Source organism: Odocoileus virginianus, chromosome 5 (assembly GCF_023699985.2).
Source record: "Odocoileus virginianus isolate 20LAN1187 ecotype Illinois chromosome 5, Ovbor_1.2, whole genome shotgun sequence".
Lineage (NCBI taxonomy): Eukaryota > Metazoa > Chordata > Mammalia > Artiodactyla > Cervidae > Odocoileus > Odocoileus virginianus.
Genome location: NC_069678.1, coordinates 79526566 through 79801565, shown reverse-complemented (window position 1 = coordinate 79801565; position 275000 = coordinate 79526566). Strand labels below are relative to the sequence as shown.

General features: G+C 42.5%; 6 protein-coding genes, 2 long non-coding RNA genes and 2 other non-coding genes across 17 annotated transcripts; 4 read left to right on the top strand and 6 right to left on the bottom strand.

Moving 5' to 3' along the window:
- Window positions 1-6742: 6742 nt before the first annotated feature.
- Window positions 6743-20550, bottom strand: LOC110121530 (cytochrome P450 4A11-like). 2 transcript variants are annotated; one of them, XM_020868733.2, is made up of 12 exons: window positions 20296-20534; window positions 14870-15011; window positions 14175-14219; window positions 13535-13662; window positions 12425-12549; window positions 11932-12086; window positions 11380-11486; window positions 11105-11295; window positions 10874-11007; window positions 9750-9814; window positions 9529-9605; window positions 6743-7024 (listed from the first exon to the last, which is right to left on the bottom strand). In XM_020868733.2, exons 1-12 carry the CDS (start codon window positions 20488-20490, stop codon window positions 6856-6858), a joined length of 1533 nt encoding a protein of 510 aa, XP_020724392.2. In that variant the 5' UTR covers window positions 20491-20534; the 3' UTR covers window positions 6743-6855. The 2 variants fall into 2 exon arrangements, with proteins under 2 accessions (XP_020724392.2, XP_020724407.2); XM_020868748.2 differs by lacking the exons at window positions 6743-7024; window positions 11105-11295; window positions 11932-12086 and having other exon boundaries at window positions 9525-9605; window positions 10874-11038; window positions 11359-11486; window positions 20296-20550.
- Window positions 20551-41320: 20770 nt separating this feature from the next.
- On the top strand, window positions 41321-82217 carry CYP4X1 (cytochrome P450 family 4 subfamily X member 1). Its single transcript, XM_020868728.2, has 12 exons — window positions 41321-41550; window positions 59026-59167; window positions 60375-60419; window positions 61837-61964; window positions 64913-65040; window positions 65126-65280; window positions 72473-72579; window positions 73229-73416; window positions 78257-78390; window positions 79781-79845; window positions 80647-80726; window positions 81532-82217. The coding sequence occupies exons 1-12, from the start codon at window positions 41359-41361 to the stop codon at window positions 81704-81706; spliced, it is 1539 nt and encodes a 512-aa protein (XP_020724387.1). The 5' UTR covers window positions 41321-41358; the 3' UTR covers window positions 81707-82217.
- On the bottom strand, window positions 55274-59030 carry LOC139035244 (uncharacterized). The gene is made up of 2 exons (XR_011487890.1): window positions 58897-59030; window positions 55274-57796 (listed from the first exon to the last, which is right to left on the bottom strand). It is a non-coding gene; the product is annotated as an uncharacterized lncRNA (long non-coding RNA).
- A 19451-nt stretch (window positions 82218-101668) lies between the features above and the next one.
- PDZK1IP1 (PDZK1 interacting protein 1) lies at window positions 101669-107415 on the bottom strand. Of its 2 annotated transcripts, XM_020868932.2 has the most exons (5): window positions 107333-107415; window positions 106969-107129; window positions 104468-104576; window positions 102677-102772; window positions 101669-102044 (listed from the first exon to the last, which is right to left on the bottom strand). In XM_020868932.2, the coding sequence occupies exons 2-5, from the start codon at window positions 107030-107032 to the stop codon at window positions 101972-101974; spliced, it is 342 nt and encodes a 113-aa protein (XP_020724591.1). In that variant the 5' UTR covers window positions 107033-107129; window positions 107333-107415; the 3' UTR covers window positions 101669-101971. The 2 variants fall into 2 exon arrangements, with proteins under 2 accessions (XP_020724591.1, XP_020724585.2); XM_020868926.2 differs by lacking the exons at window positions 106969-107129; window positions 107333-107415 and adding an exon at window positions 105178-105318.
- Window positions 107416-128817: 21402 nt separating this feature from the next.
- Window positions 128818-145001, bottom strand: TAL1 (TAL bHLH transcription factor 1, erythroid differentiation factor). Of its 3 annotated transcripts, none has more exons than XM_020868842.2 (5): window positions 144945-145001; window positions 141987-142146; window positions 138037-138474; window positions 136623-136717; window positions 128818-132380 (listed from the first exon to the last, which is right to left on the bottom strand). In XM_020868842.2, the coding sequence occupies exons 3-5, from the start codon at window positions 138471-138473 to the stop codon at window positions 131926-131928; spliced, it is 987 nt and encodes a 328-aa protein (XP_020724501.2). In that variant the 5' UTR covers window position 138474; window positions 141987-142146; window positions 144945-145001; the 3' UTR covers window positions 128818-131925. The 3 variants fall into 3 exon arrangements, with proteins under 3 accessions (XP_020724501.2, XP_020724471.2, XP_020724527.2); XM_020868812.2 differs by lacking the exon at window positions 144945-145001 and adding an exon at window positions 143857-144807; XM_020868868.2 differs by lacking the exons at window positions 138037-138474; window positions 141987-142146; window positions 144945-145001 and adding an exon at window positions 137553-138012.
- A 15038-nt stretch (window positions 145002-160039) lies between these two features.
- On the bottom strand, window positions 160040-213066 carry STIL (STIL centriolar assembly protein). 2 transcript variants are annotated; one of them, XM_020868758.2, is made up of 17 exons: window positions 212870-213066; window positions 209529-209615; window positions 206064-206171; window positions 200883-200995; window positions 199991-200178; window positions 198934-199181; window positions 196802-196885; window positions 195448-195534; window positions 189361-189511; window positions 187160-187269; window positions 183409-183523; window positions 181374-182339; window positions 178441-178606; window positions 175114-175345; window positions 171143-171356; window positions 169789-170039; window positions 160040-161540 (listed from the first exon to the last, which is right to left on the bottom strand). In XM_020868758.2, exons 2-17 carry the CDS (start codon window positions 209570-209572, stop codon window positions 160751-160753), a joined length of 3867 nt encoding a protein of 1288 aa, XP_020724417.2. In that variant the 5' UTR covers window positions 209573-209615; window positions 212870-213066; the 3' UTR covers window positions 160040-160750. The 2 variants fall into 2 exon arrangements, with proteins under 2 accessions (XP_020724417.2, XP_020724462.2); XM_020868803.2 differs by having other exon boundaries at window positions 171143-171353.
- LOC139035329 (U6 spliceosomal RNA) lies at window positions 183590-183696 on the bottom strand. The gene has a single exon (XR_011487999.1). It is a non-coding gene; the product is annotated as a U6 spliceosomal RNA (small nuclear RNA).
- On the top strand, window positions 206975-207046 carry TRNAC-GCA (transfer RNA cysteine (anticodon GCA)). The gene has a single exon. It is a non-coding gene; the product is annotated as a tRNA-Cys (tRNA).
- Window positions 213067-217175: 4109 nt separating the features above from the next.
- On the top strand, window positions 217176-221031 carry LOC139035243 (uncharacterized). The gene is made up of 4 exons (XR_011487889.1): window positions 217176-217288; window positions 217417-218322; window positions 218814-218911; window positions 220946-221031. It is a non-coding gene; the product is annotated as an uncharacterized lncRNA (long non-coding RNA).
- A 4155-nt stretch (window positions 221032-225186) lies between these two features.
- Window positions 225187-259639, top strand: CMPK1 (cytidine/uridine monophosphate kinase 1). 3 transcript variants are annotated; one of them, XM_070468200.1, is made up of 7 exons: window positions 225189-225517; window positions 227060-227218; window positions 251811-251957; window positions 255664-255816; window positions 257121-257197; window positions 257433-257529; window positions 258806-259639. In XM_070468200.1, exons 1-7 carry the CDS (start codon window positions 225347-225349, stop codon window positions 258845-258847), a joined length of 846 nt encoding a protein of 281 aa, XP_070324301.1. In that variant the 5' UTR covers window positions 225189-225346; the 3' UTR covers window positions 258848-259639. The 3 variants fall into 3 exon arrangements, with proteins under 3 accessions (XP_070324302.1, XP_070324301.1, XP_070324303.1); XM_070468201.1 differs by lacking the exon at window positions 257433-257529 and having other exon boundaries at window positions 225187-225517; XM_070468202.1 differs by lacking the exons at window positions 227060-227218; window positions 251811-251957 and having other exon boundaries at window positions 225190-225517.
- Window positions 259640-275000: the final 15361 nt, after the last annotated feature.

The window sequence follows — 275000 nt, the reverse complement described above, 5'->3', positions numbered from 1 at the left end:
TAATATTTGTTTTTTGTGTTTGATCTTCGTTAATTTGATTAATATGTGTCTTTGGGTGTTTTGCCTAGGGTTTATCCTGTTTGGGACTCTCTGGGTTTCTTGGACTTGGGTGGCTATTTCCTTCCCCGTTTTAGGGAAGTTTTCAACTATTATCTCCTCATGTATTTTCTCATTGCGTTTCTTTTTGTCTTCTTCTTCTGGGGCTCCTATGATTCGAATGTTGGGGTGTTTGACATTGTCCTAGAGGTCTTTGAGGTTGTCCTCGTTTCTTTTAATTCTTTTTTCTTTTTTCCTCTCTGCTTCATTGATTTCCACCATTCTATCTTCCACCGCACTTATCCTATCTTCTGCCTCACTTATTCTACTGTTGCTTCCCTCCAGAGTGTTTTTGATCTCAGTTATTGCATTATTCATTATTGATTGACTCTTCTTTATTTTTTCTAGGTCCTTGTTAAACATTTCTTGCATCTTCTCAATCCTTGTCTCCAGACTATTTATCTGTAACTCCATTTTGTTTTCAAGATTTTGGATCATTTTTACAATCATTATTCTGAATTCTTTTTCAGGCAGACTCTCTATCTCTTCCTCTTTTGTTTGGTTTCATGGGCATTTATCATGTTCCTTTATCTGTTGTGTATTTCTCTTCCTTTTCATCTTGTCTAGATTGCTGTGTTTGGGGTGGCCTTTCTGTATGCTGGAAGTTTGTGATTCCTCTTTATTGTGGAGGTTCCTCCCTGTGGGTGGGATTGGACAAGTGTATTGTCAAGGTTTCCTGATTAGGGAAGCTTGTGTCGGTGTTCTGGTGGGTGGAGCTGGATCTCCTCTCCCAGAGTGCAATGAAGTGTCCAGTAGTGAGTTTTGAGGTGTCTGTGGGTTTGGTGTGACTTTTGGCCACCTGTATTTTAATGCTCAGGGTTATGTTCCCACAATGTTGGAGAATTAGCTTGGTATGTCTTGCTCTGGAACTTGTTAGCTCTTGGGTGGATCTTTGTTTCAATGTAGGTATGGAGACTTTTGGATGAGCTCTTGTCGATTAATGTTCCCTAGAGTAAGGAGTTTTCTGGTGTTCTCAAGTTTTGGATTTAAGCCTCCTGCTTCTGGCTCTCAGTCTTATTCTTACAGTAGCCTCAAGACTTATCCATCTATATAGCACGGATGATAAATTATCTAGGTTAATGGTGAAAAGGTTCTCCACAGTGAGGGACACCAGAGAGGTTCATTGAGTTACATGGAGAAGGGAAGAGGGAGGAAGGAGATAGCAGTGACTAGGAGGAGAAGAGGGGGAGTCAAAAGGAGAGAGACCGATCTAGCCAGTAATCAGTTCCCTAAGTGTTCTCCACAGCCCGGAACACCCAAAGAGATTCCCAGAGTTGGGTAGAGAAGAGAAGGGGGAGGGAGGAAATAGAGGTGACCTGGGGGAGAAAAAGGAGAGTCAAAAGCGGGAGAGAGCAATCGAGCCAGTAGTCACACTCCGAAGTAAAAATGGGTACTGAAGGTTGGATGCTTAAAGGTACAAAATTGATAACAAATACCAAAAAGCAAAGATTAAAAATCTAGAATAGAAGTTGAACTCTCAAAACTACAATATGAAAGAAACAAAACAAAACCACAAAAATTATAAATATATATATATGAAATTTGCTTTAAAAATAGGGTCTTTTTTTTTTTTTTTTTTTGCAAGGTAATCAGTTCAGTTAAGTTCAGTCACTCAGTCGTGTCCGACTCTTTGTGACCCCATGAATGGCAGCATACCAGGCCTCCCTGTCCGTCACCAACTCCCAGAGTTTACTCAAACTCATGCCCTTCAATTTGGTGATGCCATCCAGCCACCTCATCCTCTGTCGTCCCCTTCTCTGCCTGCCCCCAATCCCTCCCAGAATCAGGGTCTTTCCCAATGAGTCAACTCTTCACATGAGGTGGCCAAAGTACTGGAGTTTCAGCTTCAACATCAGTCCTTTCAATGAACACCCAGGACTGATCTCCTTTAGGATGGACTGGTTCGATCTCCTTGCAGTTCAAGGGACTCTCAAGAGTCTCCTCCAACACCATAGTTCAAAAGCATCAATTCTTCAGTGCTCAGCTTTCTTCACAGTCCAACTCTCACATCCATACATGACCACTGAAGTAATAAAGAACTTAAAAATTAAAAAAAAAATTAATGATAATAGTAAAATATATCCAGGAATTTCTCTGGAGCTGTTGAGGGCAGTGTGGGGTCAGTTCAGTTTCAGATAGTTCCTTGTTCCAGCTTATACTTCTTCTCAAGGTCTATAGGCCCCTTCCAATGTAGTCAGTGCTAACTACAGGGTTTTAATCTGTTGCACCTGTCACTTCCAAAGTGGTTCCCTCTTCTTTGTTTATTTTGGCTTCCTCTGTTTGCAAGTCTCCTCAGTGTCTAATTTCTGCCCTGACACAAGGGGTCGAAAGCAGTGACTTATTTAGGCTAACTTGTTCAGTTGTGCTGTGGGGAGGGAGAAACACCACAAACAAAGATCACTGGTGTGTGGGGGCAGGGCTCACAGTGTCTGGGCCACACTGGGTTTGTCCCCACTCATGACCTGTGTGTGTTCCTAGTCTACACTGCTCAGGCTCCAGGTCGCTCTGCAGGGGAACTGTCTAAAGCGGGCCCTGGGTTGCGTGCACTTCCCAGGCCTAAGCTGCTCAGGTTCAGTTTCTTGGGCACTCCACAAAGGCACAGACTCAGTTGGGCCTGCGTTTTGTGCCCTTCCAAGGTCCGAGCAGCTCAGGCGACCAGGTGCTTGGCAAGCATGCTCTCCCAGCTGGGTGGTGCGTCTTATCACTTCCCTGGTCCCAGTCACTCGGTTTCCAGGGTGTGCAGCAGGAGCACCATCTCAAGTGTGCCATGTGTCTCCTCTGGGGAGCTGATCTCTGACTGCGACCCTCCTGGTGGATGTCAATTGTCCAGGATCCCAGGAAGACTTGGTTAGTAACTGGGAGCCTGCGCAGTTTGGTAGAGGATGCCAGCTCTGGGGCAGAGATTGCCCCTTGCCTTCCAGCTCTGGCTGTCGCCTGCTTGCCTCTCTACCTCTGGCAGGGGGAGGGGCTGGTCCACAGCCAGCTAGCTGTCTTCTGATATTCACTCAGTCCTTTGTTCTGTGAGCAGGCTCAGCAGTGCCTTAGGTTAGAGCTTTTCATGGGCAAGTTCTCTCTTCCTCTTTTCTTTTTTTTCTCTCTCTGGCTCTCCCACAGTTTGGGTCTCTATCTCACGTTAGCTCCCACCTGTGCCTCCCTGTTCAGCCCCCACTAGCTGCTGGCAGACGCGAGCGTCTGGGCTACTTCTCTGCTAGGAGTTGCGGTTAGGCACATAATTTGTGGGGGGATTTTCCCCTCCCAGTTCTGTTGCCCTCTGAGATTCCAACTCCCCACAGACCCATCGGTGAGAGGGTTTTCTGGTGTTTGGAAACTTCTCCTTCATGACTTCCTCCCCGAGACAGGTCTTTGTCTGTAACTCCTTTGTCTCTCTTATTATGTTTTATGTTTTGTCCTACCTCTTATCGAAGAGAATGGGCTGCCTTTCTGGGTGCCTAGTGTCCTCCACCAGCATTCAGAAGTTGTTTTGTGGAATTTGTTCAGCATTCAGATGATCTTTTGATGAATTTGTGGGGGAGAAAGTGGTCTCCATATCCTATTCCTCTGCCATCTTAGGACTGCCCCCACGAAAACCTGAGTGCCATCCTTTAAGAGCATCACCTTTGAGGATTTTAAATAAAGATACACAAAACATCATCATTGGATGTTACTAACCAAATTTTTATAAAAAGCAAGATTCTGATGACCATATATTCGATATCTTAGAACTTTTCAGTCAAATTAAAGAGTTTAGTAAGACCGGCTGGTTGTTCCTAGCTGTCCTGGAGAAAGCACTGAAGGAAATGGATGAGGTTGGGGATTCAAATTCCCAGGCCAAACTACACATAACTGATCAGAAAGCTTCAAGTCTGACCTGAAAGAAACCTTTGTTTCGTGTAGCCACAGGGCCTCAGCCAGGGCTGAGATTTGTGAAAACTAAATCCAGAGTCTCATCCTGTCAGTGTCTGAATTACATGCAGTTTGATTTCCCAATCTTCTGCCAAAGTGTGAGCATTTATTGGGAAGTAATGGGAACCTGAAATTGGAGTGGGGCCATATGGGAAGATCCCAGTGAAGCTGAAACTTTAATGTTTAGCTAGCATTTAGCTAAGTTTAGCTGCTCCTAAGTTTAGCTCCATCTTCTTTACCAGTGATGCATTCCAGAACCAAAAAAATAATTTTAGGATGGTTTTGGGTATACAGCACCAGCTAGGTGACAATAGCTTGCATATCTGAGGTAAGGTTCTCCAGGAGATTGTATATGCTATAAATTAATGGCCAGTATATGGTGCTATTTGTTATTTTTTATTGCCCTTTAGTTGATTTGCAATATTGTGTTAGTTTTAGGTGTACAGCAAAATGATTCAGATATATGTGTGTGTATATATATATATATATATACATATATCTATATATTCCTTTTCAGATTCTTCTCCATTATTATCAGAAGATATTGAATGAAGTTCCCTGTGCTATACAGCAAATTATTATTATTTGTCTACTTTATATATAGTAATGTGTATCTATTAATCCCATACTCCTAATTTATTCCTTTCTCTCTTTCTCCTTGGTAGCCATATGTTTATTTCTATGTCTGTGAGTCCATTTCTGTTTTGTAAGCAAGTTAATTTGTATTGGGTTTTTTGATTCCACATATAAGTTATATCATATAATACTTGCTTTCTCTGTCTGACTTCCTTCATTTACTATGATTATCTCTAGGTTGATCCATGTTACCACAAATGGTGTTCTTTCATTCTTTTCATGTCTGAGTAATATTTCAATGTATACACAGAACATCTTTATCCATTCATCTGTAATGGACGTAGGTTGCTTCCATGTCTTAGCAACTGTGAGTCTTGCTGCTATGAACATAATGCTGTCTTTTCCATTGCCAAGATTCACATGTCCAGTGCCTTTCATAATTATTATAGTGTGAAGTGATTGTATTAGCAAAATGTTTTTTTCTTGTCCCTGCAACCTAATGTTCTGTTAGCCTAGATGTCTTAGTTCTAAAGATAGAGAGGCTTCCATTCAGAAACACAACAATGGTAACACTGAATTGAAATTAAGACTGTCATCTGGCCACTTTAGGCTCCTCGTGCCTTTGTATCAAAGGCAGTTTCTGTACTGGATTGATACTGAATACTGAAGTGAAATTGGTAGGTTCCTTATTAATGAAGGTAAAGAGGAGTAAGTCCAGAAGAGAGGTGATATTTTGGGTGACCCTTTAAAACTATTGGTTGCCCAAAAAGTTCATTAGGGTTTTTCCATTCCATTTAATGGAAAAATCTGAATGAACTTATTGGCCAACCCAATATCATGCCTGCTCATTAATGTAAATAGAAAAATGCCACAGTGCAATTCAGGCAGGCTAGTTATGGTCCAGCTCTTTGAAGAATAATGCTTTAAGTCATCTCACCAGGTGAAGAACCATGACCAGCTGATGTGCTTTCTGAGGGCAAAAACAACATGGAGAGGGTGGTGGAAGAAGGTAGTTATAATATAGTTATGACCACATGTAAAGAATCTGCTTGCAAAAAAAAGAAGAATCTGCTTGCAACACAGGAGACCTGGGTTCAATCCCTGGGTCAGGAGATTCTCTGGAGAAGGGAATGGCTATCCACTCCAGTACTCTTGCCTGGAGAATTCCATGAACAGGGGAGCCTGGTGGGCTACAGTCCTTGGGGTCACAAGCAGTTGAACACGACTGAGTAACTAACACTTTCACTTTCTTGACCATGTGACCAGTTACAGAAATGAGGGCAGTAATTATTATGAGTATTCTTCCTTATTTTGTTATGAATATGACTGTGTGTACCCACTTGTATCAGATTTTTTTCTTCCTTCTCTCATTCTCTTCACATATAACATGAGATATATTAATAACCATTAACCACACAGCATTAAATTCCAGGATATCAGGGAGAAGACTGACCACCAACCAATGACTTTCCATTGTCTTGAGGGGAAAGAGTGAAGCATCTTTCAATTACACACAGGATCATTGGCAGAAGTATGACTTTATTTGCAGATTAAGTATGGTTTAAAGGGATACATAGGAATGCCAGGTGGAAGGGGTGGGATGTATTGTCTGCTTTTATGTGTCAACTTGAATAAGCTGTAAGTGCAGGTAATCAATTAAACCAAAGTCCAGCTATTGTTGTGAAGATTTTGAAGATATAGTTAACATTTACAACCCATTGAATTCAAGAAAAGGAGATTCCCTTCATAATCTTGGGGAGCTTAATCCACTCACTGAAGAGCCAGAGAGCAAACTTCTAGAAGCTGAGAATGCACAAAGAGACATTCTCCCTTGAGTTCCTCAACACCTTGGCTGTAGCTGAGTTAAATCAATTTCAGATTTGTGATCTCCTAAACTATCAGATTATAATTTTGTGTTTATGTATGTCACTAGATTCCTGGTAAATTCTTGTAGCAGGAAGAAGAAACTAATAGAGGGCAGACAGGCAGAAAGAAAAAAAAAAAAAAAACAGGGAGACGGCATACAGGCTGGAATAGGGCAGGTGATGAAGAGTTAGGTGGACAGTCAGAGATACAGGTGAGTAGGAGAAGGGAACAAAAAAAGAAGTAAGAAGCCTGAGGATGGGTGAGAGAGTCTGATGGGCAGGAGACAGATGAGATGAACTGGCAGCCAAGCAGGTGGAAAGAGGGAAGTCGGCAGAGAGGCAGGCAGAGGAGAGCAATACGAAGATAAGATGGCAGGAAAGAGTCCCTCACAGCTTGTCCTTGTCCTTGCAGATCTTAAGTGAGACTCCTGAGTTGCAGGTAGATCCCATTCTTGGACTTCAGCACAATTCCTGGCAAAAGGCAGGGAACCCTGGAGGGATCCAGTGACAGCTCAAAGCGAAGCAAGGTCAGGGCCACAGCCACCTTCATCTCATTCATGGCAAACTGCTTCCCGATGCAGTTCCTGGGTCCAGGAGGGAAAATGAAATGAGAAGTGGTCTCAAATCTTATTCTGAGCTGGGTAGGCATTGGCCACTGACCAGAAACAGGATATTCAGAGCTGTCTTCCTTGTGGCCAAGCCCTGATCCCTTTCTTACTAGTCACACTAAACTTGCCACCCAAGCCTTGGTCCACCCTCTCCCTGTGACCTTTGACAAAGCCCATCTCTCTAAGGACTCCTAACTCCTACTTCTTGTCTCACTAGAAAATCCCGTTGGTGATGGTCAGCACTCCTAAGTCACAGAGTCAAGTCTAGTGAATCAGGAAATGTGAATTAGAACTTTGTTCACTGGCCCACAGGCAGTTTCTGGTTTCAGGCAAGGCAGGGCAGTGTAGAGGGTGGGGTAGGTCATATCTCGGGTCCTTGTCATGTATGGGGAAACACAAGGACCCGAATTTCCATACAGGACAAGACAGGATTGTCTAAGGAAGTCTAAAAGGCAACAGGGAGGTTTCCTGGAGAGGTCACAGGTTAGTGACCCTGAACCTGCTGGACCAGTTGCCTCCCAGTTGATTATCTGGCCTCCTGTGTCCCCTCAGGTCCTCAGTCAATGTGCCTCTGGAACCTTCTCATTCTAATCCAGAAATGACACTTTAACCATCCCTTGTGCTCCTCAGCTATCCTTTTCAGTCTCCCTGCTTCTTCTTCCTCTTCTAAAGCCACAGCCTCTCCAGGCCTGCTATGCTCCCCATCACAGTCAGGACGATTCCCAGTGCTTCAGCTGCATCACAACCCTCTCTGGATTGTTCCTCACTTATCTGGGGTCTGTCCAGCTCCTCTTCTTCACTCAACTCCTCTTAAGATCCCTTCCCCACACCTCCTTCAGCCACAGGCTCAAGGCTCAATCCAGTGAACACCTGTCCTCATCCCTCTGCTGACAACACACTCTTCTTCCCTGGATCCCAAATACCATTAGTGTTAACACAAGGACACATCACTTGTGTCCTGTCCCAGGATGGTGCCAGGAACATGGAACCTTCCATAGTCTGCTCAATGAATGAATGAATGAGTGAGTGAGTGAAAGAAAGAAAGAAGGAATGACATCTCTTGAATAGAGGTGGTTTTTTGTTTTTGTTTTTGTTTTGACCATGCCATGTGGCTCGTGGGGTTTTAGTTCCCTGACCAAGGATTGAATCTGGGCCCTCTGCAGTAAAAACACAGAGTTCTAACCATGAAACCACCAGGGAATTGCCAGAGTATTTGTTTCTTGATGGTGAGCTCTTGAAGTCAGGGACAAAGTCTTTTGTCTCAGTGTCCTCAACTCCTAGCCCAGGATTCCCAACACACAGAGACAGTCTCAATAGTTTTGTATTTAAATAAAGTTAATTGAATCTTTTAAAAACGGAGTAAAAGTAAATATTAATTCTGACCTAGGAATTGAGCTGCCTAGTACTTCTTGTCCTTGAATGGCAGTCACAGGACATGTAGACATGTCTACAAGGAAGGACTGGATCCTGGCACAATCCAAATCCTAGAGCAAATTCTGGAAGACAGTTTGACTCAAACCTGTTCTGGGAAGGTTGATTCACTAGCTGAAAATTTCACAGAATTGTAGATTCAGAAAGAAACTTGTTTCTACTAAGAAGCTCTAAGTTTATGGAAGCTAGTATTTCAGGGCAGGATTCTAGCAGCCTGGGAGGATTTTCCCAGCAGCTGATAGAGAGTGCTTTTGCCTAGCTCACAGCTCTTTCAAATATGCTGTATATTTTACATGCCAGGAACTTTTAAAATGCATGTGTCCTATTCAAATTAGTGGATTTTTCTCTCAAAAGCACTTGACTGTCTCCTTTCTGTACTTTTGCCGGCTTGGACTATTGGACTCAAAGTATAGTATCACGAAAAAAAATCCTAGATCACAGGAAAAGTTTTGACAACTGGGGAAACTGTCATGTGATTCAGATGTTAGTATGCTGTCAAGATGTCTTTTGGACAGACCACAAGACAAAGTGACACATATTGGTATCAAACTTTCTTGAAAGGCAGACATAACTTTTCCAGTGTCTGGCTTCAATAGTTAAGACAGGTAGGGCATCTGAAAATGGAAACATGCAAACTACTTGAGATTCAACATGATGGAGAATGGTGATGTAAGTAGAAAATGTGTGACTGAGAAGATGTAGGATAAAAAAAATTCACCCTTTAAATTTTGACAATCGAAATGGATGACATGAAATTTAACATTTAGTGAGTAATTCTCATTTTGTAGAGTCATCATTACAGTGAAGAAAACATTACGATACACTAAACTTTTAAACAACATTAAAATGTTGCCAGCCATTGAGAAAGAGCTGTGGGTATTCTGTGGCCTGCCCTAATAGCCATTTGTCTTTTGAACAGAGGACACACACTTCTATCCCAACTCACCAACATAAAAGGCATAACTACATGCACCACATGTAAATGTAGACAGTCACACACATTGAGTGGCACCCAATGACACCCACTGTCCCAGGTACAAAGGCCTCACCTGGATCCTCCTGAGAAGGGCAGGAAAGCATGGCTGTGCTGATTAGAACCCAATGCAAACCGAGATGGGTCAAACACCTGCAGAGAGAGCACCGGGACCAGGACAAGTGGGGTCAAACTTCTTGCCCCAATCCACCAGGGAACAAGAATCTCAAAGCAGGAGCAGGAGGAGGGGTTGGTGTGGAGAGAGCATCCCATCCCTTTCTTCCACGGCCATTGTACCTCTGGGTTCGGCCACACCTTTGGGTTGTGGTGAAGTCCATAAAAGGAGAGGGCAACTTTGATTCCTGTGGGGAAGGGAGGAGAGAGAAAAGCCTGATGGTCCCCATGTAGCAGGGGGCAGGTTCAGCACAAAAATCCTGGGAGCCACCATGAGAACCACCCTCCATCACTCTGAATGAAATGATGCTCTTGCAAGACAGGTGGACTGAGCATGACAAAGCACATGAGCACAGATTAGGAGGAGGTAACCATGTAAAAAAAGGCTTATACAGGGATCTCTGTTCAATGTTACATGGCAGCCTTCATGGGATGGGAGTTTTGGGGAGAATGGATGCATATATGTATATGTCTGAGTCTATTTGCTATCAACCTGAAATTATCACAACATTGTCAACCAGCTAAACTCCAAAATAAAATAAAAAGTTAAAAAGAGAAAAAAGAATTAGAGACTTACCTTTGGGACCAAATCATAAGACAACTCACATTTATCAAGTGCCATCCTGACCCTTGGGGAGTGTGAATTAACTCAATCCTCACAGAGCCCTCAAGGAAGGCACTCATAACCTCAGGTGCAGATGAAGCACCTGAGCCTCAGAGAAGTTATGGGTTGGGTCTATGATCCCACAACTAGGAGGAAACAGTACTGGGATTCAGACCCACTGTGAAGTGAGCCAGTGGGTGGCCTCCAGCCATGGCAGGGTTCTCAGACCTCATCATCAGCTGTTCTCTGCCATCCATCAGAGGGCTCCTCAGAGACTGAACCATCTGACCCATGGCAGTGGAGTTTCTGAGCTCCCTCCTTTACTTAGACACCATATGGAAGAGCCACGCCTCCCCCTGCTTCTGTCTGCTCTTCTCTGAAGCCTTCACATCTCAAGGAATTAGACTTTTAGGGTCTATTACAAGACGACATTCAGAAGGGAGCATTTGCCCATTGAGCTTTTGCTGTGTTCAAGTTCTGTGTCAAGCATTTCACACACCTTATCCTAACTACAGAGTAAATAATTACCTTAAGGTAGATACAATAGTCATGTCATCCCACAACTGAGAAAACACATGTGGCTTTCTGGTCTACAACATGGTCCTACAGAGTGCTTAGCTGAGTGGTGAGGTGAAGTTCATACCTGCAGGTAAGGAGCGTCCATCAGGGAAGGTGATGGGCTTGCTCAGCTTTCTGCTGATGAGTGGTACTGGTGGATAGAGTCTCATGGCCTCCTTGATGCACATGGTGGTGTAGGGCATCTGGTCCAGGTTGCCCCTGAAAGGAAGCCCATCTGAGAGCAGGCAGGACAGGACAACCAGGGATTCTCTCTAGCTCAGGTGGAACAGGGTTCTTCCATCTCCTGAACACTCACCAGGTGATGGAGGCGCCATCTCCCAGGAGGCTCTGGATCTCTTCCCGACACCTCTGCTGATGCTCAGGGTGGGAGGCTAGAGCATAGAGGATCCAGGAGATGCCACTGGCTGTGGTGTCATGACCCTCGAACATGAACGTGTCCACCTCGGCACGGAGGTCCTTGTCAGACAATCTGCTCCCATTCTCCATCTGTGGAGGCAGGGCCAGAGTGCAGGGTCTGCCCTTCCTGTGTGCTTCTGACCAATGGCTCAGGCCTCTCCTGCCCACACTCACTCTGGCAAAGAGGAGGATGTCCAGGAAGTCCAAGTGTCTCCTCCTCCTTTCCTTCCCCAGCTCTCCCTCCTTCTGCAGGTGAGCCTTCCTCTCCTTGATCACTGCGTCTGTCTCAGAACAGTGGTTCCCAGCCAGAACTGAGCACTCTGGGGAGCTCAGATTCTGCACCCACCATAACCCCATCTGCCCCTCAGGCCCAGTCTGGGTGCCAGGTGGATGAGGGTGAGGGTGGGACTGGGTGAGCATGTCAGGACTGAGAGCTTCTGCATCATCTACTCCAGGCAGCAATTCCCACAGTAACACAGCCCATGGAGACTCTGCCTGAATGCTGCTGGGAGGGGGTCTCACTCAGTCATCAGCAACCTGGTGACTCCTGTAAATCCCTACACAACACCTGACACCCTGACTCAGGGTTCCCAGTCCCTGCAGCAGGTGCATGTGTGCCAGCTCCTGAAGAGGAAGCAGGAGTCTGGACTCTGCCTGAAAGGTCAAGGTCAGGCCCTTTCACATGAGCCTGATGAAGGTGGGGGAGCAGCCCACGAGGAGGGGAACCTGTGTGTTGATGGGCGAGCTGGCAGGCCTGGTAGTTCCAGCGGCCTTCAGGGGTCAGCCTGTAGATGAGGTCATTCTGGTGGAAAGCATTCCTCAGCCGGGAAATCAGCAGATGACTGAGGTCCCTGATGGCCTGGATGTAGGACTGGGAGTTCCTGAAAGGGAGAGGGTGCAGAAGAGACTGGAGTTGAGGGAGCTTCTGACCTGGAGAGGGAGTGGGTCTCTGGGTGGAGGATTCCTCAGTCAGTGGGGACAGGCAGCACTGAGGCATTGCCATTTCTGCCTTAGCCTCTGAAACCCTCAGTATTTACAAGTGTCCTGAGGGCCCAGGCTTCTCCCTTTGTTGTGATCAGGGGCTTGACTGTGGTCCATGTCTCTCTGCAGAATGTTACTTTTTGTGCTGATAAGCATCCCTGCCGCTCTTCCTGCCTCCCAGGCAAGTCTTCCCCAGCTGATGAGAACAGGACCCTGCTCTTGAAAGGCTGTCACTGACCTGTCATTCCTGATGCTGCCCTGGTGGCTGAAGGCGCACTTCATAATGGTGTCCAGGGTCATCAAGGAGATGTCTTCAAGGATCTCCAGACGTGAGTCCTGGGTGATGAAGTCCTCCCACTTGTCCTGTGGAGGGAGGGTGACATGGACCCTGCTCTACTCCCCCAGAAGGCCTGTGCTGCCAAGGCCAGGCTTTCTTTCTGCCTCTACACCATCAGATGAGATTTCCTCAATTTCTAAGTGATTATGTTTTAGCAACTGGGGGCTGTAACACACAGGGGTATGTAAAGTGATGCTTATTTTCTCAGAATTTTTGTTATATAATTAGTCATATTCTCTCATAATATTCTGAATTAGTTCTGAATTTTATAAACTTTGATAATAAACAACTTTTTGAAGGCCAAAATGCATCATTTCTCAGGAGACATAGGGGGAATATTTTGTGTCCTGATACTGGACCTAGTCAGGTGATGTCCAAGACTGGTAAGCAAATCTCTCAAGGCAAGATAGAGAATAAGACTACAGTACTAGTGCCTCCAATAAAGGGACATCAAAGACTTCCTTTCCTTTCATTCATTAAGCGTTAGCTGAGACCAGTTGGTGAGAAATCAAAATCCTAATTGGTGGTCATGCAATAGGACTCAGCTCTGTGAATGTAGACTTTGTCCCATTTTCTCCCATGAAGAGCTCAACTCCATGCAGAACTCTTCGGCCCCATGCCAGAGCCCACCTGAGTGGTATCCTGGGATGTCTACCCTATCCCTGAAATTGTCATTGCCCAGGCCAGCCAGGGGCACCTTGGGCTTCTTTCGAGGGGCATGACTCCTGCTCTATTCCACTGTGTTGAAGATGTGGAGGTGGGAGAAGAGTAGACCCTGAATACACCAAGGCTCTGTTTTCCCTTGTTGAGGAGCAAATTGTGGATCCAAGCTGATGCCTACATGCTCCTCTGTCCAATACAGGTTTGGAGAGGGCTGTCTCATGTTAAGTTATGAATGTATCATTCTGGGAGGCTGTGTCTGATTGATATGTAAGGACACAAGTATCCGAGAGCGGACTTTGCCAGCTGTGTTGGATGTGAGCACGTTCAGGTGACCAGGGATGAACTCACCAGCATCCCTCGGACAGAGTCGGCCATGAGACCCAGGTAGGGCTTCAGGATGTCATAATGGAAGGCTGGGGTCAGCATCCTCCGGTGCTGGAACCACGTCTGCCCCTCCAACAGCAGCAAACCTGTCCCTGAACCACATATGGGTGTGTATGGGAGTCAGGGAGTCTGGATCAGAGGAGCAACTGGGTACAACTGGGGAACCAAGGGTGTCAGGAGAAGGCACATCATGGACAAAGGTATAAAAGGCCATATTTTCTATTTGTATATATAGAATATAATATATATAGTATATTTCAGGAATGTGAATTTCCAATATGTCTGTCCATAGGATTTGATTTCGACAGCAGTGAGATAGAGGTTGATAAAGTTAGGGGGGCAGGCCATAAAGGACTTATCTAGAAGTCAGGCTGCAAACATTGGAAAGGACTGAGAAGCAATGTGGAAGAGGCTGAACTTCAGGAGGGCTCTCCACACCATTAAAAAGGATGAGGGTTTTATTGGAAGAAGAGAAATGAGGCTTGATTCAGAGATGAGGATGATGACAGGGTGCTTGGCACTTGTTGTTCTCTGTGAGTCAGAAAGTCAACTCTTGGTAAACCTAACTGGGAATGTACCAGAGTACTAGTTTAGATGTACTTACCCATCCAGGGGACCAAGAATCTGTAGTTATATTCAGGTTTAGGGTCTGAAAGGTAAGGAAAGCATAACAGGAAAGTGGGCTGGACCAAACAAGGCAGGCAGCCCCCAGAGTAGCTGTGTTCCAGACCACTGGTTGCCTTCCCTTCCTGATGCTTGTCAGATGGCAGTCTGTCTCAAGCCACCTTCCACTTGCCTCCCATCCCTGACTCTCTATATCCTGATCATCACTGTGGGTCTAGGAAGGCAGACTCAGTGTTCCAGCAGCAGAACACCAGCCAGACTAACACAGTGAATGGGCAAGAAATATAGGCTCTGTTTAGTGCCACAGGGTAAGACAGAAACCTGTGATTTTCCTGCAATATACAATGGTATAGCCATCCCATGACCCAGGATAGGCAAATGCAAGTCAGAGTAGATAAAAAATTGTCTTTTAGATCTGGGACTATTTACATAAACATTATCTCAATAGGGTTAAGGGAGAAAGAAGGAAACTATGCAGTCTCAACCAGCTGTTTCAAGTTTAGAGTAAGGTAAGTGAACAATGTTGTTCTTATACTGGAATATGGCCTGGGTGTTTGGATGGTAATGAGTTCGGGTATTGATGACTGAACTGCCAGTCTCTTCTGGAATTTCAGACCCAGGAGGATGTACACAGATGGAAAAGAGACTTCAGCTGGGATCATGTTTTGTACTCACCAGATCTCCCCAGGACCACCTTCATGTAGTCAGGGTCATAGACAACAAGGTGAACATCGTCCCCCCACATCCAGCGAGGATAGGCACAGGGGAATTCCTCTACCCTTTTCAGTAGCTCTTGTAGCTCCTTTTCCTTTGAGAACTATAACAGAGGGCAAGATCAATCAGTAAAGTGTTCCCTTTAGGATCAGTGATGGGAGCAGTGCTGGCGACAGGACAGCAACATGGAAATAGTTCTGGAGCTATCAGCAGCTATTTAGGACTTTGGAACTGCTTCTGAGAAGCTGGGATCTGATCTGGATTCCTGCTCACTTGCAGTGACTTGGCCTAAGGCCCAATCCTGGCTTCCAGATGGATCCTTTATAGGCCCTTACCCAGAACTGCCTTTAGAATCTTAAATATAGAAGGTGCTTGATAAATGTTTAACAATGGACTCCATGGTGTACCAATGTTTTTCACAGACTTATGTTGGAATTACTGGTTAAACTGTGCTGGAGAAGACTGTTGAGAGTCCTTTGGACAGCAAGGAGATCAAACCAGTCAATCCTGAAGGAAATCAACCTTGAATATTCATTGGAAGGACTGATGCTGAAGCTGAAGCTCTAATACTTTGGCCACTTGATGTGAAGAATTGACTCATTGGAAAAGACCCTGATCTCAGGAAAGATTGAGGGCAAGAGGAAAAGAGGGAAACAGAGGATAAGATGGTTGGATGGCATTACTGACTCAATGGACATGAGTCTGAGCAAACTCCAGGAGATAGTGAAGAACAGGGAAGCCTGGCATACTGCAGTCTATGGGATCACAAACAGTCGGACACGACTGAGCGACTGAATAACAACAAATTAAATTTAAGTGAGGTCATTAGGTACACCCAAATCGTATGTGACTGGTGTCTTTGTATAACAGGGAAAATGCAGACACAGAGACAGACATTCAGAGAAACAAGATGAAGTAAAGAGACATATGGAAAAGATATGATTTACCATCTTTACCAGGAGAGAGTCCTGGAACAGGTGCTTCCTGCACCTGATGAAGAAATAAGCCAACTTGATTTTCAGCTCCTGTCTCTAGAACTGTGAAATGCTAAATTATTTTGTCTCAGCCATCCAGTTAGTGGTACTTTGTGGCTGGTGTTATACACTATTGGGGCTTCCCAAGTGGCACTAGAGGTAAAGACTCCACCAGTGAATGCAAGAGATGCTAGGGATGTGGGTTCCATCCCTGGGTTGGGAAGATCCCCTGGAGAAGGAAATGGCAACCCACTCCAGAATTCTTGCCTGGAGAATTCCATGGGCAGAGGAACCTTGTGGGCTACAGTCCAAAGAGTCAGACATGACTAAGCAACTGAGCACTTACACACTATTACAAGTATGCCTGTATGTGTGCTAAGTCACTTCAGTCATGTCTGACTCTTTGTGACCTTATGGACTGGAGTCTGCTGGTTTCTTTGTCAACAGGATTCTCCAGGTAAGAAAACTGAAGTGGGTTGTCATGCACTCCTCCAGGGGATTTTCCTGACCCAGGAAATGAACGCACGTCTCTTCTATCTATTGTACTGGCAGGCAGGTTCTTTACCACTAGCACCACCTGCAAAGCCCTATTACAAGTATAGGGTTGGCTGAAAAGTTCATTCGGGTTTTCCATAAGATGGTAGAGAAAATCCCAAAGGCACTTTTTGGCCAACCCAATATGTAATATTCAAGGCAAACCTATATAAGGGAGAGATTATTGCTTGATTCTGTCTCACTGAAGAATGAGGAAACCCATGTAAAGAATATATACCCAGGTGAGCTCCATTTAAACCCAAACCTGCTGACCCCAAGATGTTTCTCTCCGGGGCTCCCAAGGCTCCTTGGGTGACTATATTGTCACATTTCAACTCAATGTCCTCCCATCCAAGTGCTAATCAGGCCCGACTCTGCTTAGCTTCTGATATCAGATGAGATCAGGCATGTTCAGGGTGGTACGGCCATACACTCAACTTGGGTAGCATGTTGACAAACTTCCCTTTAATATCTGTCGTTCCTGTGTTTTCAGAGCTGGCATAGAGCATATTCATAGGGATTATGCCTCACTTTTCAAAGTTTCAATGAACGATAAGTTCATGAAGAAGGAATGAGTGCATGTAGGAGTGATGAGTGAGTTTTAATACAAAATTCTGGTTGCAAGTATCAGATAGAATCAGAACAAATGTAGGAAAGAAGGAAGCACAAAAATAAAGCTGGGGCTCAGGGGCATCTCACAGAGCCCAATGCAGGGGCAGCCAGGGTGTGGAAGGGGAGAACCAGGGACTGGAGGGCTGCCAGGGCTGCATCTCCCATTCTTTCTCTCTTTACCTCCATGCAACCATCCCTCTGCAGGTGTCTATGGCACCAGACACTTTATAGGTGTTGGTGATACAGTCATGAATCAGCAGACACAGACTCTGTCCTTGCACAGCTGGGTCTGGGCAGGGGAGAAGGGAATGTCTACCCTTCTGGGGTTGGCACGTTTCCCCATTTTGCCACCATTAAGCCTGAGGGGACCTGTTGAATCCTATTCCAAGACTCTGATTCTAATATCATGGCCAAGGTGTTCACTTGCTACAATCAACTGTGGCTGGGGGTGAATAGGCCTTCAAAGGCCTACCCTCTGTGAAGGATGAGATCTCAGAGCAAGTGAGCTGGGCAGACATCCCATAGTGTTTCCACCACAGTGAATGTCAAGTACATGAATGAGTAGGTGGTTAGATGCACTCAGTTATTCATTTATTTGATACCTATGTGTTGAGTACTTACTTTGGGTCAATTGCCATCCTAGGAGCTAGAGATTCAGCAGTGAACAACAAAATCTTTGCCATCAAGGAGCTCCTATTCTAGTAGGAGCTGACAATCTTGCCCTAAACTGAGACATGTCCTGCTTGAGCGCATTATGGGGGCTTCTCTGTTCTCCCAGATCTTGTTCTTCACTGGGGCTACCCTGCTTTATTAGTCCTGTGCAGGGACTGATCAGTGCGAACCTCTTTCCTCCCCAACTGTATTACCTAGTTTTCTTGGATATCCTCTGGACTGGATGGTAGGGGCCCTGGCAAGGGTGAGGGTGTCCTGTTTCTACACAGGAGCATGCTTCCTTTCTTATTACCAGTCAGCTTCCCCAAATCCTGCCCCTTGGCAAGAAGTTAAACTATGTTCTACCTGTCCATTCTCCTCTCAGGGTCATCCTGATGCCCACTGGTCTATGAGCCCACATGTCACCTGGCTGGGGCTGCCATCTTTCTTGAGCATGTCTATCCAGAACCAGTTGAGACTCTCATAGAGGTCATGGTGCCCATGGTGGCAGTCGTGTTGACCCTGTTGGCAAAAACCCAGTGCCATCTGGCCTCCAGGCTGGTATAGGCAGGGCTTCAGTGGAATGTCCTCTCCTGGTGGCTTCTGGGAACTGTAGCCACAAAGGAATTTCCCCAAAGAGAGACACAAGGTGAGTAAGTGGACAAGTAATAATGCCATCTGATAATGCAATTGTCTGGTGTATGGGCTCTGTTGGCATGGTAGATACATCTGAGATAGGATGGAGAACATGAGGAAAGATGGAGCAGTTTGGGGTTATTTGAATCACAAAGTTGTTAGTTCCCCTTTTCATATTGTTGGATTTCATCCCTATTTAATGCAGTGAGTTTGTTGAACCTCCAAAATGTTTGTCCTTCACAAGAATTAATGTTATTTTAAATTCATACAAATTAGAGTGAGTATAACTGTAGCCTTTGCTCTGTGCCAGGCACCATTCTAAGATTATATAGTACTTCACTTAAATACTATAAGTATCATCGTCATCCTGTATTACAGATGAGGAAACTGAGGTGTAGAATGGGTGTTTAAAGTGAGTGACAGAAGTAAGATATGAATCTAGGTGACTTAGCACCAGAGCCCATGTGCTTAACTGCTCCTCTTTGTCACTTTGTCACATGTCATCTGGTCTGAAAGACTAGCTTCAACCTAATTACATGTGGCATTCCTAACTTAGCCAGTAACAGAGGTATTGAATAAATGGAAATCTCAGACCATATTAGAAGAGTAAGAAAAATTTGGCTGCAATATCTATTAGACCAGCAGAAGTTGAGAGATGACTCAACACCCTGAGGAATATTAGTTATGTAAATAGAAACCATCTACTTACTGAAACGACATATTCATCCAACGACCATCAGTATGAAGAGAGTCATTGGAGGAAATTTCAGTTGTTCCTTATATCAAGTCCTATCTCAGAAAGGTGACAACTGCACCAAACAAAAGGTAACAATTACCCTGAATCAATAAATAAATGAGAAGTCTTTAGTACAACAACTTGCATGAACAGAGTTTTGGTTACCTCTCTGGAGTTGATATTATTTCCTCTGTCTTTGGCTCTACTCTGCTGAAAATTGCCTGGCCTCATTCTTTGAGAAATAGAAGCTTCAGCTCTCTGCAATACCCTTCCTCCTAAGATTTGTTCAGTCCACCACCATTAATGAGCCCCTCTCCATGTGCCCTCACCTTGTCCTGTGCCATCCTCTCCGATCAGGGCTAACAGAGCTACCTGGTAGGCACTGTCCCTCACCAGCAAGCAAGCAGCTCCTTTCTGTCACTCCACATACCCTGGGCCAAACATTCCTTTGTGTAAGGCTCTGTGCTGGGTACTAGGGAACAGGATGGGGATCATATTCTCAACCCCATAGAGCTCACAGTCCAGCAGTTTGGAGGATGGGAGCTGAGAGGTAAACAGATTCTGTTTAATGTTGCAACTCAATTGCCAATACTCCTTACCTGGCACCATCCTGGAAATCTCGCTCATGCAATTCAGCTACTAGTTTTTTATTGAAATCATCAGCCTTGAAAAATCCCTCAGCCTCAAGCAAATCGAGCTGGTTTTGTCCTACCCCTGATTTCACTACCACCAAGTAGGTGAGCCTCATTTCCTGTGACCTGACACCATCTGAGATTCCTGTCTGTTGTCTCCACACACAGTGAACCAACAGGGCTGATCCATCAGACTGACATCTGTGCTCCCAGGCAAGCTCAGGACCAGGCAGGGTGGGTGGGATTGAGGAATGGGCAGGGAAGCATCTGGAAGCCTGTTCTAGGAGGACAGCTGAAGGTGCTCAGCCTGGAGAGTGGGGAGACTCAGGAAGGAATAGCCGTTGTCCTCAAGAGGCAGGGCTTCCAGGACAGCCTGAGATCTCCCTAAGGAAGAATGTCTGACAGACCCAAGGATACCAGCACAGGTCCCAGGAGGAGTGAGCTCCCTGGACAGGGTGAGTAGCCAAGGCCTGAGAGGTTAGCTGGGTTCTTTCATGAGGTCAAGTGCTGGTCACACAGCGAGGCTTTGTCCCATGAACTAACTGACCATGCCCATGCCCTAGAACCCTGGCCCTCCCTTTCCTCCCACTCCCCAATCCTGCTCCATCCTACCTTCAAGCTGTGCCCACAGAGCCAGTGGGAAGGAGGAGATGGGAACTGATGAAATACTTTGAGCAGCCACTGTCTGCGCAGGTAGAACTGTATTGCCTTGAGCAGAAGTAGAACCAGGCTGAGCAGAGAGACCACCTGCAGAAGCCCAGAGACATCACCCAGGGCTCTGGTGAGGCTCAGTGCAGACACACTCATGGTGCAGTGGGTTCTGGGTTGCTGACTGTTCCTGACTGTGGCTGACCTCGCCTGAGCACCCAGCCTGATCTGGGAGGATCTCCCCGCCCACCTGGGGGAGGGTGAAGGTGAAGGCAGAGCTCAGACCTAAGCCTCCAGAGTTAATTAACTGTGGAGGATACACCTTGGGTGGGCCCTCCAAAAGGTCATGGAGATCAGATATAAAAAGAAGAGCAAGGTATGAAGATTTACCCTCAAGTCTATCACCCTCATTTTTTCATATTTATCTCCATTCAGGCAGTCTGGCTCCAGAGACTTTGCTGTTAACCACAAACTTAAGAGACGATTATTGGGTTGAGACTCTGGTTCATACACAGCAGCCCCCAAACTTTCCTGGGGATGTTTCAATTTGATCTGTTTTCCAATGTTTCCAAGTAGCTGTAGAATATTTCCAGTTATCAACTCCATGTACTGGCTTGAGTGCAAGCTTCACCATCTTCCAGGGCAACTTTTGTGAAAAAGTGTGGGCAAACCACATGGTTAGATGTAGTAATCATTGAAAATGATGTTTATGAAGATATTTCAATCATCTGAGAAAAACTTATAACAGAGTGGTCAAAGAAGAATGTACAACTAACTGTCTGTAGAGTATAAGCCTAACTCAGAAAAATTGTGTCAGGTGCAGTCAACATTTATTAACCAATAAATGTCTTTTCCATTCATTTGGTACCTAAACAATCCAATCAAGGATGCCTTGAAGGTTGTTACTAGGCATTCTATGTCATTATACTTTCCATAGTCTGGAACAGAGGCTTGTGCCCTTCAGTTCAGTTCAGTTCAGTCGCTCAGTCGAGTCCGATTCTCTGTGACCCCATGAATCGCAGCACGCCAGGCCTCCCTGTCCATCACCTACTCCCAGAGTTTACTCAAACTCATGTCCATCGAGTCAGTGATGCCATCCAGCCACCTAATCCTCTGTCGTCCCCTTCTCCTCCTGCCCCCAATCCCTCCCAGCATCAGGGTCTTTTCCAGTGAGTCAACTCTACACATGAGGTGGCCAAAGTACTGGAGTTTCAGCTTCAGCATCAGTCCTTCCAATGAACACCCTGGACTGATCTCCTTTAGGATGGACTGGTTGGATCTCCTTGCAGTCCAAGGGACTCTCAAGAGTCTTCTCCAACACCACAGTTCAAAGCATCAATATTTCGGTGCTCAGCTTTCTTCACAGTCCAACTCTTACATCCATACATGACCACTGGAAAAACCATAGCCTTGACTACATGAACCTTTGTTAGCAAAGTAATGTCTCTGCTCTTTAATATGCTATACCCAATAAATACTTACTGATTGGATGCATGAATGTGGGATGGAATGAGGATAACTTTGGATTGGTTAGATCACCATCTTCCTCTTGAACAGACTGGGTTCAGTTTGGGGTGTCATATTTTAAAAAGGAAGTTAATATTTTTACTCCAGGATGCTTCCTGGTTCAGCTTATAGGCAACAGAAAGGCAGAAGAGGGAGCAGTCTACTGCTCCCTATCTACTAGAGTAGTCTACTCCCTAGACTACTCTATCCCCAATGTGGCAGCTTGAAGCAATTACTCCTGTGGGCAAATGACCCCAGATACTTATTTCTGGGTCTGATAAACTTAGGTTTGATGCTGATGTGATTTATCCTAGTTTGTTTTTTAAAAAAAATATTTTATCCAGGTGAAATTCACAAATTACAAAATTAACCATTTAAAAGTACATATTTCAGTGGCATTTAGTACATTCTCAGTGCTGTGTAACACTGAGACACAACTTCTATCTAATTTCAGTTTTTCCATTGCTTCAGCAGCAGAATCCCTAGCCATGAAGCAGTTTCTCCCACTCTCTTCTGATAATCCCCTGGAAACCAGCAACCAGTATTCTGTAGTTTACTATACTGTATTTACTTTTACTCCTCTACAAAAACTGAATCTGCCATATAGACACCTTTTATTTTTTATTTTATTTTTTTCATTTGTTTTTATTAGTTGGAGGATAATTACCTTACAATATTGTAGTGGTTTTTGCCATACATTGACATGAATCATCCATGGATTTACATGTATTCCCCATCCTGATCCCCCCTCCCACCTCCCTCTCCACCTGATCCCTCTGGGTCTTCCCAGTGCACCAGCCCTGAGCACTTGTCTCATGCACCCAACCTGGGCTGGTGATCTGTTTCACCCTTGATAATATACATGTTTCGATGCTGTTCTCTCGAAACATCCCACCCTCGCCTTCTCCCACAGAGTCCAAAAGTCTGTTCTGTACATCTGTGTCTCTTTTTCTGTTTTGCATATAGGGTTATCATTACCATCTTTCTAAATTCCATATATATGCATTAGTATACTGTATTGGTCTTTATCTTTCTGGTTTACTTCACTCTGTATAATGGGCTCCAGTTTCATCCATCTCTTTAGAACTGATTCAAATGAATTCCTTTTAGTGGCTGAGTAATATTCCATGGTGTATATTTACCACAGCTTCCTTATCCATTCATCTGCTGATGGACATCTAGGTTGCTTCCATATCCTGGCTATTATAAACAGTGCTGCGATGAACATTGGGGTGCACGTGTCTCTTTCAGATCTGGTATCCTCAGTGTGTATGCCCAGAAGTGGGATTGCTGGGTCATATGGCAGTTCTATTTCCAGTTTTTTAAGAAATCTCCACACGGTTCTCCATAGTGGCTGTACTAGTTTGCATTCCCACCAACAGTGTAAGAGGGTTCCCTTTTCTCCACACCCTCTCCAGTATTTATTGCTTGTAGACTTTTGGATAGCAGACATCCTGACTGGTGTGTAATGGTACCACATTGTGGTTTTGATTTGCATTTCTCTGATAATGAGTGATGTTGAGTATCTTTTCGTTTGTTAGCCATCTGTATGTCTTCTTTGGAGAAATGTCTGTTTAGTTCTTTGGCCCATTTTTTGATTGGGTCATTTATTTTTCTGGAATTGAGCTGCAGGAGTTGCTTGTATATTTTTGAGATTAATCCTTTGTCTGTTGCTTTGTTTGCTATTATTTTCTCCCATTCTGAGGACTGTCTTTTCACCTTTCTTATAGTTTCCTTCCTTGTGCAAAAGCCTTTTAGTTTCATTAGGTCCCATTTGCTTATTTTTGCTTTTATTTCCAATATTCTGGGAGGTGGGTCATAGAGGATCCTGCTGTGATTTATGTCGGAGAGTGTTTTGCCTATGTTCTCCTCTAGGAGTTTTATAGTTTCTGGTCTTACATTTAGATCTCTAATCCATTTTGAGTTTATCTTTGTGTATGGTGTTAGAAAGTGTTCTAGTTTCATTCTTTTACAAGTGGTTGACCAGTTTTCCCAGCACCACTTGTTAAAGAGGTTGTCTTTTTTCCATTGTATATCCTTGCCTCCTTTGTCGAAGATAAGGTGTCCATAGGTACGTGGATTTATCTCTGGGCTTTCTATTCTATTCCATTGATCTATATTTCTGTCTTTGTGCCAGTACCATACTGTCTTGATGACTATGGCTTTGTAGTGTAGTCTGAAGTCAGGCAGGTTGATTCTTCCAGTTCCATTCTTCTTTCTCAAGATTACTTTGGCTATTCGAGGTTTTTTGTATTTCCATACTAATTGTGAAATTATTTGTTCTAGTTCTGTGAAAAATATCATTGGTAGCTTGATAGAGATTGCATTGACTCTATAGATTGCTTTGGGTAGTATAGTCATTTTGACAATATTGATTCTTCCAATCCATGAAAATGGTATATTTCTCCATCTGTTTGTGTCCTCTTCAATTTCTTTCATCAGTGTTTTATAGTTTTCTATGTATAGGTCTTTTGTTTCTTTAGGTAAATATACTCCTAAATATTGACAGAGCGACTTCACTTTCACTTTTCACTTTTATGCATTGGAAAAGGAAATGGCAACCCTCTCCAGTGTTCTTGCCTGGAGAATCCCAGGGATGGGGTCGTACAGAGTCGGACACGACTGAAGTGACTTAGAAGTAGTAGTAGCACTATTGAATCTATTGATTGCTTTCAGTAGTATATTCACCTTAACAGCATTAACTGTTTCAATCTATTTAATCCAATGTCTTTCCATTTACTTGTCTTCTTTAGCTTCTTTCAGAAATGCTTTATTCTTTTTGATGCTGCTGTAAATTGCCTTTAAAAAGTTTCTTTTTCAGATGTTCATTGCAAGTATATAGAAATACAAGTGATTTTATATGTTGATTTTATATCTTGCAACTTTGATGAATTAGTTTATTAGCTCTAGCAACTTTTTGTTGATTTTTTCAGGATTTTTCTACCTATAAGATCTTGTCATATGCAAAGAGCTAATTTTACTACTTTCTTTCCAATTTGAGTGCATTTCTTTTTCTTGCCTAATTGTTCTGGCTGAAACTTCTAGTACTATGTTGAATAAAAGCAATGCAAGTGGGCATCTTTATTTTTCCTGATCTCAACAGAAAAATTCTCAGTATTTCACTATTGAGTATGTTGTTACCTGTGGATTTTTTCTATGTAGGTGTTATAATTTTTGAGGATGTTTCCTTCTTTTTCTAATTTTTTGAGTGTTTTTAATCATTAAAAGGTGCTGAATTTTGTCAAATACTTTTCCTGCATTAATCGGGATGACCGTGTGGCTTTTTCCCCTTTGTTCTATTAATATGGTGTATTATATATATTGATTTTTATATCTTGAACTACCCTTGCATTTCTGGAATACATCCCATTTAGTCCTGATGTATAAGCCTCTTAATATACTATTGAATCTGTTTGCTAGTATTTTGTTAAGGATTTTAGCATCTATAATCATAAGAAATATTGACCTGCAGCTTTCTTTTGTTGTGGTATCTTTGTCTGGCTTTAGTATCAGAGCAATGCTGACCTTGTGAGAAAGGAGGTGTTTATTCTTCTTCAACTTTTTGCAAGAGTTTGAAAAGAATTGGTATTATTTCTTCTTTAAACATTTGATACAATCCACCAGTGAAACTATGTGACCTGGACTTTCATTATTTGGGAGGCTTTTGATTACTGATTTGATCTCCTTACTAGTTACAGTTCTGTTTGAATCTTCTGTCTCTTCATAAGTCAGTTTGGCAGATTATGTGTTTCTAGGAAACTGTCAATTTTACCTAATTCGTTAGTATACAACTGTTAATATAAAATAATACTTTTATAATCCTTTTTACTTATATAAAATCAGTAGTAATATCCCCACTTTCATTTCTTATTTTTTAATTTGAGTCATCTCTCTTTTTTCCTCTAGTCAATCTAGTTAAAGTTTTGCCATCATATTGATCTTTACAAAGAGCCAACTTCTGGTTTTGTTGAGTTACCCGGTTGTTTTTTTACTCACTATTTTATCTATCTCAATTATAACCTTTATTATTTCTTTCTATCAGGTTTGGGTTTAGTTTGCTCTTCTTTTTCTAGTCTCTAAGGTGCACAGTTAAATTATCATTTGAAATTTTTCTTTTTCTTCAATGTATGTGTCTGCAGTTATATATTTCCCTCCTAACATTACTTTCATCATATCTCATAAGTTTTGACATACTATGCTTTTGCTTTCATTTGACTCAAGGTATTTTTTCCTGTGGTTTTGACCTATTGGTTGTTTAATAGTGATAGAGCTAACTTCAGGCAGGTTGATAAGGAGTCCAAGGCCCCTTAAGGAGGAAGTGAACATTCTTTTACACATTGTTTTGCTTTTGTCCCCAATGCATAGTCTCCATAAGCAACAATATATCCTGCTCATGATTTTCTTAAATTCTGTGCTAATATTGCAACAATGTATCTTGCCTGAGAACTGGCTTTTCTTTAGGTGTTTTTTGCTAATGATTACACAGGCACCCCACTCCAGTACTCTTGCCTGGAAAATCCCATGGATGGAGGAGCCTAGTAGGCTGCTGTCCATGGGGTCACTAAGAGTCTGACACAACTGGGCGACTTCACTTTCACTTTTTATTTTCATGCATTGGAGAAGGAAATGGCAACCCACTCCAGTGTTCTTGCCTGGAGAGTCCCAGGGACGGGGGAGCCTGGTGGGCTGCCGTCTATGGGGTCGCACAGAATCAGACACGACTGTAGCGACTTAGCAGCAGCAGCAGCACACAGTAATAATACATCTTACTCATTGGCATGCTTTTCTTAGGCTCTATGTCAAGGCTATGGTTTTTCGAGTAGTCATGTATGGATGTGAGAGTTGGAGGGTGAAGAAAACTGAGCACCAAAGAATTGATACTTTTGAACTGTGGTGCTGGAGAAGACTCCTAAGAGACCCTTGGACTGCAAGGAGGTCCAACCAGTCCATCCTAAAGGAGGTCAGTCCTGGATGTTCATTGAAAGGACTGGTGTTGAAGCTGAAGCTCCAATACTTTGGCCACATCATGCGAAGAGTTGACTCATTGGAAAAGACCCTGATGCTGGGAGGGATTGGGGACAGGAGGAGAAGGGGACGACAGAGGATGAGATGGCTGGATGGCATCACCGACTCGATGGACATGGGTTTGGGTAGACTCCAGGAATTGGTGATGGACAGGGAGGCCTGGCGTGCTGCAGTTCATCGGGTTGCAAAGAGTCAGACACGAATGAGCGACTGAACTGAACTGAACTTTTCACAGTCGCAGTAGCTAAGTCAAACTTCATGAGTAGGAGGGAGTCCATGTTATTGGGCCCATTCTTAGCCTCCTTCCCTGTAACTATGGCTACCCTGCTCATGTACCCTTTGTGCCAGTACTAGAACAAATGATGCAGGAGGCTGGCTGATGTCAACTTATTGAGTCACTTTGTCTACCAGTTTTCCATGTCTCATTTGTGATAGAAACTCTTGGGTGGGTATTAGGGTGCAATACAAAGGTCTTCACACCTCATGCCCACTGCCACTTTTCCATCCACATGTCTGTTTCCCAGACCGTCTTGTCACCTATTTTCTAATCTTTATCCCTCTAGGTCCTAGTCAAACCACCAAGCCATTCACCACTGTTCATGACTCTATAAATTTTTATCCTATTTCTCATCAAAAGGATGATCAGATGGACTTCCTAAAGCTCTGTCCATTGGAAAGATTTCTTCTCACTACTGTCCTTCAGAACTGCTCCTGAATGGGGTTGGAGAGCAGCAGCAGTCCATTATCAATTATTACTCAGAGACTGAACCGATCCATATGTGCTCCACACTCAGCCTTTTTTCTCTTTCTTCAGTGAGTCATAAAGGACCAGACCTGCAGCCATTGGTATGAATTGAGGGAAAGTTTCCTAGGTTATAGTGGTGGACAACGTGAAGGTCTTTTTCTTTAATTTCTTATTTACTCATTTGACCATGCTGAGTCTTGATTGCACACAGACTTTCTCTAGTAGTGGTGAGCAGGGGTTATTCTCTACCTGCGGTGCTCAGGCTTCAAATTGTGGTGGCTTCTCTTGTTGTGGAGCACATGCTGTAGAATGTGAGCTCAGCAGTCGTGACAAATGGGCTTAATTTGTCCCATGGCATGTGGAATATTCCTGCATCAGGAATCAAACCCATGTCCCTTGCATTGGCCTTACCACCGGAACACCAGGGAAGTCCAACAACATGAAGGTTTGAGCCACTTGATGATGATGATATTCAGTCACTCAGTTGTGTCCAGCTTTTTGCAACCCCATGGACTGCAGCATGCCAGGCTTCCCTGTCCTTTACGACCTCCCGGAGTTGCCCAAACTCATGTCCATTGACTTAGCTCATGCATAAAATAAAGCTCATGCAACTTATTTGTTTTCTCTGGTCCTAGTTGCACCTGATCCTGGGTGTACCACTTCCATCTTGTGATCTATTGCTGCTGGGCCTGTCCAAACTTATGACTTAGTAGGTCTGACAAAACTGACTCAAACAAATGTTTGTGACTACAAGGTCACTCATGCTCCATGGTTAGGTAACCTATCTCCATTTGGGCACAGTAGTATGACAAGAATTGATTTCAAATGGCTGGAATCATTCAAAGGAGGTTGGGGACCCAGATTTTTTTTTCCCAAATACTGAGATATTTATTGGCTTTAAAAGATCATTTTTTTCCATTTATTTTTATTAGTTGGAGGCTAATTACTTTACAATATTGTAGTGGTTTTTGCCATACATTGACATGAATCAGCCATGGATTTACAAAAACAGATTTTTAAATGTATTGACTCAGATGTTCTATCTCATATATTAGGGACCCAATAGGTCCCAATTAGGTCTTCCCAATTGCTACCCTGACTTTGTTGTGGCAATCCTGTTGAAGTTGAAAATTTAATCTCCTCTGAAGTTTGCTCTTCTTAGAATTAAGTCCTAGAGCTGATCTGCAGTCCTTTCTGCTCTTTGGCTGCCGCAGGGCAATCACTAGAAATGGATGCATCTTTTTTAAAATTTATTTTTAATTGAAATAATTGCTTTACAATGTTGTGTTGGTTTCTTATGTACAGCAACGTAATTCAGCCATAAGTATACATGTGTCCCCTCCCTCTTGAACCTCCCTCCCACCCACCACTAGTCCCACCCCTCTAAGTCATCACAGAGCTCCAGGCTGGGCTCCCTGCATTTTACAGCAACTTACAACCAGCTATTATTTTACACATGGTAATGTATGTGTTTCAATGCTACTCTCTCAATTCATTTCATGCTCTTTTTCCCTCGCTGCATTCACAAGTCCATTCTGTGTATCCATGTCTCTATTCTGCCCTGCAGATAGATTCATTAGTACCATTTTTCTAGATTCCATATATATGTGTTAATATATTTGTTTTTTTCTCTTTTTGACTTACTTCATTCTGTTTAACAGATTCTAGGTTCACTCACCTCAGTTCCACTGACAGTATGAGGATTCCTTTAAAAACTAGGACTAAAACTGCCACATGAACCAGCAATCTTGCTAGTGGGTGTATACCCTGAGAAAACATAATTCAAAAAAGCACAAGTACCGCAGTGTTCATTGCCACACTACTTATAATAGCCAGGACATAGAAACAACCTAGATGTCCATCGACAGATAAATGGATAAAGAAGTTGTGATATGTATACACAATGAAATATTACTCAGCCATAAAAGGATGCATCTTTGATCCCTTAGTAGCCAACACACCAAGGAGCTAGAGGAATGAGTGCCTTGATTCTGCAGGGGGATCTTCAAGGTGAACCAGGGCTTTTGCAGCAAGCCCTATGAATAAGTACTGAAAAAATGCCCATTTTATGATAGTCTCCAAAGCAGTAAAATAACTTGCTCAAGGCTACACAGATAGCAAATAGTGACCTAATATTCAAAACTGGTTTGTTCTGAATATTGTGCCAGAACTCTTAAGCAACATGTTGTATTATATTTCATGAGTGTGTTTGCCAAATATCTCAGTTTCAAAAACCTGCTTAGTCCCTTGGACAAAGCTCTTAGTTAACTTTTGTATTATTTTCTGTGATAGGCAGAATGCCCTTCCAAGTATGCCCATGTTCTTATCCTCAGAACCAGTACATAAAACTACAAAGTGTCATATTTAGTTAGGATCTGATACATTACTTGGGAGTTTTATTGTTGTTTGTTTATGTTTTAGTGAACAGTAATAGAAATGTAACTTGAGACTTTACTGATTAATATAACCAAGACATGAGATGCCATAGGCCTGGAGTTAGAGATTCCAAGTAGGCCACTTTCTCTCCACCTCTCATCTTGGCTTTTCTTTTATTTAATTAATTAATTTTTATAGCGGTACAGTTGATCTACAATATTACATGTTTCAGATGTACAACATAGCAATTGACAATTTTTAAAGACTATACTCCATTTATATTTGTTATAAAATATTGACTACATCCCTTGTAGTTTATTTTATATATAGAGGTTTGTACCTCTGAAACTTCTACCCCAATCTTGTCCTTCCCCACTCCACTCTCCCCACTGCTAATAGCTAGTTTCTTCTCTATATCTGTGAGGTGTTTGTGGGTCCTTCCTTTTATGGGATTTGACAAGAACTCTGTCTCTGAGTCAAAGTTCTTTACACAGACAGGTACAAAACAGACAAATACTCCTTCCTCAGCTGCATAATTGCAAGTGAGGGAGATTTGGTAGGATCAACATGATCCTGACAATCTCAGTGGCAGAGGATAACAGTGATTCCATTAAAATTAAATTACCTTATGCAAAGGGACATTCTAGACTAGGCATTACATTCAACATGAGGCCCTAGGATTTTTTTTAAGGGAAGGAATGATTTTTGCCTTGGTTTGTGGCTGGTTCTAATAGCTTTCCCTGGTGCAGTGCTTTGAGGCACAGTGGTTGAAATGTGAGGCAGTGTCAACTATAAGGGCTTCCCAGGTGGCTCAGTGGTAAAGAATCTGCCTGCATATTTATTTATTGATGGGATATGTTTGTTTAGTATACACATTATTTGTTTATCATATGTGCATTTAATGGCTGAATGACATACTCCTTCCTTCACTTCCTTAGGTCTCCCGGGCTAGAGCCCTGGTTTCTCTGATAGTCACAGCATTTTAAAACACATGTGTATTGCATATAGGGTTATCGTTACCATCTTTCTAAATTCCATATATATGTGTTAGTATACTGTAATGGTCTTTATCTTTCTGGTTTACTTCACTCTGTATAATGGGCTCCAGTTTCATCCATCTCTTTAGAACTGATTCAAATGAATTCCTTTTAGTGGCTGAGTAATATTCCATGGTGTATATTTACCACAGCTTCCTCATCCATTCATCTGCTGATGGACATCTAGGTTGCTTCCATGGGAGAAGGCGAGGGTGGGATGTTTCAAGAGAACAGCATCGAAACATGTATATTATCTAGGGTGAAACAGATCACCAGCCCAGGTTGGGTGCATGAGACAAGTGCTCGGGCCTGATGCACTGGGAAGGCCCAGAGGGATCGGGTGGAGAGGGAGGTGGGAGGGGGGACCGGGATGGGGAATACATGTAAATCCATGGCTAATTCATTTCAATGTATGACAAAAACCACTGCAATGATGTAATTAGCCTCCAACTAATAAAAATAAATGGAAAAAAAAAATAAAAGAAAAGAAAATAAAGTCCTTATTGAATTTGTTACAAAAAAAAAAAAACCACATGTGTAAGCCACAGCTCCAGTGCAGTGCTCAGTGCTGTGCATTTAATTCTTACAGTAACTGACAGTGGTAGGTGCTATCATCACTGCCATGTTTTACAGTTGGGGAAACTGAGGCTTAGAGAAGTTGCCACTGATTTAAGTACCATGTGAGTCCAGGAGCTATGTTTCATCCACAGAACAGTGCTTTGCAGGAAGTGGGTCAGAATTTGATCTGTAAGTAGATCCAACACAAAGCAGGATAATTTTTGGAGATGTGAATCCTCATATCCCTTTTTCCTGCTTCCATTTACCAGCTCGGTTATTTCTTGTCCTGGGGGAGGTTTAATGCAAGGCAGGCAGGCTGATTTCTTCTCTTGCTCTGTTTTCCTCTGGGTGAGATCCAGATGCCATGTTCCTAACTCTGAGCTGTTTTAGGCAACAGGATTATAAAGCATCATTTTTGCTACACAATGGATGAAATGATTGCTCAGCAGTTTAATATTTCAAGAACTAACCTACTGATGCTGACATACTTGCATTTCTTCTTCCAACCCAATTATTTCAAGTGGAGGAAAATCTATTGTAAAAAATATAAAGATTGCAAAAAAAAAAAAATCAAGTGACCCATCAGAACTATTGCCAATACAATGAAGGCTTAGAATAAAATCATTAAAAATGAAATTGGAAAAAAATATTTCTGCAGATCCGCTGAGATCATCATCATAAATACAATATATGTGCAAGTTTTGCATAATAGGTTCTTAATTAATTTTATTTTGACAATTTCTATCTTTGTCTCAACAGTAGAATGTCTTTCTCCATCTTAAAAATTAAAAGCCATTTAAGTAACACAATGGGATAACCATGATTAATAGAGCTACTGCTATTAACCATGGAAACTAAAGCAACTGAAAAACTGGAAGCAGTAACACGTTTATAATTTTGCTAATGTCAGATTACAAGGTAGACTATTTTAAGCTTATTAAAAATTTTAAATTTGCTTGTAAAGGCAAAATCTTTAGTCTTCATCAAGTTTTTCCTTAAAGTTTTAAGATTCCATATTTGCTTATATAGTGATTTTGTTTATCAAAATGGATACCATTTTATGAATAAAGTTATGTGATATTTACTTATAGAAAAATAAGCTCTTTTTATTGTCCATAGACAAGATTAGGTCCTATTTTATAAGAACATAGGAACTTGGATATATTTTTCTAATTTTGAATAAGTTCCAGAATTCATTGTAGTTGGTGTAGGTAGCTCTACTCTAACTTTCAGGAATTTAAGGAAATATGAATAGTGGTCATGTGGGAAAATATTTAGAAATAGATTTTTTAATTTGGTAATATTGAATACTTCAAAATGTATAATTCAGGCCGATTTTCCTTTTTGTTTCTTACCAGGGTAAAATATTTCTATTTAGTCAATAATGAGTGCAGGTTAATATTAGAAAATTTTGGTTCACTTACGGGTCACTGTGTGTCTGTGTAATGAGAACTGGCTGGGGAGGGGGTCTTATGATACCCTGGAGGCACCATGTGATACAGAGGAGAGATTAAGGTCATGACTTAGCTTCTTTAACCTTTAATTTGTTCATCTGTAAAGTAGAGATGGTAAATCAGACCTGCTTAGTAGAATGGAAATAGTGTATATAAAGTACCTGGCAAGTAGTATAGTTCAATATTATTTTATATTATTATTATTCCAGGTGAAAGTCTATCCTGGCATAGGCTGTTATGCCCCATAGTTACATTACTCATGTAATTGCACAAATAAAATTAATATTTTTTACTTTTACCCAGTTCAAACAAATATGAAGGATTGCTGAAGGCATTTGTTTAACTTACTATTGACAGCAGCCGCTTATTTACCTTGATATTACGCAAGTACACTTTTGATCAGATGACTTCAATATACTCTGAAATTCAGTATTTTGAATTTAAAATAGTTTTGAAATTATTTCAACATTTATGTTTTTTTTAAAAAGGAGATAGAGAATGGATCTTGAAATTGCAAAATTTAGTGATATGGATACAATTCAAAATTATCAATGATCTGGAGATTTTTTATGGGATTTTTATGAGATTTATATTTTGTGCTGCTCTCTGTTGTGGTCTGAAATAGCACAAAATGTGAAACTTTTGGTCTACCCTAACCTTTCCTTCTTTCTAGTTCAAGGCTAGTGATTGCACCAAGGATCCCAACCCCTCTCTCTTCTAGGAACAGGGGTAGTGGGGAGACCTTAACTTCCTGTCTCAAATCCCCATGTGGCTGAGTGTGTGCTCAGTCATGTCTGACTCTTTGTCACACTATGGACTGTAACCCGCCAGACTCCTCTGCCCATCGGATTCTCAGTCCCCTCCGACCACCAGATTGTGAGCTCTGCCAGGGCAAGGCCTCCCCTTGATCCATCTTTGTACCCTGGCGTCACTCAGCACTGGCTGGTATACAGGACTGGGTTGCCATTTCCTCCTCCAGGGGATCTTCCCAACCCAGGGATCAAACCCATGTCTCCTGCACTGCAGGCAGATTCTGTACCACTGAGTCACCTAGGAAGCCCCCCACCCATACACATGGGTAACATCAAAATTTTTTCCTTCTGAGAGCCAGACTTTTCAGGGTGGTTAAAGCTTTCTCCACTGTCTCAGTGAACTGCCATCATATTCACTCCTCGACCCACATTCTTTTGGCTTCTATAATTTTAATATATCTTCTTACAGTTAATACTGACTTCCATGATGCTAATCCCAAGACACACATTTTATGTTTGGTCCTCATTGTCTCATGCCCAGCATCCATCTTTCATTTCAAGTGTTGTGAAACTCTCTCCTTGTGGAGAATGCTCCTAGTTTCCCTCATACTTCTCTGTGGCTCCTTTTCCTCCTCTGGAGCCTCACACTTCTTACCTAGTTTTTAAAATATTGGTATTAGTCACGGTAACAGAGTAACATAACTAGACACATTCAAAAGTCTCCCCTTATGGCAGAAAGTGAAGAACTAAAGAGCCTCTTGATGAAAGTGAAAGAGGAGAGTGAAAAAGTTGGCTTAAAGCCCAACATTCAGAAAACTAAGATCATGGCATCCGGTCCCATCACTTCAGGACAAATAGATGGGGAAACAGTGGCTGACTTTATTTTTCTGAGCTCCAAAATCACTGCAGATGGTGATTGCAGCCATGAAATTAAAAGACGCTTACTCCTTGGAAGGAAAGTTATGACCAACCTAGTAGACAGCATATTAAAAAGCAGAAGCATTTCTTTGCCAACAAAGATCCTTCAAGTCAAGGCTATGATTTTTCGAGTAGTCATGTATGGACGTGAGAGTTGGGCTATAAAGAAAGCTGAGCGCTGAAGAATTGATGCTTTTGAACTGTGGTGTTGGAGAAGACTCTTGAGAGTCCCTTGGACTGCAAGGAGATCCAACCAGTCCATCCTAAAGGAGATCAGTCCTGGGTGTACATTGGAAGGATTGGTGTTGAAGCTGAAACTCCAATACTTTGGTCATCTGATGTGAAGAGTTGACTCATTGGAAAATACCCTGATGCTGGGGAAGATTGAGGGCAGGAGGAGAAGGGGACGACAGAGGATGAGATGGTTGGATGGCATCACCGGCACAATGGACATGGGTTTGGGTGGACTCTGGGAGTTGGTGATGGACAGGGAGGCCTGGCATGCTGCGGTTCATAGGGTCGCAGAGTTGGACACGACTGAGCCACTGAACTGAACTGAACTGAAAGGTCTCCCTGATTCACTGGTTGTATCAATCAAAGGGGCTGGGGAGACCAGTGCAACTGCTGTGTCACACAGAAGACAAAGAGAAAACGAGAAAGGACCTTAAAATTATCAGTGTGGTGATAAGGGGCTTAGGGCAAGTCCCTTCCCCTTTTTTGGATTTAATTTCCTTATTCCAAGGGCAGGAAAAGGTCTAAATAATCCACATGGGTCCTTCCAATTGTGGCATTTACCCATTGTACTGTATCTCTGCTTATCAATCTGTCCCCCCCACCACCAGATTGTGAGCTCTGCCAGGCCAAGGCCTCCCCTTGATCCATCTTTGTATCCTGGCGTCACTCAGCACTGGCTGGTATACAGGAAGCAACAGTGCCTGTGGGGAATGGGTCTATGCTTCCTACATGAACATTTCCATTCTCTTACCTCCAGGCTCTTGTGGAAGGAAGTAATGAAACTCTGTGTCCTTGGCCCTCTGCATGGAACTTGCTATGTAAATTCCACTGGTTCCTGTCTTCACATCTTATGTGCCTATGTCCTCACATTAACCATGGTGGCTGTTCCAAATCACCACTCTGCTCAGGCACTCAATCCTCCCTGTCCCTGCCAGAGCAAACAATGCCTCAGAACCTTTTAAGAAAACTGAGGTTATTTGGCATCAGAAATCTAATCTACCCACTCCCTCCCTGTTTCTCACCTCTCACACTTCTCACATTTCTTCCCAGTTGCACCCCTTCAAAAACTATAACTTCTGTATTAAATTAAGAGCAGAACGCAGTGATTTCTACGCAGCCTCAATATTTTCATGAAAATATCCATCTATGAAGTTTCTGAGCCACATCCCACCGGCTCATTCATTCTGTTCAATGCCCCTTTCATCCGCTGGCCTTAGTTTTTCTCTCTTATTGCCCCTCTCTCAGCATTTTGCAGCACCATGTCCGTTATGAACAAGCACCAGGCTCCCTGTCATGAAAATAACTGCCATTTTAATTTATTCTTCCTCTTCTCAACTCCCTTCCCCACTCCCTACGTTATGCTTGTTCTCTTAGTACACAAACTGTTTGACCTGGGAAGTCTCCAGTTCTTTGTCTTCCATTTGTTTTGGAGATCATTATTTTATATTCCTCATTCTACTCATTCCTAAATCTCCCCCTCCCCCCACATGTCTCCTTAGTTCAAGTGAATTAAAGAACTATTTTTAAAACATCTACTGTGTGTGTAGCCCAAAGTTGGGCTCCAAGAGAATCCAAGAGATGAAAAAAACAATATTTGAACCACTATAGAGTTTCAAAACCTCATTAGGAAAGCAAATTGCATATATAAACAGGTACATAATGAGGAATACATAATGAGACTGCATAGGATTGGTGACTGTGAAATGCATAATAAATGAAAGCATGAGCAAAGTGTCAAATGAAAGCTATAAAAATGTGTTGGGACGTCCCTAGTGGTACACTTGCCAATGAAGGGGACATGGGTTCAATCCCTGGTCCAGGAAGATTCCACATGGTGTGCAGCTGCTGGGGTTGTACACCACAACTACTGAGCTCCCACACTCTAGAGCCTGAGAGACACAACTACTGAGCCCATGTGCTAAACTACTGAGCCTGTGTACCTAGAGCCTGTCCTCCACAACAAGAGAAGCCACTGCAGTGAAAAGCCTATGAAAAGCCTGAAGAGCAGACCTCGCTCACTGCAACTAGAGAAAGTCTGCGTGCAGCAATGAAGATCCAGTGCAACAAAAAATAAATAAAAATGAATGTGTTGATTGTTCATAGGATAGATTCCCACGGGCTGGGGCTGGTTAGAGAAGCATTTATAGAGGCAGTGAATCTTGAAGATGAGTTTGAGACAAGCATAAGACACACAGGACAAGGATTGGGGGGTGTCCGGGAAGAGGGACATTAGGGAATATTAATTCTTCTTGCTTTGTCTATCTCAAGAATAGAAAGAAACATAAGGATCATCCTAGATTTCTTCCCTACTGTGTCCACATCCAGTCAGTTACCAATCCCCATAAAAAATACATCAGTATTTCTCCCACTCATTCTGCCTCTCTGTCCCATGATACTGGCAGTCCAGGCCATTTTCACATCTTACCTGAACACAATAGCATTTAAACTGTTCTCCTAGTTCAGGTCCTATATCCCTCTATTTTTGTGGTTTAATCCCTAAGTTGTGTCCAACTCTCACAGCCTCATGGACTAGAGCCCACCACGCTCCTATCTATAGGACTTCCCAGGCAAGAGCACTGGAGTGGGTCGCCATTTCCTTCTCCAGGGCATCTTCTTGACCCAGAGATCGAACCTGCGTCTCTTGTGTCTCCTGCATTGGCAGGAGGATTCTTTACCACTGAGCCACCTGGGACACCCATATCCTTTTATATACACACAAAATTGTTCCCATAAATGTTAAGATCCTGAGACCTGGATTCTTGGGATGGTCTCCTTACCCTCTAGTGTCCTTGGGCAAATTGTATAATTTCTCTGTGTCCCAGTTTCTGTATACATAAAATGAGGATATGTAAAACGCTAATACCAATCTCAGATTTTTACTTTGATAATTAAACAAGCTGCGACTTCTAAATCACTTTAGAATAGTACTTGGCATTTAGTAAGCACACAATAAATATTTACCTGCTATTATCATCCAAATAGTCATCAGAGTGCTCTACTATCTAACCCATGTAACTTTCCATCTTAAATCCCTTCAGTGGATTCTTACGTCCCAGGCAAAGCCTGAAGTCCTTACTTACTTGGACCTGCCAAGCTTCATTATCTATGTTGCTGGGGGCTTTTTCAATGACCCCTGTCCCCTGTACTGCAGCTGAGGAAATTTAATTCAGTGGCTATTTGCATAAGAATGCCAATAGAAGGAAGGGACTGCTCCCCCAAAATGGGATTTTTGAGTGCCAGTAAGTATGGAAAACTAGTCTTTAGCCAGAACAAATTTCTAAATTTCTCTACTTCCCCACTGTTGGAGTGAATGGTAGATCTTCACTCTCAATTGAAGGTAGACAGAACACAGGCAACATCATAAGGAAAGTTCTTCCTACATGAAATGGAGGTTGTGGAAAAGCCACCTCTTCCAACCTACTGGGCTGGGGAAAGAATGGGCAGAGGTCAGGAAGCCAGTGGTCAGGAGAGTAACTAATTTCTCTCATCTAGGCTAAAATCGAGGGAAGGCAAGTTTTGGATAGATGACAGAAAAGTTGATAGCACAAGAGTTCCTTTTTGGGAGGAAGCAGAATGAAACTGGCAGTGAAGGAGAAAGAAAGCCTGAGCTAGCACCCTCATGCCTCTTAGGGTATATTGGTAAAAAGCCCAACGTTCCTTTGTTCTGCAAGGAAAGACATGGAATGCTGAAAATAGGCTGGCTAGGTCTCAGAGAGCTAACACTTCCAGCAAGAGCCTGGGTGGGACTGGGTCAGGTAAGGTGTCCTCAGGCCCTGACCCTGCTGAGAGAACTAACTAGAAGTTCACCAACCCAAGGACCAGACCAGACTAGATCTCATGAAGCTGAGACTACCCAACACCTGGGTGTGAATCTGAGGTCTTCAGCCAGACCACTATGATGCAGTCTTATGAAGGCCACCATACACTTACCATGATCTAGGGAAAGAGCAGGGCACAGAGAAAGAATCGGAAAAATAAAAATGCCATGAATCTCCCAGGAGAGATTGTAAACCAGCAGATTCTGATACACTGTTAAAGAGCAGTTTCTGGTTGAGAGATAGAGATAGGTGGGAGGTGGGTAAGGTCTGAGAAGAGGCAACTGAAACACTTCATGTGTGGTGCACAGTGGATTTGAGGGGCCAGCACTTGGTCCAGGTGAAATTGTCTTCACTGGAGTCTGTCCTAACCGTTACCTTGCCAAGTAAAACCTGGCTCCAGAGACCGGGGTGGGAGCCTGAGGAGTGGGTGGTACCGAGGAGAGGGGAGTAGGGAGTTGCAGCAGAGACTGGGTTTATTATTCTGGGCTGTGAGTCCAACACCTTACATTTGCCTGTTTTAGCATAAATAAATAGATGTATAAAAGAAGGCTACATGTGAGGGACAGCAGCTTGAGAAATTAGGTCTCTTGAATCCTAGTTTACCACCTGATGGTTTTGCTGTTGTCGTTGTGTTAATCGCCTAGTTGTGTCTGACGCTTTGTGACCCCATGGATTGTAGCCCACCAGGCACTTCTATCCATGGGATTTCCCAAGCAAGAATACTGGAGAGAGTTGCCATTTCCTTCTCCAGGGCATCTTCCCAAACGAGGGATCGAACCTGCCTCTCCTACATTGGCAGGTGGATTCTTTACCACTGAACCACCAATGAGGCCCATATCTGATGATTAATAAGTACTGCTGCTGCTGTTCCTACTAAGTTGCGTCAGTCGTGTCCAACTCTGTGGGATCCCATAGACAGAAGCCCACCAGGCTTCCCTGTCCCTGGGATTCTCCAGGCAAGAAAATGCATAATTTTCTATTTTTACTATACTTTACTATTATCTATGCTCTTGAGATTATTAATAATTATGTCGCTTGAAAGTGAAAGAGTAGAGTGAAAAAGTTGGCTTAAAACTCAAAATTCAGAAAACTAAGATCATGGCATCTGGTCCTATCACTTCATGGCAAATAGATGGGGAAACAATGACAGGCTATTTTGGGGGGCTCCAAAATCACTGCAGCCATGAAATTAAAAGACACTTGCTCCTTGGAATAAAAGATATGACCAGCCTAGACAGCGTATTAAAAAGAAGAGACATTACTTTGCCAACAAAGGTCTGTCTAGTCAAAGCTTCGGTTTTTCCACTAGTCATGTATGGATGTGAGAGTTGGACTAAAAAGAAAGCTGAGCACCAAAGAATTGATGCTTTTGAACTGTGGTGTTGGAGAAGACTCTTGAGAGTCCCTTGGACAGCAAGGAGATCTAACCAGTCCATCCTAAAGGAAGTCAGTCCTGAATATTCATTGGAAGGACTGATGCTGAAGCTGAAACTCCAATCTTTTGGCCACCTGATGCAAAAAACTGACTCATCGGAAAAGACCCCGATGCTGGGAAAGACTGAAGGCAGGAGGAGAAGGGGATGACAGAGGATGAGATGGTTGGATGGCATCACTGACTCAATGGACATGAGTTTGAGTAAGCTCTGGGAGTTGGTGATGGACAGGGAGGCCTGGCGTGCTGCGATTCATGGGGTCGCAAAGAGTCAGACACGACTGAGCGACTGAACTGAACTGAACTGATGTCTCTTGTATCCAGGGCTGGCTTCATGGGCCTGAGATCTAAGCCCTGCACTCAAAAGGGTGTGTGCTTGGTTTATGCTCTGCTGTCATCATCTTGAAATTTTTACCAAGTTTTAACAAGGAACCCCACATTTTCATCTTGCACCTGGATCCACAGATCCTGTAACTGGCCCCGTCTGAATCTGTGTGGTGGAAATCCTATATGATGGTAGCAACTTTGCGTCTCTTCCCAGCTCAGTGTTCAGGGTCCTCTGCCAGCAGACTTGAAGTAAGACCTGCTGGACACGGGCAAGCGCAAATAATCAGAGTGAGAACCAGCTATAGGACCTTCAGTAATGTCTTACACCACTGGACAGGGTACCTATATAAGGTTAATAATCCTCCTCACGCATTACCAGCCCCCAGACTCTTGTGGGTTTTGACAGCATTTCAGGGGGGAACAAGTTCTTTTTTTCAGCGCAGTTTACAACCGCTTTGTGGCAAAGACGAAAACCAACGACGTTAGCTTTGGCATTATTTCAAAACCTAAAATTCAGATCTTCTGTGACTGCAAACTGTCACACATGATCTATGACACTCCATGAGAAGTCGTCCTGAATGCAGGTTTGCATCCATTGATAAAGGGCAAGAAATCCGGTAACTCGCGCCTGCTTCCTCCAGCCAAGCGGGAACTGCCCCTCTCACCGCATCCTTAGCACCCTTGGCAATGAGAGGGGGAAGCGGGGGAGAGGGAGCGGGGATCTTGCCGGAGGGCACAGAGAAACAGTGGGCGGGCTTTGCCCTAGAGTGAGTGGGTGGATCCTCCCGCACGAGCCAGCTACACAAAGCTGCTGGCCGGCAAGGCAATCCTCGCAACACAGAGCGATGGCGTCCTCCTGGATGGAGTCGTCCTGGCTTGAGACGAACTGGGCAAGGCCCTTTCACCTGACGTTGGTGTTCTGCTTGGCCCTAGGGCTGCTGCAGGCCATCAAGCTCTACCTGCACAGGCAGAGGCTGCTTCGGGACCTGCGTCCCTTCCCCTCGCCCCCCACTCACTGGCTCTACGGGCATCAAAAGGTAGACACGTACGAGGGAGGGGTGAAGGAGGATGCTGGAAACCCGATCGCGCAGAGAAGCGGCTACTTCCTTATTTTCCTCCCATCCCTCAGTCCTGCACCGACCTCTCCTGCACCAACCTTTCCTGCCCAGCCTGTGGCTCCCGGCCCTTAACATTACTCCATGAAACACCCTAGAGCCACCAGAAGGGATATTTAGGGGGTGGGAGTAGGAGGGGGGATATTTAAAGAGACAATATGGAAAAAGAAAGCTGTGGTGTAATTCAGGTCTGTCTAAATTGCTTCGCTCATCTCTTGCATTTATGTATGCGTTTTAAAAAGACTTTCACATACATTGCTGAAAAATAGTCTTGTTATCCTAAACAACATGGGTTTTGTTTGTTTGTTTGTTTGTTTTTTCTTTATTTTTGGCTGTGCTGGGTCTTCACTGATGTGCATAGGCTTTTTCTATTTGCAGTGAGCAGGGGCTACTCTCTAGTTGTACCCTGCCCGGACTTCTGATTGCGGTGACTTTTCTTGCCACAAACCATGAGCTCTAGGGCTGGGACGGGGGGATTCAGTAGTTGCTGCATGTGGGCTCAGTAGTTGTGGCACAGGGTCTTAGTTGCCCCGCAGCTAGTGAAATCTTCCCAGACCAGGGACCAAATCCTTGTCCCCTACATTGGCACACAGATTCCCAATCAGATCACATCATCCGTATCATAGCATGTGTCAGAATTTCCTTCCTTTTTAAGGCTGAATAATATCCCAGTGTATGTATATATCACATTTTCTTTATCCATTCATTCGTTGGTGGACACTTGGGTTGTTTCCACATTTTAGCAGTTGTGAACATGAGTGTACAAATATCTCTTTGAAACCTTGCTTTCAATTCTTTTGGGTAAATGTGCAGAAATACAATTGCTGGATCGTATGGTAATTCTATTTGTGGTTTTTTGAGGAACCACTGTACTGTTTTCCACAGTGGCAATACCATTTTACACTTTCACCAGAAGTACACAGGAGTTCCAGTTTCTCAACATTCTTGCCAAAACTTGTTTCTTTTCTGTTCTTTTTTTGAATGGCAGCCATCCTAATGGATGTGAGGTAGTATCTCATAATTTTGGTTTGCATTTCCCTAATGATAAAGCTGAGCGCCGAAAATTTGATGCGTTTGAACTGTGGTGTTGGAGAAGACTCTTGAGAGTCCCTTGGACTGCAAGGAGATCCAACCAGTCCATCCTAAAGGAGATCAGTCCTGGGTGTTCATTGGAAGGACTAATGCTGAAGCTGAAGCTCCAATACTTTGGCCACCTCATGGGAAGAGCTGACTCATTGGAAAAGACCCTGATGCTGGGAGGGATTGGGGACAGGAGGAGAAGGGGACGATAAAGGATGAGATGGCTGGATGGCATCACCAACTCGATGGGCATGAGTTTGAGTAAACTCCAGGAGTTGGTGATGGACAGGGAGGCCTGGCATGCTGCAATTCATGGGGTCACAAAGAGTCAGACATGACTGAGTGACTGAACTGAACTGAATGATCAGTGATCCTGAACTGATGTACCACTGAACATCTTTTCATGTGCTTATTTCCATTTGTATATCTTACTTAGAGAAATGTCTATTTAAGTCTTTTGTTCTTTTTTTAACTTAAAAAATTTTACTGAATGGAAGATTCTTTAAATTCTATTGTGCTTTACAATTTTCAGAAGTTACATACATATGATTTCATGTAATCCATTGTTGTTGTTCAGTTACCCAGTCGTGTCTGACTCTTTGCAACACCATGGACTGCAACACACCAGGCCTCTCTGTCCCTCACTATCTCCAAAGTTTGCCCAAGTTCATGTCCTTTGCATTGGTGCTGCAATCCAACCATCTTACCCTCTGACGCCATCTTCTCCTTCTGCCCTCAATCTTTCACAACATCAGGGACTTTTCCAATGAGTCAGCTGTTCACATCAAATGAACAAAATACTGGAGTTTCAGCTTCAGCATCCTTCCAACGAGTATTCAGGGTTGATTTCCCTTAAGATTGACTGGTTTGATCTCCTTGCTGTCCAAGGGACTCTCAGGAGTCTTCTCCAGCATCATAGTTCAAAGGCTTCAATTCTTTAGCACTCCGTCTTCTTTATAGTCCAGCTCTCACAACTGTACATGATCACTGGGAAGATCATAGCCTTGACTATAAAGGACCTTTCTCGGCAGAGTAATGTCTCTGCTTTTCAACACACTGTCTAGGTCTGTCATAGCTTTCTTTCCAAGAAGCAAACATCTTCTGATTTCATGGCTGCAGTTACCATCCTCAGTGATTTTAGAGCCCAAAAAGAGGAAATCTATCACTACTTCCACCATTCCCCCTTCTATTTGCCATGAGTTAATGGGGCCAGGTGCCATGATCTTAGGTGTTTTTTTTAATATTTAGTTTTAAGCTGGCTCTTTTTCACTCTCATCCCTCACTCTCATCAAGAGGTTCTTTGGTTCCTCTTTGCTTTCTGCCATTAGAGTGGTATCATTCGCATATCATATTGTTGATGTTTCTCCCGCCTATCTTGATTCCAGCTCGTAACTCATCCAGCCCAACATTTCTCATGATGTGCTCAGCAAGTAGATTAAACGAACAGGGTGACAGCAGACAGCCCTGTTGTATTCCTTTCTCAATCTTGAACCAATCAATTGTTTCATACAGGGTTTGCTTTTGCATACAGGTTGCTTCTTGAGCCGCATATAGGTTTCTCAGGAGACAGGTAAGATGGTCTGGTATTCCCATCTCTTTAAGAGCTTTCCACAGTTTATTATGATCCACACAGTCAAAGGCTTTGGCATAATCGATGAAACAGAGGTAGATTTTTTTTTTTTTTTAATTCCCTAGCGTTCTCTATGATCCAGCAAATGTTGGCAATTTGATCTCTGGTTCCTCTTCCTTTTCTAAATCCTCCTTGGACATTTGGAAGTTTTTGGTTTGCATAATCCTGAAGCCTAGCATACAAGATTTTAAGCATGACCTTACTGGCATGGGAGATGAGTGTAATTGTCTGATGGTTAGCACATTCTTTAGTACTACCCTTCTTGGGAATTAGAATGAGAATTGACCTTTTCCAGCCCTGTGGCCACTGCTGGGTCTTCCAGATTTGCTGACATATTGAATGCAACACCTTGATGGCATCATCCTTTAGGGTTTTGAATAGTTCTGCTGGAATTCCTTTGCATCCACTAGCTTTATTAACAGCAGAGCTTCCTAAGGCCCACTTGACTTTACTGTCCAGGATGACTGGCTCTGGGTGGCTGACCATACCATCTTAGTCATCCAGTTCATCTGTATCTCTTTTATACAGTTCTTCTGTGTATTCTTTCCACCTCTTCTTGATCTCTTCAGCATCTCTAAGTTCTCTACCACCCCTGTCCTTTATTGTGCACATCTTTGGGCAAATGTTCCCTTGATATCTCCAATTTTCCTGAAAAGACGTCTAGTCTTCCCCTTCTGTTGTTTTTTCTAGTTTTATATACTGTTCTTTGAAGAAGGCCTTCTTGTCTCACCATGCTATTCTTTGGAGATCTGTATTTAATTGGATATACCTTTCCCTTTCTCCCTTGCTTTTCACATCTCTTCTTTCTTTAGCTATTTGTAAGGCCTCCTCAGATAACCCCTTGGCCTTCTTGCTTTTCTTCATCTTTGAGATGGTTTTGTTCACTGCTTCCTGTACAATATTATGGACCCTCATCCATAATTCTTCAGGCACACTGTTTACAAGTTCTAATCCTTTAAATCTATTCATTACCTCCACCGCATATTCATAGGGGATTTGATTTAAATCATACCTGGCTGTCCTAGTGGTTTTCCCCACTTTCTTTAGTTTAAGCCTGAATTTTGCTATGAGAGGCTGATGATCTGAGCTACAGTCGGCTCCAAATCTTGTTTTTGCTGACTGTTTACAGCTTCTCCATCTTCAGCTACAAAGAGTATAATCAATTTGATTTCAATATTAGCCATTTGGTGATGTTCATGTGTAAAGTCATCCCTTGTGTCATTGAAAAAGGACATTTGCTATGACCAATGCATTCTTTTTTTTTTTTCAAGTCTTTGAACTTTTCGAAACTATTTTATTTTTTTTTTTCATTTATTTTTGTTAGTTGGAGGCTAATTACTTTACAACATTGCAGTGGTTTTTGTCATACATTGAAATGAATTAGCCATGGATTTACATGTATTCCCCATCCCGGTCCCCCCTCCCCAATGCATTCTTTTGACAGAATTCAGTTACCCTTTGCCCTGCTTCATTTTGTTCTCCAAGGCCAAACTTGCCTGTTACTCCAGGTATCTCTTGACTTCCTACTTTTGCATTCCAATCGCCAATGATGAATAGAACATCTTTTTTTGGTGTTAGTTTTAGGAGGTCTTCTAGTTCATCATAAAACTGATCAACTTCAGCTTCTTCAGCATCATTGGTAGGGGCATAGATGTGGGTTATTATGATATTGATTGATTTGCCTTGGAAATGAACCCAGATCATTCTGTCATCTTTGATGCTGCACCCAAGTACTGCATTTTGGACTCTTTTGTGTATTTGAGAGCTATTCCATTTCTTCTATGGGATTCTTGCCTGCAGTAATAGATATAAAGGTCATCTGAATTAAATTCACCCATTCCCATCCATTTTAGTTCACTGATTCCTAAGATGTCAATGTTTATTCTTACCATCTCCTGCTTGACCACGTCCAATTTACCTTGATTCATGGACCTAACATTCCAGGTTCCTATGCAATACTGTTCTTTGCAGCATCAGATTTTACTTTCATCACCAGAAATATCCACAGCTGAGTGTTGTTTCCACTTTGGCCCAGCCGTTTCTTTCTTTCTGGGGCTATTAGTAGTTCTCCTCCACTCTTCCCTGATAGCATATTGGACACCTTCAGACCTGGAAACACTCATCTTTTGGTATTATATCTTTTTGTCCTTTTATGCAGTTTATTAAGTTCTCAATAGCGAGTAAATTGGGGTGGTTTGTCATTTCCACCTCCAGTGAATCATGTTTTGTTAGAACTCTCTGCTATGACCCTTCCATCTTGGGTGGCCCTCCATGGCATGGCTCATAGCTTGATTGAGTTACATGAGCCCCCTCGCCACAACAAGGCAGTGATCCATGAAGGGGTGCTTTACAATTTTTAAATTCTGTAGTGCTTTACAATTTTCAAAAGTTTCATACATATAACTTCATATAATCCATAATAACCCTGTTTTCCTCCTACCCCTTTATTTCCCACCCCACTTTCTTCTCCCCACTGGTGAACACTAGTTTCTTCTCTATATCTGTGAGTCTGCTTCTTTTTTGTTTTATTCACTAGTTTGTTGTATTCTTTAGCGTCCACATTTAGGTGATATCATACAGTAGGTGTCTTTATCTGACCAACTTATTTCACTTTGCATAATGCCCTCCAAGTCCATTTGTGTTGTTGCAAATGGCAAAATTTCATCTTTTTATGGCTGAGTAGTATTTCATTATATATATGTACACCACATCTTCTTTATCCATTCTTCTGTTGATGGACACAAGTTGCTTCCATACCCTAGCTGTTGTAAATAATGTTACTGTGAACATCGGAGTGCACATATCTTTTTGAATTAGTATTTTGGGGATTTTTTTGGCTATATACCCAGGAGTGGAAAAGTCATAGAGTAGTTGTATTTTTAGTTTTTTGAGAAGCTTCCATACGGTTTTTCACAGTTGCTACACTAATTTACGGTTCCCACCAACAGTATGTGAAGGTATCCTGTTTTCTGTGCTGTGGTGTTCTTAGTTGCTCAGTTGTGACAGACCCTTTGTGACCCCATGGACTATAGCCCACCAGTCTACTTGGTCCTGTGGCCATAGGGATTCTCCAGGTTTCGCCATATCCTTGCCAGCATTTCTTGTTTGTTGTTCTTTTTGATGATAGCTATTGTGGCAGGCATGCAGTGATCTCTCATTGTGGTTTTGATTTGCATTTCTCTCATGATCAGTCATGTTGAACATCCACGTACCTGTTGGTACACATCTGCTTTTCCTCTTTGGAAAAGGGTATATTTAGTCCTTTGTTGATTTTGAATCAGGTTGTTTTTTGTTGTTGAGTTTTAGGGGTTCTCTATATATTCTGGATATTAATCCCAGATGTATGATTTGCTAATATTGCCTCTCAGTCTTTGAGTTGCCTTTTTACTCTGTTGATACTGTCTCTTCATGTACAAAAATTTTTTAATTTCATTAAGTTTCATTTGTTTATTTTTTCTTTTATTGCTTATTCCTTTGATGTCATATCCAAGAAATTATTGCCAGATCCAAAGTTGTGAAGCTCTAGTCCTATGTTTCCTATTAAGAATTCTATAGTTTGAAGTCTTCTCTCAAGAGAAGACTCTTGAGAGTCCCTTGGACAGCAAGGAGATTCAACAAGTCCATCTTAAAGGAAATCAGCCCTGAATATTCATTGGAAGGACTGATGCTGAAGCTGAAACTCCAATCCTTTGGCCACCTGATGTGAAGAACTGACTCATTTGAAAAGATCCCGATGCTGGGAAAGATTGAAGGCGGGAGGAGAAGGGGACAACAGTGCATGAGATGGTTGGATGGCATCACTGACTCAATGGACATGAGTTTGAGTAAACTTCAGGAGTTGGTGATGGACAGGGAGGCCTGGCATGCTGCAGTCCATGGGTTCACAAAGAGTTGGACACAACTGAGTGACTGAACTGAACTGAACTGAAGTCTTTGATCTATTTTGGGTTACCTTTTGTATTTTAGGTAAGGGTACAACTTCATTCTGTTGCATGTGAATATCTACTTTTCCCAGCACATTTTCCCATATAATGGTCCTGGCACCTTTGTCAAAAATCATTTAACCATATTTTGAAGGGTTTATTTCTGGTCTTTCTATCTTTTTCTGTTTGTCGATATGTCTGTTTTTAAACCAGAACCATACTATTTTGATTAGTATACTTTTGTAGTGAATTTTGAAACCAAAAAACATGAGTCAGCTTTGTTCCTATTGAAGATCGTTTGGGCCATTCACAATCCTTTGTTATCCCGCATGAGTTTTAGAATGAATTTTCTAGAATTTTTCTATTTCTGCAAAACCATCACTGGGATCTTGATAGGGATTGCATTGAATCTGTAGATTGCTTTGGGTAGTATTCACATCTTAAATCTTCCAATCCATGAACACGTGATGTGTTTTACCTCAATTCAATTCAGTTGCTCAGTCGTGTCCTACTCTTTGCGACCCCATGGACTGCAGCACACCAGGCTTTTCTGTCCATCACCAACTCCCGGAGCTTGTTCAAGCTCATGTCCATCAAGTCAGTGATGCCGTCCAACTATCTCATCCTCTGTTGTCCCCTTCCCCTCTTGTCTTCAATCTTTCCCAGCATCAAGGTCTTTTCAAATGAGTCATCTCTTTGCATCAGGTGGCCAAAGATTGGAGTTTCAACTTTAGCATCAGTCCTTCCAATGAATATTCAGCACTGATTGACTGATTGACTGGTTGGACCTCCTTACAGTCTAAAGGACTCTCAAGAGTCTTTTCCAACATCACAGTTCAAAAGCATCAATTCTTCAGCACTCAGCTTTCTTTATAGTCCAACTCTCACATTCATACATGACTACTGGAAAAACCATAGCTTTGACTAGACAGATCTTTGTTGGCAAAGTAATGTCTCTACTTCTTAATATGCTGTCTAGGTTGGTCATAGCTTTTCTTCCAAGGAGCAAGCATCTTTTAATTTCATGGCTGCAGTCACCATCTGCAGTGATTTTGGAGCCCAAGAAAATTGGGTCTCTCACTGTTTCCACTGTTTCCCCATCTATTTGTCATGAAGTGATGGGACCGGATGCCATGATCTTAGTTTTCTGAATGTTGAGTTTTAAGCCAACTTTTCCACTCTTCCCTTTCACTTTCATCAGGAGGCTCTTTATGCCTTTTAAAATTTCTTTCAACATGATTTATAATTTTCACTGAATAAGTCTTTCACTTTTGTTTGGAAATACACAATTCCAATACTTGGAAAGAAAGAGGCTTCACTTCCTAAGTTATTAATTTTTCTTTGATAGTCAAGCATCAAAGCAGGCTCAAATGCCCAAGGGAAAAACCCTTAGGTTAATAAATGCAGGTGCTAATTATGGCATATATTAAGGTGGTAAGGATGAAGAATTAGGGACAGGACATTAACAGTGAGTATTACAATTTCTTCAACACATCCCCCACCTCTCTCAATTTCTCTTTTCTCTCTTTCTGGATAGATCTAGAAAGATAGGAGTTCTGGAACTCCTATTGATTGTGTATAAACCTTCTAGATCTATTTTTTTAAATCTTTTCTTCTTGATTTTATCTTCCTAGAATTTCTACTAAAAAATTGAAAAATTTTTTTCTATTGAAAAATTTTTTACTGTCATAATTTTTATTTCCAAGAGCTCTATCTTATTCTTCATCTATTTTTGCATCAGTTACCTTATAATGCATTTTTTAAAAACTCCCTTAGGGACTTCCCTGGTGGCCCAGAGGTTGGGAATCTGCCTGCCAATGCAGGGGACATGGGTTCTATTCCTGGTCCAGGAAGAATACTCATGCTCTGGGGCAACTAAGCACGTGTGCCACAACTACTGAGCCTGCACTCTAGAGCCCATGAGCCACAACTGCTGAAGCCTGTGTACCCTAGAGCCTGTGCTCTGCAACACAGAAGCCACAGTAATGAGAAGCCTGAGATCTGCAACAAAAAGTAGCCCCTGCTTGCTGCAACTAGAGAAAAGCCACACACAGCAATGAAGACCCAGTGCAGCCAAAAATAAATTAATTAATTTAAAAAACACTCTAAAGCTGAAGCTTGGTTGCTTAAGATGACAGCCAGCTATTTAGTTCATGATTCTGTGGGTCAACAATTTGAGCTAGACTAGGCTATGAGGTTCTGCTCTCATGGCCAGTCTCAATTGAGTTCAGTTTGGCTCACTGATGCAATTGCAGTCAGCTACTGGGACAGATAAAGGCTGACTGTCATCTTGGGTGCCTTCATTCTCTTCCATCTGGTTTATTATCCTTCAGCTGGTTAGCCTAGCTTTGCCCACGTGGTATCAGGGTCTCGAGAATAGCAAGAGAGCAAGTCTCAAAGTGCAGGTGCTTTTTAAGTCTCTGAGTCATGTTTGCTACTCTCCTGAAGCAAGATATATGGCCAAATCAGTATGAGAGAACTGACAAAGTACTGAATTCAGGGAGGCTTTAACAAATTGAGGCCACTACTACAGTCAATTTAACACATTCCACTTTGTTACAGAATCCTGGTGTTGAAATACTATATCATATCTTTTTTTGAAGTATTAACTTTTTCAGGGTTTTTTTTTTCTGTTGTGTATTAGTTATCTACTATAGTCTAGCAAATTACCTTCAAGCTTAGCAACTTAAAACAACACACGGTTTTATCTCACACAATCTGTGAAATTTGTGAGAATCTCTCTGTGAGAGACTCAGGATCTCTTCCAAGGTTTCATGGGATTGGCTGGGGCTGTAGTCATCTCAAGGCTCCACTGGGGCTAGGGAATCCACTCTTAAGTTCATTTGTTGACAGGCCACAGTTTCTCATTGGCTATTAGCCAGAGGCATCAGTTCTTTCCCACACGGACCTTTCCATAAGGCTGCTCACAACCAGGGTGACCAACTCATTCCAGGTTTCCTGGTTGACTCCTGATTTTAGTTCTGAAGGTTTTGCATCTGGAAATCCATTCAGTCAGGCAAGATGGAAAGATTAGTCATCCTGCTCTCAACATGGCCGCTTGTTTCCCTCAGAGTAAGATATGAGAGAGCAAGAGTGAGAAATCTAAGAGTGAGAATCTAAGATGGAAACTGCAGTCTTTTATAACCTAATCTTGAAACTTTTATTCCATCATTTCTACTGTAAGCAATCAGTCACATTGACAAATGTGTGTACAATGTGGGAAGGGACAATATAAAGAGATGGGAGATGATTGGAGGCCATGTTGGAGGCTGGCTACCACAGTTTGTTAGTTTTGCCTTATGCCTTTCTTGGAAGCTATCTCCAAAAATGAGAGATGGTCTTTAGCTGTCATTTCATTTTCTAGAGTGAGGCTCTAAAGATGTTTGAAGTCTTGTGTACATGGCGAGAACCTTCCCTGAGAGCAAATCTGTTGGAGGACTCAGTCTGTCAGTATCTATTTGTTCATTTTTCAGTTTCTTGGAGATGAACCTGCCTTTCTGTTACTTAGATTGCCAGGACTCCTGGCATTCTGGGAGCAGAAAAAGGAAGGGAGTTGGGAATCTAATCATTTGTTATGCAGTCTTTCACTGAATCTCTCTATTTTTAGTCCACTGATTCATCCCTGCCCTCCACAGTGTCTGGTTTCTTCAAGTCTTAGAGTCTCTCTGTTTTAGTTTTTCTAGAAAATAAAAGCTCTGATCTGTTGTGGAACCTGAGAGGGTGTTGTATGGGGAGAAGGCAGAGATTTGGGATTGAACCAGTCTTTAAGTTTTTGCTTTATGTCTAGATTTTTTATTTCATTTAACCTGATTAACTCTTTCTAAACTTTTCATCTTCAACTTCTATTTCCTTTGTTTCTCATTAGAGTTTAATTTTCACCTCTACACCTTCCACAAACCAGAATTGAGAAGGAGCTGTCAATCAGAAATTGGGAAAACTAAAAATGGCCCAAGAGATGTGTTCTATCAGTTATTAAGAATGATATATTAACATAGTACTTCTGAAAGCATTTGTGGTGCAGAGCCATTTTTTTCTAATCTGTTGTAGACAATTGTTTTCATTTTTTAAAAAAAGTAAGACATTTCAGCAATGTTAAATTACTATAAAAATTTGTAAGTGCTATGCTCAGTTTCTATAATTAACTCATCATGGACTGGTTTATGGATCATACTTTGAGTAGCATTGTGGTAAAGTCTTCCAGTCTCATTGTGAACTTCTTTATTTCTCATTTTAGTTCTAATGTCCTTTTTTGTTTTATCAATTTTCAAGCTATAATATAGTGTGCATACAGGTTTTGAATTATTGTATCTTCTGGTAGACTAATCCTTTTCATATAAGAATTGTTCCTCTTTATATCTAGTAAGACTTCTTGCCTTAAATTTTACTGTATCTAATCCTAGTGTAACTATGCAAACTTTTTTCCTAGTATTGAAATAGTACTTTTTTAATCCTTTGTTTTTAACTTTTTGAACTTTTTACCTTGTGTCTTTTGTCAGTAGTATAGTTAGGTTTTTAAAAAATATAATCTGACACCTTTTGTCTTTTACTTGAAATAATTAGGTTATTTACATGTAATATAATTACTGATATTTTATTGACTTTTTCAGAAGATAAACTTATTAGATATTTGAAAAGAACTGAGACCATGTCTGGCACTTTGTAAGTGCTATGTAAGTGTGAAATGAAATGTAACTTCCATATGTTTAATTCGGTGGACTTTCTGAGGACTTCACACCACATAGCTCTGAGAGACTGCTCCAAAAAGGTAAGCAAGGAGCCAGGGTATGGAGGAGTTCTGCAATAAAGATCACGTAGTTGGAACATCAAAAGATTACTATTAATTAAAGAAAACCAGGGAAATTCCCTGGCAATTCAGTGATTAGAACTTTGCATTTCCACTGCAAGGGGCATGGGTTCCATCCCTGGTTAGAGAACTAAGATCTCACAAGCTGTGTGGTGTGGCCAAAATAATAATAATAATAAAATGAAAAAAACTAAGTATCTCAACTTAAGGAGTTTAGTGCTTTTCTCTCTTTGGGAAAATGCAAGAGTTTGGATTCACTGAAATTATTCCTTTGATGTGTACCTTAGCTATCTACAGCTAGTATCATGTTCTTCCCCATCCTGAGATCCCCTAGGCTTATGGTGGGGGGGGGGGGGGGGGCCAGCAACAGTGACTGATGGCTTGATGGCCACAACATTCTTTGTTTGCTGATAGAGCAGGCAACATTTTTCATCCATACTCCCCTTCTCCCCACTAGAATATAGGATCTGTGAGAGGAGAGTCTTTGTTCACCACTATAAACCCAGTTCTTGACTCACAGTAGGTGTTCAATAGCTACTTTGTTGCTGGAGAGGATGTAGAGAAAAGGGAACCCACCTATACTGTTGGTGAGAACATTACTTGCTGCCGCCACTATGGAAAACAATATTGGTGTCCGGGGGGCTGGCAGGGGAAGATTCCACATGCCCCAGAGCAACTGAGCCTGTGCTCTAGAGCCCAGGAACTGCAACTACTGAGCCTCTGTGCCACAACCACTGAAGCTCATATGCCTAGAACCCATGCTCCACAGCAAGAGAAGCCACGGCAATGAGAAGCCCACACACTGCAACTCGAGAGAAGCTCACACAGCAGCAAAGACCCAAAACTGCCAAAATTAAATAAATAATTTTTAAAAAGCAGTGTGGGGGTTCTCCAAAAAACTAAAAATAGAATTACCATAGGATCGAGCAATCCCACTCCTGGGTATATATCCGAGCAGAAGTATAATCCCAAATGATATTGCATGCCTGTGTTCATAGCTGCAGTATTCACAATAGCCAAGACATGGAAACAATCTGTTCATCAACAGATGAATGGATAAAAAATATATGGTACATTATATAATAGGATGTTACTCAGCCACAAAAAAAGAATGAAATAAAGGCATTTGCAGCAACACAGATGGAACGAGAGATTATCATACTGATACCAAGTCCCAGCTCAGTCTGCTTGCCACACACAGGCCAATAAATCAGGAGGTGAGGCGCTGAGGCAAGGAGTAGTAGAAAAACTGCCTGTCCAAGAAGGTTGGCTGACTAGAGTTCTAGAGTCCCATCTTATAGAGGTCTGGATACTTATCTTTTTTATAGAACAGAGATGGGGAGGAGGTGAAGAAATAAAGTAAAAAGGCTACAAGTCTTGCAAAATACCTCCTACTTTGGCCAGCCCCAGGAGGGGATGTGTAAATTTCTTCTTTCCTGCAGCTGTTCACAGGTGGGCGGGGTCAAGTTGTTTGCTTGTGAGCTCAACAAAGGCACTTTAGTTTAACATTCAGGCAGAAGGGCAGGGTTCCCTGAGACAGGTGTTATGTATGCTCGTAGCTATGGATATCATCCTTTTAGTGATTATAGTAACAAAAGCAATGGAAAGCAAATGTTAAAGTAAAAGAAACAGATCCAATATGGAACCAGATTTTGCTCTTCCCTGTTACAGTACTAAGTGAAGTAAGTCAAAAAGAGAAAGACATTAAAATATGATATCACTTGTATGTAGAAGCTAAAATATGACACAAATGAACCTATCTGTGAAACAGAAACAGACTCAGACATAGAGAATAGACTTGTGGTTGCTATGGGGGAGGGATGGACTGGGAGCTTGGGTTTAGTGCATGCAAACTATTACATACAGAGTGGATAAGCAACAGGGTACTGCTGTATAGCTCAGGGAACTATATTCAGTATCCTAAGGTAAACTATAATGGAAAAGAACAGAAAAAAGAAAGTGTATAACTGAGTCAATTGGCTAAAGAGCAGAAATTAACACACCATTGTAAATCAACTATACTTTAATTTTAAAAAGCTACTTTGTTGAATGCACACATATATTAGATGCTAAATAAATTGACTCATTCAAAGATCTGTTGACTATAAAGAACCGACTAGGTAGACTGATATTTATTCAGTAGATCAGTGTATGACAGTCAGTGTGGAGGACCTAGTGTTTATGCAGGTAAACACCCCTAGTTTATGGGGGGGGGGGGTGTGGGTGTATCCTTATACATAATTCAGGGAAAGGCTGTGTAACTAAGTAGTTCTTGGGCTCCATAATTCAGTGCAAGTTCGAATCCTTACTACTAGTGGCTGGCTATATAGTCTGTGAGAAACACACTCAACCAGCCCAAAACCAAGGGATGGACTCGAGAGACACGAAGCACAGTGAAAGCAAGACTTATAATGACAGTCTTGCAAGATCGGGTGTCTGGTGGGCAGGCACACCCGGGACAGTTACAGCTAACACTTATTCCCTGGCTTGCAGATCCCTCCCTGGTTCCTCATTAGGTGAGTCCTATACAGTTACAATCTTCCCAGAATTGCCCAAGTCTCATAGGGTATTCTTTCTTCTCCCTTCCCATCCTAAGTTTACATTTCTCAACAAGGATTTTTGTTTATCCCTTCTCAAACATCCTGTTAGCTTAGGGACTCTTCAGGTGTAAGCTGTTAGGCAAGACCAGCTTGCCAGTAATTTTCAAGACAAAACTAGTAGCTCTGAATGGAAAACCGTTTGTTAATAATTTTCCACCCAAGGCCAGCTACTTGATTCTGAAAATGGACCATTTCAAATTTCGCTTCTTACACAATCTGGAAGAGATTACTTAACTTCTCTAAGGCTCAATTTCCTCATCTGTAAAATGGGATTGCAATTGTATCTGCTTTATAGGGTTCCTGATGTAAAGAATAAAGAATATAAAGCATAGAAAAGCACTAAATTCCTTAACTTAAGATATCTGGTTTTATTTAATTAACAGTAATCTTTTGAAGTTTTGACTACCTGGTCTTTATTGTAAAAACTCCTACATACCCTGACTTCTCCTTCACCTCTTTAGAGCAGTCTCTCAGTTTTGTCCACCATATAAAACATAATTCTCAACTTTCAGGCTGTGCAATTTTTTTTCTGTCGACAGCAGCACCTAGCTCATCATAGTGCTTGGTAAATGTTAGCAATTACTCTATCTCAGGGGACTAAGCTTTTTTTTTAATATTTCTGAGTATCTTTCCTAAATACATGTGATACTAAATTCAAATGTGTTTACATTTGTGGATGAAGAAATACAAATTCATATATTACAGAATTCACAATAGCCTTCTTTCCTTTTTGTCCAGACAAGAGTTACTAAAAGTGTAACCAGAAAGCATGGCTGAGGATGTCCATGACAATTTCAAATATAAAAAAATAATACTCATATTAAGTTGCTATTTTCACCAGGGCAAATAACTTGCCTGTTTTATATTTCTCTGCATCTCTGTGGCCAGGCACATATAATAGGCACTTAATAAATACTTATCTGTTTATTGTTTGCAAATGAATGAATATTCATTGTTAGGAAACTCCATTTGTGCTGTCAGTGGGCTCTTATCACTGACTTGCTTGTGGGAATGTTAGCAAAACAGGGTCTGCAGTATTTCAGGAACTAGATTTCAGGAGTCTCAAATGTTTTTGGGGCCCTAAAGTATCCAGGGACCATTTCATGGGTTAGAGCTACTAACTGGTAACAGGAAATTGGGAGCTGGAGTTTTCCACATTTTCACAATCACACAGCGTATTCTGATTGGTCACACAAGAAGGAACTTGCCAGCTTTAAGATTTCTTTACAGGACTTCCCTGGTGGTATGTTGGTTAAGAGTCTACCTGTCAATGCAGGGGACACAATGCAGAAGAGAAGTCCCTCCTCTAGGATGATTCCACATACTGAGGGCTAACTAAGCCCATGTACTACAACTACTGAAGTCTGCACACCCTAGAGCCCATGCTCTGCAACAAGAGAAGCAAGTGCATCATAATGAGAAGCCTGCACACTGCAACGAAGAGTAGCCCCTGCTCTCCGCAACTAGAGGAATCTTGGATATAGCTATGAAGACCCAGCACAGCCAAAAATTTAAATAAATAAATAAAAATTTAAAAAAAATTTTTTTTAAGATTTCTTTGCAAGTCAGGCCCCCCACAATTGTGCTCAAATGCATAGCTAGGCACATCCAGACACACACAGAGGTGCCTCTCTACCCTCACACTTTATACAACAGATGTAAATGGATCTTATTGTCATGGATTTAGAAGTAATTTGGGGGGCTCTAGGGTGCAGTAGCTTGAAGCAGGATCTTAGATCCTTGGTCAAGAATCCAATCTGGGTCATTGTGGTTAGAGTGTTGAATCTTTAATCACTAGACCCTGAGGGCCAGTGGGCTTCAAATGGGACCTCAGTCCTTGTCTTCTTTGAAGAAAGAATTCATCATAGACCAAAAGATAGTAAGGTGGGTAAAGCGTTTATTAGAAGCAGAGTACATGTGAAAAGAACACATGAATGGGCTCATAGAGTCATGCTTTGGGAGTGACAAATTGCTTATATGAGGGCGTGGATTTTCCGGGTTTCCTCTGGCCAGTCACCTTGTAGATTTCCTCTGGCCATTCATCTTGCCTGTTGCTCTTATCTGATCTGATTCAAGGTCCTTCAGATGTGCATGCATATCTTTTAGCCAAGATGGATTCACGCAAGAGTCTCTGCGAGGTTGGCAGGACATATTATGGATTGGTGCCTCCTCCCTTCCCTGACCCCTAAGGATCTTTTCTGCACATGTGCGGTCTAGAAGATCTTCTTGATTCCAAAAATATGTTGTCATCTTATCTTTTTGTCCCAGCAGAGCTCAGCTCCTCTCTGCCCCTGTCTTTTCTCTGAAATGTCAGCAGGAGACAAGCTCCAGTGGCTCAGCCCAAGGACCACCTACCTCCCTACCTCAGAAGAACTATTTAAATAAGCCATAGTAATCTGCTTATCAAGGCAAGAATTTCATCTCTGATGGCAGTATTTGTACACTAATGTATGAATGTTGGAAGCTGAGAGTTTTGTTTTTGAGCTTGCTTCAAGATTTACACCGGAGAAGGCAATGGCAAGCCACTCCAGTACTCTTGCCTGGCAAATCCCATGGGCGGAGGAGCCTGGTAGGCTGCAGTCCATGGGGTCGCTAAGAGTCGGACATGACTGAGCGACTTCACTTTCACTTTTCACTTTCATGCATTGGAGAAAGAAATGGCAACCCACTCCAGTGTTTTTGCCTGGAGAATCCCAGGGACAGGGGAGCCTGGTGAGCTGCCATCTATGGGGTCGCACAGTGTCGGACACAACTGAAGCGACTTAGCAGCAGCAGCAGCAGCAGCAAGATTTCCACACCTATATAAATGCGCCTTCTACTATTACAAGGGAAAAGAATTAGGTTTTCTTTGCAGATGGAATTGGCAGATTTTTAGAGAGCATTTACTATTAACTCATGAGAAAAAATAAGTCATCAGTATTTATAGAAATGGAATGGTGAGCTGGTGGGTCATGTTCAATCTACTAACGTTTTTTCCTTCCCACCTAAAAACATTTTTTTTCAGCTTCTGGACTCCACTCCTAATCTAAGTGTGTGATGCTGGCAGGTGAGGCAGAGTGCGTGACTCTAGTCACTGCACCTTCTCACTTGGAGAAACAGTTCACAATATGTATCATTCAACAGGAACATTGTCTGGTGATACAATATATTATATTGAAAAGATGAATATACTGTTTGGTTAGAAAATCATACTTTAGGCTTAGAAATCCCAAGGAAAGTGTGTTCACTTACCTCCAGAAAAAGCATCAAGCCCCTCTACCTGTGGAACTTCATTCAGGACCTGAGCTCAACTTGTGTCTATAGAGAGGGATGAATCCAGACTGTCTGACTTCTTACATTTCTTTCACTTGTTCATTGCAGTTATTTAAAGATAATAAAATCGAGAACCTTCAGAAGATTGTAGAAAAATACCCTTGTGGGTTTCCTCGCTGGGCTGGGCCCTTTCAGCCATTTTTCTATATCTATGATCCAGACTATGCAAAGACATTTCTGAGCAGAACAGGTAAGAAAAGAGATGAATCTCAGGGTCCTAATCCTCCTAGGAGTATTATGACACAACCCACAGACAGGATTCTAAAGGAATTCTGAAGCAAAGATTGGTACTGGGCCTTTAAGAGACACTGGCGGAAGTGTGGAGAGGTTTCCCACCAATCCTGATGGGGATTCCCACGTCCCCCTTGTCCCTTGTCTTGTTCAGACTTCCATGGACTGTTTTAGGACAATGTATCTTAAAGCCTAGAAGATACCATCAAATCTCCAGGGCCTTCCTTTCCTTTCTTGGTTTTGTGACTTCAGCATCAGTAATACTCCCCATCTCAGCCCCTTTCTTGAGTATAAAGTCTTCAGGAGAAATGTGCCCAGGGTAGATTGTCTAATACCACAAAATTCAAATGTCCAGTTTTTGCTCTCCCAACTTTATAAAGCTAATGATAGGCTCAGCTTTTTTGTGCTATTACCTCCTTTGCGTGCAAGCATGTGCTCAGTCGCTTCAGTCATGTCCGACTCTTTGCAACCCCATGGACTGTAGCCTGTCAGGCTCCTCTGTCCATGGGATTCTCCAGGAAAGAATACTAGAGTGGGTTGCCATGTTCTTCTCCAGGGGATCTTCCCAACCCAGGGATTGAACCCACGTCTCTTAAGTCTCCTGCATTGCCAGGTGTGTTCTTTACCACTAGCACCACCTGGGAAGCCCCATTACCTCCCTTACTCTTAGTAAAACCTGATAAAAACAGCCTTTCACTGAAAACCTCCATGTCTCCCAGTCCCACAGCTCTGATTTGTCTCATATTCATCTTGTAAAGGACAAGAGCTGTAAAACACCCTCATGTTAAGAGTTCAGGAGAACCCTTTTAGGGTTCTCCTTCTCCGGGTTCTGCAGGTCCTGGCTCTAACAGTTAATTTGCCTTCCAAAAAAGATGTGATATATTGTCCCAACTCCTGTTCTGGACACTTTGCAACCTTTGGGCAATCTCTATTTCTGCTGAAGGAAGCAGAAACAAGGAAAGAATCTGGATTTGTGTACCTGTCTGCCTCCTGGAGCTGCTGTTGTCAGCTTCCTGAGCCAAGACAGTCAAGGGCTGTAGGGAGTGAGCCCCGGGCTCCCTTTTGCTCACTGTTTGTGATTAGTTTAGGCAAATGAAGAGAACCTTCCCCAACTTTGGTGATTTTCCTCTAATGTTGTCTTTTGTTTCCTTTGCTTGACTCTGCAGATCCCAAGTCCAACTTCCTGTATAGGTTCATGACTCCAAGTGTTGGTATGTATGTGCAAATGAAGGAGGTGACCCACTCTTTATTGAAGCCCATTTGTATAGAAGAGCTTGCCAAGAAAACTCAAATTAGGGTTCAAAAGTATTGAGAATATGGTAGATCTATACTACAAGTTTTCTAGGGGGAAGGTCAAGAGGAAGCCCTAAGGTTAGCACAGTGCAACTTCCTAGGAACCCTCCTTATCAATTTCTCTGCCAAAGTCTCATTTGCAAGACAGCCTTTCTGTAAATCTGTCCCATCTCTTGTCTTTAAAACTGCAGCCTTACCATCCACATTCTTTATTTTATTCTTTCTTCTCTCTTGTTTTCTCAGATCTTTCCCTTTCTTTTTGGAGTTTCTGTATTTCCATATGCAAATCAGTAAAGTTTTGCTTCAAACTGCAATTTGAAAATATTCCATGAGCAGACAAATTAAGAATTTTAGTTCTATAATTGGCATTTATGTTAGACAAGGAAGGAATTAAATGAAAGAATATAGGTTTTGGATTCAGATTACTTGAATTTGCCCTTCCCCTATCCCTACTTACTAGTTGAGTGATCTTGGGGAAGTCGTCTAATTTCTCTAAACCTCTGTTTCCTCATCTTTGAAAATGAAGATGAGAGTAGCATCTCTGGGCTATTGTGAGGATTGAATGAAACACATTTTCATTTTAGCCATTTTAGTGTAATGGCTGGCATTGTATCAGTGTTGGAGCATGTATCTGTTGCAAGCCTGGCATGTTATAAGCACGCAATGAATGACGGCAATTGTATATTAATAAACTTTAAGGTCCTTTTAAAGCCAAATCTTTACCTCTCTGGTAACAGAAGATTATGAGCCCTTAGGTTTGATGAGTCTTTTCACTTAGTATCACTTATAGATGTGAAGCACAGACCAACACTGAAGGACAGGATAGCCGAAGACAGACTTACACCTCTTATCTAGTTGCTTGTGAATTTTGTGTTCAGACAGCAGTTTATGGATTGGTTTGGAATAGAGAGGAGATAAATATTTGTTGTGCCTTTACTGAGACCAAGCTAGGTGCCTTATGTATATGCCTTTATTTAATCTGCACAGTGACCCAGTGAAGTAGGTATTTATTATCACAGCTTCTCATTGAGAAAACCAAACTCCAGGGAGGTTACATGACTTAATTACTACCAGATAGTAACTGGTGATTTCAGGATTAGCATGCTTATCCAGCTTCAAAACTCAGGGTCTTTCTTACAGTGCTAAATACATCCATCCCAGGTGTAAGCATCAAAACTCACTCCATCCCTAATGTACGAGCACCACTTTGACATTCCACTGTGTCACCACTGTCAGTGTACCAACGGGCACTCCCTGATGTCTGTGTTCCTCACCTGTCCTTCCCCATCTCACCTAATAAAATGGAATATGGTTTTGTGCCTTTTATTTCTCAAGGAGAAGGACTAGTGAATTTGAGTGGACCCAAATGGTTTCAGCACCGTCGCCTACTAACTCCTGGATTCCATTTTAATACCTTGAAATCGTTTGTTGAGGTGATGGTTCAATCTGTGAACATCATGCTGGTAAGTGAAGGGATAAAAGTGCTCTGGTGTGTTGCAAAATAGTACAGTGAATGTATCAGATATCTGTTTAGTGGGTAGTGAAAGTCAAGGGGATGATTTCTAGAAATTAGCTAGTGTACAAGTACCCACCGAGCAACGAGTGTCGTTTAAGTCTTTGCTGTTGCTCTTTGGGTGATAAAAGAAGATGAAGATCTGGTCATCCATCTTAGCTATATTTTGAGATCTTATGGCAGTAAACCAAGTACCAAGTCGTAAGATTCAGATAATAAGTGCTGTGGTGACAAGTAAGGAAACTAGAAGCAGCTATATTAGCTTCAGATTCAGAGGAGACTCAAATTTACTATGAAATATGAGCTGGACTTGAACATGTGGATAACATGGATGAGGGCATTTTAGGCACAATGAGTTAGCAGGAGTAAAAGTTGGAAGGTTGGAATAGACTTGCTTGAAGGTCATAAAGGACCTAGAAAGAATGTGTCTACACTGAAGTCGCAGATGTGTTTCCTCTTGCAGGTAGTGGAGTATCATTAGGAGCCGACCTATGCTCTTCCAAAGGGGCAGAAGGATGTTGCAGATTATTCCTGTGGGTGGTCCCTGATTTATAAATGAGTTCTATTCCAAAATTCCCCTTGTACATGGCATATTTTTGATTTTTAAATTGTACACACTTGAAAATAAGACAAGTAATTCATTAATACATTTTCATCATAACACTTCAAACACCACAAACAGAGCCAAAGTTGCCCTCCACCTACATCTGCAAACCCATCCCTTTCCCAAAAGAGAACCACTGTTGCTACCTGGTTGGCTGGGTCCTCAGCCAAACTCATAAAAGCAGATTTAAACTGAAATTGACTGGGATTGTGATTAAAATGTCCATTGTGCTTTCTCAAGGCAGAAACCTAGAAGTACAGGCTAGAGAGGAAGGGGGCATGCTTTCCAAGTCTGGTGCTGTGCAGTTTTATGCACAATTGCAAATCATCCTGTGGTGATATTTGAGTTTATCAACCGTTTGATGAACCATTTCTATCTTTCTTGCTTCTCAGTTGCATATTTCCCCAAGACTCCTCTTACAGCCCCTCCTCTGCTGAATTGTTGCAAAGTATCTCTGGAGAGCCTCTTTTGTTCTTATTTCTTCTAGACTCCCTTTTTTTGGTATTCCTGTAGCTTTCATTTTATTTTATTTATTTTTATAGAATTCTCATTGAAATATAATTGATGAACAATATTGTATTAGCAAACTCACTTTTTGTACTCAGTAAAACTTACATAATCCTCAGTCATGTCCGACTCTTTGCAGCCCCCTGGACTGTAGCCCTCCAGGCTTCTCTGTCCATGGACTTTTCCCGGTAAGAATTCTGGAATGGGTCGCCATTTCCTACTCCAGTAAGTCTTCCCACCCCAGGGATCAAACCCGTGTCTCTTGCGTCTCCTGCATTGGCAGGTGGATTCTTTACCACTAGTGCCTCCTGGGAAGCCCTCAGGATGAAAGCAACTGACTAAACAATTGACACTTGGGTAAAAGATTTTTTTTAATTTCTTTGCCTTTTTTTCTGTGGCCTCCAAATCCTTAGCACCCAGCTGTAGGCTTGGGTGCTCAACAAATAGAGCTTGATCTAAACTTAAAACATGTAGATTTATTTGTATTTTTTACACGAAGAATGCTTATTATGAGGAATACATTTTCAGCTGGTAACTTTGAGACAGTTTAAGCCATAAAACATTTTGGGTAGTGGAAGTGGGTCATTTGGGGGCAGAAGTAGAGTGAACGCAGGCAGTGCTTGGCTGAGAGCCACCTCCCAGCAGCTGCTCCTATTCACTGCTTACCTCTGTTCCCCACTTCTAAGTCCAAAAAAATTATTTTTAATTCCAAGTTTATTTTTAAGTGTAGCTATAATGGTTGAGAGTAGTGATAGGTGGGGTATCTAGCAATCTGGGGACTGAAGAAGGAGGAAGCCCTGGGGAGAACCCTTGTAATTATGGCTCTTGTGTGAGATTATCTCTTTTACTGGAACCCTGATCTGTTCTAAAACAAGAGTGGTGATAATAATTGGAAGGCCAAAGATACTTACCTCAGCCATTTACCAGATACCTGGTTTGTTCCATGCTTTTTCTCATTTGGTTGGGTGCGTTTTTCCCTTCCTCATGCCAAGTAAGCACTTGGCTTATTTATGTGAAAATTAGTAAACAGAAATCTCATTTAAAATGGAGTCAGGAAGCCAGAAAGGGGAGCTCTCACATCCTACTACTAGAGGTCAATTGCAGACCCAATCGGAAGAAACCTAATTTTGTATGTCCAACAGGAAGAAGGCTGCTACTTTGTTCTCCAGCAAAAGAAAAGAATTTCTCCTTACCTGCAACAGCCTGGTTAATGAGACTATCACAACTTGGACAATGAAAAACCACTGCACTCTAATTTCCCAGTTTCCTTCAATGGACTCTTTGTTTATAACAGCTCCCCCAACTCCCCCTTCTCCTCTATAACTGTTCCTGTCCTTTGTTCTCCTGACTTGCCCAGGTGACTCAATGGTAAAGAATCCACCTGCAGTGCAAGAGATGCAGGAGACGTGGGTTTGATCCCTGAAGTCAGGAAGATCCCCTGGAGGAGGAAATGGCAACCCACTCCAGTATTCTTGCATGGGAAATCTCATGGACAGAGGAGCCTGGTGGGCTACAGCCCATGGGGTCACAAAGAGTTGGACATGACTGAGCATGCACGCACCATGATTGCATGTCCTGAATTTCAATTTTTTGCTGTGCCTTAATAAACCCATTTTACTGGTGAAATAAGGGGCAGCTATTTCAGGTTAACATTCACCTATATGCCCTTCGACCCCTGCTAAGTCAGAATTGTCTCTGTCACATGGTAAGAGAAGCGTCAGGGAGGAGCCTTCAGATAAAAGCTTTTTGATGATGATGATGATGTTGACCTTGACTTCCTGTGCCAGGATAAGTGGGAGAAGATTTGTGGCTCTCAGGATACACTTATGGATATCTATGAGCACATCGACTTGATGACCCTGGACGTACTCATGAAATGTATTTTCAGCTGGGAAACCAACTGCCAAACAGACGGGTCAGTTACAGGAAGGGGAAAAATAAAGCCTCGTTTGCCTTATCTAAGTCATTTACTGACATATTTTCCCCACTCTCTCTTCTAGCTCCCATGAAGATTATGTAAAAGCAACAGGTGAAGGCAGCAATATCCTTATGCAACGCGTGTACAATTTCTTTTATCATTATGACCTAATTTTCAAATTAAGCCCTCTGGGCCACCGCATGCGGAAGATAAACAAGATGTTGCATCAGTATACAGGTATTTCTTGAGTTTGGATTGTCCAAGTCCATATACTGTCATAGTTGTATTGTGTCTCTCTAGAGCAACAGTTCTCAGTGTGAAAAGAGAAAGAATTCTTGTCTTAATGGAGCTTTTATAGGAACACTGCTCAAATGAAACAATTTGTGTACAAGAGTTTGCTACATCCACAGTAATAGTCTTATCTGAATTTTTCTACATAGATGAAAGTGAAAGTCACTCAGTGTGTCCGACTATTTGCGACCTCACGGACTATACAGTCCATGGAATTCTCCAGGCCAGAATACTGGAGTGGGTAGCCTTTCCTTTCTCCAGGTGATCTTCCCAACTCAGGGACTGAACCCAAGTCTCCCACATTGTGGGCGGATTCTTTACCAGCCACAAGAGAAGCCCTTTCTATATATTACATCATCTTTATTATATGCAGTTTATATTAATACAAAGGTAACATAGCAAGTGGGCACTTAACATTTTATAGCATACATGGCATGGCTTTTTGCATAGTGATTGTCATAGTGATGACAGGCTAAAAATATTCAGGCAACAGGAATAAACGGAGGAACAGAGCAAACATGGACGTACATCCAAAAAAGGACCCCCCTGGGGGACTGTCCAATGGGTATAAAGTAGTTATGCAAGATGAATAAGTTCTAAAGATCTACTGTAAAGCTTAGTACCTATAGTGAACAATATTGTGCACTTAAACTAGGTAGATCTTGTTAAGCATTCTTACCCCAATAAAAAAATAAAAGAAGCTTCATTCGAAAATAAATAGTTTTAGCAAAACATAAACGTAAAAGTTGAAATTGATGAAGTTTTTAAGCAATTCAACACTACTTTTCATGAACACCAAAATAGAGAATATTTATCAGGCCATTAATTAATCCTTCCTCAGCTCCACCACTGAGTAGCAGTATGACTTTGGGCAAGTTACTGCTCTGTCTCAGGGTTATCTGTAAAATGAAGATTAAAAAAAACCCTATCTCATTGTTTTGTGATGATGATTAAATATATTAATATATGTAAAGCACTTAAGACAGTGCCTGGAACTGAATATATGTTAAATATAAAATATATTTGTTCCAAGAAACTTGCAACACACACCTACACATGCATACATATGGACTCACACAAATATAGATATTATAAGGACATATGGATAAGCAGATTAGAAATCATCTAATATACAAATGGGTTTTCTTTATAGCAGTAGTTATCGAACTTGTTTGTATCATGGCCCACACCAAAAATATTAGTGTTTAAATATTGGAGGAAACAGGAGTGGATTTGGAGGCATCTACACAGAACTTAGTGAAAAAAAATTATTCACGTTCTCTTGCTATTGCATAATTATGATGAAAAAACAAAATGCAGAACATTAAGGGGAAATTAAATGTTAAATTGGTCAAAAATAAAAACTTCAAATTTCAAATTTTTCAATTAGTCAAATTTATTCATATTTTCTTTTACTGCATCTAGATTTTGAGTGATAGTCAAAAGCCTTCCCCTATTCCAGAATACCTCAACTATGGCACTAATGACATTTGGGGCTAGCTAAGTCTTTGTTATCCAGACAGTGAGACACTGTCCAGTGCATTGTAGGATGTTTAGCTGCATCCCTGACATATACCCACTTGATGATAGTAGGACTCTTGATAGAGTTGCTCTAATATTTCCAAATGATTATCCAATTGTCCCATTACCATTTATTAAAAAGCTCCATCTTTTCCAGTCAGTTTGAGATAACCACTTTTATCATATTCTAATGTACTTGGACCTATTTCTTCATATGTACTTGGACCTATTTCTTCACTTTCTTTTCTATCCGTTGGTCTATCTATTTGTGTGCTAAATCACACTGAATCAATTAAAGAGACTTTGTAGTATGTTTTTTTAATTAATAAGGTATTTTTCAGGGGGTTTTAGGCTTATAGAAAAATTGAGCAGAAAGCACAGAGTTCCCATATATTGCTACTTCTTCACCGCCGCCTATATCCACACTTTCCCTCATTAACATCTTGCATAACTATGGTGTATTTCTTATAACCGGTGAGCCATTATTATTTTACATACATATTTATTGATTTTATTTATTTATTTTTGGCTGCGCTGAGTCTTCACGGCTACACATGGGCTTTCTCTGGTTGTGGCCAGCAGGGGCTACTCTCTACTTTGTGCTCCGTGGGCTTCTCATTGCAGCGGCTTCTCTGGTTGAGAAGCACAAGGTCTAGGCACCTGGGCTTCAGTAGTTGCGGCACTTAGGCTCTGTAGTTGTGGCTGGTGGTCTCCAGAGCACAGGGCCCGTGGTTGTGGCACATGGGCTTAGCTGGCCTCTGGCATGTGGGATTTTTCTGGACCAGTGGTGTCCCCTGTGTTGCAAGGCAGATTCTTAACCACTGGGCCACCAGGGAAGCCCTCTTGAGCCCATTATTATTAACTAAAGTCCATAGTTTAGGGTTCACTCTTTATGTGTATACTCTCTGGATTTTGACAAATATGTAGTGATATGTTTCCACCATTACAGTATCATACAGCAGAGTTTCACTGCCCTTAAAATTCCCCTGTGCTCCACCTACTTAGCCCTCTTTTCTTTGTGCCACACCCCTGGCAACCACTAATTTTTTTACTGTCTCTATAGTTCAGCCTCTTTCATGTCATTAACTGGCATCACACTGTATGTAACCTTTTTAGATTGGTTTCTTTCACTTAGCAATATGCATTTAAAGTTCTTCCATGTATTTTCATGGCTTGATAGTGCATTTATTTTTATTGTTCAATTATATTTTATTGTGTGAGGGCTTCCCTTGTGGCTCAGCTGGTACAGAATCCGCCTGTAATGCGAGAGATCTGGATTCGATCCTTGGGTTGGGAAGATCCCTGGAGAAGGGAAGGGCTACCCACTCCAGTATTCTGGCCTGGAGAATTCCATGGACTGTAAAGTCCATGGGGTCGCAAAGAGTTGGACACGACTGAGCAACTTTCACTTTCACTTATGAGTGTATCACAGTTTGTTTACCTATTAAAGGACATCTTAGTTGCTTACAAAAAGCAAAGTTTCGACAATTTTGAATAAAGCTTCTATAAACATTTGTGCACAGGTTTTTGTGTGAACTTAAGTTTTCAGCTCCTTTGGGTAAATACCAAGGAGGATGATTAGAGATGGAATGGTAAGGATGAGTTTAGTTTTGTAAGAATCCACCAAATTATCCTCCAAAATGTTCCCTTTATTGTAATGTCTTTATTTGGTTTTAATACCCACTGGGGTTCTTAGTCTTCCCCAAGCAATAGAAATTGACTAGAAGCCAGACAAGAAATTCAGTCAAGTCTGCGTTGGGGCTCCCGGAGGGAGCAGAAACAAGTGACAAGCTCCCTTTCTTGGTCCCCAAGGCGGGTGGCTGAGCTTGTTTCTTACATGGGGTGACGACAGGAGTGTGTCCAGAGGTCTGGCTGGAAGGGTAGTTTAGGTGGTTTGCCCATCCTTTGTGTTGTTGAGTCCGGGGGGCCCTGCAGAGCACCCTGCTTTTTCTCCTGACACCCAGTTTTTGCTCCAGGTCCTTCAGAAACGGCAGATGGGTTTTGGTTTTGTTTTTCCTTTTTTATATCTTTTGGTTCAGAGTTTGCCCTAACTGCACATGCACACAATAATTTTTAGTCCCATATAGTTTCTTCATATATTGTAGCTTAAGAAAAGATGTGTCCAGATACAAGCTTTTCAGCCCTGCAGCAAAGGGTCCCAGTTCCCAGGCCTGTCTCAGTTTAGGAGTAAGAATAATGGCTGGTGTCATAAAATAAGTCAGGAAGTACTCCCTCTGCTTCTATGTTTCTGGAAGAGATTGTAGAGAATTGGCAGGATTTCTTTCCTAAATGTTTGGTAGAAATCACCAAGGAAATCAACTAGGTCTGGTCTGTTCTGGTTTGGAAGGTTATTAATTACTGACTCAAACTGTTTTATAGACAAAGGTCTATTCAGATTAGCTATTTCTCTTTTGACTTTTGGTAGATTGTGTCTTTCAGGAAATTGACCCATTTCAACCAGGTTATCAATTTGTAAGCATGGAGTTTTTCATAATATTTCTTTATTCTCTTTTTAATATCCATAGGATCAGAAGTGATGGCTCCTCTTATATCTAATAGTAGCAATTTTATCTTTTCTCTTTTCCTTCATTAACCTGGCTAGAGATTTATCAACTTTATTAATCTTTTCTAAGAACCAACTTTTGTTTTCATTGATTTTGTCTCTTTATTTCTTATTTCAACTTTATTGCTTTCTACTCAGATTTTTATTATTTCTTTTCCTTTAGTTAATTCGGACTTAATTTTTTTCTTCTTTTTTTGTTTCCCAAGGGAGAAGCTTAGATTATTGATTTTAGATCTTTCTTCTTTTCTGATAATTCTTTTAATGCTATACATTTCCCTTTAAGCACTGCTTTCACTGCATCTCACAATTTTGATTAGTTGTATTTGAATCTTCATTAATTCAAAATATTTTTTAAGTTTCTCTTGAGACTACGTCTATGACTCATGTGTTATTTAGAAGTGTGTGGTTTACTTGCTAAATAATTTGGAGTTTTCCCATTATCTTTCCCTTACTGATTTCTATTTCACTGTGGTTTGAAAGCATACATCCTATGAGTTCTATTTTTTAAAGTCTAGATTATGGTTTATGGCCCCAAATATGGTCTATGTTGGTCAGTGTTCTAATGTTAAATGAGATATTCTATAGTTGTCAAATAGATCTAGTTGATTGATGATATTGTTCAGTTCAACTATATCCTTGCTTGTTTTCTACCTGCTGGATCTGTCCATTATGATAGAGGGATATTGAAGTCTCCAACTATAATAGTAGATTTATTTATTTCTTCTTGAGTCCTATTACTTTTTGCCTCATGCATTTTGAGACTCTTTGTTAGGCACATGCACATTAAAGATCATTGTCTTCTTGGATAATTGACCCCTTTATCATTATGTAATGCTCTTCTTTATCCCTAATATTTTCTTTTCTCTGTAATCTCTTCTGTTTGAAGCTAATATTGCTTCTCCAGCTTTCTTTTGATTAGTTAGCATGGTATATCTTTCTCTATCCTTTTACTTTTAATCTATGTGTATCTTTATGTATTTAAGGTGGGCTTATAGACAACATACAGTTGGATCTTGTTTCTTAGGTGCATTCTGACCTTCTTCGTCTTTTAATTGGTGTAGTAAACCATTGATGTTTAAAGTGATTGCTGATATTTGTTGTTCAGTCACTCAGTCGTGTCCGATTCTTTACACATGGACTCCAAGGACTCCAGCACGCCAGGCTTCCCTGTCCTTCACTATGTCCCTGAACTTGCTCAAACTCATGTGCTTTGAGTGGGTGATGCCATCAAACCATCTTGTCCTCTGTCATCCCTTCTCTTCTTGCCTTCAGTCTTTCCTAGCATCAGGGTCTTTTCTAATGAGTTGGCTCTTCACATCAGGTGGATGTGGAGCTTCAGCTTCAGCATCAGACCTTCCAGTGAATATTCAGGATTGATTTCCTTTAGGATTGAATAGTTTGATTTCCGTGCAGTCCAAGGGACTCTCAAGAGTCTTCTCCAACACCACAGTTCAAAAGTACCAATTCCTTGGCACTCAGCCTTCTTTATGGTCCAGTTCTCACATGACTACTGGAAAAACCATTGCTTTGACCATACGGGCCTTTGTTGGCAAAGTAATGTCTCTGCTTTTTAACATGCTGTCTAGGTTTGTCATAGCTTTTCTTCCAAGGAACAACTGTCTTTCAATTTCATGGCTGCGGTCACCATCTGCATTGATTTTGGAGCTCAAGAAAATAAAGTCTGCCACTGTTTCCATTATTTCCCCATCTGTTTGCCATGAAGTGATGGGACCAGATGCCATGATCTTAGTTTTTTGGATGTTGAGTTTTAAGCCAGCTTTTTCCCTCCCTACTCCTCTTATTTTTAGTAGCATTATTTTCACTTTTAATGCTTATGTGTTACTCTTTTGTCCACATCTTTATCCTTATTTTATTCTGATATCTAGAATTAAATCTTTGAAAGGCCCACCTCAGTTATTTTAATAAAGTTTTTCCAGTAATTTCTTGGTTGGATGAAACTCATCCCCTGTAGATTCCTCAAGATGGGCTTCATGAGCAAAGCATTTTCTGAGTTCATATAAGTTTCTAACAGTTCTTTGGTAGACTTGATACATGAAGGATAGTTTTCCTGGATAAAAATTTTGCCTCACACTTTGTTTCCTTGAGTGTTTCCTAAATACTCTAACCTTGTCTTGGTTTTTCTTATTGTTCTTGAGAAGTATGATGCTAGCTTAATTTGTCATCATTTAAAGTCATTTGATATTTTTGTCTAGAATCTGTGAGAATTTCCTTTTCTTTGCCTTTAATGTCAAGTAGTTTTATTAGGATATATATATATATATATATATATTGGAATTGGTTATTCTGTTTCAATTTTTCCAGGCATAGTATGAATCCTTTAATATGTAGATTTAATTTTTCTCTTATTCCCAGAAAGTTTTCTTGGGTTATAATTTTAAACATTCTGTTCCATATTTTTTTTCCTTTCAGCCCTTTCAGTTATATATAGGTTGGCATTTCTTTGCTGGTCTTTTTCTTTTCATTCCATTTCATGTGATAATTTTTCCATGAAAATGAAAAATTAGACTGAGAAAGAAAAGAATGATTGGTTACTTGCACCTACATTTTTTTATATTTTAATTATATTGCCTACTTAGTTATATAAAGTATATTTTTGTCTGTTGTGTTTGTCTTTGGAACTTTGAACAAAAGTTGTCATTTGATGGTAAAATACACATCTGCATAAATTAAGTATTACTCAGTCATGTCTGACTCTTTGTGACCCCATGGACTATAGCCCACCAGGCTCCTCTATGGAATTCTCCAGGCAAGAATACTGGAGTGGGTAGCCGTTCCCTTCTCTAGGGGGGATCTTCCTGACCCAGGGATCTGACCTGGGTCTCCTGCATTGCAGGTGGATTCTTTAACATCTGAGCCACCAAGGAATCCCCCATGCATAAATTAAATCTATTTAAATTAATGTACTCACTCTAACTTCAGGAAATTAGGCAAGATTTGAAACTATCCGGGGGGTCATGGCTTGTTCTGTGATTTATTTTACTTTGATTGACTTTTCTGTCACTTTGGCAATGGGGAATATTTATTCTACCCTAGAAAGGTTAATCAAGGATAGAAGGAATTCTCTCAAGGATGAGAATAAGCAGGCTAACACCCAGAAGAGGAAATACCGGGACTTCCTGGATATTGTCCTTTCTGCTCAGGTAAGTCTTTCAAATTCTGAGCCTACTCATGTATCTAGTTAATTGCATGGATAGTTAGATGAGAGGGAGGACGGAAGACAAAAACCAAAATCTTTCAAATTCTTAGCCTGCTTATGTATCTAGTTAATTGTGTGGGTAGTTAGATGAGTGGGAGGACGGAAGACAAAAGCAAAATTGATCAACTACATTTAACAGTACTTTTGAACTGATGGTTGGTGCTGTACAGTTTGAGATTAAAAAACTGAATTCTACAATTCTGTCACTAGAGGGAGTCAGATAAGACTAAATTTTTTACAAATTCAGCAGGATTTGGTGATTATCATAAAGATACATGGTAATTCAGGGAAACGTGGGAAAGTGAATCACAGGTTAAGCTGATAAAACAATGAGGAAGAGATGCTGAAAAGTCTGGATAAATCTGACAAAATGATTGCAGGGACTCACTGCAGGGCCTGCTTTTCTTATCTGTCTTTGGTTCTCCTTTATGCTCTGGACAAAGCATGACTCAAAGTATATATTTGTTAAACTGAATAAAAATGAAAACTCTTATTTGATAGCCAGTTTTTTCCCCTAAAATCATTATTTTGATTGGGGCTTCAAACATCTGTAAACTGACACTGCATAAAAATATCTCCACTATTCTTTCTAGGCTGAAAATGATAGCTTCACAGATTCAGACGTATGGTCCGAGGTGAAAACATTCACGTTGGCAGGGCATGACTCTGTATCAGCAGGCATTTCCTGCCTCCTCTACCAGCTAGCTCGGCACCCGGAGCATCAGGAGAGATGCCGGGAGGAGATCAGAGCCATCCTGGGGGATGGGTCTTCCATTACCTGGTAAGATCTGCATCCATAAACATTTCCTCCTTGTTTTCCTCATGGGATTTTGGTTTATTCTTTCCTCTTGGTGATCATAGTGTTTCATATACATACATACATACATACATACATATACATACATACATACATACATACATATGTAGAAGAGGCAGGCTACTATTGTTCTGTTTTTCTAGAGGGCCCAAAATTATCCCTTTTTCTTTTATACTCACTTATCCGTAAGTTTTCTATTTCATTGTTTTTTAGTCAGTGTGTGTAAAAGGTCCTATTTCTCTTTCTCTCAGGCCTGGTGCTTTGGAAATAGGGACATGATCTCCCTAGATTTGCATCCACAGCTTGAATGGTAGGACTCAAGTGAGGCTGTGTTTCTGAAAGACCTGAGAGAACAGCTGTATTTCTAAGCCTCATTGAGACGGTCTCTCCCATCCCCTTGTTCACTTCTCAGGATGGACTTTGGACTTAGAACAAAACAATAAACATTCTCAGTCCATATTTGCCAAACTCAAGTACAGTGTGTACCATTTAAGTGCTGAAAATGCAACTGAAAGTCACTCAGTCGTGTCCAGCTCTTTGTGACCCCATGGACTATACAGGCCAGAATACTGTGGGTAGCTATTCTCTTCTCCATGGGATCTTCCCAGCCCAGCGATCAAACTCAGGTCTCCCACATTGCAGGCAGATTCTTTACCAGATGAGCCACCAGGGAAGCTTTAGGTACTGAGGCACTATAAAAAGGTGCCAGATTTGATGTGGGTTCTGCCCTCAATGAGCTCATATTCCAGTACAGAAGACTGGTCCCCATATATATTTTTTTTTTATTTAAAAAAATATTTATTTATTTCTTTTTGGCTACGCTAGGTCTTCTTTGCTATTCACAGACTTTCTATAGAAGCGAGCAGGGGCTACTCTTCATTGCGCTGTGCTGACTTCGGTAGTTGCTGCTAGCAGGATCTAGAGCACTAGCTCAGTCGTTGTGATGCACATGGGCTTATGAAATCTTCCATATCCATGGCATATGGAATCTTCCTAAACCAGGGATCAAACCTGCGTCCCCTGCATTGGCAGGTAGATGCTTATCCGCAGCACCACCAGGGAAGTCTGATCCCCATATAGTTGATCGCAGTATAACATGGTGAGGGTAAGGAGAGAGATTCACATTAGTGACCACAGAGATTTAGAAGACCAGAACCAAATCTGGCATGGGAGGCTCAGGAAGACTTATTGGGAGATCGGACATTTAAGCTGCCTCTTACACGGTGGGTAGGAGTTAGTCAGGTGGAAAACTTCGACTCCATTTGGCTAGACTTTGAGCACATCTTTCTGTTAGTGAAGCCCAGGTTACAGATTTGCTCCTCAGACATACTGTTTGCCAGGAAAATGCAGCCATTGTATTTGTTTTGTTGGTCAAAGAAAGAGATGCTAACAACCCAGCCCAGTGACTAGAGGGAAAACACCATGTTTCAAATGCAAAAGTTAGCTCAATTAGAACATTTGTAAAGGAAAATATGAGTTTATATAGGTATAGCAGAGATCTCACTTTTTATAATGAAATACTAGTCGTTTCCTACCATAAGTCAAAGGTCTAATCTACATAGACCAGATGCAGTGTTGACTAATAAGTTTTTATTCACTCACTGAATTTAGAAACAGTGTATATCACTTCCAAATATTAATCAGATATTTTAACCTCAATTAGGCTAGATGTATATACACAACTCAAATATTGGCCTTCTTATTCTTGTTTGGCCTATGTGAAATGTGAAAACTATAAGGAAATCTTTGCCAGGTTATAAAACAAACTCCAGAGGATCTGTTTGCTACCATTTATTTTAATGAGAGAAATGGCAACCATATTATAGAGAATAAAAAATGACCTTTCATTACATTTAATGAAATTTGTACAGAACAGTCCAAAAATTTATAATTCTAATAAAACCACACTGCAAAGAGCAAATTTCTAAAAAAGTTAGAAAGTTGTTCAGCATCTCCATTTGCCTGCTCGTCAACCTATTTCTGCATTGGGTTAAAAGGCCTCTCATCTTTTTGCACCCGGGCTGAGATGGACAACATTATTTTTCTTAAGTATGAAAAGTGCTAGGTTAAGCAGAATTCCTCTTCATATTCTGAGCTCGAAGAGGAAAGAGTTCAAAATTAAAATTTCACATTAATTAATGGCCAAAGCCTGCATTCAAAATAAATAATCAGAGAAATAAATAAAAACACCTGAAGCAAAAAGACCAAATATACACTGTCATTTTACTGAACCAACCTGACCATCTATGATCAAATAAAAAATTTACTCTTCTCCCACTGATACTTCAAACTTGTGTGAGCAAGTATTTTTCATCACTGGGGTGAAACTGTGAGTGAATCTCATAGTGTTCCCATCCATTTAAATCACAAGAGCAGTCTCATTTCAATGATTAAGCTGTCTGGTCCAGTGTAATAATAAAAACTTCAAATTGTTATCCACTTGGAGCATCTCCATCTATTTCAGCTCAGTACTTCTCTGGGTCTGGAAGCCAGAGGTGGGTGAAGCAGTTGTCAGTCAGTTCAATTCAGTTCAGTTGCTTAGTCATGTCTGACTCTTTGTGACTCCATGGACTGCAGCACACCAGGCCTCCCTGTCCATCACCAATTCCCAGAGCTTGCTCAAACTCATGTCCATCGAGTCAGTGATGCCATCCAACCATCTCATCCTCTGTCATTCCCTTCTCCTCCTGACTTCCATCTTTCCCAGCATCAGGGGCTTTTCCAATGAGTCAGTTCTTCGCATCAGGTAGCCAGAGTATTGGAGTTTCAGCTTCAGCATCAGTCCTTCCAATGAATATTCAAGACTGATTTCCTTTAGGGTGGGCTGGTTGGATCTCCTTGCAGTCCAAGAGACTCTTAAGAGTCTTCTGCAACATCATAGTTCAAAAGCGTCAATTCTTCAGCACTCAGCTTTCTTTACAGTCCTACTCTCACATCCATACATGACTATTGGAAAAACCATAGCTTTGACTAGACAGACCTTTGTTGGCAAAGTAATGTCTCTGCTTTTTAATATGCTGTCTCCGTTGATCATAACTTTTCTTCCAAGAAGCAAGAGTCTTTTAATTTCATGGCTGCAGTCACCCTCTGCAGTGATTTTGTAGCCCAAGGAAATAAAGAGGGGGTTGTGGTTGGCTTCTGCTCACTGACCCTTCTAGAAATGGTCCTAGGAGGGAGAAAGGATGAGGAGAAGGCAGCTGGTACTGTTGCCATCTTGCCCTTTAAACTTGGTGCTTCCTTTAACTCTCAGTGAGGTTTTTAGAGATTCTCTCACTGGGACTTTATGATGATGATTCACGAGGCACAGAAATTCTTGTCCTTAGAGTGTCCTTCAAGCTGGTTCAGAAGCTCTCCTTCTTGCTGGTTCACTGGCCCATAGGACTCACTATAGGGTTATTGCTTTCTCCCTGCTCCTTTCCCTGCCTCTCTGTCTGTTGTGAGTCATGGCCTTTCCTATTCTGTTCTTCCCAGCCTCTAAGGAGCACATGCCAGAGCATCTACTGTTATCTTCTTTAATCCCCTCTTTGCTAAATATGAAGGGAACCCCCCTCCAGCATTCTCCACAGCACTCCAGCATTCCAGCAGTTCTTTGGAAGGATCTTTTTTCCCTCTCAAAACTTGGAGGCCTCCTCTCTTTATTCCTTAGCCATTCCTTGATTTATATGATGAGCTAAGTGTTGCAAAACATTTTCAGAAATCTTCTCAGCAAATCCTTTACCAGTAGTTTAGTGCTTCACTTTATTATGAGGATATTTGGGGGTTTTTCCAAGTAGAGCGAACTTATAATGTTGTGTTAGTTTCTGGTGTACAACAAAGTGACTTTACTTTTTAATATTCTTCCCCTCACTTAACCCCTGTGGTAACCGTAACTTTGTTTTCTTTGATGGTGCTAGTGGTAAAGAACCCACCTGCCAGTGCAAAAGAAGTAAAGAGACGCAGGTTTGATCCCTGTGTCAGGAAGATGCCGTGGAGGTGGGCACAGCTACCCACTCCAGTGTTCTTGCCTGGAGAATCCCTTGGACAGAGGAGTCTGTTGGGTCACAGTCCATAGGGTCGCAAAGAATGGGACATGACTGAAGCTACTTAGCACACACAATCATAAATTTGTTTTCTTTGACTGTGAGTCTGTTTCTGTTTTGCAAATAAGTTCATTTATATCACATTTTAAATTTCACATGTAAATGATATCATATATTTGTCTTTCTCTTTCTGACTTACTTCACTGAGCATGATAATCTCTAGATCCATCTATGTTGCTGCAAATGACATTGTTTCATTCTTTTTATGACTGAGTAGTTTTCCATTGTGTGTATATATAGCACATCTTCTTTATCCATTCATCTGTTGATGGAAATTTAGGTTGCTTCCATATCTTGGCTCTTGTCAATAATGCTGCTATGAACATTGGGGTGCATATATCTTTTCAAATAAGAGTTTTCTCCAGATATATACCCAGGAGTGAGATTGCAAGATCATAATGGTAGCTCTGTTTTCAGTTCTTTGAGGAACCTCCATACTGTTTGCCACAGTGGCTATGCCAGTTTGCATTCCCACCATCAGTGTAGGAGATTCCCTCTCTTTTCTCCGCATTCATGGTGAGGATGTGTAGCACCTGTGTTGTTCCTTGTCCTCTGGGACCTCAGCTGATCCTGAGGCAGAAAGTGTTCCTTTTTAACATTCTGTTACATAAACCAATAGGTAAAAGAACTTTGACCAGGAGCAAAGGTTGAATACAAAAATATGTCAGTATTTACAAACTGAATATGGAGTCTGAGTTCCCTGTGTTCCCTCTTTTTACTCACAGGGACCAACTGAGTGAGATGTCATACACCACAATGTGCATTAAGGAGTCACTCCGCTTGTCACCCCCATCTGTGTCCATTTCCAGACAACTCGCCAAGCCCATGACCTTTCCAGATGGACGCTCTTTGCCTGCAGGTCTTTGCATTCTTTTCCTAAGCAGTTTCTAAAGACCACTGACTCCTGGGGACCACGGTGAAAAAGACCAGAGGGATTCTCAACTCTTGGAAGAGTCAAAAGACAAACCTCAGGAGAGCTGGCTTAGGGTTGGGCACCTGTTAAGTTCTCAGTGGGTAATGCCTTGACCAGATATGGGTTTCTGAGACTTTCCTAAAGGCACATAGTCATTTGAAACAAAGCTATGAACTGAACTTTTATCACCAAAATCCCAACTCAGGGTTTCTTCCATTATGGGACATTGTTTCTAAGCTAATCCTGGCTTGGCTGCATTTGAGACCAGGCAAGACTTCATGGGAAGTGAACACTTTTATCTTTATCTAGAAGACCCGGAGAGGGTCTTTGTCTTCATCATCATAGTAATATTACCCTAGTAAGTATGCAGCACTTAAAAGTTTACATAGAGCCTTCAAATAGATTATCTCATCTTTTTCACCTTGGAACATGCTCTTAGCAGACGCTTATATGTGTTTTGCAGTTTACAGAGCACTTTCAGATGCTTTTGGTATAGCCAAAAACCCACTGGGGGATCCCAAAGTGCATTGAGCAGAGCTAGAACTTGCTCAGAGGTTCCACATCTGGAGCCCAATGCTCTTCAGAACAACACAAGTATCTGAGCAAGGCAAGTGGGAGGCAGAGAGATCACATGAGACACCCTCCACTTAGTCTGTTTCAGTGTTCAATTAACTCTTGCCCTTAGGATCAAGCCAACAGGATTGCTTGTATCAGTACCAACAACCTGTCACTTACTGTCCCTTTGTTGACAAATCTAGAATTACTTTACCAAAATTATTTCTGATAACCAAATAATCCTCAAATTATCTCACCTCTGTCTTTTTTCCTTTTTTGTTTTTTAAATTTTATTTTTGTTTCTTCTGTCTTTTTTAAAATCCTCATAGTACACGAACATTTGCCAAAATTCCCTACTTCCATTGTATGACCTGCACCAGCAGAAACTTGTCATTGGATCTGCACAGTGGAGGTACAATCTTGTTCCTAAATGTACCTAAGCTGTTGTGTCTGGATACTTTATAGTCCATAAATAGATATATAAACAATTTCTAGGGATAGTGGAAAACATAAACACAGGCTATCATTTTGACATGATACCAAGAGCGCCTTACGATAGAATCAGGTATTAAACAGATCATTGATTTGAAAACTAAGATGCCACCGAACCCCATCTTTTTATGGGTCCTTCACTGCTGGCATCAGCTATCACAGCCCACAGAACTCTGTCAGGAACTAAGTCTTTCCCTTCAAAAAGAAAAGTGTTACTGAAGAGCTGTATAAAAGGAGCTTACAACTTGCTCTTTTTTCTGCAATCTCTTTTATTTCCTTCCTTTCTCAGGGATGACCGTGGTTCTCAGTATCTGGGGTCTCCACCACAACCCTGCTGTCTGGGAAAACCCACAGGTATGACTGTCCCACTCTCCAGATTTCCTTTCAATGCCTTTTATTGGTCAAACCCAACAGGAAACCCCATGGATCAGTTTGGAACCCAGAGCAAGGTGGGAAAGGGAGGAGAAAGGATCTGAAGAGGCAAAAAGAAGTTTTGTAGCATACCTGAGTCTCCTGAAACTCTAAACACAATGTGTGCAGATGCTTCCTTTTTTATATGCTGCTAGTTTCAAACGTGTTATGTGTAATGGGAAGTTGGACAACTGATCACATAGGTCATCTTGGCTTGACTTCTAAGTAGATGCACTCGTACCTTCAAAGTGAAAATACTACCACTAGTCATGGTATTTCTGCTTTCCTCTTGCCTAGTCTGGGTAGCAGACTAATCACCTGGGAGACCAGACAAGGTCAGCAGGTCTAGAGTTGTGCTGTCCAGGGTTTAGTTCAGTTCAGTTCAGTCACTCAGTCATATCTCACTCTTGGCAGCCATTAACCACATGTGGTGTGGAGCGCTTGAAATGTGGCTGGTTAGAACTGAGATGTGCTGGGAAAGTAAAATTTTGCAGCTGTAGTACAAAAAAATAGGAAATATTTTCTTGAAGTAATTATGTATATGAATTCATGTTGGAATGATCGTATTTTCTGTTAAATTATATTATAAAATTCATTACCCCTTGTAAAAATGTGAATACCAGAACATTTGAAACTACATATGTGGTGCATGGATATTTCTGTTGATCAGTGCTAAGCAGTAGCTTCAGAAATGTGTTAATGGTGGTGTTTTGGGATGGTTGTGGGGTTACCCTCTCATTTCAGGTCTTTGACCCCTTGAGGTTCTCCAAGGAAAATAATAAAAGACACTCCCATGCCTACTTACCATTCTCAACTGGACCAAGGTGAGGACTATTTGAAGTTTTTAAAAACACACAAAAATGTTTACTTGGGAACAGCCTTCTCTCTTTAGCCCCCCAGTTTCTTCTATAGAAACTTATCTTCTCACCTGACCATGAGGCAGATCTAAGTGCCTGTTTGAGCCACTGAAAGGGTCAATCAGTTTCATGAAGAACAACACCCTTTGCTATGGCATCCTATACAGCCATGGCGCAGAAGGCTAAACAGCAAGGCAAGCTGTTGCTCACGGGTTCAATGCAGGTTCACTCCCAATAAAGATGAGATGATTCTTTTTCAGAAAAACAGTTATTTCATCTTTTATTTCATCTTTATATTAGAATCTTAAATTGGAAGACACTTGAAATATGCATCATGATGATTCGATATATGCTGTGAGAGGATTCCTTCCTATGTAGTTCATTAACATATTCTTCAGCTCACATACCTGTCCTTTTTTGTGTGTGAGAGCACATTTAAGTTCTTCTTTCTTAGCAAATTTCAGTTCTACAATACAGTGTGTTACCAACTATGGTCATCACGTTTTATTATACATTAGAACCTCACGGTGGGTGGGGGAGTGGAGGGGAGGAACAATTCTGTGAGCAGCTCCAAGTGCCCCCTTGAAGGGCGTCAACTTGAATCTTCCAGCTCACATTCTTTCAGGGAACAAGGTAAGTCCAAAGTCCAAAAATTGGTATGGAATTTCATGTGAAAATGTATCGCTAACATCAGACTTGTTTTTCTAGTATCTTCTTAAAGAGTCAGAAGAAGTGTCAGTTCTTCAGTCTCTCTTTTTCTTGGTGTCTGCAGGAACTGCATCGGGCAGAATTTTGCCATAGCGGAGATGAAAGTGATCGCTGCCTTGACTCTGCTCCGCTTCAAGATGACAGCAGAGCCCACCAAGCCGCCTGTCTTCCTTCCCTATATTTTCATCAAACCCCAGAACGGGGTCTACTTGCACCTGAAGAAACTCCCCCAATGTTAGAGCCTAGGATATGATGATTATGCACATTCTGTCTTAAAGTTAAATTACAGCTTAAGGTCCAGGAAAATAGAGAGTAATCAAAGTATGGTAACATAGAGTGTCACCTAGATCTGCTTCAGTATGATTCAGAGATTTTCTTATCTTTTCTGTTTGATTTTGGTTATTACTAATGCCAAAAATCAAGAATTTTGTAAGTGGCTTCCATATATTTTCTGCTGTTTTAAAATCTCTTTCAGAATTGCACTCATAATAGATGACTGTATGCTCATGATAAAAGATTTACAACACTAGAAAAGCTATGGAGTAAAAAGTAAAAATCTCATTTCACATAGACACACCTCCCTGCCCAATCCTACTGCTTTTCCTAAAAACAGAATAGTTTGGGATGCATTCTCTCAGACTTTTTCCTGTACGTTTCATATATGCATATGTATGTACGTGTTCTTATCTATGGGATCATATCCATATTGTTCTTGCTTTTTTCACTCAATAAAATACATCTCATTTCTAATCATGACTTCATGAAATTCTGTAATGTGAATATACTATAATTTTTTTAGCTCTTTTCCTATTATTGGAGATGTTATTTTTAGTTTTCAAAACATGCTTATTGGCCATTTGTGTTTATCTTTGTTTTGTTCTCTGTGATGTATATGTCATCTGTTTATTTTTCTATGAAGTTATCTTTTTCTTACTGATTCATGTAAGTTCTTTACATATTGTGGATAATCATCCTTGATTATAACTTTTCTTTGTAACTTTTCCCCCGTTCTTCTGCTTTTTGAAAATTGTATTATGGTGTCTTTTATCATATGGGACTTCTAAATTTTCATGAAGTAAGATATGTCAACTTTTCTTTATGGTCTATGGGATTTGAGTCTGGAATAAGAAGGGTTTTGTTTGGAATATTGTCAAGATATTCTACATAGTTTCCTGATGCTAACAACTCTTGTGAAGCCTGAACAGGAATTTCTTAATGATTTCGAGATTCACCACTTATTTGATGTGTAAGTGCCAAATATTTGAAACATACTAGATACTCAGTGGATTAATAGACATGGTCCCTGCCTTCATGGAGTTTCTATTCTAAAGTGGAAAATGGTTACCAAGTAGATAAATACAAATTGTATTAATACTGAGTGCCATGAAAGAAATGAGTGAGCTGAGCTAGACAGTAATCCAGTGGAACTGACTTTTTTTCACTTAAGTATAGTTGATTTACAATGTTGTGCCAATCTCTGCTGTATCAGCTTTACACATATATACATTATTTTAAAAATTCTTTTCCCAGGTTTATCCCAGGAAAATGAAATGAAAGTTGCTCAGGCATGTCCAACTCTTTGTGACCCCATGGACTGTGTCCATGGAATTCTCCAGGCAAGAATAGTGGAGTGGGTAGCCTTTCCCTTCTCTGGCGGATCTTCCCAATCCAGGAATCAAACCAGGGTCTCCTGCATCTCAGATGGATTCTTTACCAGCTGAGCTACCAGGGATGCCCCTTCGAGCTGTGCAGGGGTGTCATTAGGGATGGCAGTTAGGTTATCCCAGGAGATTGGATATAATTCCCTGTGCTATACAGTAGGACCTTGTTGTTTATCCATTCTAAATGTAATAGCTTGCATCTACCAAATCCAAACTCTCAGTCCATCTCTCTCCTCCCCTTCCTTCCCCTTGGCAACCACAAGTCTGATTTCTATGTCTGTGAGTCTGTTTCTGTTTAGCAGACAGGTTCATTTGTGCCATATTTTAGATTTCACATATAAGTGATATCATATGGTATTTATTTTTAAGGGGAATTTACTTTAGATGGGGTTGTCTAGAAAATCTTCTTTGAGAAGGTGATGTTTCAGTTGAAACCTGAAAGATGGTAATGGAAGTTAGCCCTCCTTTTCCTCATGTGCCTCATAGCAGCAAAATTATGGCATGTAGTTGGACACTTTAAATAGCCCTGAAACATGATCCCTGCCAAGTAAAAGCAAACTAATCTTAACAATATGGGTAGACAGTAAGTGGAAAGAAAGCACTGATCACATCAATAATAACCCACTCTTTACAAGAAGATCCCCAGACAGAGGGACCTAAATCAGATAGAAATTTCTTTCTCTCTCACATTAAAGTCTCAGGGAGGCAAATGGTCCAGAGTTGGTAGCATGGTTTGCTCTACAAGACTGTCAAGGCATCCAGGCTCCTTCAGTCTTCTTGTTCTCCATCTTCAACACTTGGCTTTCAGTTAATGATCTGAGATAGTTGCCAGCTCCTGCCACCGCATCTGCCTTTGAGCAAGTGAGAGGACATAAGAGGGAATGGGAAGGCATGCACCTTTCTTTTTGAAGAGCTTAGCTGGAAATTGTATACATCCCTTCTGCTCACAGCTCTGCCTATAACTGACTTCCTCCTTTAGCTGAAAAGGAGACTAGGAAATGTGGTCTTTCACTGGGACCATGTGCTCAGCTAAATTTATTGATATTTCTGTAAGAGTGGAGAAAAGATGTTGAAAGGACACTGAGTCATCTCTGCCACAAATAGCCTACTGTCTATGGGCTAGGACAAATGTTTTTAAAATAGAAACTATATCAGAGATAGTGCTGAGACCATGAAGGGTGTCATTGCATATAGAATTTAGTAATTAAAGGTCTATGAACTATGGACGGAGTTTCATGACATTGTACAGGAAACAGGAATCAAGACCATCCCCAAGAAAAAGAAATGCAAAAAAGCAAAATGGCTGCCTGAGGAGGCCTTACAAATAGCTGTGAAAAGAAGGGAAGCAAAAAGTAAAGGAGAAAAGGAAAGATATACCCATGTGAATGCAGAGTTCCAAAGAATAGCAAGGAGAGATAAGAAAGATTTCCTCAGCGATCAGTGCGAAGAAATAGAGGAAAACAATAGAATGGGAAAGACTAGAGATCTCTTCAAGAAAATTAGAGATACCAAGGGAACATTTCATGCAAAGATGGGCTCAATAAAGGACAGCAATTGTAGGGACCTAACAGAAGCAGAAGATACTAAGAAGAGGTGGCAAGAATACACAGAAGAACTGTACAAAAAAGATCTTCATGATCCAGATAATCATGATGGTGTGATCACTCACCTAGAGCCAGACATCTTGGAATGTGAAGTCAAGTGGGCCTTAGGAAGCATCACTACAAACAAAGCTAGTGGAGGTGATGGAATTCCAGTTGAGCTATTTCAAATCCTGAAAGATGATGCTGTGAAAGTGCTGCACTCAATATGCCAGCAAATTTGGAAAACTCAGCAGTGGCCACAGGACTGGAAAAGGTCCGTTTTCATTCCAATCCCAAATAAAGGCAATGCCAAAGAATGCTCAAACTACTGCACAATTGCACTCATCTCACACGCTAGTAAAGTAATGCTCACATTTCTCCAAGCCAGGCTTCAGCAATACGTGAACCATGAACTTCCAGATGTTCAAGTTGATTTTAGAAAAGGCAGAGGAACCAGAGATTAAATTGCCAACATCCGCTGGATCATTGAAAAAACAAGAGAGTTCCAGAAAAACATCTATTTCTGCTTTATTGACTATGCCAAAGCCTTTGACTGTGTGGATCACAGTAAACTGTGGAAAATTCTGAAAGAGATGGGAATACCAGACCACCTGACCTGCCTCTCCAGAAACCTGTATGCAGGTCAGGAAGCAACAGTTAGAACTGGACATGGAACAACAGACTGGTTCCAAATAGGAAAAGGAGTACACCAAGGCTGTATATCATCACCCTGCTTATTTAACACATATGCAGAGTACATCATGAGAAATGCTGGGCTGGAGGAAGCACAATCTGGAATCAAGATTGCCGGGAGAAATATCAATAACCTCAGATATGCAGATGACACCACCTCTAAGGAAGAAAGTGAAGATGAACTAAAGAGCCTCTTGATGAAAGTGAAAGAGGAGAGTGAAAAAGTTGGCTTAAAGATCAACATTCAGAAAACTAAGATCATGGCATTCGGTCCCATCACTTCATGGCAAATAGATGGGGAAACAGTGGAAACAGTGGCTGACTTTATTTTCCTGGGCTCCAAAATCACTGCAGCTGGTGATTGCAGCCATGAAATTAAAAGACGCTTACTCCTTGGAAGGAAGTTATGACCAACCTATACAACATATTGAAAAGCAGAGACATTACTTTGTCAACAAAGGTCCATCTAGTCAAGGCTATGGTTTTTCCAGTGGTCATGTATGGATCTGAGAGTGGGACTATAAAGAAAACTGAGCGCCAAAGAATTGATGCTTTTAAACTGTGGTGTTGAAGACTCTTGAGAGTCCCTTGGACTGCAAGGAGATCCAACTAGTCCATCCTGAAGGAGATCAGTCCTGGGTGTTCATTGGTAGGACCGATGTCAAAGCTGAAACTCCAATACTTTGGCCACCTGATATGAAGAGCTGACTCATTTGAAAAGACCCTGATGCTGGGAAAGATTGAGGGCAGGAGGAGAAGGGGACGACAGAGGACAAGATGATTGGATGGCATCACTGACTCAATAGACATGGGTTTGGGTAGACTCTGGGAGTTGGTGATGGACAGGGAGGCCTAGTGTACTGCGGCTCATGGGGTTGCAAAGAGTCAGACATGACTGAGTGACTGAACTGAATTAAAGGTCACCATTCAGCAGGCCATACAGGTAAATCTATAAGTATTCAGTCTCAAGTCAGGAATATGTGATGTGGGCAAGTATCTTGAAGGAGTCACATAAACCTGAACAAAATGCTATCACTCTCTCTTCTTGTCCCCCTCAACTGGGAGATGGCACACAAGCAAAAAACAATGCTTAACTTCTTAAACGCTAATCTTAAAGTTTTTCTGTAAAGGACTGTACACCCAACAGAGTTAGTTGTAAATCATATCAAGTGTCATGCTTCTGTTCTTTACCTTTTGTGCATCACTGATCATTTTACAAACTTGAAGAAAACAGCAAATCTTCCCCCAGAAATATATACATTTTCCAAGCACCAGTAGAAGAGTTTGTCTATGATCTTGTGACACCAGTCGACTCCCTGAGCCCATTTCTGGACCCTATTGAGAGCCATTCCTTTGCCCTAATATCTTGGAGAATCTTAGCAGATGGATATGTCTAGTAATGGAGGTACCCCATTCGTTCAGGAGGCAAGTCATTTCATCCTTAGGCAGCTATCACTGACAATCATGTTTGAGAACATTGAACAAAAAAACTTCCTCCTTTATAAAACTCACCCATTGGTACAACTCAAAATTTCTTTAACAATATATAGGTTTGATGGATAGCTACATGTAAAAGGATGAAACTAGATAACTTTTCTCACATTATATACTCAAAAAAATAAACTCAAAATGAATTAAAGACTTAAAAGGAAGACTAGAAGCCATAAAATTCTGAGAAGAACACTATAGGCAGTGAGCTCTTTGTTACGGGTCTTAGCAATATTTTTTTGGATCTGTCTCCTCATGTAAGGAAAAAGAAGCCAAAATAAATAAATGAAACTGCATCAAACTAAAAGGCTTTTGCACAGAGAAGGAAACCATCAACAAAATGAAAAGCGTACTGAATGGAAGATTTTTGCAAATATATGTCTACTAAGGGGTTAATATTCACAATCTATAAAGAACTCATACAACTCAATATTTTTAAAAATCCAATTTAAAAGTGGGCAGAGGACCTGAATAGGCATTCTTCCGAAGAAGACATACAGAGGACCTACAGACACATGAAAAGATGCTCAGTGTCACAAATCATTGTTGTTCAGTCGATCAGTCATGTCCAACTATTTGGGACCCCACGGACTGCAGCACAGCAGGCTCCTCTGTCCTTTACTATCTCCCAAAGTTTGCTCAGATTCATGTCCATTCAGTTGGTGATACCATACAATCATCTCATCTTCTGTCATCCCCTTCTCCTCCTGCCTTCAATCTTTCCCAGCATCAGGGTATTTTCCAATGAGTCGGCTCTTCAAGTCAGAATCTTAGATCACCTACTTTTCCTTCTGTTTATTCAGGAATGCCTTTGTTTCTCAATATTTGGACTCTTCATGACAACCCTGCTATATGGGAAGACCCTCAGGTATCACAGTCCCAAACTCCACCCAGTGGCATCTAGGATAGTCAGCAAGGATAGGAGGGAACAGAAGATATTCACAGTAGAGGCCATGGTTAGAACAACCATCCATAGGTTAGGAAAGAGAAAACAGAACAAAATTTCTGTGCTTTTAAAAGAAAAATACTTTGAGACTTCCCTGGTGGTCCAGTGGCTAAGACTCTGCACTCTCAAGGCAGGGGCCCCAGGTTCAATCCCTGTTCAGGGAACTAGATCTCACATGCCACAATTAAGAGTTCATATGCCTCAACTAAATATCCTGCATGCTGCAAACAAAGACAGAAGATACCATGTGCCATAGCTAAGACTCAGGGCAGCCAAGTAGATAAATAAATATTTAAAAATAAAACAAAGAAAAGAAAAATATTTCCCATTTATAAAGTTGCCAATGTTCCACGATGACTCCTCATCAACAGAGACACATCATATCCTTTTGGGAAGTAAAAGGTATGTGATTAGTTGACTGACACAACGTCGTTTAACCACCTTGCACCCCACTTTCATTTATTCATAAAGTCAAGCTAGTCATTGAGTTATGATATATATCACAAACAATTTGTTACTGGAAATCATTAAAGTAGCAACATTATAAAGTCTTTGCCTTGTAAAAAATAGCACATATTTGAGTTTAGACCTTCAAAAATCCCACTCTCATTTACACCTAAAGTTAACCTGAATGAGGGTAAGAAGGAAGGAGAGACCTGCAGGGTCTGGGAGAGAAAGAGCCTGATTCTTGGCTGTGAACCAGTGTTCAGAGCCACCATACAGTCTAAATCCAGGCTGTGCTCACCCACAACCTCCCATAGAGATGGGGAGGTGGAGAGGCCAGGATCTGAATGACTTGAGCATTTGAATTGCCACCTCTTGAACTTTGCACAGGGATTCGCAGGTGGCTCAGCGGTTAAGAACCGGCCTGCCAATGCAGGAGACATGGGTTCGATCCCTGGGTCAGGAAAATCCCCTGGAGGAGGGCATGGCAACTCACTCCAGTATTCTTGCTGGGAAAATCCCATGGGCAGAGGAGTCTGATGGGCCACAGTCTGTGGGATCACAAAGAGTCTGACACAACTGAGCGCGCGCACACGAACTTTGTACAAGTCACTATCTCAGTCTATTGGGAACCCAAGAAAAAGGAAGAGAGTAATAAATAATTTGATTCCTTGTCAATTTGTATATGACAAAGGCAGTTATTTACTATGAAGGGATAATTAGTTCAGTTCAGTCACTCAATCATGTCCGACTTTTTGCAAGCCCATGGACTGCAGCATGCCAGGCTTGCCTGTCCATCACCAACTTCCAGAGTTTGCTCAAACTAATGTCCATCAAGTCAGTGACGCCATCCAACCCTCTCATCCTCTATCATCCCCTACTCCTCCTGCCTTCAATCTTTCCCAGCATCAGGGTCTTTTCAAATGAGTCAGCTCTTCATATCAGGTGGCCAAAGTATTGGAGTTTCAGCTTCAGCATGCATCCTTCCAATGAATAATCAGGACTGATCTCCTTTAGGATGGACTGGTTGGATCTCCTTGCAGTCCAGGGGACTCTCAAAACTCTTCTCCAACACCACAGTTCAAAAGCATCAATTCTTCAGCGCTCAGCCTACTTTCTAGTTCAACTCTCACATCCATGCATGACCACTGGAAAAACCATGTGCTGTGCTTAGTCACTCAGTCGTGTGACCCCGTGAACTGTAGCCTGACAGGCTCCTCTGTTCATGGGGATTCTCCAGGCAAGAAAACTGGAGTGGATTGCCAATTCCTTCTCCAGGGGATCTTCTCAACACAGGGATAGAACCCAGGTCTCCTGAATTGCAGGCAGATTCTTTATCAGCTGAGCAACCAGGGGAAAACCATAGCCTTGACTAGACAGACCTTTGTTGGCAAAGTAATGTCTCCACTTTTTACTATGCTGTCTATTTCCAAGGAGCAAGCATCTTTTAATTTCATGGCTGCAGTTACTATCTGCAGTGATTTTGGAGCCCCCAAAAATAAAGTCAGCCACTGTTTCCCCATCTATTTGCCATGAAGTGATGGGACCAGATGCCGTGATCATTCTTTTCTGAATGTTGAGCTTTAAGCCAACTTTATCACTCTCCTCTTTCACTTTCATCAAGAGGCTCTTTAGTTCCTCTTCACTTTCTGCCATAAGGGTGGTGTCATCTGCACATCTGAGGTTATTGATATTTCTCTTGGCCATCTTGATTCCAGCTTGTGCTTCATCCAGCCCAACATTTCACATGATGTACTCTGCATATTAGTTAAATAAGCAGGGTGACAATATACAGCCTTGACGTATTCCTTTTCCTATTTGGAACCAGTCTGTTGTCCCCTGTCCAGCAGGGATCAAACCGGGTCTCCCACATTGCAGGCAGACACTTTACTGTCTGAACCACAAGGGAAGCCCTGAAGGGAAAATAATGAAGCCAATAGATTTGGCTAAGCCAGATTGTATTTTAATTGTCCTAATGACTCATGGTTGCTTTTTACCCTAGGGACATATTAGATCTGCCCCTAGATTGTAGTCTCTGCTTGCTCCAGATGTATTTTCAATGGCAGGCCTTTGGGAGGATCAGGCTAGGCTTGTAGGACCCAGGCTTTGTCAGTTCCTAGAGTTAGCTTTAGGAATTGCGTTCATGATATGTGTAGAGTCTGAGGGTGGGGGGAAGTGGAGGACCTTCACTCTCATTACAGATCTTTATCCCTTGAGATTCTCCAAGGAAAATTGTGGAAAAAAAAAAAAAGACACTCCTATGCCTTCCTACCATTCTCAACTGGATCAAGGTAAAGACTCAAGCTGGTAAACAGGATGTAAGTGTACAATAGTGCTTGCTTGACAAAATTCACTCACTCTAACCCCACAGCTCACTGGCACTACAGCGGCTCCCTACCACGTTACCTGGCTTGTCTTCTTTTATGGCCAGGGAGTTCAGATGAGCCCCCAAAGAGATCAGTTAATTTCATAAAGGACAGCTTTGTTCCTTGGCAAGTGGGCATGTATTGATGCCAGTCATCTCCACCCCAGACAAGGCAACATTGGCAGCACCCAGGCACAATCTAAATTCCTGTTCTAAGTTCCTAATGTCCCTTTCCCATAGTAGTTTCTCAGTCGTGTCCGAATCTTTGCGACCCCACAGACTATAGCTCATCAGGCTCCTCAGTCAGTGGAATTCTCCAGGCAAGAATACTGGAGTGGGTTGCCATGCCCTTGTCCAGGGGATCTTCCTGACTTAGAATTGAACCTGGGTCTCCTGCATTGCAGGCAGATTCTTTACCCTCTGAGCCACCAGGGAAGCTCCAATATGGTGTGAGAAAAACCTGCTTTACCAATCAGTGTAATCCACTGAGTATACTGGGTTTAATATGCTCATTCTCTTTACTGCAAGTTCAAAGCTAGGGTCAATTGTCATGGCAACAGAGAGCGGAACTGTGAATGTAAAACATTACATGCTCCATATTTTACTTATTAAAAACCCTCTTTTGTCTCTGTCAAAAAAAACATTCTCATGCTCAACTGCACAGATTTCTAAATGAATAAGAGTAAAACTAGTGTTTCTTCTCTATAATTTGGAAAATTTTTTCTAGTTCTACGGATCCTGAAGAATCAATTGTTGATACAATTCACTATCTCTTAGTCTTGACACAAAGGAACTTTATGGTCCCAGTATACTTAAAACCTTTCCTGGATTTTATCACAAACTTGGTTTGGTTTAGAATATGGATTTTATTTCCCTGGAAAAGGTGTCATATATAAAAAGATTGTCTCATGTTTCTAATAATATACAGATTTATCAAGTATTACTTTTCCTCCCTGGTGTCCCCAGGAACTGCCTTGGGCAGCATTTGTCATGGCTAAATGCAAAATGGCCCTGGCCCTGACTCTGCTCTACTTCGAGCTAACTCCAGACTGCTACAAGCCTCCCATACTCACATGCCAAATAATCCTAAAGTCTAAGAATGGAATCCATGTGTTCCTAAAGAAAGTTTGCTAATATTAAGTCTCCTCATATAATGATTAATGAAGGAATTTTATTACCAGAGGAAGAATATGAAGATAAATATAATGCCAAAATACATCTACATGGTTTGGGGATAAATTGTATAATTTAGGATACTTCTGATTGGTTTTAACAACTATTAGAAATAATCCTGATATCCTCCTGGATCACATAGGTTTCCTTTTGGTGTAACCCACAAAAAAATACATCAAAAACTCAAGCTGACTTCAACTGCAAAAAGAAATTATTGGCTCATGTAACTAGTCATAGTGTGGCTTTCAAGCACAGTTTGATCTAGGCTTCAACTCAACATCTAGATTGCTTTCATCTCTGCATATCTCTGCATGACAGCTTTATCCTCAGCTATCTTCCCTTATGATTAACAGAAAGTAACTGCATCATCTTATAGTCTCTTATTACCCTCTCTAGGGAATGGGTAAATTGATAAGGGTATATAAAAACCCTAGATATTTACAAGGAATTCTGAATATAGATAGCCCTGTATCTGAGTTTCCATTTGGAATATTATAGGATACCATACCCTGTAGAACTCTTGCTTAACATGGAGTGAGGCAGTTATTGGGTATTTAGGCAGAGATAGGGTCTACAGAGAACAACCTAGTCCCCATGCCTGAGGGTGCCATTGCAGATATGGAAATTCCAGCGTATCTGCAGTGGGATACATACAATTTTTAAGAGAGCCAGTGCACAGGAAAAGGAATTGTAAATATAGACACAAATCCTGGTGCTGGATGCTCCTAATGTGATGGTCCTCAGGAAATAAATGGTAGCTAAACTTAAGGCAGGATAGGACGAGTTCTAGAATCCCAAACACCTGACTTCCAACCAGTGATCTCTCCATTTGGGCCACCCCCACATCTCTCAGGGATCCTATCAGTGGTCACTATGCTCGGACCCTCGGCCTGGGCAAATTCCCCTCTACAAACAGGGAAAGGGGTTGCTGGTAGCATTAAGCATCCCAAGGACTGTGTGTGAGCGCTGCCATTTGGTGGCTTTTCAAGATACTGCCAGCAATAAGGAGAAAGGATAAAGGACAGAACAGACATTTGGCAAAAAGAAAGTATTGTACTTTGTGAACAATTTTTAAGTGTTTGGCAACAAAGCAAACTGGAATCTTCCCCCACCCACACTGTTTACAGTGAACTGATTAAGTATAAATGGCTTCAACTCTTAAAGAAATCACTGGTGAGCATGTACTTTGCAAGAGCCTCAAAAATGCTTATATTCTTACATGGTGTCATCCCATTCCTGGGAGTTTGTCCTAAGGCAGGACCATTGTTTTCAGGGTTTTTATGGGAGAGGCACAATGACTAAGGTCATCCAAACAGAGGCAGTGTCCCACCCCAGCCAGAGCTGGGACATCAGGAACCAGAGTGAAGAAAACAAGGCCCAGGAGAGCCTCATTCAGGAGGACAGTGGGGCTTTCAGGGACAGGGAGGCTGAGCCTGTGCTTTCCAGGCAAATGGGAGCCCACTGGACTCAGCTGAACCATCAACTATGCCTCAGCCCACCCAGCCCAGCCAGCTTGCAGACTAACTCCAGACCATACTTAATAAAGAAGGACCTTGAAGAAGAGGTAAACTCATTTCTAATACCCTCAACTGGGATAGCGGACAGGAGTAAGCACAAGTGGGTAATAGCTGATGGGCAATGAGAATGCTCCATGGTTGGCAGGCAGGTGTCTGGGCAAGGTGGCCCTGGGTCGACACCATGTCGGATCTTACTAAGGCTTTGCACCGGACTGTCTCCACAAATATGTTGTATAGCCTCTTTGATGCCCATTTAAGGAAAAAAAAAAAAACTTGAGAGGTAAAGTGATTTGCCCAAGATCATGCAAATTATTTAAGTGGCTGAGCTGGGACTGGCTGACACATATTCCATTCATCTGACAGAGACAGCTCTTCTTCTATGTAGGGACTCTGCCCAGGGACCTGGAGATGTCATGCCCTCCAGGAGCTCGCAGACAGAAAATATAATTCACCTGGTGAGTTTGCAGTGCGAACTATGTATCAGAAAGCGTTCCTGAAGTTGGTGAGGATGGCAGAATGGAAAACACAAGCCCAGAACATAAACAAATAGGCACTGAGATGCGAAGCACTGTGGTAGGGGAGGAAGGAAAGCTTGGAGTAGTTAAGTACCAGAGTGCCTGCAGTGTGCCATCTCGTGGCTAATTAAGACATTGCAGGCAAAAGAGGAAAAGAAAGATGTCTGTTGCTAGCACTCACTAAGTATTTATTTACTCTATGCTTCCTGAACATATATTAACTCATTTACTGTTCACTGCAACCCAATAAGACGGGCATCAATTTACCCTTAATTTTCATATTCAGGCGCTGAGATGCACCTGTGTTACTAACTTGCCCAACATCATGCTAGCATAAAATTGGAAAAAAAATAAATAAAAAATAAACAAAATTGGCAGGACAGGATTTGCCCAGGGAAGTCTGGCTTCAAGTCCAGGCCCACTCCTGGAGGAGGGAGGCTCACCTCACAGGTGTGACGGGCTGGGTCCCGCTTGACTCTGTTTGGGAAAGGTCTCTCGAGTGACCATGTGTGGAGGATAGTTTGAGCATGAAGCAAGAGTGAGAACAAGGAGAAGGACAGAGGGTTGCTGCAAACATCCATGCAAGCTGCAGACCTGAAGCAGGGGAGATGGGATGGGATGAGGGAGGGGGATTTGGGGTGCATCCCGCCTCTGGCCTGGGTGGATGAGTGGTGGTGCCCCTAGCAGCATACTCAGATGAGTAAGAGATCCAGAATTCCATCTTGGTCTGAGGTTCCTGTAGAGTTGTGCAGGAGGTAACTGGGTCCTAGAGGGGATGGGGCTGAAGATGCTGATTCAGAAGCTGATACTTCATAGGAAAGAATGTAAATAAATGGAGAGGATAAGGTCCCTATGACATTCATTCAACCACAATTGACCGGGGACCTCCCGTTATTCCGGACCTATGCCAGACACTCGGACATCACAACAAACATGGCAGCTATGGTCTCTGCCTCACAGAGATCAGCATTCTTGTTCAGAGAGCAACACCATGACCAACGTGAGGCTGTGAGTCCACAGGTCTGTGTGAGCCTGGGGCGCTGAGGGTTCACCAGGGTGGTCAGGAAGAACTCCCAGAGAAAACGGCCATCATCCTATTGTGTTGAGAGCAGAAGCATCAGACAGGCCACTGTGTCTTGCAACAAGAAGACAGGATTCTTGTGAGGGCAGATTCGGCAGAGTGCTGGAGGTGGAAGATGTAGAGGAATGAGCAGGCAGGATGGAGGCAGAAGTAGCCACTGCCGAACATCTGCTTAGTTACTAAGGGGACCGCTCTCCAGTTCCCAGATGCCTCTTTCCAATGAACTGTGAGTGCCACAGTGACAAACACTCTATTTTCCTCTTCATCTCCCCATCTCTCTCTCTCTCTCTCTCTCTCTCTCTCTCTCTCTCACACACACACACACACATGCGCGCGCACACACACGGAACCCTAAGGATTTTGCTAGCTCTGACACAGAGTGGTCCTGCATCCAACCGAGTTCATCCTGTGATAATAACAATAATAATAAGACAAAAGCTAACATTTGTTCAGTTCAGTCGCTCAGTCGTGTCCTACTCCTTGCAACCCCATGAACAGCTGTACACTACGCCTCCCTGTCCATCACCAACTCCCGGAGTCCACCCAAACCCATGTCCATCGAGTCGGTGATGCCAACCAACCATCTCATCCTCTGTCGTCCCCATCTCCTCCAGCCCTCAATCTTTCCCAGCATCAGGGTCTTTTCAAATGAGTCAGCTCTTCTCATCAGGTGGCCAAAGTATTGGAGTTTCAGCTTCAACATCAGTCCTCCAATGAACACCCAGGACTGATCTCCTTCAGGATGGACTGGTTGGATCTCCTTTCAGTCCAGGGGACTCTCAAGAGTCTTCTCCAACACCACAGTTCAAAAGCATTAATTCTTCGGTGCTCAGCGTTCTTTATAGTCCAACACTCACATCCTTACATGACCACTGGAAAAACGATAGCCTAGACTAGATGGACCTTTGTTGGCAAAGTAATGTCTCTGTTTTTGAATATGCTGTCTAGGTTGGTCATAACTTTCCTTCCAAGGAGTAAGCATCTTTTCATTTCATGACTGCAATCACCATCTGCAGTGATTTTGGAGCCCAGGAAAATAAAGTCAGCCACTGTTTCCACTGTTTCCCCATCTATTTGCCATGAAGTGATGGGACCGGATGCCATGATCTTAGTTTTCTGAATGTTGAGCTTTAAGCCAACTTTTTCACTCTCCTCTTTCACTTTCATCAGGAGGCTCTTTAGTTCTTCTTCGCTTTCTGCCATAAGGGTGGTGTCATCTGCATATCTGAGGTTATTGATATTTCTCTTGGCAATCTTGATTCCAGCTTGTGCTTCCTTCAACCCAGCATTTCTCATGATGTACTCTGCATATAAGTTAAATAAGCAGGGTGACAATATACAGCCTTGACATACTCCTTTTCTATTTGGAACCAGTCTGTTGTTCCATGTCCAGTTCTAACTGTTGCTTCCTAACCTGCATACAGGTTTCTCAAGAGGCAGATCAGGTGGTCTGGTATGCCCATCTCTTGAAGAACCTTCCACAGTTTGTTGTGATCCACACAGTCAAAGGCTTTGGCATAGTCAATAAAGTATAAATAGATGTTTTTCTGGGACTCTCTTGCTTTTTTGGTGATCCAGCAGATGTTGTTGTGTGCACTAATAATACACTTGACACTATTCTGTGTATTATGTGCACTGCTTGAGTCTTCACAACACCTCTTATTAAATGGATACCATGTACTCTCCCCAGTTTACAGATGAGTAACCTGGAGCTTGGTTGACTGATTTGTCCAGTATGGTATTAGTGTCACATCGGTGTTGTGTCCAGGCTGCCTGGCCCAGACCTGTCCTCTTAACCTCCCAGTGGGCATCCAACTGGAAAGCAAAATCTCTGGCTGAACCAGAAATTGCTCAACTGCACTTCAGACCTGCCCTATGCACCCAAATGCCCCCTAGTCCTCTCCTAGTAGACATCCCACCAGCTCCCAAATCACTTGTCCAAATGCAACTTCACCCCACACACTCCTGCTCGTCCCCTGGCACCTGTCATTCGTGGGGCCCCACTCCCCAGTGCCTTCGTGAGAGGCAGGAAGAGGCTCCCCTCCGTGTAGGCCGAGGCAGGCCCCAGGCTGCAGGTAGAGGCGCAGTCCACACAGCCCCGCAGTGCTCCCCAAGCGGTTCCACCACCTTCCAGCCTGCTCAGGACCATCCTGAGACTCAGCCCTGAACTGCCTCTCACCCTCTCTCTCACCAGGCTCTCTGTTCTTCCTCCCCATGGAGCCAGGGTCTCCAGGGAGCAGGGCACCACAAACATTATCATTCCTTATTCTCTGGAATAATGACTCAAGACAGAGGCATGGGACTCTCGGACCATTTCTGAGATAAAGGGAGGTGCGTCATGAGGACCGGATGCTAAGTCCCCCAGAGCCTGGCCCCACCAGTGGTACTCAGAACCTGAAGTTCTCATGGAGCTGGCCTCTAGGGACACAAAGAGGGGGCGCTGGAGGCCCGGCTGCCCTTGAAGCTTGCAGTGCAAGGTGCTGCACAACCTGTGAGGTCCCCAGCGCCCGGTCATAGGAAGGTCTTTGGTCCCAGTGCTTAAAGGGGAAGAGCCCCCTGAAGGTCCAGTTCAATGGCTCTACTGAATCCACTCTTCTCAATGAGTGTGCAGCCACCAGGGGGCAGCTGAGGCTGCGGGCAGACATGGGCGGGGAGGGGGAGAACAACCCCTCCCCAGCAACTGAAGACCAGATGGAGCATCGGTGTTCACTGACCCCAGGACCTTCAGCCAGAGAGAGCTTGAGAGGGGGTGTGCAGGTCCTGTGTGTGTCTGTACCTATGTGGGGCGGACGGGTATGGACTGGGATTTAGTCTCTCCTTCTGGGTCTCTTCGCTACCCCTTGGGCTTCCCTTTCCTGGGCCCAACCGTGGGTGCTGGTGACTCAGAGAGGAAAGTCACCCCCTGCCTGCCCTAGAGGAGCTCCCAGACCTGACACTGGAGCTGCACACAGACAAGGAAACAGGCAACACAGGGCAGTGAGTGCAGAGATGCTGGTGTGGCCCAGAGGAAGCCCTTAGCCCAGGCCTCAGGGCGAGCTTCCCAGAAGTGACTGCTAAGCCGAGCTTAAGGGGTCTTCTGGCGAGTCTCAGGTGCAAGGATAACACATACATTATCTCTGCTTCCTCCCGGTAACCCCGCAGGGAAGTCATGACAGAAGCAGTCTTACTGGCAAGTGAAAAGAACATCCAGAAGCCCAGGTGGTCCCACAAGCAGTGAGGCGAAGAGCTGGACTTTCAACTAGAGTCTGCATGATTCTTAAGCTGGACTTTCAACTAGAGTCTGCATGATTCTTAAGCCCCAGCTCTCGGCCACTGTGTGGACTGCTGGGGTCTGAAAACTGGGAGGAGAGCCAAGCTGGGGGCTCCAGGCTCACAGACCAGATCTGAAGGGGAGGCAAATGCCTCCCATCTTCATCCCAGAGCAAGTTCCACCGGTTCCAGCCACCTGACTCACCTGAGAGCTTGGTCTAAGGAGATAGGGTAGGATAAGGAGAAAGACAGACCATCACAGACAATGGACACCTCCCATTGCCCCCACTCCTCTTCCCTGGGCTGGGGGAAGATACTCTGCCCGGCAGACGTTCCCTGGTGATATTAGGCTCCCTGAAATACAATAAGACTGCAGTGTTTCTGCTCATGTCACTCTGAGCATGAGAGAAGTCATCTTGAAAATTATTCCAAGCCCCTGCCACTCTATCTTAATAACACTCAAGCTAGGACTCCGCACCCTTTTTTCAAAACCAACTCCAGGCTGGAAGTTCCTCTTAAAGTCTAACTGAAGTAGGCTGTGCTGCAACCTACTTTCAACTCTGCAGTTGCTGGGTGGGGCTTTTAGCGTGATTCGGAGTAACCTACAATGTAACCCTGTGAAATCCACACGTTTTAGGTAGAGGAAGAACAGGAAAGGTGCCGGCCGTATTCCAGAAAGCCGGAGGAGCAAGAATGTCTTCTGGGAGTAATAGAACCTCTGGGTCCTGGAGCCAGGGCCTGAGCAGCCTTCGCCTTCTGCCCAGAGAGCAGGCGGAGGGATCCGCCGGAGGTCAAGCTGCACAAAGAGTGAGACTTGGGTGAGGGCACCGGCCTTCGCCCCGCCTCGAGGGGCATCAGGGCAGCGCAGGCACGTGGGGAGAGCTGGGGAGAAGGCAGGGGGAGAGCCCACTGGAAAAAGAGGGCGGGTGAGAGGTGAGAGAGAAGGCGTGAACAATGAGTTCAGGTGGAGGAAGGAGAAGGAAGACACGAGACCGATACAAGAAGACGGAAGTAAAAACTGCGCTCGAAAAGAGACTGGAGCACAGACACAGAGATGAGTAAAGGCGGGGAGAGCCAAAGAGAAAACGGGCTTGGGACTGGGAGGTCCGGCCTGGGGAGAAAGGGGTGGGGAGGGAGCAGGAAGGCGTTGAGGGAGCATCCTCCCCCTTGTCTGTCAATCACGGAGCTCAGACTCCCCTTCCCACAGGGCGGGAGGGGCGGAGAGCTTCCCCAAAGTCCCCTGACGCCCTGCACCAGCCCAGAGGCTCCCCCTCCCAGGCCCCCCCGAGCGATGCCCCCTCGAGACTGACTGTGCAGCCCCGATAGATGGTGGGGGGCCCAGCTGGCGCGTTATCAGCCTCCTCCAGGAGCCAGCCTGAGCCACCCAGCGGCTGCCAGTCTGCGATTAGGCCCCCGGAGGGTCATTAAGCACCGCCCTGGCCCGGACCCAGCCTCCTTTCCCTCCTTCCTCTGGCCAGACTGGCAGGTGGGAACTAGCGATAAGGACTGGGGGCTCCGGCAGTTCTGGGGCCGGCAGCTCCATGCCCCCTGCCCCCTGTCAGGGCAGGAACATGAGGTTGGGGGGGAGGTCAGTGCCAGCCCAGCCCCACAAGGACCCCAGGATGGAGTTCCCACCGTCCTTGTCCAGCTGGTGGGGAAGGGGCTAAGGAGGCTCCTGGAAAGCCCCGGGGGTGTGGGGGGGGGGGGGGGGGGATCTGACCCCTCTACTCACCCACCGGGCCACCCCAGCCCAGCCCACCACGCCCCCCACCTTCAGCACCAGGACAGGACAGAAGCTGCCACAGCCCCTGCTGGTAAAGTGTGAGGGGCTAGAGGGGAAACAGACCTGGCAGGCCAATGAGGAGTCAGACTGGGAACCGCCTCCCCCTACCCCCGACACCCCTAGACAACGGGGCGGGGGGGGGGGGGGGGGGGGGGGGGGGGGTGTTGCTGAGGTGAGACAACAGGGGGCTGAGGTGGGAGGATCGTAGCTTCATACAAGGAGGATCAGACCCAGGCAGCCAAAGGCTGGGCTGGCTGGTCCCTTGACTCTGTCCTCTGGTCTAGTCAAGAAGACTTCCTAGAAGAAGAAGTACCTAGGCAAGGCCAAGGAGAAGGAATGTGCAGAGTTTACATGGGCAGAGGGGGGTGAAAAGGCATCCTTCCACGTGTGCAAAAGCCGAGAGTGGGAATCACGGAAGCTCTAGCCACAAGTCACTGAGCTGAAGCCCAGAGAGGAGAGGCGAGTCACACAGCAGGGCAGAGACCCAGCCAGCCCTCAGCTGTGGGATCTTCCCTCTGCTGCAGGCTGCAGACTAGCCCCCAGTGAGGTGGGAGGGATGGTCTGGATTTCGGGTGGAACTCCCCAGGGGTATTTGGGTGAAGCCCTGGAGCAGCACAGGAGCAGCTGTAATGGAGGAACGAGAGGCCGCGACAGGTTGAGACAGGTGGCAGAAGGAGATCTGAGGGACAAGGTGGGCTGCTTCCTGCCCTCCAGCCCCTCTCCTCTGGAACTTGGAGTGCTCCCGGGAGAGCCTGCCTCCAGTTGCCACCCCAGACAGAGACAGAGGCTGTTCTCATGAGAATGACAGTTCTAGAAGTGAGGGGTCTCCAGGGTCAGCCAGCCCGGTAGGGTCGTGTCCCCTCCCTCCTGCTTCATTCTCCCAGGGGGCCCAGTTCCTTTGCCCCACCCCCACCTGGGTCTGGGAGCCAGTGGCTTAGGAAGGATAACTCCCACTCAAGCTTTGTGGTGAGCCTAGCTAAATCCTCAGAGGGTCAGCAGAGCTCAGAGAGAACATTGACTCTCCAAAGTCACATGGCAAGTCAGGAGGGGACTTGCTCAGACTCCAATCCTAGCCCTAGACTTTCCCTAGTGCTTCCAATGCCCCAAGCCCAGCCCAGAGGGGCCATGGGGATGAGGACAGAGCTGGATGAATGAGCAGCGAGTGAACCCGCTGCAACGTCTGGCACCATGGAGGCAGGGTGGAGGGGTCAGGGTTGGTGCTACATGAAGAGCCCAGAATCACCCAGATCTGCAGTTGTGAAGGGCAGGTCAAGAGAGGAAGACTCGGGACTTCCTTGGAGGTGCAGTGAAGAATCCTCCTTGCATACAGGGGACCCAGGTTCAATCCCTGGTCAGGGAACTAAGATCCCACACACCGCAGAGCAGCTAAGCCTGTGCACCACAACTAGAGAGTCTGTGCACTGCAGGGAAAGATCCTACTTGACGCAACAAAGATCCGCATGCTGCAACTCAATGCAGTCAAATAAATACATGTTTTCTTTAAAAGGGGAGAGGTGCTTTTTAAGAGGGTCTCTGCCTGGAGCAAGAAGTGTGCTCCTTGGCCTCGGGGGTTCTCCCAGAGAGGACTTCCTGGAAATTCTCCAGAATCACCATGACAGTGGCTTTGGAAGATGAGTCAGAAAGCAAGATTGGGCCTCTCTGGAAGCCTAAGGAGCTATTTCTGAGCTACTTAGGGCCTCAGATCCAGAAGTATAAAATGTCTTTATTTCACAGAAATAAGGGCCATTGCCACGGTCGGGGGAGGGAGATGTGAGGCAGGATGGGAGGTGCTGAGCTGATTGTCTTTTTCAGAAGAGTCTTCTGAAATGAATTGGGCAGGAGACCCCCTAGAACCTCAAGGCCACAGCTGAGCCCCAACCTGGACACAGTCTGAGCATGGACCTTGGCAGGAGGGTGGGACAGACGTGGGGGTGGAGAAGGCAGGCCCCTTCCTGCTGATCCCTGTAGAGAGAGGGAGGGGGCTGGCATGGACAGGCAAGCAGGGGTCACATCGGGGTGCTGCGGACCTTGCCCTCCTCCTCTGGGATGTTCTCATAGGCATTCTCGTGCTCACTGGACCTGAAAGAGGATGATAGGGGTCATTGCTCCTTCTATCCCATCCCCTTCTCCCTGCCCCATCCCGCACTTGTGAGAGCTGTGTCTTCCAGAATAAATGTTTGAGTCCCAGAGGGGGTTCCCTTGACCATATCTGGTCTCCTGCACCTGAGACTGGAGGCCTCTCACCACCACCACCCTGAATCCCATCTCTCTCTGCCATCTAGCTTCTTCCCCGGGGAACCCCACTAAGAAACCCCCTGTTGAGCCCACTTCCTCACTGAGCTTCCTCCCCTACAGATTCTCCTCCCCACAGTCCTTCTACTCATCCCTTCAGAGTCCCTTTCTTCCACTGAGCCTCTTTTCCCCATTACATCCCTCCCTATGAATCTAATCTACCCCCTGAGCCCCTCCCCGCACCGAGTCCCTATCCCCTTACTGAGCCCTCTCTCCAAACTGAGGCTGCATGGAGCCTTGCAGTCCTCCCAAAGGCCCCTTCGCTCACCATCCTCCCACACTGAACCCTTTCTCTTCATTGAGCCCTTCCCCACATGAGCCACCATCCTCCCCACGCTCTCCTCATCAAAAGCTCCTGGTCCTGAGGTCCCCGGGAGCCCCTGGAGCACAGGGTGATCTGCCCTATACCAGTGCCTCACCTGAAACTTGCTGCCTTTGAGGAGTACTTGCCATCTGTTCCCACCAGGATCCCATCTGCTTTGTTTCCAATGGTCATGACCATGTTTATAGGCTCCCTAGGGACAGAGCTCATCAATAGGGCTCCCTGGGTTCCCTCTCCCTCTGTTACCCCTCCTCCTTCTAGTCCAGTCAGGCCCAGTTTTATAGGCTCTAGGGGAAGCCCCACCCTCCAGCAGGGCCCAGCAGCCTGGTTCTGGCCACACTCTAAGGAGCCTCACACCCTTCTCCCTGATCCACAGTGGGGCCCTCAGGTTCCAGCCTGAGGTCTACTAAAGACGTACCAGACATCCTTCTACCAGCCACCTCCCAGTCTCCCTCTGCTGTTTTCCTCTGGCCTCAGCTCAGCTCCAGAGCAGACCCGGCAGCCCTCAGTGTCTGCCTCAGTTTTCCCACAAGGTTTTCCTAAATAGTAGGAATGGCCGCTGAAGGCAGAGCTGGGGCCAGTGGAGAAAAGAGTCATTTCCAACAACAATCTCCTTGCCTCTTACTCAAGGGTGGCCTTTGCCCCAACATCCCCGGATACCACTCTCATGAGGGTCACCAGGATCCTAACCACTGCTTATCTTTCCTTGGACATCCCACAGGCACCTCAGACATAATATATCCAAGTTGCCCCAGACCTACCTCTTCTCTCATGGTCTGTGTATCAGTGGGCGGCCCCATCAGAAGCCTGGATGTTTTCCCTGTCCTTCCTCCCTCCTGTCTCTGTGTGCTAACCCCTTCCTTCCTTGACAGCTCTTAGATCTGTCCCTTCTCTCCATCCCCTCTGCCGCCTCCACAGTCCAGACTCTCTCCTGACCTCATCCTCAACCCTTTTTTTCATCTGCAGACATCTCATCCCGAGACTGGCTTACACACTTGCACTGGATCCCTACTGCATTAAGGACAAAGCCCGAAGTCGGGGGCCTTAGTGCACAAGCATCTGCCTGGCCTGGGCTCTGCCAACCTTGCCAGCCTGTCTCAGGCCCCTCCATCCCTCTCTCCATCTGGGAGCTGCTCATGTTCATTCAGTGTCTCCTGCAGGGCTGCTGCTGGCACCCAGGACCGGGCCACCGGTATGAGAACCAGGGGTAGACGCAGACTTGCCCCAGAGTTGACAGGTGCAGAATGAACTAGATTTCAGCCCAGCCCACTCTGCCTTTGTGCTCTGCCCCGAACTTAGGACCCCTCAATTGCAGTGCTCTCCCACCCTACACTGTGCTGGGACTGGCTCCTGCCTGGGCTTCAGGATAAACATACAGTAGGAAACCTTCTCTGGTCGCCCTCCTTTCCCCCCCAGGTCAGGCCCACATGGCATTCTGCAGGCTCCTTTAGCATCAGCCCCAAGCTGCGATGGCTCCCACCAGGTTTGCCTTCCCTTCCCATCTGGGAGTCTGTGAGCACAAGAGCAGTGTCTGTCCCATTGCCCCTTTGTACCTCCCGAATGTGACATGCCAGCAGACCCTGGAGAAGGGCAGAACATTCCTGTCCAGGGGTTTTCACAGCCCCCATCACAGATGGGCCACTGTCCCAACTATACAGATAGAAACACTGAGAATCCGAGAAGAGACGACCTGCCCCCAGTGAGCACACTCAGCTGTAGATGCTAGCAAACCTCCGCTCTGCCCTCCGAGACCTCAGGCCTCCGTGTCCCTTCCACACAGTGAGAGGATTTCATCAACCCTTTTCCCTGCTACGAGAGCAGTGGCAGGGGTCCTGGTCCCACCCTGCCTGCGCCGGCCCAGCTCCAGGGCTGCCCAGGCAGCACTCACGGCTCTTCCTGGCACCAGAAGTGGTTGACAGCAAAGGCGATTGCGACGAGGACCAGGAACACAGCCACGGCGATAAGGCCTTGCATCCAGGGCTGCAGGTTCCCCCGGCCTGGAGAGGGAGGAGTGTGCTGTGTTTTGGCGGGGGGGGGGGGGGTTGTCCTGCAGCAAGCTGGGCACAGCCAGTGCAGGGGGGCCCTCCTGCCTCTGGGCTGGGGCCTGTTCTGGAGGCTCCCAGCCCACTGCCTGGACCAGAGGAGCCCGTCTGGGGAACAAGGACCCCGTCTGACCACTGGCCTTATAAAGGGGACGGTGGTTTGGAGGAAGACAGGATTTGGAAGAAAGAAAGGAGCCAAGGAGGGAGGAAGCCTCAGAGAGCAGCGTCTGAGGTCCAGGCAGCCCAGAGTGTCCCCTCCCCCAGCCCTCTCCCGCTGCAGTGGGTCACAAGTTAGGGCCCCCAGGGAAAGTCTCGGCCCAGGGACCAAAGGGCAGCCCCCTGAATAGCCAGCCTGGCCCTGCCAGGGAGGGTGGCTCCCCTCCTCCCCTGCCCCCAGGCTGGAGCGGCCCAGAGCTAATAGGACTGGGCTGGCATCTGGAAGATCCTGTTTTGTAGCAGAGGTTCTCTGGGGTTGGGTAGGCGTGGGAGCACCGACAGGCAGGGCCGCGCAGCTGGGGGTGCCAGGGGTGCCCAGAGGAAGGGTGGGACGGAACACCTTTGGAAAGGCAGGACAGAGGGCCGAGCTCTCTCTGGGTCTTGGCAGAAGGGGAGCTTCCAATCTGAGCCCTTTTCAGCTCCTCTGGCTGGGTGCCCAAGGGACTAGGCCAGACCCCAGTCTGAGGCCCCATCCAGGCACCTTCTTTGCGTCTTGACCCTTGACCCTTGACACCACCTCTAACCCTCAAGATTTCCCAGAAGTCTCTGCTCTCAGCCACTGGCAGCCCCAGGGGGCTCTCCTCTCCCCGGACATCACCGTGCTCTGTGAGCCCGAGAGAGCCTGGCCACACCACGGACAGACACGCAGTAGCAGTTAGATGTCTCAGGAAGGGACAGAGGCCAACAGGAGACTTTTGAAAGGTCCTGCTTCCAGGCAAGAATACCTGCATTCCTAGTGCCGTCCTGTACCTAAAGGACCCAGGCTGAGCATCAGAAACTTCATTCTGCCTCATTCCCTCTCAAAGGTGCTTCCCTGAGTCTACCCGAAAGCGCTCCTGCTGCAGGAGGCGCTGCCTTCTCCGAGCAGTCCCTGATCCTGGCAGGTGTTGGGAAGGAGGGAGGGCCCTGGGAACTCTGTCCTGTGGTCAGACCTTGCTCATCTCCTTGGGTGACGGGAGATACACAGTGTGGTCACTCTATGTTCCATACTTGCCAAAACGCTGTGTTTTGGACTCCTTGTTTCCCCAAAAAACAATGGTTCAGGCCCTTTGTTTCCTCAGTGGCTACTCAAGGATTGGGGGTCAGGGCTCAAGCCCTGGGGAGGGGAGGCCTGTCTCTGCAGCCGATTCCTTCCAAACACACCAGGGACACTGCTCCTCCTTCCAGGTGGCTCTGGGGTGGACACACAGCACAAGGGGCAGGGCCTGCGGCAGGAGAGAGGAGATCTAGCCCTGTCCCTTCTTGCTCTGCTGTGTGACCGACACAAGTTACTCAGCCTCTCTGATCTTCAGTTCCCAAAGAGGGCTTCCAAGGCCTGAGAGACAGAGTTGAAGCAGTCATGCATGAGAGCTCAGGGCGTCTGCAAAGGAGGGGTGCTCTGGAAGCCAACCCCTCTGGGCCCAAAGCCCACCTGCAGAGTCCCCAGGCTCTGGCTGCAAACACAGCTTCACAGCACAGGGCAGACACCAGGTGGTGGGTGTGGAGCTTTACCCATACAAAGCCCTACCCCACCCCTGCAGGGCAGGTGCCCTGGGAGGTGGGCGGCCAGGTGTATTGTCTTCATTTTATGGATGAGAAAACTGAGTCTCAGAGAAGGGCAGTGATTTGCTCATCTCCTTGGGTGGCGGAAGATACACAGCACACAGCAACACAGAGGCAAAGCTGGACAGAGAGCCCAGGAACATGGTGGGAGCCCCACTGGGACTTTGGGTAGGAAACAATGGGGGTTTAGACCAAAACCATGACAGCACCGCCCCAGAAACAAGCCTGCCATTGAGGGGTGGCTCAGCCCCCAACCCCACCCTCCTTGAAGCCCCCAGCTCTCAGAACCCAGCCATCTCTAGGGCAATTCCTGCTCCTGGAGCGTGGATCTCAACTCCCCTCCCCATCCCTAGATCCAGCATTTCCCTGCTGCCCTCATTTCTCACTTGTGGGAATCATGTCCCAGCCAGAAGCCTGTGTCTGCCTCTGGAGGTTCCCCGGGCTAGCCCAGTGCCTTTTCCCCCTCCAACCTGCAGATGCCAAGGGTGATGAGAATGACCAGAAGACCACCCCTTCCACCCCTGGGCTCCCAGCACCCAGCTCGGCCCTCTCCTCCCCGCAGCCCCTGGGCTGGCCCAGGCCCTGCTACCTTGACAGCTGGCGGGGGGGACTGCCGTCAGCAGGCTCAGGACGACCAGGCTGAGGGCTGACATGGCTGCAGGCACCTGCTCGGGCGGCTGGAACCCGGGCCCCTGGAGCTGCTGTGGGTCCTGCGCGTGTCCGCTGAGATCAGCTTGGCCTGGTTTGACCCTGGAGGAGAGAAGCTAGTGAGGAAGGAGGTGAGGGAGGGAGGAGGAGGGAAGGTGGAGGGAACCTGCCCTCCCTCCCACAGTAATGAGCTGCCAGGCCTGGCCTTCCCTGGCCAGAGCCCAGCCCACTCAGGCTGGCATTTGAGGTCATCTTCCAGGGACCGTGGGGCTGAGCCCTGGGAGGTGAAGGGAGTCGGGCCTCACCTCCAAGCCCTAGGCCCCTGAAATCTTGTGTCAGCTCCCCCTTCCCGGCAGTGGGGCTGGGTTCTGGGGAAAGGTGTGACACATTCTGGCTCCTGCCTTTGAATGAGCCCAGTGGGCGGGGCTTCTGGGCAGGGCTGACAGTGGGATTAAGAAATTTGCTGGTTGGTTCCGGACTAGGGGAAAACCACAGAGGCTAGGAAAGGTCAAAGCTGCCTTCTACCTGAGAGCCTGGCCTTTTTTCTGTCCTTATCCTCACCTGTCCCCACTCAGCCAAGCCAGACCCCAGGGTCCCACTCCCGCACACAGCCCTGGCTTCTGTCCCTGCACTCCCTGCCCGGTTCACTAGCTCTCTAAATCCACCCTTTCCCTTGGGAATCACGACAGAGAGCCTGAGGCCCTAGTCCCCAGCTGTCCCCACCCAACCAAGCTGACTTGACTTAGTTCAGCTCCACCTCTTTGCCTCAGAGTTGATCTTTGGAAACTGGGACAGGATCTGAGCTTGGTCAGAGGCCTCTGCACACACCTTCTGATCCCTCTCCACCCATCCCAATGAGAGAAGTAGGTGTCCTGCTCTGGAGGACAAATGAAGGACATTCACAGGTTGGAAGGTCCAGTCTGGGGCCCTGAACCCCTGGGTTCTTAAATCTCAAGATCCCATGGAGGTCATCAGGCCCTCCAGCTCAGGATCTGAGAATGACCTAAGTTTCTGTTGAGGCCTGGGAGCCAAGGGTCTTACTGGGTCTCCTTCCTCCATGCCCCCCTACTTCCTCCAGGAGTACAGGAAGCCACGGATGCTGGAGTCTGGCTCCACAGAGGCCAAGAAAGAAGGAACCAGTAGACTGGGGCAAAGTCTCTGAGATGGAAGGTCCCCAGAAACTAGGGTGTGAATTGGAAGCCCCTGCACAGCCTCTCTGCCCAGATACCACCAGACTGGTGCTCACAGGACCTCTTGGTCAGCCTTTGCTATTGCCAGTGGCACACCCAGACATCTCACCTCATCCCTGCTTCCTGTATGTATGTGCGTGTGGGGTTGTGTGTGCCCACTGCTATGGGGATACACACATTCATGCAAACATGGGGTCTCAAGGTGAACTCAGGGAACTTGGCTTGGAGGTGAATGATGCCATCTATAGGTGTCTGTCCTACTCCAACTTGGGTCTTCAGCATGTTCTGGCACCATGTGTGGCTAGAGTAGGCACCTGGTGTGTTAATGAACACCCAGGGCATCACTGCTTGGAACGCAAGGAATGGAGTTGAATTTAACAAACACTGATAACCTTCTTCTAAGCAGGGGAGTTACAGGATCAGATTTGCATTCGAGAAAATACCTCTGGACACAGAGTGGAGAATGAAAGGGGCGCCCACAGACAGGAGAAAGGAAAGTCATGGGGAAACTTACAATAGCCACACAGGACTGCAGGGTGAGGCAGAGGGAATGGGATGGAGCCCTATTTAGGAGGGCTGAATGGACAGGACACGGTGCCAGAACACTGACTAGCTGGGAGTGGGGAGTGGGCAGCGAGGACCCGAGGGTCACTTCCATTTGTGGCTTGGTGGCCCCTCACAAGGGGCCGGGGCAAGTTCCAGGGGGTGGGGAGGGGTGACGAGCTACAGGTTTAGATGTATTGTCCTTGTGGACGCTCCTTAGGGAAGGCAGAAGGCAAGGGGATCCCCAGGTCTAAGGTCGAGAAGCACAATCTGGGAGCCGCCTGTGGCACAGCATTGGTAGTGGAGGCACTGGAGTGCATGGTCTCCCCAGGATGTGTGTGGGTGCATGTGTGCATGTGAAGGAGAGAGCCAGGGCAAAGGAGTGGGGCAGACAGTGAGAGACCAGGACACGGCCAAACACAAAGGCTCTTTCAAAAGCAGAGAGCCAGGGTGGAGCAGGAGGAGGAACTCCAGGAGAATGGGGTGTCCCAGAAACCAAGGAAGGCAAGATCCAAGAAGAAACAGGGAAGGCACTGCTGGGACCCCCTCTCCAGCCAGTGCGCCCCAGGGGCAGCTCCACCTCTTCCATCATCCCCAAGCCTCAGGTCCCACCTCTCACATCCAAGCATCCCCCCTTCCCTACAGAGTCCGGGGAAGGACAAGGACTCCCTGGGCCATGCTTTGGGGACCTTGGGGGAGGGGGGTGAGCAGGAAGGACAGCAGGTGACCAATAGGAGGAAAACACACCTCCCAGGTCAAAGTCCCAAGCTTTAGAGCAAAACAAGTTGTTCCGGAAAAGGGGAGGGGGGGTGCAGGGTGTGGGTGGACACTTGGCTTTGAGGCTGGTCACTGCTATGTAGGTGTCCTCATCCAACTGAGAGGGGGTCATCTCTCCAGCTGTACGGACACAGCCCTGGGTCCCCATGGTAACAAGTTGGATCCCCTGCTGGTCTGGCTTGGGTCCAAGATCTGGACTCAGGCCTCAACAGCCCCACAGGGCTGGACCTTGTATCCTCATCTCTGAGCCACTACTCCATCAACACTCAGTTCCTCCCTCCTGTTCCCAGCAGATCTCTGTTGCTCTGTGTCCTCAGGCCCCCTTAGGCCCTCCACCCAGTTAGATCATTTGTAATTACCCTTCAGAAAAGCCAAAGTGGTCCTCATTGCTTCTCATTGTTATTCAGTCACTATTTCATTTCTGACTCTTTGCGACCCCATGGACTGCAGCCTGCCAGGCTTCCCTCTCCTTCACTATCTCTTGGAGTTTGCTCAGACTCATGTCCAAGTCAGTGATGCCATCCAACCATCTTGCCCTCTGTCGCCCTCTTCTCCTGCCCTCAATATTTTCTAGCATCTGGGTCTTTTCTAATGAGGCAGCTCTTTCCATCAGGTGGTCAAATTATTGGAGCTTCAACTTCAGCATTAGTCTTTCCAATGAATATTCAGGGTTGATTTCCTTTAGAATTGACTGGTTTGATCTCCTTGCTGTCCAAGGGACTCTCAAGAATCTTTTCCAGCACCACAGTTGAAAAGCATCAATCCTTTTGTGCTCAGCATATCTCTCACATGTTCTCACATCTGTACATGACCACTGGAAAAACCATAGCTTTGACTATACCAATCTTTGTCAGCAAAGTAATGTCTCTGCTATGTAATATGCTGTTTAGGTTTGTCATAGCTTTTCTTCCAAGGAGTAAGCATCTTTTAATTTAAAGGCTGCAGTCACTATCCACAATCTTTGGAGCCCAAGAAAATAAAATCTGCCACTGTTTCCACTTTTTTCCCATCTATTTGCCATGAAGTGATCAGACCAGATACCATGATCTTAGTTTTTTGAGTGTTGAGTCTTTAAGCCAGTTTTTTCACTCTCCTCTTTCACTTTCATCAAGAAGCTATTTAATTCCTCTTCACTTTCTGCCATTAGAGTGGTATCGTCTGCATACCTGAGGTTATTGATATTTCTCCTGGCAAACTTGATTCCAGCTTGTGATTCAACCAGCCCAACATTTCACATGATGTATCCTCAGTTCATTGCAGTTCAGTTCAGTCGCTCAGCCATGTCCGACTCTTTGCGACCCCATGACTGCAGCATGCCAGGCCTCCCTGTCCATCATCAACTCCTGGAGTTTACCCAAACCCATGTCCATTGAGTCAGTGATGCCATCCAACCATCTCATCCTCTGTCATCCCCTTCTCCTCCCACCTTCAACCTTTCCCAGCATCAGGGTCTTTTCAAATGAGTCAGCTCTTCACATCAGGTGGCCAAAGTATTGGAGTTTCAGCTTCAACATCAGTCTTCCCAATGAACACCCAGGAATGATCTCCTTTAGGATGGACTAGTTGGATCTCCTTGCAGTCCAAGGGACTCTCAAGAGTCTTCTCCAACACCACAGTTCAAAAGCATCAATTCTTCGGTGCTCAGCTTTCTTTATAGTCCAACTCTCAGATCCATACATGACCACTGGAAAAACTATAGCTTTGACTAGATGGACCTTTGTTGGCAAAGTAATGTCTCTTCTTTTTAATATGCTATCTAGGTTGGTCATAACTTTCCTTCCAAGGAATAAGTGTCTTTTAATTTCATGGCTGCAGGTACCATCTGCAGTGATTTTGGAGTCCCAAAAAATAAAATCAGCCACTGTTTCCCCATCTATTTGCCATGAAGTGATGGGACCGGATGCCATGATCTTAGTTTTCTGAATGTTGAGCTTTAAGTCAATTTTTTCACTCTCCTCTTTCACTTTCATCAAGAGGCTCTTTAGTTCTTTTTCACTTTCTGCCATAAGGGTGGTGTCATCTGCATATCTGAGGTTATTGATATTTCTCTTGGCAATCTTGATTCCAGCTAGTGCTTCAAACAGTCCAGTTTCTCATGATGTACTCTGCATATAAGTTAAATAAGCAGGGTGACAATATACAGCCTTGACATACTCTTTTCCCAATTTGGAATCAAGCCATTGTTCCATGTCCAGTTCTAACTGTTACTTCTTGACCTGCATACAGGTTTCTCAGGAGGCAGGTAAGGTGGCCTGGTATTCCCATCTCTTTAAGAATTTTCCACACAGTGATGGAAAAGAATTTTCCACCACTGTGATCCATATAGTCAAAGGCTTTAGCATAGTCAATGAAGCAGAAGTAGATGTTTTTTGGAACTCTCTTGCTTTTTTGATGATCCAACAGATGTTGGCAATTTGATCTCTGGTTCCTCTGCCTCTTCTAAATCCAGCTTATACATCTGAAAGTTCTCAGTTCATGTACTATTGAAGCCCAACTTTAAGGATTTTAAGCATTACCTGGCTAGGATTATCTTGCACAATTATATGGTAGTTTAAACATCCTTTGGCATTGCCTTTCTTTGGAATTGGAATAAAAACTGACCTTTTCCAGTCCTGTGGCCACTGCTGAGTTTTCCAGATTTGCTGGCACTTAAACAGTATCATGTTTTAGGATTTTAAATAGCTCAGCTGGAATTCTATCACCTCCACTAGCTTTGTTTGTAGTGATGCTTCCTAAGGCCCACTTGACTTCATACTCCAGGATGTCTGGTTCTAGGTGAGTGACCACACCATCGTGGTTATCTGGGTCATTATGACCTTTTCTGTATAATTCCCCTGTGTATTCGTGCCACCTCTTCTTAATCTCTTCTGCTTCTGTTAGGTCCTTGCCATTTCTGTCCTTTATTGTCCCCATCTTTGCATGAAATATTCCCTTGTATCTCCAATTTTCTTGAAGAGATCTCTCCCATTCTATTGTTTTCCTCTATTTCTTTGTATTGTTCATTCAAGAAGGCTTTCATATGTCTTCTTGCTATTCTCTGGAACCCTGCATTTAGTTGGGTATAACTCGCCCTTTCTCCTTTGCTTTTCACTTCTCTTCTCTTCTTTTTGTAAGGCCTCCTCAGACAACCATTTTGCCTTCTTGCATTTCTTTTTCTTTGGGATGGTTTTGGTCACCGCCTCCCATACAATGTTGTGAGTCTCCATCCATAGTTCTTCAGGTGCTCGTCTATCGGATCTAATCCCTTGAAGCTTCTGGTAGTAAGTGGTAGTGTTAGTTCCACTCTTTGTGAACCCGTGAACTAGGCACGCCGGGCCCTCCTGTTCAAGGGATTCTCTAGGCAAGAAGACTGGAGCTTCTTGGAGTCTCCTATCGCCCCACCCTACTTAGCCTGCCATTCCCCTTGCTGCCAGCAGGTGGCAGAGTCTAGCTCTGATCCCAGACTAGCTGGGGAGGGCAGAGAGGGGCTTGTTTGCTGCTGAAGTTTCTGCAATTTCCTCTCTCCAGCCCCCTACTTCCGACCACTTCCAGGGGTAGTTTGGAAGAAGGGAGGGTGGACGCTGACAAGTAAACAGTCAGTGATGCTGTGAACAGCACATATGGCATGCTCATGGTTGTGCACTAGGGAAGCACTGAGAGCTACCTCATTAAAGATGATATCCTGGAGGAGGGGCATGCTAGAAAGCTAGCTGACTTGTTGGACCTAGCGGAGTGACAGCTTGGGGAAAGCTTCCAGGCAGAGGGAGCTCAGCCTGAGGAAAAGCAAAGAGACACGTTCAAGTAGGGTGCTTTAGAGCAAAAAAGTAAAAGGCTTTTTAACTCATTCTTATATTTCATGTTGCTAAAGTCTTCCCTGCAAACCTGACAGCGCCTGGGGACCTTATTTTATTCATTCAAACAGATCCTGCTTAACCCCCTTCAGGGCTTTCAGTGATTCCTCGGATAATATCCAAACTTCTTAGCTGGGCTTGAAGACCCCACCAAGGCCCTTATCCTTCTCTCCAGCTTCATCTGGCCCCAGGGCCTTTGTCTCTTCCTAAACACCAGCCAAGTTCTCTCCCACATCAGGGCCTCCTCCACACTCGCTGGTCACTGTTTGCCTGGCAGACTCTAACCAATCCTCCAAGTCTTGCTTTAGGTGTCACTTTCTCCAAAGGGCTTTCTTTGATCTCCCTTCTCCCCCATCTGAAGTCAGTCCTTCTGTGAATCCCCTGCTTGTCTCTTCACAGCACTATCACAGATTGCAATGACATGTTGATATGTGTGTTTACTCACTTAATGTCTGTCTCCCTGGAGAGAAGGCACCTCAGCACACTATTACTGAGCATACACCCAACAAATGTTGAGTCTTAGCAAATCCAGTGCCTCCCTCTGGCCTGGCAGTGAGCAGCTCAGAGAATGATTGTTGGATGAATGAGGTATTTTAGCTTTCAGTTCAGTTCAGTCGCTCAGTCATGTCCGACTCTTTGAGACCTCATGGACTGCAGCACACCAGGCTTCCCTGTCCATCACCAACTCCCAGAGCTTACTCAGACTCATGTCCATTGAGTCGGTGATGCCATCCAAGCATCTCATCCTCTGTCATCCTCTTCTCCTCCTGCCTTCTGTCTTCCCCAGCATCAGGGGCTTTTTTAATGAGTCAGTTCTTTGCAGGCCAAAGTATTGGAGCTTCAGCACCAGTTCTGGTTGGGGCCTCTATTAGCTGCGGCCGCAGAACATGGATCTGCTTCATCTCTGGGTGAGAAGAGACAGGGTTCTGGCTGTTTGGAGAAGCTGGAGCTGGCTAGCCTGGGATAAGCATGAGTTCCCATCCTTAGAGTTGCACAAAAAAGGCCAGGAACCAGGTCACCCAGTAGGGGCAGTTGCAGAAGGGATTCTGACCCTGCCCACTCGGGAAGCCTGTGATTCTGTGACTCTGTTAACAGATGATGATAGATTTTTGTATTTTAATCAGGTTCTGAGGAAGTAGGCTGGTTAGGACTGTGGTGAGTCTCTCTCCTCTCAGACTCAGCATCTGGTTCACCGGGCTCCCTTCACTAATCACTCCCTCAACAAGGGTTCATGGGGAAAGCATTGCATCTGTACTTTCACAAACCTCTTACTGAAATTCACCATTTTCTTCCATCAGGAATGAAGGCATCAAATCACAGTCCCTTTGTGATGTTTTCATGTTACCACACAATTGTTGCAGATATCTGGATGTATTGTTTCTGCTCATCACTATGGAAATATGTAATAGTCATTGGAACTAGACTTCCACTAGATCTTGTCATAAAATACACATAATAGTTGCTGTTGTGCAGTCACTATTGTGTCCAGCTCTTTGTGACCCCTTGAACTGCGGCACGCCAGGCTTCCCTGTCCTTCAGTATCTTCCTGAGTTTGCTCAAACTCTCATCCATTGAGTCAGTGATGCCATCCAACCATCTCACCCTCTGTTGCTCCTTCTCCTTTTTCCCTCAATCTTTCCCAGCATCAGGGTCTTTTCCAATGAGCCAGCTCTTCGCATCAGGTGGCCAAAGTATTGGAGTTTCAGCTTCAGCATCAGCCTTTCCAATGAATATTCAGGATTGATTACTTGTATTTTTAATATCTTAATAACTGCATTTCAATGTAATAGGTTTCCTTTGCAATGCCACACAATTTATTTATGCATTTAAAAACATTATTCTGAGAAGGGGTCCATAGACTGCCCGAGGTTTCCACAGTGCAAAGAGTTAAGAAGTCCTAACTTACAGGGAGCCTGGGGCAGGTCTGCTCAAAGCAAAGCCACATGATCTCAAGGTCAGACCTGGAGAAAGATCAGCACTGTCTGGACAGAGGCTTTCTGAGGTTCAGAGCTGGGGGCTGTGTTCAGATTGCCCATAGAGGGCCCCAGTGACCGGGAGCTGGAAAGAGCAGAAGGCACCCCTGGGAGCCTGCCAAGCCAAGGAATGTACTGGCTGTGACTTCTGGGTCCTAGGCGACCCCACTGGGCTGGTGAGATTTATGGCCAGGACCCCCCAGTGGGGGAAGATCAATCACCTTCTGCTGCCCACTCACTCTGCCAAGAAACTAAAGGGCTGGCCCTATGACAAGAGCCCATCTTGCCAGCAGAGTCCCAAGGCCCAATCTTTGCCCCGTGGTTCCCACACAGCCCTGCTCCCCTGCCCTGGGCCGGCAGTGGAATCCCAAGGTCAGGGCTGGCTTCTGGAATCACAGTCTCTCCTGGCCTAAAGGCTCATTCTGAGTAGTGTGATCTCGCTCCCCATTTTTCAGCTGGGGAAACTGTGACCCAGAGACAGTCACTAACAGAGTCACACCGTACGTTAGTAGGTAAGATGGGACTAAACCCCAAGCATGCCTCTGTCTAGCCCAGAGCTCAGTCCCTCTGTGAAGCACCTGCTTGTTGGTCAGTTTCCCAAAGAGCAGTCTGATTTGCTTTCATTCATTCACTCAGCACTCAGTTTAGTGTCTCCCATGGGACTGGAGACACAGTAGTGAACAAGACAGAGCTTACATTTTACTATCACCTAATTACCGTCTCACCAGATGTTTTAAAGGAGGTGGAAGAGTATATAAATGGGGATGCCCTCTAGATGACGAAATCAAGAAAAGGTACAATAGTATTAAGTCTAAAATTCATGTCTTGACAAATGTTTACTGAAAGCCTCCTATGGCCCAGGCACTCTTTCAGATGCCCAGGATACAGCAGGGAACAAAACAAAGTCCCTGCCCTCACAGAGCTTATATCTTAGAGGGGTTAGCTAGGAAGCAAACAAATAAACAGATAAAATAGGTCACATGGCTGTAGGGGAGAGTCAAGATAGGATCAGGAGGATGGAGTCCTGGCAGGGAGGGGTGTGCTGTTTTATATAGACTCATCAAGGAAGGCTCCTCTAAGAGGAAAGCTGAAAGTGAGGAAATAAGGTGCTCAGCTTTCAGAGGAGCGAGGAGGACTGCAGACAAGCAGAGCCAAGAGCACTTGCAAAGGCCCTGGGAAAGGAACACGGAGGGAGGTGCCGTGTGGCCGAGAGACACGAGTGCTGGGAGAGGACAGGAGAGGAGGTTGAAGAGCTACCTAAGGCCACTCTTCGGGGCTTGTAGCCACACAAGGACTTTGGCTTTTAGTCACACTGAGACAAGAAGCTCTTCGAGGACTCTGAGCACAGGAGATGTGATCTGTTGAGAAGAGGCCACAGGGAGCAAGAGGAGCAGGAGCACGGGGTCCAGTTAGGAGTCTACTGAACACTCCAGGAAAGAGATGACAGTGGCTTGGGTCAAGGTAGCAGCCGTGGAACTGGGGGCACATGATCTGAATCTAGTTGTCTTTCGGGGGTAAAGTGACATGACTTGAAGTGCAAGGGAAAGAGAAGCGGAAATGGCGTCAAGATTTTGAGTCCACTCAGTGTGCGTGGGGCTGAAATGGGGAAGGTTCAGGAGTGCTATGCTATCCTTGCTCAGAAGGGGCAGGTTTTGCAAGTTTGGTTTGAAGCTGGGTATGTGAGTCTGGGGGCTTCCCCAGTGGCTCAGTCATAAAGAACCCACCTGCAATGCAGGAGATGCAGGGACGCAGATTCAATCCTTGGGTTGTGTAGATGCCCTGAAGGATGGCATGGCAACCCACTCCAGTATTCTTGCTGGAGAATCCCATGGACAGAGGAGCCTGGTGGGCTACAGTCCATAGGGTCACACAGAGACGGAAACAACTGAAGTGACTTAGCACATGCACACGCGTGCATGAATGTAAGTCTGGAATTAAGAGGCGAGGTCCAGGCTGGAGAAGTACATTTGGGAGATGTGGGCAGCAATGCAGCACTCCTTTGTGTCTTCAGAAGATCCGAAGCCCTGGGCATAGGCAGTGATAGAAAGGAGCCGGTTCAGGCTGGGCAAGAGCTGATGGGAAGGAGCCCAGACAGGAGGAGCTGATGGGAGATGGGCCTGGCCAGAGAGCAGAGGGTGGTTGGGAAAGGGGTCTTGAGGTCTTTGCTGGACCTGTTAAGAGGTTTGGTCTTTACCTTACAGAGAATACTGAGCCATTATGGGGTTTTAGGCAAGGAAGTGACATAGGCGGTCTTTGCATTTGAGCAAGATCTCTCCAACCACAGCTTGAAGAATGGGCTAGATAAGGCAGGAAACTGTGAGTAGGCTGGGTGTGGGGTTGGTGGTGATGGTGGTCGGAGTGGGGGGAATCCAAGAGAGAGACAGTGTGGCAAAACAGTGCATGGAGAGAAGGGGGAGGATCGAAGAGCAATTTAAGGAGTACAACTGGCAGGCTGCAGTGACCGCATGGATATAGGGCAGAAGGGCCTCAGAGAGAAGACGCGAGGTGGTGCTCGGTTCCCCATTTTGGACAATGCTTGGATGTTGGTGCTGTTTTTTATTTTTTTTAAACCAGAGCATACTAGAAGAGCAGAAGGTTAGGAATAAGGAAAGAGCATGTAGTCATTCATTTAACAGAACTTTCAAAGGGTCGGTTCTGTGAGAAGCACTGTTCTAGACACTATAGCTACACAGTGCCCTGGGGGAACTCACATGTTAGGGACAAGACAAGCAATGAGCAATGAAACATATCCTGGCTTCTAGTGCAGACACGCTGGATTCACAGGGCTTGGGGGGACATCTCAGGGTGCAGCTAGGGGTGTCGGTCTGGCATTCCTGAGAGAGTTCTGAGCTGGAAATAGAGGCTTAGAATTTAGCACTTATGGATGGTGACTGAGACCTTAGGAAGGGTCAACATGGCCAGGACAGGGAAGGATAAGAGGTCAGACTGGGACCCAGCCCTAAGAAATGCCCTAGTTGAATGGATGGGGAATGTATCCACCCCATTGGAACTGAAGGGAAGATAAAGAAGCAGCACATATAGCTTTTATACCCTTATGATCAAACTACAAGCATCAGGCAGGCTCACATTTCAGGGCTTTTGAAGTCATGTTGCTGATTTTATTTCTTTCTTTTTTTTTTTTTTTTTTAGGTGTCTGTCATTGAAACAAGCATTGTAGACGATGACGATATACAGATATGTAAGGGCCACAAGGTTATGTGGTTCACCCAGTGCCACTCAGGAAATCAACAGGTAATTAACGTGCAAATTTTATCACGTTCGTCTTCAGTTAAGTAAAAAATCCACACAATAATGACCAGTAATATTAATTTGACATTTTTGCCAATAAAAGTCTGCTGCTGCTAAGTCGCTTCAGTCGTATTCGACTCTATGCGACCCCATAGACGGCAGCCCACCAGGCTCCGCAGTCTCTGGGATTCTGCAGGCAAGAATAAAAGTCTAGCCCACATCAAATACAGAGCATACATATTCGCAAAACAAAACAAAACCAAACAAAACGGGAACGTTGGGGCACGTATGGACCTATAGTCCATTCTTTCATAGGTCCAAGACAACTTCACTCAAAAGTTCTCAAAGGTTAACAGGCTTTTTTTAATAGCTTGTTTAGCCTACAAATTCCCATCCCCACCCACAGACTTTCTGATTCAGTAGAACTAAGCTGGTCCTGGTAATCTGTATGTTTAACAAATTCTCCCAAGTGACAAGCATGTAAGTTTTCTTATTTAATAAGCGGAAGAGAACAGAGGCTGCCATCTGCCCACAGAGTTAACGGCAGAACCAAATACCTACACTCCAGTCCCATATGATTTGTAGAGGAAGCTCTCATATGATATTTTCTTTCAGTTGAGGCCTTAAAACCGTAACGCGACAACCAGCTATCATTCTTGCTGTGTTCAGAGGAGAGCGATGTGTTGCTACGTGCGCAGCACGGCTGCTGAAAATACAGATTCCAGAATCCTATCCCAGACTAAATCTGCGGAGTCCCGCAAACTATTAACTAACCCCTACCTCCTACGCTGAGATTCTTAACCCGAATTAAGCACGAGAACCCCGCTTCCAGGGCCCTGATTTTATTTCATCCTAACTAAAACTCTTTTCTTCCCTTGTTACAAGTGTTGCCATTAGTCTATTAAATATTTGGAAAAGCTGAGCTTTGAGCCTGAAAAGGAGCAGCCTCAGAGGGCTCTGTCTCCAGATCAGAGAGAGAAATTATGCTCTGTGCCCTCCCGACTGCAGAGCTGGGCCTGATGAGAGTCACACAGAGGCTGGATTTGGTTCAGTGAGAGAGAGGCTTGTCTCAAAGAGCAGTCTAGTGAGAGCAGAGATGACTCTGAAAGGTGGTGAGCTCCACTCCACTAGGGGTGAGCAAGCAGCAGCTCTGAGCGTGCAGTGTGTAGGGCACAGCAAGAGGCAGGGGAGGGATGATTAGTCACAATGCTGGTCCCTGAGGACCAGGAAGTGTGAACTGACAGTCAGGATTATCACCCACTAATAGCTTTGTGATCTAAGCAATTCTCTTCATTTCTCTGAGCCTCTGTTTCCCAGTAATGCTGCACTGGGTTGGTTGGAGGATAATGCATTTGAATGCTGTCTAGCTTTACATACTTGATAAATGTTAGGAGCAAGTACCCAGATCTGAACAGGGTGTCAAATGTTTGAGCTGTCCTGCCCTGTCCCAAACCAGTTCTTTTTTAGAACAGAAGCTTCAGCAGGGTGGAGAAGGGTACTGTTCTGTTGGTCACATGTTCACCACTTCTAACTCGGACTAGAAAGAGCCACACCCAAACCATTGGGCCTTTTCACACTTCATACTTTTATCTGAAAGGTCAGACTTTGACCTTCAAAATGAAAATGACTTCCAAAGGCATGCAAAAGTTAAACAAAATGCAATTGCAATTTCATGGTTGAGGAAAGAAAAACATGGATATGTTTTTTGGAGGTGGGGATTGTTTTGTTTTTTTAAGGGAGGAAATACATCAAAACCTTCATTGGTGACCTGGACTGTGATTTTTTTTTTTTTTCTTCTTCTTCTCTTTCTGTTCTTTCCAGATTTTCTATAACAAAGAATGTTTGTTTATTTAGAGGACTGGGGGGTGGGTGGGGGGCACGAGAGGGAGCAGTGGGGAGAGAACTTGTAGTTTAAAAATAAAATAAATATGCACTAAAATGGCAAAATCAAATTCCTTTTTCAAATTTTTACTGATGCCCTTAAATAGTGCAAAAGTTAACCCAGAGTCTCTCTTTGCCAAAGAATCCATCCCTGGCCAGGCAGGGCCACTGGGGCTCTGTGGGAGAGCCCAGTCTGTCTATTTTCTGGCTAATTGGAGGCTTTGCCCCACCATACTCCTCTAGAGAGGACTCCCAGTTGCCAGGACACACAAAGGAAGCACCTGGTCCTGCCCTCCAGCCCAGTCCAGGTGACAGTGAGGATCATCACTTTAGTGGATCATCACTTCTGGGAGGAATTTTTACTGTGGGCCAAGCACTATACCAGGAGCCTCAGAGCCATAGCTCTTCTAATCCTCACAACAACATGAGGTAAGTGCTATATCCCCATTGTACTAACAAGAACACTGGGGTTCAGAGCAATTAAACTCAGAAAGTAAGTGGATCCACATCTGTTTGATCTTAAAGCTCTTAAGTATACAATTCCTCCTCACATAAACAAAACAAAGTGAAACAGAACAATATTAAAAAGCAATGAGTTCTGTGAGGGAGGTATACAATTAGAACCCCAAAGAAGGAACCATTAAACTCCCCTGGAGAAAGGAAAGATCAGGGAAGACTTCCAAGAAGAGGTGACATTTAGTTGGGCTTTGAAAGATGAATAGGAATTTACCAGAATGTAACATACAACCAGACAGAGTGAATGTTCAGTAGATATTTTAATCAACTAATAAAGGTTTTAACTGAATTTACAGATGAAATAACATGATGTTTGGGATTTGCTTTGTATTAATCCATTTCAAGGACAAGGAGTGTGGGGAAGGAGGAAGGTATAAATAAGACAAGATCACCCGTGTGGACAGTTGTTGAAGTTGGTGCCATTTACTATGTGATCCTCTCTATATTCATGTATATTTGAAAAGGCCCATAATAAAATGACGGTAATGATCCATGTGTTCTGTGATAGATCTAATGAAATAACTCAGTAAATATTTACTGAGCACCTGTGTACCTTCCCCACACACTGGGCCTGACAGAGGCACCAGTGACACATATTGTCCCAGCAACGATCGGCTCACAGACAAATAGGGAGGTGAGGCCAGGACTCAAACATAGGCAGACAGCAGATACAGGCAAACATAGGCAGCACCCTGATATGGTTCAAGGGGCTCTGTGAGTCCAGAAATAGGAGAGACCCCAGTACAGGGCGGGGTGAGGGGTGGACCAGCAGGTGCAGCCGCAGATAAAGCTTAACCCAGGGAACTGTTAGTGGTGGCGGGAGTCTACAGGGAGGGCATCTCAGGGTTCCTACAAAGGCTTAGAGGAGGGAAGGGAAGGGCGGATGTGGAAGACTCTGGGCACTCAGAAGGCTCTTAAGAGAGGACAGAGGAGAGAGAATGAGGCTGCATTTTTCACTTGGATCATAAACTAGCCGACTTTTTAGGACACTCCCTGGAAAACACTGGGAGGGGCACAGGACTGTTGTTTGCTCCCCTTTCCCTCCCAGGAAACTGTCCACACCCCCAGAGCACTGGGAGCCATCCAAGTGAGTGACAGCAGGCTAATCACGGCCACTTGGGTCTGAGGAGGGCCCCTTGTCTCTCTCTAGGACCCTCTAGCTAGGACAAGTGCAAGACAAAAGCAGCGCCTCCCCCCTCCTGCCCTGCCACTGCCTTCATTAGCATCAGACAGAAAGCCTGCCAGCCAGACTCCCCCTCAGCCGCAGCCAGCCGCAGCCGGGCAACTGGACCAGCAGCCCAGCTTTGGCCGAGCCCCAACTGAGCAGATGTGAACCCTGAAGGGGGCTGTGGCCCACCCTGGCCCCCCCTCAAAAAATGACCAAGCCAGGGAGCCCCCACCCAGTTCCACCCACCCCACAAGCCTCTCCTTGCCTCTTGGAATCTGCCATAGCTGCCAAAAAAAAAAGTCAGAGTGTCCAAGAAGCACGTGATCTCTGAATGACGATTGATTCTTAGGGTGATAGAATCTGAGGATTGTAGAGACATCAACTACCACCTGTCATTAGACTCACAGACTCAGATCTTAGCTCAGTCCAGGGCATCACAGAGTGTCACCCCATATTTGGACCGCTGCTCTAGAATCACTCAACAAGGGAATCGCAGCCTCAGGACCTAAGAGCCTTGAGCCTGGAAGGCAGGTAGCAGGCATCAGAGCGGTGAGGTCCCAGGAGATCCTGGGAGAGATTGCCTGGGGGCTTGGGGCTGGGAGTGCCTGTGTCCGTCTGGATCCCACCTATTCAGGGGTAGTGGGGAGGGGGCGTGAGAGTGATGAGAAAGCCTGATTGCCCATTGAAGGCAGCAGCTCCCCGGGGAGCTGCTGGAGAGGGGGCGGAATGGTAGAGAGATGGAACGGGGACTCCAGTGTGGGAACGGCCAGAAGGCAGAAGGCCCAGCCCCCTGAGATCCCTCAGAGCCTGGGACCCAGGAGCACCACAGGTCCCAGGCTGCTGGGGGTGGGCTGGGGAGGGCTGAGGACCCTGGGCTCCTGGGTCTCAGCTGGCTGAGCTGTCACTGGGCATGGGGTGGGAAAGGGTTTTCTACCCTGGTCCCGAAGCTCCACTGGGTCTCAGAAATGCAGGGTCTTGTTGGAAGCAGCAGGTGGGGGCCAGTTATGGGGTAAGGGGAGGGGGGCTGTCCTGGGGGAGGGATGTTATCTTCAGATCACCATCTGCAGAACTGAGACTGAGTCAGGAGAGATTGTGTCTCCCCCATCACAGGGGCCCACAAAATAACACACAACCAAACCTCCTCCCATGATGTGTGCGGGGTCGGGGCTGAGGGCGACCCCTCCTCTGATGGCCCCTCAAGTAATCTTTACTAACAGCCGGGGACTCTCTCTGGGGTGCCTCTCAGTGATCCCTGCAGTATTCAGAGTCTCACCTGCACTGAGGTGAGGGAACTGGCTCCCCAGACAGCCCAGGTCAGCATCCCAGCTGGGCTTCTCTCTCAGCCACTTGACCTTGGCCAAATTGCTTAACCTCTCTGACCTCAGAGTTTCCACCTCTGAGTGCCTGTCCCCTCACACTGGGTTCTTGGGACGAGTCAGTGAGACAGCAGAACTGAAAGCACAGCCCTTGTATAAACTGCAGACATTGTGCCCAGTTGAGGTGAAGCTTAGTGACCAACATCTTCTTCCCAAGCTTCCCAGGTCTGGGGCCGGGGGACCATTGGCCCCGCTCTACCAAAACCAGCTCTTCCCTGAGGGGATGGCATTTTAACAGGTCTACTTAAAGTTCATTCAAATTAAACAAAATTAAAAACTCAGTTACGCAGTTGCAGGAGCCACGGTTCAAGTGCTCCATAGCTGATCGAGCAGCTTCCATAGTGGACAGGACATATCGAACATGCCCATCACACGGATTCTGCTGGACAGCCCTGGTCTGAAAGGGTGAGAGAGCTCCAGGATGGGGGTCAGGACAGCTGGGTTCTAGTCCAGCTTAGCTCCTAGGTCATGCTGAGCTTAGACAACCCCTTTGCCTCTCGAAGCCTCAGTTTCCCTGTCTAGCAACCTATCCCACCTTCTATGCAAGGCAGAGCACAGCCAGTGCTTGACGGGGGCCTCTTGGTTGACTCTATTGCCCCACTGCCTTGGATTAGGACCACGTGGAAACAGGCCGTGGGTGGAGCCCTGCCCACGTGGAGGCTGAGGAACCCCCCTGCCCTTCCCACTCTCTGGCAGAAAACACCCTGGAGCCACAAGCTGGTTGGGCCAGGCTCTCTGAGTCTCAGGGTCTCAGACGGTTGTCTCCAGGCCAGCAAAGCTAGAGCCAGGAGGCAGGCCATGCAGAGGGCCAGGGGTTCTCTCTCCATGGGCTTCCGCAGGCCTGAAGACCCCCAAAACTCATACCTCCCAAACCCAGAGAGAGGCCCAGGCAGCCAGGGCCCTGGGCAGGAGGCAGCCGCAGAGGCTGGTCCAAAGGAGTGGGGAGGGGAGGCGCGGAGAGTGGAGAGTCAGAGCCTGCTATCAGCACTGCCCGTCCTCTCCACTTCCTCTCTTCGAACGGATCACATCCTGTTATTGTGTGGACAGCGAAGGCCAGGAGCTGGGGAGGGAGGCAGGGCTTGGACCAACCAGTGGGGAGAGAAAGGAGGAGCCAGAGGAAATGTCTTGGTGGCCATGGGCAGCTCAGCCGCCCAGCCCTGCCCCAGGTGGCCTGGACAGGGAGTAGACCCTCCCTCCTCCCCCCGCTTGGATGAAGGAGCAGCTTACATCTGCCACTGAGAGAAGATGCTGGGGCTCAGGACAGGCTGTGCCGACCTGCAAAGGCACCTAGAAGAATAGAAATGAAACCTCCTCCAGGAAGCCTTCCCCAGCCTCCTCCTCTGGCTCCTTCAATTCAGCAGACATTTACTCTGCACCTCCTCTGCCAAAGCCAGGTCTCCCACAGCTGCTGGGCCTCTCTCACACAGCACTTGCCTCCAGGGTTATTATATTCTGGATCTATTCCCCTCCATCCCACTTCCACCCAGCCAAAGTCCCTGGCTAGCTCCCCAGCATCACCCAGCATGGAGCAGGTCCAGAAGAATTCCTGCTACTGTGGATGATGAAGGTCGCCACTTCCCCTCTGCCCTCTTCCCCTGTCCTGCCACTCCAAACACAGCCCTGTCCCAACCTCATTTTCAGCAATAGTAATGGTTCTTTCTACAAAGCATAAGCACTTTACATATATTGCTTTGAAATCCCATGACAGTCCTATAAGATGGGTGTGATTATCTTCATTGAACAGATGAGAAAACTGAGACTCAGAGAGGTTAAGTGATTTATTTACCCAGAGTCACACAGCAGGTGCAAAAAGCGGCAGTCCTGGAACTTAACCTAGATAAGTCTGACCCTAAAGGCAAGGTTCTGTCTGTGGCCCAGCTGCCTTTCCTGCTCAACCCCACCCATGTCCTGGCCTCTCCCTCCCTGAGTTGATAGCACATCAACTGTCCTCACTGCCCACGAGCCTGTCCTCAAGCCAAGCCTGTTGCTATGGGCAAGCTCTCCAGCACCTGCATGATTGCTCATGGTCCTGGGTAGATTACTGGACAAGCCAAGCTGCTAACTGCCCTCAGCATAGCACAGGCCCATCTGCTCTAAGAGCACCAACTACCTAGTGGCTGTTTCGTCTTCCTCTCCTGAGGGGCCGTGAGCACTGGATCCAGATCAGACTTGAATTCAAATCCCGTGTGACCTTGGTGAAGTGCGTGTCCTCTCTAGGCCTCATTCCCTCCTCTGGGCGACAGAGAGGGTGCCTGGTGATCCTGACTCCTCTCCTTACTCTGAGTCATGACAGCTGAGCCTCTACTGCTGGACACCGTGCCCACACCACGGCCTGTCCCCAGCAGGCTGGTCACATGGGCCATAAAGCCAGAGGTAGAGAGCTGGCTCCTGGGGAGCAATTAGTTGTTTTGCAAGCTTGGAAAAGAGGAATGGGAAGATGGAGGGTGGGTAAGTCTGCTCTGAGTGAACCAGATTATCAGCTTCCTCATCTTCATTACCCCAACCATACCCCAACCCAGGTCCAGCCATGGGGTCCCAGCCTGAGAAAGCTCATACCCACCTCACTATTCACCAACCAAAGCAGCCCAAGGCCCTCTGCCAGCCCAAGGGGCAGAGTCATCTGTCTACCTCTGACCAGCCCAGGACTGTGGTTTTAGGCAGAGGGTTTTTTTTGCAGAAATAACCCAGCCTCCCACTCATGCAGCCCTCTACCCTTTTATTCCACACTGGCCTTAACACCAAGCTGGGAGATTCCATGTAGGAGAACTTCTTCATTCAATAAATATTGAAAGGGCCCCAGGCCAGGTCTGACGCAGGGCGCTGGAGGCGAACAGACAAATCAGACATGACCCCAACCTCAAGGAGCTCGTGTTTCAGTGAGAAAGCGAACAGCAGAGTGGAGGAAGGCCTGTGGGATCACAAAGGAGGCAGCTGACCCCAGAGAGTCAGGACCATCTCCTGATGCTGAGGACAAATTAACCAGATGAAAGGAGGGTGGGAACCGAGGATGGATAGAAACCAAAAGTGCAGAAACTGGGCTTTTTTTTTTTTTTTTAATTGCAGCCAGAACAGAAAGTCTACTGCAATAAGGGCAAAGAGAACGGGGGGTGGGGTGGTGAGAAACAAGCCTGGAGAGACCATTCGGGTGAGGTTCTGCGACCGTCCTTCCCCTTCACAGGCTCAGCCCTGCCCTGCCTGCCACTGTTCAGTGAGACGTGTGGCCCTGGGAAGATTCCTTTCATCTCTGGCCTCAGTCTCCCCATCTGGAGATGGGGCACCAGGCCAGCTGATCCCCAAGGGCCCAGCCAGCCTGGGCAGTCCCTAGCCTCCGTCATCTCTGCCTGGTGGCCGCAGAGCTGATGGGCTTTTCCTGAGCTCTCTGGATGTGGACTGCCTTGCCCTCTCCTGGGAAAGGTCTGTCTGGAAGTGGGTGCTCCTCCCTTCCGCTTCTATATCCATGACAGTCTCACTGCAGCCTCCGCCCCACCCCTGTGGCTGTTCTCACCAAGTCCACTTGCCAAATCCAGTCAAGACTCTCAGACCTTTTCTTGCTTGCCCTCCCGTTTGCCTTGGGCTTGGCTAACCACTTCCTCTATCCCCCAACACCCTTTGGCCTCAGCCTCTTGAAACACCATACTCACCCTCCCCTGGTGATTCTCCTTCTAATCTGAGCACGCTGCCCTGTCTGCCGCTCATGTCCCCTTCACCATGCTGTTCCTCAGGTGGTGAGTGGCCGCACCCACCCTCACCAGTCACCCCATCCCATGACAGTCTCACCGTCTCTCTGCCCAGAGACCTCCTTCCTCTGGGCCGAGAAGAGGCACACTTGGCGTCTTTCAAAAGCCGAGGAGCTTCCCTGCAGGCCAGAGCAATATGCCCAAGCCCTGCATGCCTTTGCCCTCCTAGCAACAGAGGGAAGCACCCCAGGACAGGGGCGGCCAAGATCAGAGCCTGGCGTGATGAGCAACGCTCACCTCCAAACAGCCAAACTGTGGGTCCTTTGAGTTCCCCTCTTGGCACATCTTTTTCCCTTAATACTAACCACCTTCTAACTTTCTATACAATCCACATAGCTGTTAGGGTAAACATTGACTGAAACCATCCACCCTGGTCCGAGCACCATTGTAACCATTCTTGTGAGTTTTACGACAGGAGGTCCTGGTAAGGAATATGGACCTAACAAGCCACCATCAACCAGCAGAATTCGGGAGAGGTTAAAAAGAGATGCCACGGGTCCTACCACCTCCCAGAATCCTTCTCGCTGGCACCCATCTTGGCCGAACGTGTGTGCTACCAGGAAGGACCCTGAGTCAGACTGATTGGCCAGAGACAACCTGGAAATCGATCCCATCACCGTAAAACCCAAGCCATGTGGCAGAGCAGCCCTTCTGATCCTCCCTGATCCTCCTGCTCTCTGCCCGGGCACCCCACCACAATAAAGTCTCTTGCTTTGTCAGCACATGTGTCTCCTCCGACAATCCATTTCCAAGTGTTAGACAAGTGCCCCCTTTCCTACCCTGGAAAGGGTACCCTTTCCTGCAACATATTCGTTATGGTTGTGTGTGTCTGTGGGGTTACCATCTCCCTGATGGAATTTAAGCAACAGGGATCTCCATTTTCTTCACTGCTAGATCCCCAACACCTAGAACAATACCTGGCCTATGACAGGGTGTCAATAAATATTTGTTAAATGAACAAAGGGAAAAAGGGTGAGTTGGAAATGCCTACCTGGCTGAGGTTCCTGAAGACCCAGCAGTCTGCACGCAGAGGCTTCCCCAGAACCCAGAGTCCCTGCCTCTGTATGGAAGTCGTATCCTGAGCCTTCACTCACTGCTCTCTCAGCCTCAGCCTCTGTCCCTGAGCCCCCCAGAAGACTCGCACCCCCAATCCTCAAGAGCAGGTATACAAGCGGCAGCCTCCTTTGAGTCACTGGGGAACCTGGGACCCTTCTCAGGTGGGACCTTAATCTGTCCTGAACCTATGATAAAACCACTGCCCCAGCCACGCAGCTGAACCCAACAGACCGAGGGGACTCTCCACCCCAAGGCCCGGTGCCCAAAGCATGGGTACACAGCGCTGAGAAGGGCACCCCCCCTCCGTGGGGCCTGGCAGAGGGAAAAGATCAGAAACCCTAAGTGGGGAGCTCCAGGATAGGTGGGATCGCACCCTGGGAGGACAGCTGAGTCCTGGAACCTTCATTTCAAGCGAGACAGCTTCGTGCCATGGCTTTCCTTTAACATCCCAACTCTCATCCTGGGGATGCAACACGCAAGCATGGAGTCCAGACCCCTCTGTAAAACTTTTATTTAGAAATCTTCCCAATATATCCTTATATATATACACACATCATCACCACATGGGTTTTGTCGCTAAGAGTCACACGCCCACAGTGTTGGCCTCTGGGCTGTACAAAGGTCAAGGTACCTGCACCGGTTATTCCTCTTCTGCAGAAAAACGCAGAGACCAACGCCACGCATCACGTACAGTACAACATTGACGGAAAGTGCTGGGCCCGCCCACAGGAACGATGCACTATGTACACTGGCCGGGGCAAGCCTTCGGCGGGGGGCCACGTACCATTGAAATCACAAGTACGACGAGACCACCCCCAAAGGCCGAGACGGTCGTGGGCTGACTACAGATGCTGTGCCCTTTGTTCTGCTTTCAGAAAAGGATAAAGGTTGTACCATCTTGTCGTTTGCCACTACAAATAAAAGAATATGAATTTTTCTTAAAAGACATGATTCCCTCCAGTCATTTAAAATCATCTTTGTCCTCATGTTTTTTACAGTTTTTCCCTCTTTGACAGATATTATTCTTGGATGGAAAATATTCATGGGTGAAGAGGAGGCAGAGGAAGAAGGGTATGGTGGGGGGAAGTGCTGGAAATGAAAGCAAAAATGATGGATCTTCTCTGGTTCTTAACAAAGTCACAAAGCTTTGCCTACCCCTCCCCTAGGCCTGTCTTGTACTACATTTTGCACATTCTGCCCACAATCCCGTATTTCCCTTCTAGACTCCCTTCTATGCCTTGCTTTGGGATGAGACTGAAATGAGGTCAATCTGGAAAGATGAGGATAATCTAGAAAATCCTTAAGTGGGCTAAAGTGGTTTAGAAGCTAAATTACCCAAATGCTGCACAGAGAGGCAGACTGGCCCACTGTCTAGGTCTTGGACTCCGGGTGAGAAATCCCACAGCAGGAATGATACTGAGAGCAACAGAGTTCCTTATGGTCTCAAAATGCTTCTACTTCCATGATTCCATTCAGTCCATACCACAGCCCTAGGAGACAGGCCAAGCCAGGGTATTTATGAGAAAGACATGCAGAGAGAGAACTTTACCAGATCACACTGCAAATCTGAGAGAAGAGACAGCCAGAAGCTCAAGCTCCTGTTAGAATGTATAATCCATCTCCTAAAACCCATCCATGATGCTCACTGTGGCCACTTTTCACTCCCAGGTCAAATTAATCCACTGGAAGCAGACACAGCCTCAAGACCTAGAACAGGTGTTCCATCTTCGGACAGATGGGATTCCTACAGGGGCTTCCAAGTATCAGAAAAGAACCCATCCAAAAGTTTGTCAAAATATCATGGGGGGGGGGGTGCTGAAATGGGACAGAGAGTGCTACAAGGGTTAACCATGCAGGTTCCATTCCCACGAACTGGACCTCACAACTTAAAAGAGGGGGGAGTGCAGGGATCATCCCCGTGTGCACGTGGCTGTTCCCGAGGCCCTGCCACAGTGAGGGCAGACCATCACGCTGGAGCCCACAAGGCGTGCGGACCTTTCCCGACAGCCGCAGTGACGGTTCTTCCACATCGCTATGGACAGGGCAAAGCAGAGCACCGGAGCCGGCCGGGGTGACTTGAGGGCACAGTGACAGGTATGCAGCTTGCTCCATGGGCCTGGGATGTGGGGCACAGGCAGGCCTCGCCTGAAGAAAATCACATTCCACCATCTGGATTGACACAGGAGATCAATGAGGGGGCAGAGGTCCACTCTACAAAAGGATTCTCCACGTTACCAAGGGACTTGCAGTAGAATTGCTTTAAAATATGAAGGATAAGGATTTGATTTACAAAAATGTCATGTACAACTTTTGGCGGGGAGCACTCCTCATGCGTTACGCCAGCCTCCCATACACACTCGTGATACCTGAAATTTGCAGACTCAGGGATGTTGAAGGCTCTGCTAAGTGAAAGTGAATGTGTGTGGGTCTCAACTGGTCTCTCACTGGGCTCCCCAGGGCCTAGAGGTGGGGCTGGATCCTGGGTCATATCAAGACCCTGAGGTCCCAAAATAACTGAAGTCAAGCAAAATCCCAAATACCAGGAATTCATAGGACAGAATTTGTCATCAATTCAGTTTCAGAACATAGACCAGACCATTAGCCAACAGATATCCTGCAACAGGGAGGCCCCTCTGCACAGCCAGAACACCAGAAGGGGCTGCATATCTCCTCTCAGGACCAGCACAGACCCCATCAGCACACCGGCATCTGTGCCCCCCACAAACAGCAACGTGTCACTGGGAATACAGGCAGGTAGCTCTGAGACACAATCACAATTTGAAGCCCACATGCCCCAAACAGCTTTTGCTCAATTTCACTATCATTTTTCCTTTGTCTGCCTTCAAACGAAACCCACAGGGCACACTCACAGCCGCAGCCTCAGTCCCCACAGCCACAAGCAGGAGGAAAGCAAATCTCAGTGGGAAGAAAGCAGAGCTTCGATCCCCAGGGCAAGAAGTAAGGGCTTCTGGGTTTTCTGACCCTCTGGCCCAGCTAAGTGAGAGCAGGCTGTCCACTGGCCATCTTCTTCAGCCAGGCCCTGAAGAAGGCACCTCAGGACTTGTAATTCTCTGCATCAGCTGGCAAGCTGGATGGACCAACGTGGGCCCGGGTGAAGATGAGGCTCAAGAAATGGGCAGCTATTGGGTACCTATATATTCGGACAGCGTGGCCACAAAAGCCACCCCAGCCAGCTTGGGAGGGGCTAAAGGCAAGGCAGAGGCTGCCAGACGCCTCTGGAGAGAGCTGACAAGCCCAGGTCTCAGCGAAGACAGGGCTCCCGTGCTCCAGGCCAAAAGCAATGCCCCTTGAGCCTCTTATTTGAAAAGTCTTAGGGATCTGGAAAAAGGGGAAGACTGTGCCGTCTTCATAAAAAGTACCTACCACTTTGCTCCATTTTACTGGTCTCCTACTGAGGCAGGAAACAGAAAAACCAGCCCCGGAGGCAGCTGGGACTCCCCAAAGTTCAGACATCAAGGAAAGCTCATCGAGTCTATGTCCTACTTCAGAGCTGCCCAAAACTCACCCCACTTGCCCTAAAGTCCATGGTCCCAGCAGCCTGAGGGCACCCGCCTGGCTGGTCCCGCGTGGCCCCAGACCTATCACCGGGGGCCGGCTCCATCCGCGGCGGGCAGCATGGCAGGATGGAGACTGCGGGCTGTGTGTTTGGGCACTGGCTCTTCTGTGTAGCTGTCCGGGCTGGCTGCCCCGTCCAGGGAGCTGCCACAGCTGGAGTTTGGGGAGAGCACGTCCTGCAGGAGATCCTCGGGAGGCGCGCTGCCCCCTCCCCCCGCACCCCCTCCACCAGCCCCCACTACAGGGTCTTTGCCAGGCTTGGCCCGCTGGGTGCCTTCCTCCTCCTGGTCATTGAGCAGCTTGGCCAGGAAGTTGATGTACTTCATGGCCAGGCGGAGGATCTCATTCTTGCTGAGCTTCTTGTCTGGGGGATGCGTGGGGATCAGCTTGCGGAGCTCAGCGAAGGCCCCATTCACATTCTGCTGCCGCCATCGCTCCCGGCTGTTGGTGAAGATGCGCCGCACGACTTTGGTGTGGGGACCTGGGGGCAGGAGGACAGGTTAGGAGAGTGGGTTAGAGATCCCCCAGGGCATAGTCTCCTGTGGGGAAGAAGAGAAACCATCCATCGGAAAGCTTGAGAAACCTTGGGAAACCTAGAATGCCTTCTTTCCTTTTGCTCAGAAAACTCTTACTCATCCTTCAAAACCCTCAGCTGTCTTCTCTCTGGGAATTTTCCCTAATCCCTCAGACAAGTCTAACCAACCACCATGGCCCTATAATCCCAAATCTCCATCACCTTTGATCATGACTGTATGTTTCCAAGCTTGTTTTCTTCTGTGAGCTGTGAGACATTTCAGGACAGGAATTTCAGGACAGGAATTTCATCACTAATTCATTCATTAAGTCATTCACTTGTGCTGAAAGGCCATATAGCACTAGTCAGATAAACTCTAGAGCCACACTTTCTGGGTTTAATTTCTAACGATTACTCCCTAGACCGTAACTCTGGGCAAATTACCTAAACTGTGCCTTACCTTCATCACCTCCAAAATGGACAGAGTACTAGTGAACCAAGTTATAAGATTGTCATGTGGAGCTAACAACTAACACAGGCAAAGTACTTAAGACAATACTTGCCTCTGATTAAACCTTCACTAAATGTTAGTTTTATCCATTCATCAGTTATTTACTGACAACCAGGCACTGTGCGTCAAAACTCAACATTCAGAAAACTAAGATCATGGCATATGGCCCCTTCACTTCATGGCAAATAGATGGGGAAACAATGGAAACAGTGACAGACTTTATTTTGGGGGGCTTAAAAATCACTGCAGATGCTGACTGCAGCCATGAAATTAAAAGACGCTTGCTCCTTGGAAGAAAAGCTATGACCAACTTACACAACCAATTAAAAAGCAGAGACATTACTTTGCCAACAAAGGTCCATCTAGTCAAAGCTACGGTTTTTCCAGTAGTCGTGTATGGATGTGAGAGTCGGACCATGAAGAAAGCTGAGTGCCAAAGAATTGATGTTTTTGAACTGTGGTGCTGGTGAAGACTCTTGAGAGCCCCTTGGACAGCAAGGAGATCAAACCTGTCAATCCTAAAGGAAATTAGTCCTGAATATACTGGAAGAGCTGATGCTGAAGCTGAAGTTCCAATACTTTAGCCACCTGATTTGAAGAACTGACTCATTGGAAAAGACCCTGATGCTGGGAAAGATTGAAGGCAGGAGGAGAAGGGGACGACAGAGGATGAGTTGGTTGGATGGTATCACCGACTCAATGGACATGAGTTTGAGTAAACTCTAGGAGTTGGTGATGGACAGGGAAGCCTGGTGTGCTGCAGTCCATGGAGTCACAAAGAGTCGGACATGACTGAGCAACTGAACTGACCTGAGGCACTGTGCAAGGCATTAAGAAATAAAGGTGAAGAGGACAGAGTCCCTGCCCTCCTGGAGCGCACATGTTAATGAGGATGACAGATAATAAACAAGCAACAAACAAATAACAGAGAGGAAGCTGAATGTAAATGAAAAGATGGAAAGGAGCTTCATGTTTTAGCTGAGGTGGCTGGGGATAGCCTTTTGGAAGAGGTGATGTCTGTAAGTGAAGTGAAAGTTGTTCAGTCGTGTCTGACTCTTTGTGGTCCCATGGACTATAGCCCACCAGGCTCCTCTGTCCATGGAATTCTTCAGGCAAGAATTCTGGAGTGGGTTGTCATTTCCTTCTCCAGGGGGTCTTCCCGACCCAGGGAGGGAACCTGGGTGTCCTGCATTGCAGGCAGATTCTTTGCTATCTAAGACACCCTGTAAGGGAAGAACTTAAAGTCAAAGAAGAGCCAGCCAGACACAGGAAAGGAACTTGGAAGGGTATGTGCAAAGGCCCTGAGCTGGAAAACAGTGGAAGCCAGCCTGGCTAGATTAGTGTGGGTGAGATCAGAGTAGGCTAGGTCTAGATTCCACAGGGCCCTGCAGTAAGACACAGGGATTTTATTCTAAGGGTGCAGAAAAACACAGAATAAGAGCTTAGTAAATATTTGCAGACTAACTGATCATGCTGACAGGTGGAGAATGGAGGAGAAAGCAGTGGCGAAATGACTTCACTGTGGGCTCTCCCGCTCCCAGGATAGGAGTGGAGAGATAGCCCTGCCCAGGCTTGATCTGAGGCTCTGGGCAGGCGTCTGAAGGCTGCCTCCATCTCCCACATCTACAGCGCACTGAATACACACTGGACCGGTATTCACTAGCGCTCCTGTACTAAGACTTGCAGAGCAGGTGCAGACACCAGCGTGCATGTATCGAGCACCTATGGTATACAAAGTACTGCACTAAATGTCCTAGCCTGACCAGTGATTCTCAAATCCAAGAATGGCAGAGGAGGGCCCCACTAGCTCCCAGGTCCCAGAGCTGAGACAGCTACTTCCCTCCCAAACACTGAGTCACAGAGCTAGCTCCTGGCAGTCCTCAGGATGCTCTGTGCCCTCAAGGACCTACCAGTCCTGGGATAGTTGTTTGCCCTCCTCTGATGACCCTGGAACCAGACCTCAGACATGAAAAGTTGGGTAGGAGAGAAGACATCACCTAAGATCCATTACTCATTTCACAGTTAGGCAGACTGCGGCCAGAACGGAGGCAGACCATGCCCCTGCAAACGGACTCATCAGTGCCAACACTTTCTGCTTGATCACCTCTCTCCTACAATCACACACACACCATGTGCCCAATCACTCATCTCTACCTGTAGTGCCTTAGAAGCTTGTCTTTCCAAACCCCAGCATGCCCCCATCCAGCTGAAAGTGTTAGTCACTCTTTTGTGACCCTGTGGACTATAGACTGCCAGGCTCCTCTGTCCATGGGATTCTCCAAGCAAGAATACTGGAGTGAGTTGCTATTTTCTTCTCCAGGGGAACTTCCTGACCCAGGGATCAAACACACATCTCTTATGTCTCCTGCAACGGCAGGCGCGTTCTTTACCACAAGCACCACCCAAGCTGACTCTTCACCAAAGGTCAGATCCAGGCTGGGAAAAACACAACACTCCTGCTGCGCAATCCCACCCTGGCCTCCAGGCCAGACAGAGGGGAGTCCCTCAGCTATGCCATCAGGCCTGGTCCCTGCCCTGCAGCTGCAAAGGTGGGGAAAGGAGCGTTGTCGCTGCTGTCACAGCTAGAGCTACACAGACTCCAGAGGCAGCACCCATCCCAAGCCAGGTCCTAAAAGCACTTTACCCCACTGGTTCCTCAACAACCTGTGAGGAAGCTTTTATTCTCCCTACTTTACAAATGAGAAAACCAAGACCCAGAAAAGTTCAGCAACAGGAAACCACATCAAGTCCTGACTTTAGACCTATGTCATTAACAGCTCCACTTTTATGGACTCCTTTTGGTTAAGTCTCTGATTTCAAAATCCTGCGGACATATCTTGCACCCTCACCCTTCACCTCCATCCTCTCAGGTCTTTCTCAGAGAGCCACCCACCTCTCCATAGCTTCCTCTCACCTGAGTCTATCCCTTGCTCCATGTCCTCTGTCTCATTCTCTCTGGGCACAGAGTAGGTGCTTGATAAACCCTGGGCATCCAGAGTGCACGGGGAGCTCCAGAAAGTCCTTGGGCTCTGAAGAGCCTGCTCTCCTGCCCCCTGGCGCTGGGCCCCCTCTACTACATCTGGTCAACCCTGGGAAGAGGGAGGGGGTCCTTCAAATGTCCCCCTCCTCCTCAGGTAGTTCACGTTAAAAGTGCTGAAGCCCCTGGGATAGGGAAGGGAGGGAGTAGGGTAGAATCTCCTGTGTCAGGAAGGGAAAGGGACAAGAGGGCCCCACTGCGCATGGACCTGCGACAAGACCTTTAAAGGTACAATTCCAGGCAAGGAGGAGACTCCAGACTCCAAAGAGGACTTGGGAGATAGTGCAGATAATCCCCGGAGGTCGGTGCTTAGAATCAGGGGCACCATGTGTTTCTGCCCTCCCCAGGAATCCTTGCCAAGTGTAGGAATGGAGCTAGAGTGGAGACAGCAACTAACAGTGGAGGTTTGGGCTAAGCACCACAATGTGTCCCTCACTCCTATGTCCTCTCTTGCCAGGACTAAGTGTGGCAACCCCCAGCTCCACCCATGACCTCCCCTAGTCCCAGGTCAACAGGGCAAGGACTTTGACAGTTAGGGGCTCCAAGATAGCTCACCCATCTCTGTGAGACACCTAGGATGTAGTCCCTGGTGGTCCCGCCTTCAGGGGCTTGAACAGCTTGAGGGAATGAGTACACAAGTTGGGGGCGGGAGTAAACTCACCATCAGTAATCTCCATCTCGTAAGGGGAGGGTCTCCTCTTCACTCGGTTGTTGGTGGCGAACATAGGGAAGGCATCTGGCTCCCCAAAGAAGCCACTGGAAGAGGGAGCAGGCAGACCACAAGATCACAGACCCTCCCCACCTGTTCTTGAGCCCCCAACCCCTGGAAAAACAAGGGCAGCCCTGGTCCCTTCGCACCAGCATTGGGGCTAGAAGAAACATAAAACCCACACACACACACACACACACACACACACACCCCTCACCCAGCCTTTCTCTGTGGTTAGACAAGCAACGGGAGGGGGGCCACATACCTGCACACCCTGAACACACGCGCACACACACACACACACACAGTCAATGGCGAACACAGGGAGCAAACACGAAAATGAACACACATCCTGCACAGACATACTCTCCTCCCCCATACAAGTGCACAATCCATAGACACCTCTGCTCCCAAACAGGTGCTCACACAAGCAGACAGCCTTCACAGCTGGGAGTGTGCAATTCCTGCATCTCATAACAGCACCCTGTTCCCTACCCTCAGCCTCACCCCACCTTCACCCCAGTCCTATGGGGCCTATGGACAGACAACGGACAGGAAACCCTGACTCAGTACTGCTGATATGCTCCCCCATCACCCACTCCAGTGGATTCTCCCTAGCTTCCTTCTCCAGCATCCGGCAGACTCCCCACTGCCCCACACTGTTTCTCCCTGTCTCCACCCCAACCCTGCCTCCTGCTCCCCACTACCTCAGTGGTCCCACCAGGGAAATGGACACCTTCACACAAAAGGGAACACAGGTCCAGGCCAGAGATCGAAGCTAGGAGAGGAGGAGCTCAGGAGAGGAGGGAGGGCTCCATTCCCCAGGTGGGAGATTCGAAGGAGGGAGCCCTCTCCAATCACTCTCAGATGCACTTCTCTAACCTGTCCACCGAGGGTTGCAGAATCCAGAAGAATTTCACACCGGAGCGCACTGAGACACACTCTTGCCTGGTACTCACACTCACAAGACTCCTCCAGTCCACCCCGCCACCAACACCACGCAGCACCCCGCACTTCTGCTCACACCCAGCCGCATGCCTACACTCCCCCTCAGCTTCTGCGCACCCTGCACGCCGCAGACATAAGCCATCCGCACACTGCCCCCTGCGTGCACACCCACGCGCGCGCGCACACACACACACACACACACACACACACACACACATTTGCAGAGGGCTCCTTCCTTACTTGCACGGGGTCTCCAGCCTAAGGCTTTTCCGTCTCCGGGTGTAAACCCCCTCTCCCCTTCTCTCCGCGAGCTCAGCCACTCAGCCGGGCCTGGAGAGGATGGCCGGTTCCCCACGTGCGGAAGGGGAGTCCCAGGGCCCGCGCCGCCTGCCCACCCGCCCCTCCCGCCGGCCCTGACCTGCCGAGAGAGGCCAACGGCTGGCTGAGGCTGTAGAGCAGCGCGCGGCCGGGGGCGGCGGGGGCCGCCAGCGCGGGCGGGCTCAGCTGCACCATGCGGCCGTCGCCGGGCAGTTCCGCGGGGGCCGAGGCGGGCGCGGGCCCGGGCGGTCTGCACAGCTCGGTGGTGGGCACCCGATGGCGCGCTTCGGCCGCCGCAGCCTCGCGGCCCTTTAAGTCCCGCGCGGCACCGCCCCCACCGGCGGGGCCGCCCCCCGGGCCGCCGCCGCGCGTGCCCAGCTCGATGACCGGGGGCTCCGCCGGGGCTGTGCGGCTCGTCTCCTTGGCGACGCCGTTCAGCAGGACCAGGTGCGGGGGGGCCATGCGGGCCTCGGCCGCGTCCCGTCCCTCTAGCGGGGGGTCACTGTGTGCCGCCTCGCTCGGCGGCTGCTCCGTCATCCTGCGGGTAGACAGACAGACAACAAGCGGACGCCCGCTCAGAACACGGCCACCGACCCACCCACGCTGGGGGGCGGGATGGGGAGGGGGGTGGTGTGAGCTGAGGGAGGGGGTGAAGAGCGGAGGGAAACCCACGCACGGAGACGTGAGAAGACGCGGACTAACAGCGCCACGTGGACACACACGAGCCCGGGGTGCTGGGGCAGGAGAGAAAGGGGGGTCTCGGGTTTGGGAAGAGAGGAGGATGCCTGGGAGACAGAGACGAGGACCGAAGGGACAGGGGTGGATAAGAACCACAGAGACATTGGAAGAAAAGGAATACAAATACAGCCAGCACAAGAAAAACAGTTGGGGGCGGGGGGGGGGCGGGTGGGAGGGAAGGAGGAAGGAAATGCAGAAAGAGGCGAGAAAGAAATATCACCCGTGCCCCTTCTCGGGCCGCACGGGAAGAGGAGGGAACAAATCCCCGACCGACGGTGCTCTTCCCGCCCCCCCTTTTGGTTTTGGCGGGGAACCTGTCGCGCGGAGGTGGGGTGCTTTTTGAAATCCCTCTCTCCTTTCAACAGTACGTGCCCCCAGCCTACCGCCACATACATACACCTGGAAATCTGGTGGGGGTGGGGGTGGGGGAGCGATCAGAGCTGACAGAATTATCCGGAGGAACTCAGCTCTCCCTTTCAACACACATTCACCCCGCTGCGGGGGTGTCGGTCCACACCCAACAAATCCACCTGTGTTCTGTGGAGCCGCTGGAAAACCCAGTGGCCCTTTACTCCCATCTGGACTAGAGATGGGCCGTCAGGGAGGGAAGAGGATCATCCCGGCCCTACCTCCCTGCACACTGTACTTCCTTCTGCTCAGCTGGACTCAGAAGTGAGGTGGGGTCTAGAAGGGCGGCCTGGCTGAGGCGGTGTGGAGCCCGGACATTCGAGGGGTAGTGTTCTTAAGGCCACTGGGCTCTGGGCTCCCATCCACGAATGTGAGGAAGGGGTGTAATGATGGCTGAGGAACTCCTCCAGCACTCACCCATCTCTCTTTCCCACTTCGGCGCTGTCTTCTGGGGAACAGGAGGAATACCTCATATATGCATTTAAAAGCACTGTGCAAATGCTCAAGTAAACATTAATACAGACTGAGAGACTGGGCCCAAGAAAGGGGACTGCCTTGCCCAAGGTCACACAGAGTGGGACTAGAACTCCAGTCTCTGTCTTTGCAATCCTCCCATGCATGCATGCATGCTAAGTCGCTTATCCTTGCATACACATATATCCATATATCCCGTATATCCCCCATATATATCCCTCCCATATATCCCCCCATCTCCACCCAAGGACATTGTTCTTCTCCTCCTCACCCATACTCCAGGGTGACTGCAGGCAGGGTGACTCCCCACTTCCACTCTCTTCCATAACATGCCACAACCACCCCCCCCCCCAAAAAAAAAAGGAAACAGAAGAACTACGAGACTCTGGGTCCAGAGTGTGAAAATGCTTGTCACTTTTAATAAAACAACAAAAACATAATCAACTCGACAGGCTTTGTAAGATGTTCAAAATAAAGTTTCTGCTATCGGAATTATATACTTGGGGTATTTTATAACAGAAAACAAATACACAAAAATCCAACTCAGCCCCAGGCAGAGAATTCATTCCTGGCAGCCATTCTGCCCCTGCACCACTCTGGACTAGTTGGCCTGGGAACCATCATCCCACCCCAGAAGAAAGACGGGAACTTCTGAAACCTCCAGAGCTCACTCAGCTTAGTTGCCACCAGACACACAGCTGATGAAGAATCACCATTCCGATTATGCTCCTGCCCTAAGTCTGCCAGCCCCATGGGCAGGACCCCGAAACGACAAAATTCCCCTAGGCTTGGTATACCCTGGCTGCAAAGGCAGTAGGTCTGCAACACTTCATTGGAAGCGAGTCATGATTATGGTGGAAACAATAGGTCTATATCCACAGAATGGGACCGCCAAGACATTTCAGTCACTAGAAATGCACCAGAGGTATACCACTGGAGACTTCCTGGCTCCCCTCAACAGTGAAATGCATTAGAAATATACAGTCCTCTGGCAAAACATACAAGCCCCAAGAGGTTGGCTCCCTACCTTACTATCCCCAGGCACCGCTGTGCACCCAGTGACACGTGCTTCAGTCTCAGCTTCTAAATGAGTGACCAACAGTTCACTCTGCAATCGCCAAAATGAGCTCAAGCTCTCCTATGACACATTTATACCTTCTGATTAATTCTGAGGCTCTGAGCAGGATCAGATCTCAGAGGGGTGGGGGTGGTGGGAGCACAGTATTTCAGATGAGTTGACTCTGGCCCTGAATGCGCTCTCCAGATGCCTATAAACATCTATATCTCTGAGACTCCCCCTGAGAAACCTATAATTGGTCCCCTGGGCTTTGTGGCCAACCTCTCCCCGCCCCTCCTGGGACCTCAGGAAAACCCTGCTCGCTCTCTGCAACCAGGATCACCCAAGGCCAGGGATCTCGACTCTTGAGGAAGCCACCGGAGAATTCACTTTCAATGATCGGTGACTAAACCTGATCACTTGGCTTCGGTTAAGATTATCAAAACGAAAGCCTAGTGATTTTTACTTGTTTTTATTGGGGAAAATGAAGAAGGGGAGTGAGGAAATTGCAGATTTTGAAATGAACAGCACTGGACTATTCGACCATTACAACTTCTCTTTGTGAGACCAAATCCCAGCTCCAAGCCCCCTACCTCGGCTCATCTCCTGTTGCCAGGCAGGCAGCCGGATCATTTCCATTTGTATCTGAAATGACCGGGGAACCTGAGAGCTCTAGGGGCAGACACCTGGCCTCTGGCAGTTCCCCATCCCCAGCAGGGAAAATTTTTTGTGTAAAAGCAGCCTCCGCCATGTCCTGGGCTAGAGCCACTGCCTTAGACTCGGCCTCCAGTCGGTCCCTCATACTGCATCCACACACACACACCCCCACCCCAGCATGACCCCCTGGGGGAGCCCCAAGCCTGCACACAAACCACAATCACCCCAGAACAGAACCACTTTCCCGCTGCTGCTGGTATGGAGGGGGTGTTCGAACGCAGCCCCACCCTAGGCCTGAGGCCCCCACCTGGGCCCACCCAAGTCAGGACTGCATTAGCCAGGATGGCTGCGGCCTTCTTCCTGCTGGAGCGCCCCCCACCCCCGCCCCGCACGCAACGTGACCTATCCGATTACAGCCACCCCAAAGTTATGAGCCTTGTGAAACATCTACGGAACCATGGAGCGTTGGGGGGACTACAGTCCAACTAACTGTTCTTACTCAGGAAAGGGCCCTACTGGAAGCCACAGAAGCAAAGGCCGCAGTCAGTGACAGAGTCAGATCTCAGGATTCCCAGCTCTGGGTTCGTCCTCCTCTTCCCCTCCCCAATCTGAAACCGGACTGTCCTCTGTCCCCAGCTTTCCCCACCTCAGGCCAGATCCCAAGGCCTTCCTGGTGACTGTTTCCATCAGCCCTGTCGTTTCCCCAAAAAACTCACCTGGGGCATATTTAGAGAGACGGGCCCCTCTGAATAGGATCTCCACTCCTCCGGCCAGAGAGGGGTGGGGGTCGAGGTCCAGGTTGTGGATGGGGGTCTTTGCTCTCCCCCTCTCTCACCGAGAGCCTGGCAGTTAGGCCGCGGTGTGGTCCTGGGCGGTCTGCCGCGCCCAAAGCGAGTTTCCAGGAAAGATGGGGGTGGAGAGAAAGGGAGGGCAAGAGGGAGGGAGAGAGAGAAATGGGGGTCAATGGCTGGGTATTACCTCATGTCCTCCTCAACCAGCCCTGGGGATCGCCAGCAGCTTTCCACCCCCGACCTGCAGGTGTTTGAAGCCTCCCCCGCACCCCCAGAAAAAAGAACCCTACACTTGACCAATCAGGAATAACTATAGAGTCCAACAACAACAGCTCGCCGGCAGACTGCCCTGAACATTATCGGACCCTCCAACCGGGATGTCTGGTTCAGTGTGGCCCGTTTGTTCTCTAAGCACTGACTCGTCTATAGCGGTTGGCTCTGGAACCAAAGTCAGGCGGGTCAGAGCTGCGGCCACAACACCGGAGTCGTCCGCAGCCTGGCTTGGGTGGGTAGGGGGATGGGTGTACCAAAAGGGGGATTCAGTCTTTAGACCGTGGTCGGTGGGACAGAACCTCTGAGAAGCCCCATTCTCTCTCTGACTCTCACCGCCCCACCTCCAACCTAAACCGAAACCAGAACCCAATTCCAAAGACTACTTTCCCGAAGGGATACAACACAGTCTGAACCGCAGAGATCGGAGAGAATAGGGGGGAGGGGGTAGAGAATCTGATGTATCCAGGTCCCTTTTTTTTTTCTTTCTACCGTTAAGGGAAACAAACAAACAAACAAGGATTAGGAAGGGGAAAATAAAGAAAGCAATCAAAAAGAAAAAAAAGAAAGAAAGAAAGAGAAGGAAGGTCCTCGCCTCTCCCTGCAACCATCCCTACACAAGATTTTTTATTCTTTCGTACTCAGATCGGCAGAATACAAGAGAATTCTAGTAATTCTTTGCAGCAATAAACAAGAAAAGGAGGGAGGGTAAAAATAAATCCAATATTGCTTCCCAGGGTGTACTGGCAGGGAAATTTAGTTCGCCTTTTCTTTTCTTCTTTTTCCCCCCTCCCTCTGGAAGGTTTTGTTTAATTTGTTTTGCTCCATCGTTCAGTTTATGGCCACACATCGAAGTCTTGGATTAATAGCTAAGGCCACCTCTTTTTTTGCCCTGGCTTTAGTGAAAATACAGTAATAATTGTTCCCCGCAGTTTCAATCTAATGCAGGAGATTTTCTTTCTCCTCTTCTAATTCAAAAGGGGGGAAGGGTGAGAACAAGGGGAAATCCAGTTGTGCCCGGTGTCTTAGGTCGAGGTTAATTTTTGCTTTAGGATGGAGTCTCTGTGCTCCTCCCTCTCTCCATTTCTCTCCTAGTCACAAACCCAGCAACTTAAAAAACAGAGCGCTGGTGGGAGGAAACCCCCGCTGCTTTGTTATCGCTCCAAAGAAGCTAAAAGGGACTAGTCGCTCCTACATGATTATTTTAATTAAAATATGATGATGATGACGATGACTGTGATGGTGATGATGACATTAGAAACCACAACCAGTGGCAAAACAAAATCCTTTCTTTCGGAGCTAGGGCAGTACTGACCCCGTCCCTCCATGAAGCCCGGCCCTGGTCATCGATGTGACGGGGTACCTGACCCACGCGGGAATGTCGCTCACCCGGGGAAGGGGTGGGAAAATGTTCCTTGGAGATGATCCCGAAGTCCCCACCCGAGGCGCGAGGCCTGGAGAATGCGCCCATTGTCTTTTCCGGGCCTCTCCCGCAGACCCCGGCGGCCGTACCCGTGAAACTGACCAGAAATGGACGAAGCCTGAGTGCCGCGGGAACCAGCTGGCGGCTACCGGCTTGAAGGCGCGGGCCTCCGCGAACGCTGCTCAGCTTCCAGCCTGGAAGAGGCTCCCACTCACTAACAAACCCCTCCAACACTGAGGCACAGACTGGCCTCCGGACAGAGCAGCCGATGATCCAGCTGCTCATCCAAGCCAACACTGGCTTCCGAATACATCATAAATTGGAATAAAATGTGAAATCCCTCACCCCGCCCCCATGCCGCCACCTCAACTTGCGCATCCATCTCTCGCTCGTTCGCCCTCCCCTCCACCCCCCAGCGATTTACAAATGCACTTCCAAAGGACACTAGCACACAGCCACGCAACCCGGGGTGGACAAGGCCACTCGCGGTCCAGCCCCATAGAAGGGAAGCAAAGTAAGCACAGCCCAACATTGCCCCACAAGCCGACTCGGTCAGGCCCAAACATTGTCCAGCAGGACACAACGAAACCGATCAAAGGCAATCGCTCCTAGGCGCACGACCCAAGGTAGTCAGGATCACGCACGTCCGACAGAACGAGACCATCCAAACACAATCGCGAAGATCAAGCAACCCAACATACATGTCGAGAAGGCAAACGAGCATAATTGTATAATTGTATATACAACGATGAAAACGTAGATAGGCCTCGGAGAATCCAAATCTATACACCGAACAGCACAAGCACCATCACACTTGGACACACAACCTGTCGCCTAGAAGACCACACTCATAAGTCAACACTGTCCACAGCTCACACACGCACTCTCAACAATTCCACTGCATGCCCACAACCACCAAGAAGAAACGAAAACCAACCACCGCCTCGCGCATTTCTGTATATTGCGTAAGAAAAAAGGGAAGGAAGGAAGAGAGTCTCCGAGACGGGAGGGGCGGCGACGGCGGCGGCGAGCGCAAGGGCGTCCCTGGAAAATGCCCCCCCATCGAAAGAAACCGAGGGAAAAGGAGCGAAACCTTGTTTTTGCGAGCGGGCAAAAAGGGAAGAAATTAACGGGGAATTCCGTGAGAAGCTGCAGATTGCCTTCCCCTAGAAAAAGGCCAGAATGCTCACGTTTTGCCGCTACTGGGGGACGCGTGTGGCCATTTTGAGGCCTGGTCCTTAGTGCCGAGCCCTCCCCTCCCCTCCCCCCGGCCCCGTCCCCGTTCCCCCGCCCGCCCGCGCCGCGCGGCGCCGCGCCGCGCCGCGCCCGGCTCCTCTACCGCCGCGCTCTAATCCCGCTCACGTTCTAGGCCTCGTTAGCATGGGCCGAGGCGCGCGGGGGCCGTGTGCGCCGCGGAGATAAGGCACTGCCGCGGGTCCGCTCGCCCCCGATAAGCGCCTCGGCCATTATGGGCCAAATGATTCATTTTAATTTGGCAATTTCACCGGAGGGGAGTGGGGACTGGTTGCACGGCTTTGGGACCGGCCCCGGAATGCGCCACGGAGAAAGCTGGGCGCTCAGTGTAGAACCGGGCGGATGCAGCCTCATTACAGATCCCGAGGCCTCCGGGGAATCCCGGCTCCCCACAACCTCAATCCCTCCTCCTTCCAGGCACATTTCTCCAACGACTCGCATCCCAGCCAGACCACAGCACCCAAACGGTCACATCTAACCCTTCCTTCCCAGACATCCATTCATTCTAGTGTCCTAGATACCCGAATTTCAAGGGACAGTTCCTTTTAGCCCAGAAAGCTCCCCAGCTCCCAACCCTCCCAATCCCATCTCCCCTCAACCTTGTCTCTTTTCTGTTCTAAAATGGAGCCTGCTTGCCTGAATGTCTGGACTGAGGTCTCTCCAACGGGCTCTAGGGAGAAGAAACTGGTGTCAACGAAGAGTTTAAAATATCCATTCTGTTGACTTTCAGGCTGAACCCAGAGCTCGGGAACATTTAACATTTTAATCTCACTACTGAAGCACTGTGGGCTTCCCTGGTGGTTCAGTTGGTAAAGAATCTGACTGTAATGCAGGAGACCCAGGTTCAATCCCTGGGTCCGGAGGATCCCCTGGAGGAGGAAATGGCAACCCACTCCAGTATTCTTGCCTGGAGAATTCCATGGACAGAGGAGCCTAGCGGGCTACAGTCCATGGGGTCGCAAAGAGTAAGACAGGACTGAGTGACTAACACACACTGAAGCACTGTACAAATACTAACTCATTTAGTTCTCACAAACAATTCTAAGAGGCTGATTCGATGATCTTCACCTAACAGATGAGGAAACTGAAGCACAGAGAGTAAAAGTAATTTCCCCAGTGTTGCAGATCTATTGAATGGTGAAACCTGAGTTTGAAGCAAATTTGGCACCAGAGTCCTCCAGAGCCCATCCAGAGCCTAAGCTTGGAGGACAGATCTGGGCTCAACTCATTGCAGGAGCCCAGATCTGTACTGTGGCCTAGAAATCTGGGTTCTGTGAGAGGATAGGCAGTGAAAAATATGGCTTAAAACTCAACGTTCAAAAAAAAACGAAGATCATGGCATCTAGTCCGATCACTTCATGGCAAATGGGGAAAGAATGGAACAGTTGACATGTTTTATTTTCTTGGGCTCCAAAATCACTGTGGATGGTGACTGCAGCCATGAAATTAAAGGATGCTTGCTCCTTGGAAGAACAGCTGTGACAAACCTAGACAGTATGTTAAAAAGCAGAGACATTACTTTGCTGACAAAGGTCTGTATAGTCAAAACTATGATTTTTTCAGTAGTCATGTATGGAAGAGAGTTGGACCATAAAGAAAACTGAGTGCCAAAGAATTGATGCTTTTGAACTGTGGTGTTGGAGAAGACTCTTGAGAGTCCCTTGGACTGCAAGATCAAACCAGTCAATCCTAAAGGAAATCAACCCTGAATATTCATTGGAAGGACTGAGGCTGAAGCTGAAAACTCCAATCCTTTGGCCACCTGATGCGAAGAACTGACTCATTAGAAAATACCCTGATTCTGGGAAAGATTGAAAGCAAGAGGAGACAGGGACAACAGAGGATGAGATGGTTGGATGGCATCACTGACATCCAGCTTGCTCACTCACAGAGCTTGAGCTTGAGCTTGAGCAAGCTCTGTGAGATGGTGAAGAACGGGAAAGCCTGGTATGCTGCAGTCCATGGATTCACAGAGTCAGACAGGACTGAGTGACTGAAGCACAAGGCAGTGGGCTCAGCCTATGGAAGGTATATGGATTCATTGTTTTACTGTGGAAGCTGAAATACTACAAGTCATGTAGATCTGAACCTCAGCTTTCTCATCTGTAAAATGGGAGGATAACACCCCAGAGAACTGTTATGAGGATTATATAAGATGATCTTTAAAAGGTGGTGAGGGCAATAATTTATGGAACCTTGCCCAGGCTGACATCCTATGCACTTGCACATAGGAGTTCTGGTTATCGTTATAGAGAAGAAAATTAGGTCATGAGGATATGTGACTTTATCAAAGTTTTCAGTGACCTAGAGGAAAAGCCAATACCTAAACTCAGTTATCCAGTTCCCAGTCCCCAACTCTACCCATCAGGCCAGGCTTCTTTGTCCTTCTAGCATCTTGGTTTTGAGCTCCTTTTGGAGCCTGAGAATTCACGGAACGAGTTCCATTCGAAGACTGAGTCCAGAGTGTGTCCAAAGCCTGAGTTCAGCTCCTCCTTGGCTATTGGGTAACTCTCTGTGAAGATACAGTTAATTCAGTGTAGCCTGTTCCCTCTGTTCCTCTTGTGCTCTCTGGTGGAAGTCAGGACACCATGTGGACATGGGTAACTTTACAGAATCCTATGGAAGAGAGGCTACCCATGTCCTGGGAAAAAGTCTAATTCCTGAACTTGCCACAAGGCCACCTCTGGCCCAGCCACACCAACTGCTGGGCAAGGGACTCAGGGGAGAGGTCTCTGTAGTTTACTCAGCCCCATCTCCCCAGGGCTCTAGCCCCATTCACCACTTCACCCATTGTTAGTTACCAAATTCCGCCCCTTTATTATTCTTCTCCTTCTTTTAAATATTTATTTACTCCACTGTACTAGGTGTTAGTTGTGGCATTGCAAGATCTAGTTCCCTGACCAGGGATTGAACCTGGAGCTTCCTGCATTGGGAGCAAGGAGTCTTAGCCACTGGACCACCAAGGAAGTCTCTGCCCTTTTCTTCTTGAAGCGTCTCTGCAACAGGGCGGGGGGGGGGGACGGTGGATTTCATCTCTGCCTTCTCTGGTTCCTGTTGCCTTTGCTTGGCTGCATCACTAAATAGAAAGGGTGGGATTCAAGTAATTCTGGATTCAAAGCCCAGCGCTACCACCCTTGGGCTGTGGCACCATTGGGCAAATCATTTCACATCTCTGAGCAACTGCGCAAAGGGAGAGCCCAGCCAGGGAATGCTTTCTGAGAATTGATGCCTGGACTAAGATGGGAGAGTGGGCTGAGGGCTAGCTTAGAGGACTGAGCATTGAGAGCCTTCCAGGTAAACCAAGGGCTGGAGAAGAACTTGAGGTTCATAAAAGGAACAGAAAATAGTACAGTAATGGCTGGAGCAAGGCTGTTGACAATTCAAAGAATTGAGGAGGGGACCACTTTGTTTATTTGGTTGGGTGTGGAAGTGTAATGTCCTATACAGGATCAAATTTGCATTTCTAGAAAGCTATTTGGCTGAAAGGTGGAGAAGGAGTGTGAGAGAGTGGGAAGGATGTCGGGAGGTCAGTTCCAAAGACAATGCAGTGATCCAAGGAAGGGGACTGGAGAGGGGGCTAGGGTGTTGCCAGGAAAATGGCAAAAGGCAGGTGTAGACAATATGTATTTAAAACACAAATCAGGTTTGTAAGAATTGGGTTGGCAAGGTGAGGGGCAAGTAAAGATCCTGGAACCCTCTGGGTTTCTGGCTGTATTTTCCTCGATGGGAGTGTTATTCCTGGTGACAGAGGCTTGGAAGCCAAAGGGAACGGGAAGGGATTCTGCATTTGGTTTTAAATGTCTCGAGTTTAGGTGCCTTGGAGGAACCGCCAGGCTGTTGGATTATTTTACAGGGCATTAAACGACCCCGGCCGGGCACCCCAAGGGCTGTGAGCAAGGAACAGGGACAGGTACGGCTTTTGTCAGCCCGGCCGCGCGGAGAGAGAGACGCGCGGTGAGGTGGTTTCCCCACCCCCCTCTATTCGCAAAGCTCCAGATTCTGACCGTCTGGCAGCCATCGCGACGCGGCCCCTAACGCCCCGCCTGGGGCTGGGGGCTCGTGACGTCCACACTCTCCCCCCTTCCCGGTTTCCGACGGTCGATGGAAAAACGGAAACTGCGCGCTGAACGGAGCGCCGCCCGAAATAGCATCTGGTGCCTGTCGGTCAGCGCACTGTCCGAGTGTCCGGGAGCGAGTGACGCTACCCGCGGCCCCGCCAGGAAATGCCACCCCTCCTCCGCCCGCCCCAGGCAGGGGCCTCGCGCGGGCGGGCAGGAAACCCGGAGCTCCTGGGCTGGGGATGTCGAGGTGGAGGGGACGTGAGGACCCAGACTTGTGCGTCTGGAGCCTGGTCCCGGGAGAAACAGCCTGGAGTGAACAGTGAGCCCGGCTTTGGGCCTGAGGGCGTCGTCGTCGCCACTCTCTGAGCTGTCCCCCACCCCCACTAAAGGCCGGGTGCTCCTCCAAACTTGAGGCTTTCAATTTTTTTGGAATTGTTTCTGCCTACCCCTGTCTCCGGGTACAAGGCAATCTCTGAGCTTTCTCCCCAGAGCTTGTTGCCTGGAGGGATGTGGTGTGTGTGTGTGCACTGTGGTGAGCTGCCAGTTTATTTTCAATATATGTACATGGTGGTACTATGTGTCAGGTGCTGGCCGTAGCACTCGTAACTATTAATTCAGTTGATCCTTAAAACAGCCCAATGAGGTAGGGACTACCAGTACCTCCATTATTGTAGGTAGCCAACTGAGGCCCAGAGAGGTTGAGCACCTTGCAGAAAACACCCAGCTGGCAAGTGGGAGCCAGATTTCACAGTTAGGACCATCTGCCTTCAGGCTCTGCTGCTTTCAAGGGCAGTCCAGAGCAAGTTCAAGAGTAAGGCAGTCTTGAGTTCCTGCCCTGCTCCCTCACTGGTCAGCTGTATGTTTCTAGGTAAATTACCTACTCTCCGAGTTTCACTTTCCTCTTCTGTGGGAGGGAGATGATAATTGTCTATACATCATACTGTTCTTCAGTTCAGTTCAGTTCAATTGCTCAGTCCTGTCTGACTCTTTGTGACCCCATGGACTGCAGCATGCCAGGCCTCCCTGTCCATCACCAACTCCCAGAGTTTACCCAAACTCATGTCCGTTGAGTCAGTGATGCCATCCAACCATCTCATCCTCTGTCGTCCTCTTCTCCTCCTGCCTTCATTCTTTCCCAGCATCAGGGTCTTTTCCAACAAGTCAGTTCTTCACACTGTTCTAAGGATTTTACTTTTAACAGTGAAAAATCCAAGTTGAGATGTCATTGTTTTCCTCTTTCACTTCCATATGACCATTGTCTCTATTTTGGTCCCCATTCCTTGCCCTGGAAGAATCCTTGCATCTGCCCCCCAGTAAGCACATCTGAACCCAGAATTCCACGCTTGAGATATGGGGAGAGTCATCTCTGTGCTTTCAAACCCAGTGCTGCCATCAGAATGCAAATAGAAAAGGCCTCACTCATTCATTCAGTTGTTCTCAAAGTGGACTATCACCACAATCTGGGGACTTGTTAGAAGAGCAAATTCTCAGGCCTACCCTCAATGCCTACAAAAGTAGAAACTATGAGAGTGAGGCCCAGAATTCTAACAGAATGTCCAGGTGATTTCTGATGAGTACCAAAATGTGAGGACCTTTGCTCTGGTTTATAAGCCTCATCTATCTCAATGGCCAATGTGAAAGAACTGAATGTATTAAGAAAGCACTGTGTTTCCTGATGTTTTGAAGCCATTTCCCTTTCCCTGAACCCATGCTTCTTATGGAAGCATCCAGAAGACCAGAAGCACTCCCCAGAATTATAGAGCTGATAGTGCCTGAGTGGTTTCTGTCCTCACGACGAGAGAATCCCACAGAACTCTGCTATCAGTGGTTTTGCTCCCAGAACTGTCAGAAAAGGAGAGAAGAACAAGTGTGCAGCCACCAGCCCTCCAACCAGCAAACTGTTGTTGGTCACCCAGACGTGGCCCCAGCCTTCATGTAACATAAGTACTTACGAGTGGGACCATTGGACAGATGAGGGGGACTTTATGTGTTGAGCACCTACTGTATGTGCCTGTACTGCTCCTTGCTTCTTCTTCCCTTCTGTTACTTCATCCTCCACAATAACCCTGTGTGACCCCAGCTTTAGAGATGAGGAAAACTTAGAGATAAGGCTCATCTTATCCAAGGTGATTCAGTTAGTCATGTCAGCTTGGGTCCCATGTCAGCTTGGACCCAACATCCTTTCCATTCCTGCTGACTATAAGGAAATATTTGCTACATTGGGAGTACTACTTCAAAATCTTGTGATATTTCCTAGTTTAAATCCTTTGTGACAGTAAAGAAGATAAACAAATAGCCAAAAATGTCATGGATAGACTCTCAGGGCCAGCATATGAGGCACTGGTACATATCCGGGGACACAAGAACTAAACTGGTGGGGTTTAGGAAGTGGCAGACACATCTGCCAGGAAGTTGGGTCATTTCCTCTGACCCTCAGTTTCTCCATCTGTAATGGGAATGTAATGGGGTGAGGAAACCACAGAATTCCTCTCTCCATTTATCTCTTATCATTCCTCTCACTGCCTCTCATCCCTGCCACCTCTGTCTCAAGCTTGTGCTCTCTTCGTCTCTGTCTCTCTCCCTGGGGCCGCTCTTTTTTTTCTGCCCCTGATCCTTACTCTGCCTCTGCGCGTCTCATCTTTGCCCCCTTCCTCTTTTTCAGTCTCCGCTCCGGCTCCTGATGAGAACTCCAGCTCCCCACAGGTACCTATACCAGCAGAGCATCCTGGTTCCCGTGTCATGTTTCTAACAAGTCAGCCCTGACCGTTACAAACAGGTCTGTCAGCTGTCCAGGGCCAGTGTGATGGGGTGATGGGAAGAAGGGTAGAAAGTGAAGGGGAAAGCCTGTAAAGCCACCAATTAAAGACACACATGTTCCTACTGGACTCTGTCACCAGCTCCTGAGTCACCAGGAAACACCATGGCAGGAGCCCTCTGTCCACATGGCCTGGGTCCTGTATGTCAGCTCAGAATGCCTCCCACACACAGGACAGAGCCTGATGGTGTGGTTAATGATGTGACTGATTGTTAGAACATGCTAGGCTAGACTTACTCCTCTGCTCCTCAGTAGGTATTACTATGCAAGTTACATCACTTTTCTGTAACTCAGTTTCCTCCTCTCTAAAGTGGAGGCAAATATAACACATGATTCACAGGATTGTTGGAAAGATTATGAGATATATATAAAGAGCTTTGCAAAGAGCTTACCACCATTTAATAAATAGAAACTATTATTTTTTATGAGGAGTCTCTACTCCACATCAACTGTGTATTCATGCCTAGAGATCTTAAGATAGAGGCAAAGAATTACAGTGCAGTTTAATCGGTGCCCTACTAGGGTGGGGTGTGCAAAGTGCGCTGGGAACAGACTGTATGTGTGTGTGTTTATTCAGCCTGGAAGAATCAGACTAGACTTTAGAGAACTGGTGTCTGCGAGGACTGGGCAGGTGACAGGGAAGAGAAACAGCTAGTACGAAGGCCCGGTGTTGGGAAGTGAAGGGCACAGATGTGGACAGCAAGCCTCTCGGTGTGACCGTGGCTCCGTGGTAGATGTGGCAAGAATGGAGGGCTCTATCACATGCCACCCAGCTCCATTCATTCATTTTATTCCACATTTTCTGCACACCTAGTTTGTGCCTAGCAATGTCTTAGGTATATTAACACTTTGGCCACCTGTTGTGAAGAACTGACTCATTGGAAAAGACCCTGATGCTGGGAAAGATTGAAGGCAGGAGGAGAAGGGGACGACAGAGGATGAGATAGCTGGATGGCATCATTGATCCGATGGACACAGGTTTGAGCAAGCTCCAGGAGTTGGTGATGGACAGGGAAGCCTGGTGTGCTATAGTCCATGGGGTCGCAAAGAGTCGGACCCGACTGAGCAACTGAACTGACCTGAGTGTCTTAGGTGTCTTGGTGACAGAAAGACACGCTCCCCTTTCTTGGGCAGCAAGTTCCTGTTCTAAGCTAAGAAACCTGGGTTCTTTCTTATTCTGTTATTAAAAGCTATGGTGGGGGAGCAAGTACCTTCCCTGTCTGGGACTCAGTTTTCTCATCTGCACAGTGGGCACAGCCTCTGCTCGTTTGTCCATCTTAAGCAAACACTTGTGGAGCAGTAGTCCCGGGCCCTGTGCTGGCTGCAGGGGATGGGAGAGGAGGCATAGCCCACTTGGGCTGCCCTCAGGGAGCCAAGGTTCACTCTTCAGGGAACGGAGAGGCGTTGAATGAAATCACACCCGTGATCGAGGGCCTCTGGCGGCATATAGCTGGGTGCTTTGCTCCTCCTGGATTAGTCCCTCCACTGTCTTGTTTTCCCAGGACTGTGCCCTGGGGCCCTACTGCATGGAGTGGCAGGGGGAGAGGAGACATGGGTGAACACCAAGTAAATCTCCCCAAGGGAGACAGGGAGAGCCAGGGACCCTGGTTGGCCTGGGACTTCCAGCGGAGCAGGGATTCCCACCTTAGCTGTTCCTGTGGTCCTTAAACATCCCTTCACTGTGGTTCCAACCACACGTGTTTGGGTGTCTGTGTTCCCTACTGAGGCCCCCAAAGATAGGGACCTTGTCTGGTTTGTCCACATCCCAGCTTATCACGGAGACAGAGCAGGAGCATGCAAATATATGCTGAAGAAAGAAGAGCAACAGAGATGGAGCTGGAGAAAGAAATTGAAGGAGGGGGACATCACCCAGCAGGAACCATGAGCTTAGAGCAGGGAGAACTGGCCAGCCCTCCTGGTTCTAGAAACCAGCGCCAGAAAACGTGCAAGTGAGTCCTATATGGCCCTTGTAGGAGAGAGAAATTGTTCTGTGATTACACAAGCTGTGGCTCGCAGCCCCTTCCTGGGTGGCCCAGGGAATGCTGGCCTTGATGGGGGTGGGGCGCTGGGCTCTCCCTGGCTCCAAGGTACTGTCCATGCTGGGGAAGGGGAGGGGAGGGGAGAGTCACCTCCCCTCTGGGGTGATTCTGGGGGTTTGGAGCAAGCCACTCATTGGGAGTGACTCAGCTGTGGTCCATGTACCTGATCCCCTCCCAGCCAGCATCCGTCACCTAGTATCACCATATCAAGGTAGGAACTGGAGCTTTAGGGAGAGGAAGCACAGGCTTCCCTCAATCAACCCTCTGCTCTGAGGGAGAAGGAGGAGAAAAGAGAAGAGAAGAGAACATGTGCTCTGAAGCCAGACAGGCCAGAGTTCAAACCCTGGCTTCACCTGGGTGACCTTAGCCACAGCACTTTAACACCTAGTGTAGTCCCACATAATGCTTGGGTGAAGAGCGATTGCCAGGGTTCGAATCCTGGTTCTTCACATTGGCCATGTGACCTCGGGGGAAATTACTTAACCTCCCTGTTTTTATTTCCTACTCCCTAAAATGGGGGCTGCTAGGAGTATCTACTTCACACTGTTGTTGTGAGGAAGAAGTAAGCTAACAGTGTGAAAGGGCTTAGAACATAGTAGATGTAGTCAGTAAATGTTAACTATTGTTCTTCAGTCTCTGAGTCATTACGGTGATTAGATGAGAAAACAAATATAATTGTGCTTTCGTCTGTGACCTGAAGGATCGGCCAGGCAGCAGGCGAACTGTACTGACTCTGCAACAGGCAGTTTCGGATTTTCAGAAAGATCTCTCAGGATAATCCTGTCACCCTTTCCCCCTTCCCACGGCCCTGAAGCAGGATCTTGTCACTCGCGACAGCTCTTTTCCTCTGCTTTGGCCCCAGTTCTCTGTGATCCCGAGGACCTCTGTGAGTGTTTGCGTGTGAAGCTGCGGCCTTGGCTGCTGCTACCTCGCAGAGCCGGGTGAGGCCTGACGAGACTCTGAGCAGGACGAAGGTAAATGTTTGAAGAGTGTGATTCGGCACATGTGTCCGTGCACACACAGAGGCGTGTTTACAAGGCGGGGTCTGCCAGAACTTTCTCTCTTTTGTTTCCAGTAGTCTAGCACAACGTCCCAGACAGAGCAGGGACATTCAGCAGACCTTCTGGGTAAGGCTAGAATACGTGGTCCCTGCCCTTAATAACCTCCCGGCCCCTGGGTACGCACAACCAGCATTCAAGCTGGCTGTCATCATCTGCAAGAGGACAAAAGGAAGACCAGAGAAAGGGGAATGGGAAGTCAAAAGGGGGAAAAAACTCACTTTCCTGCAGGGTGGGGAGGAGTCGTGGAGCGGGGGTGCCTCTAAGCGTTGTTTTATGAGTTCACAGGGCTTTAAGCTCCTGGAGGGTGCAGAGGCCAAGGGAGCAGTTGGAGTGTGTGTGTTTGTGCACGTGCCCATGTGCACACATAGCCTTTTCCTTCCTTTATGGTATAAAGGGTAATGGGGTGGGGGAGGGGAGGCTAGGTTTGATTGTTTGGCACCTGATTTACTGACTCAAATACCACGGCATATGATGTGAACTCAGGCCGGAGTCCCGTGTTCCAGCCCAAGCGCTGTGCTTCCTAAGCTGTGTGAACTCAAGCGAGTCCCTTTTCTTGGGGCCCCTGTGTCCTCATTTGTACAGTGAGGACCGAGTGATTTCTGAGGGCCCCAGCAGCTCTGAAAACCTGACATTGCCGTTTCCATTGTGTTTTTAATTAGTTCCTCCTGTCCTCCTGGTCCCAGACCTCCCGTGAAGAGGCAGGACACAGGGCTCTTCCCCAAATCCATCCTTTTCCTGGAGCTCAGCCTCTTACCAGGAGGTGGGAAAGCAGGATTTCCTGTGAGGATGTTTTTTGTGATCCAAACAGTTCCGGTTTGGGTAGCAGAGAGGAGACAGGGAACATCTCCCAGGCCTCCAAACCCTTAAACCCCTTTCCCTGGGTTTGATGTTTTCACACTGGAATTTGAGCTCCTCAAAGGCAGGGAATGTGTTAATTCAGAACTGGAGGAAGACACATTGGTATCTCTTCAAACAGATATTATTACTCGACATTTTGTTGGCGAAAACAGAATTCTTTTTCTTTTTAAATTGTTAAATAGTAGGTATTATTAATAGTAAGGAAATCTTTTCCTCATCGATGACTGTAGAAATCCTTTGAAATACTTCAAGGCCCAGTTCTAACGCTCTTTCTTGCAGAAGCCTTTCCCTCCTCTGGACTTCTATTTCTGCCTCAGCACTTCTTATAATCACAGCATGTTAGAGATACACAGCTAACCCCTTCACCTCAATAATTCTCGGAAACTAAAGCCTAGAGATGTGAGGTGACTTGCCCCATGTCATGGAATTTGGAGCGGAGGGACAAGAGGAACCCAATTGTTGCTGACTTCTAACTCAGTATTCTTTCTACATGTATATATTTTTTTCCTTTCCTATCTTTGGTTTCTTGCCTCAGCCCCCTCTTCCAATGCCATACCTATTCAGATCTCCATGCTTCCCAACAAGCTGTTCCCTCTTTCAGAAATAGCACGTCTTTCCATTCTCTTCCATATTGCTCCTGCAAGATTTTGGAAAAACCTGGACCATTCTCAAGATAACCATCCCCCCAGCCTCTCTTAATATATCCTCACACATTATATAGTTTTATTATAAGCTCTACATCACTGTATGGCTAATGGTTGCATGTGTCTCCCCCATTAGATCAAGATCCTACAGGACAAGCTGTCTTGTTCATCACATTATACTTGGCATCCAGCTCAGAGCCCAGCAGAGTCAACATTAGACACCTGCTGAAGGAAGAGGGGTAAAAGAGGTGCAGGTGGGGAGAGGAAGAACCGATGGAAGGGCTGCTGCTGGACTGGATGCTATGGAAGGACCAGGTTGTTAACTCTCAAGGTGTGATCTTGGCCTGTCTATACCTCATTTGTGTTTTGTCTCATCATGTGTACAGAGGTGAGTGACGTCTGCCACACATACACATTGGTTGTGAGGATTATGAGGAAATGTGTGGGAAAGCACTTTGAAGAGTGTGAAGCAGTCTGCAAACCTAAGACACTACCATTAAATTTATTTTGCAAGCATAAAGGTCTCTCGGTTAAACCAGATTCTGCCTGCAAGACTTATGTCTAGAAAACAAGGGCACAGAAAAGTCTTGCTCCTCTAACTTCCTGGGGCCCTGATAGTAGTACCACGATGTAAAATCATCAAACTCCTTATAACATTAACAGTGCAGGGGTTGCCTACTTCAGGACTCTTGTCTATAAAAGCAGTGGTTTCTGGTCTTGGCTAAAGGGCAGGGGGACTTTTGGAGGGGAAATAAGGCCAGTAGCTTGGAGGTCAGCACATATCTGAAATAGCACTGGCTGTAGTATTCAAAATCATTCATTCAGTTCAAGATCTGTGTCTCGTAGGAAGTGCTTCCTGAAGTCCTCGGGCCCCAGATAAGTTGCATTTCTCAGTGGCTTAATAGGAGTTTGAGTTTGAATCTGATTACAGTTTACTTGTGTAAGTTACTTCCCTAAGGTCAGTCCCTCAACTATGAGGATTACCAGCCAGAAGGCTTAAATGAACTCAGGTGTGTGACGTGCTCTGCGCAGCACCCTGTGACACGTGGTTAAGTCTTAAAAGATGGAAGCTATCGCGACTGCTCTGCTGTCTCCTGTCTGGGTCACTGGTTATGGCATTTCATCACATGCTGTCTCATACTGTCGTGCCACTGTTTCCAGTGTGTATCTGTTTTCCCTGGAGCCTTTACAGATGGCAAAGGCAAGGCTTATATCTCACCTGTCTACATCCGCTTTTGTGGAGTTTATTCAGCACAGGCAGGGCAAGGCAGAGGACAAGAGAGTGTAGAGCGTAGAGGGGGCTCAGAGGTTAAGTGAAGGGACATTGGATGAAGGGGGTGGAGGTGCCAACTGGCTAGGACCTAGACTAACAAGTTCCTTTCCCAGGTAATAGAAGCACCATTGTTTCCTTATTCCATTAGACATTAACACCTGTTTATCTATACACAGTGTTGTGTGGGACTGAATCAAAGAAATTCAGACAAATGTCACTTGAGAGGCAATCATCTCATCCTTAATCCAATTTTTCCAGTACTGATACTTTTCCCAAAGATGCCGAAAAGCTATTGTAGATACTAATTTGCCAGATAACTTCCAAAGTGAAATCTCTTCTTAGATAATTTCTAGAGAGGCTTCAGTAATGGTCCCTCTTCTCTGGATGTGTTTTTAGTTTTTATTGTTGTTTAGTCACTAAGTCATGTCCAACTCTTTTTGCAGCCCCATGGACTGTAGCCCACCAGACTCCTCTATCCATGGGATTTCCCAGTCAAGAATACTGGAGTGGGTTGCCATTTCCTTCTCCAGGGAATCTTCCCAACCCAGGGATAGAACTCACATCTCCTGCATTGGTAAGCAGATTCTTTACCACTGAGCCACCTGGGAAGCCCATTTAGTTAGTAGGTGACATGTGTTTTTGAATTAATCTGCAGTCTAAATTCAATCTCCAAAACTGCTGAAGTGTCTTATCAGAAATCTTAAATTCAATGTGGTAACAGAAGTGATGGAACTAGATTTTGCCTAAAAAGTTTCAGCTTCAGGACTTCCCTGCTGGTGTGATGGTTAGGAATCCACTTGCCAATGCAGGGGACACAGATTCGATCCCTGGTCCAGAAGGATTCCACATACCGTGGAGCAACTAAACCCATGTGCCTCAACTACTGAGCCTAAGCTCCAGAGCCCATAAGCTGCAACTACTGAGCCCATGTGCTAAAGCTACTGAAGCCTGTAAGCCAACAGCCTGTGCCGCAAAACAAGAGACACCACCACAATGAGAAGCTCGTGCACCGCAATGAAGAGTAGATCCCTCTCACTGCAACTAGAGAAAGCCCACACAAAGCAATGAAACCTAGTTCAGCCAAAAAGAAATTATTTTTAAAATAAAGTCTCAGCTTCAGTTTTCATTGTTCAGATAGTTTCTTGTTCCATGTGACAATTACAGGATTCCCAGTGATAATGGTAGAGTTAGTCAAAAAAATAATATGCAATATAAATTGTACTTACTTCTTGGGTGAAACACTGAGGGCTAAAGTGAAACAGAATGCACTTGAAGTGGCGTTCACAATTCCATTACTTAAAATTTTACTCTAGTGAAACCTATAAGTGGATTTTGAAAATATTTATTAAAATAACCAAAGTCCCAAATGATGACCATGGGGAGAAAACACTGAGAATCACCACCAGTGACATTTCTACATCTGAATTTTAACCTCAGAGCAAGGCAACAGGAAAATGTGCACTGACTGGTCCCTGGTTCCTGTGGAGAACAGCAGAGAGCTGTCATGCTACCATACACTGGCTGGCTAGCTAAACTGGTTTATCAGATCATCTCAGAGGGCCCAAACTGGGTATTTAGAGACAGAAAGTCCGTGTCTTTGCAGTTAACATCTCAAATTTTTATATAAGGCTATGATGTCTTAATTTAACTTTAGCAGAAGAATTTTCTCACTCAAGTGAATGAGGACATTTTCATTTATATTTAGAAATAACAATTTAAAATTTATTTTGTAAGGTGGGGGAAGGAAGCAACTACTGATGTACTCAAAAAGTTGGATGGATCTCAAGGACATTATGCTGAGTGAAAACCACCTTCAAGAAAGTACATACTCTGATTCCATTTTTATTAGCATTCTCAAAATGATACAACTCCAGTGATGGAGAACAGATCATTGGTTGTCAGGAGTTAGAGTTGGAGGCAGGCTGTATTTTAAGAGTAGAACTAAGGAATTTCTTTGTGATGATGGGATGGTTCTGTATGTTGATTGTGGCGGTAGTTATGTAAATCTCTGATAAAATTTCACAGTTATACATCAAAAAGTAAATAAATGAGTGCAACAACTTGTGAAACCTGAAAGGTCTGTGGTTTAGTTACTAATATTGTACCAAATGTCTATTTCTTGATCATTTAGTATGATTGTGTAAGATAGCATTATTGGGTGTTGCTAAATGAAGGGTACACCTGAATTCTCTGTTTCATTTTTGGAATTTTGGGGGAGTCTACAAAGTGTTTTTTTAAGTGGACAAGGATATGCTATTAACAGAGGACAAAGGAAAGCAGTCAATCTAGACATTTTTATTAAATTCCATTAAAAAAAATAGTAAAACATTTGAAAAACTCACAAAGTTTATAAAACACACTCATACTCATAATTTTCTTATTCTGTGATAGCTAGTGCTATATGTTGAAATGTTAGATTAACATCAGCCCACAAGAGTGCAAAAGTTTACTTCCACAGTATTTAACAAATGTGCATCTTAAGAGAATATATATATATATACACGCCTTGTATAAAAGATTGCAAGTTATTTTACAAAAATAAAACTTCCCCCCCCCTTAAATTCAATAAGGGTTGTTTAGCTAATTTAGTCAGGGTCATGATAACTTTATGTTCTTTTAGGTGGTATTTGGGTAGATGCAAAATGCTAGGAAAACACTTTTCAAAATGTATAGTATAAAAGGGCAACTCAGATTCATAGCTGGAAAGCATCTGCTTATCTAAATTTATTGAAATAACTGATCTCAGGATTTTTTTTTTTTTAAAGATCCAGTGATGCTTAACAACTCTATCTGAACAAAGAGCACTTAGGCCTCCTACCAGTTAGCCATCTCACAGTCAGGCCACTTGTTCAGCTCTTTGCCATAAGCTGCTATCAACAGAGTGATCCCTAGAGTGATTAGGAATTCCAAAACTGTCTACAGGCTCTGACTTCCGTAAGTATCTTCAGGAGACATCCCATCCTCTTATCAGGAGGATGGGGAGTTAAAAGTTTAAAATAATTTTGGCAACTGCCTGAGACGCTTTACATCTAAGAAGGTGCCTACTGAATTCATACTATTCATTTGCTTTAAGGTTTCAGAAGGTTTCAAACTTTCAGTAAAAATTGGAGTGTCCCTTACGTTTTCTTTCTCAGGATGCTGGGTAAATTCTGCTTTTCCAGTTCGGAGATGTACTGCAGGGCTTGGTTTAAGGTTCTTTAATAAGAAAGCAGGGTTTTCATTCAACTGCTGTGTTGCTTTTGGATGAACAACTTCATTTGTAATGTTTCTCAATACTGGCATATCTGTGTGGGTACCCACGGAGTCACAGTTATAACAATTAGTTATCTCACCAGCATTCCTGGAAGGCTCTTTCTGACAATCAAGTTGTTCAGCTATGTATGTAAGGTTTTGATTCACTAAATGTTCACTCTTGCCATCCGTATTGTCTGGAGGCTCCTCTTCATCTTCACTATTGTCGCTGCTTTGTATGAGTCCGTATCTCTTCATGTATTTTTTGGTTGCAAATGACATGTTGTTTGGCGAAATTAAACTAAGCCCCACTGTGCTTCTGTCTGTATTAATATGTAGAAGGCTAAAAGGTGAATCACCATTATTTTGGCTTGATCGTGTGAGAGACAGTTGTGACAGCTGATTTTCATTTAAATATTTCAAAGCTATGGCATTTGCTTCCATGCTCAAATCCACACCACTGGGGCTTAAGCCACTCATGCCAACATTAGCAAATGACATGTAGTTTAATCCAGAGATCACTGCTTCAGGGCTGATGCATGCCAACACACTGAAAGACAGAACAAGGCAGGCCATCATTTATCTTATTCTGAGTACTAAACAGTGTTATTGTAAATATGTTTCACTTTATGAAAGTAACAAAAGGTCTTCAGCTTTAAGCTGGATGGTGGTTTTTTACCTGAGTGCTCAGACATCTAAGTCTTGATGATACAGATACATTCAAGGGATAAATACAGTAATCTAGAAGATAATCTATGATTCAAAGAGTAAAAGTGGAACACAAATTAACTTCCCTAAATTAACATCAGTTACAGTTTTAAGACAATCTATAAGACCTTACAATGTAAAGCTTTTTAATATTGTAAAGTCAAACAAAAATAAAATCAAACAGAAAACACAATTGACAATGTAACATTACAAGATTTGATGAGTAGCTCAGAATGTTACATTGTTCATTGAAGAGATTCCATTTGTAATGAATGAAAAATATTAACCAGTCTCTGGATATGAAGGTATATGCACGCATGCGTGCATGTGTGTGTATGTGTGTATACAGTAATATTCTTTCGTTAGATATCATCCTCACTCTCTTTGGTTGGTGTTATTTTATTAATAGTAATTAACTGACTTGCCTTTTCCTGCATATCATTTATACTATAATAGCTAATTTTTATTGGTGCCTTATGTGCCAGGCACTCTGCTAAACATTTAGTGCCTCATCTAATCCTCACAAAAACCTTTCTCTGGGAGGTTGTCCCTATCATGTATTTCAACCTTATTCACCATTACAACAATTCACATTTTCCTTCCCCTGCTTTTCTGTTTTCTCCTGGGCCCTTATGGCTATCTATATATTTAACTCACATTTTTTATTTATTGTCTAGCTCCCTCATGGAAGCCCATGAGGACAAGGGATTTCTGTTTCTCCTGCCACTGCAGCATCTGTGGTGCCTGGCACAAGGCAGGCATTCAATAAATATTTACTGCATGAGTAAAATAGGTAGTATTATTATCATCTTTATTTTACAGTTGAGAAAACTAACGAATAGAGACTTTTTCCCTAAGTTGAACAGTTAGTAACTGGCAAGCTGAGACCAGGTCTGCCTTACTCTCTTGGCCTCTATGACCACTGTTTCACTATACTGTATTTAGCAACTTGTATTTTGCTATCAGAGTTTTTCTATTCCCTTGAGTCCTCTGTGTACTGTTATATGTAATATATAATATACTAATTATTATTATATCCTAGTCAGTGAATATGCTATGACTTTCCATAGCATCCAACAAAGCAATTCAGCTGTTTTATACAAGTCAGACACTGCCTGCCTCTCTGCCCTTTGTTGTTGTTTAGTTCCTCAGTCATGTCTGACTCTGTGACCCCAAGGACTGTACCCCACCAGGCTCCTCTGTCCATGGGATTTGCCAGGCAAGCACATTGGAGCAGATTGTCATTTCCTTCTCCAGGGGATCTTCTGACCCAGGGGTCGAACCTGCACTTCCTGCATTGGAAGCATGGAGTCTTAACCACTGGACAGCCAGAGAAGTCTGGAGACTGCCTTAATAAGATGGAAAAGGTACTACCAATCTATCTAGACATATTCTTTTATGATACATTCATAGCATTAATATTTTCTGAATATAAAGTCTTTCTTCTACTTTCTTTGCCCATTTCCTTTAAATTATAAGCTATTTGCATATTAAATCAGATTTGTACATATTAAAAATATCTAAGTATAATATCTTGTTAATGTAAATAACATGAAAAGGCAAATTAAAAGTTCTAATTCAGGCTTCTCTGGTGGCTCAGTGGTAAAGAACCTGCTTGCCAAGTCTGCAGGAGACACAGGTTCAATCCCTGGTCCAGGAAGATCTCACATGCCGTGGAGTAACTAAATCTTTGTGCCATAACTACTGAGCCTGTGCTCTAGAGCCTGGAAACCGCAATATTGAGCCCATGTGCCATAACTACTGAAGCCCGTCCGCCTAGAGTCTGTGTTCCACAACAAAAGAAGCCACTGCAATAAGCCCACATACCACAACTAGAGAATAGCCCCCGCTTGCCACAGCTAAAGAAAAGCCTTAGCAGCAATGAAGGCCCAGTGCAGCCAAAAATAAATAAATTTTAAACAAACTTCTAATTCAAAATGTTAATTATCAAGAGATTTCTCTGGTGGTCCAGTAGTTGGGCCTCCACACTTTCACTGTGGGGGGCACAGGTTTGATCTGTGGTTGGGGAACTAGTAGGCTCTCGAATGCTGCATGGCATGGCCAAAAAAAAGAAAAAAAAAGTTTTAAATACTGAGAAATAGTAGATCTAATTTTAATGAAATCTTTTTTAAAAAAATCATTTTAAAAACTGAAGTACAGTTAATTTATAACATTGTGTTAGTTTCAGGTGTATAGCAAAGTGATTCAGTTATTTATATATTTATATTCTTTTTCAGATTCTTTTCTATTATAGGTTATCACAAGATACTCAATGCAGTTCCCTGTGCTGTACAATAAATCCTTGTTATCTGTTTTATATATAGTAATGTGTATACATGAATCCCAAACTCCTAAATTCCAATCTCCTTCCCCCATCCCATTTGGTAACCATAAGTTTATTTCTTATGTCTGTGAGTCTTACATAAATAAGTTCATTTCTCTTATTTTATTTTTAGATTCCACATATAAATGATACCAAATGATATCTGGCTTCCTCTGTCTGACCTTCCTTAATATGATAATCCCGTGGTCCATCCATGTTGCTACAAATGCCATTATTTCACTCTTTTTTTAAAAAACTATTTATTTGGCTATCAGGTCTTGGTTGCAGCCTGTGGGACCTTCATTGTGTCATGCAGGATCTTCTGCTGTGATGCACAGACTATCTGCAGCCTGAGGGCTCAGTAGCTGCGGCACACGGGCTTAGTTGCCCCACGTGGCATGTGGGATCTTAGTTCCACAATCAGGGATCGAAACTGCGCCCCCTGCATTGCAAGGCAGATTCTGAACCACTGGACCGCCGGGTAAGTTTCTTCATTCCTTTTTTATGGCTGAGTAATAACAGATCTTCTTTTATAGAATGGTTAAAAGACCTATATAAATCCATGAAAACAACTGATACCAGTTTACAAGTTTCTTCAAGCTTCAATAACACAGCCAGCTAGTTTCAATTTGGGGGCTAGGGGAAAACACCTTGACTTTGAAAACAAATCAATAATACATGGAACCAATGCACAGAAACACTAGGGTAATTAAGATGAAAAGCAAAAGTAAGATACTCCACTGATCGAATCCTAAAAGCCCTGATCACAGATATACTATATTAGAATCTCATTAGATGTGCAGTAACAAAAGTATAATGAGAGTCCATTTATGTTTGAGTATGAGCGTCACATGCCAACAATTAAGGGAATTCTTCCAACTTACTTAAAGATGAAAATCAATCCTGACTTATTGTCCAGTTTGAATCCCGATTAGTTATCTCCTACTTACCCTGTGTAGGGTTTTCAAGTAGAGAACACATCTGGTTTCCAAGTAGAGCAAAGAAGTAACTACAGAGATTGCTTAAGATCTATTTTGAATTCAAAACATCACTCCAGTTGGGAATATGCCCACAGAGGTAATTCCCTACAATTTCTAGGTATGTCTGGGACCCTCTTTTGTTTTCCTGCTTTTGGACCTTCTTAATCTGCAGGGTTCTGGGATCTGGAAAGCCAAAAGGAAATCTTCCTTCCCCTGTCTCAGCTACTCTTGTGGCTGGAGGATAATGCTCCTGGAGTCCAGAACTGGAACGTGAAGTTAAGTTTTCACACAGGTACAATGACAAAGGCTAGCTGGTTCACAGAATCAGAAAAACAATGGGCATACAAGGATTATAAGATTACTTTCCTGGAATACTAAACTACAATTTATACACTATTTCATAGGAAAAATCTACTAAACAACTGCCTTTTGAACTTTTCACACATCAGCTATAGTATACCAATATGTGTTAAAAGATAACACAAGGCCATACATACTGACAGTAAGTATTACAGAGGTATCAAGAGTAGAGCATTCATTGTAAACTTCAGTGCTGACCCCAGCAGGTGGGATTTCATTCCTTTAGGAATCCATGAAGGCCAAGTGTGACAGAGGCAATGAGGATTCACAGATAGATAAAACTCACAATCTCACTAGAAAGGCCATCACAAGACCAGGCTGTATAATCTATTAGAAACTAGGTATTCTGAGATACAAACCATCAATAATCAGGTGAGAGGTCCTGGATACACTGACAAAGAAGGTGACATCCGAGTTCCACTTTACAGGAGAAGGAAGACTGTGGCAAGCAGTAAGATGAAAAAGAACATCCCAGGTCAAAGTAATAGCAAGGAATTTTGCTAATGCCACAGGTGGGTAAACTGGAATGTGGCAGGGGTGGTAGATTACACTAAAAAACTAAGTTCAAGACAAACTGTGAAACATGAATTAATTAGGTAGCTCTTAGATAGTCTTATACCTGGAGTCTCCTCTCAGCCCAAGACTATCGGCAATAAAAATATGACTTACGTGTTAGAGACATAGTTTCAGTGCAGTTTATTTTTAATCACAATAATATATAGAACCCATTTATAATCAATAAAATATAAATTAAAGATAATTTAACAATTCTTGGTCTAAATTAGCACAAATCTTTAAAAATCATCAATTTTAATATAGGATAATTATAAAACAGTATGAAAATATGCTAGGTACCTCTCCTACCAGAGTATGTTATAATTGACTATTTACCTGTGCATCTTCTCTACTGAACTTTAGGATCTATGAGGGGAAAGACGGCTTTCCTAAGTTACCTTATATACTATGATATTTCTCATATCTCCCTCACAGTAGAAGATATACATATATTTGCTGAAGTAAAATGAGTGAAAGTATTGCTGAACTACTAATACATATATAGCTGGTAGGACTGTAAATCTTACTCTTTCAGAAAGCAGTGCAGTGACAGCCTTAAAATTTTCCTACTATTTGGCTTAATCTTTCCATTTCTGAGATTCTATTCTGAAAAAATAATACTAAACCTAAAAAATGCAATCTTTGCAAAAAGATGTTTATCATAGCAATATTTAAGACAGTAAGGCACTGAAAATGCTTTGACTCAGTTCTAACAAGAGGGAAAGGGTTAAGTAAACAAATACTACATTCCACTTACTGGTTTATTAAATCCCCATTAAAGATGATGCTTAGAAAACATTATAACAACTTTGAAAACATGCTTATTTTCCAATATAAGACCAATTTTTTTTTGGGGGGGGGGGGGATATATACAGTATGGTCAAAACACAAAGCAGCAAAATGTACATACTATAAGATCCTACCAAAAAATTAAACAAGCAGTAAGCATAGAGCAAAAACAGTAAAAAAAAAAAAAAAAAAAAAAAAAGAAAAACAAAACTATGGACTTTGGAGTTAGAAGAGGAGGTTTAAAATTACAGGTGTTGGGCCCTGAATAAATTGGCACTTAATTTCTTCACTGATGTGTGTTAGTTCGTCAGTCATGTCTGATTCTTTGTAACCCCATGGACTGTAGCCTGCCAGGCTCCTCTGTCCATGGAATTCTTCAGGCAAAAATACTGGAGAAGGTTGCCATTGCCTTCTCCCGACTGAGGAATCGAATTTGGGTCTCCCACATTGCAGGCAGATTCTTTACTATCTGAGCCACCAGGGAAGACCCTCTTCATTCATAAAACATGTATAATAAGAGTATCTATCACATAGATTACTGCAAGGATCAACTGAAATAATGCTGCATAAACCTTTAGCACAGTTCCTCACACAGTGCTCTTAAAATAATTTTAGAAAAATAAAAAGAAATACAAAACAAATTCTTTAATAATAAATTACGTTGGTTGGTATGAATATGGTTTTTTTGTAGTTTGTTTTTTTTCAGCCTCAAGGCTTGCGAGACCTTAGTTCTGCAATCAGGGAAGGAACCCAGGCCCTCAGTAGTGAAAGCACAGAATCCTAACCACTGGACTGCCAAGGAATTTCTCTGAATATGGTTGGTTGGTTGGTTTTGGTCTACTTTTCTAAATTTTCTAAGGTGTCCAAAATAAACTTACATTACTTTGATAATGGAAACAAAACAAATATCAAACTCTATTCCCAAAGCTCTATAATATTTTACCCAATTTATACAATAAAATAAAGCTTTGAAAAAAAAAGTTTTCATATGAAGATATAGCTATGTTATTCTAACATTTTAGCCAGCTTACCCCTCTATAGAAATAATTAATTCAACATATTGCTTTTGAAAACAATGTTTTTTCATCTCAGCTTTCATTTCCTTGAGAAAATCATCTTACATGAAACTAAAATCCTGTCTATGGGTGTATATCTATGGATTTTTCAAATCATATAGATAAATGAAATTCAAAAATGGGAATAGCCCACAATACTAAATGAAAATGTCTATTTTATAATGGTGAATAAAGAAAAATAAACAAAATTATATATACAGTAAAACTTCAACTATGTTTCCTAATTTCCTTTGGGTGTTATTAGTTCAAATGACATTTTCTTCATTTTTTAAAATTCCAACCCTGAGTTTGTATCATTTTTATAGTATAAATTTATAATATAAATTTTCATTTAAGTAAAGGGCAGAAGAGTTGATTAAAACAATCTGACCACCCCATACTGATAGAGCAAATGGCTTTACTTTACATTTCATTCTAGGCATGTAAAAACTGTATCAAGTTCATTGTATATGGAAAATTTATTAATTTCAATGTTTGACACTTAAGGCATTAAAATAGGGTGGCCACTATGAGGAAATACATTACTTAAAAACTATTCCCCACAGGCAGCCATACCGAATGTAAGGGTTCCACAAAGATAGCAGGTTGATTTAAGCATTCTAACAGATGTAATAAAGCCTCTATCCTAACAGTATTGAAATAAGACCTTCAAAAATGCTAGCCTCACTCCACTGGAGGCAGGAATATAAACTATTCAGTACAGCTATTTTGGGGGGCAATGGCAACATCTGCCAAAGTTTCAGATGCATACATCCTTTGAACCCACCACTTATAGGAATTTGCCCTACAAAAACACTTGTACAAGTACCTGTAGAATGATTTTCACTTAGCACTGTTTGAGATATGGAATAAGAGATTCGGCCTAAAAATCCATTAGTAGAGAACTGGGGTTCACTGTATCATAGTACATGGGCACAATAGAATATTGCAGTTGTTTAAATGCATGAGAAAGAATTGCATATACCTAAAAAGTATCTAATGTTACACAAAAAAACCCATAAATTGCAACACATCACACAGATACATACTTGAACATGTGCAGAGCATTTCTAGACAAATACCAAAGAAACAGTTAAGAGAAATAACTTAGAAGGAGTCAGACTGAGGAGTTTGGGAAGTGGGTTTTTTTTGCATTTTATTTGATATCCATGCATGTTATATGATTTAAAATCATGAGACTGTATTAAAAAAACATCAAAAATAATTAACAGAAAACATACTAGCCTTATTTCAGGTTCCCTGGTGGCTCAGATGGTAAAGAATCTGCCTGTAATCCAGGAGACCTGGGATTGATCCTTGGGTTGGGAAGATCCCCTGGAGGAGGGCATGGCAACCCACTCCAGTATTCTTGCCTTGGAGAATCCCCATGGACAGAGAAGCCTGGCAGGCTATAATCCATGGGGTCGCAAAGAATCAGACACAACTAGGTGACTAAGCACAGCATTAGCCTTAATTACAGAATTTCCAGATTTTATGTTCTTTAAAAGCAAGTGTGTGTTGAGCTGATCTTTGATGAAGAGAAATCTGAAGAGAAGAACATGACCAGTTGGAACTGGTGAGAAATAAGTAAGGTTCATATAGCTATAGTTTTTAAAACACAGTCCTACAAAAAGGAAGGTTTTTTCCTTTTTAAATGACAACTGCAGTAACTGTACATCCAGTAGTTGACACAGACCCCGTCACTTCCAGGAAAACTTTTCTAGACACCAAAAGTAAGTAACAGTTCATTTCTCTTTCTCTAAGACTCCTAGAGCATTTTGTTTGCATCTTTACTCAGGAGATATCCCTATGTCTCTCAAATTACTTAGGTATATAACCTACTCTTCTACTAAAATGGAACCTCTATAGGGTAGATATGATTTCTTATTCACCACATACATATTAATATAGACCCTGAATAAATCACAAGCCAGTTGAATTGAATGGCAAACTTATACCTTTTTTCATGAGGAAGCTTTAATGCATTTACATTTTTTTTTAATCTTTTAAAACAAACTTTAAACTTACCTGGCATGATCCACTTTTTGTGCATTTTTCTTCACTTTAGTTGGAGAATCAATTTTTACTCCAAAGCTTCTAAGTTGCTTAAGAGTTGCATTAAGAACACATTCTTTGTCCACCGATCCTGAATCATGTTTCTTTTTCTTACTATGGTAAACATTCTGGTTTTTGGTGCACTCATGACTGATAATTACTGCTTTGGTAGATGGCTCCTCAGTTACTTTGGGGGAGCCATTTAATCGGTGGTTCCCTTGACTCTGATGAAAGAAGAAAAAGGACGTATTTGAAAATCACTATTAGGAAACAAAAATACAAATAATACTGCTAAGTAATGCCAGAGTAAAATATTATCTGCTAAATTCTACAAAGTATCAAGTACATTTGCCAAGTTTTATGGAATTTTTATAAAAGAAGTCCATCCTAATGAATGAAGATCCTAGAGAAAACTTAGAATGTTTGTTCAGAACTTGTTCATTTTAAAGACAACAGATTTAAAATCATTTGAGTAATATTTCAAGTATTTTCAAGTATTTATTGTGAAATCTTTATAAACAAAAGTTTAAAATCATGCTTTCATTTGAAAAAAGATAATGTTTTATTAGAGTTATAAGTGTAACCTTTATGTTACTGTCAGAATTTGACTCCTCTTTTCTCACTTTGAATGAGAATGACCTGTAATTCTGCCTTTCTGACATTAAAGGATATTTCATTCCCTTGAGCACATGGCTGGTAGCACCAGTGTAGGACCTGGCAGGCAAATAACAAAATCCGTGTTAACTGATGAATACTTAGGGCCCTATGAAGTATTTTAACTAGCCTTCAATTATAAATGGAGAAATCAAGTGTTCTAAAATCTACAATTTGATTGTAAGTGACAGCCACGGTCACCTGACCTCCAAGTCCCAGTTTACATTTTACGATATTGTGCCAGTTTCTACCATACATCAACTCCTTTTTATTGTGCTGCTTTTGCTTACAGTACTGCTCAATCTTTAGTTGTTTGTTACTTGTACGCATGTGTTATCTCCCCTAAGTTTTCAAAGGCAGGGACTGTCACGTTCATCTATATATTACCCACTTTACTCAGTTCATTTTCTTAGACTAAGCTAAGTATTTCATAAAAATCTGCTTATCTGAGCTGAAATCAGTAAACATTATCGTAAATATTCTATTACTTTCTAATTTTCAAACCTCCTGCAAACTCTTGCTTGTTTTTTCTGGTACTAACTTTGAACTTGAATTTGGGGAATATCTTTTCCTATCAAGGTCCCCATCAGTTTAAAGATGGGAAAGGCTTAACTAGTGTACCTTAGACTAAATAACCATCTCACAAAAGACAGAATGCTTTACATTTTCTTACCAACACATCCTGGAATAGTTGCTGGTTATCTGATGGTTGATGAGGCAAGGGTTGCACTACTTGCTCAGTTTTGGGTTCCCCTGATATTCCAGAGATATTAGTGGCACCCTCTGTTGGTCCACTCTGGAAGCACATGCTTACACATTCTGCTTGCAGGGGATTCGGAAAGAATACAGGTACATCAGGTTCTTTTCTCTCAAGTGGAGAAGATCTGCTTCAAAGGACATATATAAAGTAACTGTTAGTTAATTCTGTTATTTTGTTTTACAACAACAACAAAACAAACAGAAATCTTAAAAGGTTTATTAACACAAAAACAATTCCTTATTATGCCAGTCAAAGCTCTCTGAAATTTGGTAGTCAACCTGGCTTTTCAGCCAGTCCCTTTCAATGCTCCCTGTTTTATTTTATCTTCTGAACAAATTGGAATATGAACAATACTGAGTTCTTCTGCCCATAAATTTTGTCTACTATGCCACAGTTCTCAATCTTAACTACACCATCAATATTACTTGTAAAGTTTTTAAAAACACAACTGTTTGAACTTCTCCCCTCAGAGATTCTCAACTGGTGGAGGGCCCCAATTTACTGTATTTTCAAATGCCCTGGAGCCAAGAGTTACGTTCTAAAGCTTTTAAATTGGCATACTCTTATCAAAATCCTATCCACTGTTCAAGGGACATTTTAAAAGTTTACTTCCTCTATGATGTTCTAAAACCTTAACTGGATATGTCCTCTTGCTTCTTTCAACCTCCGTTAGCACTTTCTTTTATCTCTTAGGTCACATATACTCTCATTTATAATAAAGGTATCTGTGTGTTCATTATATCTTGGGCAAATATCTTAATCTCTCTGGGCCTCAGCTTCCTCATTCATAAATGGGAAGAAGAGCATCCACCTCCCTGGGTTGAAAACCGTGAGACAGGACTAAAGGAGATACAAAGCGCCTAGCACAGTACCAGATGAACCCGGTGGGGGATCTGTAATTGCTAGTTTTCTTCATCTCCTGCTGCTATCCCCTTACTTCCTAAATAGCACATTGAACATTTATCTTCAATCATGTCAACTGATTTCACTTTAATGAAGACCTCAAAACTCAAACATAGAAGCAGAAATCCAGGCTTCAGAGACTTCATGGGTTCTGGGGAAAGTACTTGTACTGAGCAGGATTTTTATCATGCAAACATCTGCAAATCTATTTTTAAAGAGAGTTCATGTCAGTTACTGAGTTAGACTTATTCTACCTTTAGCTAAATGATGACAATTGTTTTACATATATTAACTCATCTAATCTTTACAACAATCCTGAGATAAGTACTTTCACTGTCTCCATATATAGGCAAGAAAACAGAAGCATTCAGAAATTATGAGACCTGCCCATGGTCACACAGTTGTGATCTGAATCCAGGTAATTTGGCTCCATGCTCTTAATCACTCTGCTATATTGCCTTTTCAAGAATTTAAAAATACCTGCTTTGGTGTCTAACCTACCAAACAAAAATAAAAGCTAAAAATTCCAGAAGAAAAGAACTAAAACATAAGATTTTCAAATTTAAAAAATTGTTTAAAGATGATTCTAATATGGCAAGTATTAGCAGGTATGTCCAAAGCCTGACTTCTTAAAAAAAGAGAAAAAGTACTGTGTCAAAAGAAGGTCTATGGGTATCACACATGGCTCTTCCCTGGGAAAAAGCAAGCGATTACCATATATGCTGCAAGTCAAAAAATTTACCTTTCACCAACTGCTTTAACATTAGACTAACTCAACAAGACATCCAAAGGGGACAGGGGACTCAGGTGGCCAGGTGCCATGTATGAATACTTAGCAGAGCAAACCACAGCATGAATCAGACTAGATGTTTGGGAAGAATCCTAGAAAAGCACCAAAACCACTATACACAACACTGGAGATACTATTTAATCTGAATCATATACTATGGAGAACAAAGATCAGATTTACCTCTAGTTATATGTTGGAATCCACATAGTTGGTTAATCACTCTGAACAAGCAATTAATTGCCTTCTATCAGTTAACTCAGATCTGTTTCTGAAGTTAAAAACCACAATGGATTGGAGATTTTTAAAGTTCTACTTTCAGAGGGAAAAGCTAATCCTTGAAAGCAGTCTACAATTTACAGAAGGAAATACAGATAGAATAAATATGGATAACCACAGGGAGAATAAATAAGGATAACCACAGTTCATGTCTCTTTGTTCTCATTTTCTGTAACTATTCCAAGTGAAATGTGAACTTATCTTGGGGGCTTAGCCCAAACTGCTCTTCCTATCACCGAACATCTATTAAGTAGCTGATGTGGGGAACCAGACACTGGTTCAAGTCCTAATGATACAGAAATGAGTATGATCCACAAACTGTAGGAATTCAATCTAGTGGGGGTTGAGACAGGTATACAGATCTTTTTAATATACTGTGGTACATATTATAAATACTTAATTGAATTGTAAGGTTAAAACATACTCTCTACTGAGCAAAGCAGATAAATATTTTTGGTTTTCTGGAAGGGTGTGTTTGTTGTTCTAATCATTATTGTAATCAGATAATTTAAAATATCACATATTACCAAAAGGCTTAAAATTTTAAAAAGTAATCAAATGCCTGCTCACGCCACCCCTACCACTGAATTCACCTCTTTTAAAACTATTTCATGTGATATTACACTGTGGTGTTTTAACCCACCTTATTCCTCCACATTCAAAACTTATCCTACACCTGATCCCTGCCACCACTTCCAATTCCCAGGCACCTTCATCTTACTTGGTCTTCAGTTTACTAACCAGTCTCCTTACTTCTAATCTTAACCCCCGTCAGTTCACTTGCCACAAAACAGCTGGGATGGCCTTTAAAAAACAAAAATGATCATACTACTACATCATTTAAAATCCTCCCTGATTCTAATGAACACAGAATACATTCAGAACTTCTACATCCTACAGAGCCCTACATAATCTGAAGGCTTCTTTCACCATCTTACTTAATAGACCCACTTCACTCCCATGCCACTATCCTAGTTACACTCCACTTGGTCACCCTGGTTTATTTTCTTCAGGCAATGGTCTTCATATGAAATTATATGTTTCCTGCTGATGCGGTTACTGTCTCCAGAACTCATGGAAATTCCATGAAGTCAGGAGCTTTGTCTGACCTACTGCTCAATTTCTAGGGCTTAGTTTTTTGGCAACATATACCAGAAGCTCAAAGAATATTTGCTGAATTTGTTTCCAAATTTGCAAAGGATCTGAATTACTTCAGAATCCTTATTTTTTTCATAGAAAATTTCATAAAGAAAAATTTCAAACACAAGAGAGTTTTTAACAAACCACTATGTACAATCAGTTTTAAAAATTATCTACTCAGAGTCTATCTTACTTCAGCTCTGTCCTTTGCCATTTCATCCCCATCAGCTTATTGAGTATATCTTGAATAACAGGTTATATCTCTCAGAAATAAAGACTCTGTTGTTATACACATATAATTGCAGTATGTAAATCTTTATAAAAAATTAAAAAATTCAGGACCCTGGCTCCATCTGGAACCTAGTGTTATCAGAATCTCTAGTGAGGCCTGACATAGATATTTCTGAAATCTTCAGCTGTTCTGATTCAGTAAGACTGTATTATAGGTCCAATGACTGACATCTGGGAATGGTCCTAGAAGGCTCAGAATTGTCTTTTACAGGGAATTCCCTGGCAGTTCAATGGTTAGAAGTCCAGTGGTTAGGACTCCATGCTCCCATTGCAGGGGGCATAAGTCAGACCCCTGATGGGGGAAACTAAGATCCCGTATGACGAGTGGTGCAGCAAAAATAGAAATGTCTGTTACACAGGAATCACATTAGGAAAGACACCATGAAAATACTTTTACAAAACAGTTTCTGAGTTAGACTACCAGAGGAATATTAGAATTTAAAAAGAAAAAAAGAAGATGAATACTGAATCAAAGAGATCTTACTTGGATATACAAAGTTGCTGATTAAATTCTTCTTCCACAGCAACATTACTCTCTTCAAAACTGGGAATATCAACAGCTTTTAACGAAGATGCACTACCTGGAGTACTTGTGACTTCATTATTAATATCAACAGAAAAATTCATGTCCTCACTGGAAATCTTGGTATCATCTTGCCTCAGCTGAGATTCAGGCTCTTGATCGTCACCTGCTGCATTCCAAAACAAGCTGGCACCTGGAGAATAGATGATTTAACAGATACAGAAACACTCAATTATAAAAAATAATTCTCTGACAAACTTTTGTTAGGTAATGTTAGCTATATTATTTTAACACAATTACCTAGAACTGTTTTCAGATTATATTTCTCAGAAATGCCATGAGGAAATAAATGAAAAGTGAAAAGAGAGGAAACTGAGCACAAAGAAAAGAGGACCCTTCAGGCCCTGACTCTTCAAGAGGTGTGGCTGTCATGACGAGTTTTACATGTCAAGGTTCTGAATATGATTTGGAGTATATATGTGTTTCGAAAAACTGCTGTTCTGAAAAACAGGAGAGGATATATAAAATGCAAATCCCTGGGGTCTTTGATTTCGATTCTTAAACACAATATTTATGAGACTGTATTAGGGTTATATCAGACATATGTAATATAAAGCAAGTAAAAATCAAATATTTCCCAAATTGTATAGATCATTTGCACAATTATTTGCATGTATTATTATTTGCTTACTGATTTTCTTTAAATCAACTCATTGTTTTACCTAGCTGCATCATTTCTGTGAAATCATTGATTTTTATGTGCTAGCCATATTTTTTTCCAATACTTATAGGAATAAATATATCTACACAGTATAAAATAGTAATCTCTATACTACACCAAATCATCTTTTGAATCTGAGCAATATGCATTCCACATTTTGAGAAATCTTGTGATACATACATGATTTAAAGAAATAAAGTTAAAACCAAAGACTAAATTCAAGTCAAAACCCTTTCCACTTTGAGCATCAACTTGGGTGATTTTATAAACATAAATTAATAAAAGGATGATTTAGTTTTGTATTCAACTAAGCATTTAAAAAAATCCCTGGTCAGGGATCTAAGATCCTGTAAGCCACACAGCACAGCCCCCCAAAAAATAAAAGGACAATTTAGAAAAGTTATTTAAGTGCTGCTATTCCTCCTGAACACCCACCAGTGTATACCCTTAGGAATTAAGTATTATCATAGAGAGCCATGTAATTCAAATGACTAATAATTCATTTTTCTGCATATAAGTCAAAGCTCTAAATATGACTCTATGAGGTTTCAAAGTATTTGAAATATACATCATGCTTGAAAACTTGTTTCAAATAATTTCAGGAGATCAGTTTGATTTAGGCATCAGGCTACGTAATAAGATACAACAGTCAATAAAAGTTTACAGTCTAGTGACAGATACAAATGGTGAGCAACTGGAATATAGTAAGTACAGACTTCACAAGAGACATAGAAGGAAACTGCACTTCTTGGTTTATCTCATAATACTGCTTTACCACCACCCTCTACAGCACACATATGCAGGAAACTGTCATCCTTACAATTAACAAAGACGGGACTCCAGCAGATATGTCCCTATTACATGCTTCTCAGTCCCCTTATCCCTGAACCAGGGATTAAAATCTAATCCAAACTAGACCATTCAGGTTCAGCATTTTGAAGTTGAGACTGAAGGATCATAATGTGGTGTGTGTACATGGGTAGAACTGTATAACAGAAACTCTGGGGCTCTGGGTGAGCTGTATTTTAAAATGTAAAGCAGTGAAGACTCCAGATAGAGTTGATAAAACAGCCATGTGTAATAACTGGATACTCCAATGATTTTCTAGTGTCAATGTCTAGTTTTTTTCTGAAGTCCAGCCCAATTCTTGGCCTTGGTTTTCATGAAACATCCCCATATCCTTCCAGTAAATTCTCCCTCCTTGCTTAGTTCAAAGTGGCTTATGTTACTTGCTGCTAAAAAAAACTAATACTGAGTAATACCTGAATTTGACTTATAAATGTACATGAGGTTCTTGCTACCCTCCCTCACTGCTGCCCTCTTCATGAAGTTTAGATAACATATGGGTACAGATAAAGAATATAGCAAGCTGTCTTCCTTGTTAATGCTCTTCCTAAATTTGTATTCTCCAGGCTCAAACCTTCATCTGTTACTTTCACAACTCTTATGTCATCAATCCACTCCACTCTCCTAACATTTGAGTATTACTATCTACATTTCCAAAAGTAGCTCAATCTGAACAGATATTTAGACTGAACTCATCTCCTCCCCTCTGCTTCTCTAACTTGCCTCCCTCTGTCATCCAAGCTCAAGATCATGAAGTAACTTATATTTTCACCTTTAATAAATGTTTAATTTTGGAATAATTCTAGATTCACAGAGAAGATAAAACAGAGAGTTACTGTGTATTCCTCACCCAGTCTTCCCTGTTGTTAACATCTTATATTATTATGGTACATTTTTCAAAATCAAGAAAACAGTGTTGGTACATTACTATTAACTAAAACTCCAGACTTTGTTTGGATTTCATCAATTTTTTCACTAATGTCTTTTTTCTGTTTCAGGACCCAATCCAGGATAATCACACGGCATTTAACTAAATGAATCTGAACTAATCTTAACTGAATCTTCCCTCTTCCAACTGCCATATCCAGTTAGTTCTCAAATCTTATCAACACTGTACATGACTCTTCCTCTTCAGTCTTATAACCCCCACCCTATATACTAGACATCTTGCTAGATACTGAACACACAAAAATGTTCTTAAAGATCTCATAGTCTGATTGTGAGTAAATATGTAAACACATAGATGTCATTTATATTACTGATTTTTTTTAAAAGGCCTTCTATTTTGCTTACAAGATGAAACAGACAGCTTTGTGAAAGATATAGTAATGGCTCTCCGTGACATAGTAATGGGTTGAGTACTAGAACTCTGAACTCTGCATTGTTTCTCTGAGCCCATATTTTCTCTACCCAATCTGTTCTGCTATCTTTCATTTCCACCAAGATCCTACATTCCCTTCAAGGCCCAGAATCAATAACACTGCATGGATGAAATCTTCCCTGATCCCCTAAACCACAGATGACTTCTCTCATTAGAACTGGGTCCAGCTTGGAAAAGCAGCAAAAACAAACAACACATTGTGTTATGTGGTTTCCAATCTGTTTTCAGGTAGAGTTTTGTTTCATAAAGAGTAAAATCACACAAAGAGTTAAGTTACACTCTCATCACCTTGGTTTTAATTCTATGTGTACTATGTACAAATTAAGAAAAATGAAATTACCTGTGCTTACAGCAATGCTTACACTTTTTCTCAAGTGCAAAGCAGGGGGAGGCTGTGCTTCCATGGAAACCAACTCCATTTGTCTTGCAGCTTGCGTTGTGTCTTCAACAGTGGTTGTCTTAGGGGAACAGGGCTGCAGAGACTGTGCTTCTAACAAACGCTGAATCTGTATCAATTAAAAAGACTTTTTTATGTATGTTTATGACAGTGAAGTAATCAACCAAACTGACAGAAGAGTTTAAAAATGAATTACAAAGTACCCCAGTTATAAATAACTGACTTTTAACTATATTTTCTCACATATCAACTAGATTGTACCATAAAATTTATTCAATGCTGAAAATCATTGTCATTAGTTATTAAGAAGCATTCAGATGGGCTACCTATTAAAAGTAAAAACATAGGTGCTTAGATCAACATTCATAAATTGACACTTATGTAGAAAAGCCTTAATGTTAACACTTTGACATTTTATTTCTATTTCACTTATGAATTAAAAGTAAGATAGACGGCATTCTCTAAATCTACATACCAAATTTGAACAATTTTTTTTACACAAGATTCATTTTATAAAGGTCATCCAGAATTATCCATGTTTGGTCATGCTGAAACTGGAAATATTAATAACAATCTCTAACACTGAGTGCTTCCTGTTTACGAGACATTACAATAAGAGCATTTATGTATGATTTTTTATAACAACTCTGTGAATATGTACTACTAGTAAGCACAGTTTACAGAGAAAAAAACCTGAGGCAATAAAAATAGAGTTACTTGCCCAGGTCACATAATTAACAAGTAGCCAAGCTGGAGTTCAAGCACTAAAAGCTTACCCTCCTACCATAAAACTTATCCCTTTATGGGGGGGTGGGAGGGTGCTCAAGAGGGAAGGAATATATAGCTATGACCAATTCATGATGTTGTACAGCAGAAACCAATGCAACATTGTAATGCAATTATCCTCCAATTTAAAAGAAAAAAAAAAAACAACTTATCCCTGTATACAGTTTCATAGTTTTTAGTATATTCTCAAGGTCTGCATCCATCACCACCATCTAACTCTACATTTTCATTAACGTTTACAAAATCTTTGTACCCACTAGCTGTCACTCTCCATGGCTCCAGAATCTAGCCTCTGGCAACCACTAATCTACTTTCTATCTCTATATGTGTGTGTGTGTGCTAAGTCACCTCAGTCATGTCCGACTCTTTGCAACGCTATGGACTGTAGTCTACCAGCCTCCTCTGTCCAAGGGATTCTCCAGAGAAGAATACTGGAGTGGGTTTCCATGCTCTCCTCCAGGGGATCTTCCCAACCCAGGGATCAAACTCACATCTCTTATGTCTCCTGCTTTGACAGGCAGGTTCTTTACCACTAGTGTCACCTGAGAAGCCATTGTATCTCTATAGATGTGCTGATTTTGGACATTTGATAGAAATGAAACCAAACAACACGTGCCCTTTATCTTGCCTTTTTCATTTAGCATATTTTCAAAGTTTATCTGTGCTGTAGTACCTATCAATACTTCATTCCTTTTGATGACTGAAATATTCCATTGTATATATAATGTCACATTTGTGTTCATCTATTCATCAGTTGATGGACTTTGGATTGTTTTCACCCTTGGCTATTATAAACAATGTTGCTATGAATATGTGTGTAAAAGTTTTTGTATGATGATATTTTTTCATTTCTCTTGGATATACACCTAGGAGTGGAAAAGTCTCCTCTTTTAAACACTGTAATCTTGTTTCCCTATAAGTTACACTTTGTATTCAACTCATCTCATTCATTTTAGCAGATTAACTTTATTAAGTTAAGAAGGTTGCCATTTCCTTCTCCAGGGGATCTTCCCAACCCAAGGATCGAACCTGGGTCTCCTGTATTGCAGGCAGATGCTTTACCGTCTGAGCTACCAGGGAAGCCCATAAGTTACACTGCTGTATTCAACTCATCTCATTAATTTTAGCTGATTAACTTTATTAATATAGGAAAATAAGTATTTTCAATAAATTACTGACATCAGTACAAATACAGCCTGCATTAATAATACAAAAAGGCATATGTACTTATAGTGGTTCGGAGCATGGGCTTTAGCATCATGAGGACACAACTTAACTCCTACTGTTACCTTTTGGAGAAGCTATTTAGCCACTGTGAGATTCAATATTACCTAAGACTAAGGTAGTTGTGAGGACTAAGAGACAAATAAGATAATTGTAATTTGCTGATTGTTTACTAAAGCTTCATCCTACACTAAGCACTTTAGATGGATAGACAGATGTGTGTATATATATACACACATATAAATTCATTTAACCTTTTTTACAGCTGAAAAAAGTGAGGTTTAGAGAAACTGCACAGGAAGTACTTGATAAGACATTTACTATAAAGTTACAGAGATTAAACTAAATGGTAGTAGTGCTGGAATAGACAGGCAGATCAATGGAGAGTACAGTATAGAAACAGATACAAACACATGATACTTTCATTATACAATAAAAAATACATTTTAAAATCATTAACAAAAAGATATATTACTCAGTAAATATATGGAGTCAGTCATCTAAGGATAAAAAGAAAAAAAAATTTTATCTCTTATAACAAAATAAAATAAAGCAACAAATAAAACCCTGATTGTTGCCATTTAGTCGCTAAGTTATGTTTGACTCTTTTCCAACTCCATGGACTGTAGCCTGCCAGGCTCCTTCCATCCATGGGGTTTCCCAGGCAAGAGTAATGGAGTGGGTTGCCATTTCCTTATCCAAATCCTCATTTTCCTAATGTGTAAAACATCAGGGACTAGAATCCAGTTTCCGGGGTCTCTTCTAATTCTGACATTCTGCAATTCTACTTCATAAACTATAGTTACTGAAGAGTTGCCAGTTACTTTTTAAAAATTCAAGAATTTAACAGAAGAAAGCTAGCAAACCTGTGCTTGAAGCAGTCGAAGCTGTCTGTCTTGCTCTGTGATGAACCTATACGCATCTGGAGACAGTCCCATCATTCCATCATCTGACCCAGTCTTGGGTGTGTGCACACACACTGCACAAGGCCATGGGTTACAGGAGTCCATGTGTGGAGGTAGTCTTACCACAGGTGATGGCTCTACATTGCTGTGGGAAGAACAACCCCCCATGCTTCCCTGAGGTCTCAAGGCTATAGGACTACTTGAAGAAAAGAATGCATTATGGTGCTGAGCTGGACATCCACTTGGATGAAATAATGAATGTTTTTGAAGGGTTTCAGACTTGAAGTCTTGAACAGATCCTACTGTATTCATCCCTTGCCAAGAATTTATTGGGCTATACTGAATATGGCCATGATGCTGACAACAACTGCAAACATTTGTGGAATAGTAAGATGGTGGCGGGGGAGTAGGTATTTGAAATTCCATTGGTCTTCCTGAATTATGGGGTGAAAAAACAAAATTGTGTGGGTGGGACTGTGGGGCAAGAGAAGACGGCTTGGAATTAAACGTGGAGGATCTTACAGGATACTCTTCTTTGTGTACATTTGCAGCAGAAACTGTTTGAAGCTTTTCAGATGCATCTGAAGATAGTCCATTAAAAGAGGGCTTACTACTGTTCCTGATATGAGAGTTCCCTTTCTTACAGGTAGACAGCTGTCTTACTTTGCAGTGTCTCAAAGGAGCAGTGTCTTGGTTTAATTGATTTGGTAGCCCTCGGAAGGAAGGCTCTCCAGCTTCTGCTTCTGGTCTGTGTTTCTCATCACAAAGCTGGGGTTGTGACTGCTCAAGGTGCTCAGAATGGTTAATCAACAAAGGAGGATTTTCATTATTCACCATTTCCAATGGGTTAGGCACAGGGATTGGTTCTACGGAGTTTCCATCCAACACAAGTGAAAGTTCAGGAACTGATGGCTGGATCTTAGAAACCTACAAGTGTGAAAGAAATGAAAGAGTAAAAAGTACCTTTCAGGAGAATGACATATGCTTCCTTTTCCTTAAGCTAGTATTTTCCAAATTGTATCCAGTTTTTTATTAAAAAGTGTTGATTATTTAGACACTTGACAAATATTTGCTGGACATCTTCTATGTGCTAGTACCAGGAACACAACTGTGAACAAAATAAATAAGGTCCTTGCCCTCACAAACTTATTTAACAATGAAACTCTTTACATTGGGAACACCGATTTAACGTTGCTTAGATTATAGAACTCAACATGGGAAACAGACTTTTTTTTAACCCCCTCTGCAAAAACAAAAAAATTATCAGACCAGATGCTTCAACACATCTAGTAAAAAAATAATGTTTTTTCATCTCATAAGAAAGGGTCTTCCAGTAAGTATTTCAAAATATCATACTAAGTGAAATTATTCACTGCTATTCTTTTTATTGATATCAACTAAAAGAGCTGGAGGAGAGCCGGAAGGAGTAAAGTACCCGCTGTGGTGAATTCGGTTATAATATTAATTTAAGAAAACTTTCCCATTGCTTTTCTTGTAATAAGTAATTAGTCCAATTAAGACAGAACAATTCTAAAATAACCCATTAGTTGGCCTCAATAAAAAAAATATGATGGGTTGCTAGCAATCTCCAAAAGCAAGCAAAATGTTTTCTCAAAATATGGTGATAAGAAAGTGTCGAGTTCTGGTGATAGTATAGAATATTGAGTCTACATGGGTTAAAAGCACCAGATTCTGAAACTAAACCTCTTAAGACTACTAGTCTACCAAATCCTAAACTTCCTGAATTCCAGCTTTACTACTTACTAGTTATATAATCCTAGGGAGATAACTTAACCTCTTTTCCTTGGTTTTCTCTGAAAATACTATACTTACTTATTATAATATGTGTACATATTCATATATATTATTACATATAATAATTAAATGTACCTGTGAGGAATATATGATATGTATCTTTATATATTATTGAGAGCTTTAACATGAAGAGACTTTTAGGTTTCTAATTACAAAGGTGAGTTTCTAAGACCAGTGATACCTTCTGACTCACTGGATGAGGACTAGGAATTGGTCTTGGAGAAACATCTTCATCTTCAACGCCAGAGTCATGATCATTCGTTGGCATTTTCCCTGGAGGTAACTTCTGGGAAGAGCTAAAGAACAGAGGGGAGAAAAAGTAAGTCTTTAGTAATCAGTAGTCATTTGTTCTTTTTTAAAAAATCAATCTGGAACCCTTCATGAATTTGCATGTCACAATTGCACAGAGGCCATGCTAATCTTTTCTGTATCATTCCAATTTCAGTATATGCGCTGCTGAAGTGAGCACTCTTCTTTCATTTTGAAGCTATTGAATAAGGTCCTTTAATTAGACACAATAGTATCTTGATCATTTAATTTAGAATATGACACCACAAATTATTTTATTTTTCAAGCCAGTGTCAGATGATCAAGAAAGTTGAGCCAGTCAGACTCATGCTTAATAATTTATCCCCTTCTCCTGACCATGGCAAGTTTAACCCACTTATTCTTTTTTTTAACCTATTTTTTTATTACAGTATAATTGAATTACAATGTTGTGTTAATTACTGCTGTAAGCAAAGTGACTCAGTTATACATACATACATACATATACATACATACACATTCTTTTTCATATTCTTTTCCATTATAGTTTAATCACAGGATATTGAATATATTTCCCTGTGCTATACAGTAGGACTGTGTTGTTTATCCATTCTGTATATACCCATTTGCACCTGCTAATCCCAAACTCCCAATTCAACCCTCTCCAACCCACTTGCCCCTTGGCGACCACCAGTCTCTTCTCTATGTCCCTGATTCTGTTTCTGTTTCATAGATAGATTCATTTATTTCATATTTTAGATTCCACATGTAAGTATATCATATGGTATTTGCCTTTCTCTTTTTGATTTACTTCACTTAGTATGATCATCTCTAGTTGCATCCCTAACCCAGTTATTCTTAAGTCATAATAAAGCAAATTACTGAGCATTTTCTGATTAACCACTTTAAGAAGCATAGAAATACATAAGATATAGAATTTACCATCAAAAATCTATCATCTGATGAAAGAGATGTATACTCACTATATTAAACATATTACATTAAACACTCAGTGTTAAAAAGAAAAATCAAGTAAGGAATTACATTTTCCTATGTACTTATATCTGTTATGGTAAACTACTCTGAGACTAACTGAAGTACCTCCTTCCATTTAGTCAGTTGTAGCTATTGTGTCACAAGTATCATGCCTCAACAGAACATAGAAAAAGTTTTGAGTGTTGGTACTGAATTTCAAATACTGAAATAAGAGTTTAAGACTAAAATTTGAAAGACTATATACATCAAATTTTTGTGCATCCTAAACTAAATAAAATCTCAATAAGATGAGGTAGGGAAGATGAAAGAAAAGCCAGGAGGAAGCTAAGAGAGCTTAGACATTAATGGAACTTTGAAGAAAGGGTCCCGTCTCCATAGTAGGCTGAACAACAGAAACCCTTAAGCAGATGTGGAAGATCTGACAGCAGAATAGACTTTTGTCCCAAACCCTGGCAAACACAGAGTTCTTTCTGTGCCAAGGTGCTGCAGTGAAACAATCCCACAAAGCTCTCCTGCCATACCCAAGAAGGACATGGAGAATACAGAATGATATTCCATATGCCTCCACGCAGCATGGACAAGACACAGAGAACCAGTGACCTGAACAGGAAAGAGGTTGCAGCAGGAACCTGCACAAACCAACTGTCAAAGACCAGATGCAAAAGAAAACATCTCAGCAGATGGCCGAGTGGTGTGGGTGGATGAGAATCACGTCACCCCACATCACCAGCAGTGGCACAGTGTTAGTGAAAGTTGTTAGTTGCTCAGTTGTGTCCGACTCTTTGTGACTGCATGGAAGGTAGTCCGCCTGTCGGGGAGCCTGGTGGGCTACAGTCCATGGCATTCTCCAGGCAAGAATACTGGAGTGGGTTGCCGTTCCGTTCTCCAGGGGATCTCCCCAACCCAGGGACTGAACCCAGGTTTTCTGCATTGGCAGGTGGATTCTTTACTGTCTGAGCCACCAGGGAAGCACAGGGCATAGCAAATTACATGAAACCTCAGCGGAAACAGGATAAGCAGACCTTGTATTGATTGAAATTTGGCTTCCATAACTGCGTATAATGAAGAGGGGCTCAAAATGGAAATTAAGTTCAATTACTTTTTTAAATTTTGGCCACAGAGCATGGCTTGTGGATGTTAGTTCCCTGATCAGGCCTCAGCAGTGAAAGTGGTGAGTCCTAACCACTGGAACACCAGGGAATTCCCTCAATTACTTTAAAAAATAAAACAAGTGGGCACAGTTTCGATCCCTGGTTGGGAACTAAGATCCTATATCCCATGTGGTGCAGCCAAAAATTAAAAAAAAATTCACTGTGGGCTCCTCAAACAAAAAGAAAAAACTTAATGTTGTATAATTTCAACAAGTTATCTAGGGATAAACATTTTACTAAAATTCAAACCTAAAAATGACTGATCCTTATCAAAGCTTTGGTCAGAGCTGAAAACAGACATTGTTTTTCAACAATGTTAAAGAAATTATCAAGCGGCTCCTTAACTTGGCTTTTTCTTCCATAAACATTCAATAAAATCTTGAAAAAAGCCTTAAACCTTCAGTCAGTGGTGGTGTTCCTGCAAGTCTATAAGAATATAGTTTTCTGGTGATCTAGCCTGTTTCAAGGATAACTTAAAATGCCCAAAGACAGAGTTAACTTCAGACATCTTTCTAAACCCCAGAATCTGTGAATATGTTAGTGAATAAGGGGAAAGGGAGTTTGCAGATGTCCTTAAGGTAAGAATCTTGAGATGTGGAGATTATCTTAGAAATTCAAGTAAGCTCAAAGTAAACACAATGGTCCTTATAAGATGGAGTCAAGATAAGAGTCAGGGAAGGAGATGTGAGGACAGGAACAGAAGTCAGAGAGAGAGATTTGAAGATGCTATGCTTCTAGCTTTGAAGGTGGAGTAAGGGACCACCAGACAACAAGGAATGCAGGTGGCCTCTGGAAGCTGGAAAAAGCAACATGGATTTACCACTAAAGCTTCCAAAGAGAATGCAGCCCTACCATCACTTTGATTTTAGCCACAAAGGCCCATTTTGGACTCCTGACTCCTAGAACTAGAAGGTAATAAATTTGTATTGTTTGACGTCACTAGGTCTGTGGTAATTTGGTAGAATAGCAATAGGCTAGCAATAACAAATCTCTCTATGCACTAGTTGGTTCTATGTCTCTGCAGAACCCTAATACAAAGGGAACATCTACTTTACCACAAAAGTAGATATTGGACCTCATAAGTCACAAGCCATTATTTAATATTCTCCAAGTGCATTTGCTTTAAAAGTTTTCTTTTTTAGGTAGAGGAGTTATTTTTATAGTAGGAGTTATTTTTATAGTAGTTTATCTGATAGCCTTAGGTTTAATACTACAAGGAAGGGAAGAACTGAAGGCAAACTAAACAAAAACAGGATGCTTCTTCTTAAGCAAGATAATTTCTTGACAAATACTTTTGTTCCCTTATGTAATAAATCAAGTCAAATGAGAACTATATTAGAGTTGTCACTTCATTAAAATTATCATCCAACTTATAAATATGAAGGAATGCATTTAAAGTAAGGACACCTGTGGTATAAGATTTACAAATAGTTCCCTCAGAAATAACTGGGGACTTACTTTAATTATTAAAAACTAATGAAAGTAATAAAAAAGTATGATAATAAAAATATCTTTTACCTCTTAATTGAAAGATTCTTAGAAACTTTGTTAAAAAACTCTCTTTCTGCATTGTGGTCTTCAGCACTCAGTTCAAAACAGACTGGATTTTTGTCAGAAGGTTCAACATTCTGAAATAAAGTAGGTCATACTTTGAGATTGACTTAAATAAACACCAGAGAATACTATGTAGATGAAAAGTAGCTCTGAAACACTGGGTGGGAAGGGGAATTCTGATTTCTGTAACTATAATCTTTCTTTAAAAAAGTATTTTTTAAATTGAGATATAATTGACATAACATTATAATACTTTCAGGTGTACAACATGAATCAATATTTGAATATATTATGAAACATCCACCACAATAAGTCTAGTTAACATTCACCACCATACAGATGATAAATTTTTTCTTATAATAAGAACTTTAAAAATACAGTATAGTATTATTAACTATACTCACCATGCTGTATATACATCTCCATGACTTATCTACTTTAAAACTGCAAGTCTGTATCTTTGGACCACCTTTGGCCATCCTCAAACTTTCCCTAACCCTTATCACTCTCTTGCAAATCACCAATTTGTTCTCTCCGTGAGTTCAATGAAATGTTTTAATTTTTTTTTTAATATTCCACATATAAGTGACAAATGGTATTGTCTATGTTTTATTAATTTCACTTAGCATAATGCCCTCAAAGTCCATCTATGTTGTCACAAATGGCAAGATTTCCTTCCTTTTTTATGGTTGAATAGTTTTCCATTATACAAATATATGATACAATATATATCATATTTTCTTTATCCATCCATCTGTGGACACTTAGGTTACTTTAATGACTTGGCTATTGTAAATACTGTTGCAATTAACATGGTGGTGTGGGTATCTTTTTGAATTAGTGTTTTTGTTTCCTTTGGATAAACACCCAGAAGTGGAATTACTGAATCATATGGTAGTTCTATTTTTATGCAACTTTTTAAAAAACTATCTGCTTACTATATAAATGAAAGTGAAAACTTAACTTTGCTATATAACTTACAACTTAATAACCAGGATTCAGTTAAATAGTAATTTTAAACTGAGGATATAATCTGAAGAATAAAATGAGTGAATGATGTATGTCTTTAAAATGGAAATAAATAAAATAAAAAAAAATGGAAATAAATAATTATACCTCAAAGGTGATTATGCTTATAATTAAAATACAAAAACTTGATTCATGAATATAACCTATAAATGAAATTAAAGGCACAAAATAAAATCTAAGTAGAAACACACTGTTATTTAGGGATTGTCAATATTTTTGTAAAAAGATACATAATTTTTTTTAGAATTATTTTTTATTATTGGCCTTAGAATATTTTTCTTAAAAGGATAAATTTCTTTTTTTTTTTTTCATTTATTTTTATTAGTTGGAGGCTAATTACTTTACATCATTGCAGTGGTTTTTGTCATACATTGAAATGAATTAGCCATGGATTTACATATATTCCCCATCCCGGTCCCCGCTCCTACCTCCCTCTCCACCTGATCCCTCTGGGTCTTAAAAAAAACTTTATTTATTTTTATTTATTTATTTGGCTATACTGTGTCTTAGCTGTGGCAAGTGGGATCTAGTTCCCTGACCAGGAAGGAGCAAAGAATCTTAGCCAATGGACCACAAGACAATTCCCAGCCATAGAATGCTTTTACATAATGACACTATGGTTTCAAAGACCTACTTTTTCTGTGACCATCACCTAAATGTATTTTTATGTATGTTATTGGATACAGCACCAATCCACTCTGATTCCAAGGATTACATATTATAGATGCTGACTTTTAACTATGAGAAATCATTTTTTATACCCATAATTTAAAAAATTAACTTTCAGGACAAAGGAAACACTAAGATCATGAATTAACTCTCAACATCATAAAATGAAACAATACATAAATTCTTGATATAGCCTTAAAAGGTTTTAGAAAAACATGGAAAAGTTAGTCTGTGGATAACATTTGATCCTGTATTAGAATTTGGTTCTGGAGGTATGTCCTAAAATTTACAAAATGAAATTAACCATAAATGAATAAAGTTAATATTAAGTAAGACTGATCAAAAATAAAGTCTAATAGCTTGAGTTACTATTTTAAAGGGTAGAGACCATTGGGTTTAAAAGGCTAATATACAACAACATATAACTAAATAGTCATTAGTGTGCTAGGTGATCCAATAACACTTACTTTGAAAAGGCGTAATGTTTCCTTGCTGGTTAGTAGCTGGAATCGAAGGTCAGGTACCCTGCCATCACAAGGGAGGCATTCATAAAATTCAGGGTCCTTATGTGTCACAGAATAGAGAACTATGATGAAATTTCCAGATTCGGAAAAAACCCTGGACAAAAACAATGCCATTTACTTAAAATTTATTGAAAATAACAAAAGCACATCAAAGAATTCTATGTGAGTCTCTCAACTTAGTTAACAGACTAACTAAACAGTTCAGTTTTGGGAAGACAACTGAAGTGCAAACCTACGCTTACTTTTCCCTGACCAGGTATTGAATCCACACCCCCCCCCTGCAATTAATTTTTACTGGAGTACAGTTGATTTACAATATCATGTTAGTGTCTGCTGTACAGCAAACTGCATCAGTTACACAAATACAACCCCTCATTTTCAGATTTCCATTCAGGTCGCCACAGAGCATTAAGTAGAGTTCCATGTGCTCTGCAGTAGATTCTCATTACTACTATGTTTTATACATAGTAGTATATATATGTCAATACCAATCTCCCAACCCATCCTACCCACCACCCCCTTTGATATCCATAGGTTTGTTCTCCACATCTGTCTACTTCTGCTTTGCAAATAAGTTATCTGTATCATTTTCCTAGATTCCACACATAAGTGATATTATTTGATAACTGTTTTTCTCTTTCTGACTTACTTCACTCAGTATGACAATCTCTAGGTCTATCCACATCTCTGCAAATAGCCCAATTTTGTTCCTTTTTATGGCTGAGTAATATTCCATTATATTATATATATGTACCATATCTTCTTTATCCATTCCTCTATTGATGGACATCTAAGTTGCTTCCATGTCCTGGCTATTGTAAATAGTGCTACAATGAACACTGGGGTGCATAAACCTTTTGGAATTACAACTTTTTACCAGGTATATGCCCAGGAGTGGGATTGCTGGGTAATATGATAGTTCTATTTTTAGTTTTTTAAGGAACATCCATACTGTTCTCCACAGTGGCTGTACCAATTTATAATACATCCTCACCAACAGTGTAAGAAGAGTTCCCTTTGCTCCACATCTTCTCCAGCATTTATTGTTTGTAGATTTTTTGATGATGACCATTCTGACTGGTGTAAGGTAATACCTCATTGTAGCTTTGATTTGCATTTCTCTAATAAGTGATGCTACACATCTTTTCACGTGTTTGTTGGTCTGTATGTTTTCTTTGGAGAAATGTTTATATAAGTTTTCTGCCCCTTTTTCCACTGGGTTACTTGGTCAATCCTAAAGGAAATCAGTCCTGAATAATCATTGGAAGGACTGATGCTGAAGCTCCAATACTTTGGCCACCTGACGTGAAGAACGGACTCATTAGAAAAATCCCTCATTCTGGGAAAGATTGAAGGCAGGAGGAGAAGGGGACGACAGAGGATGAGATGATTGGATGGCATCACTGACTCTATGGACATGAGTTTGGGCAAGCTGCAGGAGTTGGTGATGGACAGGGAAACCTGGCATGCTGCAGTCCGTGGGGATGCAGAGTCAGGCACAACTAGCAACTAACTGATACTAACTGCTTGGTTTTGATACTGAGCTGCATGAGCTGTTTATATATTTTGGAGTAGCTTTATATATTTGTCAGTCACTTCATTTGCAAATATTTTATTTCATTCTAGGGGTTGTCTTTTTGTTTGGTCTATGGTTTCCTTTGCTGTGCAAGAGTTTTTAAATTTAATTTGGTCCCACCTATTTATTTTTGTTTTCATAACTCTAAGAGGTGGGTCAGAAAACATCTTGCTACAATATGTCAGTGAGTGTTCTGCCTATGTTTTCTTTTAAGTTTTACAGTGTCCGTCCTTACATGTAGGTCTTTATTTTGAGTTTATTTTTGTGTATGGTGTTAGCTGTTGTTGTTTAGCAGATCAGTCATGTCTAACTCTTTGCGACTCCATAGACTGTAGCTAGCCAGGGTCCTCTGTCCATGGGATTTCCCAGGCAAGAATATTGGAGTAGGTTGCCATTTCCTTCTCCAGGTATAGTGTTAGGGAACATTCTAATTTCAGTATTTTACATGTAGCTGTTCAGTTTTCCCAGCACCACTTATTAAAGAAGGTTGTCTTTTCTCCATTGTATACTCTCCTCTTTGTCATAGATTAGATGACAATAGGTGTATGGCTTCATCTCTGGGCTTTCTATCCTATTCCACTGGCTGATATTTCTGTTTCTGTGCCAGTACCATATTTTTTCATACTGTCTTGATTAATGTAGCTTTGTAGCATAGTCTGAAGACAGGGAACCTGATTTCTCCAGATCAGTTTTTCTTTTTCAAGATTGCTTTGGCTATTTGGGGTCTTTTGTGTTGTATAATTTTTTGGTTCTAATTCTGTGAAAAACACCACTGGTAATCCAAGAGGGATTACACTGAATCTGTAGACTGCTTTGAGTAGTACAGCCATTTTTACACTACTGATTCTTCCTATCTAAGAACATAGCACATCTCTCTATCTGTTTGCATCATATTTGATTTCTTTCACCAGTATCTTATAGTTTTCTGAGTACAGGTCAGGCTAGACAGATTTATTCCTAGGTATTTTATTCTTTTTGCTGCAATGGTAAATGGAACTGTTTCCTTAATTGCATTTGTTAGTTCTTATTTGACAATCTTGGATTTCTTTCCATGGCACTATTCTATATATACCTTTGATATTCTTAATCTTTGCTGGTTACTATCCAGTAATATAACATATAGATGTGCTATTACTGGTTCATGTAGACTTCTAAAAGTGGATATTTAAATTATTTATAGTATTTCACTATTGTAAACAATGATAAAATGAATATTTATTTTGTTCACTACATGACTCAACAAATATTTGTAAAGTAATCAAGAGTTCTTAAAACACACACCAAAACCCAGTTTTAAAAAATACTTTTAGTAATTCTCTATTTTGTAAAATGTTGAATGAAAATGATTTAGGGATATATTATACTAATAACAAAATAAGGCAGTGGGGATTTAGGAAGCAGAATGTCCATTCTGTCCAATTCCTCACTTGAGAGTCAGATAAGACCACTGATCAGAATGCTGTTAAGTATCAACCTAAGCATGCCAAGCAATACTGATGCCTCCTTGGTTAAAGGGTGGTATTAGAGTCCAGGTATCAGAGAAATTGCCTAATGCTTCAGGCTAACAGAGCTTCAAAACTAACTTTACCGAGCATTTACTATCAGTAAGTAATTAAAGCAAGACCAGTCACTGATAATAAAACTTAATTGTACTAATATGCTAAAATGAACATTTAATTTCCCTTTTACTGCAAGGAAAACTAATTGTATTTTATAATAAAAATAAAATGTAAAAAGTAGAACTGTAAAAGCTTCTAAAGAGATTTTTATTTTAATAAAAATCTTTTCTAAGCAAAATAGAAAAAGAAAGGATAAATCTGACTTTAAAAAAACATCTATTTGGGAAAAAATATTAACCAAAGTCAAATAAAATGACATTCCGGGGGAAATAAACTTGTGCCTGTGTATCTATAGAGTGCTCAGTCACATCTAACTCTTTGTGACTCCCACAGACTGGACTGTAGCCCACCAGGCTCCTCTGTCCATGGCATTTCCCAGGCAAGAATACTTGAGGTGGGTTCCATTTCCTTCTCCAGAGGATATTCCCAACCCAGGGATTGAACCTGTGTCTCCTGCACTGGCAAGCAGATTCTTTACCACTAAGTCACCTAAGAATCCCACCAATACATATATACACATGCACATTTTTATAACATATTTATATATATATAAAAAATCTTTGTAGCATATAACACATATATTTCAATAAACACATATATCTCTGTGTGTCCGTCTGTGCTCAGTTGCTTCACTAGTGTCTGACTCTTTGCAACCCTATGGACTATAGCCCGCCAGGCTCTTCTGTCCATGGGACTTTCCAGGCAAGAATACTGGAGTGGGTTACATGCCCTCCTCCATGGGATCTCCCCACACCAGGGATTGAACCCATGTCTCCTGTGTCTCCTGCGCTGCAGGCGGATTCTTTACTGCTGAGCCACCGGAGAAGCCCATTTTCTCTGTATACTTTACATATTATATAAATGCATACATACAGAGAGTGAGAAAGAAAAAGAGTTGTTATAAAGCAATGTGAAAAAGATGCACAATCCAATGGCAAGAGACATGATTAGGAAGTCCCAAGAAGCTGATGTGATAAAATATCAGAAAAGGCCATTTCTTCATCTGTCAGATTTGCAAAGGTCAAAGTCTAATGATGGCCCCCCAGTTACCTCTCTGAGGTCTTACTGTTTTTCCCTTCCCTCACTCCTCTTCAGTCACGCTACCTCCTTTCTGTGCCTTAAAGATGCAAGGTCATCTTTCACGCACAGCCTTTGTACCCATCTGTCTGGGACACTGCCCCAGACAGCCATGTGGCTTACTCCCTCAGTTTAAGTCTTTGCCTGCCTGACTGCCCTATTTAAAATTGCAACCCTACCTGACACTGTATCAACACAACATCTACCTCCCCTGCTTATTTTTCTTCACAGCACTTATCACCTTGTAAAATACTATTTATTTTACTTTTCCTATTTAATGCTTTTCTCTAAAGGGTTTTTATTTTGTGTACTGCTTACTGTCAATATCACGAATAGTGCTTGATACATAGTAGGTGCTCAACAAATACTTGTTCCACAGTGTTAGTGAGGGGATGGAGAAAACAGACACTCTCAAACACTATCAGAAAGATTATAAATTGGTAGTCTTTGAAGGGCAAATTGGCAATATCTACTAAAGATTCCCAGGTGGCACTAGTGGTAAAGAATCCACCTGCCAACGCAGGAGATGCAAGAGACATAGGTTTGATCCCTGGGTTGGGAGGATTCCTTGGATAAGGGCATGGTAACTCACTCCAGTATTCTTCCCTGGAGAATCCCATGGACAGAGAAGCCTGGAAGGGTCTCACACAGTGGGACATGACTGAAGCGACTTAGCATGCCCCAAAACTTAAAATTATATGCTATTTCACCCAGAAAAAAACACTTTTAGGGATTTATTCTACAAATATACTAGTATCTGCACACAAAGATGTATACACAAAGTTATCTGCAAGCAAAAGGAGCAGTTTTAGAAATGTAGTATATATGATTTACTATTCAGTTGTAAAACATATGTGTTAAACCTATATGTGCCAAGATTTAGTAATGATCTTTAAGTTATAATGACAAAGAAAAAAGCAACAGAGAAAAGGGGGAACAGTGTGATCTCATTTTTTATTTTACTTTTATAGGTCAGGAAGGGTGATATTTGTCTATGCTTCAAGAAGGAAGCACTCCTTTAACAGTGATTGTCTCTGGGGATAGGGTCGGGGGAAATGGGGTGGAAGAGACATTTTTACTATGCATCTTTATGTATGTCTTATTTATTGTCATGCACTTGCACTGCCTTTCCATTAACTTTTTAAAATGTATTATAGCCAGCAAAGCAGACAGAAAGAGAATATGGAATTTTCATTTAATAGGCGAAGAAAGTAAGAAGCAAATAGTGGTATCATGTACAAAATAAAATGAGGAAGTGAGGTCAGAAAGTTTATTACTTCCAAAGCTTATACTTTAGTTCCAAGAACATTAAACTTCAAGTGTTTCTTAGGGTACTATCAGTAGCACTGAGTAAATAAAGTGTAAGGTAAAAAAATTTTTACTTGTAAGGTAAAAAAATTCTAACTTATTTTCAGTCACATCAATGAAAATTAATCTTTTTTATAAAATAGAATGCTAGAGTAGATGATCCCCAGGGGATTTTTTTCCCCACTCATTAGAAATGTATCTTTTGTGCTACAGTACTGTTGTTAGGCAAGTGAATTCCTTGGTATTTCCAAGTTTAGCACAACATCATCTTTTTTTGTCTGGTTTTATTCCTATTTAATATAAGGTTTGTTTTCCTTGGTGTGTTTATTCTTCTGTTTTGCAAATAATATAAAAGGTTAAGGCATTGCATGAATCTTAAATGACACCAATAAAACATGAGTAGAGGAAAAGATCAAAATAAAACCCTATCAAAATAAAAATATCACTTACCTTTCTTGAATAGAAGAACTGAACATGTATCGCAAGCAGCAGGCCCACACCTGAGGACTATAGATATGTATAATTCCAGACAGCCAGCTAAAACAAAAAATAGAAATTAAGAACTATATTCATTTACAAATTAGTATTTAACATCCTTTAGATTATGTTCTTCTCAAGGTAATGTGGCAGAGATTCTTGGTATTCACCAGGAATAGATTAAAGGGCTCATAATTAAGATATCTATGAACATTAAACCATGGTGATAATTAAGAAGGAGACTAGAGATAGAGCTATAACTATAGATAGATATTCAGAGAGAATTACTTTCTGTCCTTTTCCACCTGAAATGGTAGTCAAATGGTGAGAGAGAAAATGGTTAACAGAGGTGAAAACAAGAATTAATCAATTAACCTGCACTAGAAAGAATATTCTGAAATAAGGGAGGATGAAGTTAGCAGCTTAAAACCATAGTTATTGAAAGGATTGAATTCTATAAATATATAAGGTAGCCTGAAACACAGAAAATTCTTAATAGATACTCACTCAGCAGGAACAACACACAGCCACTACCAAGACCAGAGCAAACAGACAGTAAGTAGATTTCATAGTCCACAAAACATTTGTGCACTCTTATTTTTAACTCTGCACATACCATTCCCACACATGGGTTCCTTACCCCATCAATCCTTCCTTCTATTAGACACACACAATTAAGGTCCAGCTCAAGTTTGCCTTTTCCATATCATCTCTCTTAAAAACAGTAATAGTGCTCAGTCTAAACTGTTTATTTCATAGTAAATTATAAATTCCTTGAGGAGCTTTAAATTTCTGACTGAATAATCTGTCTAAATGTCATTAACCACTAACTTGAAAGAGACAGTCATAAATACCGAGAGTTTCTGGAAAACTGCCTGGCAGTGAATTTTAAACAGTATTATTCTGAGTTCTGGATTCTTCAAATTGCCTTCAGGAATGGAATAGTGAGTAAGGTTAAAGAAACAGGGCTCTAAGGCTTCAGCTTCAACCAGAAGAATTCAGCTGTTTTATATATTAAAATTCTTCCTAAAATTGGACAAAAATCTTGCTTTATTGGTTCAGCTATTAAAATAAGAAAGCTTAAGCATCATTGGCATTCATGATTTTATAAGGTAAAAGTGAAACTTGCTCAGTTGTGTCCGATTCTTTGCGACACCATGGACTATCCATGGAATTCTCCAGGCCAGAATACTGGAGTGGGTAGACTTACTTTCCCTTGATCCAAGTATTAACGACATAATTATAGTACGAATGATTCACGTGTTTATCATATACATTTAAATACATATATGGCTGAAAAGGTTTTTATAAGTAATGCAATACTTACATTCCCACTAATGGTAGAGAATAGACCTTGGGATCAGATTCCAGCAAAAGTAATAGCTTGCGTGTCTCATCCATGGTGAGATATCTAAATAAGAGACATTCATATAAAGACAATTGGAACTACATACTTTACCTAAAAGAGAATAATCTGAGTGCTAAAGAAGTATATTTTAGGCAGAGAAAAGGATTCAAATGAATAATTTTTCTCACATGCACACAAAGAAAAGAGTTCAAAGTGTAGAATCAGACTCCAGCAATTCCAAGGACAAAATAGAACAGTTATTTAACATCTTAACTTTTCTATCTATTAAAACAATCATTGAAGATTACACATCTTTTGAAAAAGTTTGCCCTGAAAGTGTCAACTTTTTAAAAATCAAAAGTATTAAAATCAAGGTTGACAATTTCAGAACCAAATAGGTTTCCCTGTGAGAAATGAACTTCCTGTTGCTGGACGTGATCAAGCATCCAGGTGACTTGACAAGATTACAACAGATGTGACTTGTCAATGAAGGACACTGAATTAGTGAGGGGTATTCAATCTTCCTTGTACTATATTCCTCCAACCACTATAAAAGAATTTTGCAAATCATGATAGAACCCCAAAGCTCACTTTTCCCTCAAAGGACATTATACTACATTTATACTTTGCTATTGTACTTATTTACTGACAATAAGTTTTAAGAATATGATAACTACAGTACAATCGTGAAGGGTTAACTTTACTGTTATAACTTTAAAACATAAAAGTAAAAACAATGCCATTTGTGATGTAAAGTCTTGACAATACCACAGAAGATAAATTTTATTGCTATAATAACCCTAAAACACAAAGATGATGAATTTATCAAACCATGATGATTAAGCCAGAGTTGGCAAGAGTTTTACATTAGTAAAATGACAGTTATACCTGCTTTGAGAGCTCTTCTGCCTTGACAACCTGATAAATTCCTGCTTCACTACTAGATGGACACAGATATTAAAGAAAATAAACTAATTTTTTGGTCAACTTTAGCACACATTTCCGTGTCCCCACTGAGAAGCACTTTATTACTCCAAGATAATTTAAATGTTCAATTTAGTTCAAACATTTAAAAATCACTATGACCTTTGACCATTCCATCATTTTGGAACATTTTTTCCTTTATGCCACTACAACCAGAAAGGAGCTCTGATCAGTATGTAGGCATTTTCTTGCTATTTCAGGGACACTCGGAGAAGAAAAACCTTTTTCTTATCTTTTTTTGAAGAGGCATTTTTGGTAGACAAGACTTGGAGTTGAGTTTACCTTGCGGAACAGTTTCAGCTCTGGAGACCTAACAGGAACTAGGGTGGAGTCAGTGGGAAAGGAAGCCAGAAAGGAATTGCTTAGACTTTAAAGCAGTGGGTGCTTACATTGTCTGACCTAGGTCAGCAGACAATGGTTAAAGAAAGTGGATGAGGATTCAGGGAAGCAGCCCTGCTGAGGACCAGAAAGCAAGCAATTTGGCATGAATTTCCTAAGAAATCAAGAGTGGTGGATAGGAGGCTAGAGAGGATGCTGCTGCAGCAATGTGAGGAAACGCCACCCTCAAGTGGTTGACAATTTAGTAGGAAAGAGTATTTAACATTTTAATTTAATTATCTCCTTTATCTTCTGTGCTCATTATCCACAAGTAAAACTGCATATTACAAATAATTCTCCAGCCTCCATTAGGCTCATTATCAGAAAAATAATCAATTCAGCAAAAATTAACAATTTTAGGGACTTCTCTGGTGGTCTAGAAGCTAAGACTCTAAACTTCCAATGCAGGGAGCCCGGAGTTTGATCTCTTGTCAGGGAACTAGATCCCACAAACTGCAACTAAGAGTTCGCATGCCTCAACTAAACATCCTGCCTGCTGCAACAAAGATCAAAGATCCCATGTGCTACAACTACCACCCGGTGCAGCCGAATAAACAAGTAAAACAAAATTAAGTATTCTTTTTAAAAAATTAATCACTTTATGTATCACCTTCCTTGGTTATTTCTCTAGCCATCACGTATCAGGCATGTAAACCGACTGAACAATTATTTCATATTATGTGGATAACATGAAAATATGCTAATGTGACCAATATTTAAAATTTTGGATGACTATGTCTTTTACTTACCCATATTTATAGGTACCTTGAACTTGAGAAATATTTGGATTACTGCTCAAATTTCTTGCTAGAGCTGTTGGAATGATGGTGATGGGTTTCACAGGTGTGCACTTAAAGGTGTTTGCTAGAGTTACTGCTGCCCAATCCAAGTCGAACTCCACAGTGTCCAAACTCTCCCTGGAAGTGATGTGAGCTCTCAGGGCAAGTAGTTTTCCACAGTCCAAGGACTCTTTGCTACACATATGATGCTGCAGAGCCTGAGGAATCAATATCACACAATTATTTTAAAATTCTGAAATCTGTCCACATCTTTAAAGGCTTTGTTTCATATATCTTGCATTAACAAAAAATTTTCTGATTTGCAACGTTTCAATTCTTTTATTTCTTCCATGTGACCAGAAAGTTACATGAAAAATTATGTTAAATCAAGTAAGATTTACTATACTGTACAACAAGATTTTCTGTACTCCATCTATATAAAGAAGTCCATTCCTCTTTGATTATTTTCTTATTATCCCAAATGGTCAAGTTAGTTCTTCCTCTGTAGCTGCTCATGTACACTGTCCTTTCTGGTCTCACTGCCACCACTCTACTATAGGCAAATGCATCCCTGACTACTGCAAGGCCTAACTATTCTGACTCCATTCAGCCTGCCCTATCACATTAATCATCCTTGATTAACAGTATTTCCTCTTTTCAGAAATTTTCAATGAAAAACACAGCCCATTAGACAAAGTTAAAATTCCTTAGCCTGGCAGACAAGGTTCTCTCTGTCCTAGACACGCTAGTTCTGAAGTCTGACTGCCCACAAATCCAGCAAAAATCTCCACCCTCAATGTTATCCTTTGTACTTTGCTATCTTGGTCATGTTGCTTCCTCTTCCAGAATGCTACCCATATTATCCACCTACAATTTCCATCCTCAGAAACTACAGTTAATTGCATTTTAGGTCAACAATCATTCAGTCAGAAATTTTTATGAATATGGGTTTATTAAAATATAACAGTACATATAATTTTTTATTCTTTGCTGAAACAGGAATAATCACATTATCAACAAATCTTACCTTGAAAGCTGAATTAAAGTCATCTGCATTGTGAATTATTATTTCTCTTGAACAAAGTCCTTGAGTATGAATTTTGCATGGGATTACAAAGTCCCCAGGAAGAGAAGCAGTAGGGACTCTTTCCAATAATTCAGGTACCTCTCGACCAGGATCAAAACGATCTATTGTCAATGTTACACTTTCTTCATCTGTAGAACAAAACAGCAGTTATTATGTGTGCATGCATGCTCAGTCACTAAGTCTCACCTGACTCTTTGTGACCCCATGAACTGTAGCCTGCTAGGATCCTCTCTGTCCATGGAATTTCCCAGGCAAGAATACTGGAGTGGGTTGCCATTTCCTCCTCCAGGGCATCTTCCTGACCCGAGGACTGAACCCATGTCTCCTGCATTGGCAGGCGGGTTCTTTACCACTGGGGTAAGCCCCAGAGCCATAGGGAAGCCCAACAGTTATTATTTAGAACGCTAATTATGAAATGTGAAATCAATCAAGCAAGCCCAGATTATAGGAAAGCATTTTGTTCATACTAAGAATACATTAAACTCTCATTTTAAATTTAAAAAAAATTTTTTTAACTTTTTATTTTGTATTGTGGTATAGCCAATTAACAAGTAATGTTGTGATAGTTTCAGGTGAATAGCATAGGGACTCAGCCATACATATATACATGTAAACTCTCATTTAAAAAAAATAACTTACATATATATTCATCAACCTGACCAGACTGCAAAGTCTATGATAAGCAGTGTCAACTTTATAACTCATCTTCCTAACACTGCTATACAGCCAAAAAAAAAAAAAAAACAAAGTCAAAGTATATTACAGTAATTGGCTGAAGCAGTAAACACAAAGTCTATTCCAGCCATAAAAATAATTTTTCAAAGTATGTTACCTTCATCTACTGTGAAAGAACCAAGTAAAAAGCATGACAAGTTGTTTTTATTCTGCTTAGCATGACGACAAGCAAGTCGGATGGTCTTTTCAGTTACCACAAGCTTTGGATTTCTGAAAAATAACAAGTTTTTTATGAATGTGATGGATCTGATAGCCTAAAAAATCTTTCTGTCATGAAATGTTGCCTAAAGTACAATATATATCTTTTAAAATGTACAGAAAGATCACTGCTGGAAAATCCTAGGGTCAAAGGCAGGGTGTAAGGAGGGCTGCCTGGAAAGCAAAATTGCAATAAGCAGACACTGAAGTTACAGTTATTCTGGAGGCATTTGCTTAATTTTATGAACCAGAGCAGAGATCAAGAAACTATGATTTTTGTAAATAAAAATTTTTTTATTTTTGTATTTTGTATTTATTTTTGTACTCTATTTTTGTAAATAAAGTCTGATTGAAATAGTCACATCCATTTGTTTATATATTATCTATGAACTTCAGTTATCAGCATTGCTGAGTATAATTCACATGCTTAAATATCAAAAGGACTCCAAAATATGAACAAGGAACAAGATACTATTAAAAAGACCAAATTTATTATTCTACAAACTGTGTGTATATATTATAAATTATATTTCACATATATAGTATATTTCCACATTTAAAAACCCAAATGAACAGGTTAGATGGCAACTAATAAGTAGCACAGCTAAACAGTAAATTAGGAGAGCTGAAGAACAAAAGAAATACTCAAAATGTAGCACAGAAAGATAGCAATAGAAAACATAGGTTAAGAGACATGTAGAACCTCAACATAATAAAAGCTATATATGACAAACCCTCAGAAAATATTATCCCCAGTGGTGAAAAATTGAAAGCATTTCCCCTAAAGTCAGGAACAAGACAAGGGTCCCACTCTCACCACTACTATTCAATATAGTTTTGGAAGTTTGGCCACAGCAATCAGTGCAGAAAAAAGAAATAAAAGGAATCCAGATAGGAAAAGAAGAAGTAAAACTCTCACTGCTGGCAGATGACATGATCCTCTACATAGAAAACCCTAAAGACTCCACCAGAAAATTACTAGAGCTAATCAATGAATATAGTAAAGTTGCAGGATATAAAATTAACACACAGAAATCCCTTGCATTCCTATACACTAACAATGAGAAAACAGAAATTAAGGAAACAATTCCATTCACCATTGCAACAAAAAGAATAAACTACTTAGGAATATATCTACCTAAAGAAACAGAAGAAGAAGAAGAAGACCTATATATAGAAAACTCTAAAACACTGGTGAAAGAAATCAAAGAGGACACAAACAGATGGAGAAATATACCATGTTCATGGATTGGAAGAATCATATTGTGAAAATGAGTATACTACCCAAAACAATCTATAGATTCAATGCAATCCCTATCAAGCTACTAATGGTATTTTTCAGAGAACTAGAACAAATAATTTCACAATTTGTATGGAAATACAAAAAACTTCAAATAGCCAAAGCAATCTTGAGAAAGAATGGAACTGGAGGAATCAACCTGCCTGACTTGGCTCTACTACAAAGCCACAGTCATCAAGACAGTGTGGTACTGGCACAAAGACAGAAATATAGATCAATGGAACAAAATAGAAAACCCAGACAAAAATCCACGCACCTATGGACACCTTATCTTTGACAAAGGAGGCAAGAATATACAATGGAGAAAAGACAATCTCTTTAACAAGTGGTGCTGGGAAAACTGGTCAACCACTTGTAAAAGAATGAAACTAGAACACTTTCTAACACCATACACAAAAATAAACTCAAAATGGATTAAAGATCTAAACATAAGACCAGAAACTATAAAACTCCTAGAGGAAAACATAGGCAAAACACTCTCCAACATAAATCACAGCAGGATCCTCTATGACCCACCTCCCAAAATATTGGAAATAAAAGCAAAAATAAACAAATGGGACCTAATTAAAATTAAAAGCTTCTGCACAACAAAGGAAACTATAAGCGAGGTGAAAAGACAGCCTTCAGAATGGGAGAAAATAATAGCAAATGAAGCAATGGCAAAGAATTAATCTCAAAAATATACAAGCAACTCCTGCAGCTCAATTCCAGAAAAATAAATGACCCAATCAAAAAATGGGCCAAAGAACTAAACAGACATTTCTCCAAAGAAGACATACAGATGGCTAACAAACACATGAAAAGATGCTCAACATCACTCATTATCAGAGAAATGCAAATCAAAACCACAATGAGGTACCATTACACGCCAGTCAGGATGGCTGCTATCCAAAAGTCTACAAGCAATAAATGCTGGAGAGGGTGTGGAGAAAGGGAACCCTCTTACACTGTTGGTGGGAATGCAAACTAGTACAGCCACTATGGAGAACAGTGTGGAGATTTCTTAAAAAACTGGAAATAGAACTGCCATATGACCCAGCAATCCCACTCCTGGGCATACACACCAAGGAAACCAGATCTGAAAGAGACACGTGTACCCCAATGTTCATCACAGCACTGTTTATAATAGCCAGGACATGGAAGCAACCTAGACAGCCCATCAGCAGACAAATGGATAAGGAAGCTATGGTACATATACACCATGGAATATTACTCAGCCATTAAAAAGAATTCATTTGAATCAGTTCTAATGAGATGGATGAAACTGAAGCCCATTATACAGAGTGAAGTAAGCCAGAAAGATAAAGACCAATACAGTATACTAACACAAATATATGGGATTTTAAAAGATAGTAACAATAACCCTATATGCAAAACAGAAAAAGAGACACAGATGTACAGAACAGACTTTTAGACTCTGTGGGAGAAGGTGAGGGTGGGGTGTTCAGAGAGAACAGCATTGAAACAAGTATACTATCAAGGGTGAAACAGACCACCAGCCCAGGTTGGATGCATGAGACAAGTACTCAGGGCTGGTGCACTGGGAAGACCCAGAGAGATGGGATGGGGAGGGAGGTGGGAGGGGGGATCGGGATGGGGAACACATGTAAATCCATGGCTGATTCATGTCAATGTATGACAAAAACCACTACAATATTGTAAAGTAATTAGCCTTCAACTAATAAAAATAAATGGGGAAAAAAAAAACCTGGAAATAGAACTGCCATATGACCCAGCAATCCCATTGCTGGGCATACACACTAAGGAAACCAGAATTGAAAGAGACATGTGTACCCCAATGTTCATCACAGCACTATTTATAATAGCCCGGACATGGAAGCAACCTAGATATCCATCAGCAGATGAACGGATAAGAAAGCTGTGGTACATATACACAATAGAATATTACTCAGTCATTAAAAAAATACATTTGAATCAGTTCTAATGAGGTGGATGAAACTGCAGCCTATTTTACAGAACGAAGTAAGCCAGAAAGAAAAACACCATTACAGTATACTAATGCATACATATAGAATTTAAAAAGATGGTAATGATAACCCTGTATGCGAGACAACAAAAAAGACACAGATGTATTGAATAGTCTTTTGGACTCTGTGGGAGAGGGCAAGGGCAGGATGATATGGGAGAATGGCATTGAAACATGCCAATTATCATATGTGAAACAAATCTCCAGTCCAGGTTTGATGCATGATACAGGATACTTAGGGCTGGTGCATTGGGATGGAGAGGGAGGTGGGAGGGGGGTTCAGGATGGGGAACACATGTACACCCATGGCAGATTCAAGTCAATGTGTGGCAAAACCAATACAATGTTATAAAGTAAAATAAATAAATTAATTTTTAAAAAAGACATGTAGAAAAGAATCAACAGGTCTAACATATATTTAACTGAACTTCCACAAGAAATTGTTTAGAAAATTATTTATAGTAATCATTGCCTTACATATTCAATGATATCACCCTTCTCTGTCAACTAGTTTAAAACTTTAAAACTTTTTGGCATGTAATTTCCTTTAGTTCCTCTATTCAGTTGATCACCAAATGCTATAAAATGTTTCTTCAAAACACCTTGTTGCATCCTTTCCTCTTGGTCTCAAGGCTGCTACACTGCTCTAGACCCTTATAATAATTAACATTGACTACCTCTTATGCCCAAGCATTGTGCCAACTGCGGCTTTAAAGTCTGTCTCATTTAATCCTTATAAGAGTACTATGAAACAAGGGTCATATTCCCATTTTATTTTAGTTTATTTTTGGCTGCATTGGTCTTTGCTTTTTGTGTGCTGGCTTTCTCTAGTTGTGGTGAGCAGAGACCACTCTTCTTGGCAGTACACGGGTTTCTCACTGCGGCAGCTTCGCTTTGTCACACAGGCTCTAGGCATGCAGGCTTCAGTTGTTGCAGCACACAGGCTCAACAGTTGAAGCACACAGACTTGCGGGCTCTAGAGCATGGGTTTAGTAGTTGTGGCACACAGGGTTAGTTGTTCTACAGCATATCGAGTCTTCCCGGATCAGGGATCAAAACCCTGTCCCCTGCATTGGCAGGCAGAGTCCTATCCACTGAGCCACCAGGGAAGGCCCCTATTTTATAGATAAGGAAACTCATCCTTGGCTACTTTACTGAGGTCACTTAAATAAGAAAGGGTAAAATCAGGATCTGACCCTCCAGGAAGTCTGGCTCTAGTTTAACACCTGAAACCACTGTATATAAATCTGTACCACTTAGACTACAGAAAACCATCTCCCACTCAGGGCTGACTCTAAGCTCTCCGCACTATGATCTATCCTTCTTAGAACTCTGCTTTTAACAAGTAACTCTCTTATATACAATATCTCAATGGATCTCTATTTTCTATTACTTGAAGCCTAAGCTTCTATGTCTTTGTTTCACAATCCTGGTCATAACTCTTATTTTATGTTCCTTTTAAATGGTCTATCCACTCAAAATCAGTTCAATTTTCTCAATGTTATTCAAACACCATGCTGAAGTATGAGAAAAACTCCCTTTTTATTATATTTTGCCTCTTGAATTCCTATAATAGTTAGAACCTTAGATTTATAGAATATTTTAACTGTGAAATTAGGACTACTTCTCAAAATCATAAGAACAGGTTTAAGAAGAAGCAGAAAGAATATTTTGCCTCAGGGGAGTCTAAATGGAAATGTTTAAAAAATAATCATTCATAGTAACCACTGCCTTACATATTTTTTAGAGTCCTGTTTATACTGGTTTAATTTGAAAATAGAAGCATCTTATACCTGTAGTAACGGAGATGTAAGTAGATGAAATCTCCAATTGGCACTGGGTTCCAAAGTGCACATTTTGATGGAGGAAAGTAGAAAGGCACCATCCTGCTTGAGGAAAACCTTAAAAAAAAACCCAAAGCACAATAAGAAACAGACAAATTTTACAAGAAACAGTTTAAATACAGGGCTTTTCTGATTACCTTTGTAACTTTAGAAGATTTGAAAAACATTTTTAAAAAGTAAAAGAAAAATCTCTTGTAACTCTACTATCAAGAGAATAAACAATCAAAAGTTACATCCTTTTTTTCCTATCCACATATACATTTATATACATATGAGCCTTTTAAAAAAGAACTGAGTATAAATTCTATAAAAATCTTTAAGTAACAAAAAATGAATATAAACCGTGAATTTAAATTTTAAATTAATATCTGTCTTCCTGAACTAATTTCAGGGTAGTACTTAAAAAGTTATGAAAAACACAAAAACTTTTCAGAATTTTCAAACTTGGTATCTTAGGCCCTGTCACATGAGGTCTTTTTTTTTGCAGCACCACATGGCATGCGAGATCTTAGTTCCCTGACCAGTGATTGAATCTGTGCCTCCTGCAGTGGAGTCTCAACCACTGGACTTCCAGGGAAGTCCCACACATAAGTTTATTACCAAAACATCAGGAAAACATCAATAATTTCTCAACAAAGATCATGCAAGTAACATAAAGCAATGTTAAATCATATAGGTACCATCATAGAGTTTTTATTTTATATAAGTGAGTAATTTGAGAAAACTACAATAAGGAAAATAATGGAAAGAGGATGAGGAGAAAATATCAGCTAAAGTCACATGTACTTAAAGCAAGAAAGCTCTGACAGTGAGTTACCTACAAAAGTGCATTTGTATGATGGTAGACTATTAAATGGGATTCCCTGGTGGCTCAGATGGTAAAGCGTCTGCCTGCAATGCAGGAGATCCAGGTTCGATCCCTGGGTTGGGAAGATCCCCTGGAGAAGGAAATGGCAACCCACTCCAGTACTCTTCCCCAGAAAATCCCATGGATGGAGAAGCCTGGTGGGCTATAGTCCATGGGGTCGCAAAGAGTCAGACACGACTGAGCAGCTTCACTTCACTTCACTTCAGACTATTAAAATAGTTGAATTGAAAAAATATTTATCATATCACACACTAAGAATATCTTGTTCTAGACTTACTTTCTTGTATCACCTGATAAAACTTACCAACTAAAATACTGGCCCCAGTCGATTGATCATCTGCTATGTACCAGGCATCCTATGAGGCACTTTACATGTACAGTATTTCTCACTAAAACTGTTTCTGAAACACTTTATTGTTCATTCTATAGATAACAAACTCCAACTTCTACAACTTGATACAACAACTAAGAAGCAGAGCTGGAATTTGAATCTAAGTGTGGCTGATTTCAAAGCTTATACTACTAGAAGCTGAATGATGTAATGCTTTAGACCGTGGTTCAGTCTGGCTCCACCACGTTCTTAGCTATGTGCTTTCAAATCTTTATAAGGATTTTTAATCTCTCTTTATTTGAAATAAAGACACAATCTGAAATTAAGAAATTTGTTCAAAGTCACAAAGGTAGTTAAGTGACAAATTGTCAATTTATCTATGTCTCTACATCCAATATATTTATTATTTACCAATTGGTGAGAGGAAGAATGATTTAAGGTTTAAAAGCAAAGCCTGGCTATCAGCTGCTTAGGTCTTAGATTTTGGAACCTGGCTCTGGCTGTATGACCATGATCAAATCAATGTCTCTGTGCCTGAGTTTCTTCAGCTGTTAAACAAAATAATATCAATATCTCCAATAATCACTTCAACTGTTAAACAAAATAATATCAGTATCAGTATCTCCTGTTAAACAAAATAATATCAGTATTAATAAATAGTAAATACTTATTAAATGAGTCAATATATATAAAATGCTCAGGAAAAAATCCTGGCTTACAGTAGGTGCTCAATGTTAGCTATTTCTTTTTGTTGTAAGTAGTAGTGCAGGTTTAAAATCCAACCTGCACTGCTTCACGTTTACTTCCTTATAGTGCACAGTAGAAATCATTTCAGCTTTAAATACTGGCTATACCAGTTACCAACTGTATAACTTTGGGTTGGTTAACCTCTCTATGCTAGTTTCCTCATTAAAAAAAAAAAGAGGGGGATAATAACAGCACCCATTCCTCATGGGTTTGTTGTGAGGATTAAATAAAAGTAATATATGCAAAGTGCTTATTAGCACAGAACCTGATATTAATTTTTTCCATAATCTCAAGTATACAGGGAGACAGACTTGAGAGGCAAGAAAGATAAAAACACCTTGAAATTGGATGCAGAGTTCTGCATGTATGTATAAAAGTACTTTTCCTTAGGGAATGAAATTCATGGCTATTAGACATTCAAAGGGGTTTGTAAACAAAAATAATTCAGCTGCTGCCCTAAAAGCCCACAGATTACTGAAAACCAGAGTTCAATAAATGAACTAAAATCTAGAGTTGCATATGCCAGGAATTATCAATCCAAATCACACAAGTATATTATTTTCCCTAGAATGTAAGGAATGGATTTGACCCAATAATAAAATTAAAGAGAAGAACAAAGGCTGATAAAGTTTCAAAGAATAAGAGGTAGCAACAGGAGAGAACAGAAGGGCCAAAATTACACAAAAGGAATATGATAGCCTCTTTGGGTCATGTTTCCCATTGTCTTCATCAAGAACATCTGGCACAAAGAAAAATAACACAGAGAATAAAGGTAACTCATGGATGCAATTCTAGTTTGGAAGAAAAAAAATTCACATGTCAGCAATAATTGTTCTTCTCAAGGGGGAAAAAAGAACAATAAATGATCCGAAGAGCCAAATAACTCAAGCCATTTTGCCTGCTCCTCGAAGTAGTGACAGACTGAGAAAATTAGGAGACAGGTGGCAAGCTCCTCCTCCTCACACCACATTGAGTGGGAAAAGGCTTAGGTACATTCAGTGTGAAATTTTCGCCATCAAATAATTAGAGTTTATAAGAGGGAAGGAACTCAACCACTTTCCCATTTGTCTAGGATACAAATAAGTATGTATGTGATCTTTGGCCTCAAAAGTTCAGGCACTATTTTTCACCAATACAAAGACCCTCTGTGAAACTAAAATAAGGAAAGGAGGAAATGAGAGTAACATCTACTAAATGCCTACAATGTCCCAGACCCTTTAGTTTAGTAGTCTTATTTAACCCTTCACAATAACCTTCTGATAGAGATTACTGTCCCCAATTTACAGATGAGGAAACTGAAGCTTAGAGAAGTTAAATAACTTGATCATGGTCACCCACCTAATAAATGGTAAAGCTGGGATATGGACCCAGCTTTTCCTGATTCTAAAGACTATTTTTTCCTCCTCTCTTCCAACCCAAGTTATGTGAGTAACTGTGAAAAACACATTCTGTAAAAATATTTCTATACCTGGTATTCATCTGGGGCCCTGCAAGAGTATATGTAGACTCCATGATAGTTGGTGAATGATTTATTCAATTTCACATGCTCAGGAACCTAAAGAAATAAAGAGAATATTACTAATGAGTGGCAAAAACAAAAAAAATAAAAGGAAACATGATTTAACCACATATTAGCAAAAAACAGACATAATTAGGTTACTTATATGAAGTGTCTTCATCCATAGATGAATAAGATAAAGTGCTTATGGATTCTGATCACTTTCATACTTTATAGTATTTGGCCTGTAAATTAATACTAATATTTAATCTAGGCAGCAAAACCCACCAACTATCTATCAAGATTCTGCTCCAAGATCCTGGTATTAATTTAGTGAGCTGGGTAGGGCAGGTAGTATTTAATACATGAGATTTTAACCAAAAGCTTCATAATAGTCAGAAAACCACAAAGCAGCAAATAGGAACAATTTGGGCTAGATATTTATTTGGTCTACAATAAAGTCAACAAATTTTCAAGCTTGTGGAGATAGGAGACAAATACTGCATACCCACAAACTAACTTGTATTAGTGCCAAGTCAGTGGTCTTTTCTTGACTCCTCATACATTCTCTGGGTAATCTCATCCACTAATTGCCTACTGGATTCTTGTTGCTGTTTAGTTACTAAGTCATATCTGACTCTTTGCAACCCTGTAGACTCTAGCCCACAAGGCTCCTCTGTCCATGAGATTTCCCAGGCAAGAACACTGGAGTGGGTCCCCATTTCTTTCTCCAGGGGATCTTGCCCACCCAGGAATCGAACCCTAGGTCTCCTGCATTGCAGGCAGATTCTTTACCACTGAGCCACTGGGAAGTCCTACCCACTGGATATCTAAACATATCCAATATCTAAACATCTAAATATTATAAAAGCAAAATACAGACCTCAAAGTCCTTTACTTACAGCTCATTATTTGCTTTGTTCTTTTATCAAATCTTAGAATCTTTAAGCCCTGTGTATTCTACTTCAATTCTAACAAGAATTGTTTAAAAGCGAGGTAAGGAAGGACAGAGTTATTCATTCTGGTGGAGAAGTCATTCAGAAAAATTTTTTAGTTAAAGTCAGAAGCTGGAAATATTTACAAAAACCAAATCCTATTTAAAGTGCCCTTGTAGGGTTGATAAAAACTCCCTCTTAGAGTATCTGGACTTCATGCAGCTTCTATGGAATGCATGTTTTAAACTTTAAAGTCCTTCTGTGCTACTTGGTTGTCACGGACAACAATATTCAGATTGATAGTTGTAACTCTCAGAAGTAATAAAGTGCCGTTTTTCTTTATTAAAAGAGTCTTAAAACACCTTACTTGTCTGTTCTCCCTTTATGCATTAAGATAAATAAAAAATGTTGACCTATTATTTCTCATTTCAAAAAAACCCATAGGAGACAGTTAATTGACAGTAACACACAAGCAATTAAAGCTAGTGTAGTGAAAGTAAGATCATGTAACACCTATACCTAGCAAAACATATTCTCCATGGATAATGGCATAGTTGTGTACCAAATGGAAACAATTTGATCAAATGGAAACCATCAAGTCATCCTTATCTCTCCTTTCTCCCTCTTCCCCAATATAAGCTGTCTTTATACCTCCACTACCTCAGCTCCTGACTTTATTAGCTCTCACCAGATTTACTGAAAAGTCTCCACAATGCTACCAGAAGGGCTGCCTTTGTGCTCAGTCAAAAAGGGTTGAAAAGCGTTAGTCGCTCAATCGTGTCCAACTCTTTGTGACCCTAAGGACTGTAGCCAGCCAGGCTCCTCTGTCCATAGAATTCTCTGGGCAAGAACACTGGAGTGGGTAGCCATTCCCTTCTCCAGATGATCCTCCTGACCTAGGGATCGAACCTGGGTCTCCTGTACTGCAGGCAGATTCTTTACCATCTGAGCCACCAGGGAATTATTGCTATATAAATCTGACCAAGTTATTCTCTGGCTTAAAGAGTTGATGGCTCTTCTTTCAGTTCAGTCCAGTTCAATCGCTCAGTCGTGTCCGACTCTTTGCGACCCCGTGAACTGCAGCACGCCAGGACTCCTTGTCCATCACCAACTCCTGGAGTTCACCCAAACCCATGTCCATTGAGTCAGTGATGCCATCCAACCATCTCATCCTCTGTCGTCCCCTTCTCCTCCTGCCTTCAATCTTTCCCAGCATCAGAGTCTTTTCAAATGAGTCAGCTCTTCGCATCAGGTGGCCAAAGTACTGGAGTTTCAGCTTCAACATCAGTTCTTCCAATGAGTATTCAGAACTGATTTCCTTTAAGATGGACTGGTTGGATCTCCCTGCAGTCCAAGGGATTCTCAAGTCTTCTCCAATACCACAATTTAAAAGCATCAGTTTTTCAGCATTCAGCTTTCCTTATGTCTTCTTTCAATGTCCATCCATTGCTTAGTCACATCCGACTCTTTGTGACCCCCATGGACTAGCCCGCCAGGCTCCTCTGTCCACAGAATTCTTCAGGCAAGAACACTGGAGAGGGTTGCCATTCCCTTCTCCAGGGGATCCTCCCTGACCCTGGGGTTGAACCGGGTCTCCTGCATGGAGGCAAACTTTTTACAGTCTGAGCCACCGGGGAAGCTCAGGCTCTTCCTTAAGTACAGAATAAAGGTCTTTAAGAACCTGGCCCCACCCTATTAATTCCACACATCCCTTCACTCCTACATCACAGTCAGTGGATACTGGTAGTATCCACACACACCTATTGTTCCTTTTATTCGGAAGGCCCTGGTAAACCCTCATCATCCTTCACAATCCAATCCGAATATCAACTCCTCTGTGAAATCGTCTCCTAGATACCACGGTGGTGTTACTACCGACTGTGTTCCCACCCACAGCATTTTCACGCTTTGTTATTTATAAATCACTTCCAGCCGACCACGAACTTTAAACGTTAACCGATCCCCTTACTATGCAGCTGGAGAAGAAAATGGCAACCCACTCCAGTAATCTTGCCTGGAGAATTCCATGGACAGAGGAGCCTGGCAGGCTACAGTCCATGGGGTTGCGAAGTCAGGCAAGATTGAGCAACTATCACTCATTACTATGTAGCTGTCCGAGCATGCTGGGCTTCCGTCCAGTCATTTTTACAGTAAGAACTTTATATGATAGCATGTTATCGATTGACAACTTTGTTCACATACCTAAGTACTGTACAAATTGATTCCCAAGGATTTCAAAGTCCCGATTCCCTTGCGTCCCTTTGCGTCCAGGCTCCAGGTCCGCTGAACCCAACACAGGCAGCAGAGTGTTGCCCACCCTCCTTCCCCCGGGCTCGCAGAGGCCCCTCGGGGGAACTGAAGCACACAAACACTCACCGCAATCTCCGCCGAGTTGAGGTTTGTTTGTTGGGCCGGAACAGAGTCCAAGGAGAACCTCTGCCAACTCGCCCCGCCTCTGGGACGTTGGGGGTCGCGGGAACCAGGGCGGCAAATAAAAGCTCGCGAAACCGAAGCCCGCGCCACGCCTGCTGACTGGTCGGAAGCCCAACCCATCAGGGAGAAGGGGCGGTGCCGGACTTGACACTCCCTGTCTCCGCGAAGCTCTGGTGCAACAGCCAATCAGCGCCCTGCACCGGTCCGACGCCGACCAATCCTAAACCTCCGTGGAGAAATAAGGGCGCCACCCGCGCTCCAGGATCAGGTTCCGGAGGATTTAAACACTTCAATTTCGTCAACGGTTAAGTTCCGGGGTGGGGCGGTCCTTGCGCAGGCGCAATGAAAAACCCAGCCGGGCGGATGAGATGGCAGAGGAAGCCGGAATTGCTGGCTTCTCTGGTGCACTCTCGGCGACTAGAAGCGAACCAAATCCCTTGATTAAATGCACAAAAAGAGGGGAAGTTCGATTTCTTCCAGATTCTAAGAATCATACTCGCCTCTCAACATAAAAAGATTTTAATTCCTTCCTGTTTGAGCCGAAAAGAACGTGACCATTTGTAAGCCATTTATACTTACCTTCACAATGAATGGGCTTCCCTGATGGCTCAGTTGGTAAAGAATGTGTCAGCAATTCAGGAGACCCGGTTCGACCCCTGGGTTGGGAGGATCCCCTAAAGAAGGAAATGGTCACCCACTCCAGTAATCTTGCCTGGGAAATCCCATGGACAGAGGAGCCTGGCAGGCTACAGTCCATAGGGTCGCAAGAGTAGGACACAAGTGACTAAACCACCACCGTCCATAATGAATATTGGTATTAGGTATGGTATTGGTGTTGTATATATGACATATGATATTAGTATTAGGGTGATGATTTATAGTTATCTTCACAAATGTTGATAATCACGCCTACTCCGCCATTATCTTATTGTCTGAACAGCAGAAGTAGGTATTACTATCCCTATTTAACAAGGGAGGACACGTAGATCACACAGGTAGATAGTGCAGAGTCCAGATTTGAAATGTCACATTTCCCTAGACTTTTGTTAGTTTCCTGAGCAATGTGGGAGTGTCTTGATGTCTGAACTGCACTTGTAAGCTGTTTTGTTCCAACTGTGCATCCAACCTTTTGAGAGAGTGAAAACACTATCTTGAAAAATGTATCAAACTAGCCAAGAAATATGTGCTCCACAGTGTCAATCTCTGCTTTCCTGGAAAAAATTCCTAGAATCTAGGGAACACATTTTAAGAGAAATGCTGGTTAGTTCCTCAGATCTGGTGTGTGAGCAGGAAGAGCCTCAGACAGTGATGCATGTCTGACAAAGTGTTGGCTGACCCAGTGGAGAATTCTGGAGCAAAGATTGCCCATGAGAGGAATCCCACATTAGGCAGAAATGACCAGAACCCTTGCTGTACCCAGTCATTGCCTGGAACTTCTCATAAAGAGCAAGCACCATCGTTAAGGCAGATCTGGAAGACCACAACAAGAGGCTGCCAGACAAGTGTACTATTTGCTGCTAATTGTCAAGTTCTTTCTAGAGAGAGATCCAAGTGGCACACTTTGATGGCTGCCATGGTTTACATTAAGTGCAAAGGCCCTGGGATGAGCATTTTCTGACATCTTCAAGGAAGATCAGGAGACCAATCTGTGCTGAGCAAAATGGGTTAGAAGACTATCAACAGTTGAAGAGGCAGGAGGTGTTGGTAGATCATAGGGCATTTCAAAGACTTAGCTACAGTCTTGAGTTCTACAGGAAGCCAATGGAAGATTTGAAATAGGGGACTGTCAAGATCTGATTTTAGGTTTTAAAAGCATCACTATGGTTGCCACATAGAGAATAAACTGTAGGGAGCAAAGGCAGAAGCAAGGAGACCAGTTAGACAGCTGCTACAATGACATAAAGGAGAGATTGACAGCTTGAACTGGAATGGTGGCAATGGAGGTGGTGAGAGGTTATTGAATTCTGCATATATTTTGAAGGCAGACTCAAAATTTGATTAGAGATTGAATTTAGGATGTAAAAAAAACTTTGTGTGGGCTTCTTATGATTTTTTTTCATTTATTTTTATTAGTTGGAGGCTAATTACTTTACAATATTGTAGTGGTTTTTGCCATACACTGACATGAATCAGCCATGGATTTACATGTGTTCCCCATCCCGATCCCCACTCCCACCTCCCTCCCCATTCCATCCCTCTGGGTCTTCCCAGTGCACCAGCCCTGAGCACTTGTCTCATGCATCCAACCTGGGCTGGTGGTCTGTTTCACCCCTGATAGTATACTTGTTTCAATGCTATTGTCTCAGAACATCCCACCCTCGCCTTATCCCACAGAGTCCCAAAGTCTGTTCTGTATATCTGTGTCTCTTTTTCTGTTTTGCATATAGGGTTATCGTTACCATCTTTTTAAAATTCCATATATATGCGTTAGTATACTGTATTGGTCTTTATCTTTCTGGCTTACTTCACTCTGTATAATGGGCTCCAGTTTCATCCATCTCATTAGAACTGATTCAAATGAATTCTTTTTAATGGCTGAGTAATATTCCATTGTGTATATGTACCACAGCTTTCTCATCCATTCGTCAGCTGATGGGCATCTAGGTTGCTTCCATGTCCTGGCAATTGTGGCTTCTTATGATTTATGGGTTTTTTAAAGAGCTACTTTACAATATCTGAAAGAGAAATGTAAGATGATATGAATTAAACAAAAAGGAAGGGGCAAGCATAACACACAATTCCCTACTCCTAAGGTGTAGGCTGGGCATAGTGACATCTTTTCAAAGTGTACAGTATGTTAAGGATTGGAGGAAAGAGTTAACAGTGGAGAAACATGACCATTAGTATTTCAACCAAGTGATCAAGGTCAATATTAACAGTCATGCTGATAATGTGTATACTTGATAGGCTATGATGAAAATGGCACTTCATCTGTATGGTCTTCTTTCCAATAACCTATAAATCCAGACTTATCTTGAGAAAAACATCAGACGAATTTCAACAGTGGGGAACCCTGATAAATATCTGATCTGTACTTCTCAAAACTCGAAACTAGCTAAGAGGAGCCTAAAGAGATAACTAAATGTAAATGTGGTATCATGACTGGAATCATGTTAGAGAAAATGAAGACCAAGTTGAAAACTAAGAAAATGTAAATAAATTCTGGACCTTAAGTAATAATAGTGACCAATATTGGATAGGTAACTGTAACAAATGTACCATACTAAATGTGAGATTTAATAACAGGGGAATCTCGGCGGTGGGTAATGAGGAGAGTCTGTAGTATATTCTCAAGTTTCCTGTTAATCTAAAACTGGTCTTAAAAATAAAGTCTGTTTAAAAAGAAGAAAGGGGCTGCCACACTCACCCTCTATGATGGCCCACACTCTGTCTGTGGAGTGTGTTTCTCTCTAAACAAATCCACTTCTTACTTATCCAAAAAAAAAAAAAAAGTAAGGAATGGGCAAGAGGAGAAGTGAAGTATATGCTAACTTTTTGAACAACAGCAATAAATAAATGCCTTCTTTTGTGCTTAATAATAACTCAAACAGACTTCTATTAAAACATTTTTTTACCACTGGACTTCTAAGCAGGATATACATTCAATGCTATGGGAAAAAAATGCTATGGATAGAGTTGATGTTCTTAAAAGTAATTACTGACTTCATTTTTGAATTGGAATGCTTCAGCCTCATATTTAGGACAAGTTGGAGGAGTCCAAAGGGCTTATTCCGTACATATCAAAAATTTTTTGGAATATGATATAATGTAGTAAGCATTGACTTTGGGGATCTGGCCCCAGTTCTGTTATTTAAACTCTTTAAGATTAATTTTCCTTATTTGCATATGGTACATTATGATAAAAGAGTTAATTCATAGTGTGAAGATTAATTAAAAGACTACCTATATAACGTGTACCAGCTGTACTAACAACCAACACTGTTAGTAAATAAGCAGTGCGTTGCTATACATACATAAAGATTAAAGGAATGATTTTTTAAATTAATTGTTTAACAAATTAAATTTGTTAAATTAGTGAAATCAAATCTACAAATGCTCTATCAAGGATCTACTGCAAATTAAGCTTTGTGCTAAATGGCATGGGGAATTGGAAGGATGTGATAAGCAAGGAACAAGGAAAGCCCAATTTTATAGGGGCGGGTAATAAGAGGTAATTATCCAAAGCAAATATGAATTATTGTTAGATTGCAGCCTATTAAATAGACTGAATACATACCGTGCTATTCTTTGACCCTTGTTTATATAGGCTGCTGCTGCTGTTTAGAAACTAAGTCATGTCCAAGTCTTTGCAGCTGCATGGACTGCAGCCTGCCAGGTTCCTCTGTCCATGGGACTCCCCAGGTAAGAGTGCTGGAGTCGGTTGCCGTTTCCTTCTCCCAGGGATCTTCCTGACCCAGGGATCGATCAAGCGTCTCCTGCTTGGCAGGCGGATTCTTTACCACTGATCCACCTGTTTTATATCATTTCAGGACACTATGGAATTGCTATGGCTATTGGCCCCTACACAGAAAAGCTACCAGTCTTATTTTTCAAATTTTAAGAGCTTTGATTTGCTTCACAGAGAATCATTTCCAGTACGTTATACTTTTTTAAAAATGTGTTTTTTTTAAGTTGTTGCACAAACAATGCTATAAAGAAAAAAAATGTAAAGTGAAAACTAAATCCAAAGTTCTACATTCTAATGTATCAATTGTTTTCATTTTTCCTTATTCCTTTCAGTCCCTGAACATATGACATGGTCTTTAAGATCAGACCTGGTAAATGTTCAGTTTTATAAACCTGATGTGCCTGCTAACAGGCTCTTCATGGGAATTAAAGAGCTATTGTTATCAACAGGAACAGGGAAGCTGGAATCAGTTACCAATTCTGCCCTTATTTACAAAACACCCAACTTTCCCTGTCTGTATTTACACTTCTGAACTAAGCTGGACTGGCACTTTTGGAAAATGACTACAGCTTTGCTTTTAAGGAACATCATATTTTTAAGGGGGATTGTTAATTTATGCAGAATTCCTTTGAGATTCAAACCTCTTGGGAGAGGTAATAATAACAATTAATGTGTCAAGTCATGTTTACTCATTTTACTTATTTTTTGAAAGCTTGGAATGTTTTGGAATAAAGACTAGAAAGATCAAATAACATATTGGTAAATTCTCTGTAAATAATGGTTAAACTGACTTTTTTTTTTTTTTAACCATCATCCTGATTTTTTCAGACAAAGAAACTGTAGGTATATGCAAACTACCTAGGCTTGCAAAGTTGTAATAGGCAAAAAACACGGTAAGACCTGCTGAAGACCATCATTTCCCTTCACTGGTCAGCCTGCCATTCTGTAGCATGCAGACTGAGCTCAGCTGACAGTCACTCCCAGGAGGGTAAGTGTATTGTCTGTTGCCAGATTTAGCACATCAGCTTTTAGAAAATCATGTTTCTTTTAACCAGTGCTCTCAGAATATTTGATAAAAGGTACTTTGATAAAGCATTACAGCAATAACTGCAAATTTGAATAACATCAAGTCTTCATTTTAGAGCCTCCATTAAGCATCAGGCTATGTAATGGGCTAACCATCCCTCCAGGAAATAGATCACAATATAATAGATGGCTATGAAGGCCTGAGGGCAGAGCATATGGCCTGCCACCCACCCACCTGCCCTGTCTTTGCTCCATCACCCAAACTGATCCTAGAAACCAGTTCCTAGCTATGCTCAAGAAAGGAATTACAGGGCAGCAATTGTCAAAGACCACTGTAGATAGAACTTGAGTGGCAGGAGCCAAGTTATATACTCTAAATCTTCCAAGAACCTTGGAGTTTTCTTAAGAGAGTAAATCACGTTGTAACAGTAACACAATTGTTATGTTGTACAGAATCATCAGACATAGTCTCTGCCTTCAAGGAGCTCTAAATCAAGTGTGTAGATACACAGTACATCACAGTGCCACAACAGAAGTAAACACAGGATGCGGTAAGTGTGGGTGCGATGGTGGGAGTGGGTGTAGAAACACAAAAGAGGGGCTCCTAATCCAGTCTTGGGAATTTAGAAAGAGCTTCCCAAAGGAGGTAAAATCTGAGCTGAATCCTGAAAAATGAATAGGACATCAAACAGATGTTGTCAAAAATGGTAAAGTCAAAGTATGGAACAGATATTTAAAGGGCAAGTATGATAAATAGGACATAAATGGCGAAAAGGCCCTATTTCTTAAGACCCTTGAGAGTTCACTAGGAACACAGCTCTACTCTGGTAATAGTATGCATATACTGAATATATACTACAAAGACTTAATGTCACTTGATAAATAAACACATATGGGTAGGAGTGAGTTTTGAGGATAGCTCTTATTTTTATGTCTTTCTGAGATCAGTCTTCACATCTGTTACAGAACCTACTTTGAATGGATTTTGTGCATATGGAACTTTTTACCTCCTAAAGGTTCAGTATTGTACAGGATGAATGCATATTTTGAAGCTATACATTCAAAGTTTGAATTTGACTTTGCTAGCTAACTGCCTGTGTGGGTTTAAATAAAGTACTTACACTTCCTGGCTCTTTTTCCATCTTCAAAATGACAGCACTAACTTCATTATGCAGATTTTATAAGGCAAGGCTGATATTCAGCCAACACACAAGTGGTAAGATTGTGTTGGTGGTTAAAAGTTAATTATTTCCATGTGAGTTGGATATAGCTACTTCCCTGAGAACTTGGGACACCTAGGACCGCCTCATGATCCCACAACTAGGGGACTGATGCCTGGCATAGCAAATCCTGGCACAGAAATCCCAACAAATATTGTGATTGTATTAATTATTGAAAAGTTTGAATGTCATCCAAAAACTAAGTAATATAAGTGAAATGCTTGGCACATAGTGGATATTCAATAGATATTAATCGAATGTATTTAATTTATGGACTCAATCTATGGATTTAGGTAGGGAATAACTTCTACTAGGTGATAGCCATTTATTCAATATATACTTATTGGCACATATTCTTATTGGGGATCTGATTGTTTGCATCGAGAGGGAACTCATTGAATCTCTGCCACCTCCAATGAGTAACAGCACTGATATAAGGCTAAAGCAAAATGAATTCTTTGGGGACAAATTTAGGACTAAGGTGCTAAGAGTTAGTTATACCTTTCACGATGGACAAGCAGGTTAAATGTTCGAGCATCAGAGTAGCACAGTGTCTTTTATGAATGCTTGCCTCTTTGACTTGGCTCCATGGGACCACCTGGTGTGATAAACAGGTGTTTTGGAAAACCTCTACCCACAGCACTACTCACACTGAACACTCTGGTCACCAAATGTGTGTGATGTTTGGGTTGGGGGCAGGGATCCTATACCAAGCATTCCTTGTAATCCATTAAGCTTTGTTACATAGCAAAAGATAACCAGAGTAGGCCCAAAGAGACAACAAATAATAAATTGTTTTCTGCTTAGCCTTGTTCTTTATGGAAAACCCTTGGTAGAGATGGGTATTGAGGTTTCACTTTTTTAATATCTTTCTTCTTTAGTTAATTTTCCTTAGTTGCCTAACATGGTTGGCAGGAGATAGGCGAGGTGCAAGATACTAAGTACTGAGCCCTTGTAGTCAAATTCTCCAGGGAGTCAAAGAGAGAAAAGTTACTACAAATTGCTATAAGTATACAATGAAGTTTTGCACCCAGACTCCTTCCTATGTGGAATCCTTAGTTCTGGTGGTCTCTATCATGAGAGCTAGAAACATTATCTTTCTTTCTCTTTCCTAACGTGAAGGGCACAGGCCTTCATCAAAAACTAAAGAATAGCCTTCTAGACCCTCTTCCACAGATCCCATCCCTTTAACATCTTTCAACTCTGGCAATTATACCAGATGAGATAGAGAAAAGTCATGCCCAAAGGAAAAGAGGCACATTTGCTCCAATATGGCCTTTCTTTGTTCTCCTACTACCTCTTAATAATATGACCAGTCATTCTTATTTTCAGCTGACATATATCCTACACCCTCCTCCCTGGCAGGTGGAAGATTGGGAGACCTCCTCTGAGCTTGAATTGGACTTTTACCACCAGGTATTCTGCCAGGCCAGAGGGCAGCAACTATAGGCTGTGGGCACCTGTTTTGGTATAGACTTACATGCTAGCAGTGGTTTTTGCATTTTTAATGGATTTTTTAAAATGAGAGAATAACATTTTGAGACAGGTTCAAATTATATGAAACTCAAATTTCAGTGTCCATAAAAAAAGTTTTTTGAAACATTATCACATTCATTTGTTTATGTACGATCTGAGGCTGCTTTTTACTATAATGGCAAAGTTGTGTAGCTGAATGGAGATGGTATGCCCCCCAAAACCTGAAATATTTATTGTCTGGCTCTTTACAGAAAAAGTTCGCAGATCCCTGTGCTAAGTCCTAGGACATACCTTCAAGAGGCACAGCAGCAGCAACTGGATAACTGTCCTTCTTCTCATCAAAAAACTAAACACAGTAGGGTGATTTGAGGTCATCTATACCAAGGCTTTCATTTCACCCTTCTCTCCATTTCCTAGTTGAAAGATGAAAAACTGAAGTTCCAAGATTAGCCAGAGTTTCCTAAGGTTACAGTGACTTATTGGTAGCATACAGACTTAAACAGGTCTCCCTATTCTAAGTTAGATGCCCTTGCCTAGTAATCCTCCTTGAGTCCTAATATTTACTGTACTAAGTGGGAAAAGATCTTAGACCAGGAACTTACTTTGTTACCTGTCACCATGTGGTAACATGAAGACTTTGGACTTAGGAAATCTACCGTTCCTTTCAGCCTTGATCTTCTCTGCTTTTAAGGGAGATGATGCTGACTCTATAGCAACAACAACAAAAACATCAAGCTGAATTCCAGCTCCTGCTGCTTACTGGCCCACTGTCTTCAGACAACTTTTGGCTTTGGTTTCATTTGCAAAATGAATATAATAGTAACATCTGTGTCATTAAATCAATAAGATAGTAACTATGAGAGGGCTCAATAAACAAGGGGAAAACAAGGGACTGAAGGGAGAAGGGATTAGAGAGGCAAAGAAAGAGGGTGGGGAGAAGAAATGGAAAAGAGAAGTAGATGGGGAGAAGGGGAGTAAGTCAGAAATGGGAAAAGAAGGGGAGGAGGATTAGAAATAATAAACAAAAAACCAAAAAAAAAGTGGAGGAGATGGGGGAAAAGATGAAAAGAGGCCAAAAACTGTGTGAGAGAAGAGGAAAAGGGTTGTACGGAGAAGGAGAGTGGTGGTAGTGACAGAAGGCGGTGCCACCACCCTCCCCTCCTGTCTGTATCCCTTCCTGGCACTCTGCCCTCAACAACTTAGTTTCACTCCTGCAGTCTCTCTTCACGCCACTACTATCTCACTTAAACTTCTACCTGGAAGATAAATTGAACACCCTGGCCTCTCAGTTCTAATAACAGGGTGTATATCTGCTTCAGTCTTCCACTCCCCTGGGCTCATCCCAGATCTCAGCAGCAGCAGAAACTCACAACCTCTGATACTTCAGTTCCACACATCCCACTCAGATCACCAGCTCGTGTGCTCAGGTTCTCTACTGCCACCATCCTTGGACATCAGTACTTCTAATATCTTGACCCCCACCCCCACCCCGGCTCCCCTCCACCTCTCCACTGTTAGCCCTCACATGCCACCATTTGCTTTACTGCCTGATTTTGATTCTGCATGTGCTGTACTGGCGCAGTCGCTCAGTCATATCCAACTCTTTACGACCCCATGGACTGTAGCCTGCCAGGCTCCTCTGTCCATGGCGATTCTCCAGGTAAGAATTACTGGAGTGGGTAGCCTATCACTTCTCTAGGGGAACTTTGTGACCCAGGAATTGATCCAGGGTCTCCTGCATTGCAGGCAGATTCTTCACCATCTGAGCTACCAGGATAGTCCTTGATTCTGCATAAACCATCACAAACATTCTCTTGCAAACACTCCCTTAGACTTCTCTCTCTCTATTTTACTTGCCTGGCAAAACCCCAATTCTGGATTAGCCCAACTGTTTCCCTGCCCTTCTCTCTGCCTGTACCTGAATAGTCTAATATCTTTAATGATCTTAAATCCATGATCTCAAAAACCAATTGAGCGCTTAATACTTCCCAGAAGACCTACTGATTAGTTTTCTTTAGAAAAACACATTTTCCACTATCAAAGATGTCTATTTCATACCTTTTGTCTCCTCAGATATCCTAGTCCCTTCCCCTTCCCCTCAGGTAACATTGCCCTTTCATTACAAGAAAAAGAAAGTTATCAGACAGGAACCCTTCCTACCTTCAAATCTTCCTGCAACTGTACTCTTCTTGTTATTCCTGTTACAAATGAACATCTTCCTCTCTAGGACTTTTAAGTCATCTAAGGTACTCCAGGTGTCTTAGATGTGTCCAAGTCCTTTGGACTTGTTCATCTGATTTTTCTTCTCAAGGGGTTACCTCTCTTTCTTTCTTTCAAATCATTCCTAGCCCCTTAAGCATGAGCTCAAGTATAGCATTGACCAGCAGAACTTTTTGTGATGACAGGGTTGGTATGTATGCTGTTCAATACAATTTCCACTAAACACATGTGATTACTGAACTGTTAAAATGTTGTTATTATAACTGAAGAACTGAATTTTTAATTATTTTTAATGTAATTAATTTAAATAGCCATATGTGGCTAGTTCAGCTCAGTTCAGTTCAGTCACTCAGTTGTGTCCGACTCTTTGCGACCCCATGAATCGCAGCACACCAGGCCTCCCTGTCCATCACCAACTCCCGGAGTTTATTCAAACTCATGTCCATCGAGTTAGTGATGCCATCCAGCCATCTCATCCTCTGTCGTCCCCTTCTCCTCCTGCCCCCAGTCCCTCCTAGCATCAGGGTCTTTTCCAATGAGTCAGCTCTTCACATCAGGTGGCCAAAGTATTGGAGTTTCAGCTTCAGCATCAGTCCTTCCAGTGAACACTCAGAACTGATCTCCTTTAGCATGGACTGGTTGGATCTCCTTGCAGTCCAAGGGACTCTCAAGAGTCTTCTCCAACACCACAGTTCAAAAGTATCAATTTTTTGGTGCTTAGCTTTCTTCACAGTCCAACTCTCACATCCATACGTGACCACTGGAAAAACCATAGCCTTGACTAGATGGACCTTTGTTGGCAAAGTAATGTCTCTGCTTTTTAATATACTCTCTAGGTTGGTCATAACTTTCCTTCTAGGGAGTAAGCGTCTTTTAATTTCATGGCTACCATATTAGACAGCACGGCTCATCGCCCATCCTAAATAAACTTTGTCTTGACCCTTATTTTATCTATTATTTTCATTTACTCATCTCCTATCCACTCCATTTTCAATCATGCTTAAAATTAGATATCATGTATGATTTGCTTTGGGCAGAACTCTTTGTAAGTCTCCCTGTTGCCAAATGCAGTTTTATCTGTTCTTATTTGTGTTTAACACAATGTTGACTACTACACCAGCACAATCCCACCCCAAACACTCTCTTTGCTGGAATAATGGATTCTCCTGGTTTTCCTCTTACCTTTCTGGCTCTGCCTTCTTGGGTTCCTCCTCCTCCCTCCAACATTTAAAGGTCTATTCACTAAGACTCATTGATTGAACTCTTTCTTCTCGAAAATTTTTCCTAATGCAAGGGGCAGGGAAATGGAGTTATAGTTAGAAAGACTTCCCACTGCAATTAGAATATAATCCAAACTCCTTTCCTTAACCAAAGGGTCTGACTGACCTGTCATCAGCCAAACTCTTCCACCTTTCATTCCCTCCCTCGTTTCACACAGCACTGATCTTATGGGCCTTTCAACTGCTCTCACAGATGAAAGTCTTAGAGGTTTTGCAAAAACTCGCCTGTTTCCTCTTTGTGGGACACTCTATCTCAGTGTTTGCCTAGCTTTGCTCTTTCCTATCCTTACGTCTTGGCTTGTATATCATCTCTTCAGAAGTCTGAAGAGCCAAATTACAATTACCACAGCCAAATTACATTCATCTCTTGTTATTCCTCCGTTTGGTTCCTTCAAAGCCAATATTGCTATTTGCATTTATCTATTCGTGTTGATTTGTTCAGGACGGGTGCCTACCCTCTGGAATTTAAACTTGTGAGCAGATACAATGGATTGTGCTCTCCCGTAGGCCACGTCCCAGGCGCCAGCACACGCCCTGCACCAGCTGGCTCACCACCCGCGGACGGAACGAATGAATGAGCCCTCGGAGGGGCAGGGAGGACTTGGGCTCGGCCAACGCAAGAGCAGCGGAAGCCCCGCCCCTTCCGGCCGCAGCGCAGACGCCTCGGCAGCCTCGGCTGCGGGGCCGCGGCGGGCGCCGGCTCGGCCCTCCCCCTTCTCCGCGCCCCGCCCCGCGCCAACGCCGGCCCGGCTGCTGTCAGCTCTCTCAGAGTCCGACCCAGCCGCGGTGCATGCTTAGCCGCTGCGGCCGCCGGCTGCTGCACGTCCTAGGCCTTAGCTTTCCGCTGCTCACCGGCCGGCCACTTTTCCTTTTCCCGCATCGCTTCATGAAGCCGCAGGTCGTGTTCGTTCTCGGCGGTCCCGGCGCCGGCAAGGGGACCCAGTGCGCCCGCATCGTTGAGGTGAGGCCCGGGCAGTCGGTAGGCTCCCTGGGCTTGACCGGACACCAAGCTGGCCCGTCCCGCCGCGCGCGGCTGTCCGCCCCCCCCGCTCCCCGAACCGCGCACTACGAGTCCCGGCGGCCGATGCACCGCGGACTTGGCGGTGGTCGAGGGTCTACCGGCGCGCTGCATGTCGGGACTGGTAGTCCACGTCCGCCCGCCCCGGGGGCGCCTAGAAAGGAAGGGAATCGCTTGGGGTTACTTTGTTTCTGCACCCCTGTTCCCTTACATTTTGGGGTCCAAGTTCGTCTCGAGAGTGGGCCGGGAGAGGGATCCCGGGAGTGTCCGCTTCCGTGGACCCTGAGCGCGTAGAAGGTCAGTGTACCACTGGTTGCGGGGCGGTTGGAGGCGGTAGCTGCGTCGATTTGGGTTAGAGGCCGGGGTGTGCCCACAACTGCCTCCAGGAGAGACCGGTTTTTTCAGCCCTCCCCTTCCCGAAGGGGAACTCTAAACGGGTAACTAAACTGGTCTTTACTCTAGAAAGGAGCCCCGGGCGACAGGGCTTTAGGTGTTCTGGGATCTGCTGATTGCTCTTTCTGAACCCGTCCTGGATAGTACCAGCCCAAAGCCCAACCCACTTTCGTGAGGTTGGAAAAGCGTGGAGTATGAGATGAAACTTCAACCTCTGGCCCGGCTGCCAACTCACGCCTAGTCCGTGGCCAGGTCACTTCCTCTCTCCGAGTCTCCGTTGTCCCCACTAGAATAGTAGAGGCTGTGCACACAGATTTAAACTCAATATGAAATGCCTCGTGGAAGTGAAGTCGCTCAGACTCTTTGCAACCCCATGGACTGTAGCCTACCAGGCTCCTCCGTCCATGGGATTTTCCCAGGCAAGGGTACTGGCGTGGGTTGCCATTTCCTTCTCCAGGGGATCTTCCAGATCCAGGGATTGAACCCAGGTCTCCCACATTGCAGACATCTGCTTTACCATCTGAGCCACTAGGGAAGCCCAGTAAATAGATGTGGAATCGTTTTGGATTTCCGAAAGGGGCATCCATAACCTGGTAAAGTTTCACACACCTGAGTTAAATTCTCAGGGTGCCGCTTAGCTCTGCTTGACTCTTGACTAGGGTTATTTGGACTTGGCTAATAACTACTCTCTCAGCCTTTAGGTAGTTTCCCTACCCCAAATGCCATTGATTTATGATCCAGAAGGTCAGATGGTGAGCTGTGGGGTTTTTTTCACTGGAAAAGAAAAAAAAAAAAAAAGAAATGCCTCCCAACTCTAAAATGGTGTTATTCTCCCCCTCCCCCCCAAAGTGTGATAAGGTTACCGGTTCAATTCCGTTAACAGTTTTCGAATAGATACTTGATTAGCTGCAGTGTGGGTGAAAGACTTATTGGAGAATCTGGGGAATGTTTGGGAGAGGAGGAAGACAAGAGATATCTAGAAACAGAAGAGGGGACCAGTTGTGTTGTAAAACACCAGAGAATTCTTGTGAAACTCCATGACAGAAAGATTTTGACCCAGAACTTCTAAAATTATTCCCTCCTCTGTTCTAGGATATGGCTTTTATTCAGTTCGGTTCAGCTGCTCGGTCGTGTCCGACTCTGCGACCTCATGGACTGCAGCACGTGGGGCTTCCCTGTCCATCAGCCAACTCCCAGAGCTTGCTCAAACTCATGGCTTTTATTAGCTTTGGGATTTTACTCCTCTCTCAGGTTCATACAACCCACTCCTGTAGTATATTTTATTCACTAAAGAGCATCCAGAAATAGTTGGATGGTAACATAAATATCTTCATTATGTGTTTTATAGCTGTATTGATAATTGTTGATCAGTTGTAGGAATATAAGTGGAACTAAATCAACCAAGAAATAGATAAAAATTTTTTCTGCTTGTTTTTGTTGGTTCTTTTCACTTTTTAAAAGACATGACAATTGATTTCAAGTTTTTGTTGTATGTATGAAATAACTCACATGTAAATGGCATGATAAGGGAAGGAGAAAAGACTTTATTTTTGTTTGTTTTTGTTTTAATTTTTACTGGAGTATAGTTGATTTACAGTGTTGTGACAGTTTCAGGTGTAGAGCAAAGTGAATCAGTTTTACATGAAGGACTGATGCTGAAGCCGAAACTCCAATATTTTGGCCACCTGATATGAAGAACAGACTCATTGGAAAAGACCCTGATGCTGGGAAAGATTGAAGGCAGGAGAAGGGGATGACAGAGGATGACATGGTTGGATGGCATCACCAACACGATGGTCATGAGTTTGAGTAGGCTTCCAGAGTTGATGATGGACAGGGAAGCCTGGCGTGCTGCAGTCCATGAGGTCTCAAAGAGTTGGACACGACTGAGCAACTGAACTGATATATATATCCACCTATTTAAAGATTCTTTTCCCATACAGGGCATCACAGAGTATTGAGTAGAGTTTCCTGTGGTATACAGTAGGTCCCTGTTGGTTATCTGTTCTATATATGGTAGTGTATAGCTTAGTTGCTCAGTCCTGTCTGACTCTTTGGGACCCATGGACTGTAGCCCACCAGGCTCCTCTGTCCCTGGGGATTCTCCAGGCAAGAATACTGGAGTGGGTCTCCATGCTCTCCTCCAGGGGATCGTCCCAACCCAGGTCTCCCACGTTGCAGGCTGATTCTTTACTGCGTGAGCCACACAGGAAGCCCAAGAATCCTGAATGGGTAGCGTATCCTTCCCTTCTCTAGGGAATCTTCCTGAACCAGGAATTGAACCAGGGTCTTCGGCATTGTAAGTGGATTCTTTACCAGCTGAGCTACCAGGGAAGCATTCTATACACAGTAGTATGTGTATGTCAATCCTAGTATCTCAGTTTATCCCTCCCTCATTCCCTTCCCCATTGGTAAGTTTGTTTTCTGTATCTCTGACTCTCTGTTTTGCACCAAATTTTTTAGATTCCATATGTAAGTGATATCATGTGATTCTTTTTTTTCTCTGACTTCACTCAGTACGAGTCTCTAGGTCCATCCATGTTGTGGCAAATGGCCCTGTTTCGTTCTTTATTATGGTGGAGTAATACTGTATTGTATATATGTATCACATCTTCTTTATCCATTCCTCTGTCTGTGAATGGTTAGGTTACTTCCATATCCTGGTGATTGTAAATAGTGCTGCACTGAACGTTGAGGTGCATGTGTTTCTGAATCATGGTTCTCTCTGGATATGCCCAGGAGTGGGATTGCTGGATCATATGGGAGCTTTATTTTTAGTTTTTTAAGGAACTTCCATCCTGTTCTCCATAGTGGCTGTACCAGATTACATTTCACCAACAATGAAGGAGGATTCCCTTTTCTCCACACACCATCTCCAGTGTTTATTGTTTGTAGATTTATTGATGATGGCCATTCTGAATGGTGTGAGGTGATACATCATTGTAGCTTTGATTTACATTTCTCTAATAATTTGTGATGATGTAGTGATGCCTTTTAGCCATCTGATGTTTTCTTTGGAGAAATGTCTGTTTCGATCTTCTACCCATTTTTTGATTGGAATTTTTGGATTTTTTTTTATATTGAGCAGCATGATCTATTTGTATATTTAGGAGATTAACCCCATGTTACTTCGTTTGCAAATATTTTCTCAAATTCTAAGGAGCCATTTACTAGAATCAAACAAATGTAGGTTCAGACCATAACCCTAACTATTCCATTTACTATCACTTTAGTCCCAGAGAAATTGTTACTTTTAGCTTGGTTCCTCTGTAAAAAGGGAGAAATAATACCTATCTGGTATGACATTTGTGAATATAAAATGAGATAAAATATCTGGTATACATAGATGTAAATAATTTTTTCCCTCTATTTTAGAGTTCCTGTTCTAAATTTATGAGATTGATTATTTTTACTTTGAAGTACACTGTAGTATTACTTTTTTTTGGTAGTGTTTCTTTTAAAAATTGGTTTATGACTGATGTATTTGAAAGTATTTAAGTATTTTGTTTCTGACTCATGATGTGACTTTAAAGTGTCCACACCCAAACTAATGATACCCATATTATCTCTACATTCTGTAACTAGTGTTTATTCTTTACTCTGTTCGATAATGGCTGACAAGATTTCAAACCTGTTAAGAATTATAAGATTTCCATGATGAAATATGTTCTGTAATATATTATCATGTTCTTTAAAATTTCAACAATTATATGAACTTAAACTCTTTTAAACTGTTATCTTTTATTCCAAACAGTTTATAATTCAGTAATTGCTGTCTTCTAGCAGATTAAACAATGGAATGTCTATGGTCAGTCAAGTCAGAGGTTTTTGTTTTTGTTTTTTCTTTTGTGAGTCTCTTGCATTTGACTCAATGCTTTATTATACAGACAAATGTAAGCTGAATCCCAAACGATATAATTTTTGGAACTAATTGTTTTTCTGTAGGGAAAAAGTTACATAATAAAGGTTGAAGTCCCCAACTATTATGCCATTGCTAATTCAGCTCACAGAGTACCTGAAATGTGGCTGAAATAGAATTATTCCATTGGGAAAATTAAATTAATTTCCAACTCAGGCCACCAGAAGTACTTCTTTGGGCCCTGGCCACAGAACCTGAAACTGTTTGGCTCTCTAATGGCCTGGGACTTTGGAATTGTGAGTGTGTCACAGAGGGAAGCTGTTGCTTGTTAGTTGTTGTTTTGTTTTTCTGGCTGTGAATTCTATCTCTGCTTCTTGCTCTCCCAGACCTTGAGGAAGAAAAGGCAAATCTGATACAATATATTCTGAAAGTGCTGTGAACTGGGAAGGAGAGATTGGAAGGAGGCTTTGAGGTTGAATCTTGCCCATTTATTTCAACTGATCATTTTCAGTTTTATTTTATAACTGTTTTCTCATCCTCATTTTGTTTATGAAGATTAACCATTTCCTAAATCAGTGCAATCAAGACTCAGGTTCTCAGAGTGGAGTTATTATTATTGTGACTAAAGGGGACAACAGAGGGTGAGATTCTTGGATAGCATCACCAACTCAATGGACATGAGTTTGAGCAAACTCCAGAAGATGGTGAAGCACAGGGAAGCCTGGTGTGTGGCAGTCTATGGGGTCACAAAGAGTGGGACATGACTTAAACACTGAACAACAACAACAACAAAATCTGATGTTAGGATACCATGTCATTTTTGAATTTTTTAAGTTAAGCTTTGTTTGTATTGTTTTGGCCCAAGAAAAATCATGATACCATAACCTAAACTTGTCCGAAAACAGTAACCACAGTTTTGCATCTGTTAGCTGAGATGTTTAAATCTACTGTCTTTTAAAGATGGTGAACATTTTGGTTACATGAACAAATTATGCTAAAGCTTATATTCTTGCCAAATTCCTTTTTGAAGTACCCCAAAAGCATTTTTATCATCTTCTGTGTCATAATTTCCTCCAGGACATATATGAATAGTTTATATTTTGTATTCTACATGCTCATCAGTTCAGTCACTCTGTTGTGTCTGACTCTTTGCGACCCCATGGACTGCAACACGCCAGGCCTCCCTGTCCATCAGCAACTCTCAGAGTTTACTCAAACTCATGTCCATTGAGTCGGTGATGCCATTCAACCATCTCATCCTCTGTCGTCCACTTCACCTCCTGCCTTAAGTCTTAGCATTAGGGTCTTTTCCAGTGAGTCAGTTCTTTACATCAGGTGGCCAAAGTATTGGAGCTTCAGCTTCAACATCCGTCCTGTCAATGAATATTCAAGGTTGATTTCCAGGATTGACTGGCTTAATCTCCTTGCTTTCCAAGGGACTCTCAGGAGTCTTTTTCCAACACCACAGTTCAAAAGCATCGATTCTTTGGCGCTCAACTTTCCTTATGGTCCAACATCTCACATCCATACTTGACTACTGGAAAAACCATAGCATTGACTATATGGACTTTTGTTGGCAAAGTAATGTGTCTGCTTTTTAATATGCTGTCTAGGTTTGTCATAGCTTTTCTTCCAAGGAGCAAGTGTCTTTTAATTTCATGGCTGCAGTCACCATCTGTAGTGATTTTGGAGCCCAGGAAAATAAAGTCTGTCTCTGTTTCCATTGTTTCCTGCTGTACTTAGAAAATTTTGGGTGATACTGACTTTAAGTATGCATTATAGAAATCAGAAACTCTATATTATTTATCTTTTTGTCTCTAGTGTCGAACATTGTGCCTGGTACAGAATAGGTGCTTAGTAAGTGTTCTTTGAATGAAGTTATACAGCACACCAGTTTGTCTTGAGGATGTAAAAAAATTTAAAATTCTGTCCCCAGGGGGCGCCCAAGTAGCAGTGCTTCCAATTTCAGGACCATAAATGTTTGATTGAAACCTCTTTCTCTGATTTCTCATGTAACACTACAGTTTACTCTCAGTGAGTAAATGGTATAGTTTTAAAAATCTAATGAGCATTCTGAAATTTTCAAACTCCTGATTACAAATCCCCAAAGCGAACTATCACTCATTAAAGAAACTGGGAAGATCCACTGGACAACTAGAATTTTAAGTTTGTTTATTTAAAGTAAAGTTTAAATCATCTCTAAAAAGAGAGTCCATAGAATCCTCAACTCTCCCAGAGCACTGTCATCTCATTCAAGGTAACGGTAATGTGGAGTTTTTGTTGTCCTTTAGAATTTGGAGGAGGGAGAGTATGTTCAGATTATTTACTGTTCTTACTTTTGAAAACTTTATTTTTTTTCTTTCCGTTTTAAGATACAATTGTAATACATAGTTGTTGGTGACTCTAACCCTGAGGTCACCAGCATTAACTGTCTGGTATTAACTCTTTCTCAGTATTTTTACAAATAAAAGTGCATATGTTTACCTTTTTTACCTCCAAGTGGGATTATTCTATTTTTTATGGAATGTATCATGGCTCCCCTCTTAGGTCTCTACGCATAGACTTAACTCATTTTTATCAGTAGCTACAGAACAGTCCATAATATGGATGTTACCGTATCATAGTTGTACCATTTCCCCCCCTGTTGCTAGACATTTAGCATACTTTTCAGGAATTATTTTGCTGTAGCAAACAGTGCCTCAGTAATCGTCCTTGTAAATATAATATTGCATATGGATGCTTTTATTTTTGCAAGCAAGATTCCTAAAAGTAGGAGTGCTAAGTCAGAAGATAAATGCATTTTTAATTTTAATTGATAATAGTTTGATTATTTTTCAAAAACATTATACTTAATTACATTTCTACAGTGGTGAATTTTTTTTTTTTTACTAGCACTGGGTAGTTATTAGTCATTTTAATTTTTGCACATTTGTTAATCTCCTCCTCAGAGTTTTCCTGAATAACTCATTTTTTCCTAAGAAGTCCATTAAGCTGAAAGGCATAATTAGACTTAAAAAAAATTTCCCTGTACTTGTCATTTATTCAGAAAACAGTCTTTGTGAGCTGGGCACTATGATAGTTGCTAAGGTGAATAAGGCATGGACCCTGCTGTCAAAAGTTTACAATGAGCTGGGAGATATGGAAGTTAAACAGTGACTACTACAGGAAAAGAGTAGTAAATCCTATGATGGAAATAAACCAAATAGACCGTTTAGATAAGGGACATTTAAATTACAGCTCATTTGGTCAGGGAAAGCTTCCTGGGGGGCAGTGAATATGTATGAGCTGACTTTTGAAGGACTGTAGGAAAGAAGCAGCCAGGAGATGTGCTGTAGTGGAGAACACTTAAAGCAGAGCTACCCTTGCACAGAGGAGTTGGAGCTTTCAATTCTGAGAAAAGCCTAAGGGGAGAGAGTAAACTGATGCAAGTGAGACTGACCCAGAAAACGCTTCCTAAACGCAAACTATTTGCTCTGTGTTGGGAGATGCTAACCTTTGCTGCTCTTAATTTAGAGTGAAGATAGACACGTACTTAATATAATTTCATGAGGAAAGGTATGAAAGATTTTTGCAAATATTAAAGCTTAACAAATTGTTTTAAAATTGTTTATTGGGAGTTCCCTGATGACGTAGTGGTTAGGATTCTGGACTTTTCACTTCTGTAGCCCGGGTTCAGCCTCTGGCCAAGGAACTGAGATCCCTCAAGCCATGCAGTGTGGCCAGAAACAAACGAAAAACTATTTAAGTTTTGCCTCCCTAACTAGATTGTAACATCTTCAAGGATAGGGACCCTGTCTTTTGCTGTTGCTTATTCTACCGCATGGTGTTTGAAAAGCCTACTTGTTCTTCAATTCTTAGCGTAATATGAAGATTCCCAAACATTCACAGTTCATAGAGTCTTTTGTGTCTCCATACTTTTTTTCACATACACCTTAGTTCAAAAATAAATATATTCATTAAGTAATTGTATTTATTTATTAATTATATGTATCCAGTAATTAGAGCCAAACAATGCTTAAGTATTTTCTAACAATCTAGTAGCTGTTTAAAGAAGAAGTACATATAAACCAAAAGAAAAAGTAGCAGCTTTATTTCATTCTCATGTAACCCAGTCACTTACTAATGGGATGTAAATGCCTGTTAGGTACTGCCCAGTTTCTCATACCTTGGAATCAGATTGGCCACTTCCATCCTCATTTCCTTTTCCACTTTAATTTTCATGTGGTACTTATTTTTATTACAGCGACTGCCCACCAAAAAGTCAGCATCACAAAGATGTGTCTTCAAAAAGAGTGTGCATGATGTCAGGTTGAAATTGTGAGCTACCCTGAGCTAATAGTTCACATGATATCTAATAGATGTTCAGTATTGCTCTATTTCCCTTATAAAAATATAAACCCAGGGCACTCTTGTGAATTCACTACAGTGCTCCAGGGCACTTTGGCATACAGTTTGGGAAGCCTGAGCTAAAAATGACTTCCTTGGTGAAACTGGCCCTCACATTTTTAGACTAGGTCAGATTTCTCAGTTATGTGCTCTTATCAGTTGTAATTCTTTTGTCCTTTATGATAGTTACCAGTTTTTAATTGTGTTGTCCTTTATAACATTTATCAGTTTGCAGACCACCTTTAATTTTATGATTATTAGATTGTCTCCTCCTTTAGAACATAAGCTCCATAAGGGTGACAGCCTTAAGATTTCTAAATTTACTCTCACATCTTTAGTGTATAGTACAATGTCTGGCATAAATTGATGCTCAATAAACATCTGTTAAGTAGATTTTGAAGCCAGTCATAAAAGATTTCTGCCATTTTGTGAGTTATTTAAATTTTTGACTCTTTGGTTTTCTCCTCTGGACATTTGTGATACTAATCTACTCTATAGGGTGATTATGAGGATTAACTAAGAGAATCCATGTAGTAAAGTGTCTGGCACCATGCCTACTTTGTATTAGTCACTTCTCATAACATGGGTATTTCTCTCCTTTCCTATTCTGTGCTTGCCTATCCATAGTCATTGAAGGAAATGTCTTGAGCAATGTAAGTAGTTACACTTTGGTTGGCATTCTTAGTTGATAGACTGAAGAAAAATGGATTTGAAAGGACAGGAACAAATGTCAAACTGTCATAGGCAGTATGTAGAGTTCAGACTCGAGAGTTAGACTGTCTAGGTATGAATCTTTATCATAACACATGTCATGTGTGAGATCTTAGCAAAGGTTTAGTTTCTGTGCCTCGATTTCCTCATCTGTAAAATGGGAAGAATAATAATATATACTGTCTACCTCAGAATGGTGTTGTGAGGAGTATATGAGCTAATGTATATAAAGTACTTAGAGCAATGCCTGGTACATGGTAAGTCGTTTATAAATATGTTTATTATTATCATTATCATTTTACTTTTCCTGTGTTAATTTTACCTGCTCTCCTGCCGCCCCTACTACCTCAGCCTTCTTTTGAGTTGCTTAAGATTTTTTCCCTCGTGATTTATTCCTTCCTACTTTGGAAGCTATACAATCTCTTTTTAGTAGAGATTTTAAACACACTAGAAATTTTAAGCACACATATTATGTAACTTAAGTCTAATACTAATATTTTTACTCTTCTCTAAACAATATACCTTAGGACACTTGACTCTGTTTTCTATCTTACTCTGTTTTCTTTTTCTTTAAGGATTTTAATTCTATGTTGACTTTTTTTTTTAATCCCTACAAATGACCTGTTAATGTTTTATAAGAAATTTTTGTTTGGAATAATATGCATAATTATAATAATAATAAATCGTTATAATAATAAAAAATACATACCACTTTCTTTATTAACCATTTATTTTTGTACCTCAGATCTTCTCTCTCAGATCATTTTATTTCTTGAAGTATATCCTTTAGAAGTTTCTTTAATCAGTATAGGCTTGTGGTTAGGAAATTTTGCTGTTTTCTCTGCATGGTGGTTTCTTTTTTCCTAGGCACCACGGGTATCATGGTTCAGAGGTCCTGACTTTACGTGGAGCTCCTTGATCTGACCTCCAATCCTACTTAGGCCTCAGTCTTTGTGTCTTCTCCCTTCTTTGTGGCCTGTTAAATCCTAGGCTCCAGCCACTTGTGATTTGGGGATGGGAACATCTCCAGGGCAGCCACAAATCCAGCACTCTCTCATTCTTCTGGTCTTGTGCTTTCTTGATTTGTATGCAGTTGAATTAGTCTTTAATTTTTGGCCAGCTCAGTCATGCTTCAAAAGGTAATAATAATAAAATTATATATTAATTGCTACATGAGTGTGCTGTGCTCAGAGGGATTTTGAATGAATATTCCAGCCCCATCAAAATTAGACACCTCTGCCTAAGTCGGCCCTAGCTCAGAATACCTCTTTAGTTCTGGTTCTTCCCCATATCGTTACTCCCACTGAAATCTACTTCATTTATATCCTTCTGGTTTTAATGATGGTAGTCAATTAAACACCACATTCTAGTTAAGATGCTTATAGAAGACTGCAATCTGAAAGCTCTCTGAAAGTCACATGGGAGTACAGTATTTTTTTTTTTTTTAGGATTATAGTATTTTTAACGGTGTTCTTCTCAATTGAAATTCAGAGCATTTCAGAGAAACCTCTCTTGTAGTGAGACTTTTGGACCAGATGAGAAAGGGTGGAAGCAGGGGTTGTTGTTCAGTCTCTAGTTCATGTCCTACTCTTTGAAGCCCCATGGACTGCAGCACACCTGTCTTCCCTGTCCTTCACTATCTCCCTGAGTTTGCTCAAACTCACATCCATTGAGTAAATTATGTCATCCAGCCATCTCATCCTCTGTCACCCCCTTCTCCTCTTGCCCTCAGTCTTTCCCAGCATCAGGGTCTTTTCCAATGAGTTGGCACTTCGCGTCAGGTGGCCAGAGTATTAGAGCTTCAGCTTCGGCATCAGTCCTTCCAATGAATATTCAGGGTCGATTTCCTTTAAGATTTACTGGTTTGATCTTCTTGAAGTCCAACGGACTCTCAGGAGTCTTCTCCAACACCGCAGTTTGAAAGCATCATTTCTTCAGCGTTCAGCCTTCCCTTTGGTCCAACTCCTACATCCTTACATGACTACTGGAAGAACCATAGCAGAGGGCAGGAGATAACTGTCTTATTCTTTGTGTCATGTTAACTTGATCACACTGACTCTTCTTAGCTTTAAAGGTAGTACTTTTAGCCCAGTTACCATATGAAAATGTATTTACTCTTAACATTTCAGTTAAATTAAGAACATATTTACAGACTAAACATGTGATAAGAGCATTTAGAATTTAATAGAGAACAGGTGTGACTGGACATACTATTTGCTGACAGTTTTCTGCTGCTTGTTGAACTTTGGTAAAGCCCCAGTGACTATGTTCCATTCTCAGAAACTTTGAGGGACTGGGTCCCAAAAAAACACAGGGTTCCTTGCTTGGTTTCCATCAGCCATCTCCAGAAGACCAGTAAGTCGTTTCTGTTCATCATTAGGGTATACTCTATACCAACAAGCAATTGAATATGCTCAGTTTGGGACTTCACAAAAAGACGCCTTCCTTGCTCACCTTTTGTTTGGAACTTCCATGATGCATTAGTCATTGGTGCTTGTAACTGGAAAGTTCTATGTATTTAATTTGGCCTATAGGACTTACTGTTGTAATTAAGTATAGTTTAGGTAGATAACTGATAATAACATGAATTTGTTCCTCTTGGTGTCTACTGGTAGTAAAGAGACAGCCCAGATATTTTATTATGTAATTGGGAATTGACTTGATGGCTAATTTAGTTTTTTATTTTTAAAATAATTTTCATTTATTTATTTTTGGCGATGCTGGGTCTTCATTGCTTTGCATGTACTTTCTCTAGTTGTGGTGAGTGGGGGCTACTCTTCGTTGTGGAGCACAGGCTCTAGGCGTGGGTTTCAGTAGCTGCAGCTCCCGGGCTCTGGAGCAAGGCTCAGTAGTTGTGGAGAACAGGCTCAGTTGCTCCATAGCATGTGAAGTCTTCCTGGACCAGGGATCCAACCCATGTCCCCTGCATCGGTAGGTAGGTTCTTATCTACTGTGTTACTAGGGAAGTCCTAATTTATTTAGATTTTTTAATTGGAAATTTTTATTTGCTACTTATTGAATGATTATTGGATGAGGTAAGTGGAAATAGTGTCAAGAGTGGGAAAAGGCAAGAATGAAGCAAATGAAGCAAGGATGGTGAGAGTCTGGCTGAGTGGTGGGTCAGATATGCCTGACTCTGTGTGTGGATAAAGTTCCTGATCTCATCTCCCTGCTAGGATACAACAAAATGGTAAAGTCCATCAACTTGAATTCTCCGTTTTAATTTCCACCAGCAGATTCTGACGTGCCAAGGCCACAGTAGCTTGACGGCAAGATTGTCTTCTTGTCTGTCCACCTGGGAATTGCCTCAGAGGTCCACTGTGGAATAATAGTCTCTGAAAGTCACGAGACCTGAGTTCAAGTGCCGGTTTCCGCTAATTAGCAAGTCAGCTTATCTCAGTTTCCCCTTTTGTAAAATGAGGGGTTTGAAAGTAGATGTTCTGGACAGCCCTAAAACGGATCTGTATACTGAGACTTAAATGTTAGTAATCCTGTAATCCTATTTAGTCACATTCAGGAGGTATATTATGCTGTCACTATGAATAGGTATATATTCTTTGCCATTGTATGCTATATGAATGGGAGCACCAAGGAATTGTACATAATAAATTCCCACTGAATTTCATATTTACATAGAACTTCAGAGTGGTAACAAAGTGTGTGAAAAGGAGGGAAAAGGAATAACTTTTTGAAATGGAACAATTGTGTATGTTGAGCCAACTTTCTTACAATATAGCATAATATTAGAAAGAATGTAGACTTTGGAATCAGATGTTGGCTCAAATCTCAGTCTGCCACTTATTGTTAACTTTTCTGATTCTGTGTCTTCATTTGTAAAGTGATGATGATAATAATGCCAGCTTCACTGGGTTGTTACAAAGGTGAAATACCATAATGCTTCTACCATGTTCAGCACAGTACATGGCCCTCAATAAAATGTGTAAAGAGTAACATTATTTTAGAAAAGGTCTATGGTTAAGAGATCAAAGAGTAGTTTAGATTAAAGTAGTTTGAGGAATCATTGTATTCCCATTGTTTACTATGGCATAAGGAAATGATTGCCCACACTAGTCAGTTTACAGGTTTTTAAAAACTCAAGGTGGTATTTTAGAGTCTACCAAATATGAAAGGTCTTTCTACTTAGAGAAAATATTTGGAGTTAGCTTAGAATTAAAAATCCTAGAATGGGCAACTAGATTTAAGGAAAAGTTTATAGTATAAATGCTCTTTATATTCAAAATAGGTTACTTGATGCTAAATGGAGCAAATGACCTAGTGACTGGGTAAGTGTCATAAGCTAAGCCTGTATATATACCTTAACCGTCCTCTTATTAACCATGCAAGTGCTTTTACTTTTGGTTACTTTTTAAATATACAAATAGTACATATACATTATAGAAAAATTAGAAAATACAGATGAGTAAAACAACAGTGTAAAAATCACTAGTAATCTTACCATCCAGAAAAGACCACCATTAATCAATATTTGGGGACATATATTTCCAGAGTTTTGTTTTTTTTTTAGTAGGCTCATACTCTGAAAACCTGCTTTTTACTTATAATATCACAAGCAGATTATCATGTTAATAAATATCCTTGTACCACATAATCTATATGATGATATCATACTCTATAGATTACATACATTATTTAATTAATTGGTTCTTTGTTTTAGAAATTTTGTTTCAGATTTTTCAGAAGTCATATTCTGTGTTCTTAAAAAAATAACTTGGAAATATAATTTACATACCACACAACTCATCCACTTAAAGTGTACAGTTCAAAGGTTTTGATGTTATTATGTTACCGATTTTTTTTCAATTGTGATAAAATATATCAAGGGCTTCCCTGCTGTCTCAGATAGTAAAGAATCTGCCTGCAATGCAGAGGGTTCAGTCTCTGGGTTGGGAAGATTCCCCTGGAGGAGGGCATGGCAACCCACTCCAGTATTCATGCCTGGAGAATCCCCATGGACCGTGGAGCCTGGCTGGGCTATAGTCTATGGGTTTGCAAAGAGGCAGACACAACTGAGCGAATAAGCACACACACAAAATATACCATGAAATTTGCTATTTCAACCACTTTAAGTGTGTAATTCAGTGGCATAAATTGCATTTATAATGTTATGCACCCATCACCACGATTTCTAAAACTTTATCTTCACACCAAACAAAGACTCTAACTTTAGGCAATAATTTCCCATTCGTCCCTTCCCCTAGCCGCTAGTAACTTCTGGTCTACTTTTTACCTCTGAATTTGCCTGTTTTCAGTACATCGTATGAGTAGAATCATACAGTATTTGTGCCCCCCCCCCCCCTTTTAACAGCTTATTTCACTTAGTATAGTGTTTTTAAGTTTCATCCATTCCTTTTTATGGCTGTATGATGGTTCACTGTATGTGTATATCACATATTGTTTATCCATTCATCTGTCGTTGGATGAGCGCTTTCCACTATTGTGAGTCGTGCTGCAATGAACACTGGCATATAAGCATCTGTTTCAGTCGTTTGGTTATATAGCTAGGAGTGGAGTTGTTGGATCATATAATTCTGTTTAACTTGTTGAGGAAATACCAAACTATTTTCCACAGCAGCTGTGCCATTTTACCTTCCTACCAATGATGGGTGGTTTCTTTATCTTCACCAACACTTATCATTTTATGTTTGTTTGATTGATTATCACCACTCTAGTAGGTGTACAGTGGTATCTTATTGTGGTTTTGACTTGCATTTCCCTAATGACTTAATGCTGTGAGCATCTTTCATGTCTCACATGGCCTTTTTTTTTTTTTTTAATAGCCATCCAAAATGAAACTTCTACAGTGGCCACATAGGGAGAGGAAATTCTAATAACACATGAATAAATTGCTTGAGTCAAGGCATAAGAAAAATAAACAAATAGCCATCCTAATGGGTGTGAACTGGTATCTCATGGTTTTGATTTGTATTTCCCTGATGACTGATGATGTTGAGCAACTTTCCCATACTTATTGGCCATTTCTGTATCTTCTTTGGAGAAATGTCTATTTGGATCATTTGTCCTTTTTCTTCCCTGCAGAATAATTGCATTTTAAAAACTCTCTTTTGTAACTTTTAAAGCTGGGTTGTTTTTATTACTAAATTGTAGAGTTTTTAAAAATATTTTTTTGGTATAAGTCCCTTATCCAGATATATTATCTGTAAATGTTTTTTTCTATCCTGTGGGTCATATTTTCATTTTCTTGGTAGTGCCCTTGAAAGCACAGAAATTTTAATTTTGATGAAGTCTGATATCTTGCACTTTACAACATACAGTATGCTTTCTATTGCCTATGGTGCAGAGATTAATAAAAGATTGATAGTGAGGCCAAAACTGTAAAAGAGGTATAATTGGGAGTGTCTGTATTATGCCTGAGACTGAGAGTTGAAGGTGGAAGAGAGAGAGGATAGTGTAGGTGGAAAGGAAGAGTGGGAGTAATAGATTTGTGTTACTTCCTTGACTGATTCCAGGGCATAATTCCAGGTCTAAGCTCAGTTGGTAAAGAATCTGCCTGCAATGCAGGAGACGCCTGCATTCAAATATTGGGTTGGGAAGATCTGTTGGAGAAGGGGATAGGCTACCCACTCCAGTATTCTTGGGCTTCCCTTGTGGCTCAGCTGGTCAAGAATCTGCCTGCATTGTGGGAGACCTGGGTTGGGAAGATCCCCTGGAGAAGGGAAAGGCAGGCTACGGTTCATAGGGTCATAAGAGTCAGACACGACTTACTGACTAAAACACCACCCACTCCAGTATTCTGGCCTGAGAATTCCATGGACTGTATAGTCCATGGGGTCTCAAAGGGTCGGAGGCAACTGAGTAGCTTTCACCAAGTCAGACTGGAGAGGTGGGAGAGGTTGTCCATTTTGCAAAATTTTTTCCAGCATTCTTCCTGTTGTGTAGTTACGGCAGGGAAGAAAGTTTTCCATAAAAATTACCCATAAACTTATCACTTATTAGGACATTTCCTTTGTGTGAAAAAGTCAGATTCTCATCAAGAAACAAGAATCCCTTATATTCTGGTCTACATTATATAAATGGGTATAGTTGTCTGTAGTCAATGTTAAATCCCAGGCCGGACTAGAATTTGATAGCTATACCATCAAAAATGTATTTGTAGACTGACTTTAATTTTCAATTAAGAAAAATGTAATCATGAAGGTAAATTTTATACCAAAGTTTTTTCAAAACATGTACTACTTTTTAAAGCTAAATATTGATTTTCTTCACACCTCCTATTAGCACAGGTTGATGAACTAAAACTGAAGATGATTCTTTGTTGTCTAAGGTAGATTAATTTTCTTTCTTAAAAAAAAAAAAAAACATTTGAGAGAGGTTGGCACAGTAAAGTTCTGAAGGTGCTCCAAGGGGTCATTGTGGAGACTAGAAATAGTGTGGTTACATTGTCTGCCATGGCAGTGTCATTTCCAGAACATCCTGCTTATAATTTTGAACTCAAGTGCCTAGTGTAAGGCTTCACTGAAGTATGTTTCCTTTTAAAATTCTACTGCTGTGCCTTTTGGATCCTCTCAACTCAGTGTGTCTCTAAGTTTCCATCTGTTTCTAGGCTATCAAACTGGACTGTTTTCTGTCTCCTTCTATAACTCTTGACTTCATGCCCATGCAGTGTGTTTCTGTGTTGCTATATTATACTTTTGTTTCTCCTTTGTTTGAGGAATGGATCACTTTCCAGGGAAATTTTTATCCAAACATTTGAATTGATTTTTGCTGCTATTCTCAACAGTGATTTAGTTTTAAATTCTAAATAAGTTTGTGATTGTGCAGGTACTGTTTTTCTTTTTTTCATAAAGTTGGATAACTTTTTATGTAGAGATATTCCTAGTATTAGGCTATTTATTTTGCTCTTCTCTTAGGATCTAGTATTAATAAAACACTTAAATCACCAGTCTTACTTTGTGATATTTGCCATTTAGAGATGTATAGATAGAATATAGCCTTTTTTAAATTAAAAAAATTTTAAGTTTATATGTATACATGTACTTTGAGATTCAAACAATTTGAAAGTACATAAACTAAAAAAGTTCTCTAATCTTAGCTTATTCTCCTAATCTAATCACCTTTCAGCATTTTTAAGTGTGGCTTTCTGGTCCTTTTTTGATACATTTATACACAGATAAAAACGCATGCACAAATATTGCCTTTTGTCCTGTGCCATGCATTTCTTTGCTTAACAGTATATCTTGGATAGCTTTCCATATCAGCACATGTAGGTAGCTCTACTCCATTCATAATATATACAATAATCTATTTAACTATTCATGTGTTTGTGGACATTTAGATTTTCTGTTTACAAATAACGCTAATATAAACTGTCATGTACATGCATCTTTATGCACACGTACAACTATTTCAGTAGCACAACTCCTAGAAATGGCGTTACTGAGCCAAAGGGTGTACAAACTTAAATTTTGTTAGACTGAATTGCCCTCTAAAAATGCTTAGGCAATTTACACTCCCACAAACTATCAAGATGTTGGGTTCTCCCCCACTCCCAGTCCTTGCCATTGCCAGATACATCTTTTTATTTTAACCAATCTGATGTGTGAAAAATGAAATTATGTTGCTTTAATTTGCAATTTCATGATTAACAGTAAGGTTGAGCTTCTGTTCTCTCCTTTTCTCTGAATTGTTTGTTCTTATCCTTTGCCCATTTTTGTATGGAGCATTTTTCTTTGTTAGTAGGACGTCTTTGTATACAGTGTATATTACCCTGTAACCTTTGTATGGTGAAAATATTTTCTCCCAGTCTGTTGCTTTTCATTTGGTTATATCTATGTTATCTTTCTTTGTTCAGAAGTTTTTATTATTTATATGGTCAAACATGCTGTTTTGATTCTTATTTTGGAGTGTCTTTCTCTCTCTCAGTCTTATTTCCCCCTGGTACTATCCTGTGATTGGGTTTTGTTGTTGTTGTTGTTTTGTTTTGTTTTGCTTGTATTGTGTTGTTTTAGAACTTTAATTTACCTGAAATTTAGTTTTGCATATGATGTGCAGGAATCTAATTTTTTTTTCAAGATGGTAGCCAGTGCATAGTATCATTTATTAAATAGTTCATCTTTTCTCTGTTGATTTTTAGATGATAACTATCATTTATTGAATTCCCATTTATACTTGGGTCTGTTTTTGGGCTCTGTTGAGTTGCATTGTTATGTTTGTCTATTTTTATACCAGTATCATACTGTTTTATTTATTTATTTTAAATTCATGTCCATTTAAAATTAAAAAAATTTTTTTCATACCTGTTTTAATTACTATAGCTTTATAATATTTTATGTCACCTGGTAGGACAAGTTCATATTTGTGTTTGTTAATATTATTTTTGAGTTTGGTCATTCTCTCACATTTACCCCTTCTGATAAACTTGACAATCAACTCATCAAGTTTCATTAAAAAATAAATAATCCTAGTTAAATTTTGATTGAGGTTGCTATCAATTTATAGATTAATTTGTGGAAAATTTATATATTTACTGTGTTGAATATTTCTATCCATAATCTATCTATGCCTGCTTTTTATGATACTGATTTTAAGTGTTTCTAGGTTCTCCATATAATTCTTACATATTAGTATCCCTCAATTTAAGTTTTTAGTACTGTTTAGTACTATGTAGGATTTTTTACCTAAAACTGAGGTAAAGTTGACTTGAATAGGATCTTTTAAAATGTACTTTTTCTAATTAGCCATCACTAGTTGATTAGAAGGCTACAGACCTGTTTGTTTATAAGAAGAAAGTAAGTAAGATAAACACATTGTTGTAGGTTCTCATAAGTTTTTTAGTGTACTTAAATACATCTATGATGCCGGTTTTTGGAGCCTGTGTGTTTGAGGATATTTGCATAGTGAACTGGATTCATGTATCATACTTGTCTTATTCTGTAGTTACTCTTTGACTTTGCACCTTTATTGATATGTAATTTGTAGTTTAGCCACTGGTTATCTTGGACTTTGCTCCGAGAATAGCCTATACAAGTTACTGTAACTCTTCCCTGATCTGAGCGCTCTCATGGTAGGTCTTGAATCTAGTAGTGTAGACCACATTTTTAGGAGTGTGTTCTTCAGGAGATGCTTCTGCTTTTAACAGCTGACAATGATGTTTGGCTGTGACTGATTGTGTAGTACAGTATAGATATGATCTCTGGTAGTATAGATATTATTTCTATTTTAGAAATGAAGAAAGTGAGATCTAAGAAAGTTTAAATTTCCTGAATTCTAGGCTCTTAGACCACCTGCAACAATATTAGTGTTGTGCTGATATGAGTGTGTTGTTTATAGGCTCTGCAGTGACTGTAAGAATTGATCATTTAATTAATAAGATGAATATTTAAGGTTAATAAGACCTCTGTGCCTATCCATTAATGTTGGAAATTTTTGAAATATTACCCCTGATCTCCTAGAACCCCTGGAGGTTTCTGGGCCTCATCATCCTTCATCTTTGACTGTTTTCCATCCCTTCCTGATACAGGGACTGTGGATTAATTCTGAATGGCTGAAATGACTTAAAAGAAATAAAAATACTGGAAATAACCAACTAGAATGAAATTGAAATGTGAAAATTCCAGTTCACAGTTGCTATAGGGGCCGTTTGGTATGTAAATCAGATGCCAGAGTTCTCAGTGTTCTGAGAAGCCTCCTGCAAAATGTTAGAGGAATATTGAGGCCTACACAAATGAGAGAACAGTCTGTTTCATGGCTTCTAAATCAACCATTCTTTAAGTTTTATTTATTGTTCTGTTAGATTGGTGCAAAAGTAATTGTGATTTTTGCATTTTTGAAGTTTGCTATTTGATATTGAAATACATTCTTAAATAAATGTGGTTATGTTATACATCATTTACATCAGTTCCCTGGTGGCTCAGATGGTAAAGTGTCTGCCTACAGTGCAGGAGACCCAGTTTGATCCCAGGGTCGGGAAGATCCTCTAGAGAAGGAAGGTCAACCCACTCCAGTACTCTTGCCTGGAAAATCCCATGGACGGAGGAGCCTGGTAGGCTATAGTCTGTGGGGTCGCAAAGAGTCAGACAGGACTGAGCGACTTCACTTTCTCTTTTCACTTTTCATCATTTTAATGCATATTTCTTCACATATTTCTTTGCTAATGACTTATTACTTATTTTATATTTATTTTAGACTAGGGAAATGATGTTAAACAAAAAGCAAATTTGAATGATTTTCTTATTTGAGTTCAAAATGGTTCATAAAGCAGTGGAGACAACTCAAAACATCAACAGCGCATTTGGCCCAGGAACTGCTAACGAATGTACAGTGCAGTGCTGGTTCAAGAAGTTTTGCAAAGAGATGAGAGCCTTGAAGATGAGGAACGTAGTGGCTGGCCATCAAAAGTTGACAACGACTAGTTGAGAGCCATCATTGAAGCTAATCCTCTTAAAACTACACAAGAAGTTTCTGAAGAACTCAATGTTGACCATTCTACAGTCATTTGGTATTTGAAGCAGATTGGAAAGGTGAAAAAACTTGGTAAGTGGGTGCCTCATGAGCTGACCGCAAATCAAAAAAATGGTCATCTTGAAGTGTCCTTTGAAGTCTTCTCTTACCCTGTACAGCAACAGTGAACCATTTCTCAATTGGGTTGTGATGTGCAATAAGTGGATTTTATACAACAACCAGCAATGACCAGCTCAGTGGTTGGACTGGCAAGCAGCTCCAAAGCACTTGTCACAGCCAAACTTGCACCAAAAAAAGGTCACTGTTTAATGGTCTGCTGCCCGACTGATCTGCTACAGGTTTCCTGGCAAAACCATTACATCGGAGAAGTACACTCAGCAAATCGATGAGATGCACCAAAAACTGCAATGCCTGCAGCTGGCATCGGTCAACAGAAAGGGCCCAATTCTTCTCCACAACAATGCCTGAGTGCATGTCGCACAACCAATGCTTCAGAAGTTGAACGAATTGGGCTACGAAGTTTTGCATCATCCACCATATTTCCCTGACCTCTTGCCAACTGACTACTGCTGCTTCAAGTATTTCAACAACTTTTTACAGGGAAAATGCTTCCACAACCAGCAGGAGGCCAGAAATGCTTTCCAAGAGTTCTTCGAATCCCTAAGCATGGATTTTTATGCTACAGGAATAAACTTATTTCTCATTGGCAAGATTGTGCTGATCGTAATGGTTCCTATTTTGATTAATAAAGATATTTAAGCCTAGTTATAATGATTTAAAAGTCACAGTCCAAAACCACAATTATGTTTGCACCAACTTACTAACCTTCTTATCATTCCCCAAGCAGACAGTGCTGATAGAGACTGAATTCCTTAGGAAAAGTTAATGCAAATATGAAAAATTGACTTTATTAATTAATAATAGAGCTCAACTCACTTTAAATATGTAAATCACTATTACATCTTTTGTGAATATAACCTAAATATCTCCCCAAATCAGTGTTTTGCCTGGCACTTTGTGGAGACTCAGTAAATACTTGTGGATTTAAAATAAGTTCCACATATTGCCTGAATTAAGGTTTTCTTACATGAGTAGCAAACACTGAGGAAAATGAAATAGTGCTTTAATTGTCTGCAATTGAATGGGTTATATCCCTCCTCTTTTCTCTTTTGCAGGATCTAAGCTTTTAAAATATCACTCTTTAATTAGAGAAAGAAATATGCTTCGTGTTAATTTGGAGTCAGTCTGCTAAAGATTTTGCCTAAGAAAAGATTTAGCTTGGTTTATAACTTTCATAGTTTATAGTTAATATGCTGATTTGTAATTAAATAGGGATGGTCAAATGTGATGTACATATTTGGAAATACAGTGAGGGCAAACTAAAAATGAGATTGGAAATCCGCTAGCAATTTAAATCAAATATTCCTTTTAGCCTTTCTCCCACTGGATAGAGTCGATCTGTCTTCCTTCCTTTCGTCCCTCCTTCCTTTTTTCTACCCCATCCCTTTCTCTCTCTCTATCCACGCCCCTTTCTCTCTTTCCTAACCTCCATATAATGGTGATGATAAGAAAAATCCTTTTTCTAACCCTCTCTGGGTAAAACTGTAAGGAACCCTAAACAGTTGACCAGTTTTAAGCATCTGGGCACTGTACAGCAGTTCTTATAGTCAAAAGTAAGTTCTCCAAGACTGGCAGATAAAGTTACTGAAAACTGCTAGTCATACATTTCAGTAATCGGAAGAAGTTCTATTGGAAATGCCTTTGAAGTAAATGATATCCTTACATGAAATGTTGCTGGGATGCCTTAAGCTCTAAAGCTATTGTTTGCAACAAGTGCCAAACCGGTGAGTCTGAATGGCCCCAGGTAGCATTTCTAGGTGTTATGCTGAAGATGCATTGTTGACAGTACAGAATAAGAACTAGATTTTTAAAGTTCATGAATCTTACAGGGAGTGCAAAGTAAACTTAGATGCTTCATACATGTGTCAGCTATTTAAAGGACACCAACAGTTTTAACTCACTTGGTTGCTTTAAAAATATATCTGTTTCTGCTATCTCTGCTGCGTTCCCTCTACTTTCTAATTGCCATACTCACAAGAAGAACTGCCTGGCATCTGGATTTCTTCCTGCCCCCAAGGACTTGCCATTTATGCATCATTTGTACCTTGAACTTTTTTTTTCTGTTGTTTTGGTCTTAATTGTTTTTCTTGTTATTTTTATTCACATAGAATGACATTACCTGAATTTAGAAAGATGGAAAGAGAAGTTAATAGATGATTTGAGACTGGATACTATTATCTAGTTGTAGTAACATAGGGTGCTATTCTGTACTTGTTGAGAAATAGTGTCTTTTTCCTTCCTCCTAATCTTAGTGTCTGATTTGTAGAAGTTATTGAGTTGTTTCTCAACATCTTAAAGGAGGAAATGAGAGTAAAAATTTAAACGGTTACTCGAATAAATGAATTGTTTATACATTTGTCACTAGAAAACTACTATTTTTAGCTGAGTAGTAGCTTGTAATTGCAGTTATTATAGTTTATAGTATTTATAACCTGCTGTGGTTTGAATGTTGCTCTTGAAGCTATAATTAGTAACCTACTAGATTTTAATTACTAGGAAATTTCAGAGAATGTGAAAATGTTTTGATTAAGCCTGAGAAATAGCCATTCTTGCTTTCCTCAAAATTGGCATCAGTGACTGCTTAATGACAGCAGAATGCTTTGAAAACATGCTGTTTAAAGTCTACCTATTATTAAATACCATAATAACTAGTGTGTAAGTGATAGTTGCTTTTTTGTTGTAGAAACTCTGTGGTAAGAGGAAAGCTTCAGAAAAATCCTTAAGAAAAATATAGTATAAAAAAGTAACTGGTAAATAGAATAGTTTTTATAAACTGGAATGTAGATGAGAAATAGAAAGATACATATACAGATTTGACATGATTATATTTATTTAAATTCCTTGTCTCCTTGAACTTTGCAAATAAGGTTGTTTTTTATGTAGTTTTTTAAAAAAAACTTTATTTGTACACTTCTACAATTTATAGCTAGTCTCTCTTTTTAAAAAGTGCATGCCAAAACCCACTGTAATGTAATATAAACTTGCAAATTTGAGCTCTTCAGCGTCAGGAAACAAAAAGTGTGTATACTAATTTCTAAATTACTAGCTGGGTTTCTAAATGTATCTGTTGTTCCTACATCCAAGGCAATCTGTACAGAGCAGTCTGTAGTGTTGGTATTTCACTGAGTGTTTGCCATCGTGTAGTGCTGTTTGTCTCTGCATTTATTCAACATAACCATATGCTATAATCTCTAGACCAGATGAAAGCATCCGGCAAGCATAGACTTCCAAGTAGGAGCCAGAGTAAGCAAGGGGAACTGAAGCTGCTGTAAAATTTTGTGACAGTGGTTGCAAAATGCTTTCTGAAGTTTGTACATAGTGAATGGCAAAGTAGGTCACATCTCATTTTTTTTAGTAAAGTCTTTTCCATACTCATTTTTCAAAAGTATACTTGGCATAGCTTATACTTGGTGATAAAAAATCAGCATTTTAAAATGGTGTGGTGTGAAGATAATTTTAAAATAGCAGTTTAAGTAATTAGGTACTTTTGTATTTATTTATTTCCATTTTCTGTAAATGATGGGAGTGTTTTTAAAAGCCTGTTACAACTGAATACACTTTTGATCATTTCTTCCAATGCAAGGAGCTATATGCCTAAGAGAGACATGAGCAATGCTGTGGTTTTGTTTAATCTCATCAAACTTTATATCCAATTTTAGTCAGCAAATAAACCATTTAGAGTTTGTTTTCCTTTGCTGACTACCTTATTGTTAGCTTACTTTTAGTAAACAAGAGCAAGTTTAGCCAGCAGTTTTTGGAAATGGAAAAGGAGTAAAGAATGTGTGGCTTCTGCAGTCCAAAAAAAGAGGAAAACACAGAGAGAAAACTCACTATAGCATGAGTAATTGAGAGAGTTATTTTTTGTAAAATATATAATTGAAACATTCTATTTTGGAAGGAGAATGGTGAGTGTGTGAACTGTCTCAAATCTTAACATTGAAATTAAAGATAAAATTTATCAAATATTTACTGTACATTTAATATGGATGAGATGAAAACTCATTTAGGGAGTTTTAAGAGTTTGGGATGTGATGATTGTTGTAACTGAATATTGAATATAGATCTCAGTGTCGTGATATTTGAGAGTAAAAATAGATTTTATAGCTGTTTTGATTTAATGAAAGGAAACATGGAAGTTCATGTGTGGGAAGAAGCTTTTCAGTAATTGTCTCTCAGATCTGTATTGGTTTACATTCTAACCATGCAGAAGTGGCAGAATAACACTATATCATCTTATGTAATCGTTCAACTATTACCCTGTACCTTGACATAATACATCATTTGTAAATCGTCAGTAATACAGTCGTCAAAATCATACTACTAGCCATACCACTACTGACCTTTTGCATTGTATTCATATCTAGTATCTCTCTTAAGTCCTTTGATTGGTCTATCTGAACCTCTAAAGTGAATACATATACATATACCTGCACACAAACATACATATAATAATATAAGATGATGTGTATATACAGTACAAAAGTGTTTCCAAATTATTCAAGTATCTTCATGATGGCAAGGAGATAATTGTTGGCTTTCATCTCCTACTATATATTAGGCTCTTTGGTAGACATTTTATATATATATTATATCATTTAATCATCACTACTAAATTGTAAAATAGGTATCTATATTCCCATTTTACAGATGAGATCTCAATAGTCACATCTAGAGAGGTAGGAGATGGACTTTGAGAATGGTAAGGAAGATACTGATCTAGATGGAGAAACAGTGATATTCTAAGACGCTATTTGATTGTGTGTCCACTCTTCAGAGTGGTCAGGAAAGCTAATTTTGTGGAGGGGATAGGACTTGTACTGTTTTCTGAGAAAGAGAACAAGGCAGAAGAATGGGGTTTGTGTAAGTGCTGACAAGTTCAATTTAGATGTGTTGAATTTAAGGAAGGAAAGGAAAGATTTTACAGAAGGTGGGTACAGCCAACTGTGGTAAGATTTGGGGGGGTTGCCTTGAATTATATAGATTTTTTTAGGCATTTCTTGGAATATTCTTGATTACATTTAAACTTTGTATTTATGAAGGTATATAATGAGCTATTAATCCTTGAATAGTTATATAAATTTTGGGATGATTGCATGAATTTGAACATTATAGCTACCATGCCCTGTGTAGGTTAAGGATATTTTTTAAGCAAATGGATTGTATGAAATCTCTCTAAAATTTTTCCTTATTATTTATTTATTATATAAGCAAAGCTTGTTTACTGTAGAAAAATTAGAATATAGAAATTTCCATGAAGAGAAAAAAGCAATAGTCCTGTCACTGGGTTGAATGTATTCTGATTTTTTTCCTATGTGTTTTTTCTTTCAGAAATATGGCTACACACACCTTTCTGCAGGAGAACTTCTCCGTGATGAAAGGAAAAACCCAGATTCACAATATGGTGAACTAATTGAAAAGTACATTAAAGATGGAAAGATTGTGCCAGTTGAGATAACCATCAGTTTGTTAAGGAGGGTAAGGAGTGTGAATGCCAACCAGTTTAAACCAACAAGGAAATGAGAAATTAAATCTGCCCTTCCTTTGAGTAATGAAAAAATTAGAGTATTGAATTTCTTGCTTGTGGAGGGTGGTCATGGTATTTGAGAATGGCAGAACTGGAAATTCCACTTTCACCTGGGAAGAAATTGGACAGTAGGAAACATTCTCTACCTTGGTCTAGGATCAGCTACAACTCAACATTCATATGTGTGTACTTCACCCTTCCCAGTGTGCAGACAGTCCATCCTTCTTCTGTTTCTGTTTCTTCTTCCTTTTCTCCTCCTCCTCTTCTCCCCCCTCCTCCTCTCTGTTTTCTATTTCCTTCCTTCCTTTATTTCCTTCCCCCTGTCCCTCCTTCCCATGACCCTCCCATTGTTGCCATTGTCTCAGTCGTGATGTTTCCTTTTCTGGTACATTCATCACCATCTTCAGTGCAAAATGCTGAGACTAACAGCTATCAAACTAAAATAGGTCCCATCTAAAAACCAGATACCTTGGGTCTACATGACTCTCCACTATAGATTCTCAAGATTATAGTCATTAATAGGTATTTTCACATACAAGAAATGTGAAGGAGAAATGGATAAGTGGGAACAGCAAGAAATAGTTGAAAGTTGGTGGAAAAGAGATGTGTGAGCTTCTGATTGGAACCAGAGAAACTTGAAGAGTGGCTCCTTCACACATTCTTACCTCTTGTATCAGAGATTGTAGTAACCTGCTACCATTCAGAGAAACAAAATCCTCTCTTCTTATTCTCTGAATGTAATGCCCTTTCTCCACTTTTATGCCTTGCTGTGAAAGAGTAGTCTATATTTTTACTTTTTCATTTTCTGCTCTTCAGCTCTTTGCACCAAGATTCTATTTCCATCTTCACTTAAACTATTCTGATGTTACCAGTGATCTTCTTTATCAAATCTAGGGGGTATTTTCAGTCATTTTTCTTTTAACTTACTGTCTTTTTGAAACTCGTTCCTCCTTTGTTCTCTGTGACACAGTTTCTCTTGATTCTCTTCAGTGACTGCTATTTCTTAAGTCTCCTTTGATAAGTCTTCTGCAAATTTCTTAAACCATGATGCTTCTCAGGTTTCATTCTTGGTTCACCTCTTATTTTATACATTTCTTGCTGAATGTGTTATCCATGCCCAAGGTTTTCACTGGGCTAATGCTGCCAAAATCTGTAACTCTATCACATATCTTTTTTTCTGAACTCCAGACCTTTTTAACTATTAGGCATCCATCTGAGTGTCTCAACAAGTGTCTCAAAATCAGCATGCCAAAGGCTGACTGTATCATCTAAAATGTGATCACCCTTTGTTTCCTGTCCTGGTTAATGGTTCTACCATCTGCCCAGTTGCCCAGGCCAGCAATCTGGGATCCATCCTTTATTTCCACCTCTTCCTCACTTTCCCAGATCTGTTCAGTGAGTAGATCCTTTCAATTATCTTTTTCTTTACCCTCTTCTATTTAGCATTTTTTCTTTATTACTGTATCATCTTAATTCAGATCCTTTTTTTTTCTTACTTGGACCATCACTAGAGCCTTATCATTAGTCTTTTGCCTTTGATCCATCTTTGTACCCTTATTCATCCTTTATGGTGTTGTCAGAGTTTTTTGTTTTTTTTTCTTTTCTAAAGGTGATGGGAACATGTTCTTCTACTGCTTAAAATTACTCAGTGGTCCTGTATTGTTTGCAGAATAAAACCCAAATCCTTAGTGTGGTACAACAAGTTTTTCATTGATTTTGGCCCTACCCACTTTCTAGTGTAGCTTGCTTCTCGAAAGGAAGGCTATGACAAATCTAGACAGCGTATTATAAAAAGCAAAGACGTCACTTTGCCAACCAACGTCCATATAGTCAAAGCTATGGTTTTTCCAGTAATCATATATGGATGTGAGAGTTGGACCATAAGGAAGTCTGAACACGAAAGAATTGATGCTTTCAAATTGTGATGCTGGAGAAGACTCTTTGAGGGTCCCTTGGACAGCAAGGAGATCAAACCAGTCAATCCTAAGGGAAATCAACTCTGAATACTCATTGGAAGAACTGATGCTGAAGCTGAAACTCCAATAGTTTGGCCACATGATGCGAACAGTCAACTCGTTGGAAAAGACCATGATGCTGGAAAAGATTGAAGGCAAAAGGAGAAGAGGGCGGCAGAGGAAGAGATGTTTGAATGACATCACCAGTTCAATGGACATGAACTTGGGCAAACTTGGGAGATGGTGAGGGAGAGGGAGCCCTGACGTGCTATAGGCCATGAGTCTCATGGAGTCGACATGATTTAGCAACTGAAAAAACAACTTTCTAGTCATATCTCCTGCCACTTTCTACATGCATCCTAAGGTTCACCTCTACCAGCTTATTTCAGATTCATCAAAGCTGTTATGCTTCCTCATTTCTGAGCCTTTAACATCCAGTTGACACATTCTGGAGTACCTCAATCCCTGCCTGCCTGCCATTTTATTATTCAGAATTCAGCTTCACTGCCATCCCTTCGGTAAAACTCTTTCTGGCGGTTTCACAGGTAGTTTGTGCTGGCTTCTTGGTTTTTTCACAGCATCCTTGCATACCTCAGTATAGAACTTAGCACACTGACTTACACATGTTTGTTAACCACTGGACTATAAACCTTCCAGGGGCCGTGACCTTGCTCTTCATGTTCCCTGATGGTTAGACCTTGAATGAGTGTATGTTGAGTGAGTAGAGTATCAGTGTGCCTCTTCAGATATCTTCTACTACCATAATTGGGATAGAAATGCTATAGCAGGGACACAAAAGCATTCTGTGAAAGTTTTGTGAATGTTGGAGATGCTAGTTGCTAGGATAAAGCCAACCCCCAGATAAAGGAATTTAGGTCCTGACAGCCATTGTTCTTCTCGAGGAACCAGGATTGTTTGAGCACTGAGGGAACTGGTTGTTGGTTTGCTTTAGAATAGAGACTTCTCTGGAGTCTGTCAAAGTGCTACATCTGTGCTTATCCCTGGTGGTTGATAGTGAAAAGAATTTAGAGATTCAAGATCTGTATCTCCCATTCACAGATTTCCACATTCTACCTGAATTCAGACTTTGGAAGAGGATGATGAAATAATTCTTGCTATCTTTCTGAATGTATTCTCTTGCTACCTGTATTTTGGGATAGCCAGTGGCATTTAGGTTTAAATTAGCTTCAGTTATGAAAAAAAAAAAAAAAAGCATTGACTCCTACACTAATAATTAATGCTGACAATCTCTTTAAATGTCCAAAGTTTTTTGCAGTTGTACTTGAATTACTGCAGAGAATCTGAGTACCTATAGAAGCAGTGTATTTCCTACCATAGCTAAATGATTTGGGAAGAGGAAAAGGAAAGCAAGATATGGGTCTCTAGTGGCTGGAGCAAGGATATTGATTAATGCTTATTTTTCTTTTCTTGCTGTTTATTATTTCATGAAAATAATATATGCTTACTATAGAAAATTTTTAAACTATAGGAAAAAAAATTGTGTGTGTATGTGTATAAAATGGGAGAGGGATACATACCCATAACTCTTGCCGGCTGGAGGCAAACATGTTATTTCCTTTAAATTTTTTTTTCCCATGTACCCTCCACACTTATGATTTAAAGAATAATAATAAAACATACTCTGCTTAAGAAATTGCATTTTGTTAATGTAGCATTGAATTCAAATCTTCCTTTTTTTTAGGAAATGGATCAGACAATGGCAGCCAATGCTCAGAAGAATAAATTCTTGATTGATGGGTTTCCAAGAAATCAGGACAACCTTCAAGGCTGGAACAAGACCATGGATGGGAAAGCTGATGTATCTTTTGTTTTGTTTTTTGACTGTAATAATGAGGTAATGAAAATCTTCATCTGCCAACATGGGCTTTTAAACAGCTGGTGGTCAACTGTTAGAGAAAAAGAAAGTGATTTATTTTACTTACATTTACATTTTATATTGGCAGCAGTATTTTTTAACTGGTAAGTTGGATGGACAGAACAACACTGCCTTACTGTTGAATTATTGAAAGCTGTTTGGCATCAGTAAACTTGTGGGCCTAAAATTTGCCTTATTTTGAAAATAACAAGAACTTGTTTTGTTTTGAATTATGAGTTGACTCATATAATAATATTAGGTAATGAAGCTGCACTGTTACTTCTTGAGGAGACACTATTGTCAGAGAGTATCTTGCCTTAGGGTGTTGTTTAGTGGAAAAGAAACACATTTTGGGGAATTTGGGAAATCTTTCTTCTTTAAAGAAACATGTAAGATAGCCTGATTTGTCTTTTAAGAGTGAAATGAAAAAAAAAAAGTGAAATGATATGAAAAAATCAGGAAAGAAGACTTTTTCTTTCTGGCACTTCTAATAACATACTCAGACATACTTTTGAATAGCTGAATGAATTTCTTGGAATCCTTTTTTTGGGGGGGAATCATTTAATTAAAAGACCTGACTCTGCTTGACAGCTGTAATATAAACTTTATTAAATTAATGCCAACAGCCTGAAAAAATAAGAATCAGCAGTAGTGCCTTGAAGGAAGTTGATTATTCTTAGGTTGAATTGCAAATGTGCTTGTGGTGGAGAGACTTACTGCAGCTTTTGAGTTGTTTTAAAATGTAACTCTCTTCTTCCAACCCCCAAAAATATGTTTTCACTTATTCTTCAAAGTTACTTTTAGAATGTTACCACAGCTTTATAACTAAAGAATGTTTATTCACTATTACCAAGGGATACTTTATTCAAATGCAAATACGTTGACTCAAATATTAAGATATTTATGGAATTATTGAAAAGTAAGCACAAATGGAACAAAGTTTGAGGCATGTAATTCATACCTAATAAGTTAATAATATATCCTAGATGGAACCATACCCATAGAGATCATCTTTTTATTGCGGTTTGAAAAAAAATACACAGGAAAAACTGAGTCATGAATGAATTCTTATTATGCTCTGTACTTATTTAACCTAATTTATGTAAATTGAACCACATGTTGCAACTTTGCATGTTGATTAATGAATTAGGCACATTGGGTTTAAAGCAGGGTTTTGTTGGTAATCTCTTCAAACTTTCTTCTCTTTTCAGGTTTAAAAGATTGCCAAAAGACTGCCAAATTAATATCTTAAAAAATAACTTTTTATGTATTTCTGTTTTTAGATCTGTATTGAACGATGTCTTGAGAGGGGAAAAAGTAGTGGTAGAAGTGATGACAACAGAGAGAGCTTGGAAAAGAGGTACTTTGCAGTTTTTACCCATAGCCACTGTGCCTCAGTTTGGAACTTGAGTAACAGATTCAACACTTAACCATTTTGGTCCAGAAAAAGAAAATGTCATGCTTGAATATAGAAGGGCTTGTCTAAAAAGATGATAAGGGAGGGTGTCATTTGGGTTTTGTCCTGTATTGTCTCCTGATCTATAACAGGGGAGAGAAGTATACTTAGGACCTTGCAATATTTGCTGCTTTTGCAGAATTCAAACCTATCTTCAGTCAACAAAGCCAATTATTGACTTGTATGAAGAAATGGGGAAAGTCAAGAAAATAGATGCTTCTAAATCTGTTGATGAAGTGAGTACCCCTAGCCTGCCTAAAAGTAAAGTAAAATGTGATTTTGGGTGGGGAGGGAAGCAGTATGCAGGAGAAAAAGAAATACAATGTTATGACAGATTATTTTGCTTTTCAGAACACTGGAGACTAAAGGAAATGCTAAGCTTTTTCTTTTTTTTCTAACTGAAATATGTATGTTTTATTGATTTACAATATTGTGTTAGTTTCAGGTATATTTTTGAATAGAGTCTAAAGTGGGTTTTACAACTTCAGATTTGTTCTTTGTAAGAAGTAGGTGGTTTGTTATTTCCAACCTCTTTTTTTGAGCACTGGAAAATTAGCATCTTCAGAGCTGTGATTTGGACCATGATCATTTTTTAAAAATCTGTAACATGAAATCATCCAGCTGAATCGCCCCAACTGTTTTCACCACTTCCATCCTAGAGTATGTAGCTCCAGAGGTGCAGCGTTCCCACAACTCAATGCTTGTCTCTTCCTTCATGAATCAGTGGTCTCTGAACTGTGGTTTGCAAGCCCTCAGTGTTCAGTCACTATTATTAGTTTCTCTTAAGTTCTAGTGTCTCTGATTCCCTGAATCATCTTCTTCTGGACCTTTTTAAAAAAAAAAAAAAGTCGTTAGCCTGTGCTGGGTCCTGGTCACGGTGCACAGGATCTGTGACCGGGGCGTGCAGCCCCTCCAGTTCAGGGCGTGGCCTCTTTGGTTGGAGCTCATGGGCACAGCAGCTGCAGTGCATGGCTTAGGTGCCCCGTGGCATGTGGGGTCTTAGTCCCCAACCAGGGATCAGACTTGTGTCACCTGCATTGAAAGGTGGACTCTAACCCCTGGACCACCAGGGAAGTCCCTGGACCTTTTTTTTTTTCTTTATATCATATAGTCATTTCTGACTTATTATCCATGTCCACTTCCTATAGAGGTGAGGTAATACATTAGAAGACATAGTGTTTTAGAATCAGAACTAGGAAGATAAGCCACTTCAGTTTACTTTCTATCATGTTATTGGTAGCCTGTTAAGAAGTTTGTTTTGTCCTAAAAGCACTAATAAAATTGAAGCATCATGTTCCTAATTTTATATGTTTTGTTAATGATATTGTAATACTGTTTAAAGTAAAGCAGATGAAACTTAAGAAATTATGTGTTTTTTAATGATCCATTTTGAAAATTAATATAAAATTTACTGTTTTAACAGGAACTTAGCCATATGATATTTTAACAATATCTGCTTTTTATTTTATTTTTTTTTTGCTTTTTAAAATTATTATCTTTTTTCCATTTTAGGTTTTTGATGAAGTTGTGAAGATTTTTGACAAAGAAGGCTAACTCTGAACCTCAAAGCATCCTTGAAATCATGCTTGAATATTGCTTTGATAGCTGCTGTCACAACCCCCTTTTAAGGCAATTTTAATGTTTCATAATTATATCTCAGTTAATGGCTGGAAAGTATGTAGTAAGACAATTAAATTTTTTATCTTCAATTAAAAAAAATTTTTTTTTTGGATCATGAGAGTAGACAATGAATTTGAGTCTGACTTCATCTTAGCTATGGTGCTCACAAAACAAAGAAGGGTATTAACTAGTTCTTTGTTTTTATTCAGAAAGAATATCCCTTATATAGTTTGTGCCTTTTGTGAGCAAAACTTTTTAGTATGTGTGAATATCCCTCTAGTAATTGCAACATGTTTGAATTAGGGATTCCCCGTGTCTTCTTTCCCTTGCAGGTTTTAAATTTCCAACCTTCTTAAGTGAATTCGTGGACCAAATTCCAAAGGAACTTTTTGTGTAGTCATTTCTTGCACAATGTGTTTGGTAAACAAACTCATAAAATTAAGTCTTAGAAGTATTCTAGTATTTATCAAATAACTGACTATTTCCTATAGAGAGGTAAGAAAATTTAGACTTTGTTTTACTACAGCTTGTACAAAGTTGTGTGACAGGGCATAGTCTTTGCTTCCAGGATTGGGATGGGGGCACTAGGGATTCAAAGCCTGGTGGAATTGTCAGCTTTATTCTGATATAAATTTGAGGGTATTGGTCAGGGATCACATCTAATGACATGTGTTCCTTTTGCTCTATTATATAATGTTATTAATGATTAAACTGATCTTAACAAAATTCGTAGCAGTGGAACCTTGAAATGCATGTACTTAGATTTATAAAAGTGATTCGGTTAGTGTTTTAGTAATACTTCAAAATGTTTTTGTTTATTTTCTAGATTAAGTATAGGGTTTAGTACAAAGCAGAAGAAATTTAATGGTTAAATTTTCCATTTGTATTTTATTGTCTTGAATACTTTTTTTCATAGTTGTTTAAGAAGATTTAAAAATCATTGCACTTTGGCCAGAAAAATAATAAATTTATCTTATAAATGTTTAATTCCCTTCCTGGCTACTTATTCAGTAAATTCTTTTCTTTTTTTTTGGGGGGGTGGGGGTGGGGCATCATGTTGAAGTAAAAGGTACAGAATTTTTAAAGAGCTATACAATCCAAAGGAATTTTCGTTTATTGTTCCTTTAAAAATCTCTGAAAAAATTGTTTTCTCCTTATCTTTTTCTGCCATCACTAATGCAGAATGGTATCCAAGGTTCTTAATATGAGATTTATTAAAATATTTCTCATTTTCAGCACTTATGCTGTTTGGTATATGGGGTTTAATTGGGCAAGGAATTTAGACTTTGTATAATTAGATTTTATATTTAAAGTCATTGGGGAATAGTGGGGACAGTTTATGAATGTTCTTATATTGTAATAGGTTTATTTATTTCTATTATGAAATTTACTTTATTAATGATGAATTTGCAACATACCATAGAAAACAAAGTATCCATAAGTACTGTAACATATTGACTACTAAAATCTGTGTTAAGATTACCTTGGTTTCTTGAAAGAGATTGTAAAGAATTCTTATCTAGTGATTTAGTCTAGCCAATACTGAGGATTTTATTGGTAGTTCAAACATCTGTAGTCTGAAGCAAGAGTAAAGACTTAAGATTTTTGAGACCATTCCTACTCACATAAGTGAAGAAATCCCTATCTAATGGGGATCTAAATATTTACATTGATATTGTGAAAGCAAACTAAGGTTTTTAAGAAGACTGCTGAGACTAGGTGCTTTGCTTCCTTTCATTAAATATCTTTCTGTGGCATTTAAGAACAAAAACCCAGAAACATGGTAATTAATTAACTGAACTATGAGGCTTTGCTTTTCGAGTAGGAAAACATGTTAGCAATATTGAGTTTAGGAGTTGATTGAGATACATCTGACTTCACTAGTTTGGTCGTTCCATTTATTAAAGATAGTTATCAAGAACCTTTTGACCTTAAAGACCCCAAAGAAAGCCTTGCTGTTTTTAAAAAAAATTAGCCAACATTATTTTCATTCAGTGATACTGGATGTGTATGAATTATTTAGTGAGTAATCCCAGTAAATTTTGTGCTATGGCCTTTGCCTTTTGCTGATTCAGATTTCTGTGCTCTCAAGCATATTGAAGATCAAGAAGCATCATATTTAGCACGTGAGTCCTCAAAGGAACAGCAGAGTTCAGGATCCAGGAGAATTTTCTGTTCTGTGTGTTATGTTTATGTGTCTTGAATTAAGCAGAAAGCATGGCTTTATCCTGTTCAAGATGTAATCCAGATTGAGACACAAGTAGCCTAATTTATTACTGGCCTGCAGTATCAATTGCTGTCTCTTTGAGGTGGAAATTGGCAGCAAGCAACATGTATCAGGATGCAGGTTTTTTTTGTGGGCCTGTAGCTTTGTCCATATAATTGAAGTGGTTGCCTGACATTCCAGTGGTCCCTGGAGATAATAGCAGCCGACAGTATTGGCCAGACAAGGTCAGCATCTTTTCTCTGGAGGTTTGGTGCTTCATCTACAAATACATACTAATTGCATAGGCCATAGTGCTACAACTTATACTCTGTCTTCCAAGAGTTTTCTGTGTGAAACTAAGACTCTGATATGGATAGACCTTCAGATGTTTTCTGTTGGCTAACTTGTCATTCTTATGTAGCTTACTGCAGTTTTCCATAGCCTACTTTCATACTTCAGCTTAATGAAGTACTCCTTAATTCTGAACATTTTTTTAAATGAAAGAAAGGAAGTTAATTTATTGTACACCAAAGAAAAAGGCAAAAATGGTCCTAATCACTTATCCCTTTATTTCTTCATCTCTGACTTCATACTCTTGGATATAAGTCTACTTTCCTTTGAAAAGGTGTAGTTATTTTGATTGTGATTTTAATTCTGAACCCTAGCTAAGTCTGCAGGTCACCATCTTTCCTGTTCTGGGGAGAACTGAAGGACTAAGTTGAATTTCTGGCTACTATACTATGCTCTGTCAGCCATGTCAGTTGCAGGCTATCACCAGGGCTCAGACTTATATGGGATCCCTGCCATCCCATTCATTCTTTAAGAGGTTTTTATGACTTTGCCTAAGACCCAGGCATAAGAGAAGAGTGCTCAATTATTTTGTACTATTGAGGGAGACAAAGGTAATAAATCAACATTTCTCTAGGTAGTGAGGTTCTTGCAGTCACAGGAAATTGTTTTTTATTTTGTGATACATTTTGAGGTAACTTCATGCAACTTCCTAACACTGGCTTTTGACACCAACCAGAGGAAAAGCAGGTTACTATATCCTAATACTAATGGGAGATAACCCTAAGAAACTTTAAGAGCTGTCTTCTCCACAGTGAAATCAAGCAGTTAAGCAGCATACTGTGGAAATAGTAGATATATTCTCATTTGGTTGATTAACCACATTTAAGTTGAGAAAGTAAAATTCAAAAAGAGCCATGTATGAGACTTTTCTGGTGGTCCAGTGGATAAAGACTCTGTGTTCCCACTGCAGCGGGTGAGGATTCAACCCCTGGTCAGGAAATAAAATCCTACATGCCACACCAACCCCCCCCCCCCAAAAAAAAAGCCATGTATGTGAGCTTTGGGAAGACTCATATAGTTGGTTTTAAAAGGCTCCCTGGAAGAAATATACTTTCAGTAGCAGCGTCTATGAAATCAAGGGGGGAAAATTGCTACAATGGACTCAGGATGGACTTCCAAGAACACTCCTGAATTGGATAAGTTTCCTTAGTAGTTGGTAAATCCTTGCAACCCTTTGAGCACTACGGGTAGAACTGGCCATCCCACAGCCAGCTGGCTCCAAGGACTTCCTGAGCCAGAGGGGAAAGACATTGAATTGGTCCAGCAGTTAGTGCTGAAAAGCACAAAGCTATTGTGCATGGCTCACTCTAGGTTGTTTATTAGTTTTATAAAGAAGCGTTTTCATAAGTGGCTCCAAAGCAGCTGCCAGGACTTGGCCAGAGTACCTATGAGCATTACAAAGCTGCATCAAAATGGCTTTGTCAAAATATGCGTAAAAGCACAACCGTCATTCTATCCTCATCTGGGATGGTGGTCAAGATGAACACATTATTTACATTATTTAAGGGAGAACATGCTAAAGTTTCATGGCTAACTTTTAGATTGAGTCAATATTCCCACATCAAGATGACCAAGTTAAAACAGCAGTATCAAAAAACTGGCATCAAGTGCTGTGTCAGAATGTCTTTGTCATATTCAGTATCAAACATGGTTGAGCAGAGACTATCTGTATTCCTTCCTCTGTTTAGGGCCTTTATCTAGGTCTGGTTAAGTACTGCTTAGAGAAGGATCTGACTTGAGGCTGTCGTCGTTACTGTGTGCTAATGGAGGATTCACAAATTTAGAGGCTGAGATAGGAAGAGGGTAGGGAGAAGAAAACCATTTGTATAGAGAAGTGGAGTTGATTGAGCCCTGTGCCGGGAGAAATATCAATAACCTCAGATATCCAGATGACACTACCCTTATGGCAGAAAGTGAGGAAGAACTAAAGAGCCTCTTGATGAAAGTGAAAGAGGAGACTGAAAAAGTTGGCTTAAAGCTCAACATTCAGAAAACTAAGATCATGGCATCTGGTCCCATCACTTTATGGCAAATAGATGGGGAAACAGTGGAAACAGTGACTGACTTTATTTTGGGGGGCTCCAAAATCACTGCAGATGGTGATTGCAGCCATGAAATTAAAAGACGCTTACTCCTTGGAAGGAAAGTTATGGCCAACCTAGACAGCATATTAAAAGCGGAGACATTACTTTGCCAACAAATGTCCATCTAGTCAAGGCTATGGTTTTTCCAGTAGTCATGTATGGATGTGAGAGTTGGACTATAAAGAAAGCTGAGTGCCGAAGAATTGATGCTTTTGAACTGTGGTGTTGGAGAAAACTCCTGAGAGTCCCCTTGGACTGCGAGGAGATCCAACCAGTCCATCCTAAAGGAGATCAGTCCTGGGTGTTCATTGGAAGGACTGATGTTGAAGCTGAAACTCCAATACTTTGGCCACCTGATGCAAAGAGCTGACTCATTGGAAAAGACCCTGATGCTGGGAAAGACTGAGGGCAGGAGAAGAAGGGGACGACAGAGGATGAGATGGTTGGATGGCATCACCGACTCAATGGACATGGGTTTGGGTGAACTCTGGGAGTTGGTGATAGACAGGGAGGCTTGGCGTGCTGCAGTTCACGGGGTCGCAAAGAGTTGGGCACGACTGAGTGACTGAACTGTGAACTACTTTGTACATGTTGGCTTTTATAGGAACTTCTTTATTCCACCCATAATCACTCCTACCAACCACCAATTCTTAATCTGTCCAGAGGTCTTCCTGATCATAAATCTCATTCCCACTCCTCTCCATAAGTATTCTGTTAATGAAAATGGGTTTCAGCTGTTAAGGTGATGCCTTAACACCATCTATCTTTTTACTTTTAACTTGTGGTTTGAGTAATTTCATGATGTTTCTGAGTTTAGATTGTGTCTTTGACTTAAGAAAGCAGCCATTTTATAGTCATCAGCTAAATCATTCTTTTATATGATAAGACACAAAGTATGGCCAGTTGCTAAAATAATAGATGCAATAGGAGGCATTATTACAGTGTGTGATCACATTCATTCAAGGGTCTGCCATCTTCATTGAGTTAATTGATCACATAGCAAGCCAAATTTCAGAGATGATAACCCTGTGACTGAGATCAGAGAGTCGGTTAAAAATTTGGTTGTCCATTCCTTCAAAATATCTTTGAGGCAGACTTGTTAGGAATACAGTATACAACCCCTGGTTTCTAAACTGTATTCTATCTCTGTAGAGTGCTTATAATTATGGGAACCTTTTTACCTCTGATCTAATTTTGTTTTCCCAACAAGGCAGGTTGGGATGATTCACTTACCAACCTGTTTCATGGGTAATTAAACTGAGGTCCAAGGAGCCCAAGTCAGTTGCCCCATGATCTTTACAACTTGATAGTTGTGAGTCTGGAGCTGGAGCCCAGACCTCTGGACCTTGCCACATCTGCCTCCTGTCTGTAGTAGTCCCTGCTGCCCTGTACTTAAGCCCAGTTTTGAAGTGTGACTCTTAATACCTTACCAGACTTCCTCTGTCACTAGCCCATTACCCTCATTTATCTTCTCTATTGCACATATGCACAATTTATGAACTTTTCTCAGTATACTTCCTGTTGATCTATGCTAGATTACAAGCGCCAGGAGAGCAGAAAGGTTGTCTGTCTTGTCATCTCTCTTTTCCAGGACCTGCACATTGTTGTCACTCAGTAATTATACATTATATAACAGTTCTTGATAAATGGAGTCTTTGGGAAAGAGGTGTCTAAACGGTCTTAGTTGTATCTCTTTATTCTCTTATCTAACTTGGCACAAAGTATATTCTTAATAGATTTTATTATTAATACATTTTATTGGTATTGAAAGAAGGAAAGTGTCTTCCTCAATGTCCCCTGCCTCCAGTTACTTAGAAGCAGAATTAGGCCTAGAACCAACTCCCATTGCTTAACACCAGTATGCTTTTATCCCCGTCATTACTATCAAGGACTTGGGAAAGCAAGCGATTCATCGTGTGATGCACCATAAACTATACTTTTTAATAGATTTCATTCATGTGCTTCAGTTTTAGTCAATGTCTTTTAAATCTTTTTTTTCTTTTTTTTAATTTAACCAATGCTGGACTTCACTGATGGCTCAGTGCCAATAGAGGAGATGCGGGTTCTATCCGTGGTCTGGGAAGATCCCATATGCCATGGAGCAGCCAAGCCCATGTGCCGCAACTACGGAACCTGTGCTGTGAAGTCCAGGAACCACAACTACCGAGCCCTTGTGCTGCAACTCCTGGAGCCTGCGCACACTAGAGCTTGTGCTTAGCAAAAAGAGAAGCCACTGCAATGAGACGCTCACTCATCGCAACTAGAGAGTAGCCCCTGCTTGCCTCAACTAGAGAAAAGCCTGTGCAGCAATGAAGACCTAGAACAGCCAATAAATAAATAAAATTATAAATAAAACTCTTGAAAAAAAGAAAAAAACAATGCCTCAGGCTCCAAAAATTCTGATTTAAGGGTTCCCCAGGTGAATCTAAACCAGTGGTTCTTAAACTTTCAAATGTATTTCTAAGGCTTGTTAAACCCAGATTGCTGGCCCACACCCAGAATTTATGTGGTTCAGTCTATTTGAGATATGGTCCGAGAATTTGTATTTCTTTTAAAGTTCCAGATGATGCTGGTATAGGTTCTCTGAGAACCACTGTGCTAAACAGAGTGGCCAGAGGTGATACTGGAAATTGCCAGTCTTGCTTCTTTACAGGCAAGGGACTACGCCTTCTTGGTCTTTGTTTCCGTAATGCCTAGCATGGTGCTCAGTGCATGATGAATTGACAAACTGATAACAACCTTAATGGAAGCTTACAGATCAAACATTTGCCTAGCCTGCCATTCCTGAAGCTCATGGGTTTAGGGGAGAGAAATTCTTTGAGAAAATCACAAATGGTCCCCCACTAAAGAAGTTGTCAAATGAATGCCAACTTGACATAGTGGAGCTGCCTTCATCTCACTTAGCAACTGTCACTGTCTTGAAAGTTAAGGTGAGCCCAGGAGGCCTCTGTCACTTTCTTTAGCCTGAAGAAAAAGAGTAGCTATGTTTAATGTGGGCCTGAGGGCAGAGCCAGGGCATCAGAAGCAACATAAGGAAGACTTGAAAGTCAGAGCCACCCAACGGTTAACTGATCTGCTTGAGAATTTGATGGAGTTTCCCATCACTGGAGAAAGCAGAGCCTGGGAGCCTACTCTGCAGGATGCTTTAGAGTCTTCTAGCCCAGCGATTTATTCACAGACCATTCTTTTCAAGTTGTAATCTCAGTCTGAAGTCCACCTGAACCCCAGCCACATTCTCTGATCTCTCCTGAAACTCAGGACACCAAACAGCTCTCTGTCCGTAGAAGTGGGGAGGAGAGACTGAAATATGAGACTCTGCCTTCACGTAAGAACTCAAATAATGAGAAGTTTCCCTAAACTTCTGTTTCTGCCTCCCAGGGCCCCTTGCCAGCACCTGGTATAGGTACTCAATGAAGTTTGCTAATGGTAATGCTGCTGGTGGTCAGGAGGTACCTGGTTTGCATTGGAGGAAAAGTGTGTTCCAAGAGAGGGAAAGAAACAGCACTAGCAAAAGGGTGGCAGTGAGACTGCTTGAGGGGCAGGGGAGACCGTGTTCCAGACAACAGAGATGGGAATATTCAAAGAGAAGGCAGGGAAATAACAATGAACAAACCATAAAAAAAAAAACCTATAATATAGATTTGTCCTGTGTCTGTTTAGCTGCATCCAGACCAGAACCTGGATAGCTCCTAGGCTGGATGAGCTGGTGTGACAAACGCTTCTCAGATTTTGGAGGCTGTACTTTTTCCTCCCCTCACCCCTCCTCTTTATTCTTCTCTTTCTCCTCCTCACTGTAAGCTGTCCCTTGAGTTCTATTCTGAACTCTTAATGGTTTTTCCATCTCGCTGGGGACAGTGTGCAAACCCTCCTTGGCTTGGCCTGGGTTGGGGCTGGGCCCAATGCCAACTTAGGCAAGCAGGAGAGAGGAGGTGGCTCCCAGCAATAAGCAACCCACAGAATTGTGTCTGTTATTTAAGAAAAAGTTTCTGGGTTTTCGGCTAATTGCAAAAATACATAATGAATGCTTTTCGCATCTGCTAGTTATTCTCAAACAGGCCTGCATCCAAGAGCAAACTTTAAACAAACAATAAGATTATGGAGCTTAACTATTTCAATGTGTGACAGAAAAGAAAGCCAAGGCCCCCAAATTTGCGTTAACACACATGCTCTCAGACACGAGCAATGGGACAACAGATACATATACAAATATACAGATGCACAACCTGGCAACGGGTGCATACAAATGCATACTTGGGTGCTAGTACATACATGGATGCAAAACTCAAAACGTGCCCAATCACAGGCTTCAACACACATACTCACACTTAGACAAATGCACTTGCATGTACTCATATGGGCTTCCTTGGCGGCTCAGATGCAATGCAGGAGACCCAGGTTCAATCCTTGGGTCGGGAATATCCCCTGGAGAAGAGCATGGCTAGCCACTCTAGTATTCTTTCCTGGAGAATTCCATGGACAGAGGAGCCTGGCAGACTATATACTCCATGGGTTGCAAAGAGTCATGTATATACCTACACAATTTGGCAACACAAGCACGCAGACACACAACCCCAGGTACTAATGCAACAAGTGGCCCTCCAAGGTGGGTGAGTGGGTCCTCCCTGTCCAGAGGTAAGTGAAGTACTCAGCTGGGCACTGGCTATGCCTGGGTGTTATCAGGTGTAATTATTCAGTGTGGCCACCAAGGGGCACCCAGGATCCGTACTACATCCACTTATTTTTGCTATACCTACAAGTCAGTTTTTTCTCTACCTACAAGCCTGCACCTTCTTGTATTCATTCTCTCCTTATCCCTGTCTCAAACCATGAAAACAAGCACATGTGTCCTTCCTGCCTCCCTCCTAGCTGAATGCATACTTCAGAACCCCCTGCTCAGTCCTCAGAGTGCTCTTTGGAGAAGTGGATCTGTCAGGTCTTGATCATAATGTGACCTCTATCAAAACCTCTCCCAGGAGCACCTGTCAAAATCCCACCTACTTCTCAAAGTCTACTTCAGCATCTCCCTGTGTGGGACAGCCAAAGTTAACCATGTGTGTTAAAATAATTGAACGGATGAGTTAATGCCCCGCTCACACCTGACTCTGCCTCTTCCACTGACTTCAGCTGGAGAGGTCTCTCACTGTCTAGCACCTGCCTCCAGGCTTTTTGTGTGCTTTTATGGAAAGGATCCCAGCATCAAAACACAGTGAAGGCAGAAAGAACCCAGATGTCATGAAGTCAACCCTTTCGGGCACCCCTGACAGGTAGCTACCCTAGTAACAGAACTTAACCTTCCCTGAGCAGCTCATTGCTCCTTCTTCACGATGGGACTATGGCAGGCTCCAGACAGACCAGGATTTTGCCCTTCAATGAATTAGCAGTCTCAGTTCAGTTCAGTCACTCAGCTGTGTCTGACTCTTTCCAACCCCATGGACTGCAGCACGCCAGTCTTCCCTGTCCATCACCAACTCCTGGAGCTTACTCAAACTCATGTCCATCGAGTTGGTGATGCCATCCAACCATCTCATCCTCTGTCATCCGCTTCTCCTCCTGCCTTCAATCTTTCCCAGCATCAGGGTCTTTTCCAATGAATCAGTTCTTCGCAGATGGCCAAAGTATTGGAGTTTCAGTTTCAACATCAGTCCTTCCAATGAATATTCAGAACTGATTTCCTTTAGGATGAACTGGTTGGGTCTCCTTGCAGTCCAAGGGACTCAAGAGTCTTCAACACCACAGTTCAAAGGCATCAATTCTTTGGTGCTCAGCTTTCTTTATAGTCCAACTCTCACATCCATACATGACTACTGGAAAAACCATAGCTTTGACTAGATGGACGTTTGTTGGCAAAGTAATGTCTCTGCTTTTTAATATGCTGTCTAGATTTGTCATAGCTTTTCTTCCAAGGAGCAAGCATCTTTTAATTTCATGGCTGCAGTTAAACCATCTGCAGTGATTTTGGAGCCCCCCAAAATAAAGTCTGTCACTGTTTCCACTGTTTCCCCATCTATTTGCCATGAAGTGATGGGACCAGATGCCATGATCTTAGTTTTCTGAATGTTGAGTTTTAAGCCAACTTTTTCACTCTCCTCTTTAACTTTCAGCCACAGGCTGTTTAGTTCTTCTTCACTTTCTGCCATAAGGGTGGTGTCATCTGCATATCTGAAGTTATTGATATTTCTCCTGGCAATCTTGATTCCAGCCTGTGCTTCATCCAGCCCAGTGTTTCTCATATGTACTCTGTATATAAGTTAAAGAAGCAGGGTGACAATACACAGCCTTGATGTATTCCTCTCCCCATTTGGAACCAGTGTGTTGTTCCATGTCCAGTTCTAGTAATGGCTTTAATCAGTACAGTATGAGGCATGCAATAGTAGAGTAAGTACAAAGTGCAGGAGAGGATGTAATAAACTTTCCAGAGGCGTGAGGTGGGGAGTCGGAAATATTTACAGAGGGAGTGAGAGCTGAGCTAAGACTCACAGAATGAATGAGAACAATCATCATAGTTCTGTTTATTGAATGTTTACTGTGTTCATGACTGCTCATCTTCACAGAGGTGAAATTCTAATTCTAGCCCAGGTCTGCCTAGCTGTAGTCTGAGAGCCTCTGGGCTAAAACACCTCTTAGAATATAAATAAACTAAAAGTTTGGGGGAGGCAGGGAAGGGAAAGTCATGCCAGATGTCTTAGTTTTCTATTGCTGCCTAATAAATCATCACAAACTTGGTGAAGTTAAATGTCACCCACTTGTTACCTCACAGTTGTATAGGTAAGAAATCTGGGTTCTGTGCTCACAGTATCACAAAGCTGAAATCGAGGTTTCATTTGGAGGATCAGGAAATCATCCATTTCCAGGCTTCCACACTGTTGGCCAAAGTCAGTTCCTTGCAGTTGTAGGACTGAGACTCCTGTTTTCCTGATGACCATTGGTCATGGGACACACATGCTAAAGGCTGTGCTCAGGTCCTTTCCACGTGCCCCCTCCATTTTCCAGTCAAGAAACATAATCTTCTTCGTGCTTCAAACTCCTGACTTCCTCTTCTGTCACCTGCTGGTCTATCGTCTTCAATGCTTTGTTTACAGATGCATCCCAAAACTTAGAAACTAATAAACTGCTTTGCATGTAGTTGTGTTACCATCATTCACTGAAGAGGTAGTGATTCCCAGAATGCATATCCTTTCTTATACCACTTTTCCCTTCAAATTCCTACCTGCCTCTTAGCTCTCCCTCATATTTATCCAGTCTCTCTTTCACCCAGTTTCCCTCTCTCCCCAGAGACTTCCTTCCAAGGCCTTCTATTCTCATGCTCTATTGTGGTCTGCTAGTGTCCAAGCCTGCTGGATATCTGTCACTTCCTTTCATAGTATGTGGAGTCCATCCTTTTCTGAAACACAGTTTCTTCTTTCATGGTTTATATCCACGTTTGTCTAGAGCACACCCTCTAAGTAACCCTGAGGAAGGATGCATAGGACATAAAAATTCTGAATCCTGGTATCTCTCTGTCTTTACTATATCTGTATAGTTGATGGTTCATATGACTCTATTCCTTCAGTACTTGGAGGTATTTCTCCACTAACTTCTAGTATCCTGTGTTGCTGCTGAGAATTCTGAAGTCACTCTGATTACCATTCCTTTGTGATCTTTTTCTCTGTTTTTATTTTTCTCCCCTCTAAAAGGTTTTAGATCTCCTCCTTAAACCTGTGTTTAAAAGTTTCAGGACATGGTATCCGAGTGCAGACCACTTTTTCACTCATTCTGGGGCCACATATTGTGCTCTTTTAATATGGAGGCTTGGGGTTTCCTTGGTGGCTCAGTGGTAAAAAATCCACCTGCCAATGCAGGAGACACGGGTTAGATCCTGTGGAAGATCCCATATACTGTGGAGAACTAAGCCCATGTGCCACAACTATTGAGCCTGTGTTCTAGAGTCTGAGAGCCACAACTACTGAGCCCACACGTCACAGCTGCTGAAACCCACGTGCCCTGGAACCCATGTCTGCAACAAGAGAAGCCAGTGTGATGAGAAGCCCACCCACTGTAACTTGAGAGTAGCCTCCACTCACTGCAAGTAGAGAAAAGCCTGTGCAGCAATGAAGACCCAGCACAGCGAAAAATAAATAAATAAAATTATAAAATATATGGAGGTTTCTCTCATAGTTACTACCTCCTTATCTTTTTATTTCACTCTCTGAGACATTTCAACTTGAAAACATCGAAACCTATTAACATTTGAAATATATATTTAAATTTTCAAGATCTGTCTCTTGTACTCTGGTTGTTTCTTTTTTCTTCATACCATCTAGTTTTTATTTTGTGAATATACTATCTCCTTGAATATCCATGAGGATGCTATTAAGAGTGCAAAACCTTTTTTTTTTTTTTTAATTCTTTTCTGCTCCTTGCATTACTTTCATTTCCTTTGTGTTCATATGTTTGTCTTACTCTCTTTCAGTTTGGTGGCTTTCCTCATGTGTGGCAATCTTTGGCTGTCCATTCATACTTACAAATGAAGTACTAAAGAGCTGCTAATTAGTCTGTATGCCTCAAGTTGACTGGGCAGTCAGTCAGTCTATAGCAAAGGACTTCCTCCATTCCCAACCCTGATGCTAGAGCATGAGAATGTTAGATTGTTCCAGAAGCCCCCTGGTCTCCCCCTGGAGAGTAGATCCTGATCTCTTGGTGCTCTGTGCCCAAGGCTGGGGAGATACTGTTCAATGTAGACTTTTAATTAATCTGCAAGTCAAACTGCCTCCTTCCTTTACTGTATCTTCCCCTCCATGCACTCTGTCCTAAGGCTTTCTCTGCTCTGCTGCCTCTGTTGCCCATCCATCTGCTTTCTATTGTCCTGAAATTTGTTGTAATATCTGTCTACTAAGGTTACCTCACCCATCACCTTTATTGTTGTGTGTTTACATCCTTTATATTGCTTAGTAGTCACTTTAAAATTCTCTCAAGAAAAAGGGGGATAAAACAAGCAATCAATTTATCATCCTCAGGGACATGTCAGCCCAAACGTCTTTCTCATTATCCAGCTGACAATAGCACTGACCCAGTTGTGAGGTCCTCCAAGTATGTCTCCTGTGCTGTCTCTCTCCTCCCCTGGCCCCAGGCCCCTCTTCCTTACCTTTCAAGGCTCCTCCTTAGGAAAGGACTGTAAACTCTACTTTGAGGATGCCTGTCAGATTAGAACTTCAGGATACACAGTCCCATTGGTTGGAACCTAATGGTGGGGGACTTCCCTAGCAGTCCAGTGGTTAGTGTTTCATGCTTGTGCTGCAAGGGGTATGGGTTCAATTCCTGGTTAGGGAACTAAAATCCTACATGCCTTGTGGTGTGACCAGAAAAAAAAAGCAAGTGAATGGTGGGATCTTGGTTCTAGGACATAGCTTAGGGAAGCTCTGTCTCAGGCATAAGTGTGTATCTTCCATGCCTTGAGGTGCTAAAATGATCCCATGTTCCTCACTGGTGTTCAGTTCAGTTCATTCGCTCAGTTGTGTCTGACTCTTCGCAACCCCCATGAACTGCAACACGCCAGGCCTCCCTGTCCATCACCAACCCCCGGAGTTTACCCAAACTTATGTCCATTGAGTCAATGATGTCATCCAACCATCTCATCCCCTGTCATCCCCTTCTCCTCCTGCCTTCAATCTTTCTCAGCATCAGGGTCTTTTCAAATGAGTCAGCTCTTTGCATCAGGTGGCCAAAGTATTGGAGTTTCAGCTTCAACTTCAGTCCTTCCAATGAACACCCAGGACTGATCTCCTTTAGGATGACTGGTTGGATCTCCTTGCAGTCCAAGGACTCTCAAGAGTCTTCTCCAACACCATAGTTTAAAAGCATCAGTTCTTCGGCAGTCAGCTTTCTTTATAATCCAACTCTCACATTCATACATGACTACTGGAAAAACCATAGCCTTGACTAGATGGACCTTTGTTGGCAAAGTAATGTCTCTGCTTTTTAATATGCTCTCTGGGTTGGTCATAACTTTCCTTCCAAGGAGTAAGCGTCTTTTAATTTCATGGCTGCAATCACCATCTGCAGTGATTTTGGAGCCCCCCAAAATAAAGTCAGTCACTGTTTCCACTGTTTCCCCATCTATTTGCCATGAAGTGATGGGACCAGATGCCATGATCTTAGTTTTCTGAATGTTGAACTTTAAGCCAACTTTTTCAGTCTCCTCTTTCACTTTCATCAAGAGACTCTTTAGTTCTTCTTCACTTTCTGCCATAAGGGTGGTGTCATCTGCATATCTGAGGTTATTGATATTTCTCCTGGCAATCTTGATTCCAGCTTGTGCCTCTTCTAGCCCAGCGTTTCTCATGATGTACTCTGCATATAAGTTAAATAAGCAGGGTGACAATATACAGCCTTGATGTACTCCTTTTACTATTTGGAACCAGTACTCACTGGTGATAATAGCACAAATATATCTTTCCCAGAGGACTGAGGGCTTCCCAGGTGGCACCGTTGGTAAAGAATCTGCCTATCGATGCAGGACATAAGAGATGTAGTTTGATCATAAGTCGGGAAGAACCCCTGGAGGAAGAAATGGCAACCCACTTTAGTATTCTTGCCTAGGAAGTCCTATGGACAGAAAAACATGGTGGGCTACAGTCCATTGGTTTGCAAAGTCAGACACTACTGCATGCGTGTCACACACACAAACCGAGGACTGAGACGGGCCAACTAGAGCTGGAGAATGGCTGCTTCTCCTCTGCACCACACGCCCTGCCCCCGGGCCTGGATGTGCAGCCTGTGACGGCTGAGGGACTGTTGTTTTCCCTGACTTAGAGACTGTAAAGCCAGGTTGCCCTGGAGGTGGCTCTGCATCTCAGGCCTCCCCAAGGAGGACTCCCTAAGTCCTGGTGTGCTCCAGCCGGAGGACCCCATGCAGAAGGAGTTGGCCAGCTGGCCTGGTTTGCCCTGTACTGGGCAGCTCCCTGGATGATGTGGGATTTTCAGTGTGAGATGGGAAGGACATGTGCACATGTGCACTGGAACAAATTGATCACCACACCTGCAGAGGACGGCTCCCTGTCCCAACTTGGGCTGGTTTCCATAGAGGAAGGCCTCACCAACTACTCAAGCTGATTGCCCAGGGTCCCACCCAGGCCCCTGCCATCAGCTCCTCTTCCCCCTTACTGAGCTCTAAGGGGCAGTCTGTCTTCTCCCAAGGCAGAAGCCCTTCTGCAGCCTCCCTCACGGGGCCCCTCAGCTCTGCCTGTGCCCCCAAATGTGGAAGCTGGGCACTCCCAGAGGCAGCTATGTGCCTCACAAAGTGCTTTCCTGATGCCTCCCCTCAATAGCCTCAGCAGTGATGTCAGGAACCACACATAGCAAGCTGGGTTTCTCTTCCTCATCTCAGTAACATGATAAAATAATGATGATAAATAACATTTACAGGCCACTTACTACGTGTCAGGGCTCATACTAACCTCTTACTAGGTAT

Excerpts from the sequence above, each read along its gene's own strand:
- CMPK1 (XM_070468200.1), top strand. The coding sequence starts at position 225,347 with ATGCTTAGCCGCTGCGGCCGCCGGCTGCTGCACGTCCTAGGCCTTAGC. Across the intron at positions 227,219-251,810 it reads GGATTTTACTCCTCTCTCAG|AAATATGGCTACACACACCT; the intron begins GTTCATACAACC and ends TTTTTCTTTCAG. Across the intron at positions 251,958-255,663 it reads CCATCAGTTTGTTAAGGAGG|GAAATGGATCAGACAATGGC; the intron begins GTAAGGAGTGTG and ends CCTTTTTTTTAG.
- LOC110121530 (XM_020868733.2), bottom strand. The coding sequence starts at position 20,490 with ATGAGTGTGTCTGCACTGAGCCTCACCAGAGCCCTGGGTGATGTCTCT. Across the intron at positions 12,550-13,534 it reads ACTCTGTCCGAGGGATGCTG|GACAAGTGGGAGGACTTCAT; the intron begins GTGAGTTCATCC and ends CTCCCTCCACAG. Across the intron at positions 11,008-11,104 it reads GATGGCGCCTCCATCACCTG|GGGCAACCTGGACCAGATGC; the intron begins GTGAGTGTTCAG and ends GCTTCCTTTCAG.
- STIL (XM_020868758.2), bottom strand. The coding sequence starts at position 209,572 with ATGGAGTCTACATATACTCTTGCAGGGCCCCAGATGAATACCAG. Across the intron at positions 200,179-200,882 it reads TTCTTTCACAGTAGATGAAG|ATGAAGAAAGTGTAACATTG; the intron begins GTAACATACTTT and ends TTTGTTCTACAG. Across the intron at positions 196,886-198,933 it reads CAAGGTACCTATAAATATGG|ATATCTCACCATGGATGAGA; the intron begins GTAAGTAAAAGA and ends TCTCTTATTTAG.
- PDZK1IP1 (XM_020868926.2), bottom strand. The coding sequence starts at position 105,310 with ATGGGGCCTCAGACTGGGGTCTGGCCTAGTCCCTTGGGCACCCAGCCA. Across the intron at positions 104,577-105,177 it reads TCTGTCCTGCCTTTCCAAAG|GCCGGGGGAACCTGCAGCCC; the intron begins GTGTTCCGTCCC and ends CTCCCTCTCCAG. Across the intron at positions 102,045-102,676 it reads TCAAAGGCAGCAAGTTTCAG|GTCCAGTGAGCACGAGAATG; the intron begins GTGAGGCACTGG and ends ATCCTCTTTCAG.
- CYP4X1 (XM_020868728.2), top strand. The coding sequence starts at position 41,359 with ATGGCGTCCTCCTGGATGGAGTCGTCCTGGCTTGAGACGAACTGGGCA. Across the intron at positions 59,168-60,374 it reads GACATTTCTGAGCAGAACAG|ATCCCAAGTCCAACTTCCTG; the intron begins GTAAGAAAAGAG and ends TTGACTCTGCAG. Across the intron at positions 65,281-72,472 it reads GATGTTGCATCAGTATACAG|AAAGGTTAATCAAGGATAGA; the intron begins GTATTTCTTGAG and ends ATTCTACCCTAG.
- TAL1 (XM_020868842.2), bottom strand. The coding sequence starts at position 138,473 with ATGACGGAGCAGCCGCCGAGCGAGGCGGCACACAGTGACCCCCCGCTA. Across the intron at positions 136,718-138,036 it reads CCGTTGGCCTCTCTCGGCAG|TGGCTTCTTTGGGGAGCCAG; the intron begins GTCAGGGCCGGC and ends TCCCTCTTCCAG. Across the intron at positions 132,381-136,622 it reads CGAGATGGAGATTACTGATG|GTCCCCACACCAAAGTCGTG; the intron begins GTGAGTTTACTC and ends TCCTGCCCCCAG.